The 284,869-nt window shown below is 42.8% G+C and overlaps 7 protein-coding genes, 3 long non-coding RNA genes and 2 other non-coding genes across 28 annotated transcripts; 6 read left to right on the top strand and 6 right to left on the bottom strand.

The window, feature by feature from the left end:
* Positions 1–6,532: 6,532 nt before the first annotated feature.
* On the bottom strand, positions 6,533–8,671 carry hspe1 (heat shock 10 protein 1). Its single transcript, XM_068328676.1, has 4 exons — positions 8,408–8,671; positions 7,012–7,167; positions 6,826–6,915; positions 6,533–6,736 (listed from the first exon to the last, which is right to left on the bottom strand). Exons 1-4 carry the CDS (start codon positions 8,408–8,410, stop codon positions 6,686–6,688), a joined length of 300 nt encoding a protein of 99 aa, XP_068184777.1. The 5' UTR covers positions 8,411–8,671; the 3' UTR covers positions 6,533–6,685.
* Positions 8,672–8,947: 276 nt separating this feature from the next.
* hspd1 (heat shock 60 protein 1) lies at positions 8,948–18,726 on the top strand. The gene is made up of 11 exons (XM_068328674.1): positions 8,948–9,102; positions 10,771–10,946; positions 11,022–11,357; positions 11,490–11,585; positions 11,664–11,757; positions 14,015–14,183; positions 14,266–14,365; positions 14,482–14,727; positions 14,810–14,984; positions 16,405–16,583; positions 17,754–18,726. The coding sequence occupies exons 2-11, from the start codon at positions 10,773–10,775 to the stop codon at positions 17,913–17,915; spliced, it is 1,731 nt and encodes a 576-aa protein (XP_068184775.1). The 5' UTR covers positions 8,948–9,102; positions 10,771–10,772; the 3' UTR covers positions 17,916–18,726.
* A 25,441-nt stretch (positions 18,727–44,167) lies between these two features.
* Positions 44,168–93,282, bottom strand: LOC137604601 (protein FAM124A). 15 transcript variants are annotated; one of them, XM_068328452.1, is made up of 6 exons: positions 93,089–93,276; positions 85,231–85,262; positions 80,317–80,410; positions 55,307–56,073; positions 47,276–48,253; positions 44,168–44,308 (listed from the first exon to the last, which is right to left on the bottom strand). In XM_068328452.1, the coding sequence occupies exons 4-5, from the start codon at positions 55,847–55,849 to the stop codon at positions 47,450–47,452; spliced, it is 1,347 nt and encodes a 448-aa protein (XP_068184553.1). In that variant the 5' UTR covers positions 55,850–56,073; positions 80,317–80,410; positions 85,231–85,262; positions 93,089–93,276; the 3' UTR covers positions 44,168–44,308; positions 47,276–47,449. The 15 variants fall into 15 exon arrangements, 5 of the variants coding, with proteins under 5 accessions (XP_068184553.1, XP_068184554.1, XP_068184550.1 ...); XM_068328453.1 differs by lacking the exon at positions 93,089–93,276 and adding an exon at positions 86,220–86,328; XR_011037653.1 differs by lacking the exons at positions 44,168–44,308; positions 47,276–48,253; positions 55,307–56,073 and adding exons at positions 72,677–76,878; positions 77,259–77,370; positions 77,468–78,502 and having other exon boundaries at positions 93,089–93,282.
* A 5,990-nt stretch (positions 93,283–99,272) lies between these two features.
* On the top strand, positions 99,273–109,930 carry tsn (translin). Its single transcript, XM_068329505.1, has 6 exons — positions 99,273–99,437; positions 101,603–101,696; positions 101,796–101,892; positions 106,660–106,775; positions 107,368–107,447; positions 108,949–109,930. Exons 1-6 carry the CDS (start codon positions 99,372–99,374, stop codon positions 109,177–109,179), a joined length of 684 nt encoding a protein of 227 aa, XP_068185606.1. The 5' UTR covers positions 99,273–99,371; the 3' UTR covers positions 109,180–109,930.
* A 128-nt stretch (positions 109,931–110,058) lies between these two features.
* Positions 110,059–144,310, bottom strand: arhgef49 (Rho guanine nucleotide exchange factor 49). The gene is made up of 6 exons (XM_068328433.1): positions 142,776–144,310; positions 119,156–119,301; positions 117,777–118,014; positions 114,189–114,783; positions 112,782–112,927; positions 110,059–112,563 (listed from the first exon to the last, which is right to left on the bottom strand). The coding sequence occupies exons 1-6, from the start codon at positions 144,308–144,310 to the stop codon at positions 111,729–111,731; spliced, it is 3,495 nt and encodes a 1,164-aa protein (XP_068184534.1). The 3' UTR covers positions 110,059–111,728.
* A 53-nt stretch (positions 144,311–144,363) lies between these two features.
* On the bottom strand, positions 144,364–175,739 carry LOC137604706 (uncharacterized). The gene is made up of 3 exons (XR_011037663.1): positions 175,659–175,739; positions 149,851–149,996; positions 144,364–144,478 (listed from the first exon to the last, which is right to left on the bottom strand). It is a non-coding gene; the product is annotated as an uncharacterized lncRNA (long non-coding RNA).
* A 34,195-nt stretch (positions 175,740–209,934) lies between these two features.
* Positions 209,935–212,795, top strand: LOC137605276 (uncharacterized). Its single transcript, XR_011037719.1, has 5 exons — positions 209,935–211,311; positions 211,536–211,965; positions 212,131–212,340; positions 212,480–212,544; positions 212,639–212,795. It is a non-coding gene; the product is annotated as an uncharacterized lncRNA (long non-coding RNA).
* Positions 212,796–216,823: 4,028 nt separating this feature from the next.
* On the bottom strand, positions 216,824–244,803 carry dhrs12 (dehydrogenase/reductase (SDR family) member 12). Its single transcript, XM_068329208.1, has 11 exons — positions 244,664–244,803; positions 239,224–239,357; positions 238,460–238,542; positions 237,986–238,078; positions 237,820–237,901; positions 236,188–236,249; positions 235,963–236,067; positions 235,780–235,870; positions 235,455–235,592; positions 219,798–219,906; positions 216,824–217,808 (listed from the first exon to the last, which is right to left on the bottom strand). Exons 1-11 carry the CDS (start codon positions 244,717–244,719, stop codon positions 217,781–217,783), a joined length of 981 nt encoding a protein of 326 aa, XP_068185309.1. The 5' UTR covers positions 244,720–244,803; the 3' UTR covers positions 216,824–217,780.
* Positions 227,679–232,957, top strand: LOC137604942 (piggyBac transposable element-derived protein 4-like). 2 transcript variants are annotated; one of them, XM_068329207.1, is made up of 3 exons: positions 227,679–230,840; positions 231,166–231,689; positions 232,052–232,255. In XM_068329207.1, exons 1-3 carry the CDS (start codon positions 230,465–230,467, stop codon positions 232,106–232,108), a joined length of 957 nt encoding a protein of 318 aa, XP_068185308.1. In that variant the 5' UTR covers positions 227,679–230,464; the 3' UTR covers positions 232,109–232,255. The 2 variants fall into 2 exon arrangements, with proteins under 2 accessions (XP_068185308.1, XP_068185307.1); XM_068329206.1 differs by having other exon boundaries at positions 227,699–230,840; positions 231,166–232,957.
* A 112-nt stretch (positions 244,804–244,915) lies between the features above and the next one.
* Positions 244,916–245,024, top strand: trnal-caa (transfer RNA leucine (anticodon CAA)). The gene is made up of 2 exons: positions 244,916–244,953; positions 244,979–245,024. It is a non-coding gene; the product is annotated as a tRNA-Leu (tRNA).
* A 621-nt stretch (positions 245,025–245,645) lies between these two features.
* Positions 245,646–245,754, top strand: trnal-caa (transfer RNA leucine (anticodon CAA)). Its single transcript has 2 exons — positions 245,646–245,683; positions 245,709–245,754. It is a non-coding gene; the product is annotated as a tRNA-Leu (tRNA).
* A 3,193-nt stretch (positions 245,755–248,947) lies between these two features.
* LOC137605401 (uncharacterized) lies at positions 248,948–250,381 on the bottom strand. Of its 2 annotated transcripts, none has more exons than XR_011037743.1 (4): positions 250,193–250,381; positions 249,910–250,021; positions 249,555–249,755; positions 248,948–249,481 (listed from the first exon to the last, which is right to left on the bottom strand). It is a non-coding gene; the product is annotated as an uncharacterized lncRNA (long non-coding RNA). The 2 variants fall into 2 exon arrangements; XR_011037744.1 differs by having other exon boundaries at positions 249,585–249,755.
* Positions 250,382–284,869: the final 34,488 nt, after the last annotated feature.

The following is a 284,869-nucleotide window of genomic DNA, read 5'->3' as shown; positions in this document are numbered from 1 at the left end:
GGCTGGATGGTGTTGAAGGCACTCGAAAAGTCGAAGAAGAGCACTCTGACGGCACAGCCCCCGGCGTCCAGGTAGGAGAGTATGCGGTGGAGGAGGTACAAGACAGCGTCGTCAACCCCAACCTTGGCCTGATAGGCAAACTGGAGAGGGTCCATAGCATCCTGCACCAGTGGACGCATGAGCTCCAGGACCAGTCGCTCTAGGGTCTTCATTATGTGGGAGGTAAGAGCAACCGGTCGGTGGTCGTTGAGCTCAGTAGGGCGTCCTTTCTTGGGTACAGGGACAATGCAGGAGGTCTTCCACAGTGACGGGACCCTCCCCAGCCGCAGACTGAGGTTGAACAATTGTTGCAGGGGGTCCCCTAGTTCCGAAGCACAGGCTCGGAGTCATCACAGTCATCCATGCAGCTGTAAATGTGCCTTGACTTTAGCAAAGTGAAACATAACTTTAACCATATTGACACTGTCTCTATCTGGCCTATCTGTCACTCTCTCTCTGTCTCTCTTTCTCTTTCCCTGTCCTTATCTTCCTTTGATTTCTTTCCACCCAACCGGTCAAGGCGGATGGCCGCCCAAAAGAGTCTGGGTCCTGCCCGGAGTTTCTTCCTCATCGAGGGAGTTTTTCCCTGCCACTGTCGCTTATGCTTGCTCTGGAGGGTTCAGTTGGGTTTTCTGTCTGTTAAAGCACTTTGAAATGTCTGTTGCCATGATTAAGCAATATATAAGTAAAACTTGATTGATTGATGATGGTTTCCTTTTTATCTTTCCTGGATGAAAATCCCATTTCCTTTAGCTTCCTGCCATTTCTTCTTCGTTTGTCTTGTGCATTTTCTGTTTTCAAGGTATATGGCCTTTAGCTGATTGTCTTGACGCTTAGATGTCTTTCCTGGTCTACCATTTACTTTAACATCCTTCCCATTCTGTTTGTAATTGGTCCAGATCTTCAATACAGCTGACTGTGAACAGACCCACATCTTTGGCAACCATATATGTAGAGTTAGCTTCTTCAAGAAGTTTGATAATCCTTTCTGGTCTTAAGAGTTGGAGCTATGATTCTCGCCAATCCACTTGGTCCAGCAGCCCTCCAAGGTGTGATAACTGCATTGTTTTTAACTGCTGACTAATGAGCAGATCTAATCTGAGGCAGGTGCCCAATTGTGGAAAGGAGATTGACTGAGTGTGTCCTTATTTTCTACTCAAAATGGAGTGATTTCAAAATTTTTCCTCAGATTTGAGTGATTCTGTATTTATTTCCCATACTTACTCTATGAAAGTGACATTCACTGACCATTGCAATGTTTTTTCTTCTTTTCTTTTAGTGTTTCTGTATGCCAAAACGTTGCACTTTGGAATGTACAGTATGTGATCTGAGTTTTTTCTACAGAATAAAATGTCTGAGTGAACGACAGAGCTGTGTGTGATTTTCCTCAGTTCTCTCACTATTGTTTCCCTGTTTAAGGGCACAACATTTAACCTCTTTAGGTATCAAGGAAATCACAGCTTCACTCCAAGAAGGGGAGATTAAGCCAGTCTTAAGCACATAGTTAAATGTTTCCTTCATAATACTAGGATTCCCTTCAGAGTGGTACAAGGAAATGAGAAATCTATTGATACCATCTGGTCCCGGTGACTTATTTGGTTTTATCTTTGAGATTGCCTTTGGAATTTCTTAGGCATTTATTTTGTTCAACTGAAACTGTAAGTATTCTTATCCGATCGAAGAAGTTGTTAACCTTTGTCTCATCCAGCCTGGGTTGCCTGTATAACTTCTTATAATAAGATTCAAATAACCGTTGGATATCCTCTAGTTTACAACATATAGAATCTGTTGCGGGGTCTTTTATTTTGTAAATTGTGTTTTCTGCTTGTTGCTTTTTTAATCTGTATGCGAGTAGCTTTGTCGATTTTCCTCCTGCTTCATAATATCTTTGTTTTAAAAAAATCATCTTTTTCTTAATGTCATTCGAGAGTAATTCATTAATTTCATTCTTTATTTTATCAATTTCCCTTTTGGCTTTCCTGTCCATTGTTCTCTTATGTTGAGTTTGTAATTCCTGCAAGTCTTTTTGAAGTTGGTCATATTTTTCTTTTCTCTGTTTCTTCAATTTTGATGAGTAACCTATGATCTTCCCCCTAAGAACCACCTTACAAGCATCCCAGAGTATAAGTGGTGAGACTTTCCCATTGTCATTATCGGGGAAGTAGTCTGTAATGTCCCTTCTTATTTGCGTCTTCATTTCATTTAAAATGCCCATATTTAACCTCCAGATAGTGTTCTTCTTGTCAGGTCCCAACATCAGCTCCATATAGACTGGGGCGTGATCTGACAGGTCCATGGTTCCAATATTACAATCTTTCACCCTAAACAATTCTCTTTGAAATGTAATTAAATAATCAAGTCTAGAATAAACAGAATGAGGGTGAGAAAAAAAAGTGTAATCTTTCTTAGTTGGATTCAAATCTCTCCATGTATCTGAGAGTCCAAGCTCTCTCATCATTATTCTTATATTTTTAGTAGTTTTGGGGCCCTCAGATTGATAAGGTTTTGAGGTGTCAAATTTCGTGTGAAGTCTGACATTAAAGTCCCCTCCACAGATGAGGATACCTTGGGCTTCGAAGCTCATCAAATCAAAGATGTATTTGTAAAATTTCCAATCAGATCCTGGGGGCGCATAAACATTTAAAAAAGTAACCAAAATACCTTGTAGAACCCCTCTGACCAGTACAAATCTCCCGTCTAAATCTTTTTTTTTCAAATATGCATTCAAAATTTAATTTAGCGGAAATTAGTATTGCTACTCCTCTTTTTGAACCCTTTTTATATGAAGATGAATACTGGTTAAATCTCCATCTCTTAAGTTTTTCATGTTCTGGTTCTGTGAGATGGGTTTCCTGGAGGAAGGCTACTTCTATGTCCTCCTTTTTCAATTTTGACATTATTTTGGATCTTTTAATCGGATTTCCCAGTCCGTTTACATTATAGGTAATTATCTTAACTGACATTTTGTGTCTTTAAATATACTTTATTCTGCTTCATTTCTGTATATAGAAATAATATTTCACCCCTTGAGCTACTATAAACAATAATAAAAACATAAACATAAACCATTAACTCACAAACTAAAAAATTAAACTTCATGTCCATATTGACTTCCAAAAGGAAGGCCTCTTTTACGGCCTTTTACTCAGATGGGATAAGAGTGTTGAGGGAAAGTCTCTGCCTCCTTGTTGAGGGAGAGGGCCCTCTTTAGCCCTACAGTTTATATATACTGTAGGTCCATGGTGTCCAGCATGGGGCGTCCCGACCTTTAATTTCATCTATTGATGCCTTTAGTGTCTTTTATACTCAGTTTATGGCCCAGCTCAGGGGTCGTAGAAAAAATATTTTAACTGTTTGTAGATCTTTCGCAGCAAAAGTTCAATACTTATCAAATGTCCTGCCGTCGGTAAGCCTGGAGCCGCTCCCTGAATCCCTGACTGGAGCCTGGATCAATCCGGTCTCTTTGTTTTCCGCTGTTCTGCCAAGTGAGTCGAGTGATTTGATCCAGTAGTGAACTTTGTTTCTTCAGGACCGTCACCGGTATCCCTCTCTCTGCCTTATCCGACGTAGCCTCTTCCGCCGAGTTGTACATCACAGTTCCTTCCTTATAGAACACTCTCATTCTGGCTGGAAATGCTTGTTTGAAATCTTATGTTTCTCTCCTTCAACATGGCTTTTACTTCTCCGTGTTCCCTCTGCTTCCTCCTCACCTCCGGCGAGTAGTCGTTGTCCAGGTATATCTTATTGCCTTAGAAATCGAACCCCTTCTTCTGCCAGGCCCGTTTAATCACATCCTCCTTCATTCTGTAACTTGAAAACGACTGATCTCGGAGGGGCGTCAACCGGAGGTTTTGACGGTAGCGCTCGATACGCTCTCTCAATGTTTAACAGAGTAGACGGAGGTAACTCCAGCCCTTTCATCAACATGTCTTCAACCAGAATATCAATGAGGTCATGTCATGAGGTCAAAATCGAGTTTGTACAGGCTACTTTAATTGTTACTGTTGGGAGCCTGTCTTTCTACGCTGCCATCACCATCACAGGTAATTGAAAGCCCCTGTCCTTATCTTCATTGTTTTTCTTTTCCACTCAAATGGTCAAAGCGGGGTCTCGGTCTTGCCCTGAGTTTCTTCCTTAATTGAGAGTTTTTCCCCCTGCCGCTGTCTCTTGTGCTTGCTCTGGAGGGTTCTGTTGGGTTTTTCTGTCTGTTAAACACTTTGAAATGTATGTTGATGTGATTAACCCTTATTGCACTATGCTTGTGCCCCTTTTAACCACTTGTAACAAAGAAAGTCTGTCACGTGGATTACTGCGCTTATTTTGAAAAGCTTTTTGAAGAGTGGCACAAGTGACACAAACTGTATATAGTTATGTTAGAAGCCTAGGGCAACCTTTTTGGAGTTTAAAATCAGTTTGATGAGCATGTTTTTGGTTTTTATGTGCAATAAAATACAATTTGTTCCATTTTCAAATTTGACTGTGTGTCATTTTTCCCCAATATGTCAAAATAGTAAGTTATAGGGAAATAATAACTATCTCTTCATATAGCTGACATTGTGCTGAAGATAAACATACCAAGCATGGATATGTTAAATCATTTTTAATGTGTAGAGACAAATTTCAAAGATACCAAAAAACACCCAAAATAGGTCAGGGGTCTAAGAGTTAAGCGCTTTACAAATAAAAGATGATTAATGATTGATTGATCGTCTCACGCGCTGTCTCAGTGTCCACCCTTGGTGTTACATAGGCAGTGAGGACAACGACATGTGAAAACCCAGTAGTAGGGCCTGCTGCTGACAGTTGTTGTTTTCACCATCACATGTCCCAGATGACACCATCTATTGTTGGCATAAATGATCGGTCCAACTCCTTTCTTCTTACCGGCGATGTTTGTGTCCCAGCGCAATTGAGGAGAAGCTGGTTAGTCTGACTTTAGCGTCGAGCACGTTGCCATTCAGCCACGTCTTGCAGAAAAAGTACAAGCTGGTTTTCCAGTAGCAATGTTCAGTCCTGCACAGTACCGTCAGTTTGTCAAACTTGTTGGGCAGCAAGTTAACGTTCCTCATGATGACGGAGAGGACGGAGGGCTTAACAAGCCTCCGGCTAGTCGCTCTAGCGGAGGCGTGTAAAGTGTGTCAAACTCATTTTCACCAAGGGCCACATCAGCTTCATGGCCGTCCTCAAAGGGCCAGATGTAACTTATAAACATAACTGCATGTAACTCAATGTAGTTATCCAAAAGTTGTTTGAGTCGATCCACTGGATGTTAAGAAAGTTCTTGAAAAAGTTTGTCTCTCATCCTGAGACTTCTTCAGATCGGTCTCTTGGATGAGAGACAAAACGTCTTCAAGAATTTTCTTGACGTCCAGTGGATTGACTCAAACAGCTTTTGGATAACGATTACCTGGATGACTGAGAACCTACACAGACAACTCAATGTAGTGTAAAATAAATGTAACTACTCCTTAATGTTAAATTACCCTGAATTTCTTACTTATTCAAGTTGCAAACACTACATTTGAACAGAAAAAATGTTTGTTTTAACATAAATCCTTTTTTCAGGTTATGAAACCCACCAATGAAAGACTAAACTATCCAATGAAAGAAAATAACAAAACACAAGTCAGGACATTAACTTTGTTCAAAAAGTTTTTGTCAGAGTAAAATGGGCTTAATCACTGCATTGTGGGAAATGTAGTTTCTGGTCAAAACAAAATTTTGACCTATTTATTTTTAGACACTCTAACCTTGTTATGCTCTCGTGGACTTCATGAAAGGCTGTGGCGAGCCACATTTAGCCCCCCGCCTTGAGTTTGACACACGTGCTCTAGCTGTTATCCTAGTTGTCAATTTCCCTGACTAACTTCCTCAAGGGATCAATAAAGTTTCTACAACTACTACTAGCCCTTTCAATGTCACCCGCTCAACAGCCGTGTTATCTCCGTCGGAGTTGAGCGGGGATAAGGTAGTGTGTTTCTGGATCTCACTTGACCCTCACGGACATTAACTCCTCCCTAGACTACACTAACCTAGTTCTATTGTATAAAAAAGTAAAAAACACAAAAAATCCAAAACACTAGTTTAGCGCAGAAGAGGGCTGCAGCCTTCAGTAAGATATGGAACCAATCTTGCCATTAGAGTGCTTAACACATTCCTGAACTACTGACTGTGGCTCCATGGTCATTTGCCTGTTAGATGGTCGCTGGTTCAATCGCTAGCCCTGCAGCCCATGTCAAAAATATCCTTGGGCAAGCTGGAGTACCCCCAGCTGAACCCCAGCCAGTGGCTGTTCCACTGGTGTTTGAAGGTGTGGTCATCACCACTGAAGGAAAGTTTGTGTAACAAGATGACCACGGCTGGGATTGTAAAGTTCATTTAGCATTCACTGAACAGAAAGAGTGAAAGAATCAGTGAAAGCTCTCCTTGGAACATTTGATCGATAACAACTATTTCAAATTTCGGCTGTTTACAAAAACACTTGATGCAAAAAGACAGAAATCAACAGTTCACTTTTATTATTTTCACAAAATGTGACTTCAATTATTTACAATTGTTATAGAATAGAAAAAAGGCATGAAATGAAAAAAAAATTCCATGGATAACAGAGACTTCACATGTACTACAGTGTCAAACATATCAAGATTCAATCCATGTACTTTCCCAGGATGTCTCCGTCACGGAAGAGGAAGTAGTCCTGATGTCACAGAGAAACAAGAAAAACTAGGAATAAAATAAACATGTGTATATTAGAAATTAATCAAAAACTGTCAACACTGACTGTACCTTGTCATCCAGAACAACTTTAGTTCCACCATACTCCGGTAGGAGTACTTTCTCTCCAACCTTCACGTTGACTGGTTGTAAGTCCCCTTTCTAGAAAGAAACAAGTTGTACCAGTAAAACATGTGTTTTTCATTGCAGCTCTGTCTGTGTGATGTGAGAACATTGTGGGCCAGAGATGGTGATCACCTGATTGACAGAGCCAGGTCCGACCGCCATGACCGTGGCCTGGAGCACCTTGCCTTGAGACTTCTCTGGAAGCATGATTCCACCCTTTGTGACTGTCTCCGCAGTCAAACGCTCCACCAGCACACGGTCGAACAACGGGAGGAACTTCCTGAAGGCCTGAGAGATGACCAGGAGAAGTTAGCAGACAAAGCAACATTTTGAATTCTACAGCTTTAATATTTACTGTAACGACTTAGTCTGACCACAAGAGGTCAGGCTTAGGTCAGAGCACAGATGTTTTATTCATCCAAATAACATCTGTAGACCAGGGTCGAGTTAAAATGGTTTACAAAAATATCGGACTTCAAACACAGGAGTGACTCAACAGCTGTGGGGGGGGGATACTAGGATAACAGTCAGCATCAGAAAAATAAATACACAGAGCCCGCGTATTCAAGAAAATAAATGTTAAACTCTGTTAAATGTAATTCCTACATGGGGAAGGACAGCAGCCAAAGGTGTGATGGTGGCTGATGGTAGTGTGTCCTTGGGTGAAGGTCACTGGCTGGTGGTGGTGACACTGATCCAACTCAGCAGAAAGCCTGGTTAGTTATTCACCGCAAACGTTTAACAGAGTCACCCAAGATACCCTTTGGGGGAGGACAAACACACTTCATCCAGTCTGACACTGTACAGCTGCATCCTGGCCCTCAAAAACACCCTGGAATGTCCTCCATGTTTCCAGCACAACACGTTCAAGGAGAGCTTTTCTACTTTTCCACAAGGTTTCTTGTGAAACCCATTTGTCATGACAGCCGGCACAAACCAGACTCCATCACCTACTAAATCTGTCATAAAATACCGATGCCTGCAAAACCACAGTCTGCTCAGGATTACCGTCTCCGTACAGGAGAGGTTACTTCAAAGTAGTGATGACCTTATGTTCTAGTTTTGTTTAATCATGTTCTAATTTGCATTTCTAATAGATCAGCCACGTGGCCTGCATCCCGTGGAATCATGTATGAACCTGAAAATCAACAGGAAGCGAAGGGCTTCGGGTTTGATCACAATCAAACGATGTGATCATCATGAAGACAAATGATCTTACGGCCTGTGTGTGCCATCTGTGTCCCTACGAACATTCATGTCCACGCTATAACGGTGAATAAGACCCACCAACCCGGTCAAAACACGTATCTAGAACTGACTAGCTTTGGCTTTAACGACCGTCTGTCTCCCATCAGACGGACCGGACCGTCTCCAGTCGGTTCCCTCGTGGCCCTTCCTCCCGTCGGTTGACCTCACTGATCCACGTTCACATGTAGCTCGCATCACATTCGCTGGTACCGACAGGTGACCGGCTTATTGAATCTACAGACCGGCTCGGTGATCGGTACCGGGTTCGGACATTGCTTACCATTTCGGGGTCGATTAGCAAGCTCTGGCAGGCAGCGTGGAAATGCACCCCGGTTCCTTCGTGAGCGTGAATGTGACACTAGAAGAGAAAATCTCCACGTGAGGAAATGTCCAGAAAGATCCGACGCATGCGCAGTACCTGCCTCGACTTGAAGCTTATTTAATTGCCCCAAAATAACGTTGTACTACCACTAACAGGGCTGAAGAAAAGGCACGTTCAAGTGATAAAGAACGCTGAAGGATTTCAGACTGTTTTCGGCATTATTTTTCTGTATTCCAGACATTCCAACAGAAGCAATGTTGCACAATGTCAACTTTGACCTCTCTGTTTCTCTACCAATGACACACAAGAACGTTCTAGAAATCTGTGCCCGGGAACGAGCATTTACGTATATTTTAAATAAATATCTTTAAAATTTCTACAGAAAATATACGTCACGCCGTATTCCATAATTTTATTTTTATAATATGAAATGTGTGCCTTTTGTTTTGTAGCCAAACCAACAGGGTAAGACATTTATTTTAGATATGGGTTACTATTCAGAGTCCGGGGCGCGCCGGTCGGTTACCCGGATGTGAAGGGCCATGTGCCCCGACCAGTAACTTATTGGCAGCGCACTGCCGTCTAGGAGCCAGTCTTACAGAACCATCACCTGTCGAGTTACCCCTCGCTGCCGCTGGATTCTGAGCTTTCAGGTACGTCTGTCCGGTAAATAGGACGGACTGAGCAGCTCTGTGTTCACGGTCCGCTTATTATCCGAGACGCGGCACGCAGCGTTATATTCGTAGCTAAGATGCTAGGCGTCAGAACTCAGTGCTAACGCTAGTCGCTATTCATTAATGCAAAGACGTGAGTGCTAACGGGGCAGCCGTTCCGGTACAGGTAACGGCCGGTCAGCTGGAACCAGTCACGTTTCTTCTGACTGTCCGGTGAGATCTGGAATTATTGAAGTCACACTCGTGGTGAGATCTGGGATTATTGAAGTCACACTCGTGGTGAGATCTGGGATTATTAAAGTCACACTCGTGGTGAGATCTGGGACTATTGACGTAACCTCGTGCCTTATTCTGAGTCCTGTCAGCCGTCCGTGTTCGCCGTCCTGCTACCGAGCCGTGCGGGTCACAGAGCTGCTGGCCGGGGACCGTCATTCATTTGGCGGATCTGTGATATGCTGTACATCGGTTCCTTTTGACCTTGTGACGCACGACCTACGGAAACACGTGGTGCTGCTGGGAAGTGTTTCAGACACTCTATAATGTCACCATCAAAATTAATTTGAATGAATAGAACTCTAGAATTGCAGATCGGTGTTTGCGCATCTGTGTTAGTCAGAGCAGTTCCAGTCAGCATTACATCATTAAGGACAAACTAACGGACAATATCATTCATTCCTGTTTCCAGCGTCTGAAAACGAAAACCCTTAGGTGACATCAGAACTTGGTTCTATTTTCATTCGTTTGAATCCATGTCAGTATGAGCTGCACGGATTGGCCTGGTGTCTGCCTTGACCAGGACTCCCTGCAATGATAGATTTGGTCTCAATGAAACCTCCAGAATAAATAAACTGACAATAATTGAAATAGACATTTTGGGTCTGGGTGATATTCATTTTCCCATTTCTTGACATTTTATCAACTAAGATTTTATCTCCTATATCCTTATCTCATTTGATCTCCTATATTATATCCTAATCTTGTCAGTTTCCCTGACAGAACCTCCTTAAGGGATCGATAAAGTTACTACCATTACTAAATAGGTTCCGCACAACAGATTGTTACTTAAACTAATTTTTGACTGCAATTGAATGCAACTTGGATATGTCGTTTTGTAATATAAAAAGTTTTTCAAAATTAACCACCTCATATTTTTGGATAGATTTAGTGAAGTGTGAAAACGGCTTATGTAATTTTAAGTTTATAGGGTTAATCTTTAATTGCGTAGTTGCAGTATTTTCCTCACTATAAGGCGCACTGGACTATGAGGTGCACCTTGAATGAATGGCCTATTTCCAAACTTTTTTCACGAATAAGGCCCACAGGGTCATAAGGCACACTGCCGGTTTTATAAGGCGCTTTTAGGTGTGACTTGTACTGCGGGAAATACGGTAGTCCTCTTTGACACGGTTAATGTGGAAAATATTCATATCATGTACTGTAATCTGATTATTCACTGATGTGTCGTACTACTGGTGACCACTAGGGCACGTTTGAACCTGTGGCATGTCCGAACTTTCCGACCCTACTCATGTCATGGTACGTGTTGGGTGTTGGCAGACTTGAGCTGCATGGACACCTTCTACCCAGCTGTGATTGGACAGCGTCCTCCTGACATGTTCACGAGTCTCCCCCTTTGTCCTCCCGTAGAGATGTTCCGTCTGCCAACAGTCATGAGTCGCGTGAGGCCTGTGTGCAGGGCGCTGGCCCCTCACCTCACCCGAGCCTATGCTAAGGATGTCAAGTTTGGAGCTGACGCTCGCGCCCTCATGCTGCAAGGCGTGGATCTACTGGCTGATGCTGTGGCCGTCACAATGGGCCCAAAGGTAACACCAGTTTGCCATCAACTCGCTCTGAGGTTTCGTGTTACTTCATGGATCTCACCAGTCATTGCCTTCCAGGGTCGCACTGTCATCATTGAGCAGAGCTGGGGCAGCCCTAAGGTCACCAAGGACGGCGTGACAGTAGCCAAGAGCATTGACCTGAAAGATAAGTACAAGAACATTGGTGCCAAGCTGGTCCAGGATGTGGCCAACAACACTAACGAGGAGGCTGGTGATGGCACCACGACTGCCACAGTGCTGGCCCGGGCAATAGCCAAGGAGGGCTTTGATACCATAAGCAAAGGTGCTAATCCTGTGGAGATCCGTCGTGGAGTCATGATGGCTGTAGAGACCATCATCACTGAGCTGAAGAAGCTATCCAAACCAGTCACAACCCCCGAGGAGATCGCACAGGTAAAAATACTCAATATTAATAATTTCATTTTTACTCATTTTAAAATGGGGCTTCTTTAAAGAATGTAGTAGTTCGTCTGCACCTGAGTAGAAAGGAACATTGCACTGAAATGCTGTGATGTTGTCTTCAAGGTTGCAACAATCTCAGCCAATGGTGATGTAGAGATCGGGAACATCATATCGAATGCCATGAAGAAAGTTGGCCGCAAGGGGGTCATTACTGTCAAGGTTGGTTTCACATGATGGCGTGTAGATGTGTGAGTGCAGATAAGCTCTGCAGCCGTGTCAACGTTCTTTACATTTCAGGATGGGAAGACTCTGCATGATGAGCTGGAGATCATTGAAGGCATGAAGTTTGACCGGGGCTACATCTCTCCTTACTTCATCAACACCGCCAAAGGTAAGCATGCTAATGCCACCAGCGCATCAAGGTCTGCCTCCACTTTAGTCCTTAGGTATTTTTGGTACCTTTGTTTTTGTCTCCATGTACCACATAAAAATGTTTAACATATCCCTGTATGGTATCTTTTTCTTCAGTAAAACTTCATCTATATGAAGAAGTAGTTATTATTTCACTATAACCTACTTCACTGACATATTGAGCCAAAATATACTGTACACAGTCAAATTTGAATTGAAAATAAAATTGTATTTATTGCAATCCAAACCATAAACACGCTCACTGAACTGCTTTGGAACCTGAAAAAACAAATATAGGTTGCTAACATGAATATGCAAATGTAAAATTGAACTGAAGTAATACCATATACAGTACAAATATTTACGATAAAAACATGTATTTTCAAATACGCTTTTAGCTGAAACTCTAAACAAACACAAACTTCAGTTGCAACTCATCAAAACAAATTTTAAAATAACAAAGCTTTGCATCCTAAATAGTGCAAATATAACACTGAGAAACAATTGATGTAATCAAACTTTATCCAGCGTCAGTGTCAGGGTAACCTCCAGCTGTCCAGGGGTCCATGTGATGGTGTGGCTGAGCCAATGGCGATCTGGATCTGGTCCGATCCTCCTTCCATGCCCGGTCTGAGTAGAGGGTCCACTCTCATCATATCTGTATACAGACGCATGAAAATGGCATTTGAAGATTTTATTTTTCACATTATTGTTCATTTGTACTTGACGAATGATGAATTCACATAGCTTCTCTTCACTTATCATTTCAACCCTGACCTTCTTGGGCTTGCGCTAGCCATTCGCCACTTCGCCATTGGCGAAGTAAATTCCAGATTGGCTACAAGGTTTTCAGACTGTGTAGCTACAGTGGCGTTCTTATTTTTACGGAAAAAAGGCTAAAACTTAAAACTTTTTCCCTCGCTAGCGGCCCTCGCTATTTCTGTTAGGCTATTTCCGCTAGCGAGCGTCGCTGAGAATGCTGAGAGGGGGGAGGAGTGGTGACAGACCGATCAGAAGGTAAATGAAAGATATTATCAATACTTATTTGTAGTCTTAGACTTTTGTTCCCTATGACCGGCAGGAATAACCAGCGATGCATGTAAATGTTTATTCACGTCGCTTGATATTTTATATGCCTTTTTAAATTGAAATGAAAAATCCTGTTATTGGATTAAAAAAAATAAAATAAACTATGGCATACCAATGGTGGTGATGGTGGTCAAAGTTAAAATGTCTTCTAGTCTAAGTAAAACTTACAAGTAAACATTGAGTAATATTTTGTATGACTGTATCTTCACATAGTAAATGCAAGTTTTCAATTGTTGAATCTCTCATCCATACCTGCATAAAGTAGGACAGAAATGAAGATGGTTCAGCTTGAATTGTTGACTTTAGTGTATTTTTGTAGGTAAACTGAACAGAAGATTTTGCCCTCAGAATGCAGGAAAACAACCCCATTTTCTAAAAAATTTCCCGGGGGAGGCCCCCCGGACCCCTCCGCGACAAGCGTTGGTCGTCCCCCAGTGTGCCACTGTCTTGGACACAGGGCGTGGGTTTTTGTGGCTTGCTCAATTCTTTTACACTGAGCTATAGTGGCTTAGTCATACTAGCTCCTAGTGCAAGCCCAGCCTCTGTATATAAATTTAATTATGTAGGTTAATTATATAAACGTATATAAATATATTTATAAAAACCTACATAAATAAAAGACTTTATATGCATACAAAATGGGTTTATAATGTTTACAATATAGGAATAAACTAAATTAAAGCTGTAAATATTCGTTTAGTTTGTCTTACCACTCATCAATGGCGATTCATCACTCTAGAATAGGACCGGGCAATCTAATAATGATAAAATCTCATTCCTCAACATAAAACAGCTCCACATCCCACTAAGCGTTCGGTGATCTTGTTTCCGTCTCCAAGCATTCTGTCCTCTTCTAATTTCTTTTTCCGATCTCTGTTCGCAGCTAACTGCTAGCTCTAGTCAGCATCTGACTGCTACTGACAGGCTGCACGCTCATCATGTATTGTGTCACTGACTGTAAACACACATCTACACTGTCGCATACAATGACTACAGCGATCTATGTCACCGGCTTTTTAGTTTACAACGCTTTAAAAACACCATGTGATCTTATCGCAGCGCTGCAATCATTGGACTGAGGTCATTCAGCTGTCATCTAGAGACTAGATGACAGAAGCTCTTTTGCTAAATCTATGACATGTCTCCAGGACAGAAGTGTGAGTTCCAAGACGCCTACCTGCTGCTCAGTGAGAAGAAAATCTCCAGTGTCCAGAGCATTGTGCCAGCTCTGGAAATCGCCAACCAGCACCGCAAACCTCTGGTCATTGTGGCTGAAGATGTGGATGGAGAGGCTCTCAGCACCTTGGTTCTCAACAGGTACGTCATGCCCTGAGCACGACGCCCACATGATGGTGACCAATGTTGAAGTGGAACTAAAAGCTATCACTGATATTTTTAGGCTCAAAGTTGGGCTCCAAGTTGTAGCTGTTAAAGCCCCAGGCTTTGGAGACAACAGGAAGAATCAGCTGAGGGACATGGCCATTGCTACTGGGGGCACTGTAAGTCCGTTTATTGAATGAACTGAGAATTTCTGTGTTCAGAGATGGTATGACTAATTTTCAATGAATGTAACCCAGAACATGTAAGCGCACAATAAAGGTGTTTTCATCTGCAGGTGTTTGGAGATGAGTCTCTGGGCCTGGCTCTGGAAGATATCCAGGCTCACGACTTTGGTAAGGTTGGGGAGGTGCAGATCACCAAAGACGACACCTTGCTCCTGAAGGGAGGAGGCAGTCCAGCTGAAGTGGAGAAGCGAGCAGCAGAGATCGTGGAGCAGCTGGAGAGCACCACCAGCGACTATGAGAAGGAGAAGCTCAATGAGAGACTGGCCAAGCTGTCTGATGGTGTGGCTGTGCTTAAGGTACTTTCCCCACAGGCCTGCTGACGCCTCGCCACTTCACATTTCGCTTCTGCACAACAACGAGGCATTTTCACCTTTTCAGGTCGGAGGGACAAGTGATGTAGAGGTGAATGAGAAGAAAGACCGTGTGACGGACGCTCTGAATGCTACCCGAGCAGCTGTGGAGGAAGGGATTGTTCCAGGTGGAGGGTGCGCCTTGCTGCGCTGCATCCCCTCCCTTGATAACCTCAAGACGGCCAATTCTGACCAGAAGATTGGTTAGTAGACCATGTCATAAAGCTTCACTCAAAACATCACAGAGAAGCTTGAACCCTCGTGTCTTCAGGTGACAAAGAGCTGTGAGACAGGGAGAGGGAAACGGCATGAGCAGCATCAACCAGTCACTAATACAGGATGACTTTCAGGAAAATATACTAATGTGATGACTGAATGAGATCTGTACATCACATTTGTACAGATTTTGAGTATCTATAAAAGGGTGACGAGGATAGAGCTACCAGGAAAGAGTAAGACCGTAGAGAAGGTGGGCGGATGAACAGTATTTTCCACACTATTAGGCACACCTGAATATAATTTTCACCTTATAATCCGATGCGCCTTATATATGCATTTATATTGATATTGGTTAAAAGCAAGATCGCTGAAAAAAAGCTGGTGATTTGGCCGGCAGTCATGCCGCTTTACGCCACCAAGGGGCACCCTCAGAAGGTAGTCTGGCTGGACTACGCCCCCTAACAACGGTAGTCATGGGGCGTTGCCGAAGTGCTGGCTCTCACTGACTTGCTGTCTGACTGCAGAGTAGCCTGCGGAGGGCACCAATGCCTGGCTACGGTAACGTAGCAAAACAAAGGGAATTTTCAACAATTCTATTAATGAAGTTTGACTGACTGACTGATCTCAGCATTTCCCAACCACTGTGGTAGCAGAAATAACACACTTTAACTTAATTGGTCTAAAAAATGCAATTGTCGAGTGTCATTTCTGTAATCTAGTGACGGTCCATTCTAATAGTCTGGAAACACACAGACACTGGCATAAAGGCGAATGAAAGACCCTCAAAACTGAACTTCCAGCCTTTTCTGAAATTTCAAAAGCCGAGTCACTGCTAGACAAAGGTGTCTGGTGTGCTGCATTGATTTGCAAATGTAGTTAATACCTGTGGGGGGGTGGAGGGGCGCACTTTAGGCTTGTGTATTCTGTCTGGCAGCGATTTGTTGTGAGATTCACAGCGGTGAGACACCCACGTTAAAGTCAGTTCTGAGTAAAACGGCGTCGCATTTGCTAGTAAATTAACCTAACATTAAACACTGGTTAAAAAATTGTTTAGGACACACAGCAGCAGCAAATGGCTGCACCTCACCTCCGACTGGACTACCAATTGATCGAAACATGATTTGATTAATAAACAACAATCAGGTCATCTGCCCTGTTTGAACTGAAGGGGTCCACTTGTAATGAATTTAACCAGTTTTTAATGTCAGGTTTTTTAATATGGCGTATTTTGCCAGACAGAGTGGCAAATACGCCACTTTGGCTCATAGAACTGACTTACGTCGGTGCCTCACCTCCGTGAACCTCACCACACGTCACTCAAAGCTGAGAATCGGCTGTTGTGGAGAGTATCTCGTTTAAACTTTATGATCAGATGTGATTGGCTCTCTTCTGTGTTCCAAACAGGCTTGGACATCATCCGACGGGCTCTGCGTATCCCTGCTATGACCATAGCTAAGAATGCAGGAGTGGAGGGCTCTCTCGTTGTGGAGAAGATCTTGCAGGGGGGCCCTGAGCTCGGCTACGATGCCATGCTGGGAGAGTATGTCAACATGGTGGAGAAGGGCATCATCGACCCCACCAAGGTACAGGTTCATGGTTCATCAACTAGTTGGACATCGACCAGGAAGTTTGTCTTCAGACTTGTTTCATTCATATTTTGTTTAAATACAAAGTTAAAAATATTATAGTCAAGAGCTTCCTGTTTACTACAGCACAAATGTGACATCTCAGGTTGAAACTGCCACCTAGTTAAGAAAAGGCTGACTGAGGATGTTCACACTGTAGAGTAGGACCTCGAGTTTAGTGACTCGCAAGTCAAACAAATTTTCCCCATTTAAAAAACTGAAATCCGTGTATCCTTGTTAAAAAAAAGTCCCAAACCCCTTAAATTACAGTAATACCTCTGTACTCGACCATAATCCGTTCTGAGGTGGTGGTTGAGCACCGATTTGTTCGACCACCGAAACCAATTTTCCCATAAGAAATAATGGAAAGTATTTTAATCCGTTCTTACCATTTAGAAAAATACTTAAAATATTAGAACGTGTATCTAAACAACAATGAATACGTAAATGTGCACAAGCAGTACATGATAAAGATAAAGCATTATAAACCATTTTGTATAATTTACTTCCGTTTCGGAGAGTGGTTGATGGCACTAGCGTCATCATGGAAGGGGAATCCCCTTCCATGATGACGCTAGGTAACGCGCCTCCAGGGGTTTTCTCCCTTCTCTCTCTCTTCCGTGGAGGTGAATCTGGCTGGGCAGTAGCCTTCCTCTTTTCTTTAAGAAGGAACCTGTCCATTGTCAGTTGCTTCTGCTTCAAGATAGTGGAAATGGTTGACTTTGCCATTTCGTACTGCGACGCGAGGTCGGACACTCGTACACCACTTTCATATTTTGCTATAATTTGCGTACGTAATTTGCGTACGTGTTACTCCGCTGGCGGTCTGAGTCGAACTGACGCTTACCCGCTGGCCGAGGAGCGCGTTCGGGTCAACTCGGCTAGTCGAGTACCGAAAATCTGTTCGGGGTCCGATACATTTTCTACTCGAATTTTTTGGTCGAGCACCGATTTGGTCGAGTATAGAGGCGGTCGAGTACAGAGGTATCACTGTATTGGGGGGAAAAAATCAACACTAGACATGCAAATGTGATTGTGAAGGTGTGGTTTAGACGTGTTTTCCACGGGTGGGCGTTTCTGACGTTTACTCAAGTAAACGTGGCTGTAACACGTCTGTTCCTCCTGCAGGTGGTGAGGACAGCCTTGTTGGACGCTGCTGGAGTTGCGTCTCTGCTGTCAACTGCCGAGGCCGTCGTTACAGAGATACCCAAGGAGGACAAGGATATGCCAGGAGGTGGCATGGGGGGCATGGGTGGTATGGGAGGCATGGGAGGAGGCATGGGTTTCTAAGTGGATTCCCCAACCTTGCTGTAGAGACTAATAGGCAGAGTGGTGCTGAGGAACAAACGAAAAGTCCTCCAGGAAGCTCCACCTTCTCTTCCTCCACCAAACTTTGCCCAGACTGAGGCCATGATTACGTTATGAGCTGCAAACAGCTGATGACCCCGCCCCACTGCATACATTTTTTTCCTCCTCGTCCAGGTTTCTGGGGTGTCTTGTCCCACTCTGTTCAGAAAGAGAATGAGTCCAGTACCCACAACATAACCCTCCTCACAACTCCAGGTCCTATCTCATCATCATCATCATAAGTAGATGAGGTTTTGCATTTAGAAGAAATGAACTGGTCAAAACAGGAATGTGTGTCAGTCCATTCTGTTAGTCTTATCAGTTGATACTTGGTTTTTATCTTTTTTTCCCCGTGATGTTCTGTGGGTTTGGGTCTTTTGATTTTGTGAATTGAAGCTGTTTGTCTGCCAGCACTTGATCATTTAGTCTCGTATGTTTGCCGCTGTTTCCCTGTACACCAGACCGATGAAGAGTGCCTCCATTCACTAGTGCTTCAGCAGAGGCCTGTTGGAATCAATGTGAAGACGACTTGTTTACTGAGATGTCAGCTGATTGATGGGCTGCAGTCCAACCATGTTCAGACCCACCAGGGTCTCTTCTGTGGTCTCGGTGCTCCGGGAGTCCCAGCTCCACCAGTGAGCGGCTCGTCTTCTCCAGCACATCATTCCTTTACAAAAATGATCATGTGATGTTTTGTATGGCGTAAACATGATTGATGGTAATTTTTTATTTAATAAATTCATTTGTTCTGCTATTTTGTCTGGTTATTTTTAAACATCCTTCTGTTAACAAGTGGTGCAGAACATGTATGAGTACTGTAAGACAGTGGTGAGGTGGGCTATAGGTGTGACAGAGGAGTTCAAGGTGGAGGTGGGACTGCATCAGCTCTGAGGCCCTTGTTCGCTATGGTGGACAAGCTGATGAACGAGGTTAGACAGGAATCTCCATGGACTATGATGTTAGCAGATGACATTGTGATCTGCAGTGAGAGCAGGGAACAGGTGGAGAAGCTAGAGAGGTAGAGGTTTGTCCTGGAAAGGAGAGGAATACAGGTTAGCCGCAACAAGAGTACATGTGTGTGAATGAGGAACCCAGGTGGAAGAGTGAGGTTACAGGGAGAAGAGATCAAGAAGGAGGATTTTAAGTACATTGGGTTAACAGTCCAGAGTAATGGAGTGTGGAAAAGAGGTGAATAAGCGTGTACAGGCAGGAAGGAACGGGTGGAGAAAGGTGTGATGTGTGATAAAATAATTCCAGCTAAAATTAAAGGAAAGGTGTACAAAACGGGTGAGACCAGTGATGTTGACAGTGTCACTGACGACAGAGCTGGAGGTAGCAGAGACGAAGATGCTGAGTGTTACGACCCAGCTAGAGGACTGAGGAAATAACTCAGATTTTAAAAGGGGGAACACAAAACATTTGGATTCTCGCTCTACTGTAAAGGGGTTTAACTAAGGTATTTCATTTAACAAACTAAGGTCAATGGGCGCTGTTCAAAGAAAAAAAAATGCAACAAACAGAACCAGCTATAAGATACAAAGGTTGAACTAAGGATCGAGGCCAAATGGGCGCGGTCGGTTCAAAGATAACAAAGGTTGCAACAAACAGAGGACTCACTATAATACACAAACATCCCAAACTTCACTAACTAAAATATTCAAATGGAACACAAAACACTACCAGTTCTAAACAAGGCTCAGAAACAACTCCAATAGTCACAGGCAAGTTTGACTGGCTCAAACGCATGCTGCCACAGTTAGACAATCGCCCTGACAGTTTGTCAGGGCATTACGACCACAAACAGAAATATATTTTATTGGAATTTTATGTGAAAGACAACACAAAGTGGCACACAACTGTGAAGTAGAAAGAAATTATACATGATTTTAAAAATATGTTACAAACAAAAAACTGAAAAGTACCGTTTGCAAACGTATGCAGCCCCCTGAGTCAACACTTTGTGGAACCGCCTTTTGCTGCAATTACAGCTGCAAGTCTTTTGGGGTATGTCCCTACCAGCACATCGAGAGACTGAAATTTGTGCCCATTCTTCCTTGCAAAACAGCTCAAGCTCAGTCAGATTAGATGGAGAGCGTTTGTGAACGGCAGTTTTCAGATCTTGCCACATATTCTCGATTGGATTTAGGTCAGGACTTTGACTGGGCCATTCCAACACATGAATGTTTTGTTTTAAACCATTCCATTGTAGCCCTAGCTTTATGTTTAGGGTTGTTGTCCTGCTGGAACGTGAACCTCTGCCCCAGTCTTATGTCTTTTGCAGACTCCAACAGGTTTTCTTCCAAGATTACCCTGTATTTTGCTCCATCCATCTTCCCATCAACTCTGAACATCTTCCCTGTCCCCGCTGAGGAGAAGCACCCCCAGTGCATGATCCTGCCACCACCATGTTTGACAGTGGGGATAGTGTGTTGAGTGATGTGCATTGTTTGTTTCCCGCCACACATAGCATTTTGCATTTAGGCCAAAAAGTTCAGTTTTGGTCTCATCTGACCAGAGCACCTTCTTCCACGTTTGCTGTGTTTCCCATATGGCTTCTGGCAAACTGCAAACGAGACTTCTTATGGTTTTCTTTTAAAAAAGGATTTCTTCTTGCCACCCTTCCATAAAGGCCAGATTTGTATAGTGCACGACTAATAGTTGTCCTGTGGACAGATTCCCCCACCTGAGCTGTGGATCTCTGCAGTTCGTCGAGAGTCACCATGGGCCTCTTGGCTGCGTCTCTGATCAGTGCTCTCCTTGTTCGGCCTGTAAGTTTAGATGGATTCGCGTCACACTCAGCTGCAAACTGTCCCAGTGCACACTGAAGGTCCAGGTTCGATGAGGCCAACAGGGCAAAGTCTGCAAAAAGCGGAGATGAAATCCTTTGGTCCCCTAACCGGACTCCCTCAGGATCCTGGCTGCGGTTATAAATTCTGTCCATAAACAATTATGAACAGTGATAGAGGGCAGCCCTGCCAGAGTCCAACGAGTACCTGGAACAGGTCTGACTTGCTGCCGGTAATGTGAACCGAGCTCTGGCTTCGGTCATACAGGGACAGGACAGCCCTCATCAAAGGGACTGTGGTGAGAGTGTTTTGTCCAGCAAAATACCAAAATAAAACCAAAGTACAACGAGGATGATGTTACAGCCAAAACGGGAATTCTTTTATTGATACGCAGATCATCAGTACAGATCAATCGGGAACAGCCCCTGGATGCATGTCTCCTGACCCTTTTATAGTCACAGTTGTCCATTTGTGTGTGCGTGAGCTTTGTACGTGTCCTATTCATGAGAAAACAGGAAACCAATTGTTCCCGGCAACTGTCCAAACCTAAGTAACCATCCCATGTCAGGTTGACCCGCTTCCTGTCTTCCTGTTTTTCGGACAATCTGGTTATTCGCTGCCAAACTTGAAAATGTGTTTTCTCTGATTTGAAATGTGACCCACACATGCATTATTTCGCTTCCACATAATCCCTCCTCTTTATGAGATTATCATAAACTACACGTCGAAATAATGTATGGTGAATCAGCCTATATGTCTGTATGTGTGTGACTAGGATTGGTGGCGCTGTAAGTTTAGGGTTAAATATATGGTTGTGTGAACTCTAAACATAGTGATAAGCGACAAAAACATTCCATTTACTGATATATGAACTTAACATGAATATACTAACATAACTGGTAATCTGTTAATACTTCCCTGATGAGGGTGAAAAACCTGGCGGCTGTTTTTTAACCAGGAAAAGCCCCCCCTGGCCCCCTTCCCGTTGGGCGACCTTAAACAATACATCCTAACAGACTGACCAAATACACACTAATAAACACACACTGAAATCATTTACTGGAACACAGAAGTCATTCTAATAATTCTGAATGGTATGAATTAGATTACCTCTTCCTTTATAGAACACAACATTGAATATAGAATAAACAGAATGATCTAACTGATAAAATTGATGATTAAACAATGGTTACACAGAATAGTAAGAATAATGTCATAGTGATATCCTGGTGATATATCCATATGTAGTTGTAATGTATATCCATATCAGCCATTGTCCATCATTCCTTATAACAGCTCTTCCTCATAGTTGGAGATTGTGAACACATCTGGCATGTTCTCCCTCCTCTGCGCCAGAAGAATTCTGCGCACCAGTGCATCAGCCGGTAGCATACTTAGCATTTATGCGTCCTGTGTGTCCTTAATGAGGTTCGTCCTTTCATCCATTGTTCTCACACACCATTCCCTCAGGATAGGTATGATGCAACATGTCAATAAAGAGAATAGTATCAGTATTATCAGTATAATTATTCCAGATTTAGCCAAAACTGCTCCCCATTTTCCAAGAATTTCCTCTAGCCCATCCAACTTAATGCTTCCACCCCTACCAGCATTGTCATTCATTTCAAACTTTAAAGCTTCAGGTTTTCTCATGGCAACAGAGAGATTTCTGTGATAAATTGTAATCTGAGATAAACGTACAACAAAGTGTTCCAAACATTTTACACACTCAATATTATCAAAAGGTATTGTTGTGATTTTTGTATTAAACGGGGGCTGATGTTATTTTTACAGTCGTAGTAGTTGGACTAATTCTACTATATGGATATAGCGTCATATGATCAATAATGTTTGGACTAGGTGTTGTGGCCTTTCTAATAATCTTAACGGTGGTTGGGGAAGCTGTTGTGCTGACTGTAGTTAGCTGTGTGGCAGTTTCTGTTGTTTTCATGGGGTAAGTTGTCCTGGCAGCTGTAGTTTTTTCTATCATAGGTGTCGGCATTTTAATCTGCATATTGAAACCTGTAGGTCTTTTAGATAGAGTCTTATCACTCACCGTTTCCCTGTTACACTCGTAGATCCAGACGTCCTTCCCTACATAAACTCTAACCTCACTATTCTCGTCCAAACAACTCCCGTCTACCCCAGTTTCAAAATGTATTCTCCAAACACGATGGGAAGTTTACATTTCCTGTAGTCTTTGTATCTTTAAGGAGGATTACATTACGAATCTAGTGACTAGTCAGCTTCTTAGAGGGGATGTCCTTCCTAACCTTTTCTCCTTCCCCTTCCAGCCTCACTGCTCTTGGACATGATAAAGCTCTTCAATGTTGTTTTTACTGCATTCTGTGTAGTAACATGTGGAGTGGTAATTATCTGTGGGGGGTGGTGGTTAGCTTAGTCAAAGATTTAATGTCCCAGGGCCAAATCCTACGGGTTTGCTGTCCCTCTTCAACCGTTATGATCATCTCTATCGCATAGGTCATGTTGGGCTTAACAATACTTGTGTCTAGCTGAACCTGCCAAACCCCTTGTTAAAATTTTACCGTTATCCCACATTGTTCAATTCCCCACGCTGCTCGTAGCTTCACACTAGCTTGCAAATCATGTGTGGTGCCACAGAGTACATTCTGCTCTTGGTTCAGTATATCATTTTCCAACACCCTAAATGTTCGTCGTGTAACACCGGCAGTTATGTTCTTACTTGGAATCTTTAAGGTTATTCTCTTACCCACTTGTGTTCCTGCTAACATTGCTTCTGTCGGATAAACTGGATCCATATTATCTACTCGACTCAGTTTAGTGTATGTTTGAAAGTTTGTGGCTCTCTCATCGTTCCTACATTTTACGTCGGCAAAGAACGCATCATTAGGATTCATTCTCCTATCTAATTTTGCTTGTATCTCGAGCTTCTTGATCTATGGTAATTGTTATGTGGCATGAAAAGTTGTTCATACTTATCTGCCCTTCCCCCGATTTCATCCTACATAAAATGGTTTTATTTAATTCGACACTTATTTCACATTTTGTCCCCTTCTCTCTAATTTCTTCGGAAATGATCACTGTTCCTGTCCACTTCCACATAGTGTGAAGATCTCTTACTTCTCCTGTCATCTTGCTCCTGGTTTACTGGTTGTGTGTCATCATGAACATGAGATGAGAATGCCAGCATGGGCTTCAACACAGTGTGAATTGGGAATTTTGTGGTTGCATCATACTCATCTTGATCATGGCTGTGCGGTGCTTCCTGGAGCGGCTGTGACTCCAGCGGATGTCTCTTGCTCTTTAGCTTCAGAATCTGAGTGGGGCTCCTCAGAACAGTCCCCTGACTCCTGTCAACAACCACATCATCTTCCTCATTGTTTCTCAGTTTCATTCTCCCCTTTGTCTCTGGCAAAGTCTCTTTGGTGCAGTGGCTCAGTTGACACCATGTGGTGCTTCCCTCGACTTGGACCGCTGTTGGGGTCACCCCCACCACGGTGTATGGCCCTTCTTTCCGTAGCTCGTGCCACTTTTGTGTTCAGAAAATTATGTGGTAGACAAGAACTACGTGTTGTGTTACCTATATTTGTGTAAGCAGATGCGTTTTGTGGTCATTTCCATTGTTAAATGGAGATTCCCAACAACTCACCTCAGTGTGGCGATCCTATATGTATCCTATATGTTCACTCCAACTGCTGAGGACGTGGCTCCCCCCCCCCAAAGGGATTTAGCGTACACCCCGCTCCACAGGCAGTGGAGAGTGTATGTAACAATATGGAAATGTCTATAGCCATGTGTTTTCAGCTGGAACAATGGAAGCTAACCTTCCCTATGAGCCCTAGGGACTCAGCAAAGCTTCATTATCGGGGTCTGTGGTAGCTAAGACAATATTACCAACCCTTTTACCTCCACAGCCCTCACATGAGCAATGGGCACAGAATTACCAACGAAACTGTCCCTACAGCAGCGTGATCATGTGCTAGCATTAGCATGAGCAACATTGTGAATGTGAATTGTAGAACCTGACTAAGCTGCCCCCCCCTCTCCATCAGAGGGATGGACGATGTCTGGACAGGTAAAGTCTGCGGCGTTTCTCTCGTTGGAGTCGGGCGCCAATAGGGCCTCCCGCTCTGCCTTCTGATATGACGGGGGCGTTTCCAGTCTGCCCACCGCCCGACCGATGCTTCTTAGGAGCAACTGTTGAATGCAAGCAAACTAACAGCATCCACAGAAAACAAACAGCAATTCTGTTTTCATAAGTAACTAATGTGGTGGCAGACAATTAATCAAATACAGCTTCAAATCTGTTTCTAGCTAAATTTGTCAGACATTGAATGTTGTGATGGACCTAATTAATCCTGTCAATGTTTTTATTTATTCATTTATTTATTTTTTCCGGAGGTGATTCAAACAGAGATTGACTCAAAACCACCTGCAATTTTATCAGTCATTATATACTCATCTGGAACTCCAGTTGGGATGCCAATAGCATCTGTGTAAACTGGACTGTCCTCCGGTGTCGTGGTGTATGACCTCAGGTGTGACCGTGTCATCACCTCAGCCTCCAACACGTAAATCTGATTGGGAGAAAGGAGACACACAAGCACACATCTCCCTGCCCAGGTTGGGGCAAGAAATCATTTGTGTCTTGGTGTTAGTCTTGTTAGTTTTGTGGTTGAGCTTTAGTTAAGTGCAACTGTAGTTTTCGTGAATTCTTTACTAAATCCTCAAATTTCTTTTGGACTTTATCATCGTCTCGACATCTCATGCTCCACTCTTTCTCTCTCTTGCTTGAGTTGACATGTTTCTGAATGGATTATTACCAATTTTTTCAAATTAAAAATTCTCTCCTATCATCAGTAAAACTATTGTCCTTGTTCATGGGTTCCGGCTGTCGCAGGAGGGCCCTTCCCCGGCAGCCAAAAATCCAAGACAGGACATGGGGGTGTGGTTTGCTATTTTCTACAGTCTCAAGAAAATACACTTTTTGACCACATCCCTTGTGAATTTCAAATCATCTTGTATCATCTTTTTATTTCAGTCTTTTCTCAAAAGCTGCTTTACGGCATGAATGAATGAAAAATATGTTAATAACCTTAAAGGGAAATTATTTCCCTTTGATAAGAACACGTAGCATCATATGTTACACAAGAATGCACAAAAATCCAACTGTCACAGTCAGACAACACAGTATTCACTAAATAAACACATTAAAAAAATCCAGAGTAAATTATGTCAAGAGTTATAAAAATGAAAAAAAATAAAAATAAAATAGACCTTTTAAAACCTGCTTTAAGTCAGTAAAGCAGTGTTTCAGTCAGACGTCCAAGTCATAGTCAGTCATGGCCAAATGTCTTCCCCACGTGTGATGTCATTTGGGGTTGAGAGATCTCTGTAAAATCATGGATCCAAAAACTTAAGCGCATCATTTATGTTCATTTTTCACTCACGATCGTTTGTACGAGGTCCAGACCAAACGTATACACCTCTAGAGTAATAATTCGGCTAAAATACCCACGTGATTGTTTCACGAGCGGAAAGAGCAAAGACAAATATCATTGTCAAGAAAAAAGAAATGTGGCATTTGTCCATATATATATAAAGTAAAATGTTTATCATTAAAAATACAAGAAGAAGTGTGAGTCAAAGTTTACATTTATCAAATTAAATAATTAATCAGTTAACCAATATGAGTCGACTGTAATCTTTCACCTTTTAGTTCAGCTGGGGCTGGATGACGTACAGATTCTTTACCGCTCTGAGCTCTGACACTGGTTTCCAGCCCCCAATAGGTTCTTAACAGACAAGATGTGGTTTTCTGTGGTGGTTTAGGCCATTCAACAAAAGGCACCTTGGTTCATGAGTGATTGAATGAAAAGATAAAACATCCTGATTTGCTTCTGATCTAAATAAACATCATCATGGGCTGAATCCTGTGTTCCTAAGGTCAACCTATAATCTAATGAACAACCAGGAACTGTTGACAACATTACTTCTTCAGTCATTAGAATCATAATCATAACCTGTGTGTGTCTGTCTATGTTTACCATAATGGTGTTGTTGTGTGTGTTTGTATCTAAAGTGTTTATAGGTGTGTTTTCTTCAATGCTCTGACCTTTCTCCCCTGTCTCCTCATTACTTCATTTACGGCCTTGTTCCTGGATGAACACATGACTCGCCTCTCACATCCAGTCTTTAGTGAACATCATCATAGGTATCTGGTGTTGCCACCTTTGAATTTCCTTTGCTTTGTGAAAGTATCCCAGAATGCTGCTCTGGAAGAAACAGGACATCTTGGAAAAAACAGTCAGTTTGAGTGTCTTAGGTTATCAGAAAAAATGTTGCAGACAGGATGTGAAGACAGTGAAGACAGATACAGAGCCCTATCCTATCGCTTCCCCTACATAACTGTTTGTCCTTCTCTTCAAACATATTTTTTCCTTCATTACTTCATTTAACTGCAAACCTCTTAGAAATTACATAATCCCTCCTCTTGGAAATTAACATTCTCTTCATACTTAGCAGTCCATCTCTTTTCTCTTTACCTCTTCTCCTTCTCTTATCAACGTGGCCAAAACTTTCTAAACAATTCTTGTTCAACGTAACTATTAATGTAAACCCTCTTTGTGATATGGTGCCAAAGTGAAACATTTATAACCACATTTATTTACCCCATTGTTCCTAGCAGGGCCTGTGAGAGGATTACCCCCATTGGTTCCCCATCATAATTTGAACTGACTCAGGGACATGTAGAGATTTATTCTCATTAGTACCGCTTAATCTCCCTTCTCAAGTCTATTCCTTTATTGGGCAGATCAATCCAGAGAAGCTACAGGATCGTTCTCCTCCTGCACTTTTTCTTCCCCTCGTAGCGATCCAGTACGCCTGACCTGCTGTGTCTAGCCTTCCTAGCAGTGCTAGCAGTGCCTGTTCGGGGATTTCTTTTGCAGCTTCTACACCTAGATATATTTTAGACAAGTCCAGTCTGTGTCTACTGATCCCTCCCCCGCTAGGCTGCTTCCTGATTTTAACTTCCAGTCTCTTCTTGACCCTCCTAGCATGCAGATCTCTCCACACAAACCAACTTTAGCGCACTTTCTCCTTCACTTATGCACAAATAAATAAATACACACGCTTTAAACACACTTTAACACACTTTCTACTACTCCATCTGCAGCACATACGGTTCAATCTCAGTCGAACAGTCAACCACCGACTTTTTTTTTTTTGTTTTTGTTTTGTTTTTTCAACACACACACTCACATCTGAGCTCAGCGATCATTCACTCAATCACTCAGTATCACTCATGACGTCCAAACAAACAGTTTTCCACACTCATAAAAGAAAAAACCCTTTTTATCCCAAGCTTGTATCTTCAGATTATTTGATTTGTATGCTTGTACTTTCGGTGGGCTTATCAGTCACACAAATTCTCATTCACTCTGATCTTCCCATACGTATGGTTGGATCTTATCAAACACACACTAACTCTGGGTGACCTTATTTCAGCCAGATGACGCTTAAGAAACGCACCCCAATGTATACACGGATGTATGCAGACACTGAAAGACTCACCACAAGTTTATATCAATTACTTATACAGTTTATGCATTCATACGCCCATTTTATTTCAGTGGGACATGTGTGTAGTGGAGGGGGTTTTCAATTTAGATTGGATTCAATTTTAAGTTCATGCGCATGAAGTGATTGCTATATTTAGCTGCAGCCTTTTACGCTATTTCACAAATTACGGTTCCCAAATTATCTTTATATCACCTTTACTTATTGTGCACTTATGTATATTTTTCTTAATTTCTTATTTTTTACCGGCCGGTTATTACAATTTATTATTATGTCAGTATATGATCGTTATCTCTTCAAACTACCTCCTGGATCATAGAGACACGATAGGCGCAGTCTCTTAACTATGCTATTTCTTGGCACCTTTTTCTAAATTTTAGAGTCAAATTGTGCCACTATCAGTTACTGCCGGCGCTCGATCAAAGACACACAAATGAACAAACAAAACAGCTGCTTCACCGCCGGAAGCAGTAGAAGGGCCCAGGGTTGTCAACTCAAAACCCTGGAAAAAGCTCAAAGTCCACACTTGGACCCCCTGGTTTCCCAAAACCAGTAATAACGCAAGTCCACACTTGGACCCCGGTTTCCCAAAACCGTATTCTCAACACAAGTCCACTCTTGGACCCCGGTTTCCCAAAACCGTATTCTCAGCACAAGTCCACTCTTGGACCCCGGTTTCCCAAAACCGTATTCTCAACACAAGTCCACTCTTGGACCCCGGTTTCCCAAAACCGTATTCTCAACACAAGTCCACTCTTGGACCCCGGTTTCCCAAAACCGTATTCTCAGCACAAGTCCACTCTTGGACCCCGGTTTCCCAAAACCGTATTCTCAACACAAGTCCACTCTTGGACCCCGGTTTCCCAAAACCGTATTCTCAACACAAGTCCACTCTTGGACCCCGGTTTCCCAAAACCGTATTCTCAAAGTGGTCTACCCATAGACTCACCCTGGTCTCCCAAGACCAGTAACACAACACGGTCCACACTTGGACATCACAGTGGTCTCTCTAGACTCACCCTGGTCTCCCAAGACCAGTAACACAAGTCCACACTTGGACATACGAGCTTCACTAAGCTCCACAAACTTCTCCCCAGCTGCTGTCTTAATTTCTGGCTGTTCCCTTTTAGTCGTAATGCCAATCAGTCCAATTGTCGCTTCACTTCTCTAAGTGAAGCTCTCCTTGCAGCAGCCGTCCATGTGCACCTGGAGTTTTAGCGAAACACACCCTCTGCTGCAACACCTCTCACGTCTCTGAGGTCTCTGAACAACTATTTGGAGCATCCAACTACGCTTAGTGACTTAAACTTTAGATATTTTAACTTTGCCAATTCAAATTTGTGTAAGGGATTCAAATGACCTTACCTTTAGCTAGCCTGTCACACCACGCAGAGAGGATGCCCCTCAGAGCCGCACCGACCGCTCTCCTTCCTTTCAGAGATCCTCCTGATCCTGTATCCTGTTCGTGACGCCAGTTATGTGGTGAGAGTGTTTTGTCCAGCAAAATACCAAAATAAAACCAAAGTACAACGAGGATGATGTTACAGCCAAAACGGGAATTCTTTTATTGATACGCAGATCATCAGTACAGATCAATCGGGAACAGCCCCTGGATGCATGTCTCCTGACCCTTTTATAGTCACAGTTGTCCATTTGTGTGTGCGTGAGCTTTGTACGTGTCCTATTCATGAGAAAACAGGAAACCAATTGTTCCCGGCAACTGTCCAAACCTAAGTAACCATCCCATGTCAGGTTGACCCGCTTCCTGTCTTCCTGTTTTTCGGACAATCTGGTTATTCGCTGCCAAACTTGAAAATGTGTTTTCTCTGATTTGAAATGTGACCCACACATGCATTATTTCGCTTCCACAGGACCAGAGTAGACTTTCCCCTATAGTTGGAACACACCCTCCGGTCCCCCTTTTTGAAAAGAGTTGACCACCGCCCCGGTCTGCTAATCCAGAGGTACTGTCCCTGACTGTCATGCAATTTTACAGAGGCTTGTCAACCATGAAAGTGCCTGCACATCCAGAGACTTGAGGTACTCAGGGCAAATCTCATCCACCGAGGAGTTTGGCAACCACCTCGGTGTCTTCAGCTTTGGTGATGGAAGAGCCCACCTCTGAGATCTCAGCCTCTTTTTCCTCTGTGCAAGGCATGGTAGTGGGATTGAGGAAATCCCTGAAGTACTCTTTCCATCAACCGACAATATCCTCAGTCGAGGTCAGCAGCTCTCCGTCTCTACTGTAAACAGTGTTGGCTGTGCACCGCTTTCCCCTCCTGAGGCGTCGAATGGTTTGCCAGAATTTCTTTGAGGCTGACCGATAGTCTTCCTCCATGGCCTCCCCGAACTCCTCCCAGATCCGAGTTTTTACCTCCGCGACTACTCGAGCCGCAGCACGCCTAGCCTGCCTGCACCTGTCAGCTGCCTCTGGAGTCCCACAACTCAACAAGATTTGATAGGACTCCTTCTTCAGCTTGACTGCTTCCCTTACGTCCGGTGTCCACCACCAGGTTCGGGGGTTATGGCCATGACAGGCACCAGAGACTTGTGACCACAGCTATGGAGAATATGGTTCACTCTGACTCAATGTCCTCAGCCTCCTGCGGGATCTGTGAGAAGCTCTCCCGGAGGTGGGAGTTGAAGACCTCACTGACAGAGGGTTCTGCCAGATGTTCCTAACAGACTCTCAAAACACGTTTGGGCCTGCCGAGTCTGTCTGGCCCCCTGCCAGCGGATCCAGCTCACCACCAGGTGGTGATGGGTTGACAGCTCTTGGACCACCATGTTTAACCATCTTCACAGAGTACTGTGGATTGAATTCAGTGTTTGCACGTCGTCTGACAGACTGTGGCCCTTAGACCCAAATAGAACATTCTGACTCATCAGACCACAAAATATTGCACAATTTCTTTTCAGACCAGTCAATGTTTTCTTTGGCAAATTGTAACCACTTCAGCAGATGTCTGTTTCTTAGCCCTTGGTGACACAAGTGACTAATACATCCACTCTTCCACAGGTGAAGACAAACATGACCACTGGAATTGTTTATCTTCAACAGCTTCAAAATGAAAAGTTGTTATACATTCATATAGATAGATAGATAAAAAATATTACAGTATTAAAATATAAACAGTATACAATTAAATTAATTTAAATCCATTCAACCCCGTGCTGACCTCGCCACCTCCCCCCGCTCCTCCTGAGAGAGTCAGTGTACCCCCTGATGGCACGGGGCACGAAGGAGGACCTCAGCCTCTCTGTGGAGGCGCTGTGTGACAGCAGTCTGCCGCTGAAGGTGCTTCTCTGCTGGGAGAAGGTGGTGTGTAGGGGTGCCTGGTGTTGTTTATGATAGCCTTAACTTTAGACATGGTCCTGCTCTCCAGAAGCATATCCAGAGTCCAGGCTCAGCCCGACCACTGAGCCCACTCTGCGGATGAGTCTGTTCAGACGGTCCATATCTCTTTTCCTGGCCCCCCCACCCCAACACACAATGGCGTATGACAGCACACTGGAGACTACGGACTGATAGAACATGAGAAGGAGCTTAGGACAGATGTTGAAGGAGGCCAGCCTCCTTAGGAAGTACATCCTGCTCTGCCCCTTCTTGTACACACAGTTCGAGTTGAGTGACCAGTCCAGTCTGCTGTCTATCTGCAGACCCAGGTACTTCTAGTTTTCTACCACCTCACTTCGCCTTTGATGATCACCGGCTGTGGAGAGGGAGGTGCCCGCCGGAAATCCAGAACCATCTCCTTTGTCTTGGAGACGTTGAGCTGGAGCTGGTTCTGTTGGCACCACTCCACGAAGTCAGCCACCAATGCCCTTTACCCCCCCCCCCATCACCCTCCCGGATACATGCCACTATCGCGGTGTCATCGGAGTACTTCTGTATGTGGCATGTATCCGAGTTGTGCTTGAAGTCTGATGTGTAGAGGGTGAAGAGAATGGGGGATAGAACGGTCCCCTGTGGCGCCCCTGTGCTGCTGGTCACCATAGAAGACAAACAGTCCCCCATACGGACGTACTGGGGTCTGTCCGTTAGGTAGTCCGTAATCCAGCTCACAAGGTAGGGGTCCACAGCCATGGAGGTCAGTTTATCCTGCAGGAGCCGGGGCTGGATGGTGTTGAAGGCACTCGAAAAGTCGAAGAAGAGCACTCTGACGGCACAGCCCCCGGCGTTCAGGTAGGAGAGTATGCGGTGGAGGAGGTACAAGACAGCGTCGTCAACCCCAACCTTGGCCTGATAGGCAAACTGGAGAGGGTCCATAGCACCCTGCACCTGTGGACGCATGAGCTCCAGGACCAGTCGCTCTAGGGTTTTCATTACGTGGGAGGTAAGAGCGACCGGTCGGTGGTCGTTGAGCTCAGTAGGGCGTCCTTTCTTGGGTATAGGGACAATGCAGGTGGTCTTCCACAGTGACGGGACCCTCCCCAGCCGCAGACTGAGGTTGAACAATTGTTGCAGGGGGTCCCCTAGTTCCGAAGCACAGGCTCGGAGGAGTCTTGGGGAGACCTTATCTGGTCCAGCCGCCTTGTAGGGACGGAGCCTCCTCAGCGTTGTCGTCACCAGGTCTGCAGTGATGACGGTCTCCGTCGTGGTGGGAGCAGGAGGTTGTGGCGAGGTTGGAAGTCCAGTGGTTGAGGTGGGGCCGTTGAGCTTCGCAGTTCTTGGAGTGGGCTCGGGAGAAGTGGCAGGGGTGGAAGGAGAGGAAGCACAGGAGGAGGGAGCATAAGTGGAGCGGTTTGCAGGACCGGAAGAGGCCCGGGACGAGGAGCCGGGAGTGGTGGGGGAGCTGAACTGATTGAAAAAGCTGTTTAGTTCATTCGCTCGTTCAATATTCCCCTCCACAGTGCTGCGCCCTTTCCCGTGTCCGGTGATGGTTCTCATCCCATTCCAGACCTCCCGCACCTGGTTGCGCCCCAGCTGCTTCTCCAGCTTCCTCCTGTACGCCTCCTTGGCCTCCCTCAGGCAGAGTCTCACTTCCTGCTGGGCCTTCCTCATCTCCTCCCCGTTCTTGCTCCTGAACGCCCGCTTCTTCCTGTTCAGGACAGCCTTGACTTCCTTGGTTACCCATGGTTTGTTGTTGGGGTAACACCTGATTGTCCTGACAGGGGCCACGGTGTCCACACAGAAGTTTATGTAGTCTGTAAAACACTGAGCTGCCCCCTCAATGTCCTCCCCATGTGAGCCCACAATAACATCCCAGTCGGTGGTCTGGAAGCAGTCCCTCAGCATCTCCTCTGCTTCCGGGGACCACTTCCTGATCTGTCGTGTTGTTGCTGGCAGCCATTTCACCAGCGGGATGTAGGTGGGCTGTATAGGTACACTAGGTTGTGGTCTGATTTACCTAGTGGAGGGAGGGGGGTGGTGGTGTATGCCTCCTTAGCATTAGCGTAGAACAGATCGATGGTTCTGTTCTTCCGTGTGGGACAGTCTACACACTGGACCATTGTGGGGAGAGATGAGTCCAAGGTGACGTGGTTAAAGTCACCGGTGATAATGACGAGCGCCTCCGGGTGCCGGGTCCGAAGAGCGGAGGTGGTCCCACAGCTGGTCTCTCGTGCCGTCTCAGGGTCCGCCCGTGGAGGGATGTAGACGGTGAGAACAATAACGTGTGAGAATTCACGCGCCAGGTAGTAGGGTCTGATGCTAACAGCTGTGAGCTCCAGATCGCGGTTACACAGTGTTGATTTCACCGTCACATGTCCCGGATGGCACCATCTATCGTTGGTATAGAAATTTAATCCACCTCCTTTCTTCTTACCGGCGGTGTTCGTGTCCCAGTCCGCTCGTACGGAGGAGAAGCCGGTTAGTCCGACGTTAGTGTCTGGCACGTCGCCAGTTAGCCACGTCTCAGATAACACAAACAAGCTGGTCTCCCGGTAAAGCTGTTCAGTCCTGCACAGCGCCGTCAGTTCGTCCAACTTGTTCGGTAGAGAGTTCACGTTCCCCATGATGACGGAGGGGACAGAGGGCTTGACTCTCCTCCGGTTAGCGGCTCTAGCCGTTAGTCTAGTCCTTTCAACGCGACCCGCTCGGCATCCGCGATATCTCCATCGGAGCTCAGCGGGGATGAGATCGCGTGTTGCTGGGTCTCCTTTGACCCTCATGGACATCAACTCCTCCCTGGAGTACACTAGCATATTACTATACATTATCTAATTTTACGTTAAAAAAATACACGCAGAAACATAGAAAAAAACAGCAAAATTATGCAAACAAACTCGCTCTGAGCAAAGGAAACTGCAGCCTGCTCGCGCATGCGCAGAAAGTTTTTCCAGGTATATATTATTATATTATTATATTATTTATTCATTCATTCATCTTCCAACCCGCTGAATCCGCTAACGCAGGTCGTGGGGTAGCCAGTGCCTATCCTGGCAGTCTCAGGGCGTGAGGCGGGGGACACTCCGGGCACGACGCCAGTGCACCGCGGAGCCACATAGAAACAAACAATCATTCACACACACACTCACTCCTATGGTCAATTTGGGACCGGCCAATCAACCTGAAGTGCATGCTTTTGGGGGTGGGAGGAAGCCGGAGAACCCGGAGAGAACCCACGCAGACACGGGGAGAGCATGCGAACTCTGCGCAGAGCGGGACTCGAACCCGAGTCCGCCGTGTTGTGAGGCAGCAGCGCTAACCACTGCGCCACCGTGCCGCCCATAATATAATTATATAATATATTATAATATATATATTATATTATATATATTATATAATTACAATATATTATATAATTATATTATAATATATTATATATAATATATATTATATATATTATATTATATATATATATATTTCCAGCTATATTCCAGGTATTCCTCATTAAACATGTTTGTGACATGAAAACATTTGCCTTTTTATTTATTTTTGCATTAATTTTAAGAATGTGCAGTTTTTCGACATGCATATGTGCACATACATGCATATTCACACTTGTGGATGTCCTCTGGGGCCCGGTGGAGGTTCAATTCTGGCCGGCTTATGGAGGTCGTCTGGGGCCCAGTGGAGGGTCACATTCTGCTGGCTTGTGGAGGTTCTCTGGGGGCCAGTGGAGGTCGAGGGCGGCCCAGCTTGTCGAGGTCCCCCTAGTTCACAGACGAGCAGGTCTCCTACCAGTACTTTACAGACGGACAGGTCTCCTACCAGCAATTTAAAGACAGGCAGGTCTCCTAGCAGTAGTTTACAGACAGACAGGTCTCCCACCAGTAGTTTACAGACAGGCAGGTCTACTAGCAGTAGTTTATAAGCAGACAGGTCTCCTAACAGTAGTTCACTGACTGACAGGTCTCCTCCCAGTAGTTCACAGACCCGCGGATCTCCTCAGATAGGCAGGTCTCCTAGCAGTATTTTAGAGACAGGTATGTCTCCTACTAGTAGTTCACAGGAAGGCAGGTCTCCTGCCAGTAGTTTACAGACGGACAGGTCTCCTACCAGCTATTTAAAGACAGGCAGGTCTACTAGCAGTAGTGTACAGACAGAAAGGTCTCCTATCAGTAGTTTACAGACACACTGGTCTACCAGTACCCTTTACCCGGACGCACTCCTCATTATCACCGGTGACTTCAATCACGTCAACTTGGACTCATCTCTCCCCACAATGGTCAGTGTGTTTGACTGCCCCACACGAAAGAACAAAACCATTGATCTGTTTTACACTAATGCTAAGGAGGCATACACTGCCACCTCCCTCCCCCCACTAGGTAAACCTACATCTCGCTGGTGAAATGGTTACCAGCAACAACACGGCTGGTCAGGAGGTGGTCCCTGGAGGCGGAGGAGACGCTGAGGGACTGCTTCCAGACCACCGACTGGGATTTTATTTTGGGCTCACATGGGGAGGACATTGAGGGGCAGCTCAGTATCTTACAGATTACATAAACTTCTGTGTGGACACCGTGGCCCGTGTCAGGACAGTCAGGTGTCACCCCAACAACAAACCATGGGTAACCAGGGAAATCAAGGCTGCCCTGAACAGGAAGAAGTGGGCATTCAGGAGAAGGAACAAGGAGGAGATAAGGAAGGCCCAGAAGGAGGTGACACTCTTCTCGAGGGAGGCCAAGGAGGCTTACGGGAGGCAGCTGGAGAAGCAGCTGGGGCGCAACCAGGTGCAGGGGGTCTGGAACGGGATGAGAACCATCCCCGGACACGGGAAAGGGCACAGCACTGTGAAGGGGAATAGTCAGGTGGAGGTTGTGGGGACTTATAAGTACCTGGAGCTGCAGCTGGAAAGTAGACTGGACTGGTCGCACAACCTGGACTGTTTATACAAGAAGGGTCAGAGGAGGTTGTACTTCTTGAGGAGGCTTGCCTCCTTCAACGTCAGCTCTAATCTGCTCAGACTGTTCTACCAGTCCATTGTGTCCAGTGTGCTGTTTCACGCCATTGTGTGTTGGGGTGGTGGTGCCAGGAAACGGGACACAGAGAGACTTGACAGGCTCATCCGGAGGGCTAGCTCTGTGATCGGTCAGGATCTGGACTCGATACAGACTGTTCTAGAGAGGAGGACTATGTCCAGGTTTAGGTCGATCCTGGGTAACACCACCCACCCCCTGCACACCACCTTCACCCAGCAGAGGAGCTCCTTCAGTGGCAGACTGCTGTCACCAAGCTCCTCCACTGAGAGACTCAGGACCTCCTTTGTGCATCGTGCTATCAGAGGGCACAACCACTCTCTCAGAAGGAGGGGGTCTGAAGCCGCAGGGTCATCAAGGTCGGGCGAGAAGGGATAGACGTGGGGGGCCTGGGACGCACTGTGGATGCACTGTGGGACACTTTGTGGGGGTCCTTAATCAGTTTACAGCTCGGTTCATCCACGTGTTACTCATCACACTTCATCTACACCCAATGCTCTTTCTTCTCTTCTTCTCCCATGTGCCTATGCTTCCTTCCTTTTATTCTAGGCTCTTCTGTTTCCGGTTGTTATAATTATGTAACAGCATGTAAATAATGCAACTTATACAGGGTCTTTGGCTGTGCCAGTACTTTCTGTCATTGTTGTGTGTATTTATTGTATCTCTTGCGAGCAGATGTCACCTGAATTTCCCTTGGGATCATTAAAGTATCTATCTATCTATCCATCTATCTATCTATCTATCTATCTATCTATCTATCTATCTATCTATCTATCTATCTATCTATCTATCTATCTATCTATCTATCTATCTATCTATCTATCTATCTATCTATCTATCTATCTATCTATCTATCTATCTCAACGAGCGAATGAACTAAGCAGCTTTTTCAATCAGTTCAGCTCCCCCACCACTCCCGGCTCCTCGTCCCAGGCATCTCCCGGCCCCGTGGGCCACTCTGCTGATGCTCCCTCCTCCTGTGCTTCCTTTCCTTCCACCCCTGGTGCTCCTCCTGAGCCCACTCCAAGATCTGCGAAGCTCAATGGCTCCACCTCAACCACTGGACTGCCAACCTCGGCACGACCTCCTGCTCCCACAACGATGAGACTATCATCACTCCAGACCCGGTGATGACAACACTGTGGAGGCTCAAACTCTATAAGGCAGCTGAACCAGATCAGGTTTCCCCAAGACTGCTCGGAACTAGGGGACCCCCTGTAGCGATTGTGTGGTGGAAAGTTTTTAGTACAATAAAATAATATAATAAAATAATATCACTTCAATGAACCAAAGATCTGATTGTTGTGTGTGTGTCAAATTATTCAGTGGCACCAGGATGTCTCAAGGTCATGAAGACTGCATAAATATACTGTAAGTACTGTTTGACCATACTTGGAAATGGTTGCATGACTGTTGGTACCCTTGGAAGAAGTTAGACACTGACAGAAGCAGCTGGCCAGATCATTTCATATACTGTACTTGAAATTAGAATGTTTTTGTCACAGTCTCCGCCTCTCATTCCCCTCCTGTCACACCCCTGCAGTATTTTTCCACTCTCCCTCACTCTGCTCCACTCTACCTGCCGGCCACGCCTACTGCTTCAGCCCATGCTGCTCACCTGCTTCTGATCACTGCAATCAAGCCTGCATTTAGTCTCTCCAGCACCTTCACTCCATACGGACTGTTCACCTGGCTTCGACCTCCCTGCCTGCCCCGACCTCTCTTCGGCTCACTCCTCGTCGGCCTCACAGTTCGTGCTGCCTGCTCTCCAGAACTCAGGGCGTCCTGCCTCGGCTGAAGTAAGATACATCTTATCTCCTCTACTAAAGAGTACTGCATTTGGGTCCAAACAACACTCGTTACAGTTTTTGAAAGTTTCTGCACAGGGTCATCCAAAGAATGTCTGCAGAAGATATGTCCTCACGGGGTTCGTGTGACTGATTATGTTATGTCATCAAATAGTTTTGTGAAAGTGTCAACTTGATATTTTTGGTAACGTCTGGAGGTCATGACGTACCAACTGAAAACCGTAAAAAACTGGTTGAAAGCAGACGAGCTGAGGTTAATACCTCCCCTAGTCACGCCTTTAGAGTATAAAAGATGTGTGATCCTTTTCATATTTTTGTACTTGAAGTTTTCCTGTACCCAGAATATTCTGTAACAACACTTCAAAGGACTGTTCATCGTCTCCAAAGCTCTCATCATAATTAGATAAGTATTTGTTGAACTTGTCTGTCTGTCAATATCATTAATGATATTATTGGACTTATACTCAACCTATGGATGCTATTATTGTATTGCGACTCAACCTATGCATGATTTGAATTAACAAATAAATATCTTGTATTTATAATAAGTGTGTCCTGTCCTTAATAGAAATGAAACTCCCACCACAGTTGTTCAACCTCAGTCTGAGCTCAACGACCACTGATCAGTCGCTCTTTACTCCCACGTAATGAAGACCCTAGAACGACTGGTCCTGGAGCTCATGTGTCCACAGATGCAGGGTGCAATGGACCCTCTCCAGTTCACCTATCAGGCCCAGGTTGGGGTGTACGACGCCGTCTTGTACCTCCTCCGCCGTGTGCTCTCCTACCTGGACGTCGGGGGCTGTGCTGTCAGGGTGCTCTTCCTTGACTTTTTGAGCACCTCCAACACCATCCAGCCCCAGCTCCTGCAGGATGAACTGACCTTCATGGCTGTGGACCCCTACCTTGTGAGCTGGATCACGAACTACGTAACAGACAGACCCCAGTACGTCCGTGTGGGGGACCTGTTTGTCTTCTATGGTGACCAGCAGCATGGGGGCACCACAGGGGACCATGCTCTCCCCCTTTCTCTTCGCCCTCTACACGTCAGACTTCAAGCACAACTAGGATACATGCCACATACAGAAGTACTCAAATGACATTGCAATTGTGGCATGTATCCGGGAGGGTGAGTAGGAGAACAGGGCATTGGTGGCTGACTTCGTGGAGTGGTGCCAACAGAACCAGCTCCAGCTCAACCTCTTCAAGATGAAGGAGATGGTGCTGGATTTCCGGTGGGCACCCCCGGAGGGCACCAGCCAGTGATCTTCGAGGGCAGTGAGGTGGAGGTGGTAGGAAACTTGGGACTGCAGCTAGACAACAAACTGGTGTGGTCACTCAACTCGGACTGTTTGTACAAGAAGGGGCAGAGCAGGATGTACTTCCTGAGGGGACTGGCCTCCTTCAACATCTGTCCTGAGCTCCTCATGTTCTATCAGTCCATCATTTCCAGTGTGCTGTCATACGCCATTGTGTGTTGGGGTGGCGGGGCCAGGAAAAGAGACATGGACCGTGTAAACAGACTCATCCGCAGAGTGGGCTCAGTGGTCGGGCTGAGCCTGGACTGTGGAGACGCTTCTGGAGAGCAGGACCATGACCAAAGTCAAGGCTATCATGCCACCCCCTGCACACCACATTCTCCCAGCAGAGATGCACCTTCAGTGGTAGACTGCTGTCACACAGCGCCTCCACAGTGAGGCTGAGGTCTTCCTTCGTGCCCCGTGCCATCAGGGGGTACAATAACTCTCTCAGGAGGAGTGGGGGGGAGGTGGCAAGGTCAGCACGCGGTTGAATGGAGGGGAAGAGATGGGATGTCAGCCTGTGCAGCAGTGTATTGGGGCTAAGGTGTTGTGATGTTGTGACATTAGATAGTGACATTCCTTACAATGTAAGAAGGGTGTACCTTACCCACCGTGTGGGCCTCCTGCTATCTTCACCTTCACTTTTTGTTATATTTTATATTGTTAGTTTAGTATATGTTAGTTAGTATATCCTGTTAGTGCTACATGTGTCTGTTAGTGTTGTGTATGTCTTGTGGTATGTCCTGTGGTTTCAGTGTTCGTTTTTCTCCTGGTGTTTATCCAGTATTTATGCATTATGTATGCCTGAGCAGTTGATATATGTGGATATGTGATCTATTGAAGCGGATTCTCCGCAGCACATTCATTTGATGATCAGGGCAGACAGATGACTCTTGAGACGATGGTTGAAGTTCGTGGTACTTTACATAAAGGGCTCTGGGCCATTCTCCAATACAACAAAACATTGGTGCATGTGGTATGAGAAGGACAAGTTCTGATCTCAAGACAACGGTTTATATACTGTTGAAGACAGGCATGATGTCACACGACTCTTTTACAGAGATGTAATTAAATTCCAAAGGGACAGTCTTAGAAACAAATGGTGAAGGGACAATGTTAGAGACAAATGTTGAATGCATGATAACCTCAAGGTCCATAAACTACATCTTCAAAAGCTAGGAAACTAAGGCCCCGTCCACACGACAACGGATTTTTTAAAAACGCAATTTTTTTGTTGCGTTTACGCCTTCCGTCCACATGACAACACAGATATCCGGAATGAAAATGCAGCTTTTTAAAAACGCTGGCCAAGATGGATTGTTTTAAAAACGCTGGGTCTGTGTTGTCGTGTGGACAGCGTATCCCCGGGACTTTTTAAAAACGCTGACATCTTGCCTGCGACGAAAACCTCTGTGACATCATATTTATGGGCCCAAAACAAAACACGGAGGATTCCTATTGGATAAAATTTGACTCAATACTGCCACCACATGGTTTGGTGTTTGGCATGCTTATAGCTGTCTTCGAAAACGCACTGGTGCATTTACGTGTGGACGGAGATTTTTTTAAAAACGCTGTCGTGTGGATGCGAATCGTTTTCGATGCGTTTTTAAAAAGTTGTGTTTTAAAAAGAATCCATCATCATGTGGACGGGGCCTAAGGTTATTTAGCAAGTGTTGATTGTATCCTGTGAGAGGACCTCATTTACAGTTAAACAAAAGGACAAAGTGTGTGTTTGTGGGGGTGGTGGTAAACAACAACCCTGTGGAACAAACCTAAGGGTGACAAGATGATCAAAGGGTTTAATTGCTATTCCCTTCTAAAGACCTGAACAATGAAACCAAAATTTCTTCCATCCATCCATCCATCCATCCATCCATCCATCCATCCATCCATCCATCCATCAGTAGTTTGCAGACAGGCAGGTCTCCTAGCAGTAGTTCACAGACACACAGGTCTCCTTCCAGTAGTTTACAGACAGGTCTTCTAGCAGTAGTTCACAGAAAGGCAGTGATCCTCCCAGTAGGATGGACCTCTTCGAACTATGACCACTATGATGGACCTCTTCGAACTCTTCCTGCCTCACCGTGTTTCCTCAACCACACTTGACTAATGGATCGTACGGAGCCTGTGTGTACTTCACGCTTCTGTCAATGTGTCCATCCCAGTGGGCCGTGGCTGGCAGCTGTCTGACGCATGCAGTGACTCAATGAAGGCTCCGTCCGCTGCGCGCCATTGCTCCTTCTTCCCCACTCTTCTTCTTTGCTCGCCTTCTGCCAAATCCACCCACACGGAACCCATAGATATTTCTCGTCCCTGACCTCACGTGTTCTCTCGATGTCGGCCTAGCACTGGATGATCCTGATCTATGATTGATCGATTATTTATGCATTGTAGTGGGTCAATCAAAACCAATTATGTCATGATCATAGGCTTGTTCTGAAGGCTGGAATGTCATTAGACATTGGCTCAGGTTTCGGTGTCATTTCATACCGTGTTTAAAGGTTATGGACAGACTGTGACGTCACACACGGTCCTCCACACTCACAGCTCTTACCGAGCACCTATTGGTTGATAAAGAACCTGTGTTAATGAATATTTAGAGAGTTACCGATTTCGTGTGAGAAGAGGTTCTGCTTCAAAGTGGTCCTAAAACAGGATCATGTGGTGTGTGTGAAAACATCTTTAACGAAGGTCATATTTGCGCCTTAAACACTTATATATAAATGTATATTTCAATGCCACCACACCAAATAGATTAGGTTAGAGTAATGCTGACAGCAACAGCCCTAAAATTATAATAAACATGAGCAATCAATAAATGATTGGAATTCCTTAAATGAATTGTATTTATCCAGTACCTGCAACACAATGAGGAACACTGAGTTATATTGCCAAGAAGAGCTGTGAGCAGGAATTCACAGCTGGACTCACCAGACCTGTTCTTCATTACACAGCTGATGTTCAGTGATCAATATTGATTGATTTGTGAATTTATAATATAAACTTGTTGGGTTTAGCAATTATCTAGTCTGCGTTAGATTTTTTTTGGATCCTCTGACAATGTGCATGTTTTAAACAAGGTGTGAAGATGTAGAGATAGACTGGATACCAGAGCAGTGATGGTGATTGTTTTTGAGTTAAAGCACATAGATAACACACATGGTCTTCAGCTCATTCTCAGAATGTCCACGAACAGGCCATTCCACTGACGATTCAATACAGTGATGGTCAGCTGACTGTGGACCTGTGTTCTCTCAGATGTCCCTCTTAATTAGGGACATGGCAGTCAGCAAAAAATTCTGAGCATTGTTCCCATGAAGGACACACTGGGATTGTTAGTCATCAGATGTTTGTGCGCTCTAATCATGGCCATTAGCGGGCTGGACCAATTAGTGCAGTGTGCCTCAGCTTCAGTGAACTCAAACTGGGGGTGGAGAGAAGTTCTCTGGAGGCCTCAGCCTGACAGTATGAATGTATACCAGACATGTAGGTAATTGTAGACTGACTTCTGTTTCAACATGTGAAAGACTGCATCACAGGTAAACTAACATTTGTCCAGATCATGTGTGATGCTGCGTAACTACATTTCTGATGTGGAGGCAAAGTGTTGGTTGGTTTCTGACTCATGGATGTATTGTCTTACCTGAGCAAAAGACAGTAACGTGGTCAGTACCCTAAAGGTTTGCACAATAATTCACTTGTCTCCACCCTTTAATCCACTCCAATGAATCCACTATACATTACAGAGGAGTTTGATGGTTTTTTGCTGGGGGACAGAGGTTACCCAAGGCAACCGAGGCTGCTGACCCCTTACACTGATCTAGGCCCTCAACAGAACTTCATCTGGGTTCACTGCAGGAAGAGAGCCCAGGTGAAGATGACCAATGGCTTGCTGAAAGTCCATTTCCAGTGCCAATATCACCTCAGGAGAGAGCTTGTCATATACTTGTGCACCTCACAGTATTACCACTATCAGGGGAGAACAATACCCTACTCCACAAACTGAAGATGCCGATGATGACCCTTTCCACCTTCCTGCTATCCAGGACGGCAGAGCAGTGAGAGACACCATCTGGCACAATCAGTTCAGAGTCTATGTCACCATCACCATACCACAGCAGGCAATATAAACATACAATACACATTTTCTTTGGTCATATTTATTTCTTACAAAGTTAGTTTGTATCATTCCAACAGTTAATGTTCCAATAGTTCACATAATTCACCTGTGACCATCACCCACTAGTAACTTGTGCTCCAGTATTTCAATGTCCAGATCTACCCTTCTAATATGGTGGTGCAAATAAACAATTTCTTCATCTGTTTTCTGTATTTCTTTTAGACAGTGAATTCTATAAACTTCTTTAACAGATAGCTGTGAATACATGAGGACATTAAAGCATACAGTTGCATATGAATTCCACAGAATGAACCGCTGGTGTTACTGAGTGTCTACTGTATCTCACTGTGCAGTGGATGTGACGTTCTCTTCTGCTATTGTCCAGCCAGCTCTGTTAAAAAAGGATGATAATGTGTTAATACTTCAGTTGAGGGTAAATGTTCACCAGAATGTTAAGCAATGGGAAGAGAACTATCAGTAACCTAAGATATTTGACAAACTGTTCTTCAATTTCTTGTTAATTTCTTTTTATCAATTAATAACTCCTGTGTGTATCATGTGACTAAAACAGATAGAAAATAAAACTTGGAATGCGTAACAGCTGTTATAAGCAGCACATTACCACAGCTATTGATGTAAGAACTAAAGCAGGCTATTATCAAGGAAACCATGCAAAAAAGCTAGACGTCAGGTCTTAATTTCAATTTTTATATAATATAGGTATATGCAATGTTATGAATATTCTTCTCAACTGTTTTTGTAACTTGCATATGCCGATTTACTGTTTTATTTGCGTATCATTAAGTTTTATTTACATATCATTTACATAGGTTTATTTAACAAAACTTGATATAGATGAGAGCTAGTTTATGTACAGTATGTGAAAAGAGCATTATCTTGGCAATAAAACAACTGAACAGTCGAACGTCCACTATATTTACTGTACAATGTTAAACATAATGACAGTGAGGAGGACCCCTAATGAGATCATGCAGAAGTCTGACCTGTGTGAAAAATACGTTTATCCTTCATTCTAAGCTGCTGCCATGTGCTCTTGCTCGCGGGATTGCACCTAAATAAAATAATTTATAAACTACCATTCCAGCTCTTTTCCTCAGTAATTTTACTGTGATTGTCACGGACTACGTTTGAACTTAAATTCCCACACCATCTCCTTTTTTGCAGCTGCAATGCTGTTGCTCTTTCTTCTGGAAATGTCCTCAGTCTTCATCTAAATAAATTAAAATCTGTACTTCAACTGCCATAAAGCGCTGCGGAGCGCTTCTCTTTCATAGCAACGTCGCCTTGTGATCCTTTGATGTCGGCTCTTCCTATCATTGTGAAGCAGTAGTCACCAAGCATTGGATTGTTCACTAATAGAGAACGTGAGCTGGATTTCGACCGTTGTGAGACAGATTAGTTTTACCCTACTGATGATGTGTTGTAGCAATAGACCAACATCGTTTATGGTAGAGAAGGAGAGCTGCTGTCCTCAGCTGAGGATATTGTTGTACGGTTGAAAGAATATTTTGAGGATATCCTCAATCCCGCTGCCATGTTTTACACAGAGGAAACAGAGGCTGAGACCTGAGAAGTGGACTCGTCCATCACCCAACCTGAAGTCACCAATGTGGTTGCCAAAATCCTTGGTGGTAGGGCACCAAGGAATTTGGTGAAATTATCCTAGAAATTAGCCCACACTCCTCTTTGGATTCAGGTTAAACATTCTTGATGCCAAAGTCAAGGTTTAGTGACAATCTTAAAACTCAAATTCATCTTTCGATTTTAAGTGCATGGATTTGGTTATTTTGAAAAGTATTATTGTGGAGCCCTTTTGTGTTTTCTAAATGTCTGTATTTTATTGATATATTTTTGTATTTCTCTTGTGAATTTTCATTTTATCTTGACTTAATATCATTTTATAACTGTCATATCTATTAAACTACAGGTAAAATTACAATATTCCATGATACAAATTATTTCAGAAAACTAAAATGAAAAGTATGTAAATAATAATAATAATAATCCACCTTTAATTGTCCACACAATGGGGAAATTATGTTTTCTTCTCCAGTTTTGTACATGCATATATATATATATATATGTGTTAGTCAGCATACACACACAAACATTGTATACAGGCCCCTGAACACAACACACACTAGGGGCCTGTAGGCATGCATTTAATGACAACGAGTACAGGGAGGTGGAGGGACGGGTCGCAACTTCGGGGGTGTGCCCCAATGAGCAGCTTGTGGGGGGGACGGCGCCTTGCTCAAGGGCGCCTCGGCAGTGGCTGGGAGGTGAACTGACACCTCCCACTGTCAGCTCACACTCCAAAGATGTCTGGCTGGAGCGGGAATCGAACCGCCGATGGCTGGGCGCTGTCTGGTTCCAAGACGTCCGCTCTACCGCTGAGCCACTGCCGCCCCATGAAAATGTTTCAAGCCTTTTTTATTTTGATATTTATAACTTACAGTTCAAGATTACAAATTATATCTCGTCAAGTCTGTGTAATGCATGTATTACGTTCACTAAATAGTGGATTTTCCTGAATTGTTAGAATTATTGAAACTAGAAAAAAGGGGGGCTTGAAATATTTCAATGTATGTGTAATGAATCAAAATTTCATTAATGCTTTTGAATTAAATGAAGGGAAAAATGAACTTTTCCATAATATTCATAATTTTTGAGATGCACCTTATGTTTTAAAATCTGCTTCGACTTTTCAGACTGAGGTAAGACTCCCATGGAGTGAGTCTTCCTGTCAGCAGACACTGACACCAACAAACACCACAAATGACATCTTATTGATGGAGGTAACCATACAGTTATTCCAAGTAGGAGTGGTTAGCACATGTGATGAAGAAACATATTTATAGGGTAGTGTTGTAGTTACACAGTGATGTGATTGGTTCTTTCAAGGTGTAATTTAATTTGCTAATGTTTATAATGGTATAATGACTGGTTCTCGTTCTTTTCCAAGTGTTGGTGGATTGATACAACATAACCTGAGACCGGATCTAATTTTTTCCTTGTTGGTGGATGGATACAACATCAGTTGAGACGGGATCTCGTTCTTTCCCATGTGTTGGTGGATGGACACATCTGCTGAGACCAGATTTCATTCTCGTTGGTGGAGTAAAGACGTAGTTCATGTGTACTTGTGACTTTTGCATTTCTTTTCATTGTTCATCATTGTTTACGTAACAAATATAATTAATTATGAACAGGTAATGTCTGAATGTCTATTGGTTGATAGAAATGTTTTTTTCATAATTTATGGGGTTTGGAGCTTTTTTTACAAGGCTGGAACAGATTAAAATTATTTTAAATCGGAAAATGTTGTTTGACTTACAGCTGAGTCACGGAACTCGTATCTCGAGGTTCTACTAAAACATCCAAAACAAGTTCTCCAGTTGACATTGTCCTTGTCATTGAAGTTCTACTATCTAACACTACGGTGGAAGACAAACTGTATTGTCAGCCTGAAGTCTCTGCTCACTGTGTACTCTCAGTTTACAACAAGGGATCAAATGTAGAATTCTTGGTCTCCTTCTTCTTGTGTCCTGTCCATTTCTTCAGCTGGTACACTACTGACTTTGCAGCTGTCACAGCGGTCCATGGAGACATCACTGAGACATGGAGCACCACTTGTATTCACACCAGTGTTTTGCATGTGTGACCCCACGAGGGTAGAGGGAGTGTTGATGGAGAAGCTGTCGGCAGTCCAGCGTAGTGTGGCTGACTTGTAGGCCTTCTCTTGGATGTCAGGAGAGGGGGACGGTCCCATGTCTGCTGGCATTGCTGATGATTGCCAAGAACTTTGTGGAAGGATGTATGCAGAGACCACTGTCAGGTCTACACTGCTGCCTGGATTCACTTTGTCCCCTGTGTCCACATTCGTCTCCTCTGCTCCAATCAGAGTATCCACATTGAGTCGGAAGGGCGGAACGAGGGAAAAGCTCCTGTGGAGAGAGCGACTTCCACGATGGGGGCTGGGAGAAGGGCCAGGAGAGGAGGAGGTGGAGTGGGATCTGGCTGAGCCTAGGTCAGGTAGCGAGTAGAGAGACCCGGACCATGGGCCTCTCCACTTGCCTCTCCAGCTGTTTGGATGATACTCGTCAGCCCACGGCTCATTCTCATCTGGCTCTCCACAGACCAGAAGGTGGGAACTGCCAGGTGTCTGGTGTCGGAGGGACCTTTTCCGATGGTGGTGCTGACGGTTCCTGTGGGATGCAGCACTTCGAGTGAAGGTGGGTGGAGCCGAGGATGACTCAGCAATTGTGGAAGCGTGGCAGCAATTTTGTTGGTTATGGAGGTATGAACCTTGGATCTAAGCAGGAAGGAAAAGAGAACTAATGAGAATGCATCCTTAAATACCGTGTGTGTGTGTGTGTGTGTGTGTGTGTGTGTGTGTGTGTGTGTGTGTGTGTGTGTGTGCTCTACTGCAGCAGACATTCCAACTTGAATGCACGGATGGAACCAGACACACTAACACTCACTTTAGTCCTGCATGTCCACCAGCCGTGACGCTCCACTTGGCGCATTTTCATGCCCTCTGGAACCTCTGGCGTGGTTCCAGAGGGCATGGTTCTCGTACTGTCCCTAGACTACTGCAACTCACTTTGTTCAGGCTGCCCCTAAAAGTCACTGAAGACACTACAACTAATCCAGAATGTTGCTGCCCGTGTTCTGACCAGGACCAGTACCAGTACCAGAGACCATAATTAAGGTGGCTTAGGCTGCTTAGTTCTTTTTCTTATAGTTCTACTCTGCTGGAGACTCCACATCAAGACACATTGAGCTCGTCTTTCCTCCTCCTTCTCTCTGACCCTCTCTGTTACTCCTCCTCTCCCTCTCCAAGTCTTTAATCACACCCCACTATCTGCACTTCTTCCCTGGAGTCTCTGTGCTGTATGTACTTACAGGTTTTTCTCAGGTTCACCACACATCTGCCCATCCGCTGTGGACCTGCTTTTTCCATCCCACCAGTATCACCCCTCCTCTAACCATCGGCTGGGGTCCTGCTGCCTTTCTTTCTCTGTGCCATGGTTCAGTAATCCATGCAGCTTTAATTGTGCTTTGAATTTACCAACTACATGATGGGGAACATGTATTGAAGACAACAACCCAGCAGTCGGTGAACGCAGCCTGACTTTCCTGTCCCCACCTGCATCAAATTGCCTAACCTTAGCCATAAAGACACTGACTGACACTGACTTATTTGCCACTCTCTCTGTCTCTTTCCCTTACCCTGTCCTTATCTACATTGTATTTCTTTTCCACCCAACCGGTCAAAGCGGATGGCTGGCCAAAAGAGTCTGGGTCCCATCCAGAGTTTCTTCCTCAATGAGGGATTTTTCCCCGCCGCTGTCATTTATGCTTGCTCTGGATGGTTCTGTTGGGTTTTTCTGTCATTTAAAGTGCTTTGAAATGTCTGCTGCTATTATTAAGCGCTTTACAAATAAAACTTGATTGATTGATTGATCATGTTTACACCTGGACTTTGCTGTTCCACCTTTTCAAAATGTTTGCTTTAGGGTCAGGGTTACCACCACAATTTATAAAGACTACAGAGAAATGAAAGAGTGTGTCTCCACCTCCCAAAGTTCTGTCTCGTCTCAGGTACACCACCATCTTCCTGTAGCACGCATGTAGCGTTATTGATAGTAGAACTTTCTGGAATATCACACAATACTTTCCCGAAACATGGAAGTTTATGTCAGTCCTCTAAACACACACACGTGGACAAAATAGTTGGTAACCCTCTGTTAATGAACGAAAAACCCACAATGGCCACCAAAATCATTCGAAACATACCAAAGCAACAATAAATAAAAATTATTGAAAATTAAACAATCGAAATAAAACATCACTTTGGAATTGCTGTTCGACATATTTCTTTACATAACAAACTAACAAAACAGGCATGGACATAAATGATGGTTTTCATAACTTAATATTTTGTTGCACAACCTTTTGAGGCAATCACTGCAATTGATTTTCAACATGATTTCTGCAGCTGTCAATGAGACCTCTGCACCTCTCAACAGGTATTTTGCCCCACTCCTCGTGAGCATACTCCTCCAGTTGTCTCAGGTTTGAAGGGTGTCTTCCCCAGATGACCTGTTTCAGCTCTTTCCACAGATGTTCAATAGAATTTAAATCTGGGCTCATACAAGGCCATTTCAGAATAGTCCAATGCTTTTCTTTTTCTTTTTTGGCTGTGTGGTTAGAAGACCCATGATCTGCGACCAAGCTTTCTGAGGCAGAACATTTCTCTCCAGAATGCCTTGATAGTCTTGAGATTTCATTGTACCTTGCACAGATTCAAGACACTGCCAGATACAGCAAGGCAGCCCCAGAGCATAACCAAACCTCCTCCATGTTTCACAGTAGCGACAGTGTTCTTTCTTTCATATGCTTGATTTTACTGTCTGTGAACATAGAGTTGATGTGCCTTACCAAAAAGCTCTAGTTTTGTCTCGTCTGTCCAAAGCACATTCTCCCAGAAAGCTGCTTAGAGATCGTCTTATAGCCTTTACCTTTACCATGCGGGTCTTTAATTTTCTTTCCAAGCTCCTGAGATAAACTCTCTCCTTTGCTTTCTGCTGTCCATGATCAGTGCGGTACACACCATGTCACCAAACAACACAGTGACTATTTGTCATCCTTTAAGTAGACAGAATGACTACTTATGAGATTCAACACACCTGTGATGCCAATTACAGGACACACCTGAGTTATTCATCTCCCTCCGGTCAATTTTTTTCCCAATCTTTTACAGAGGTACCATCATTTTTGTCCAGGCCTGTTTTAGTAGTTTTTTTTATTTTTTATTATGTTGAATGAAAATTAAAAAGTGATGACTGATTCTGATTGTTTAATTTTCAATAAATTTTTATTTACTGTTACTTTTGTACGTTTCAAGTGTTTTCAATAACCATTGTGGATTTTTTCATTAACAGAGGGGTACCAACAATTTGGTCCACGTGTCATCATCATCATCATCATCATCATCATTATTATCATCATCATCCACACCTGCTCTGTTGTTTTTGTAAAGGCAGCGTACTAATTCTCCCACTTGGATTTACATTCCGTGGATGTTGTTAAATATGTGTTCTGGACTACTCATCTCACCCTGTAGGTTCTTTCAGGCAATCAAGACTCCCTCACACGGCCGACAGAAGCAGAGAAAGGGGTACAAGGTAATGCTGGGGTTCCAAAGAGTCTCCCAGCGCTCCTGGTTCTCATTCCAGCCAGGGAAGTAGCTGGAGAATTCATTGACCTCCAGAGGAGCCATCATGGGTATCACACCTCAATTCACCTAACGCTCACAGTAAGACTATTGTTCAAAAAGTCCTCACAGCATCTCTGCAGTCTGATCAATACCTACAAAATCTCCAGTTTGGAAAGTAAAGAGCAGCAAACTTCTGCTTCTACATTTAGCAGGAGCATTTAGCATTCCATTCCATATGTTGCTCATTATGTTTGTCTTCTCTTAACAACCAAGGGACCTCCTCCTCTTCACATTTCTGGTCTAATTCCTCTGTCAACTGGCTACGCAGACCGATAATAGCAGCAGCAGCAATAAGGTTCTACACAGCAGCTTCCAGACAGTGATACAGAGCACATGAGAGAACAGGAGTCTGCTATGACTCCACCACCCAACACCCGCTGAACATACGCTATACATGACAAATATCTGCATGTCTCACAATCATGAATGCAATCTTAGTACGCGTAAACCTCAGCTTATGTCGTTAAATGGTTCCAGTCTCCAGGATATATTGAAAATATCCATTAATGGGGCAGCAGTGGCTCAGTGGTAGAGTGGGCGGTAGAGTGGGTTGTCCTATGATTCAAGATCAGCGGTTCGATTTCTGCTCCCGCCCAAAAAAAAAACCTGGAGGTGAGCTGACAGTGAGAGGTGTCAGCTCACCCCTGGAGCACTGCCGAGGCACCCTTGAGCAAGGTGCCGTCCCCTTTACAATTGCTCATTTGAGGCGCACCAAGAAGGAGCTGCCTGCCACTCTACCTCCCTTCCATGCCTACAGGCCCCCTTGTATGTGGTTGTGTGTATTACAGGTGCCTGTATACACTAATATGCATGTGTGTGATTTGATTGACTAACAAAAACTAGAGTTTGAGTTCTTAATTACCCTTCGGGGATTATAACAGTGTATTAAATTAAATTAAAAATTGAAGTAATTTAATGGTTTACTAGTGATTTTATGATTACAGTATTTGTGGTGGGCAGACGTAAAATGAGGTAAACTGGATTTTAATTTTGCATCTTTTTAAAAACTGACGTGTAATGGAGAAGGACATTACAGTGTGCCCTGGGTCTTCGCAGTAAATGTGTTCCAGGAACCACATGCGATTGAGTAATCCATGATTGCGATTGCAATCTATCTTATTATTTACGGTAATTTAAACGTTTATGAACCCACCCCATACAGATATTAAACCACCTTCAATCTGTTTTACTTTTTCCCACACTCTTATTGATTTTTTACTTATTTCGAATAACAAAACAAACAAACAAACAATAACAAACAATAATAAATACACCAGAATGGTGTGAACACTATCCAAAAAGGAATAGGAAGAAGTGTAAACTTGTTAAACTCCTACCCCCCAAAACAGAAAAATACTCATTACAAAATACTAGCTGATAATATTTACAGAAGTAAATCAATCATTTAAACTGCACAGTAATACAAAGATTAAAATAAAAAAAATACAGTAAGTAAAACAGAAGGAGAAAAAACAAACAAATAAAACAGTATAGTGATCAAATGAGGAACAGTAGACCTTCAACTGAAAATGTCTTAACTGTTAAGTGGGCTGAAACAACAGACCTGAGCACTTTTGTGTCTCACGAAAGTCCGGGACTGACGGAACGGAGCGAACTTCCGGGTTCCGTCAGCCAATAAAATGCACGTGTGGTATCACGTGATGACGTGGAGTCGCAAGCGTTGATGGGCGAATGTGCAAGGATGCACTGTACTCGAAACAACATAAGCTGATGTACAGTTGGATTTATCCAGTGTATACAACCTGTAGATTTAGAATCCTCTGACTGACTGCTTCTGATATTTTACAGTCACTATATATCCTTCATGAATCTTAAAAAAGGTGTACTTGTAATCATGAATGCAATGAAACTTTAACTGAAAAGTTTAGCCAGGAAAGGCCAGAATTTCAGAGCACTGAAAATGAGATGGGCTGGTCTCCTGAGAACACCAGCATCTCCTCCATCAAAGGTCTGAGCTGTGGCCCAGCTGGTGGAACGACAGCTGGCTGCAGTACAAGAAGTAGAACAGATGAATATACACACGTGTGGATGTACTGGGCTCTCAGCTAACTGCTCAGGGGCACATTCACAGAGGGAACCTAGTATACAGTGTTTGCTAAGCTAACATGCTATCATCCACTCACTGAAACTGAATATATGTGACAGAGTACAGAATGAGTCCAAGTTCTTCTTACTCCTGCTACATCATCATCATCATCATCATCATCATCATCATCATTATCACCATCATCATCCGCGCCTGCCCTCTGCCTCAGCCCCCCTCCCCCCATACAGGCCTACTTGGTATCCTTTTCTTACACTCTTCTTCATTTTGTCTCTTTTCTTCTGCCACCTTCATGCACCAGGGGTACCCCCCACACACACACACGCACAGGAAGTAAAGAGGCAGTGAGTCTGCTGTTACAGCTTGGATATGAAAAGTGTGTGTGTCTGAGTGTGTGTGTTGCACACATTGGTCCACTCCCACAACATGACAGGATCAGGATGCTGAGAGTTCTGTTGGATAGTGTTGGTTGGTCCCCGACCCTCAGCCGGTAGTCCGACCTCAGACGCCCAAACAGAATGAACAAACTAATCTTCCATCATGATAACAGGTCAAAAACTGGCTCAGCTGTGACTCGAAGCCGCTCAGCAGAAAAATAACATTTAGCTATTTTGATATGAGTCACTTTTCAAGCATAGCAAATATTTATTGTTCCAGTTAGTTAAATGTGAGCTGTAATACTCAAAAACAACAACATAAATAACAACAACAATAATAATACTCAGTATTAATCATTATGTTTGACAGTGACACAAATCAGGAAGGTTAAGTCTTGTCTCTCACCTGACGTTTTGTACTGATGTCACATCAACAACAATCACACGTGTGTCTGCTATATGAACACATGCTAAATTTACATGAACACATTCTGTTCAGGTCTGTTCTGACACAGGTCAGACCTGAAAACATCAGAAGTTATTTGTGTTGTTCATGCTGTCTTGAATAACAGGACTCAGGTGTGTTGTACTAGCCTGCTGGGCTAACACAACCGCAATGACTCGCTTTAAGTTTGGCCATCACAACCACTTTATTGTATATTTGTTCCATTTGTTTTCTACTGGCTGCATTTCCCTGCTTTTTGGGCTTCAAGCTGAGCTCAGTCAGTGTGATGCCCGATTGGACCTAACCTTTACTGATACGTATTTTCAGAACGCATGAAGATGCGCTGCCTGCTGACGATGAGCTGCACAGTGGTGACTCTAGTCAAGGTGGTAGTGAGACATCATGCACCGTTGCTTCTCTTTCTTTTCCCTAACACACTGAGGGTTCCATACTTTTCATCTATATTTTAGAAGCTGCATTCTAACCCTTGATTTGCCTGACCATTAGTGGAGCTGCGTAGAAAATATCCTTGCTTTTTGTCCTGGTAGGGGTCGCCACAGCATGTCATCCTTTTTCGTTTTTAGATAATTAATAATAATAATAATAATAATAATAATAATCTATACTTTATTTATCCCTCTTGGGGAAATTCTTTTTACACTGACACTCACACATGTATATATATGTTTTAATTACACACATGGGTTAGAGGTTACAGGCCCCTGAACACAGCACACACTAGGGGCCTGTAGGCATGCAATTAGTAAGAGAGGATAGTGATACAACAGAGGTGGAGTGACGGGTCGCGCACGAGGGTCGCGCCCCAATGAGCATCTTGTAGGGGGGACAGCGCCTTGCTCAAGGGCGCCTTGGCAGTGGCTGGGAGGTGAGCTGACACCTCCCACGATCAGCTCACACTCCGGGATGTTCTGGCGGGAGCGGGATTTGAACCCCCGATGGCTGGGCGATCCTGTCTTCAAGACGATGGCTCTACCGCTGAGCCACTGCCGCCCAATTCTCATATTTGTTTGGAAAAGTTTTCTAGGCCAGATTCCCTTCCTACCACAACCCTCTACATTCACTCAGGCTTAGGAGTGGCCTACAGTTGACACTGGGTTGTACCCTGTTAGGCTGCAGAGGAGCTTTGGAGATGAAATGCAATAAAAACTAAATCATCCGTGAATCAAATCTCTCACCTGTAGCAAGACCTTGTTTCCGTCGTAGTCCTCCGTCTGCCAGCGGGCCTCACTGATTGGGCTGCAGGGATGGGGCAGCAGGGGCACCAGGGCCCCGACATCTCGTACTCTCACCTCCATAATGGCTGACTCCAGCGCCACTGGATTTTGACCACGTGGAAGCCTCTTGAAGGACAGCTGGATCTCCATATCCGGGTTAGAATAAACCACAAAAAAGCAGAAGTCCTCTTTTTTCTGGGCCACCCTCCGCTGGAGCAACAGCCTGTAAAGTCTCACCATGTCCACATAATTCTCAGATCGGCAATAAATAGTAAATCGCACTATTTCCTTCCCATAATGAACCTGTCGCACAGCCCAGAGTGGCGTGCCAGGAGACAGTGTGAAGAAGTCTTGACTGCATGGCGCCAGCGGCAGCATCCGCCGGCCGTTGCTGACCTTTTCAGTGTGGTGATATTGCCAAGGCGGCCTCTGCAAAGCGTGATGCAGCTTCAATATGTGTTCCTTACCACCAAATGCCTCTTGGAGGAAGAGAATGACCGCCATGGCCGGCTGGCAGGTTGCACTGAGGCTTCTGTTTGGGTGGTGCTTTGTCTGGGGCTGCTGGGTGACAGAACCCCGTTCTGAGACTCTGAAGAGCTGCAACTCTGGGTGAAGCCATGCCAGCACAGCATCAGCCGCATCCTGCAGGAAGTGGCCTTTGCCAGGGTCGGCAATGAGATGGACGCAAACCAAGAAGGGATCCTGGAGCTCCCCATTGGATAATTCACCTCCTCACACAACAGCATCAAGACAAGGTCAGGAAGGGTTGAAAGGGCAGGAGAAAAAATGGGGTGAGGAGGGCATGGGAAAAGAAGAACAGATTATTGTCAGCATGATGACTTTAACAAAATCAAAATAGTCATATTACAATTTACTTGATTTCTTTCTGGAATATTTTGGCATGAAACCTACAGTAATTACTTAAAGATACTGATCTCCAGTGAAAGCAAATAGCTGCCCACCTTGAGTCAGGATATATTTAAAATTTCTGTTTTTTTTTCTTCAGTGTTGCCAGGCAACTTTTTTTCATGTAACCTGGAGGTAACTGTTGTGGGATTATACACATCAAATCAAGCTGATTATAGGACACAAACCTCTTTACAGCAGAGCTGTTCCTGTCTTTTAATCTCCTGACATCCTTGTTCAGGTTTTCCTTTCTTTCACTTTTCTCCCACAGATCTCATATTCCCCTCTTCCTCCATTTCACTCATCCAGATTTTTCTCCACCTTCCACAAAACTTTAAGGTTTACCTTTCTCCCTCCTCCATCCCTCTCATCTCTCCATTTTTCAGCAGCCCACTGGAAAGGCTAATTAGTGCCATTAGGTAAATACTGAAGCCCAAAGGAGTTTTTTAGCCCCCAGCGGAAGCATTGCATTCATGTTTAGCCTTCACCTAAACCCCTGAACTGAACACTTGCCACCTCACTACGGGAACAGTAATTTTCCAATTGAAATGTGCCAAACTATAGTCTAATACATCCACTGTTCATTCACTTTCTACCTTCTCATCTCCATTTCTTATTTTTTCTGTTTGGAGAAAGTTTCCTATGGTCTTTATCGGACTTCTCAGGGGTCTTGTCCCATTTTGGCCTGGCTTTATGAAAAGACAGTCTTCTTGTCCTTGGCACAGCACACTGCTTGGCCGTTGCCACAATCCCTCCATTAAATCAAAAGGCCAAACAGAGACAGGTTCAGTTTCAGAGTCCCATTGGCCTTTGCTAAAGGACAGTTTCTACTCAATCAAAAAAAGGTAACATTTTCTAAATGTTAAGCTGTTACAAGACAGCTTTACTGATAGGTTGCCATTAGATATGATAACAAAGACAGGTCAGGGTCCAGAAGGCTACAGAGATAGGGATCAGGACTTGAAACATTTAAGATATTTAGAAAAAATATGGAATGATTTAAAATGTTGAGAGCTGGACCACTATTACAACTTCTATTTGGATGCTACAGATGATTAAAATTAGACAAATGTGAATATCAAGATGGTATTATTTGGAAGACCTTGCCATTGGGGCAACAGTGGCTGAGTCCACAGGGACTTGGCTTATAAACCAGAGGGTGGCCGGTTAAATGTCCAGGGTTAAACTTAGCATGTGGTGTAAAGTGACAGCTGGAAAGCTGCCAATTCATCTCTTGGGCACTGCAGACATCCCCACGAGCAAGGCATCAAACTTCAAACTGCTTCCAGGGCACCTCTATTTGGCTGCCCTTCATGCCACCATCTCTTCCCAAAGTTGCATATTTTGGCTTTTAGTGTGTGACAAGTAGAGTCAGACTTCACAAAATAGATTTCCGCTCACGCCCAGCCACCTGAGAGTGTGAGCTGACAGTGGGAGGTGTCAGGAGCAATGGCGAGGTGCCCTTGAAGCAAGGCGCCGTCCCCCTTTAAAGCTGCACCTCCAGGAAGGAGCTGCCCGCCAATCTACCACCCGCTGCATGTCTACAGGCCCCCTTGTGTGTGCTACAGGGGCCTGTACACACTAACATGCATGCATACGTTTGATTGAAGAATTACTAACGACAGTATGTTCTTAATTTCCATCAGCAAAACACTTGATGTCAACCAGCATGGATGGATTTGTCAATGTGGATCTAGAGTTTTTAGCCTACAGCTTTACCCGTTCAGTTTGTATGATTGTCCTTAATGCCAGAGGGAGGACCAAGGGTTTGCACGTCTATACGTTTAATACTAAAGCTGTGATCAGCTCTAATGCAATTTGTTCCATGTACTTTCCCTGCTACTGATGTGGCGGTCAATCATCTCTTGTGTGCTCCCCTCAGATGGATGCAATCTGAACTGATGAAGATCCACAGTGGAGGACTGAAATCCTGGCTTTCTGTCTACATTGCTCCAACAGGACTTGGGTGCAGCTGATGAGGACTGACCGACTGAACTGACCAGTGTAACTCCTTTGGTCTGCTTTGGGGATTGGTAGTCCTGTTCCCAGATCTTCATTAAAGGTAGGCTTGGGTAAAGGTGAGCACCCAGCCCAGCAGCCCTGAGCGGATACTATCTGACTTAAATTCGGAAAGTCCTGTAATCTGACTTGAATTGTTCAATTCACTGAATTTATTCTAGCTTCGCATGTGATTATAAAGGCATCAGAAACAAGAACGAATGTCCTCATGTGGATTAGTTTGTCTCGAGAGATTACTAGAGCAGGATAGACACAGATCTACTGCTGGTTTAAGCTGGATGTTTGGACACACACACACACACACTGGGCACCACTCTCATTAATGACTGCTTAATCCCATTAGAATAAATGCCCATCTCTCTGACATGTAACCGGTACGAGGATACCAATGGGATCTTTAAGAGTATTTACTGGACAACACACTGGGCTCTCACACACACACACGCACGCACGCACGCACGCACGCACACACACACACACACACACACACACACACACACACACACAGAATCTTGTCACAGTGTTCTTTTTCCAAGCAACAACAGGAATTAGGACCAATATCCATCAATTCCATCCTAATGAAATTGAAGAAAACCAATGGAACAAAGCAGAAATAAGGACATATCAGCATTCTTTCTTCATCTATCCATTGCTTTCATCCTAAGACTTATTTTCTGCCCACATGCGTGCTATAGTTTCATCTCCAGTAAAGGTGTTCTACTTTTCTGGTGCCAAGTTTCTCTGCTTCACCTCTTCAGCTTTCATGTTGTCTTTGTTTTCCACTTGACCGCATCCATTTACAGTTCAGTGACTCTGAAACAGAGACTGAATTAAGTTTGGATGAAGATCGCCACAGACTCAGAGCTATGCACTTATTTAGTTTGGTCTTATCACTTTCCAGTCAGCCTGTGTGCTTGTATTGGATCCAATACCAGACCGAAAAACATAGGTAGGACTGAATGATGATTGGGTTGGAAGTTCAGAGTTTCAAAGAAGTTCTTGAACATCAAAAAAATTATCTCTGTGTTCAAGAATGCTAATGCCAACGTTGATAAGTACACTGCCAACAAAACTGTCTGCAGTAAATCTTCGATGTACCAGCTGCTCGACATACAAGTTGTTCGAGATATGACCCGTCGCTCTGTCCATATTTTTGTTCGATATACGAGTGAAACCCGAGATACGAGTCATGCTTCAGGACACCACCACTAGTAGCTGGATGGATACAACAACAGCTGAGACAGGATCTTGTTCTTTCCAACGTGTTGGGGGATGTGTATACAACATCAGCTTAGGCCAGATCTCGTTCTTTGCCACGTGTTGGCAGATGGATACAACAACAGCTGAGACTGGATCTTGTTCTTTACCACTTGTTCATGGATGTATACAACATCAGTTTAGACCAGATTTCATTCTCGTTGGTGGAGTACAGACGCAGCTCTTGTGTTCTCATGACTTTTGCGTCACTTGTCATTCTTTATAATTGTTTAAGTAACTAATATACAATTAATTATACGCAGATAAAGTCTGCATGTCTGTTGGTTAACAAAAAGATGTTTTTAAAAAAATAATTTTGGAGGACAATACACTTTCTACTGTATAATTAAGGCTATTGTATTATTATCTGAGGTTCTGAGGTATTATGTGAGGTTTTACTGTATTATTATCTGAGGTTCTACTATATCATTATCAGAGGTACTACTACTGAGGTTTTCCTGTGCTATTGTCTGACGTACTAATAATGATTCCTGGGAGGTTAATAAGTGCAGTGATGTGTGACTGTTCGCCAATCCAGATGAAGTTCTGTTGGGGCCTTGGTCAGTGTAATGGGTCAGCAGCCTCAGTTGCCATGGGTAACCCCTGTCCCCCAGCAAAAAAACCATCAAACTCTCCTGTAACGTATAGTAGATTCATTAGAGTGGATTAAACCAGGGGTGTCAAACTCCTCTTCAGAGGGCCACATTAGCATAACGGATGTCCTCAAAGGGCCAGATGCAACTAATAAATGTAACTAGACGTAACTTAATATAAAATAAACATAACTATTCCTTGATGTTAAATAACTAAATTTATTACTTATTCAAGTTACAAACATGTAACATGTTTTGCGCATTGCTCTGTTATAACATAAATCCTTTTAATTTGTGGGAAATGCAGTTTTTGCTCAAAGCACACTCACTTTTGACCTATTTATTTTAACCTTTCATGCACTCTCGGGCCACATAAAATGAAATGGTGGGCCGCATTTGGCCCCCGGGCCTTGAGTTTGCCACGTGCATTAAATGATGGAGACAAGTGAATTATTGTGCAAATCTTTAGGTTACTGACAACGCTACAGTTGCTCAGGTAAGATTCACCATATATCTGAGTCATGAACCCACCCAGACCACTTTGCCTTCACATCACAAATGTAGTCTGCAGCATCACTTATGATCTGGATAGATGTTAGTTTATCTTTAACATGTTGAAACATAGTCACTCTACATGTTCTGCACATTTATGCTGTGACTGGACTTCCTGTTCACACCATCAGCTTAATTATGTGAGGGAGACTTGATGGGAATGTGGGTACATCTATGCAGCCAATGACATTGGGAAATCCTAAAATATATTAAAATTATTAATCCAAGTCTGAGGTTGCAGCACAATGTCATTGGGGCGGCAGTGGCTCAGCGGTAGAGCCATCGTCTTGAAGACAGGATCGCCCAGCCATCGGGGGTTCGAATCCTGCTCCCGCCAGAACATCCCCCAGAGTGTGAGCTGATCGTGGGAGGTGTCGGCTCACCTCCCAGCCACTGCCGAGGCGCCCTTGAGCAAGGCGCCGTCCCCCCTACAAGATGCTAATTGGGGCGCGACCCTCGTGCGCGACCCATCACTCCACCTCCGGTGTATCACTGTATGTCTTCTCTTACTAATTGCATGCCTACAGGCCCCTAGTGTGTGCTGTGTTCAGGGGCCTGTAACCTCTAACCCACGTGTGTAATTAACACATATATATACATGTGTGAGTGTGAGTGTAAAAAGAATTTCCCCAAGAGGGATAATTAAAGTATTTATTATTATTATTATTATTATTATTATTATTAAGAGAATATAATTAATTCATCAGATTTCTACATCATTCACCTGCAATCCTGTGGAACTTCTTGATGATTGTCGTGGGTTTATCTCCAGGGAAATTGACAAAGTAGGCTAAAAGCCGTTTCAAGGAGAGGTGCACTGAACATCTCCTACATTGTACAGAAAACTGTTTGCAAAGAAAAAGAAAACTAAATGCAGCGCTACACACAGTACCTGCTGGAATATGAGGACATATTTGATTTGTTATGCTGCAAGTGTGAGGATGGATTAGATCATGGATGTGTATGATGGATTGGAACCTGAACCGGTACCAATCTTAAAGATAACTGTCTGGATATGACGCGACATCTGAACGCGATACAAAACTATTTAATTAAATATTTAATAGGCAGGCTGTCTCATTTAAAAACTGTTCTTATAACGCACCTCTTTTCGCTGATGTTTGACAACATCTAAAGTGTTGATTTTGTATATTATCACACATTATTTTAATTATTTTGATTTTTTTTTCTGTTCTTAAATTATTTTAGTGGATTTTTGATATTTTATTTAATCACGTTATGTTCATTGTTTTAATGGTGCATCTCTTGTGTTTATTTATTGAGTGATGCACTTCGGAAACCTTGTGTTTACTTAAATTGTGCTATAGAGAAAGTGGATTGGATTGGATTAGATTCTTTATGAGTTAATGCTGAACCTTCACCGATGGGATCCTCAAACAGACATGCCATGTTTGTATCTAAAATATCTCTAAAATACAGAGGTTTTTATTAAACCAAACTACAATAAAACTGACAAAAACCAGAAAATGAAACGGTGTGAGTGGCTGTGAAAGGGGGCGGAGTCAGAGGAAACCCTGGCTTTGTGGAATAAAACCTGCTCCCAACCAGGTTAGCTCCAGAGATTCTATGGTAACAAACGCAAAGGTTTAGTTACCTCAGTTCTTAAAACAGGTCAGGGTTACTCCTCTGACTCTGGGTTAAGTTATCTCCCTAGTTAATATTGACTGCATAGGCCACATTTAGCAAAGCAATATCTAAGCTGAATACATTGCGGTTGAATAGAGTACAAGTACAAGTACAAGTACATTCTACACAGGCATACATAGCGATGTCATAATTTCTAGTATTATATTGGTGTTATATTTTTTGATATAATGCCAACAAAAGTTCAGAAGAATTTTGCCATTTTCACTAATCTGATTCCAGCAATGTTCTCACTGTGGCCACTGTTCTTCATCAGAACCAGAAGTCATGTCATTTCTACACAGGAGCTTGCAGGTGATTGACTGAAAGGGTTTTATGATCATTAACCTCCATCACGTTGACTGTGATCATTAAAAGACTGACAGAGTGAAGGTTCTACCTGGACCTGTTGAGGAATGAAGAGGTTTGTGTGTTTGTGTCTGAGCTCTTAATCCACTGGACCTGATGTGACTGTGCTGCCTGCATACACACTCATACATGTGTCCAACCAGTCAGGCCTGTGTTCTCTAATGCTTGCAGACCTTCACGTTTGCTCTGTGTTTAAGTGTTAACACACAACACATGGCCACTGCTATGATGACGTGAAGTAAAGCTGCAGTCTGCCAGCGGCCCCGACACATATGAGAGTGATTAGAACCAGCTCAACTCAGGCCTCGCAGCGTGTTCGTGTGGTAGAAGTCATGTAGCTGAGCTTTCACTAGCCTGGACCTCAGTGTAAGTCAAAACATCTCAAAGTGGAAATTTAAGACGTGGGCCCCTTTCAGTCGTCTGATGAAAAGAAAAGAAAAAGCAGGTTCCAACACTCACTTTGATTTTGCCAACAAAAATTAAATGCCTTGACGATATTTCTGTATGTTCTGTTATATATTTACTTTGATTTCAGAATGTCAAAGCCTAAAGTCTCACTCTGACTCAAATTCAGAACCTTGTCTGTGTCTACTTCCTGAACGAGGACCTTGCTGCACACGTAAAACGCTCTTTTTGGGTAATTGAATCAGAAAAATAGCAATAACAAGAATTAGCTATAGGGGGTAACCCGGTGGGTTTCAAAAGATTGTTTTCTCATGTGAGCTCATGAGAAAACAACCCTGCCTCTCATTGGATTCATTCATTTAGTCAGTGTTTTCTCCATGAGCTTTCAAAGCTATTTTAAATTTCTTGTAGCACAAAGCTCATTTTGTAAATTGTTATCATTAAGGAAGAATATGCTGCAGGGTGTCGCCACCTAACCTTTGACAAGTACTTATCATGCATGACAGATCCAATCAGGATGGATATGGATCCTCTCAGCACCACTATCTCATTCAAAAATATCAAAAACCAGGATGCCGACAGTGGCAGTGCCAAGCTAAAGCTACAAAGTGGAAGTCCACAGTCCAGTGGGTTTTCACTCACTGGTAACACAGAAGTGGAATAATCTCATGTGAAACACGTGATTAAATCCTGTGTGCAAAAATTTGCACTAGAGCACATCCCGATGCAACAGCTCCATGTGGCTTGGGAATATAAAAAATTAATATCCAACTGAAGCGTATTTTGTTCATGTTCATTTTATTATTGAAGTTGTAAATTGGAAAAGTGTGACCTTGAAACACTGAAATAAAATTGTATTTTACTATTATTTTTCATCACTCAAAATATGCTGGCCAAAAGTCGGTAGAAGCAGACGTCCCATTAACCACGTAACAAATATTTATGCAGATTTTTTCAAACTTATTTTTCATTGTTCAGTGAAATATTGCTCTTTTTCAATTTATTTTTTAAATTCAGGTGAAGACTTCAATCTGCCCTGACAGGCAGGCCATAGTCTGTCGTCTGGGCAGTGATACAGGAACCAGTGTTTGCTTCTTCGCCGTGGTCTACATGGGAAGCAGTATCAGAATCATCAACACCAATGGACTCAACAAGCTGATCAGGACAGGACACTGTGTAGGCTGTGGTGGAGGACTCTGAACAAACATGTATGCTTGCGTATTTACTAACTAGAGTTTGCTCTTAATTTCCCTTCGGGGACCACATCAGTATATAAAATAAAAAAAATTGTTATTCATCATGGATAACCCTGATCACCCTCTCCTCCACGCACTGGAAAGACAGTGGAGCTCCTTCTCCAACTGACTGCTACAGCTCCACTGTCCAAGGGACTGTTGGGAATGCATTTTGTTGGGGATCTATTTTGTGGAAATAACCACAAAATGTATCCGGTTACGCAAACATAGCGCAATGCTTAGTCCTTGTCTACTACATAATTTTCTGAACAACAGTACAGAGCATGCACAACATAGATAACTGATAAACTCGAGGCTGAGTCAGGCTGCTGGTGAGCTCATCCCAAAAGGAGAACTAAACGTAGACATCATAACGATCGTGGTCAATGAACATTCTGATCGTGAGCTCATCCTTCAAGGCGAACCTATCGCAGACACCATAAAGATCATGGTCAATGAACATTCTGATGGTGAGCTCATCGCTCAAGGAGAGCCTAACCCAAACACTATAAAGATCACGTTCAATGAACATTCAAGGCTCTTCTCCAGAAGTTTGTTGCTACGTCTGCTGAAGAGCCCAGCACTGTGTCTTCACCAACTTTGTAAACTTTGTTTGGACTTCAATTTGTCTCATCATTGAAGATACACCTCTCAACCGAGCTTAAAGAACCAAAGAGGGTTTTGTTCAGACTAAAACCCTAACAGGACCGATACAGGAAGTAATTCCTGCAACAAGCCATCATCCTGGACAACAGCTCTAACACATCAAAGTCCCACCACAGTCTGATATGTAGATATGATTTATAATTAAGTCCTGTGTATTCGGAGTTCCACATTAATAACTTTATATTTGTTATACCAGGGTATTATTATTGATCTAACATGGACCTTTTCCCACCTATCTTCATTTTCTTTTATGCTTATTCTCCAAGTTTGTTTGTCTAAATGCTGTTGCAACATGTGAATTTCCCAGTTTGGGATCATTGAATTACTGTACATCTGTCTACAGGTAGTCGTCGACTTACGACCGCGATTGGGCCCGACAGATTGGTCGTAATTCGACTTGGTCGTAAATCGACTCTTAAGTAAAAATTCAATCCAGCAGCGCTGGTTCTTGGCTGGGGGTCGTCCGGATCGTCAGCTGGGGCAGCGTGTGGGTTGGTGGGAGCGGGAGACGATCTTTTCATAATCATTGTGAGCTTTGTCTGAATTGTTCGTTTCTTTTTCTCCTCATAAATTTCACGATATGGACGGAAAGCGTCGTTTGCCATCCGTTCAATCCTTGCAAATGTTTCTATGTTCTATGTCCATTTCTTCAAAGTGTGCACGGAGTTTATTAACAGGGAAAAGCCTTCTGACAAGCCTTTGGTGGTGAACATTTTTTCTGTTTCCTCCTCTTCTTTCTCTGCTTCTCTTCTTTCTTCTTCTTCCACTCTTTCTTCTTCCAGCGCGATCAGTTCTTCTTACAGCGCGAAGTGGGCTGTAAGTAGTGGGTAGTAGTGAAGTAGTGGGCTGGGCTATTGATCTCACAGTGTGACTGAACAGCGTGTGTGCTGCGTGGTGACTGAAGAGAGCGCGGGAGCCTCAGAGCGTGAGTACTGTGGCTGGAGGGAATGCCCGCGTTGCCCGGACATTGTGGTCGTAAAGTCGGTCGGTCGTAAGTTGCATTGGTCGTAAGTCGACGACTACCTGTATCTATATCTCCATCTACAAGCTCCAAAAGCCAAAGGCGATATAAGATATAAGGACGACGACTCACAATACTTTGTCTGCTACGTAGATAAGTTCAGCTCTTTACCTTGTGCTCAGTGTGTTGTTTTATTTATCATTCTAAGAGTTAAAAATGTGTTCATTACCTAAACTAACATAATTTTCTCTGTAGCACATCATGGATGTCACAAGCAACACACAAAGCATAAAGATAAAACACAACATATACAGGTTTTCATCATTTTAGAGTGGATTCATCTGTTTTCTTTTTCATGGAAGCTGAGTCGAATGCCCCTGAGTGCTGCAAGTTGCCGACCCTAACTAGTGCAGATGTACCATCCATCCATCTTCAACCGCTTATCCGTATTGGGGTCGCGGGGCCAGCATCTTCAACAGGGAGCCCCAAACTTCCCTTTCCCTGTCCACATCCACCAGCTCTAACTGGGGGATCCCAAGGTGTTCCCCGGCCAGTGTTGAGATATAATCCCTCCACCTGGTCCTGGGTCTGCCCCGAGGCCTCCTTCCACTTCCCTAGGGAGGCATCCCGGGGGCATCCGCACCAGATGCCCAAACCACCTCAGCTGACTCCTTTCCACGCGAAGGAGCAGCAGCTCTACTCTGAGACCCTCGCGAATAGCAGTGTTTCTCACCCCATCTCTAAGGGAGACACCAGCTATCCGCCTGAGAAAGCCCATTTCCCCCACTTGTATCCGTGATCTCATTAATGTAGCCACAAGGGGACACAAGCCAGTGTCTTATTGTGCCGGTCCCAACCCCGGATAAATACAGAGGGTTGTGTCAGGAAGAGCATCCGGCGTAAAACTTTTGCCAAATCAAAGATGTGAATCAAACCTAAGAAGAAGAAGAAGAAGAAGTATCCGTGATCTCATTCTTTTGGTCATGACCCATCGCTCATGACTATAGGTGAGGGTAGGAACAAATATTGAACAGTAGATAGAAAGCTTTGCCTCTCTACTTAGCTCCCTCTTTGTGACAACAGTACAGTAAAGCAACTGCAATACCGCTCCTGCTGCCCCAATTCTCCATCCAATCTCACGCTTCATCGTTCCCTCACTTGTGAACAGGACCCCAAGATACTTAAACTCCTTCACTTGTGGAAGGACATCAATCCCCACTGGGAGAAGGCAGTCCACCACCTTCCTGCTAAGGATCATGGCCTCAGATTTGGAGGTGCTGATCTTTATCCCCGACGCTTAACACTTAGCTGCAAACTGGACCAGTGAGTTCTGCAGGTCACAGGCCAATGATGCAAACAGGACCACATCATCTGCAAAAAGCAGCGATGCAATCCTCAGCCCACAAACTGGAAACCATACTCGCCTTGATATCCTGTCCATGAAAATCACGAAGAGAATTGGTGACAAAGAGCAGTCCTGGCGAACGCCAACAGACACTTCGAACAAGTCCAACTTACTACCGAGAACCTGAACACAGCTCTCACTTTGGGCGTACAGGGATTGGATGGCCCTGAGGAGAGGCCCCCATCACCCCATACTCCCGCAGTACCTCCCACAGTATATCCTTGGGGACCCGATCGTACGCCTTCTCCAAGTCTACAAAACACATATAAACTGGATTGGCATACTCCAAAGACCCAGGATCCCTGCGACAGTAAAAAGCTGGTCCATTGTTCCACAGTTCCATTCAGATGATGACTTTGTTTCACATGAGCTGTAGAACACACATCACTGATAACACTAGAACGATACGGTGTGTTCCTAGTTCACCCGAACTACTCGTTTGGGCATACCAGATCTATCCAAAGGTTTCCTCCGCCAACAGACCCAACTCACCACTAGGTGGTGATCAGTTGACAGCTCTGCCCCTCTCTTCACCCAAGTGTCCAGAACAAAAGTCAGATGATACGATCACAAAATAGATCATTGACCTCAGACCCAGGGTGTTCAGGTACCAGGTACACTTATGAGCATCCTTGTGTTCGAACATGGTGTTAGTTATGAGCAATCCGTGACTAGCACAGAAGTCCAACAACATAACGGCGCTCGGGTTTAGATTAGAGAGGCCATTCCTCCCAATCACGCCCCTCCAGTTGTCTCCATCATTGCCGTGTGCATTGAAGTCCCCCGGGAGAACAATGGAAGCTCCTACAGGGATCCCGTCAAGGACCACTTTAGGGAATCAAAGAAGGCAGAATACTCTGAGCTGCTATGTGGTGCACACACACAAATAACAGTCAGAGTTTTCCCTCCCACAGCCTTAAGGCAGAGGCGACCCTGTCATCCACCGAGGTCAACTCCAACACAGTGGTGGTCAGCCGGCGGCTTTTGAGTATCCCCACACTCGCCCTGCGCCTCACACCTGAGGCAACTTCAGAGTAAAACAAGGTCCATCCCCTAACCAGGAGTTTGGATCCAGTACCGAGGCTATGCGAGGAGGTAAGCCCCATCAGATCCAACTGGTAACGATCCACCTCTAATACAAGGTTCGGCTCCTTCCCCACCAGTGAGCTGACATTCCACGTCCCCAAAGCCAGCTTTTGCCGGCCGGGTCTGGTCCATCGTGACCCACTGTGTCGTCACTTCTACCCATATGGCAGCGCACCCGACCCCATCGATCTGCACTGCGGGTGGTGGGTCCACAGAGGTTTACACGTGTACCAACATTTAATAATCTCATCCATATTCACATTTCCACCAAGATGGTGAAGTGACTCATTCTGCTTGTTGCAGGTTATATCCAAACCAGAGAGGTTCTCCTGGAACTTTGAAGGGATTCTGTGTTCTATTTCACATTTACATAACGGGACTGAGGGCCAGTCACAACAGTTGCACATGACATTCTATCAAGGGTAGTCATAGCAGATGATCACATTTTTGCCAAGTCCACCACCCGATTCGACTTCTACCTCTTCTGGAAGATCTAGATGTTTGACTTCATACTGAGGGAATGTTCAGCCTTGGAAGTGTTTGCAGTCTCCAAATGCTCTTGTTCTAACCATTTTTTATCTGCAAGAACTCCTAAGAGAAATATGTGGTGCTTCAGCCACTAAGTGCTCCACCATATTCAACCTGGACGTGGTGATCATAGCTGTTCGTTGTTTGGTGCTAAGCAGATGACTGTGTAGCATCTTTAAAGGCTTCTGTGAACTGTACCATGAGAAACCAGACAAACAATGAGCTGCAAGCCTGTAAACATCGTCAGAGGCTCAGATTCAGTTGCAAATCATCTAGTTCCGTTCAAATGATGGCTTTGTTTTCACATGAGCTGTGGAACACACATCACTGATAACACTAGAGCAACATGGTGTGTACATGAACATTCAAATGAATGAAACATGATATTTTGAAGTAAATTACAGCTTCAGGAAGTTGAATAACAAATCTTAAACATGATGATGAATCAGAGACTAATATGAGTAACAAATGCAATAAATTCAAACAGAGAAGCCTCTCCTTCCTAGCTTCAATCCACAGCTTCTGGTCTCAAACGGAAGGATTAGATTAGTCAGATTACCACAAACCCATGGGGACAGATTAAAGGAGAGGCTTAGTGTGGAGACAAAAGCCAGTCGACAAAGCTCATCCAAATTTGAGCGTGTCATGTGGCCGTCGCTGTCTGAGCAGACCTGAGACCAGATGAGACTCAGTAGGTGACAAGGCACTAATGGGTCTACTTAACATCACTGTTCTGCTCAATCATCTGGCTTGAACCAATTGTTCTGGAGCTCAGAGTCAAACGCAACACATTTTTTCCTCTGCAACTAATTAATGACTGCAGTGATGGGGAATGCAGCGAGAATGTACTCTATCAAGAGGAGGCCTCAATGAAACTGACTGCAGGTCTGCTCCAAAGAAACCACCAACTAGCAGCTGACAGCAAGACAGGTCAGGAGGAACTGCAGCCAGTCATGCAAAACTGATTCTGGAGGATCACACTGGAAACTCTTCAATTTGACAACACCACACAGTACAGTGGAAACAGAACTGCTGTGTTTGTGTTAGTGTCAGTGACTGTTTCAATCCATGTTCTACCAAAACACAACAGGGAGACTAAACACTAACCCCCCCCAACACAAAGAATCCAGTTTAACCTCAGATAATAATACAGTAGAACTTCAGATAATAATACAGTAGAACCTCAAATAATCCAGAAGAACCTTAGATAATACAGTAGAACCTCAGAAAAAGATTTGTTGTGTCCATCCGCCAACACGTGGAAAAGAAAGATCGGGTGTCAACTGATGTTGTATCCACCCACCAATACGTGGAAAAGAAATACATCCGGTCTCAGCTGATGTTGTATCATTGGATCACTTTGCGAACACGCAACATTCATTTTACCTCAAGAAAGTAGTGCATCCCTGGGATGCTCTTCAAGAAAAATTTGTGCATCCCAACATAGATAGATATATACTTTAATGATCCCAAGGGAAATCAAAGACATACAATGGAGCAGACGAAAACCTGCGGCTAGCTTGCACATGCGCAGTCTTGAACTGTGCATGCGTGACATGACATGAAGTTCACGCATGACATGAGTAATAAGAGAATATAGGTAGAAGTATGCAAGGATTGAGTTTTGCCAATAGTAACTGAAGTAACTGAAGTCATTATTATTGGGCCTAAGCATCTTAGAGATGATCTCTCTAACATGGCAATTCACTTAGATAGCATTGCTCTATCCTCCATCAATGAAGTCAGGAACTTGGGAGTGATTTTTGATGAAGATCTGTCCTTTGATTCTCATATCAAGTCTGTATCAGGGACAGCCTTCTTTCACTTGCGAAATATTGCTAAAGTTAGAAATTTCTTATCCTTTAAAGATGCAGAAAAAATCATTTATGCCTTTGTTACTTCTAGATTGGATTACTGCAATTCCTTATTATCGGGCTATTCTAACTCCTCTGTTAGGGCTCTACGGTTAGTTCAGAATGCAGCTGCCCGCTTACTGACTCAAACTGGGAGGAGAGAACACATCTCTCCTGTCCTAGCGTCACTTCATTGGCTCTCGATTAATTATAGAATACACTTCAAACTCCTTATGATTACATACAAAGCTCTCCACTCTAAGGCTTCATCTCACATTGAAGATCTTATTGAAGTGTATCACCCACCCAGGGCCCTTCGATCTGAGGATGCAGGATTTCTGGTGACCTGTCGGGTTTATAAGTGTAGAACAGGAGGCAGAAGCTTTAGCTATCTGGCCTCTTTACTCTGGATCGATCTCCCAACCTCGGTCCGAGGGGCAGACACGCTCAGCTTATTTAAGAGTAGACTAAAAACCCTCCTTTTTAATAGAGCCTACAATTAGAAATAACACTCACCTCACTAGATATGCTGCTATAGGCTTAGGCTGCTGAGGGTATTTTTTTCACCGTCTCTCCCGTTAAAGGGAGATACTCTGAAGCTTCTGTCACTTCTCCTTCGCTTTCTTTGTACTCCTATGCTCTTAGAATTTAATACTAGTCCTAGAATTTATTACTACTACTGTCAAATCACACTGTCTGCACGATACTGCCACTGTCTTTGTGCCTCTGTTCCACAGGTGGAGAACGCGTATGGAAGAAAGGATACTCAAAGGCCTGGAAATTCCACCCCCAATTCAGCGACAGCGCACTACGGACATGAAACTCAAACTGGTCTATCTGCAACTCTCTCACTCTCTCTCCGTCTCTTTTACTTCACCTATCTCTTTCCTCAATGTATTTCTATTTCCCAACCAACAGTTCAAGGCGGATGACCGCCCTCATTAGCCTGGGTCCTGCCTGGAGTTTCTTCCTCAATAAGGGAATTTTTCCCCGCCACCGTCGCTTATGCTTGCTCTGGAGGCATTGTTGGCTTTTCTATCTGCTTTGAAATGTCTTCAGATATATAAATAAAAATTGATTGATAGTACCATATAAAAAATAAACAAACTTAATTTAAATGACTTTATTAATAAAGACGTCATAGCTTTAAGTAAACAGAAAAAAAAAGTAAAATTATATATATTTTATCAAAAGGTTGATGGCTGGTAGTATATCTTCTTCTTTTCCTTTCGGCTTTTCCCTTCAGGGGTCGCCACAGCGAATCAATGGCTGGTAGTATATATACTGTATATATATATTGTGTGTGTGTGTATATATATATATATATATATATATATATATAGGGCGGCACGGTGGCGCTAACCACGCTAACAGTGGTTAGCGCTGTCGCCTCACAACACGGCGGGTCCAGGTTCGAGTCCCGCTCTGTGTGGAGTTCGCATGCTCTCCCCATGTCCGCGTGGGTTGTCTCCGGCTTCCTTCCACCTTCAAAAAAGCATGCGCGTCAGGTTGATTGGCTGGTCCCAAATTGCCCGTAGGAGTGAGTGTGTGTGTGCGTGTTTGTATGTCTTTGTATGCGGCTTCGCGGTGCACTGGCGTTGTGCCCAGACTGTCCCCCGCCTCACGCCCTATGCCAGCTGGGATAGGCTCCAGCTACCCGTGACCCGCTACGGTGGATACAGCGGCGGTACGTGAAAATGATTGAATGAATATATATATATATATATATATATATATATATATATATATATATATATATATATATATATATATATATATATCTTCCATCTTCCACCGCTTATCCGTAGTCGGGTCGCGGGGGCAGCAGCTTCAACAGGGAGCCCCAAACTTCCCTTTCCCCGGCCACATCCACCAGCTCTGACTGGGGGATCCCAAGGCGTTCTCAGGCCAGTGTTGAGATATAATCCCTCCACCTGGTCCTGGGTCTGCCCTGAGGTCTCCTCCCAGCTGGACGTGCCAGAAACACCTCCCTAGGGAGGCGTCCCAGAGGCATCCGCACCAGATGCCCAAACCACCTCAACTGACTCCTTTCCACACGAAGGAGCAGCGGCTCTACTCTGAGCCCCTCGCGAACAGCAGTGTTTCTCACCTTATCTCTAAGGGAGACACCAGCTATCCGCCAGAGAAAGCCCATTTCAGCCGCTTATATCCGCGATCTCGTTCTTTCGGTCATGACCCATCGCTCATGACCATAGGTGAGGGTAGGAACAAAGATTGAACGGTAGATGGAGAGCTTTGCCTCTCGGCTTAGCTCCCTCTTTGTGACAATAGTGCGGAAAAGCGACTGCAATACGTGTGCAATAATTATTTAAACAAAAGTGGGCAAATGCATAAATTTGGGCGCTCCGAGACAAAAATTACATCAATATTTAGTAGAGCCTGTTTCTGCAGAAATAACAGCGTCTAAATGCTTTCTATAGCTTCCAATGAGGGTCTAAATTTTAGTTCGGTTGGTTTGATGGTTGCCAGCATGACCACCCCGCTTTAAATCACACCAAAATTTTTGACAATATTCAGGTAAGATGGCTATTCCAGAACATTGTACTTGTTCCTTTGCATGAATGCCTCAGTAGAATTTGAACAGCGTTTAAGGTCACTGTCCTGTTGGTGTGCTGTCCATCCCCGGTGTAACTTCAGCTTTGACTCTGATTCTTAAACACTGCAAGAATCTGCTGATACAAACTGGAATCCATGCAACCTTCAACTTTAGAAGTACACTTTATTAATCCCCGCAGGGAAATTACATAGTTACTCAGGTATATTTTTACATGTTCTTTGTGTTAGTTTAATGGCAATCAGTGTATACACAGGCCCCGTGAAACACAGCACACAGGGGGCCCTGTAAGCATGCAGTTAGCAGTTAGTACACACATCAAACATCACACATAGGGAGGCAGAGTGACGGGCAGCGGCTTCAGGAACGCGCCCCAATTGAGCAGCTTGTAGGGGGGACGGTACCTCGGCAGTGGCTGGGAGGTGAGCTGACACCTCCCACCGTCAGCTCACACTCCCTCTGAGGATGTCCTGGCGGGAGCGGGATTCGATCCGCCGATGGTTGGGGCGATCTGTCTACAGGACATCTGCTCTACCGCTGAGCCACTGCCGCCCCAGGGATTTAAAAGGATTGCCAGTAACTGCAATTGACACACAAACCCACAGCATGATGGAACCACCACTGAATTTTACTGTGGGCAGAAAGTGTTTGTTTTTGGAATGCTGTTTTCTACATCCTTCATGCGTCATGTCCAAATAACTCAATTTTAGTTCAGTCAGTCAAAGCTTCTTCCGCATCGCTCTTCCATAGAGCATCTCTTTGTGCAAAGTGTGCTGAATAGTTGCACAGTGACACCATCTGCAGCAAGATGATGTCGTAGGCCTTTGGAGATGGTCCATGGGATGACTGACTGTTCTCACCATCCGTTGCCTCCGCTTATCTGACATTTTTCTTGGTTTGCCACTCCAGGCCCTAACTAGAACTATGCCTGTGGTCTTCCATTTCCCCACTACATTCCTTGCAGTGGAAACTGACAGCTGAAATCTTTAGGATACCTTTTTGCATCCGTCCCCTAAACCATGATGTTGAACAACTTTTGTTTTCAGGTCATTTAACAGTTGTTTTGAGGCTCCCCTGTTGCCACTCTCCATAGAAAATGCAAAGAGGACAACAACTTACAATTGGCCACCGTAAATACCCTTTCTCGTGATTGGCTTAATCTTTGTATGTAGGTCAAGGGTCAATGAGCTTACTAAACAAAATTTTGTGTTCCAATAATCAGTGCTAAAGTTATTCAAATCAATAAAAGAACAAGTGTGCCCAAATGCATGCACCTGCCTACTTTTGTTTAAATAATTATTGCACATTTTCTGTAAATCCTATAAACTTCATTTCACTTCTCAAACATCACTGTTTGTCTTCTATTTGATATATTAAAGGGGCCCTATTATGAAAATCACTTTTTCAGGTCTCTACATATACATAGTGGTCCTCCCTAACCCGATCAACTCCTAGAATCTGGTAAACAAACACTCACTACATCAATAGATATTTTGAGTTTTAGGAAATCATGGCTCTGAATGACTCGAATCGATCATATAGCGTTAGAATAGCCATTCTTGACGTCAGACTAGACACCCTGTGCTATTGGACAGAATATTGGACGATATGGGTTGGTCGACATGCCCAAGGGCATGGCCATCCCCAAGCCGGAGTTCTTTGCGTCGGACGTAAGGCAGAAGTCTGTTGAAATGGTGTGCATGAGAGGGAGACATGATAGTTGCTCAGTTGTTGATTGTACAAATCAACACCAGCGTTTATTTTTCAACCCATCCAAGTAAGAACAGAAGAGAGCGTGGTTGCATTTCACTTTTAATGGCAATGTGCCGGCTACATCACTTGCACGTTTGTTTGTGTGTAGAACCACTTCACTCCAGCCTGTTATAGCAATGAGGGTCAGTACAGACAGGGCTTTGCCTGAGACTGATCCTCATTCAAGGATCACTCCCAACCATACGGGACCAAGGAACTGCACCCTGGTTACAGGTAAGTCTCACCACATTTATCTTTTTTGCAGTTGTCTGTTAGCATGAGTGATCTAGTTCTATTTGGCTAATTAGGTAGTACTGCTTTGTTTCGCGTTTGCGTGCGAGCTCCAACACGTCTGTGTGCTGGACCTACAGTATCTAGCTACAATGCACATAAGTTGGGCTCACACTTTATCTTTTTTCATGTTGTCTGTTAGCATTAATGAAGTCATGTTATGCTAGGCTATGTAGGGAGGTCTCCTTTGTTTCGAGTTTGCGTGTTGCATGTGTGAGCGCACGCTCCAACACGTGTGTGCGTGCTGGACCTATAGTATAGAGCTAAAACGGACATAAGTTGGTCTCATATTTTCTTTCCTATTATCTGTCAGCATAAAGTCAATTTATGCTAGGCTAAGTAGGGAGTTGTGCTTTGTTTCATATTTTGAGCGCACGCGCATGTGTTAAGAGTCGATTGTTTGTTCGGCGTCATAGCGACAACGCACATAGGTCAGAACATTGGTGTCCTGACATTAGTGTCCCTCTTCCTTGTGCATCCATTCAGCCTACAGCTTCAAAGGACGTGCCATGCCAAACTGACCCAGTGGACACTCATACTGTTGGTACAAAGCTGTCCTTCAGGACTCTTCATTCCAACTATAGAAGTAAAGGTATGTACAAGTCATATTCCACACAATATGTTTTAATAAAATTGGTTAGACTAATTTTCTAAATATTGTTGTCTATAGGTGTGAGTGCACATGTGTTGATAGTAGATCAGTAAAAAATAATAGTGTTGTGTATTAGAATATTCCAGCAAGTCGGTAAGTAAAGTGAAGAGTTTAGTATAAAAAATTTTGAGACAGATTCATGTATGTCATATATTGTTTTGGCTCCTCATTTTGTTACGTTTGGTGTACCCCTCTACAAGATCCACTTTCCGAAGGCTTTTGAAGGGACAATGCAGAGTCAAACCTCACAAGAAAGAGCCAACATTCTGTTAGTGTTGCAATATTTTAATATTTCAAACATGTTTTGGAATTCTGTTGGTAATTGCTCACAACAAAGCACAGTAAAAAGTAATCATACAAATAAATAAATTAGTAGCAAGTACCAGAATGTATTTTGAACACAATTTTTTCTAAACAAAGAAATGAATCAAACAATATCAATAACAGTAAAGATATATCTTTGTGTTTTGTAGCTGACATGTTGGACCTCATATTTGACAAAGTCTTGGTGGACCCCATGCCATACACAAATGAGATTTTGGCCATTCCTGTCCCAGAGAATCTGTCTTCCCAGTATGAGCGTCCAGACAAGGAGGAGGTCATTGCCAGCTACATGACCAGGTTCAACCGAGACTCAGTCTAAATCCAGCTTTGTGGCCTTCGTTTTCAGGAAACTCGGCGTATGTGCAGGACCACACAGGCTGGAATGACGACCTGGATTCTGCGTCCTAAGTAGCCCCAGCACCAGCCAACAAAGGTGCGATATGCCAGATGTCTGCACCATCTACAGAAAAAGGACACAAATTTATTGATTTCACAATGTTTTCAACCCTGATTATTACAACTGTTGTTGATTTCCTGATAGGATTTCCCTGTGTTCTCATTATTGTTATTGGATGTATTGTTTTATGTAAATAAATGCTTGCATATGTCAACAGAAATGGATTGTGAATACCAAAAAATGTTCAACATGTCTTTTAATAAGACAAAAATCAAGGTGTCGCAAATACAATATATTAGACTTTGTTGAACCTATATTTGTAATTTGTTACTGCATTAATGAAGGCATGCCTGATGAAGCAAAATAAGACATAACTAGTTTTTATTCTGTGACATTTTTCAAAGAATGACATGTATTCGTCAGACGTGAAGGGCCATACTCACTCAGCCCTCAGTATGTGACGGCAATTTGTAGGGTGTACAAGTTTAGGTACACAGGCTGGAACCCAGGATGTTGAGTCATGCATGGAACCTCATCAACCAGACGGCTCCTAACCTACAGTGGAAAAACATGGTAAAGGTCATTTGAATTTATAATTGTAAAAGTAGCCAAATAGAGATATAACTTTGTGGTTTAGCTGTGAGCTTGCTACTTGTGGTATCTCCAAACGGTTTTCTGCTTCTGTTGGCATCCGTTCAGTGTCCACAGGAACACCTGTACAATAAACAGAAGGTGAAGACATCTCAAAATAGAGTAGATAAAGGCATCACTGCAATATGGCTACATCAATTCACCATTAACCTGGTGTGATGGTGGCAAGTGTTGGCTCCGTGTGTCTTGTCACAGAGGACTGCCTCATATATTTTGCAGCTTAGTAACGGGTTAAATCAATGTGATATAAAAATGAAGTAACTTAGCCGTGAGCAGAAGCTAGCATTAGACACATGGTAATAACTATCAGAACCACCAACAGACTTTACTGTCACTTATAGAAGTACAGGAACATTTTAGCAGTCAACACGTCCTTATACAGTATATACAAAATACATAATAAGACAGATATGACATTATTACTGTGCGATAAGAGGCGAGAAGAAAAAAAGTAGCTACCGGACGATGCTTCGGTCCTGTGATGACGTAGGTTACAAAACAAAACAAAACAAAACACAGAACCAACTAAGTAATGTTCACACGTACTAACCATTCAGAAACGTCCTGCTGCAGCTGCACAGTCGGTGTTTCTTCAGGAGCCTCGCTTCTGGGTCCGACTCAGGGTCATAAATGTACGGCGACACGATGGGGCTTCCGAACGCCATAACGATAACAAATGTAATGCCGGTCAGTGTCCCGTTAGCCTAATGCTCTCCTTCAGAGGGGCGTGGCCCAGATGACCAGCGGGGCTCATTAACATACTGCAGCCGGAGGCCTGAAACGAAGCGTTTTGTGAGTAGCTCAGATGAGCGATTTTGATCACAGATCACTTTAGGTCAAAATATTTGGAATACAGTTATACAAGTGATTCACGTGATGTAAACATGTTTCGCGATTCGTACATGCTTGTCATGTGATGCAAACACGTACCATGATTGGTGCATCTTGTTATGTGACGCAAACGTCAGAATGGCGAACACCATTACGCACACGATTTACGCATGACGCGTGCGCATACTCTTACTTTGAAGAACTCCTATGAAGAGTGGCACAAGTGACACAAACTACATTTAGTAATGTTAGAAGTCTATGGCAACCTTTTTTGAGTTCAAAATCAAATTCAATGAGCATTTTTTGGGGTTTTTATGTACAATAAAATACAATTTGTTCCACTTTTGAATTTGACTGTGTGTCTATTTGGGCCCAAAAAAACTCCTTTGAAGAGTGGCACAAATGACACAAACTATAAAATTATGTTAGAAGCCTATTTCAACCTTTTTAGAGTTCAAAATGAATTTGATCAGCATGTTTGTGGTTTTTATGTGCAATTACATAACATTTTTCCATTTCCGAATTTGACTGTGTGTGTGTATTTTGCCCCAATATGTCAATATAGTAAGTTATATGGAAATAAAAACTCTCTTCATATAGCTGAAGTTGTGCTGAAGATAAACATACCAAGCATGGGTATGTTAAACCATTTAGAGTGGTAATAGAGACAAATATCAAAAGTACCAAAAAACGGCCAAAATAGGTCAGGGCTATAAGGGTTAAGTTAAAAATACATAATATAGGACCTTTAACTGAAATTGTTGATCTGAATAACCAGTGATTTATAAAGTAAAATGTGGAAAATTATCAGGGGTGTCCAAACTTTTTAAGTTTCATCGAGGACAAAGGAGAGAGCAAGAAGCAAGGACTAAGTGTTTCCCATGAGCTGTAGTGACGCATGCTATTGGTTAACAGGATCCATGTGTGCACTGAGCTGCGACCGGATCTTGTTCTTTCCAACTAGTTGGTGGATGGATACAACATCAGCTGAGACAAGATCTCGTTCTTGTTGGTGGAGTAGACGTAGCTCGTGTGTTGTCCTGACTTTTGCATCTCTTTTCTTACTTTATACTTATATATAATTCATTATACACAGGTAAAGTCTACATGTCTATTGGTTGAAAAAATGTTTAATTCATAATATAGGGAGTTCGGGGCTTTTTCACAAGACTGGAGGGGACTAAAATGATTTCAGTTATTCTAATTGGGGGAAATTTGCTTAACTTACAACCTCAGCCATGGAACGGTTTAAGCTTGTATCTCAATGTTATACTGTATTATTAATCGAGGTACTACTGTATTGTTAAGCGAGGTACTATATTTTCACCGGATTGGTGACCGGAGAGAACCTTGCCTCAGGCCCCAAGTCTGCTGGGATAGGTTCCCACACCCGTACGACCCACAACAGTGTAAAAAGCGATTGATGGATAGTAGTACCTCATTGTTAACTGAGGTTCTAATGTATTATTGTCTGAGGTTCTACTGTATTATTATGAGAGATACTACTGTATTATGAGATACTACTGTATTATGAAAGGTTCTACTGTATTATTATCTGAGGTTTTCCTGTATTAATACCTGAGGTCCTACTGTACTATTATCTAAGGTCCTACTGTATTAATATCTGGGGTCCAACTGTATTAATATCTGGGGTCCAACTGTATTAATATCTGAGGTACTACTGTACTCTGTGAATCCAGGCAGACGCCTGCTAACATGCTGTACTGCATGTCAATCTTCATGTACTGTTGGTGCACTAGAGTGATTTGGTCACTTTTTCCCACACATTTGATTGTCTTGCCATCTTGACTTCCAGAGTTAAAACACAAAAGCTCATCTGATACTGGAAAAACACAAACAGGAGGGGAAAACCTGAGCAGACACCACTGGATTCCTGCCATTCTCACTCTGTTCATGTGTGTGTGTGTGTGTGTGTGTGTGTGTGTGTGTGTGTGTGTGTGTGTGTGTGTGTGTGTGTGTGTGTGTGTGTGTGTGTGTGTGTGTGTTTACGCTTCCTACTTTTGTACGTGGTGTGGGATATTGCAGCTCCCTGCAGACCGGATTAATGTGCTAATACAGAGTAAAATCCTTCCATTATGAATGGCCTGGAGATCTGGGAACAAGACCAGGGAGAGGTCACAACCTCTACAAACACACACCTTCATAGTCATAGAGCAAACAACTACACACAGAAACACACAGCCGCTGTATTTATAAAAGGCATGCACTGGATAGCTCAGTGAGAGGCAACTTAGAAGAACTGATCAGTAGCAACAACGTATTACAAAGACATATGTGATCAAAATGATGTCATGACTTTGTGATCAATATCATCATCAATATAAGCATCATAAAATGTCCAAAGCTACGGATAGATATCATGAACAACCCCCCCCCCCCCCACACACACACACACACTATCTGTGCCCATTGTAGCTGACAAACATGATGGTGAAGCACACATTAAAATGTCTCTGGGGACCACAAATGCAAACTTGGGGAATATTCATTTTTAAAATATTTTTTACAGCACATTAAAGACAAAATATGTATTTTTGACTTTTCAGAATTATGTACATCTAGGCCTCAACCTACAAACTCAATTAGTTCCGAGAGGTTGTTCACAAGCTGTATGGTTAGGAAGTCGTTATTTATTAAATTTCAATCTATAATCACCATTTGAGGTCATTAAATGTCATTACTAGTATAAATAGGAAAGTTCTATTTCTTAAGACTAACCAGAAACAATTACAGGACATAAAAACAACACATAAATGTAGCCGCATAAGGGCACAAGCCAGTGTCTTATTGTGCTGGTCCCAAGCCCGAATAACTACAGAGGGTTGTGTCAGGAAGGGCATCTGACGTAAAACTTTTGCCAAATCAAAGATGCAAGTCAAATCTATGTCTTCTATACCGGATTGGACGAGGCCCGGGTTAACAATGACCGCCATCGGTGCTGTTCACCTACAGGGTGCCAGTGGAAATTGGACTACTGTTGGTCGAAGGAGCGGAGGAAAGTGTTTGTAGGAAGAAAGAGAAGAGGAGCGAAAAAGAGTATAGGACTAAGAGTAGGGACGTTGAATGTTGGAACGATGACAGGAAAAGTTAGAGAGTTGGTTGACATGATGCAGAGGAGGAAGATAGACATACTGTGTGTCCAGGAGACCAGGTGGAAAGATATCAAGGCTAGAAGTTTAGGAGCAGGGTTCAAGTTGTTCTATCATGGTGTAGGTAGGAAGAGAAATGGAGTAGGAATTATCTTGAAGGAGAAGTTTGTTGGAAATGTCCTGGAGGTAAAAAAGAGTGATGAGTCTGAAGCTAGAAATCAAAGGTGTGATGTTCAATGTTGTTAGTGGGTAAGCTCCAAAGGTAGGATGTGAGCTGGAGGAGAAGGAGAAATTCTGGTTGGACTTTGATGCAGTGATGCAGAGCATACCTAAAGGTGAGAGAGTTGTCATTGGTGCAGACTTCAATGGACATGTTGCTGCGGACTTCAATGAATAGGTAATAAGGAGGTGATTGGCAGGATTGGTATCCACAAGAGGAATGCAGAAGATTAAAGATTAAGATTAAAGATTAAATCCACTTTATTCATCCACACAATGGGGAAATTATGTTTTCCACTCCAGTTTTTTTTTGTACATGCATATACTGTATATATTATATATATGTGTTAGTCAGAGTACACACAAACATCGTATACAGGCCCCTGAACACAAGACACACTATGGGCCTGTAGGCATGCAGTTAATGACAATCAGTACAAGAGAGGTGGAGGGACGGGTCGCGACCTCGGAGTGGCCCCAATGAGCAGCTTGTGGGGGGGGACGGCGCCTTGCTCAAGGGCGCCTCGGCAGTGGCTGGGAGGAGAGCTGACACCTCCCACTGTCAGCTCACACTCCAAAGATGTCTGGCTGGAGCGGGAATCGAACCGCCGATGGCTGGGCGCTGTCTGGTCCCAAGACGTCCGCTCTACTGCTGAGCCACTGCCGCCCCACCAAGGACAGATGGTGACTGACTTTGCAAAAAGGATGGAAATGGCTATAGTGAATACTTTCTTCCAGAAGAGGCAGGAACATAGGGTGACCTATAATAGTGGAGGCAGGAGCACACAGGTAGACTAAATCTTGTGTAAACTGTGTAATCTGAGGGAGATCAGTGACTGCAAAGTAGTCACAGGCGAGAGTGTAACCAAACAGCATAGGATGGTGGTGTGCAAGATGACTCTCGTGGTGATGAAGAGGGCAAAGGCAGAGCAGAGGATGAAATGGTGGAAGCTGAAAAAGGAAGCGTGTTGCAGGATTTTTAGGAAGGAGTTAAGACAGGCTCTGGGTGGTTAGGAGGAGCTTCCAGATGACTGGACAACTACAGCTAGTTGTATTTGGTGTGTCATATGGAAAAACAGTAGATAAGGGGACTTGGTGGTGGAATGAAGTGGTGCAGGAGTGTAAACAGAGAAAGAGGTTACCTAAGAAGAAGTGGGACACTGAGAGGACTGTGGAGAGTAGACAGGAGCACAGGGAGATGCAGTGGAAGGTGAAATTGGAGGTCGCAACGGCCAAACAAGGGTTATTTGATGACTTGTATACAAGGTTGGACAGTAAGGAGGGAGAGACTGATCTTTACAGGCTGGCAAGACAGAGAGACAGAGATGGGAAGGACGTGCAGCAGGTTAGGGTGTTTAAGGATAGGGATGGAAGTGTATTGACAGGTGCCAGTAGTGTGATGGGAAGATGGAAAGAGTACTTTGAAGAGTTGATGAACAAGGAAAATGAGAGACAACAGAGACTAGAAGAGGTGGCTGTTGTGGACCAGGAAGTAGCAAAGATTAGTCAGGGTGAAGTGAAGAGGCCATTGAAGAGGATGCAGAGTTGAAAGGCAGTCGGTCCTGATGATATACCTGTGGAGGTATGGAAGTGTCTAGGAGAGGAGGCAGTAGAGTTTCTGACTAGGTTGTTCAACAGGATCTTAGATAGTGAGAAGATGCCTAAGGAATGGAGGAGAAGTGTGCCGGTGCCCATTTTTAAGAACAAGGGAGATGTTCAGAGTTGTCGCAACTACAGAGGAATGAAGCTGATGAGCCATACAATGAAGTTATGACAAAGAGTAGTTGAAGCTAGACTAAGGGCAGAAGTGAGCATTTGTGAACAGCAGTATGGTTTCATGCCAAAAAAGAGTACTACAGATGCAGTATTTGCTTTGAGGATGTTGATCGAGAAGTACAGAGAAGGCCAGAGGGAGCGACATTGTGTTTTTGTAGATCTGGAGAAAGCTTATGACAGGGTGCCCAGAGAGGAACTGTGGTATTGCATGAGGAAGTCTGGAGTGGCAGAGAAGCATGTTAGAGCGTGCAGGACATGTATGAGTACTGTAAGACAGTGGTGAAGTGTGCTGTAGGTGTGACAGAGGAGTTCAAGGTGGAGGTTGGACTGCATCAAGGATCAGCTCTGAGCCCCTTCTTGTTCGCTATGATGATGGAAAGGCTGAGAGACGAGGTTAGACAGGAATCTCCATGGACTATGATGTTTGCAGTTGACATCGTGATCTGTAGTGAGAGCATGGCACAGGTGGAGGGAGAAGCTAGAGAGGTGGAGGTTTGTCCTGGAAAGGAGAGGAATGAAGGTTAGTCACAGTAAGACAGTACATGTGTGTGAATGAGAGGGACCCAAGTGGAAGAGTGAGGTTACAGGGAGAAGATATCAAGAAGGTGGAGGATTTTAAGTACTTAGGGTCAACAGTCCAGAGCAATGGCGAGTGTGGAAAAGAGGTGAAGAAGCGTGTACAGGCAGGATGGAATGGGTGGATAAATTGTCAGGTGTGATGTGTGATAAAGAGTTTCAGCTAAAATGAAAGGAAAGGTGTGGAAAGGAAAGGAAAGGAAAACTGTGGTGAGACCAGCAATGTTGTTTGGTCTAGAGACAGTGTCACTGAGGAAAAGACAGGAGACAAAGCTGGAGGTAGCACTGATGAAGATGCTGGGGTTCTCTTCGAGAATGACCACGATGGATAGGATCAGGACTGAGAACATCAGAGGGATAGCACATGTTAGAGGTCAGAGAGGCCAGATTGAGATGGTTTGGACATGTCCAGAGGAGAGATTGTGAATATATTGGTAGAGGGATGCTGAGTTTTGAACTGCCAGGCAAGAGGCCTAGAGGAAGACCACAGAGGTTAATGGATGTAGTGAAAGAGGACGTGAAGGTAGTTGGTGTAAGAGAAAGAATGCAGAAGACAGGTTTAGATGGAGGCAATTGATTCTCTGTGGCGACCCCTGAAGGGAAAAGCCAAAAGAAGACGAAGAAAAAACCCCAATACATAATAAATAAAATGTTCAGGTCGTTTCAGGTTAAGTACTTCTTAATTATATGTTGGTTTTTAAAAAATCCACAGATAAACAAAATTCAAGTCTACTTCAACAGCTGTTTGTTGATCGGTGCTGTAGCATACTGCTCATCTTTAGAGTGAAGGAAGAGGAGGAGGAGGGAGTTATTGTTGTTCAGAGTCAGAGTCAGAGAGATGGTCAACACTACATTCACTAACCTTTGCTTTATCATCCATAATAAACCTTAAAGTATCCAAGATATGAATCCTGACAAAGCCTGAAGCCTGAGATGCTAACAGAAACAATAACAAACAACAAGAGGGGGATAAGAGTATTGGAGCTGTGTGAAAGCAGCATTACGGCACCTGCAGAGGTTGTGTCAAAAAGGGGAACTAGAGGACAAGAGTCGGATATGGTGAAGCACATTTGTTGGTATCTATGAATGTTCGTAAGTTTGGGAATAAAGATTAGCCTTGTCTTGCAAATGTTTCACCCCTGACTAAATCTCACACAAACACACCATATTTCTCAGGCAGATTTTGTCCTGGACCTCTGTGTATGTTTCATTCCCTGTTAGCAAGTATTGGTGATGCGGTTGGTTTACTTACTGCTGGTTGAGGACAACGGACTGTAATCAGACCTGCAGAGAATGACAGAAAAGAGGGAAAGAGCAACAGACATAATGAGCACACAGGCCGAGAGAAGGAGAAGAAGAAGCAGAGAGAGACAGGAGTTTTGATTACAGGACAAGGCAATATGAACATGATTTACAGGATGATTCACTCCTATTTCAAATAAAGTCCTGACATGTAGCTACATTATAGGAGAGATGGAGCTGAAAAGGTCACCACAAACCTGTAACAGTGGGTTCTATCTGCAGGGACACCAACCCCAGAACTGTCTTCATGCCTCTATGCTGCTCAAGGATGCTTTCAGGTACTTGTATTTGATTGGTTTAACAAGCCACTTGCAGTTCATTCCAGTATATTTTAGAGGGAAATTATAACTTTCATTACTGTTTGATAGCAATGCTTCGTACCAAATCTGCAAATTTATAATATGATGCATCATGATAACATAAACTGTCACACAGCCTGAATAGCCCTAACTCAACCAAAAGACACCCTCCAGATGTCATCTTGAGACTTGTCAGCCACTCTTCAGTCACAGCACACACTCATTTGAGGTCAACTAGCAAGGTCAGGTCCATGGTCTCTGCTGCTGTCATTGTAACCGGCAGGAATCAAAGTCGACTACGGTATATTCTGGCTGTATAATCAATCAATCAAGTTTTATTTATATAGCGCTTAATCATGACAGCAGACATTTCAAAGCGCTTTAACAGACAGAGAAACCCAACTGAACCCTCCAGAGCAAGCATAAGCGACAGTGGCGGGGAAAAACTCCCTCCATGAGGAAGAAACTCCAGGCAGGACCCAGACTCTTTTGGGCGGCCATCCGCCTCGACCGGTTGGGTGGAAAAGAAATCAAAGGAAGACAAGAACAGCATCAGAGAGAGACAGAGAGAGAGTGACAGATAGGCCAGATAGAGGCAGTATCAATATGGTTAAGGTTGCTAAAGTCAAGGCACAATTACAGCTGTGTGGATGACTGTATGGCGGCACGGAGGAAGAAAGGAAGCAGGACCCCAGCCGATGGATAGTTGAGGGGTGATACTGGTGGGCTCGGAGGTGCAGGTCCACAGAGGAAGGTCCACGGCGGCTGGGCGGATGAGGGGTGGAAAAGTAAGATGACACCAAGGAAGACAGGCAGCAGGACCCCAGTCGATAGATAGGTGGGGGGTGATAATGGTGGATGGGAGGTGCAGGTCCACAGCAGATGGTCCACAGCGGATGGGCGGATGAGGGGTGGAACAGTATGGTGGCGCGGAGGAAAAAGGAAGCCGGACCCCAGCCGATAATTAGGTTAGGGGTGGTACTGGTGGGATGGGAAGAGCAGGTCCATAGCAGATGGGCGGATGAGGGGTGAACCTGAGAAAAACCTGGGAGAACATAGAGCACAGAGACTCCAGGGAAGAAGTTTAGTTAGTACGGTGTGATTGGAGACTTGAAGAGTGAGGTCAGAGAGGAGGAGGAGTAACAGATGGTTGGAGAGAAGAGAGAGGAGAGAGGAACTCAGTGAGTCTGGATGTTGAGTCTCCAGCAGTGTAGGTCTATATGAATATAAACGTAGTAACCTAAGTTGCCATTAATTGTAAAATTTATGAAAAAGAAAAGTTTTAAGTCTAGTCTTAAATAGTGAGAGGGTGTCTGCCCCCCAAACTGAGGTAGGGAGGTGGTTCCACAACACTGAAGTCGTAAGTCGTAAGTCAAACAAAATGTCCATAGATAAACTAATTAAATAATTTTATTCAGGTTCAGCTATGAAAAAACAAACCCTAAATTATTATAAAAACAACAACATTTTTTCAGCCAATAGACCTGTGTATAATTAATTATATAGAAGTTATGTAAACAATGATAACAGCTGATGTTGTATCCATCCGCCAACTAGTGGTTGTGTTCCAAAGCACGACTCTTGCAGTTTGTTCATATCTCAAACAAAAATAGGGACAGAGAGGTGGCTCCTATCTAAAATAACTGGTATGTTGAGCAGCTTTTATCTCAATATGTAGTATTAAATGGTAGCATTCATCACCCTAGTGACTCCTTGCGTGGAACATCCCCTCTCTAAGGGTGCATTCCCTGTCAAGCCAGCCATGGCATTCTCGTAGACGTAATTTTCTCACCAAATGTAATGATGCTTTATGGAGTGGATTACTTTTACAAGGGGGGGTTTAATCATTGGATGAAGGCATTGCAGCAGCTTCTCTACAAATGGTGTTTTCAGACTCCTTACTTCTCAGACCAAACATTCAAATATGAGCAAACCATACTTCAGTCTGTAAACATAAGTTAAGCTACAGAGAAGATTTTCTTAAATTGCTGTGTTTTTCAAATTTGCTAAGCCATCCTTTGAGAACAAGACTGGTCACAAACACTTAAAGCACTCATAGACTCTCATTCACTCAGAGAGACGTCTCATCTGAAGCAGCGGTAGAGATACGTTTCCATACATCGAACCATTTGTAAGAGGACATTTTAGCCCTCATTTTCACCAGCTGAGATGATTAGTTCCACTGCTGCCCTATGACTCCGCCTCTCAACCAGTGAGGACTTCCAAGAATGCCCTACTTGTGTTCTGTATACTGAACCACCCTGTGCTGGTGAGCTCAGCTCTGATGCTATTCACTAGAGCATCAAGAGTTGGTGGTTTTCAGGGACGCCTGAGGCTGCCTTCATTATTACTGTTTACAAATTGATAATTTTTGTTAACATAAACATTAATATGACATCTTCTTTGTGTCAACCTGATGAATTTAATAATGCACCGTTTGAGCTCTGATTCATGAATGCCGTTGGGATGAAAACGAGTGTTTCCTGCTGAAATCAACTACAACATGATAAAATGTGACACAGAGCTGCAGAGTTTGAGATTACCCCCTCAGTGCTTTTGTCACTGAACTCCACTTTATGTTAACTCGTATGACTCCATGTTGATATGTCATTTAAAAGGTTGGAAAGAATTCTGCTGTGGATACAGGAGCCAAAAAAGGAAAGGCAGCGGATGTGGAGGATGTGACTGCACTGGCCGTCAGCTGAAGTCCATGTCTTTCCTTTCACATCAGTACATTTCACTGCTGCTTCTCATGAAACTGACACTTTCATGGCCCCACAGCGACTGACAAGAAGGGCATAATCTTACCATCTTACTAACCTTCAGTGAACGAGCGAAGAGAACTCTGATATTGTTTTGGGTTCTGTCAGCAGACTTTAATGCTGTCCTGCCTGACATTAGATTATATAATATCTGTGTACTTTATCCTTGTCTGTGTGCTTTCAGTGCTGCTCATCTGCCTATTATCATTGACACCCTGAACACCAACCTGTCCACACACAACTGCTGCAACCTTCACTCTGTTCATACACATTTACTGTAGAAGAATGAGTGTAAAAGGGCACAAGGCACAATTAACACATGCTTACAATCATGGTTTGACAAATTAGAAAACTATCAAGTGGAAAAAACGCAATGAAATCAATTATTTAGAAAGGAAATCTGGATATCAGGAGAGTTTTAAAAAGGCTACCAGCAGTGATAAATCCTTTCTTCAGATCTCAGTGGTAATACAGACAAAAAAAACCTTCTAAAACCTCAGCTGTGATGTCTGGGTCAAGGGGTTGATGCTCCTGCAGGGTCTGCAACTAAAACACACACAAACACAAGGCTTCATAACAACAACACAAGAGTGGTGACCTACCACAGCAGGAAGGAGGACTCTTCTCTTTCTGAGGGAGAAACAGAGTGTCTGTTGACCAACACATTCTCAGGAAGGCTTCTGTAAACTGGATGGCTGCTTGTGCATCAATAACTAAGCTGGTTTATTCTCATAGACCACAATTTCAAGGTTTGTTTTGTTCCATGAGAGCCAGGTGGTCTATAACAGGTGGCCTATACATAACAGAAGAACAAGTTGCCAAGAAATACAGGTAAACCTCGGCTTACGTCATTCTTTTTTTTAAAGGTTGTTCTTGATTATATCAAGTTACTCCACTTCACATACTGTATGTCTGCCACAAATTATGGAATCATAAAATCACTAGTACTTAACAAAGGGGGCGGCAGTAGCTCAGTCCACTAAGTCAGACTGGGAACCGGAAGTCGCTGGTTCAAGACCCGCGTGGGCTAAGACATTTGGAGTAGAAGCTGGCATTGGGAGGTCTCAGTTCACCTCCTGAGCACTGCTGAGGTGCTCTTGAGCACGACACAGCTCCCCTACAAGCTGCTCATTGAGGGCACACCAAGAAGTCGCTGCCTAATGCTCTGCCTCCCACTGTGTATACAAAATTGCATGCTGGCCCCTGGTGTGTGTGTGTGTTTGTTTCCAGGGCCTGTACACACATATGTACGAATGTTCACATATACAGTGGTATCTCTACTTACGAAATTAATTGGTTCTGGGAGAAATTTCTTAGGTAGAAAATTTTGTAAGTAGTGACGTGTTTTCCATGCAAATGCCCTTATCCGTTCCAAGCCCCCCAAAATTCAAACATAAATGTTTTATTAAGCATAAAAATGCATCAAAACATGTAACAAATACATGTTACAATTAGATTATTGCACAATAAATGAGAGTTGTACATAATGTAAAAAACAAAGAATAAAGAATAAAAATGATGGTCATTTACCTTTTCACTGCTATCTTCATTTTTTGCCCTCTTTGGTTCATGCGCTACTTGCCTCATCATGCCGAACAACTGAGTGAATTCCAGTCATCCTTTTGAACTTCTCGAATCACCCACGCAATGCCTTAAACTCCCGGTGTTCTTTCGCCGACTTTGGAAGGAGTTATAGCTTTTATGGCTTCATTTTGTTTTAATAACGTGGCGATTGTAGATGCATTACAGCCATATTCTTTGGCAAGATCAACCAAGCGCATCCCTTTTTCATGCTTTTCTATTATCTTTTGCTTTGTTTGTATGGACAAAAAAATCTTTCTTCTTCTTTTCCTCTTTTCTTCATCACTTTCTTGAGTTCATAGTAAGTACTCTAAAAGTTAATATACTTTCGTATTACTATCAGAACACGTCATGGGTCGAGGGCCAAATGATGAGGATGCTGCAGAGACACCTATCTAGCTACACCTAGAGGTCCCTCTTAGCCAATGGGATGCCAGGAAGATGGTAGGTAACAGCCAATGGCAGAGCAGCTATAAGAATGTTGCGATCAGGAAACTTTGGAACTACGATTAGCAGCCCATACTGTATTTTTACCTTTTGTATCCTGGAATTTCTTTCGTAACAAGGGGCAATATTTTCCTGTTGACGCATTTCGTAACTTGAAAATTTTGTATGAAGAGACATTCGTAAGTAGAGGTACCACTGTATATACGTACACCAGAACAGTGAACGATAACTTCCCCCAAGCAAGGTGACATTCCATGTTCCAAGAGCCAGTCAATTTATCCAGGTACTGGGTTGTTGGTAAGGGCTGTCTAATCTCTACATGAATGAATCTGGAGCTTGGCTCACATCGTCAGCAGTAAATCAAACCGGATGATGTCCTGTTAGGTTCATCAAACCTGGACCTTCAGTGTTCACTGGGGCTGTTTGGAGCTGAGACATGAGTGGGATGAGGATCAGCACCTCCAAATCAGAGGCCATGGATCTCAAAGAAAGTCTGGCCTCCCTGGGTAAGTGGTGAGTCTTTGCCCCAAGTGGAGTAGTTTAAATATCTTGGGGTCTTGTTCACGAGGGGAGGACGAAACGTGAGATTGACAGATGGATTGCTGCAGCTTCTGCAGTGAAGCGGTCGCTGTAAAGGTCTGTTGTGAAGAAAGAGCTGAGAGGACGCTCTTGATTTACTGGTCAAACCCGCTCCCACCTATGGTCACCAGCTTTAGGTCATGACCGAAAAGACAAAAGAGACAGTACTCCAGGAGGATCGCCACACACTTCAGCGACAGCAGAGACACCAGGAACCTGTGGCGGGGGATTCAGTCCATTACGGACTACAAGCCCCTTCCGCAGTCCTGTGACAGGTCCACCACTCTACTGAATCAGCTGAATGAATTCTTTGCGCGCTTTGAGGCAGACAACGGCATCCCGGCACAGAAAGCTCCACCCCTCCTGGCGACCAGGTGTTGACGCTTTCTCCAGACAGCATGAGGCAAGTCCTCAGAAGGACCAACGCACGGAAAGCCCCAGGACCTGACAACATTCCTGGTCATGTCCTGAGAGACTGTGCTGATGAGCTCACAGATGTCTTCACAGACATCTTCAACATCTCCCTGAGCCAGGCTGTTGTCCCTACCTGTCTCAAAGCCACCACCATCATCCCAGTCTCAAAGAAGTCGCCCCAATCCGGCTTCAACGACTACCGCCCAGTTGCACTGACTCCCATCCTCATGAAGTGCTTCAAGCGGCTAGTCATGCAGCACATCAAGTCCGCCCTCCCTTCAACCCTGGACCCTTTTCGGTTTGCTTATCGGTCCAACCGCTCGACTGATGATGCCACACAGTCATCCCCCAGCAGCTCATCTATAAACTGGACCAGCTTGGACTCAACACCTCCATATGCAACTGGCTGCTGGACTTTATTGACAATAAAGCTGACTTTGACTTTTGAAAATCCCAGATACAAGTGGCTGAAATGAGTTTTCTCCAGAGTGGCGGTGCACACCGGGTGAGGATCTCAGTCACCAGGGGGGAAGCTTGGAGTAGAGCTGTTATTCCTCCACATCGAGCGGAGCCAGCTGAGGTGGCTCGGGTATCTGTTTCAGGTGCTTCCTGGCATGTCCTCCAGGAACGAGACCTCGAGGAAGACCCAGGACACCCTGGAGGGACTATATCTCTCGGCTGGCCTGGGAATGTGCCAGGCTCCGCCCAGAAGACCTGGAAGAGGTGTCTGGGGAGAGGGAACTATGGAATCCTTGCTGAGATTGTTGCCCCCCCCGACCCGGGTCCCAGATAAGTGGTTGAACATGAATGGATGGAAGATTACTGGTAAACCGTTAAAGTACATATCATACTACTGTGCAATAAATAAGAACAAAAATATTATGAGCCTGTAGCAACCCCTGTGACCCACAATGCTGAAGAAGCAGCATAGACGAATTCATTCAACTACCGTCGTGTCTGTTGTGGATGTAAGCCCAGGTTTATTTGTACTCTTCAATATTCAAGGAAAAAACTAAACTAAACTACAACAGGTGTGGAACTCTGTACAAGCCTAATAAGGCTTCGTTCCCACATTGCACCGTTTTTGTACTCGTACTGAACATGTGCTAAACTAATAAACTAAACTAAAATTCCCTTACATCAAGTAATGGTTTGGTTCCATGACTTGGTCTACGACCAACCCTCCCACCAGGTTTCATGAAAATCATGTCATCAGGCAAACAAACAAACAAATGCAAACAAACAGATAGCAGCTGATACAAAACAACCTCATTAGTGGATGGGGAAACATCATGCTGTATTCCTTTAACATGAGTTTCACATTTGAACCTTACAGGAACACAAAGCTCCAGACAGACAGAGAGTCTCACACACTCACACAAACACAGACACACAAACAGACACACACACACACACACACACACACACACACACACACACACACACACACACACACACACACACACACACACAAATATTTATCGCCCGGGATGCCTGCATGTATTTTGTGATGTAGAAATAGAGGGATAAAGGACTTTTCCTCATATGACTTGAACTTGTTTCTATCTAGAACCAAGAACTGGATCGTTGTGGCTCCGGTGGGACACTTCAGTGAAGACTGGAGCTGATCCCAGTCATTCATAACAACAGTTGTCAAACTAGCGCTGTTCCACCAGATCAGTCATGGACATGAAAACCCACACCTGGTCTGTGGGGTCTCACTCACCCTGCGGTTTCCGCTCCTGAATCCACGCAGTCATCCTCGGCGGAGATTTTCTCCATCTCAGAGTTCCTCCTGAAAAGCAATTAACAGCATGGTTTCACAATCCACGAGTGAAACAACGCTTTAAAAAACGAAGGGGGTAGCCCTTCGCAGGGCGCAGAAAGTCCGAACTTCACTCCTCTACCTCCCGACTGGAATGTGATGCGGGCCGACGCGCAATTGACTGCCGTTGATCTGCGTCAGCAGCGTTCAAATGAGGCCTTCATGACAATCGGACATCTAAAAACTAGAAGTGTGGACCATGAACAACGACTGAGTTTGAATTTGATTAATCGATAAAAAAAACCTTCAAACTCATTATTTAACCAAATCCGATGATTCAAAAATGCTTGCGATTCATCAAAATTAATATATTTCTTAAATAACGTCAATATATCATTTTTTAAACAGACTCAAACTGAAGTAATCAAACATTTAGCTGTTGAAAACGTAATTTCAAAACTGTAAACAGAATTCAAATAATGCATGATTATTAAGCAGTATTAAAACGATAAATTTCATTTAAAATTTCTTCTCGTATTTCTATTTTATTCTATTTGACCTTTTTGATTACATTTTGATCAGACTAGGACCGATCCGATCAAGCTGAGGACACGCTCCATGTCCCTGCGTGGATTCTTTTGAAGATCGCTACTTTGTTCCCACTAAAATCTAATACAAGCGAATTAATCGTAGTGAGGATGGACGTTTAATTTGATGTTTATGATAGTTGGTTATAAACTGGTGACTTCTATAAAGTGTCCCGTCTTCTATCCAGAGACAGAATAGCTCCAGCCCCCAGGGCCACAGAAAATTCATTGATTTGATTGAGTTACAAGTACAATTTTACTATTTTCAAATTATTGCGTTTTAATTTCTCAGAAATGGGTACTACTAACATTGGAATGTCAATGATTGCTTGTTGTGCATCTTTTCAAATTTGTGACAATCCAAGTCGGGGCCAGTGCACCACAGAGCCACACAGACAAACATGCATGCACACTCTCACGCCAACGGTACATTTGGGACCGGCCAGTTAACATGTTTTTGGAAGAAGGAGGAAGCCGGAGAACCCAGAGAGAATCCACGCAGACACGGAGAGAATGTTGACATAATAATTTTACTGTCCTTGTCATTTATTTTATTTATTTTTGAGTATTTTATTTTTTCATTTATGATGGGATTGTGACAATTTTATCTTAACATTGTTCTTATTTGGTTTCGTGTTTATCCCGAAGATCACCTTGTGCGCACTTTGTGGGTCCTGTACCTCCTGTGTTTTCATTGGCCCCCAATGAGGGACCCCCCCTTCTGTCCCCCACAATGATGTGCTGCATTGCTGTGGTTGTGTGTGGGAACGCTGCTCCTCTATTTTCCTATTTAAGCTTAAAATTTGAACCGTTTACGCTGTAACCTCAGGGGTATAGCAACATGATAAAATGCTGTTACTAGTAGTTTTGCTTTGCTTCTGGAATTCTTTTGGGGTTCATTCAGTTTATTGTAGAGAGGTAGGATTTTGGAGCTAACTGAGACACAGCTCCGGGTCATGTGACCGAAGTTTGAGGGTAATACTGTATGTGTTATGTTGTCTGTTTAGAAGCAGAGGCGCAGAAAGTAGTCATGGGGAGACAACTGTTGTCCCCCACAGGACATCAAAATAAAGGATAAAAACTAATTTGTGATTCATCTTCTCGGCCTGCCTATCCGCATCTGTTACACTGGTGCCGTGACATTCTGGATCGTCAGATCAGCTTGATGCCCATCGCTGGGGATGCAGCGCTGCCCTGATCTACACCTCCAGTTTAATGTGTGGTAATTTTTATGGAAGACTGTGGTTGGGCATGAGGGCTTGGGATTATTATCGTCATTGAATTGGTTGTTTTACATTTATTTATTTTTACCCTAAAATTCCCTTTTCTACACATATAATATATATACCTATACATTTGAATAAGCTCACTTGAAAACCTCACGGTGTCGTGTTTTAACTCGACCCACTACTGTCCAACCAATCACGGTGCATCTGCCAGAAGGATCACGTGAACAATATGGTGTAAGGCATCAGCCAGCGAGACTTTTTGTTGCACTTACGCCTTTCGTCCAAATGACAACAAAGATATTCGGGACAAAAACACTGGCCAAATTTAAGTTTTTTGCAAACGCTGGGTCTGCGTTGTCATGTGGATGCTGTTTCTATCCGACCTCCAGATGTAGAGATGCTGTGACCCAGTCGACCAGCCATCACAGATCCTTGTCAAGGTTGCTTAGCTCCTCATATTTCCCCATTTTTCTTTCTTCCATGAACTTCAAGGAAAAATGTTCACTTGCTGTCAAGTCCATGACACCCACTGACTAGTGGCGCTGTAACGAGATAATCAATGTTGTAGTTGATCAGTTTAAACTCCACAAATTCTGCATCAACATTGACAATGATGGACAACAATTACCTAACAGATTGTGTGAATGAGGAGGCATGGTGGGGCAGTGGATAGCCCTGTTGCTGCACAGCAAGGCGGTTCCGGGTTCGAGTCCTGCCCTGTGTGGACTGTGCATGTTTTCCCCGTGTCTGCGTGGGTTCTCTTTGAATTCTCTGGCTTCCTCCCACCTCCCAAAAAAATTGCTTCATGTTAATTGGCTGGATTCAAATTGTCTGTAGGTATGAGGGTGTTTGTGTGTTTGCCCTTATGTGGCTCCGTGGTGCAGTGGCGTCGTGCCTGTTGTGTCCCCTGCCTCACACCTCCAGTCGGCTGGGGATAGGCTCCAGCAACCCAGGACCTGTGACAGCGGGTGAAATAGGTGTAGAAAATGACTGAATGATTGTGTGGAATATAAATGAGTGAGAAAAAGACTATTTTCTCCTATTTGGTCTGACATCAGGGAGACGGTGACCTACTGACAGTCTATATAGGAGAGATCTTCCTGGAGTTTGTCAATGTGTTGCTAGTCTTCCAGGCCTGCTGCCTGCAACATGCTCAACATGCTGGAGAAAGAGAAAGAGCTGCTCAGGTATTCAAAGGGGCAAAGACTGTTCTTCTGGTTAGTCAACAAACAAACAAACAAATGAAGTCTTACTGTTTTATCGTGGAATTTCCACAGTCTTCCGCTTGTATTTCCCCACCCATATATTTGAATAAGCTCACTCGAAAAGTGTCACGCTGTCACACACCCAACCAGTCATGGTGCATCTGCCATAAGGAATCACGTGAACAATATGGCGCAAGGCATCAGACAACGAGGCTTTTTGTTGCAGTTACGCCTTTCGTCCACACGACAACGCAGATATCGGGACAAAAAAGTTTTTTGAAAACGCCTGGTCTGTGTTGTTGTGTGGATGTCGTAACCGAAACGGTTTATATATATATATTAGGGCTGTCACTTTAACGTGTGAATTAGATTAATTAATTACGCTGCAAATTAATGCGCTATAAAAATTAACGCAATTAAACGCCAATGGCAAGTCAATGCACAAGCATTTTAAATTTGGCCCATTGAGGGACCCGTAGGCTGCAGTGATGTCACTTCGTACCTGCGCCACTAGTCAAAAGCAGGGTGACTGACGACAGAGATGGACGCGACACAGGAGAGCGAGGCAAGCCCACTCAGACCTTTGGGCGGAAAGTTTATTGATAAGAAGAAGAAACACGGGACTATCAACAAAAACACAGTGATTCTGTGCTGCCAATCCGCGCTGTAGACACCTTCGTCAGTCTGCCCCAGGGCAGCTGTGGCTACACACGTAGCTTACCATCACCAAGTATGAATGAGGAGTGAATGAATAATGGATCTGATGTAAAGTGTCTTTGAGAAAGCATTAGATAGATAGATAGATAGATAGATAGATAGATAGATAGATAGATAGATAGATAGATAGATAGATAGATAGATAGATAGATAGATAGATAGATAGATAGATAGATAGATAGATAGATAGATAGATAGATAGATAGATAGATAGATACTTTATTAATCCCGGAGGAAATTGCATATATCCACTGCGCAGGCATTAAATAACAAATAATACTGGATAAACACCAGGAGAAAAGGAAACATTGACATCACAGGACATACCACATACATACATACATTACACTAACAGACAGACACATGCAGCACTAACAGGACTTATATACTAAACTATAACTAAAATATAAACAGTATAAAATAAAATCTAAACAGTATAAAATTGAATTAAAATATAAAACAGTATAAAAAATAAATAAATTTTATATATATATATATATATATATATATATATATATATATATATATATATATACAACAGTATAAAATTAAATTTAAATTAAATTAAATTAAATCCATATTCAACCCCGTGCTGACCTCGCCACCTCCCCCCCGCTCCTCCTGAGAGAGTCATTGTACCCCCTGATGGCACGGGGCACGAAGGAGGACCTCAGCCTCTCTGTGGAGGCGCTGTGTGACAGCAGTCTGCCGCTGAAGGTGCTTCTCTGCTGGGAGAAGGTGGTGTGTAGGGGGTGCCTGGTGTTGTTCATGATAGCCTTAACTTTAGACATGGTCCTGCTCTCCAGAAGCATATCCACAGAGTCCAGGCTCAGCCCGACCACTGAGCCTGCTCTGCGGATGAGTCTGTTCAGACGGTCCATGTCTCTTTTCCTGGCCCCCCCACCCCAACACACAATGGCGTATGACAGCACACTGGAGACTACGGACTGATAGAACATGAAAAGGAGCTTAGGACAGATGTTGAAGGAGGCCAGCCTCCTTAGGAAGTACGTCCTGCTCTGCCCCTTCTTGTACACACAGTTGGAGTTGAGTGACCAGTCCAGTCTGCTGTCTAGCTGCAGTCCCAGGTACTTATAGTTTTCTACCACCTCCACCTCACTGCCTTTGATGATCACCGGCTGTGGAGAGGGAGGTGCCCGCCAGAAATCCAGAACCATCTCCTTTGTCTTGGAGACGTTGAGCTGGAGCTGGTTCTGTTGGCACCACTCCACGAAGTCAGCCACCAATGCCCTGTACCCCCCCTCATCATCCTCCCGGATACATGCCACTATCGCGGTGTCATCGGAGTACTTCTGTATGTGGCATGTATCCGAGTTGTGCTTGAAGTCTGATGTGTAGAGGGTTAAGAGAATGGGGGATAGAACGGTCCCCTGTGGCGCCCCCGTGCTGCTGGTCACCATAGAAGACAAACAGTCCCCCATACGGACGTACTGGGGTCTGTCCGTTAGGTAGTCCGTAATCCAGCTCACGAGGTAGGGGTCCACAGCCATGGAGGTCAGTTTATTACTGCAGGAGCTGGGGCTGGATGGTGTTGAAGGCACTCGAAAAGTCGAAGAAGAGCACTCTGACGGCACAGCCCCCGGCGTCCAGGTAGGAGAGTGTGCGGTGGAGGAGGTACAAGACAGCATCGTCAACCCCAACCTTGGCCTGATAGGCAAACTGGAGAGGGTCCATAGCACCCTGCACCTGTGGACGCATGAGCTCCAGGACCAGTCGCTCTAGGGTCTTCATTACGTGGGAGGTAAGAGCGACCGGTCGGTGGTCGTTGAGCTCCTTAGGGCGTCCTTTCTTGGGTACAGGGACAATGCAGGAGGTCTTCCACAGTGACGGGACCCTCCCCAGCCGCAGACTGAGGTTGAACAATTGTTGCAGGGGGTCCCCTAGTTCCGAAGCACAGGCTCGGAGGAGTCTTGGGGAGACTTTATCTGGTCCAGCCGCCTTGTAGGGACGGAGCCTCCTCAGCGTTGTCGTCACCAGGTCTGCAGTGATCACCAGGTCTGCAGTGAATTATATGAATTATAATTAATTATATATAATTATATAATTATATAATTATATAATTATAACTGCATTATATGAATCTAATCCATTATTATTATTATTATTATTATTATTATTATTATTATTATTATTATTATTATTATTATTATTATTATTATTATTATTATTATTATTTTATTTTTATTATTATTATTTGTACGTTTTGTAAAACAGAATTTTCATATCACAGGAGCAGCTCCAGATATAATTTGTTCCTCATACAGTTTGGGAAACTGGCCTAAATCCATTCTGAATCCACTTCCGGTCTGAGGGCGGCGGTAAAGCGCGCACAAATCAATTGCCAACCGCCAGAACAGAACAAAAGAAGAAAAGCCGGCCACGGATGATGACGCCATAACAACGCGCCATACCAAAGACGGAGTCGTAGGAGAAGGTCTCGTGCACGCCGATGTTTTGTAGTTAGCTGCAGACACTCGTCATCAGAATGTCCGTCACCGAGATGTTTGCTCACATCCAGGGCTTCCTGAGCGCGGACCAGGACGTCCGGGAGGTGAGCGTGGCGAGTCACATGACAACGAGGCGAACGATAGCACATGACAGGAGGACGCAGGTTCCACTAACCTGTGTGTGTGTGTGTGTGTGTGTGTGTGTGTGTGTGTGTGTATGTATACATGTAGAAACAATACAGTATATATGCATATACAGTATATGTAACTATATGCAGCATAGTTACATATACACACGCACACCTCACAAAATGATGGGGACATTTGCTTTCAAGTAACTTTCAGGATGACCCCAAAATGCCCTTTGACCTTTACAGGTGACCTTAAAGTGACCTACAGTAAACATGTGGATGCACGCATCCAACTGTCCAGTGTTTTACTTTTTTGAGCTCTTCTTGACAAGCGGTTACTAAGTGAATGGAGTAGTACGTTCCATGGTTCCTTCTGAACTGGTCTCCAGACAGTGGTCCTGGTCATGCTGTGTCAACTGGACCGACTTCCAGTGTGTTTTTCTTGCGCTCACGGGTTCTCTTTTGAAATGAAAGCTGTGTTCTTTTAACAGGATGGTATGGGGAATAACAATGAATAAATGACACCACACCTCCAGCGTTCCGTGCATTCGGCGCTGTATTTTTAGACATTCACGTAAAACAACTCAAGAACATGATGCCCTGGTTCCCACAGCAGGGTTCCCAAAGTAGCAGTGCTCTAAATGTCTCTGAACCATCCACCCTAACAGGCGTCACACAGTCCACACGTAATCCAGGTGGCCACTGAGAGGCCGCACCCTCAAGATTGTTCCACGGTTGTGAGAAAAACAATGAAAGCATGTACTCCACAAAAAAAAACTACATGCCCCCAACCAGGAATACAAAAAAAAATCACCAAAATTACAAAGGTTTGAGCTCACAGGATTTGCAGAGGTAATCCACCGGTGGACTCACGGGAACGGGCGCTTCTGGTTGTGTCCAAAAATTTTCCAAAAGGGCAACTCCGTCCCGACAGTTTTACAAGTTTGTCCTCACTCCCACTGTGACAGCAGTTTGTGTGTCACAAGTGTTTCTGTAGCAGCAGCAGATTCTAGAGACCTGGTTCCATCTTACTTGGGCGTGTCCTTAATGAAGGTTAGGGTGCACCCCGCCTGACAGCTGATAACCAATCCATCCGTACCATTCACAGTGGAAACAAGTATTAGTGCACAACAGGAAAACACATGTTTTGTGTGCATCCTTATTGCCCTTCGCTCATTGCCTCCACACCACTCAAGAGTGTGACGGTGTCAGGATGCTGTTCACCTGAAACACAGCAGAGGCGCCTCAAAACGCTGAGGAACCAATGGAACACCTGAGAGCAGGCATGAAGTGACCTGGGGTCATCAGCCGGTTGCTATGAGTCGGGGAGGGAGATTTTAATCAGAAATTTCTATTTGTGTTTAATGCCATGTCTTGTTTTTATATGTGGACTCGACTGTCATCAATTTGTCGCCTGATTATTGTGCTGGCACTGCCTCCTGAGTCACATGATCCGTGTAGTTGATGGTACAGGTTGGTACCTGTGCCCAACTTGGAGAGGGAAGGGCGCTGTCAGGTTCAGTTGTCCAAGACACACCACATGATGACCACATGGACGGCAGTGGCTCAGTGGTAAAGCAGGCGGTAGAGCGGGTCGTCCTATGATTTCAAGATCGGCAGTTCGATTCCCGCTCCGGCCCAAAAAATACCCGGAGGTGAGCTGACAGTGGGAGGTGTCAGCTCACCTCTGGAGCACTGCCGAGGCGCCCTTGAGCAAGATGCCATCCCCTTTACAAATTGCTCATTTAAGGCGCACCAAGATGGAGCTGCCTGCCACTCTACCTCCCTTGCATGCCTACAGGCCCTTTTGTGTATGTGTGTGTGTGCTACAGGGGCCTGTACACACTAATATATGCATGCGTTTGAATCATTGGTTAGGGTGTGCATTCTTAATTTCCCTTCGGGGATCAAAACAGTATATAAAAAAACAAAACAAAACCGTGGGTCGTCTGTGGTGCCCCAACGACCCTCCAGGGTGATGGGTAGGCTAGGCTAGTCGGTACTGCGCTGCTGTGCTCCCACTGGCCCCCAGTTGCTAGCAGATGTGAGTGTGATCGTGAATGTTGATTGTTTGAAGTTGATCTGAATCCTATAATAAAGTAAGAATGACAGCTAACAGCATTGATGGACTCCTGCAGGACATCCGCAAGGTAGTCCAGGTCTTGGAGCAGAATGCCAGAGAAATCCTAACAGTCGTCCAGAGTGTCCACCAACCATCTGGATTCAAAGAAAGTGAGTGTTCTTAACCAAACGCACCATTTTTATCCAATGTCTGCTTCTATACACCAGACTTTTTTTCAGTCGTAATGTATTTTTGTTTGCTCTCATTAGTTCCTGTGAGATGTGCAAAGGCCCGGGAGTTATTCTGCTCTGTCAGGACACAAATTGCTGAGCTCAAAACAAAATTTCCTGTGGAGCAGTATTACAGGTAGGACTTGATATGTTAATCAATGAATCAATCAACTTTTATTTATATAGCGCTTAATCACATCTGGAGATATTTCAAAGTGCTTAACAGAAAGCAACAGTGCTTTCCAAGCAGTTTTTCTAATACACTTTATATTCCTTCATCACGTTATTATAAGGTCTGAGTCACTGTTAAACAGTATGTTACTTTAGCAGACCTGTTACTGTGTAACAAATGAATGACTTCAGAGTGTGTGTGTGTGTGTGTGTGTGTGTGTGTGTGTGTGTGTGTGTGTGTGTGTGTGTGAATTTAGTATAATGCGTGTCAAAAAATGTTAAAATCTTCTGTTCAAAATATTTTTTTTCTCTCTTCACTTAATTGCATTTACTGGCATCTTTGTGAGGTGGGGTTCAACCCAATCCCAGATCCTCTCTGAACCCTCACCACTCACTTTGATTTGCGTTAGAGAGGTGGGGCTTGAAGTCTTTCTCTAGGGATGGATGTCACTAGTCGTGTGTAGATTACAGAACACATTTACAGAACACAACTTAAGAACAGGGGAACAAACTACAGTACACAAAAAGTGTTGACTGTCTACCTGCGTTAGAACAATGTGTAAAGCACAACTTTTGACCTACGTACCTGCATCGATCAGATACCCCTTCACGTTTGACAGAGATGCATCACACTTACATACTTCTGTTCCTGGAGCGGCAACAGTCTTTCATTCGGAGTGGCTGAAGGTAAGTGGTAGGGATGAGCGAGTACACCACTATCTGTATCTGTTCAACCATCTAAATCAGCGGTCCCCAACCTTTTTTGCGCCACAGACCGGTTTCATCTAAGACAATATTTTCAATGGGCGGTTTTCATTGCTCAATAATTGTTAATGACGCCAGGACAGCTGTAGTCTAATTATAAATCATCTGCAGTGGTTTTATATAAAATGCAGACTATAAACAAACTTTTTTTTCATAAATTGATAATCAACATCTCTAAACAAAATAATTGTAAGAAATAATTATATTAAAATCTCGATTGAAGTGACTGCACTGATGAGGTTAATTTTGAAATTTACAAACTGCATTCAAAGTAGGAGAAATACTGATCATTTCAATGACACCTGAAGTGTGTCCCGGACGTCTGGTCTACTCCACAGTTTGGTTTTCTTTACGGTCACTGCAGAACATCCCGCTTCACAAAGACAGGAGGTTGGAAATGGATGCTGGGTTTTCGATACTTTTTGGGCGATCTCAGGATAATCTACCTTTACTGTACTCCAGAGCACTGGCGCCAATGTGGGCACTTAATTTGGGGGTAACCTGTCACGTGACCGAGACGTGTCAAGCGAGACAGATCCACGCATTCGTTTGTGCGTCATTCCGCACAGACATCACTCTTCAAAATAAAACATCTTTCAGACTCCGAAAGGAATAAAACGGAAGTAATGTAAATCATTTTTTCTTTCTGTGCGGCCCGGTACCGAATGACCCACGGTCCGGTACTGGTCCGCGGCCTGGGGGTTGGGGACCACTGATCTAAATTATCTGTATCCATAGCTGTACTCTGAATGGGCGGGGCTTAAACCGGAAGTGGGAGTGGTTTGACCGGAAATGGGCTGGGCTTAAATCGCTATAATATTTTAAGTCAAATTGATATGGATTGATCAAAAGTTGCTATATTTAAAACTTTTTACAGAACAGCATCAAAATCTAGTCAATGTTTTTGAGTAGAACTATTTACAGAACAAGTTTTTATGAACTCAGAACAGTTGTAACAGCAGTGTCTCCAGCTGGCTGGCAGTCATCACAGTATTATTGAATTTTCATAATACAGTGATACCTCTACTTACGAATGTCTCTACTTACGAAATTTTCCACTTACGAAATTTCTCAGCAGGAAAATATTACCTCTACTTACGAAAGAAATTTCGACTTACGTAATGTAAAAAAACACTATCGGCTGATACTAAAATCTCCCACAGGTTCCTGAACGCAACATTCTCATAGCTGCTCTGCCATTGGCTATTACCTATTACGTATCTTCCTGGCATCCCATTGGCTAAGAGGGATGCCCCTCCACCTCTGTGTGGAGCTAGATCAGTCTTCGGCATTCGGAACTCGACCCGTTGGGTAGTCTGGCAGTTTTGCGCAAATATAATAACTTTTTGAGGACGTATTTGCTATGGACCCCAAGGAAGTGACGGAGAAAAGAGGAAAAGAAAAGATGAAGAGAAGTTTTTTTGTCCATACAAACAAAGCAAGAGATAATAGAAAAGCATAAGAAAGGGACGCGTTTGGTTGATCTCGCCAAAGAATATGACCGAAATGCATATCTAATCGCCACGTTATTAAAACAAAAGGAAGTTTAAGGAGTTTAAGGCATTGCGTGGGTGGTTGGAGAAGTTCAAAAGGAGGACTGGAATTCACTACTTTTCAGCATCGTGAGATAGGAGCGCATGAACCAAAGAGGGCAAAAAACAATGAGGACAGCTGTTAAAAGGTAAATGACCATCATTTTTATTCTTTATTCTTTGTTTTTTACGTTATGCACAACTCTCATTTATAGTGTAATAATCTAATCGTAACATGTATTTGTTACATGTTTTGATGCATTTTTATGCTTTCTAAAATTTATGGTCGAATTTTTGTGGGTTTGGAACAGATTAGGGCATTTGCATGGAAAACGCGTCTCTACTTATGAAATTTTCCATTTACGTAATTTCTTCCGGAACCAATTAATTTCGTAAGTAGAGGTACCACTGTAGTTAATAATTTTTATTGTTAAGGTCTCGTGATGACACCAATCTATTTTGAAGCAGGACACAATTGTTTTAATTTCACAGAGATACATTTGTTTTTATTTCACAGTTTCAGTTTGGATGTGTAATTGCAGACAACTTATGTTGTGTCAATTAAAACATTCAATCATTATAGTTTTAATTTAGTGTCCTGATTTCTTTTTATCTATTACGCTATTTTATTCTTAGGTATTTTCAATGATAATCCAAATTATATACAAATATTGTTTAAGCAGACAAAATCACTGTCTATGAGAATTTTAGTAGTTGCAGAATTCTGGGAGGCAGAATGTTAAGGTGTCTGTGCGTGTGTTTGTGTGTGCCTGTTTGTGCATGTGTGTGTGTGACTGTGTGAGAGAGAGACAGAGTGCACGTGTGTGTGTGCGTGTGCTATGTAACAGTAGCTCCAGGTGCCAACGAAGTCTCATACAGGCTCTACAAAAATGCATCAGATGTCCTACGATTCCTTTGAAAGCTGATCAAGATTGTGTGGCAAAAGGAGATGCCAACGTCATGGCGGAGAGCTGGAGGGATGCTTATCTCCAATAAAAAGGATGCTTCTGAGATCCGTCAGATCAGCCTTTTAAATGTTGAAGGAAAAATCTTCTTCAGTGTGGTTGCTCATAGGCTGGCAGTATACCTGCAAAGAAACAACATGATTGACAGGTCAATCGAGGCTTCTCAGGTTGTGTGGGAACATGCTAGTGTCATCTGGCTTTAGATCAAGGTCGCTAAGAAGGAGGGAAAAGATCTCCACTTGGTGTTCCTGGACCTCGCAAATGCCTTTGGCTCATTCCCTCACAACCTCCTGTGGACAGCCTTTGATTACTTCAGAGTCCTGCCAGCCATTACAATCCTTGTCAAAGCCTACGTCCAAGACATCCAGCTCTGTGTGACAACATCAGAGTACACCAGGGCGTGGCAACATCTGGAATTGGGAATCATGGCCGACTGCACGATCTCTTCGCTGGCCTTCACCCTAGCCATGGAGTTCATCATACGGGCCTCTCGATGGGTGGTTAGTGGACAGCAAATAAGATCTGGCCTGAGGCTGCTGCCAGTAAGGGCCTATATGGATGAACTCACAACATTGACCACGACCAAGGCTTGCACAGTACGGCTGCTAGGAAAGCTCCAGAAGAACATCGAGTTCTTCTGCTGGACAGCTGGGCAGAGCATCAGACTGGGAGCTGCTGGCAGACCTTGACAAAAAACTCTGCTTCCCACCTGAGATAGCATCCTCCAACCTGCGTCAGGACCTTGTTCTGTGGTCACCCTCGCTCGAGCTCGTCTACATCATAGAGCTCACAGTACTCTGGGAGGGTGCAGTGGAGGAGGCCTCTGAGGAAAAGAAGCTGAGGTATGCTGACCTTGCTGCGGATGCACAACAAGGCTGGAAAGCAATGGTACGCCCAGTGGAGGTAGGCTGCAGAGGTTTTGTAGCCAAAGGCTACTCTGGGTGATGGGAGTGCGAGGGAAGGTCCACAAGCAGGCAGTCAAGGACCTGTCTTAAGGCTGCTGAGAAGGGGAGCCAGTGGCCGTGGATGAAAAAAAAGGATCTGACCTTTCACATTAAAGGTGGAAAAAGTTGTGAAATCATTTTTCTTCATTGAGTTTTTACTTCACGAAAACCTAGCATTTGAACAGGGGTGTGCAGACTTTATAGCCACTTTATATATTCTAATAAAGTCAATACACATTACCTTCATGGTTATTATTTACATAAAAACTGTTGTATTTTAATTTGTTGGGTTTATCCACCGCTGTGACTTTAAACCGTCCACGGAGAACAAAAGGACCAGATGATCACTATCCTTCATCTCTTATGGAAACATGCTAACCTGCACGGAGGTTGCAGGACAGAGTGTTGGTGCAGTGTGGTCTGGTGGGTTCTGAGCAGATTCTGGGATTGGACCTTACTGCTGAGTGATGGACTGAGATTGAATTAAGATCCCTGTCTTCTTCTGATATGTGTGGTCCCTCTTTAGGTTCCATGAACACTGGCGATTCGTCCTGCAGCGCTTGGCTTTCTTATCGGCCTTTGTCGTTTATCTGGAAAGTGAAACTCTGGTGACTCGGGAGGAAGTGACTCAGATACTTGGCAGTAGGTACCTGTTGGTGTTTCATACCACATGTGGATAGCAGGTCCTCTCCTCCTAGCTTTAGCATCATCTGATTCTTCATGCAGTCATCATGGTCAGGCCACAATCATGGTCAGGCCACGGTTGCACCAACAACACAACTGTGTCAACATCATTATGTAGTTATGCTTTTTTTATTTTAAAATTTCCCCTTTCCATTTTGTTTTGTTTCTTTAAACTTTGTGGGGAGATATTTATGGCAAGCCACACGTTTTATCATCACCAACATCACACATAAAACAACCAAGATAAGTCGCAGAGCCCTACAGTTTTTAGATTTCCAGCCAGCGTTTAAGTCAAAGCCCTCCTGATGCTGAGTATATATACACTATACCAATACCCTTACCAGATGAATGGAGGAAGTAATTTCCTGATGCATTTGTCCTATGGAGTCTTTGGGCCCTCTTCAGACAACTATCTTTAGCGTGGGCTCAGATTGCTTTGAATCTTTGAAACTTGAGTATAGTCTTGCAAACAAAAGCAGAAATGTTGGCAAAGTGTGTAATGTACTGGAAAATGCATCATTCTTCATTTTGTGTGGTCTTCATCCTACAGTTGAGGTGGTGCGTGAGAAAGGCTTTCACCTGGATGTAGAGGACTACCTGGCAGGGGTCCTTATCATGGCTAGTGAACTGGTGAGTTGACGATGGCTGCAGAACACCGGCACCGCCTCTCGGTGTCCCGCTGAATGTCCTGAAATAATTTGAACACATTTGTCAGTCAGGAACTTTGATTATTTCTCCATCACACCAAAAGATATAGAATATTAGTGACTGAAGGCCAAAATGACCTTCTGAATGCTGCCCAGACAAATGCAGGAAAACATTGACCTGACCTGATTATGCTTCTCTAAGCATGCAGGGCATCAGAAGACTTAGTCCCCATGACAAATCCAAGAACGTTGTGAATGCACAAACATGTCACGGTGTATCATCAAGTTTGTCACAACACCAAGAGCATATTGCTTTGTAGGCGATAACTCCTCCCTGTAGCTTCTGTGTTCTACACTAGTGCTCCCCAACCGTTTAATCTCCATGGACGTCAGACAATGTTTCCACCAACCGTCCCTTTAAGGTTTGGTGAAAAAATCCAACAAAATAAAATACGACCAAAGCAAAAACTGTTTTCTTCTAAATCTTATAATAAACATGAGTCCAGTTTGTATCTTGTAGCTTTATTAGCAGCGTCCTCGTAACATCACACCATTGTTTTTTCTTGGTTCTGCCAGGTTGGGAGTTTCAGGTTAGCGGTAATGTATTCTGTGTTAGCGGCAGGAGCAGCCCCTTTAAGAAGGTAGTCATGTGACCGAGGCATCTTGACAAGCGTCAAGAGTTACTAATAGATGTGAAGGAGAGCATCTACTCATTTAAAACAAAACATCTTTAAGAATCAGATCAGAAATAAAACAGAAATAATGGAAGTTCTGGGTTCTTTCTGTGTGGACCTGTACTAAATGACCCAAAGACTGGTACCGACTGACCCAAGGAGTGGTACCAGTCCATGCAGGGGTCAGAGACCAATGTCTAGTCTGGTTTTAACTGGGAAAACTTCATGAACTAATGGAGGACAACGTCTGCTGGGTGCATATCTTTGGTTGGAGGCTCTTAACATTAAGATTAATCAATGACTTGAAAAACTTTTCCCACATTGAAGAGGCCAAATATTTTTGTTTTATTATACTGTCATGCTGGTGACGGTGACTCATATTCGTGCTTCAGGAAGACATTTTATTCTCCTAGTTATGAAGAAGAAGATATAATGTTATGTGGGTCCATTTACACATTGTTTGGTGTTTTTCTTTTTTTAGTGTTTGTGATTGACCAATTCTTATTTTAACTACACATGAAATGCTAAAGAAAACCCTGTCTCACATAGTTGAAGAAAGGTAAAATGTGATCAGGAGTAACTTTTGTGATCCAAGATCCACCCTTTTCAAAACTGATCAGAATCCTTTGACAACATCTTAACATATTTTGTAGGAAACAAACTTTTTGATGGTCTTAGATGTTAAGAGCAGGGTTCATTTTAAGTTAGTCAAATAAATATTCCATACGTCATACTTTATTTCTGGACAAATAGAGGAATCTGGAATGTTGTTGCATTGTTTTTTTATTGCCGGTATGTGTCTTCCTCCAGTCCAGGTTAGCCGTGAACAGCGTCACAGCGGGAGACTACAACCGACCACTCCGGATCTCAAACTTCATCAATGAGCTTGACTCGGGCTTCCGACTTCTCAACCTGAAGAATGACCCTCTGCGGAAGCGCTACGACGGCCTCAAGTATGACGTGAAGAAAATTGAGGAGGTGGTTTATGACCTGTCCATCCGAGGGTTGGCCAAGGAGCCCGAGTCTGTCCTGGACAAGTAGAGCTTCAGGTGGTGATGGCTGTGGGAGACGGAAGAGGGCTGGGACCTCTCTGACTGGTGTCGGCTCGGGATCGTCCCAATTCCCAGCAGCTGAGGATGGACCATGTGTCAGTGTATGTTTGTGCTACTTTGTGCACCAGAAATGCTTGGGATGGTTGGCAGTTTGTCAGAGAAGTGGAACAGAGTCTGAAGATACCATCACCACTTTTTTTGTCGAGCTCTTCTCAGCTTCATCTCATGACTTTTGTTTTTTTGTAATAACAAAAAAACTACAGTTCTTGCCTTCTCCACCGGTGTTTTAGTTTCTGTTGGTGAGACATCCAGGAGCCTCATTTATGGAGGGAATGTTTATCTCAATCACGACATTACATCACGACATTACATCTCATCTGACTTACATCTCGATGATGATCACCTTACCTACACATAGCTCAGTTTTATAAATTAGGCTTCAGGAGGGGTGGAGCCAAAGATTTTGATACACTTCCCTTTATGTTAATTCAATTTAATTGGTTTCGTTCCTTTATGTTGTGCTCCAACAACATACAATGAATGTCTGTTACAGCATTTCACAACTAGTTTGTCAAGTGATGAAAGGTTCTCTACTAATACAAAAAACGAAGCTATAAAATTTACTGCATGTGATATGTTTGTTTCACTTTAGGACGTATCTTCAGTTGTGCTACACATGCCTCTTATTTGTCCAAATCCTTTTGAGCAGGATTGTATTTTCTTGAAATATTAATACTGGATTCCTTTCTTCGTTTTCTTTTCTGCACTTCACCAATACTGGATTGTCTTTGGTTCAGAACACCTAAAGATTGTAGTTCCAACTTCATCAGGCTTTTCATATAAGCATCTTAAGTATTTTAAGCAGAAAACCAACATGGAAGATAACGTTTGAAATCTTTTAATATATTTCACTTTATATTACACTGGAGAAATAATACAGTGAGTCATTCAAATGCAAATGAGGAAAAGAAAATCTTATGCAACACAGCAGACTTTGCTTTCCATTTCAGAAAGTACTCCAACTGAGTATTGTTGAGTTGAGCAACTCTGCTCTCCAAAACACAGTGATTTGCTACCTTTGCTAAGGCTACTTCATAGCAAACATAAAACAGCATCAAGCTTAAATAGTTTTGGTTTGATGACATCTGAAAACACCTTTGGTCACAAGGTTCCTTCTCAAAAGAAGAGGTGAATTCAGAGCATTTTTATTACAGAATAAAGTGCATTAAAATAAAGCCTTCATAAAGACGCAAAATAAGAGGTGATGGTTATCAGTGTCTGACGGTATCGGACAGATCATTTTACCTGTAGGTTGACCTCCGGGCCACTGGAGGGCAGTCTTGTGATCAGTGCTACGGGGACAGATGGAAAATCTTGCAGTATGTTTTAATGTAACAGTAATTGAGTTCCAAGGCACAACAGCTCATTGATAGCTGACAGTAACAGTTAAACTGTGTCATGAAGAGATACTTATTTGAGGCTTGTCGGGACCACAGAAAGACATTGTTAATGACCACTCAAAAGTGGCAGATTTGAGCTCTGTTGTCAGGATTGTTGGAATAAAGTAGAACTATTAAACAATTCACTACTATCATAACATGCTAAAAATTTTATCACATTAGCTTGTCAGGTCAGCAACTTTCATAAACATTTGATGTTTCCTGCTTCACAAATTTAGCTGTCCCATTCCCTCGTTTTCATGGTTACACAGAAAGTAACTTTCTTGTTTGTACTATGACAAATTTATTTTCAGAGATTTTGCTTGTAGGCAGAAGATTAATCAGATACATTGTTTGAATGTTAATACCTTAGTTACCTAAAAAAAACAGCACCCATTGACATGGGTCAGTTTGATCCCCAGAGTTGCCAGGTCAAGGCTGGACAAACATTTGACTTCTCATTTAGCATGCTGTTAGCACAGGAGAGATGAGCCTGACTCCTCTCCAGCAGATGGCACTATGATGAGCTGTAGCTCCAGCACTGAGCATCTGAGGATGAAGTAGATCTTAAATGCATATACAGTCGCTTCTCCGTCAGAAGCTGGTGCAGATTATTGCTGTTAGTGAGTTGTCTTTAAACACAGTGATCCAGGAGAATGTAGAGGCTCTGCTAACTGCACGTCAAAAGGTCAACGCTGCTTCACTACCAGCGTGCAGCAGAACAGAAGGCAGTGACTAACGTATCATTGAACCAAGCTCTTGACTACCTCTGTACCATTTGACCCCAAAACCAATCCTCCACACATTTGTATTATAAAGGATTTTACGTTCAGTTATACTTTCAAAAGACAAGCCTCATGGACTGATGGATTTTACTCCATAAAAAATTATCTAGTGGAATGCAATTCTTCATTTCATGAAAGTATAGTGTACGTGTAGCTTTTTAAGAAAGAAGGGCTACATTTTCTGTCTTTTTTTAAAATTAAACTGAACTATAAGAACACGTAATAGTGGTATCACTCAAATGGCGTCACATGCCTGTTTTTGCAGTAGAAGAATTATGCAGGTTATTTACAGACGATGAAAGGTGATATTTGTCTCAGGAGCGGCTCTGGTTTGTGTTGATCATGATGTTGGGCAAAGCGTTGCGCCTCTTCTTCCAGCCTCCCAAGTCCCGAGCATATCTCTTAATCTGATGTAACCACTGCTGGGTGCGAGATTTGTCAGAAGCACGAAAAATAAAAGACTCACGGCGAATGTCCAGCACTTCAAAGGTATCCTCGGAGTCCGGATCTGTTGAAACAACACAGTTTCCCAAATGGATGGGCTCTCTGAGCACGGTGAATTTCCCACTACTCTTGTCTTTGATTAGAATTAGCACTCCGTCCTGTATGCAGTCCCAACTACCCACCCCTTGGTCCCCCCGTGCTCTTGGGTCGAAGCCCTGTGCTGGGGCTTCACCAGCCCCCTGTGTTCTCACCATCAGCAAAGTCTGGACATTTTGGAACTTGAAGGTCTTACTACCCTTCCTCAACCACTGCCCATCTGCTGGTTGGGACAGCTGGAGGGGTCCTTCCATAATAAATTGTGTATTTTCTCTTGTCCAGCCTACCATCTTCATTGAGACTTCTCGCATCTCAATGTTGATGACTTCTCTGTTTTTGCGGCTGTCGCGGCGGAATGAGCGCAGGGACCAAGAAACGCCATTCCCCTCTTGCTTGGTCTTCATGTTGATGTGCTCTAGATGGGATTCCACTCGACTTTTGGCCTCACGAAGGCGTGCATAGTCAGGGTGACATTCATGAGTGACCTTAATAATTCGGCTTAATAGAAGAGGGTATTTAGTCACACGCTGGAGGGGTGCCATGAGGAAGGAACGCAAATTCATTCGACGTAGCGCTGTGTTGTCGTTCTGGGAGACATCCAAAAAAATTCTGAAAAATTAGGAAATACAAATTGAAGTTGAAAAATAATTGAGTTGATTAATTGTAGTCCAAAGACAGCCTGGCTCCAAGAGCTGTAGCATGGTCTAAAAATAGTGAATAAGTGATAACCTGCTGTCCATTAAGAATTACTCATAACAGCCATGGTAGAAACTAGAGAAAGCTTCCAACCCCCTGAAAAACCAGAAGAACAGTGCCATTTTGTATACCTGAGCAGCTCTTTCTCTTTTTCCAGCATGTTGAGCATGTTGACTGAGGTAGATTGCTGCAGGCAGTAGGTCTGGAAGGCTGGCAACATATTGACGAACTCCAGGAAGATCTCTCCTATATAGACTGTCAGTAGGTCACCGTCTCCCTGATGTCAGACCAAATGGGAGAAAATAATCTTACTCAGACACATTTATAATCCACACATTTATTCAGTCATTTTCTACACCCACTTCATCCGCAGTCACGAGGGGTGTGAGGCAGGGGACACTCCAGGTGTGACGCCAGTGCACCACGGAGCCACATATGGACAAACATGCACACACACCCTCACACCTACAGACAATTTGAAGCCGGCCAATTAACCTGAAGCACATTTTTTGGGATGGACAACAATTACCTAACAGATTGTGTGGAATAGGCAGCATGGTAGGGCAGTGGATAGCCCTGGAGTCCTACCCTGTGTGGAGTTTGCATGTTCTCCCTGTGTCTGCGTGGGTTCTTTCAGAGTTCTCTGGCTTCCTTCCACCTCCCAAAAAATGTGCTTCAGGTTAATTGGCCGGCTTCAAATTGTCTGTAGGTGTGAGTGTCTGTGTGCATGTTTGTTCATATCTGGCTCCGTGGTGCAATGGCGTCACACCAGGAGTGTCCCCTGCCTCACACCCCCTATAGGCTGGAATATGACATCAGCTGAGACTGGATCTCGTTCTTTACCGTGTGTTGGCAGATAGATGCAAAATCATCTGAGACCGGATCTCATTCTTTACCATATGTCAGCGGACAGATACGTCAGCGGAGACCGTATCTCATTATTTACAACATGTTGGAGGATGGACACAACATCAACTCAGTCTGGTTCTCGTTCTGTACCATGTGTTGGCAGATGGACATAACATCCGCTGAGACTGGATCTTGTTCTTTCCCACGTATTGGTGGATGGATACAACATCAGCTGAGACTAAATCTCGTTCGTTACCACATGTTGGTGGTTGGATACAACATCAGCTGAGACTAAATCTCGTTCGTTACCACATGTTGGTGGTTGGATACAACATCAGCTGAGACTGAAACTCGTTCTTATTCGTGCAATAAAGACACAGCTCTTGTGTTCTTGTGACTTTTGTGTTTCTTTTCATTCTTTGTCATTTATGTACTCATATATAATTAATTATACACAAATTAAGTCTGCATGTCTATTGGTTGATAGAAATATAAAAACAAGACTGGAGTGGATTAAACCCATATCTGGAGGTACTGCTGTATTACTAGCTGAGGTTCTACTGTACTTTGTTATAGTGTGTGTGTGTGTGTGTGTGTGTGTGTGTGTGTGTGTGTGTGTGTGTGTGTGTGTGTGTGTGTGTGTGTGTGTGTGTGTGTGTGCGTTTGTGTGTACAGAGAGGACAGGTCACCTGGTCAAAGGCGTGGTCGATGCTATCCTGCAGATGCTCAGTGAAGCGGTCGTTGACATCTATCAACTCTTGAACGTTAGCAAACACCACCGTGAGCTGCTCAGCTGTCAACAGCCCCGCTTTCTGCATGGGGCTGTAAAACTCCTCCTTGATGATACGTAGGTCCTCGCCATAGCTGGACTCCGTATTCAGAAACTCCAGGATGGCTTCCTTGCGCTCAGTGCGCAGCTTGGAGCAATGTTCACACGTGCGTTCCCCTGGTTCTTTGGGGGCCCCATCTCTCATTCCACAATCTGGACAGGGTCTTTGGGCCTCCCAAGCTCTGAGGGTAGCAGATGGTCTCTTCCAGGTGCGGGACAGACCTGGGCCAATGCCACTGTCGACTCGCTCCACCTCAGCACCCGGGGTCCTGTGGTAACGGCGAGGCTCACTATCCTCCTCCTCCCGCTCGTCGCTGAGGCCGACCACGCCACTGTCTGCACTCAGACTGCTGATGGTGCTCCAGCGATGCTGCCCGGACCAAATAACACCCAGACCCACCTGCCTCTCCTCACCAGGGGGCTCAGAGCGACCACGGAGTGCCGCTGGAGCTGTGGAGAAGAAGATCACACACACACACACACACACACACACACACACACACACACACACACACACACACACACACACACACACACACATGAACAGAGTGAGAATGGCAGTAATCCAGTGGTAAGAGAAAATTGATATCCTCTTTAATGAATGCACAGTTCATCTGGACCAGTCATTACTGGAGATGTCAAATGAATAAACTATTACAAATCTTATCCTTATCCTTGTCCTTTGTGGACAAGCCTGACCACCCTGTTGTCCTTTGTGGACAAGCCTGACCACCCTGTTGTCCCTTTACGGACAAGCCTGACCACCCTCTTGTCTTTTGTGGACAAGCCTGACCACCCTGTTGTCCTTTATGGACAAGCCTAACCACCCTGCTGTCTGGTTGTGGACAAGCCTGACCATCCTGTTGTCTGGTTGTGAACAAGCCTGACCACCCTGTTGTCTGGTTGTGAACAAGCCTGACCACCCTGTTGTCTGGTTGTGAACAAGCCTGACCACCCTATTGTCTGGTTGTGAACAAGCCTGACCACCCTGTTGTCCTTTGTGAACAAGCCTGACCACCCTGTTGTCCTTTGTGAACAAGCCTGACCACCCTGTTGTCCTTTGTGAACAAGCCTGACCACCCTGTTATCTGGTTGTGAACAAGCCTGACCACCCTGTTGTCTGGTTGTGAACAAGCCTGACCACCCTGTTGTCCTTTGTGAACAAGCCTGACCACCCTGTTGTCCTTTGTGAACAAGCCTGACCACCCTGTTGTCCTTTGTGGACAAGCCTGACCACACTGTTGTCCACCTGCTGGGCAGAGCTCTTCACAGCTCTGCACTGGCCTGAGAGCTTCATGGTGACTGCTTCCAGTTTTGATCATTGACATACTGTATTTGATTCTTCATTCTATAGTTAATTTTGTTATTCATTGAGATTATTATCTATTTTGCATTTATATGGACTTCATTTTGTGAATAATTTAAGTAATATGTCTGATTATTGATAACTTTTTAACAGATAGTTAACTTTTCGTACTTGGCTGCAGTAACACAAGAATTTTCCCCATCTGGTGTATGAAGTCATTTTTAGCAGAGATATTTTTTATCACATAAGTGTTATTAAATATGTGTTAATACCAATAATGCATTTTGTTCTGTCAGTATCCCTTATATGGTCTGGATTGAGTAAACACATTAATTACTACATGCTTCCATATAGTAAATAACATTTTGTAGCCAGTTTAACATAAATACATATATAAAAAGCTGACACAGGGAACAGAGTAAGCAGTAATAGCCAGAGAACAAAGGGTGACACAAATAGAAAAAAAACAGAACTGAAATAATCTCTATAAAATGAGCTGCATTGTAAAATTAGAGGCAATAGGGACGGCAGTGACTCAGTGGTAGAGCGGGTCGTCCTTTGATTCAAGATCAGCGGTTTGATTCCCGCTCCCGCCCAAAAACACCCACAGTGTGAGCTGACATTGGGAGGTGTCAGCTCACCTCCAGAGCATTGCCGAGGCACCCTTGAGCAAGGCGCCGTCCCTTTTCCAAATTGCTCATTTGGGGCACACCATGAAGGAGCTGCCTTCCACTCTACCTCCCCTTGCATGCCTATAGGTCCCCTTGTGTGTGTATGTGTGTGTGCACTACAGGGGCCTGTACTCACTAGTATGTACATATGCATGCGTTTGAACAACTAACTAGAGTGTGCTTTCTTAATTTCCCTTCGGGGATCAAATCAGTATATATAAAAAATAGGAAGTAATTCATCGTCCCTGATGAGGAGAAAAGATCTGATCTGCCGTTTTTTAATTATGTGACTTCTGATTATATTTATGGAAAGTGAACAACATGTAGGTTTTCATACAGAGAAAGAATGGAGTCATAACACTAGATACATCAGGGATGTCGGTCACTGCCTCAGACAGAGAAATGTCTTTTTTGTGAGGCTCTAGAGCCAATGAACCTGGAGCTATGAAGTAATTTCTGTGTCTTTTTGGGAGTGATGCTATAAACTTGGGGTGGGAGACTTCACACTCAATCTGCCTTCATAAACAGTCGATGTAGAGGAACTAACCGAAAGATTTCAATGTGTTGGATAATGGGGAATGTAGTACCAAAGACTTGGATAAAACAGACTTTGTTGAAGGTTGGTGGAAACTTGGGCTCAAGGATGAGTAATTTAGAGCCTGATGGATAAACACCGTCTCATTCATGAGGCACACAATACTGTGATTGTCTTAAGGGATAAAAAAACAAAGTTTTGTTCATGGCTTCATTACATAAATCAAACTGTACACCATGCTTGCTTTCATGCTTCAGCTTGTCCTCCAATGTAAAAGTTTCTGAAGTTTATTTTTTCCCTCTTCCTCATCGTAACTCTGAACCAGATATGGAACAGCAATATTCTTACTAGGTGACTAATTTAAACTTCAAAATGTTTGTGTGTCTTTTCTGGTTGCGAAAGAAAATAAGACAAATGCATCTGAACATCCAGCAATGTCAATGTTGACACATGTAAAGTGGAACTGAGTTTTCATCGATTAAATATTTCACCCAGAAGTATTTCTTTCCTGAGTTATGAATCAGTCTTAAGTACAGATGCAACTAAATATGCAGTCAACATATTCTGCATATGCTTCCATCATTATCACCATCTGTCACTCTCTCTCTGTCTCTCTCTCTCTGATGCTGTTCTTATCTTCCTTTGATTTCTTTTCCACCCAACCGGTCGAGGCGGATTGCCGCCCAAAAGAGTCTGGGTCCTGCCCAGAGTTTCTTCCTCATCGAGGGAGTTTTTCCCCGCCACTGTCGCTTATGCTTGCTCAGTTGGGTTTCTCTGTCTGTTAAAGCGCTTTGAAATGTCTGCTGCCATGATTAAGCGCTATATAAATAAAACTTGATTGAACTTGATTGATAATTTACTGAATGAATGTTTGATAATTCCATAAGGGTATGACGGATTTATAAAACCCTACCGCTGTCTCTGTCACGGTCTCTGTCACGGTCTCGGCGATGGCTATGGAGTCTGGCGGCGGCGGCAATCTTCATCTCCAGCTGTTTGCGCTTGGAGGCGTCGGCTGGCATGGGGTCGCTGTAGTGGGGCCGGAGGCGACACTCCCGCTGCACCCTCACCGTCTCAGCAAGCTCATAGGCTGCATCTGAGCTGGAGCGCCTGCAGCCCAGACTGCTGTGCTGCTGTTGGGAAGGACACATGCGACAATCAAACGCTTCTGTTGCTGTAGCGACGAATAAAAAACGGCCCCAACTCTCTGAGGAGATCAGTTGAGAAAGATGAGGAGAATTCACATCTGAAGGGTCACTGAACATCTGCATGAGCAGTGTTCAGACAAACTGTTGTCATTTTAATGATCATTGTTACATAACACTGAAAAGAACCTAAATCAGCATGAATCATGTTCTCCAGTAACAGAAAATTTGTTCTGATCCCATCTTGAAAGCAGGACTAATCAGAAAACCCCATGAGAAGGACCTTTTGTCAGGTAAACAGAAACCCTGACCCACTGCAGCATTCTGGATAAACGAATTTCATCAGTCAAACCCATCAGAGCTGACTGTGATGAAAAGTCCAAAGGTCATCCTGTGACATGCCAGCAGGTCACTTGCATCTGTTGCATGCGATGATGCTGGCTTTTGAATTACACCGAAATATCTACGATCTCCTGACAGCCACCATCTAGGTGACTGAGCCGCACAGAAAGGTTTTCACCACTCGACACCACAAAGCAGCAGGACTTACAGCTCATAGCTCTGAGGTGAAATCAAGGAGAATAATTAGCGATGTGCTGAACAATCAAATTACAGTCCTTACTTTGGGATGCAGACACAGATTCCGTTGACTGAAACGCCAAGAAGCAACTGCACCTCGACATCTGTTCTCACACCACCTCCAGCCCTTTAGCATGCAAGATGTTACTTGATGTCAATCGGGCTCTTCCGTTCTGCAGATGCACATAGAGGAGCTCAATGCTGCAGCTCAGGCTGGTGTAAAGCTCCAGCCAGTGAAGAGGAAGAGAGCAGGAAGAAAAGGGGGGCTGGATCCTCTCTTCACTGACATGCTGCTGGAGGACAGTGCATGCTTGTTCTTGTCTCTACAAATACCTCTGCATCACATTGTCTGAGTGTATGTGTGCGTGTGCGTGTGTGCGTGTGTGCGTGTGTGTGTGTGTGTGTGTGTGTGTGCGTGTGTGTGTGTTTGTGTATGCGTTGCAGTCCGCTTGCTTGTCGCCGTCCTCCTTGAATAGATTTAAATTCCATAACCTTCGAGGTAGAAGTGAATCGTGGAACAGACCATACATTTAAGACACACAGAAGAGAGGAACAAAATCCTTACCCATCCTTCTGCAGGCGTCTCGTCACCAGCTTCAGCTTTGCAGACCGTTGTCGAGGTTGCCATGGCAACGGCCGAAGGCTGACAACCGGTCGAGGGACCAGTGATGTCAGCGCATTCGTCCTGGTCACCTGACAGCCTGATGGGGGTCTTGGCGGAGTTCTCTGCACTGCAGCTGGTGGAGAGGAGGTATGGCAGTATGGAGATGTATGGAGGGAGGGAGGGGGAGAACGGGAAAGGAAATGGAAGGGCGGGAAGAGAGGAATGCAATGAACGGGTGAGGGAAAGAATGTGTAAAAAATAGGAAGGAGAATGAAAGCAGGATGTGGGACAGAGGGATTACAATGATGAACAGGGAAAAAAGTAAAAGGACGAAGAAAGTAGGAGGAAAATGAGAAGAGCAGGAAGGAGTAGATGGCTGACATTGTCATTCTGGAAGAGTTTTCTTGTAACAGCATCTCTGTCATTCATTCCACCTTGAGCTTCCACTCCCAGCTCACATTTCATTCTGCTTTCTATTCTTTCATCCATTCCCCTATCACGTATCTTCTCTCTTTCTACGCCCACTACCCTCAGACCCCCTTAAAAGACTGCCCTTCGGACCCCCCACACTAAGAACACAGAGCAGTGTTAGGCTTTCCCAGCATCCCTCAGTCCTGCTAACAGCGATCTGTGATGACCCACCACAGCTCAATGGCTGTAACAAACACATAATACTACTGAAACATCTGGAAGACACCAGTGGCATCAAAGCCAAGAATGTTCAGTTTGAGCTCTCACACCACTTCAAATTCTGTCTCATTGTTGAATGTCCAAATAAGTCACAAAGATGGCAGAACCACGAAAGAAGAAACTTTACAGTAGACACATCTCACCAAGGAATTTGAGGTTGAGTCGGGTGGAGTTTCAATGACAACATCCCACCGGAGATAACATGACCCGCAAGCAGTCCGTGGTTGACTATCCCCCTGCCCGAACGAGGGAAGAGGCAGGGCAAGAAACGGGGCTGCCGAGCTGGTGTCCAGGCCCGGCTATGAGGAGACCCAAACAGACTGGCGCTACCCAGCATCTTCCTCATATTCCTCAGAAGGCAGGCGCTGTATTTCTCTTCATGTAGTCGTCATCGTACAAGCGGGGATGCATTTATTCACGTGTTTTGAACATGTCTTGCGATTCATGCATTTTGTCACGTGATGCAAATACGTCTCGCAATTCCTGCATTTCACGTGGCACCGTCTTATTTTGAAAAACTCCTTTGAAGAGTGGCATAAGTGACACAAACTGTATATAGTTATGTTAGAAGCATATGGCAACCTTTTTGGAGTTCAAAATCAATTCGATGAGCATGTTTTTGATTCCTATGTGCAATAAAATACAATTTTTCCATTTTCGAATTTGACTGTGTATGTCTATTTGCCCCAATATGTCAATATAGTAAGTTATAGGGAAATAATAGTGATGTCTTCATATAGCTGAAGTTGTACTGAAGATAAACATACCAAGCATGGGTATGCTAAATAATTTTTTTTGTAGTATATAGAGACAAATATCAAAGGTACCAAAAAATGGCCATAATAGTTCATAGGTCTAAGAGTTAAAGACCCTACTAGTTACTGTTAGCAAACAACAGTCTGCACACCCAGATGGCATTTTCATTGTAGCTGGAGACTTTAATCACTTGGACTTAAGAACTGTGCTTCCTAAATTTTACAAGCATGTTACATGTGCAACAAGGGGTCATAACGTGCTAGATAAGATTTACAGTAATATCAAGGGCACATACAAGGTCTCCCGCCCCCACCTCGGACAAAAAGACCATCTGTCCCTGTTTCTCACCCCAGCATACAGACCTCTCATACAGAGAACACCAGCTGAGGTGATACCCATATGGGTCAGGTCAGAAAGTGCCATTCCGCAACTACAGGTCTGCTTCCACACAACCAACTAGGACATTTTTTGCGCAGGAGACCTTAAATGACTATGTATCAACTGTTTTGTTTTATATTATAACTAGCGGAAACCGTGTAAATTCCACGATAAAACAATAATATCAGACTTCATACAAAACATATGAAAACAAATGTATTGGTATTATAAACCAAGCGCACCCATCACAGAGCTTTCCTACCAGCAGGCAGCGCATCCCGGTCTGACCCAGAACTGGCATCGGCATCTTTGGCGAGTAACGTGAATGAATGAATGAATAATAAATAAATGTATTAACTTTATGACTCATTAAAAAAAAAGAAACAGACGAACAAATATCCATTCGTCAAGCATGTTTATCAACGCATCTTTGATGTGGAGCTGTCATGATCAGGACTGTCCTACCTTCAGTCAGCCACTCTGGGTGAGTCTCATCCCTTTGCAGCTTGTTCATCTATGCTGCTAAGCGCTCATGCAGTGCTGTCAGCTTCTTTAGCCAGTATTTTAGCCAGATCATATCAGGGCCCGGTACTGCCCAACACTTAATCTCTGACATTCTTTCTAGGATGTCTGCCATTGAGATGGTTACTGGTTCTTGTATTGAGATGCTGCTGTGGTCAATTCTCAGGTCCACTAGCCTCTGGGCATCGATGTTGTGTGAGCTGTTAGTCTCTGTTTGGCAGTTTCGAGTGCTTCAGATAAGGAGAGCTTGTATTTCATGGGTACCCCTTTACTCACCATGTTCCCTTTCTGCAGCTCAACTAGCTGTCTGATTCCTCTCCGTGTCACCTTTATCTTGGCCTCTAACAGTCTCTTCCATGGAGGGTATTATTTGTTGGCTACCCCTTGCCGTAGCATTGCTGTAGTATTTCATCGATATCTAGTTGTGATAGCAGTTTTTGCTTATGCATGTTGGAACACTGGGCTACCAGGTGTTTCCTTGCTTGCCTTGATCGTGGGTCTAAAAACATCCATTCATCCCACATCCACCCCATATATCCCCTTTCTCTGGGATTACTTGTATAGTGACATTCCACAACTCCGTATTCTCTGCCCTCGTCTATGTGTGTCTCGTTCTAGTAACCTATTTCTCATCAGATTGCCTTGGTTCCCTAGCAACTGTCGCGGACCTGGATGACCTGGGTGACGTCGAGCCGATATGAATCTGTCAATATTATGTTTGCTAATGCCTGAGGCAGGCTGGTATAGCATTAAGGTTCTTGCCTAAGGACTCTCACTAGTTAGGGTTCACCCTGACCGGGATTCGGTCAGGGGGAACACTATCCACTATACATTGTGGATATGTTAGGCCAGCAGAGAAGTCCTTGCTGGCCCTGACTGCCCACCACTGCTAAAGCTGTGGTGGGACACTTGTTGATCTGGTTGTCTCTTAGCAAGGTATTAAGGATCACCCAACATGGTCTTTAGAATCTATATTGAATCAACTAGTCTGAATGAGAACACCGCAGCACCACTGTAAGCTCATGTTGGCTTCAATCAAATAAAACCCAAGCACAAAATAAGATGAAAGAGGTGATTTTCTTCAAAAAGTTACAGTCAAACCGAAAAAGTGTACTGATTGGCTCCAGGCTGATGTAGTTCTGCAGCTGCATTCTACAAACTATGAAACAAAAACTGAAAACTCACTAAACTCCTCAAGTGAACTTTTTCACGTCACAGAATGATTGGCTGAGTTAACCAGCACTTCTGAAATAAGCTGGCATCTCAGCCAGGACTTGCAAATACACTTATGTACAAATTTAAAGTTCTGAAAAAAACCACAAGCCCGTGAGAAGACTGAATACAGGAAGTCAAGACACCAACATCAGACTTACAAACATTCATAGACATGAACAAATGCACCAGGAAGTGATGTTAGCGCTTCATTCACATCTGTGTGGTGGAATTTCTTAATGAATTAAAGCTTGGCTTAGCCTCTACACCCCCAATGTTCTCATTAGCATGCGTCTTTGACACACGTTTTTTGACAGGGACGCATGATCATCAGACAACGTGCGTGTCCCTGGGACGCATGCTTTAAATACTTACAATAACAAAAATTGATGCTACCTTTTTCTGCAATATTGGGAAAAAATGTACTTTCATTCAACAAAAATATTCACAATTTATCCATTTCTTCACTTAAATTTTGAACCAGGAAATTGCCATTATGTTTGGATCTTGCGGAAGTTTTTTGTGACCAGACTCACCTGTTTGGTTCAGCCTTATTAACGGCAACATGATGTCTGCTCGTTTACATGCTGCAGCGAGAGAGCGACAAGTTTTGACAATGAGGGATTTCTTGACTAAAAAAGAAGCAAAAAACAGTAAAAATCCAAACATTTGTACCGCGATGGACGCCATTGTTAACATGGATAACGTATGGCGAAATGTTAGCACCCTAGACTGTCATGGTTGTGTTGTTGCTCTGGTCATGTTTCTCTGCTCTGCTCTCCCTCTTCCTCTCTGCAGTGCTGGAGCGACCGACGTGACACAGCTGAGAACCCAGCTGGCAGACCAACTCTCACCCTCCAGCTCCTTGGCTCATGGGCAGAGTCTGGTCTCCACACCTGAGTTTCATCAGGCTGATTATCTGGGGCCTATTTAACGACCCTTCCCCTGTTGTTCAGTGCTGGAAGATTTTCCTTGTCATGCATTCCGTGTCTCGTCACATTGCTGACCTCATCTCCTGCAACGCGTTCCCGCTGCAAGTTTCTGTTACCAGTGATTCTCTTGTTTTTGGTCTTCCCCCTGAGTAAGGTGATTTTCCGTTGATACTTTATTAGCTAGAAGTATTTCTTAGAAAATTATTTTCTGTTGCTACTTTGTTAGTCAAGCGTCTTCCTGAAGAGTGATTTTCTGTTGTTACTTTGTGCTTAATAAACCATTTGCTCTTGTACTCTGCATCTGGGGCCCTGGCCTTGCTTTTGCCTTGCGGCTCACAACAGAATCTTCCGGCCAGAAAAAATTGGCCCAGCAAAGACAGAATGTCTCAAGCACGCACTCTCAACACAAGGAGCATTGGTCGGCCAACACGAGACGACACTGCAGCGAGTAATGGAGCACCTGCAGCATCTCTCCACTGACATGACGCAGCTAAGAACCCAGCTGGCAGCCATTAACGACCAACTCTCACCCACCAGCTCCTTGGGTTTATCGACCCCCCAGCCAGGTGCAGCACTACCCACCTACCAGACGTCTTTTCCCAGAGAGCCATTCATTCCTATCCTGGCTAAGTATTCTGGGGATTTAGGCACGTGGGCACAATTTCTCCGACAATGCACATTAGTTTTTAACCAGCAGCCCACCATGTACGCAAAAATTGGTTTTCTGGTGAGGCTCCTATCAGGGCAGTTCAGTTCAGTTCATTTTATTACAAATATATATTAAAAGCATTACAAATTCGTTCACATACAATAGGTGGCAATGCATATTTGTAAATGGGTTACCCTTGAAGCAGCATTTAGCTTTTGTATGGGGCCCACAACAATAAACAATATTTAAAACAAACATTCAGTGCTTACCTAACCTGTACCTACCAAAGCTTACCTACCGACTAAAATATACCTATCTTCCCTACATACATTTTCATTGCCTACTTTAGCTATCATGTGTATCCTATGTAATTTTATAAAAGTACACATTTTGTTGTAAACATACTTTTTTTTTATTCCCAAGTTAATACTTTGACTTATGAATGGTTGAAGTATTAATTTTGGTCATTCAAAGTTAATACTTTGAATTGTCAAAGCATCACCTCGACCCTTCAAAGTTACTGGTCAAAGCAACAGCTACTGTTCATTATAGGCAGGCGGCAGCTTGGGCCTTAGCTATAACGGAGCAGGAATCAGTTACTCACTGATTAAAAGCTTTTTACAGATGAGATGCAGCCACTAGTCGCTGCACTAGTGGCGACTGATTACGGCAGCTCTCCCACACCGGTCTTTGTTTCCTCTTTTTAACTGTTTTTTCTTACCTCTTTTTTTCCAATTTATTTTAAGTAACTAAGTAGTATGCCATGGAGACCAAGTTTGTTGTACTTGCGCTGGTCTTCATGTTGTTTTTTACATTGGTCACGACCGTGTCTGTGGACCCCATACGCAGCCAGGGCCCTATTGTTTACAGTAGGGATCAGCTGTTGGCGCTCCGTAGCAACGCGGTGCTGCCCCAGGAGAAACCCGACATCCCTCAGGAGCTGAGGAGGAGGAAGCGGGGGAAACACGCCGGGCCAGGAGGAGGAAATTCAGACCTGTCCCATCATCATGGGGAACGTGCGACCTCTCCCCAACAAGATCGATGAGCTGGCGGTTGTGACCCGGCATCAGAGGGACTTCCGTGAGTGCAGCGTCATGGTGTTCACGGAGACATGGCTGAGCGCGGCGATTCCAGACACGGCCGTTCATCTGGACGGGTTCAATCTGGTGCGGGCGGACAGGACGAGGGAGAGCGGAAAGAGGAAAGGAGGAGGGCTGGCAGTGTTCGTGAATGATCAGTGGTGTAACCCTGGACACATCACTGTAAAGGAGCAGCACTGCTGCCGGGACATTAAACTGTTGGCGGTCGGCGTGCGGCCGTATTATCTGCCGCGGGAGTTCTCACACGCCATTGTGATAGCTGCGTATGTTCCCCCCTCTGGTGACGCGGACGCAGCCTGCGACGTCCTCCTCTCCCTAACGAGCAGGCTGCAGACGCAGCACCCAAAGGCCCTCATCCTCATCTCTGGAGACTTTAATCACGCCCCCCCGTCCTCCACTCTGCCCAACTTCACCCAGTACGTTACTTGTTTCACCAGAGACAGTAAAATACTGGATCTATGCTATGCCAACACCAAGGAGGCATACATATCATCACCCCCCCCCCCCCTGGGAAGAGCGGACCACAACCTGGTTCATCTCCTGCCTGTCTACAAGCCTCTTGTGCAAAGGCAACCAGCTGTGTCCCGCACTGTGAGGAGATGGTCCGACGAGGTTGAAGACGCTTTGAACGACTGCTTCCACAGAACAGAGTGGGATTTATTCTCTGATTCTCATGGGGAGGACATTGACAGTCTCACAAACACCGTCACAGACTACATTAACTTCTGTGTGGATAACACTGTACCCACCTGGACTGTACGGTGTTATCCCAACAACAAACCTTGGATCACCCTGGACATTAAGGTCCTTCTTAAGGAGAAGAAAAGGGCCTTTAAGTCTGGAAACAAGGACGAGCTGAAGGCTGTCCAGAGGGAGCTGAGGAGGAAAATCAGAGAGGGGAAGAACATGTACAGGAGGAAGATGGAGGACCAGCTGCAGCAGAACAACATCAGCGAGGTGTGGAGGGGCCTGAAGACCATCTCAGGCCATAAAGGACCGGACCGCCAGGTCACTGGGGACCAGAAGTGGGCAGATAACCTAAACAAATTTTTCAATAGATTCGATCAGGCATCCACGCCCCCCCCCCCCCCCCCAGCCCAGCCCTCCACGCTGTAGCCCTTCCCCCCTACCCCTGCCCCTCTCCAACACCACCACAGCTCCTCCCCCTCCCCCTCTACAACAACCAGCTCACGGCCACCCCCCACTGCTCAGGTCATGTTACAGCCACCCCCTACAGTTCACCTCTTCAACCCACCCCCCTCACCCACACCCCCCAACACACAGTCCCCCTGCTCCACCCTGTCCCTCACTAAGTCCCAGGTGAGAAACCAGCTCCGGAGGATAAAGACGAAGAAGGCTGCGGGTCCAGACGGGATCAGCTCCAGGCTCCTGAAATCCTGCGCAGACCAGCTGTGTGGGATTGTTGGACACATGTTTAACATGAGCCTGAAGCTGGGAAGGGTTCCACAGCTGTGGAAAACGTACTGCTTGGTTCCCGTGCTCAAGATCCCGCATCCCAAGGACCTAAACAGCTATAGGCCGGTGGCACTAACGTCCCACCTGATGAAGACCCTGGAGCGTTTGGTCCTCTGTCATCTCCGCTCCCTGGTGAGCCCATCACTGGACCCACTCCAGTTCGCTTACCAGCCTGCCATCGGGGTGGATGACACCGTCATTTTCCTCCTAGACCGAGCACTGTCCCACTTGGAGAGGCCTGGGAGCACTGTGACGATCATGTTTTTTGATTTTTCCAGTGCTTTCAATACAATACAACCAGCACTGTTGAGGGACAAACTGGAGATCACTGGGTTGGACCACCACCTCAAGGACTGGATATTGGACTATTTGACCAATCGCCTGCAGTTCGTGAGGACCCGGGACTGTGTGTCGAACACAGTTGTCTGCAGCACAGGGGCACCACAGGGAACGGTTCTGGCTCCGTTCCTGTTCACCCTGTATACTGCAGACTTCTACAACTCCCCCACATGTCACCTGCAGAAGTTCTCTGATGACTCTGCAATCGTCGGCCTCATCACCGATGGGGACGACAGGGAGGACAGAGAACCGCCTCCAGATCAAGGCGGGTAAAACCAAGGAGCTGGTGGTGGATTTCCGCAGGCGATCACTCTGCCCGGTTACACCGGTGAATATCCAGGGTACGGACATTGAGGTGGTGTCCTCATACAAGTACCTGGGTGTTCACCTCAACAATAAACTGCACTGGAGTACCAACACTCACTCTCTGTATAAAAAGGGTCAGAGCAGACTCTATCTGCTCCGGAGGCTGAGGTCTTTTGGAGTGCGGGGGTCGCTCCTAAAGACCTTTTATGACACAGTTGTAGCCTCAGCTATTTTTCATGGGGTGGTCTGCTGGGGCAGCAGCATCACTGCAGCCGACAGGAAGAGACTGGACAGGCTGATTAGGAGGGCAGGTTCTGTCCTGGGATGCTCCCTGGACAAGCTGTCATCGATGATAAAGAACCACTCCCACCCTCTACAGGGCACACTGAGATCACTGGAGAGCTCCTTCTGCGATAGGTTGCTTCACCCGAGATGCGTGAGGGAACGCTATCGCAGGTCCTTCCTGCCCACGGCTGTCAGACTGTACAACCAGCAGTCCTCCCAGCAGACCACTCAAAGAACTCAAAGAACTCAAAAAACTCAGGGAACTCTAAGAACTCACCAAACTCAAAGAACAAAACGTTCTAATTCTGGATGAACAATGTAAACATCAGCCTGTAGTGTATATTTTTGATGTGTGAATATAATGTACATTCAGATAATATGATATATGTTAACATGTTTCCAATATGTGAATATGTAAATTTCATATGTTGCAGATGTTAATATGTATGTATATTATTTAACTATTTATGTTTGACACCCCCCCCCCCTGCTGCCACGATCGCACAAATTTCCCCACTTTGGGACAATAAAGGTCTATTATTATTATTATTATTATTATTATTATTATTATTATTATTATTATTATCCTTATTATTATTTTTGATCATCCAGTATGTGGTGGAGAGGCTGTAGAACAACTGTTAGACTTACAGCAGGACAGTCAAACAGTCTCCAAGTATGCTGTTAACTTCCGAATTCTTGCAGCCAGTAGTGGATGGGGGGGACTAAGGACTACAGGCCATTTTTCGGAAGGGGCTAGGGGGGGAGATAAAGGATGAGCTAGTTGGAAGAGAGGACTGTACATCCCTGAATGAATTAGTTACATTAGCCACACACATAGACTCAGGGAGAGACAGAGAAAAAAGACGGACCAGGCCCGACACTCCTCGTCCTTCTCACCTGCCAGCCCTCCCAGCACAAAGACCTCCTCCTCTTTCTTTTCGGTCAATGTCCCCGAGCTCCAGCCAATCAAGTCGTTTTTGGATGAGCCTGTCCAGTTGGGGAGGGCTCAACTCACACCTGCCGAATAACAGCACTGCTTGAGGGACAAACTTTGCCTCCAATGTGGCCGGGTAGGCCACCTTCTCATTAGTTGCCCCCGAGTTGCCAAAAGGCGGGGCTCACCGGTAGGCGCCAGTGAGCCAAATTTCTTTTGTCCTTCCAGATATGTGCACCAGGTAGGATTCATTACTCGCAATGCTCTTTGCCTGTACAGTTGCTAATAGACTCAGGGGCTGATGGCAATTTTATAGACACTGACTTTGTCAAAAATAACAGACTTTAACTGACTGCACTGTCCTCTCCTAGGAAAGATTCCACAGGGTCCACCAGGTCTGGAGGGAGAAACAAGCGGCTCTGGGTAGGACGGCTGAGGGAAATCGGCACCTGGCTGACCGATGGAGGATCCCAGCTCCAGACTACCGGGTGGGGCAACGAGTCTGGTTGTTGGCATGGGACCTGCCTCTTCAAGTGGACTCCCGCAAAATGGCTCCTCGGTTTAACGGACTCTTCCTCATCGACAGGATCATTAACCCCAGTGCTGTCCAACTCCAGCTTCAAGCCTCCCTCAAGATCCACCCGGTTTTCCATGTGTCTCTACTAAAACCGGTGACCAACAGCCCCCTCCAACCACCAGAGCCACCTCCACCTCCTCTCCACATCACAAGACAAAAAATGAGGGTACAGCTTAAAAAAATTTGAGTGGAGAAGGTTATTTCAGCTTTCATAATATATGAATTTAAGGCAAAAAAATTGAGTGAAAAGAAAAAAAAAGAAAACTATTCCATCTTTATTTCTACTGTTTCTACTGTTTTTTTGTTTTTTTTGTTTTTTTATTTTAATTTTATATACTGGTTTGATCCCCAAAGGGAAATTAAGAACGCACACTCTAGCTACTGATTCAGATGCATGCATACATATATATTTGTGAGTACAGGCCCCTGTGTCACACACACACACACACAAGGGGGCCTGTAGGCATGCAGGGGAGGTAGAGTGGCAGGCAGCTCCTTCTTGGTGTGCCTCAAATGAGCAATTTGTAAAGGGGACGGCACCTTGCTCAAGGGTGCCTCGGCAGTGCTCCGGAGGTGAGCTGACACCTCCCACTGTCAGCTCATCTCCGGGTATTTTTGGGGGGGGCGGGAGTGGGAATCGAACCGCCGATCTTAAATTATAGGACAACCCGCTCTACCGCCCGCTTTACCACTGAGCCACTGCCGCCCCAGAATGACCACCAGGCTGTAACATTTTGAAAAAAAAAACAAACTAGCGGGAACCCGTGGAAATTCCACATTAAAACAATAATATCAGACTTCATACCAAACATATGAAAACTATTGTATTGGTATTATAAACCAAGCACACCCATCACAGAGTTCTCCCACCAGCAGGCAGTGCATCATGGTCTGACCCAGAACTTGCGTCGGCGTCTTTGGCGAGGAACGTGAATGAATAGATAAATATATAAACTTTATGACTTAATGGCTATATTGAATACTTTTTTCCAGAAGAGGCAGGAACATAGGGTGACCTATAAGAGTGGAGGTAGGAGCACACAGGTAGACTACATCTTGTGGAGACGGTGTAATCTGAAGGAGATTGGTGACTGCAAAGTAGTGGTAGGTGAGAGTGTAGCCAAACAGCATAGGAAGGTGGTGCATAGGATGACTCTGGTGGTGAGGAAGATGAATAGGACAAAGCAGAGCAGAGGATGAAATGATGTAAGCTGAAAAGGAAGAGTGTTGCATGACTTCTAGGGAGGAGTTAAGACAGTCTCTGGGTGGTTAGGAGGAGCTTCCAGATGACCGGACACCTACAGCTAATGTGATCAGGAAAACAGGTAGGAGAGTACTTGCTGTGTCACCAGGAAGGAAAATAGATGAGGAGACATAGTGGTGGAATGAGGAGGTACAGGAGTGTATACATAGAAAGAGGGTAAGCTAAGAAGAAGTGGGACACTGAGGGGACTGAGGAGAGTAGTACAGGGAGACGCAGCGTAAGGTGAAAATAGAGGTAGCACAGGCCAAACAAGGGGTTTATGATGACTTGTATGCTATGTTGGACTGTAAGGAAGAGGAGACTGATCTATATAGGTTGGAGAGACAGAGACAGAGATGGGAAGGACGTGCAGTAGGTTAGGGTGATTAAGGACTGGGATGAAAGTGTATTGACAGGTGCCAGTAGTGTAATGGGAAGATGGAAAGAGTACTTTGAAGAGTTGATGAACAAGGAAAACGAGATAAAACAAAAACTGGCTGTTATGGACAAGGAAGTAGCAAAGATTAGTCAGGATGAAGTGAGGAGGGTATTGAAGAGGATGAAGAGTGGTAAGGCACTTGGTCCTGATGATATACCTCTGGAGCTATGGGAGTGTCTAGGAGAGGTGGCAGTAGAGTTTCTGACTGGGTTGTTCAACAGGATCTTAGATAGTGAGAAGATGCCTGAGATATGGAGGAGAAGTGTGCTGGTGCCCATTTTTAACAACAAGGGAGATTCTCAGAGTTGTCGCAACTACAGAAGAATAAAGCTGATGAGCCATACAATGAAGCTATGGGAAAGAGTAATAGAAGCTAGACTAACGCATTTGTAAGCAGCAGTATAATTTCTTGCCAAAAAAGAGTACTAGAAATGCATTATTTGCTTTGAGGGAGGTTGATAGAGAAGTACAGAGAAGGCCAGAAGGAGCTGCATTATGTTTTTGTTGATCTGGAGAAAGATTATGATAGGGTGCCTAGAGAGGAACTGTGGTATTGTATGAGGAAGTCTGGAGTGGCATAGAGGTATGTTAGAGCACTGCAAGACAGTGGTGAGGTGTGCTGTATGTGTGACAGAGGAGTTCGAGGTGGGACTGCATCAGGGATCAGCTCTGAGTCCCTTCTTGTTTGCTATGGTGATGGAAAGGCTGACAGATGAGGTTAGACAGGAATCTCCATGGATTTATGATGTTTGCAGATGACATTGTGATTTGTATTGAGAGCATGGAACAGGTGGAGGAAAAGCCATAGAGGTGGAGGTTTGTCCTGGAGAGGAATGAAGGTTAGTTGCAGTAAGACAGAGTACATGGGTGTGAATGAGAGGGGCTCAAGTGAAAGGGTGAGGTTACAGGGAGAAGAGATCAAGAAGGTGGATGATTTTAAATACTTTGGGTCAACAGTCCAGAGCAATGGAGAGTGTGGAAAAGAGGTGAATAAGCATGTACAAGCAGGATGGAACGAGTGGAGAAACGTGTCAGTAGTGATGTGTGATAGAAGAGTTTCAGCTAAAATGAAAGGAAAGGTGTGCAAAACTGTGGTGAGACCAGCGATGTTGTTTGGTCTAGAGACAGTGTCACTGAAGAAAAGACAGGAGACAGAGTGGAGGTAGCAGAGATGAAGATACTGAGGTTCTCTCTGGGAGTGACCAGGAAGGATAGGATCAGAAATGAGTACATCAGAGGGACAGCACATAGTAGAGGTTTTGGAGATAAAGTCCAGAATTTGGTCCTGAAGGTTTTTTTTTTGATATCTTGCTTTGCAGTTCTGTTGTGTAGTTTTGTTCTGTTCCTGCCCACGTTTTTTTTTAAACTCTGTTTAAGTTTTGATTCTTGCCTGTCTGGAGTTTTGTGAGTTCTGATTAAATCATGGACAAAAGCTATTCTGCCTGTGTCCTGCATTTGGGTCCATACCCCACCTGTCATGACAATGAAGGTAGTTGGTGTGAGAGAAGAGAATGCACAAGACAGGGTTAGATGCAATTGAGGCAATTGATTCACTGTGGCGACCCCTGAAGGGAAAAGCCGAAAGGAGAAGAAGAAACTTTATGACTCATAAAAAAAGAAACAGATGGACAAATAACCAACTGCCAAGGGTGTTTATCAATACGTTTTCGACACGGAGCTGTTATACTTATGAAAGCTCTTTGTCCTCTTGCAAACTCAGATCATGCTACTGTTCAGCTCATGCCCACATATAAGACTGCTCTTAAATCCAGTAAGCCTGTTCAGAAAACTGTCCTGCAGTGGATGGAGGACAGTGTTGAGACTCTGAAAGGTTGCTTCCCCAGCACAGATTGGAGCATCTTCCATGACCAGGAACTGGATGAGGCAACTGAGACTGACGGACGGACTACATTAAGTTTTGTGTGGACAATGTGGTTCCCAAAAAGACTGTCCTTCACTTTCCTAACAACAAGCCATATATCACTAAGGAGGTTAAAGACTGTTTAAACAGCAAAAAAGTGGCTTTTAAAAACGGGGACAGGGTTGACGTGGCTGCGGCCCAAAAGGATCTAAATCGGCTGCTGAGGCAAGCCAGAAGTAACCATCGTTCTGCTTTAGAGGATAGTGTCAGCTCTATGAACTCCAAGGGCTTGTGGGATTTTGAAAAAAATAACTAACATGAACCCAAAGCGAAATCAAATTGTCACTCTTGATGAACTTGCTTGTGCTAATGAGTTAAACGATTTCTTTTTGAGACACGACACAGATCTCAGGTACTGGTTGAGCCCTTTGATTTTATTCCTAAGTGTAATGCTTCATATTGTATCATTATTGACATCGACACTGTGGAGCAACCAAGTGAGTCCTTAACTGAGGGATCTGGAGATAACTATACTGTAGATCCAGACCAGATTGAGACATATTATCCATTACCATCTGGAGGTAGGAGACCACCTGCAGCGCTGATCAAGAATCGTAAACACAAAATTGCTCTTCTGAGACAAGGCTTCAAACTGAAAGGAAAAAAATCCTATATTAATGAGAATCTCACTAAAAAGAATGCTTCTTTTTCTTCTCCTTTCGGCTTTTCCCTTCAGGGGTCGCCACAGCGAATCAGTTGCCTCCATCTAACCTTGTCTTCTGCATTCTCTTCTCTCACACCAACTACCTTCATGTCTTCTTTCACTACATCTATAAACCTCCTCTTTGGTCTTCCTCTAGGCCTCCTGCCTGGCAGTTCAAAACTCAGCATCCTTCTACCAATATATTCACTAATTCTCTTCTGGATATGTCCAAACCATCTCAATCTGGCCTCTCTGACTTTATCTCCAAAATCTCTAACATGTGCTGTCCCTCTGATGTACTCATTCCTGATCATATCCTTCGTGGTCACTCCCAAAGAGAACCTCAGCATCTTCATTTCTGCTACCTCCAGCTCTGCCTACTGTCTTTTCTTCAGTGACACTGTCTCTAGACCTAACAACATCGCTGGTCTCATCACAGTTTTGTACACCTTTCCCTTAATTCTAGCTGAAATTCTTCCATCACACATCACACCTGACTTTACATCTGCTAAAATAAATTTGAAATTTGGTTTTGAGTAAAGTTCCATTCCAAAAATACAACACCATAATTAAAACTATTCTATATCATCATACAAAAACTGCTAACCAAGATGAATCTGCTGAGCTAGTGACTTAACGCGATCGACAAAAATTTTTCTACCAGACCTGTAGGAACTAGTGAGCGCCACTGCCCAGATGGGACTTTCTTGGCTGGCTACATGCTGGACAGCTGGGATACTTTCAAAACTATGTGTCTGGCCCCACTGGATGTGGAGGACGTCGAGGATGTGTACATCTTCACCACCATGACAATCGGGATAACAGCACTGGGGTTTGGTATTTTTATGCTGCACCGCAAGCTGAGAAAAATGGGATTACAACAGACCAAAGCACAAGAGGATTCTGATCGAGCAGCAGAGGCAACGGCCAGGGTGTAGAAGGAGGCTATGGCCATCATGCTGAATGAAACCATAGCCAGGATGAGTGACCGGCATGAGGAGTCCAATGCTCGGCTCAAGGAGGATATCAACCAAAAGCTGGAGAAGCTGGAGAAATGGGGAAAACATATGGATGTGAAGGCCAGAAACCGTGATGCTGACGCCAGTGATTAGGAGTGTGGAAGGCACAGAAAGCAACAACAACTACTCAGCCACACAAAGCAAGTCTTTCCAATGGCGATTAATAAATAATTTGACAAGAAACAACCCTTGAAAAGAATAACAAAATGAACACTAACAAAATTAGGACTCAAAATTAGGACTCAAGAACTGATAAAGAGGTGTGCAAAGATGCACAACTATTGGACTCAATGGATGGATCAAAACAAAAGCGTATCAGAATAAAAATAATTGAATTTGAATTGTGACATGCAAAGTATGTATTAATTGACAATGTGCTGTAATGAGAGAGATTTAGGGGACGGGAACTTCACAAGCCAATGGCTTCTACCCGTCAACCCTTTTTTTTCTTTTCGGGTGATGTTGCTGATGTTTCAACAATGTTGAATGTAAAACCTGTTGTAATAACATGCCTGGAAAGAAGAAAATAAACTGAATAAATAAATAAAAAAACGTGATTAAGTTTAAAAAAATGCAAATGCTGGTAAAAAAGCTTAACATATGAAGAACAATGGGCTGATCAACAACACCTGGACAAACAACTGCAGGATCTTCACCAAAACAAAGGAGCTTTCTGTGGAACAGATGAAAACAATGGTGATCAGGAGTGTGCTGATGTTTAGTGTTATACCACTTGTGCCCGCTTGGCATAACCTGGAAGTTATGTAAGGTTGGGTTGACAGCGGAGAGAGAGCAAAGTAAATACATCCAAACGCATATGACGTCTGCTGACTCGTTCATTGAAAGATAAAGCCTTCTACATGGTGTCAGAAGTGGGATACCTACTGTGAGTATAAAGTAGGTGCAGGGGAGTGGTGTTAAGAGGAGAAAGGTCCGTAATAGTGCGGTGGAAATTCCGTTGGAATTGTTTACCTGGCGAGCGCGGTGGCTAGGCTAAAGCTACGCAGCTAACAGCGAGCAACAAGACACCGTGGAGCGGATTGAGAGAGGAGAGAAGGATGGATCAGATATTTACAATTGCACCTCCTGGTAAGTTCACCTTTGAGGAGCCCAGCTCGTGGCCGCAATGGATAAGACGGTTCGAGAGATTCAGACAAGCATCAGGTTTGAATGGAAAAGCAGAAGATTACCAAGTAAACTCTCTCCTTTATGTTATGGGCGAAAAGAGCGATGACATCCTCGGTACATTGCCACTCACGGAACAACAGAAGGCGATCTATGCAGACGTGAGAAAAGCATTTGATGAACATTTTGTTGGCAAGCACAACGTGATATATGAACGTGCTAAGTTTAATAGCAGACAGCAGCAACAAGGTGAATCAGCAGAGAACTTTATCACAGATGTGCATAAACTGGCAGAGCAATGCAGATTTGGTGATTTAAAAGAGGAAATGATAAGAGACCCGGATAGTAGTCGGGATAAGAGACTCCAGGTTGTCCGAGAGACTTCAGTTAGACCCCAAGCTGACGCTGGCAAATACAATAACACAGGTCAGGCAGCAGGAAGAAGTAAAGAAACAACAGCAGTTGCTCAAACCAGAACACTCAGAAATTAAAAGTGCAAATGTGGATGCCATAAATGCAGGCAAAGGAAGAACAAAATATAGACAAACTCCTCCACGCAGACCAGAGCAGTCAACATTCAAACCAAATTATGTGAACCATGCGGGAAATGTAAGAGGTGTGGTAAAACTCCACAACATCCCTGGAAACAGTGCCCAGCCAAAGAAGCAGAGTGTCTAAGGTGCAGAAAAAAGGGACATTTCGCTGCAGTCTGCAGGTCATCACAAAGAGTGGAAGCTATCGTGGATAGTGATTCAGAAAATGACATAGCATTCATGGGGATGGTTAACACAGGAGACACCGAGGTGGCATGGTTAAAAGAAATTAGCCTGAATGGAGTGCGGATTTGGTTCAAACTGGACTCAGGAGCTTCAGTTACAGCCATCCCAGCTTCCATGTATTCCAGAAAACGGGACGGCAGGTTGATGAAACCACCTAAAAGGGCTAAAGGTCCTGATAACAGCCCACTACAGGTTTTAGGCATAGTAACAGCACATATGAAAACTGACAAAAAGGAAACAAAGCAGAACGTGTATGTCGTACCAAACCTGGTGATGCCACTGATGGGACTCCCCGCTTTAATAAAACTGAACCTGATTCAACAAGTAGCTTCAGTCCAGGAGGAGAACCAGCAGAATAGCCATCAGTACAAGGCTAGGATCCCAAAAGTGTTTTCAGGGCTTGGAAAGTTGCAAGGAAGCTACAAGATAAGAATGAAAGAGGGAGCAGTTCCTTATGCCCTCTCAGCCCCACGTACAGTCCCACTACCTAAAGGACAAAGTTAAAGAAGAGCTAGACAGGATGGAAAGATTGGGAGTAATAAGAAAAATTCAGGAGCCAATCGAATGGTGCGCAGGGATGGTTGTGGTTCCTAAACCAAATAAAAAACCAAGAATTTGTGTGGACCTCACCAGACTCAATGACAGTGTCTGCAGGGAGAGACACATATTAACCTGCAGTGGATGAGACACTAGCACAGCTAGAAGGGGCAAAAGTATTTTCAAAATTAGATGCAACATCTGGTTTCTGGCAGGTTCCTCTGCACGACGAGTCACAGCCTTTGACAACTTTTATAACCACCTTTGGAAGATACTGCATTCAGCGGTTACCTTTTGGTATCTCATCCGCACCTGAGCATTTTCAGCTGAGGATCTCCCAGATCATCGCAGGGACAAAGGGTGCTCTGTGTCATGCGGATGATATCCTGGTCTATGGAAAGGATAGGGTGGAACATGATGAAAGGCTGCATCAGGTACTTAAAAAGTGTGAAAAAGCAGGCCTTACCCTCAATGAAAAATGTGAATTTGCAATGGAGAAAGTGAAATTCCTGGGACATAACATAAGTGCAACAGGAATTGAGGCTGACCAAGACAAAATCAGCGCCATTGGAACAATGCCTGAACCTCGCAATGTGGAAGAAGTCCGCCGTTTCATGGGCATGGCAAATTATGTAGGCAAGTTTTCACCCAGCCTACCAGCCCTTTCAAAACCCCTACGTGATCTGTTAAAAAAGCGACAGCATATGGACTTGGGATGCACAGCAGAAAACAGCCATTGAGCAGATTAAAAAGGAGCTAAGTTCACCTCCAGTCCTTGCACAATACAGTCCTAAACTGGAGACAATGGTATCAACAGATGCATCCTCATATGGGCTTGGGGCAGTCCTCATGCAGCAGCAAAAAGACGGCGAGTGGAGACCGGTGATTTACATATCACGGAGCCTGACACCCACAGAGGTCCAGTACGCAGAGATTGAAAAAGAAGCGCTGGCAGTAACATGGACCTGTGAGCGACTCAGCACATACCTGCTTGGCTTGGACTTCACAGTGAGAACTGACCATAAACCTTTAATCTCACTGTTGGGCTCCCGGTCATTAGATGACCTACCTCCAAGAATTCTCAGATTCAGACTAAGACTGTTGAGATTCAACTACAGAATCATACATGTTCCGGGCAAACAACTTGTCACTGCTGACGCCCTCTCAAGAGCTCCCCAAGGACTAGAGACCAGAGAGGCCAACAGCAGCTTGGAAAAGGAATGCTGTGCCTACATTGATCACATTTTAGAACATCTGCCTGCCACTGACAGTAAGCTAGCTCATATCAGGGAAGCCCAGAGCACAGACAGCATTTGTAAGCACCTGAAAACATACACGGTGAATGGCTGGCCCCCTCACAGGAGAAGCGTACCTGAGCGTCTTCTGCCATTCTGGTCGGAAAGGAATGTTTTTCACATGGCGGAGGGCCTGCTTCTCAAAGGTGTGAGGATTCTGATCGCTAAGGCATGCAGAGAGAAATGTTGGAAAAACTGCACGAAGGCCATCAGGGTGTGACAAAGTGTGTAGCAAGAGCACAAAAATCCCTATGGTGGCCAGGGATAACACGACAAATCAAAGAGATTGTGGAAAGGTGTTAAATCTGCTGCCAGTATCTACAGACGAAGACTGAACCTTTGATGACCACACCCCTACCAGCATGACCATGGCAGAAAGTGGCAGCTGATATCCTTCAGTGGAAGAATGGCCATTACATCGTGGTGGTAGATTACTACTCACGATATATCGAGATAGCAAACCTCCCAACTTTAACAACTTCAACGGCTGTGGAACGACTGAAAGTGATCCTCGCCAGATTTGAGTTCCTGAATTATTGGTGACTGACAATGGTCCACAGTTTGCTTCAGCAGACTTTGACAATTTCGCCAAGGACTATGGATTCAGTCTCACGACCAGCAGTCCTCGATACCCACAGAGCAACGGGGAAGCGGAGAGAGCTGTCCGCACAGTCAAACGGCTACTCGACAAAAGCAAAGACGCTCAGAAACCACTCTTAGCCTACAGAGCTACGCCACTAGCTCACAGACTAAGTCCAGCACAACTGCTGACGGGGAGGAGGATAAGAATATCGGTTCCAACCACTTCACAGGCATTGAAACCAGCATGGCCAAACCTCAAGGCTTTCAGACAAAAAGACAAAGAAATAAAAGAGAAACAGAAAAAGTCATTCAACTTGAGACACAAGACAAAAGACTTGCCGGTTCTGGTTCCAGGACAGAGAGTGTGGATTAGAACAGAGCAGACCACAGCTACTGTCCAGGGTCCAGCTTCAACACCAAGGTCTTACAACGTGGAAATAGAACATGGGATCTTAAGGAGAAACAGAGCTCACCTTTCAGTGATCCCTGAGACAGATCTACCCTGCTCAAATGGGACAGTCACTGATCCAAGGCAGACACACTCTGGTGTAACAGTGACCAGGTTGGGAAGGACGTCCCGTCCTCCAGATAGACTGGACTTGTGAGAAAAAGTAGTTATCTTGCGGAGAAGTTTAACTGCATGTTTGTTATTCCTGAAACAGGTGATATATAGATAGTTTTGATGTCACTCAGGTTGAGTTAAATTGCAGTTATTTATACCTAATTAAGATGGGAGTGATTATTATTTTGGGACTAATTTTAGTTTAATACAGTTCACCCCTAAAAGTGAAGATGTGGGTCACTTGCTAAAAGGGGGGATGTACTGATGTTTAGTGTTATACCACTTGTGCCCGCTTGGCGTAACCTGGAAGTTATGTGAGGTTGGGTTGACAGCGGAGAGAGAGCAAAGTAAATACATCCAAACACATATGACGTCTGCTGACTCGTTCATTGAAAGATAAAGCTTTCTACAAGGAGTGCAGAGGAGTTGGTGAAATACGAGCAATAAAGATGAACAAGAGTTGTTACTACACTAAAGATCTGTAAAACAGAATCACTTCAATATTGGGAGCTCTACAACAATTTTGGACACATCAAGTATTACATGGAACAGTTGAAAAACCATTCAACATCATCAATGTCAGAAACATGGATTAATGAACAAAAAAACATGGATCTCTGCTTGGAGGGATTACATGAAGTTCGAGACTTTAAAGAGCATGTTGATATCTTTTGACAATATGATAGCATGTGTAACTTTTAAAGTGTCTGTAACAAACTGGTTAATTCTTGGATAAACACTGTCGGCTGAAAGAGGTTAATATGATCATGACATTCTTAAGAAGATCACTGGGAAAGTCAACTTCTTATTTTGACTTGGGACCGTTTTTGGGATGTCGGGGGCCTACCCTTGAGAAGGGGGGTACTGTCTCGGTTTGGCGTGGCAGTTCTGGTGTGTGGCAGGGAGAGGCCAGGCTGGTGGGTGGAGCCACGACTCCACACCTGAGACTCATCTACACTCCCGTTCTGATCGTTCACACCTGAACTTCATTGGGGTTATCATGATGAGGCTTTTTAAGCCTAGCTCAATGAGAGCTAGGTGCTGGTTAATTTTTATTGTTTGATTCCTGGAAGCCTGTTATGTTTCTCTCCTGTCTGGAGAATTCTTTCAGTTTTGAATAAATCACGGATGGAAGATTCGCTTTTGGTGTCCTGCACTTGAGTCCATATCCCGCCTCTCGTGACAGAACGGACCAGCCACAACAGGACCCAGGAGACACCAACTATCTTGCTGCCCTGACCAGCAGCAAGTCCTGGAATCCAGAACAGGCTACCGAGTGGAGACACTGGGGAAGAGTCCCCTGGGCATGGCTGGCAGCATATGCTGGAATTCCAGCTCCACCTTCTCTGCTTGATTTCGAGCCTGTTCCAGTGCCTGCTCAGGTCGCCGCGTCCCAAACTCAGCCTGTTCTGGTCCCCACGCCCGGACGCCAGCTTGCTCCCGTCCCCGCGCCAGAGTTTGTTCCGGCACCAGAGTCCGGTTCTGTTCCTGAGCCTGCTCCTGTTCCTGCACCCCAGTCCGCTCCTGTTCCTGCACCCAGCCCGCTCCTGTTCCTGCACCCCAGCCCGCTCCTGTTCCTGCACCCCAGCCCGCTCCTGTTCCTGCACTTGGATCCCACCATATTCCAGAACCTGTTCCTGACCCTGGGCCTGGACTCCATTTGGTTCGGGGGCACGACCCTGACCCTCCTTGGGACCGTTTTTTGGGATGTCGGGGGCCGTCCATTGAGGAGGGGGTACGGTCACGGTTTGGCATGGCAGTTCTGGCATGTGGCAAGAAGAGGCCAGGCTGGTGGGTGGAGCCACGGCTCCACACCTGAGACTCATCCACACCCCCATTGTGATCGTTCACACCTGAACTTCATTGGGGTTATCATGATGAGGCTTTTTAAGCCTAGTTCAATGAGAGCTAGGTGCTGGGTCGTTTCTCTTGTTTGGTTCCTGGAAGTCTGTTATGTTTCTTGCCTGTCTGGAGAATTGTTTCAGTTTTGAATAAATCATAGATGGAAGATTCGCTTTTGGTGTCCTGCACTTGGGTCCATATCCTGCCTCTCGTGACAATATGATGTTAACATTGTTGTTCCAAGGAAGAATGTAAACCTGGTTATGCTCTTAAGTTATATCTGGGAAAAAGTGGGTAAGAGTATGAACGTCTGCCAAAATTCAATGGATGAACTGGTTGGAAAACATTTAATGTCTGAGTTTGTTGACAACATATAAGAGAGATGTTTGTTGATTCTGGGGGATGGGAATTTCACAAGCCTATTCGCTTCTCCCCGTCAGCCCTTTTATTTTTGGATGTTGTTGATATTGTAAATATGATGGTGTGAAGTTTGTTCTATTAACATGTAGGAAAAAACCCCCAAACTAAATTAAAAAAAGATCCTTATATCTCATCTAACCATCACAAAGGTGAGCTGTATGTCAAACAATGTTTATTGATCAAAATGGACCTGGAATATAACATACTTGACAGTTCCCTAGTGCCAATGCAGAATGATTAGAGGTTTTGTTTTGGAAACTGGGTGACTGTCATCCTATTACAGAGCTTGTCCACCAGTTAGCACTGATTTAATGTAGAAGAAGAGAAGAAAATTTTATAATCCCTGTACTGAAATTACTTTCTCCACTCCAGTCTATTCCAACACACACAAATGTATATGGTACAGGCCCTAAAACACAAACAAGGGGCCTGTACGGCATACAGGTAGATAGTAAGGGGTAGAGTGGCGGGCAGCTCCTCACTGGTGCGCCCTATGGGCGGCTTGTGGGGGATGGTGCCTTGCTCAAGGGCACCTCGGCAGTGCTCAGGAGGTGGATTGACACCCCTCTACTGTCTCTGCTATTCTCCAGGTTTTTTCAGTCCACATGAGAATCGAACCGGCTACTCTCCGGATATCCTCCAGTCCTCAGCCGAAGAATTAGGGGACTGAGCTACTGCTGCCTTCAATGTACGTGTATTGGTCATAACACATCAATGAATAAAATTTAAGGATTAAATTAACATCTCACTTTAATGAAGGAAAAATGTGGCTGATAAAATAATGAAAGTCAGCGGCAAAATGATAATTTGTGTTTGCACAATGAAAGACGAGTTTCTGTTAACCATGTAGTTGAAATGTTTCTACCCACTCACACTCACAATTACACTTTCATTTTGACAAAATTACGTAATAGAAAAGCACAACATACAAACAGAAAATAATTTAAGTGTGGATGTAGGTATTTTTATGTTTATAGTTTTACGAAGTTAAGGATCTGAACACCACTGACAATTACAAACACACACCATTACCAGACTAACCTCTTCTTAATGAGGTCCATGGCAGATCCAATGAGGCCGTCCTTCATCCTATAGATCTTGGCTCCATAGCTGGACAGGTCCGTGCCCTCCAGAAGGAGTGTAGGGCAACAGCTGGAGGGCCGTTCCCAGTTTTCCGGTGGGAAGGGAACAGAAACAGCTGGCTCCAGGCTGCTGCTCCGTCGCCTGTTACTTCCATCATCTCCACACTCTGCAGAGACTTTGCTTTGGGCTGAACTGGCCGGGGCTTGCAGGGGTGGACGAGGAGATGGGCCTGTGCGAATTGGAGAGAAGGTGCTGGTCATGGAGATGGAGGAGGAGGTGGGACCTGCAGTGGTGGTACTGCACATGGTGTTGATGGGAGGTCTGTATGAGGAGGTGTTGGTCTGCAGGGCTTCACCACTGCTGCCTGTGATTTTAACCTCCTCCATGGTTTCTTGTTGCTCTCTGGTTCCTCCACCAGAGTGTAGTTGAGAGACAGTTTTATGAGAAGGACATGTATTACTGTCTGGCGTTTCTCCTTCTTTAAGTGTTTTAGATTCCCCAGAACTGGCTGTAGAACCATTGCTCTGTTCTCCCCCTTTCTGCCTCATTCTCTTAAACTCCTCAAATGTAGGAATGTGTAAATGTCCCACGGGATCTCTGCAATGCTCAGGTGCAGCATGTGATTGATTATTGTTCCCTGCGATGTTGTCTGTTGTGTAGGATGTTTTGACCACTCTTGGGTTGGACGTGGAGCTGTGTAGAGCTAGGTTAGGACTGCTGTTCTGGCGCCGGAGTTGCAAGCGCCTCAGGACCTCTTGCTTGATGTCCTCAGGGGTGGTCATACGCATTGTGCACAGTGTCTTGGACCCAGCAGCTGTTGAACTCCCATGATGCATATCCTCTCGTTCAGTGGGTGCAGCCCCTGGGGTTTCCTGAGGCCGAAGGGGGTGTGTCTTTAGAGGCTCCACTGATGACCGAGCACTCTGTAGTCGGAGTTTGTCCCTCAAGCCTTTTCTTGCTTCCCATTCATCGGTGCCACTTGGAAACAACACTTGAGGGAAGAGCAGCAGATCCTTCTTGGGCATCCTACATCGTGGGTAGAACACCAGACTCTCTGAGGTTGGTACCAGTCCACGGCTCCCCACCACAGAGCCATCTGGAGCCTCGCCACACCATTGGCTCGTAGAGGTGTATTGTAAAATCAACTCACTGTCAACATCTCTGTGAGGGTCAGCACTCAAACCATACATACCAGAATATGTCCGTGTGTTCCAGTTCAGGTTCTCCATACTTCTGTAAGGTCTGCTTCCATTGCTTCCTGTATGGATGCAGGAGCCCAGGTCTGGTCCCTGCCCTGGCCACACACTAACAGGACCCTGTCTGTTGGTACAGTATCTCAGCCCCAGGTTGGTGAGAAGAGTACTGCTGTTACACCTAGCCATGAGAGGGAAAGGAGGCCCCTGCAGGCCTGGATAGTGAGGGCCACTAGGTCGGTGTTGAGGCAAGGTGGACAGGTCTGGGGACAGGGGGAGGTTGGCGATACATGGCTCCATGTCCAAGATGAGGTGGAGAGAAGTGCAGCCAGCAGGAGAGCCAGCAGAGGCTGTGACGAATGAGGTGGGGGGGTAGTTATATGGCTGTGGAGGCTTCACGTCTGGCATGGCTGTGGACTGAGCAAGGGGCTGTCAGACACCCAGTCAGCAGGTCTGAAGATCTGCAGCCTGCATTAGCGAGAGCAGAAGAGACAATTATATAATCGCAGAGAAGAAGCATTCAAGCAGACAACTGCATCAGAGTGAGCATGGAAGAACGAGGTGTAATTATGTCTTCATTAAGTCACAATGAAGGAGCAGCTCTGTGACTTTATTGGCTTGACATTACAGAAGACGATTCTGGATCATTTTTAAAATTTAAAATAGCAAGTCCATCTTTCCTGGGTTGAACTGTTATCTTCAGCATCAGGTAATACACATTTTACATTAATTTTAGTAAATGTTTCTGTAATGTGGCACATGAATAAATAATCATTATTATCAACCTTCAAATTTGGAATCACTCCATTTAAGCTCTCAAGACAATTCAGAAACTGCATCTTGACATCTAGTGTTGTTTCATCTTGACTGAAAACCATTAATTTTACAGGGTTTCCTGTTATCTTGCACAGCAGACACTTTTGTGTGTGTGTGTGTGTGTGTGTGTGTGTGTGTGTGTGTGTGTGTGTGTGTGTGTGTGTGTGTGTGTGTGTGTGTGTGTGTGTGTGTGTGTGTGTGTGTGTGTGTGTGTGTGTGTGTGTGTGTGTGTGTGGTGCCTATCCCAGCTGGTATAGGGCGTGAGGCGGGGGACACTCCGGGCACGACGCCAGTGTCCCGCGTGCTTAGAGAAAAAGGGATTTATGCTTTCAATTTGGGTTTAATTCTTATGCGCTAAAGTAACAGGCTGAATGCTTTCCAGCATGCCCCTTTCCATCTTACTGCCATCTTACTGCCTGTAGCTGTAGCTAACTGGGAAATAATTCAGCCTTGCCAGCGGAGCTTTAAATCACCATGTCCAGACATGATGACAGGGGGTCTGAAGAAAACAGCGTCCAATAGGACATGAATCATTTATTTCATGTGAACTGTGTGGGTTTTATGACATGTATTTACACACCTCAACATTAACAAGTCTGCTTGTGCACTGTTGACATTCTTGGGGGGGACAACCTTGTCAATAAAAAATATATGTAAATTAACATCAGGTTGTGACAGAGTTTTCTGACAGGTAGTCTATAGTCATCATTATTGCTCTAACTTTCAACCTGACCTGAATTATCTTCACTCTCCATGTTGGTGAACGTCTCCATGAAAGTACTGTAATTACATTGTGGGTTATTTTCTATTTAACATCACCAATTTTAGGTTCTTTTCACTCAAAATCGCTGAATTTTTACATCTACTATAAATACGGAGAAGAGACCTGTGGTGAAGCACCAGCCAGCCAAGCCTCACCATAGATTGTGCAATGGCTCGACTAGCAGTGCTGGCATGCTATACAATGAGACGTAATGGTATCTTTCTATATGTCGCTATTAAATTGTTCAAAGACGTTTGCTCTATGAAGTAAATTTCCATAATTTAGATAATTTAATATAATGTAGAGTGGTTTTTTTTGTCAACAACTGCATGTGTGTACCGTCTTTCTTGAGTTGAGCGGTCCTGAAACTGCTGTAAAAAGGCACTAGATGAGGCCAGCAGTTCTCGCGCCTCATGGTAGGGGACGCTGGTGGTCCCAAAAGAGTTTCGGTCAAGGATTCCTCTTCCTCGGCCGTAGACGAAGTGACAATAAACTACAGCCATTCATCTGTTTTCTGCTCGCCTTGCCTTACTATAAAAATGGAGGATTACATATCTAAACTCCATTTTTTTTCGCTGCTTTTGTTCAGTAGGAGTGGCGCATGGACTTCATTTATAAGTAAACGTAACATATAAACAAACATGTAGGCAACAACATAAGGTTTTCTTTAATTAAATGTGCTTATTTGCGTGTTACAAATATGTGAAATATTTGTATTTGTATGTGAAAATAATTCTGCTATGAGACTTCAAAAATAACCCACTCACTGTTGCTTATTAAATTGTGAATAAGCTACACAGTATGGTATGTTCATGTGTTCTAATTACGATGAAACCGGTGCCTCACCAGCCATGAACCTCACCACACGTCACTGAGATAGAAGGTCGTTTAATATCAGTATGGGGAGGTTTCATAAACGTTTAAATTACCGTAAATAATGAGATGAATACTTTATCGCTCTATCGCGGAATTTGTTACTCGCGTCCCACATAGCACCCGATGCCAGGCAGATCCGCCTTTAACACGCGCAGTTCCACCTCAGCGGATCACCCGCTCGCACAGGAAACAGCAGTTGCGGGCAGTGCACCGTCATATAGCGGGTTTCGTACAGAGGCCGGGCGAATCCGCAAAGCGGATGCCTTGCGAATCTGCCCGTCTCAGTCGTTTCGGGAACGTGCACAGGAGCTGGGCCGGTTGCGTGCAGTGTTGTGGTTTTTACACAAGGTGGAGCAACACTACTGACACAGGTAATTTAAGGAAGGCGCAGTTGATGAGCAGCAGGTGTGTGTGAACAAGGACACACAAACAATTTGTTGATCATTTGCGTGAAAGTTATCCCACATTGCACCCGACGCTGGGGCAGATCTGCCCTTAACATGGGCAGCTCCGCCTCGGCGGCTCACTCATTGGTGGAAGCTCATTGGAAACGGCCCGGTTGGCAGCGCACCGCCATACAGCAGATACGCAGAGCGGATGCCCCTATCAAGATAGCACCTGATACCGATGATGATGATTAGCTGATCGATGATGAGCTCCAACACACCTGATCCTCATTCAAACGATCAGGTGTGTTGGAGCAGGGAGACTTCTATCCGGGGGACGTACCCCTGTGACGAAAACCGGCTATTTTCTGACATACAACGGCTCCACGTCAAATAGGCGTTTATGCTTGACAGTTATAAAGTTTATAAATTTATTATTCATTCATTCATGTTCCTCGCCCAAGACGCCAACGCCAGTTCTGTGTCGGACTGGGACATGCAGGGGTTCTGTGATTGGTCAATACAATACGAGCCTGGATGACTGTATTACGTATTCACCTTTCTCCGCCGGATGAGGACGATGCTGAACAAGGTAAATTCTGTAAGTAGACGCTACTCAAATATATCTAATATGTACTTTCTTCTTACTGGCAAAATTATATTCATTATAGATGTTAAGCATAAGTATGTGACGCTCTTATTTTGGTACTTCCTGTTGTGAGCGAAAGTAGTTCTGTTGTATGTGTAAGTAAATGTGATGGGCTTGACAGGTCTAGTGCGGCATGATTGCTGTGCGAGTGTCCAATAAAGAAAATAGATATATACTCCGCTCCGCTTATTATTCCTCCTGCGCAAGTCGGATATCGTAACGATAAAGGCCACTTGTTTTGTTGTTTCTGAAATGTTCAATTATGGTAAGTTAGGCTTGCTGAAGGTACAGAGCTAGCATCAACGTTAGCTTGAGAGATTCTCAAAGTTATTAATGGAACTAGCTGAAGTTAACTTTAAAATTTTGGACGATGTTTTTATTTCTGGGAGGTGGGGAGATCTGAACATTAGCTACATGCCTTGCTCAGCGAGTTGAATTCAGTCCTGAAGGACCACATTAGAATAAATTCAGTTCAGGTGTGTGTGGCGCTGTCATGTCAGAGCGAGTAAAAGAGTTGTAGAAGTCATCCATGAGTTTAGACCAATTTACAGGAGACTTGATTGTGCGTGTGTTGGTATTGTCTTGTGGTGGGAGGAGTGGCACTATGGGTGTGTCTTCATAAATTAATAATTAATGCCACTCACCTGAACGCTTTGAACGCCTTTGGACGTACGGTAATGTGAATGCATTTGACATTTTGGTAATCTGTATTATTGTCTCCGTTTACGGGCACTCAAATATGACTAAGTGTCGATCGGTGTGCAGAGATACGATGTTTAGCCCGCGCTGCAGCGGCTGAATCGTCATTTGGTCATTCATCAGCCGCAACAAGAGAAAATTAGAACAACATGTTTTCAGCATTTACTCTGAGTTAAACCAACAAGTATCTGGCTATAGATTTAAATTCACTCTTCAAACATGAGATTTGCTGAGTTTTGTCAAAAATGCAAATGGGGGCTAATGTCAGGCAGCAAAATGTCACTTGATAAGCCAATGGTTATGCAGATCTTTTTAAAACTGGTGTCTGAGTTCATGGAATTTTGTGTGAAAGTGTTTGTGTGATTTCAGATGCTATAAAAGAGACACTGCTGTATTGGGACTGAAGACATAATCAGACGTGCGATTTGCTGGTTCAACCTCGCAGCTGACAGGGGGAACTCCAGAGGTATCCTCGTACTTAAGATGAGGACCCACAATCTCCAACTTAAAGCAATGTTGTCATGTTTGGTTTTCATGTCTTCCTATCATGATTATCAATAATATTCTTTTGTAACTGATTTCCCAGAGAGACGTGGCAGTGTAAAATGCTTTGGGTACAATTCATGGTTGCGTTTCATTTTTCCTTTTACAGTATTAATAAGGGCAGACTGGTTAAGGGAAGTATTCAAGCTTTTTCAGAACAACGTTGATGTTGGATATTTCTGTTGCTAGTTATGGCCAATTAAGCCATTTTGTATAAAGGATCTGGGCCAGACGAAGCGCTTCATGAACGGCTCCGTAACGGGTCCGTGCCGGGTCAGCCGCTTCATGAACGGTTCTGGAACGGGTCCGATCCGGGTCAGCTGCTTTATGAATGGATCCGGTTTGGCTCCGCGCCTGATCTGGTTTGGGTCCGCGGGCCTTGCCTGCTCCGGGTCCGTCGCGTTGTGCAACTGGACTCCGTTCCAGGCCCGGTTCACGGATTCGTGGCAAATATGTGGCGGGCTATCTGGGGTGTGGTTCCTGGGATGCATTAACCGCAAGGAACGACAGCGCACTGTATACCTTTTAAGGTGCACATCTCTGAAACCGGATGATATATAATCAGAAAACAAAAAGCAACATTTTCAGGAAGCCAGAGGCACAAAAAATATGTAGGTCAGAGTAAAATGTTGAATTCAGGGGTGTCGCGGGATGTTGCACTCTGACTGCCTTGTTTTAGTTGTAATTTTTACATTAATAAAACATGACTTCAACAGAAGCTACCTTCAGAAACACTGGGAAAATACCTTGAAGGCTGCATCGCAGAACAACAGGATTGTGGAGACTTTCTTGTTACATTGCACAGGACCTTTTAAACCAATGCACAACAGCAAAAAAATTCTGAACTACACTGGAGCGTTGGCATTGACCATCACCAAAAAAATCCTTCATGTTCATCAAAGTGTCTAACCTTACATTTCTAGTGTGTAGTTTTGTCATTAATACACTGCTGTTTATCTGAGCCACTGTCTGTTTCCATCACGTTTCCCCTCATCTCTGTACACAGGTTACCTAACAGTCATCATTGTGTTGTAGAGATCAGGTTAACAGATAATGCCAACAGTTCCTGCAGCTGCTGGCAGCATGCCGTCTCCTCTTCTAAACTTACCCCATTTTAATCAAGCTTCTGTACTAGTTCTCTTCTCACAGGTCATTGGCTTCCATTCCAAAGGGCTCGTTTTCCTCATATAGGTGTCCTCGTCAAGCAGCAATCTGACTGGAGTTTCCACCAAACCACACAGATGTGGCACTGAGCTGCAAGAGGCAGAAAGAGAAGAGAATAACATATCAATGAGTTATGTTCCTAACACCAAACCCAGTGGTGCTAACGTGAGCAGCAACAGGTTCAGATCTCCACTGGCTCTCCATATAGATGAAGTTGTTCTGTTATGTTAAACATTTTTGCCATTTGGTATTTAGAGACAAAATTCAAAGGTACCAAAAAATGGCCAAATTAGACCAGGGGCTTCAGGGGTCTCCCCTAATTATAATCCTAACCCTAACCCCTAAAGCTGAACCCTAACCCCTAACTTTAACCCTACCCCTAACTTAATCCTAACTCTTAACCCGAATCCTAACATAAAATCTAATCCCAATGTATACACACACATGCATGTGTGTGGTGCACTTCAAACAAAATTAAATAAATAAAAATAAAAATTTGATTTGAAAGAAAATTTATTAACATTAAATTTAGAGATAGATTGAATTCTTTATCAACACCCCATCCAATTCAGACACTTAATAAAAGCAGCTGTAACACACCTCAAATAAAACTTAATGTGACGTCTCTGTCTTATGATTTTCCTGTTTGTTTTCCTGCCACTAACAACTCATATCATTCCAGATCCTGTCTCATCTTCTATCAGTTCATTCCCTGCACCTGCTGTCTCTCCACACACCTGCAGCCACTCCCTAATGTGTCTCCACACTACATATACCCAGCTCAGCCCTCAGTACTCTGCCAGATTGTTTAGTGACTCCCTGACTCTCCAGCCTTCGAATCCTGCCTGCTTTGGTGACCGTATATTAGTGATGGGGAGATGAAGCCCCATGAAGCATTGAAGCCTTTCATCCAAATCGGTTCACGGTGGTTCGGAGCTTCATGAGGCTTCATTTGCTCTAGTACGATATCTGCTGGATGGTAAAATATCAGTTGGCATGAGTTTGAAGTGTGGACATTTTGCAGAAAGCCTGTTAATAAAACTGTCAGAAAAATAAAGAAGTATGCAAAACTGTATAGTTTAGTGATTATAATATAATATATATATACAGTATATAATATATACAGGCAAACCTCGGTTTCCGAGCACAATTTGTTCCGGAAGGCTATTCGAATAGCGATTTGTTTGAATTCCAAATACAATTTTCCCATTTCAAATTATTTAAATGGTCTTAATCCATTCCAAGACCAAGGCTAGAAAATTACCTCTTTTCAACATGTTATGTCATTTATATATCAAATTGTATAGTATTGAAACATCAAAGAAATGTAAAAGAAGCAAACATGAGAAAGAAATCTGGTTAGCCCAAGATGCAAGTTATCGTCGTCTTTGGGACCGAAGTTTCCGGTACCGTAACTCGTACCATAGGCAATGGAACGCAAATTAAGTGGAAAATTATTGAATACAGTAAACTAAAATAAAAAGCACATTATCGTCACATTTTCTCTAGACTTTTCGCACACCTGGTGGCGAGAAAAAGGCGTTTGTTTTGCGTTCAACTTCCAAATTTTGTTTGACTTCTAAGACAACAAAAGTTCCACATTTTTTGGTCGAATTCAGATTTGTTCCCAAACAGTGTTCCCAAACCAAGGTTTTCTTGTTTGTATTACACATACACCAGCACTATGGAAAGTGATTATCTTCTTTTTCCTCATGTCCAAATAAACATGTACAGTGAGGGGAGGGTGGTTGGGGTTGGGACAGTGATTGTATTTTTGTAACCTTGAGGTATAGCCAGTGATTATACTTGGTGACATCATTGGTTTTTATTTAGAAACAACATTTTCTCCACTGGGGCAGGTTCCATTTCCTGAATCTCTATACCTATGTACACCAGAATATATATAACGCTATCTAAATTACTGTCTCCAAACTATCTAACCACAACTCTCCACCAAACAACCACATTCTGAATGGAGTGTGATCGCTTAATATTGCTGTTGGAGGCCGTGTCACTTGCCGAATCAGTCACGTGGTATAGGCCGCGTGGCGGGGTGTTCCCTAGATGGGAGCGTAGATACGTCCGAAGCCTCACCAGCAGCGAGGCTTCGGACGTTCCTCCCATCGATGAAGAAAGCCTCGATATGCGCTTTGCGGGAACGCCCCTCTCCTGTTCGGCACACGCTTCGGAGCTTCGATCCCCAGCATCACATCACTACCGTATATGAATCCCGTCTGCTCTCTCGACCCATTCTGTTGTCTGCTCCTCATCGGGTTTGTCTGCCTGGTTTGTTGATTGTTTCGTGCCTGACCCTGCTGGATTCTGGACTCTACCTTTTGCCTGTCGTTTTTGGATACCTCTGCCTATCAGACTGATTATTTGGAACCTGACCTCTGCCTGCGTTATTAAACCTGCACTGAGACTCCTAACCTGGCCGTTTGTCTGTCATGCTTTTGGGTTCCCCGTGCCAGTCGTGCTCAAGCCGTGACACTTAAAGGTCCTATATTATGCTTTTTTTACTTGATGTCATTCAAAGTCAAGTCAAAGACAGAGTCAGATATCAACTACACTGTATTTGAAATATCAGCTGTCAAATATCAACTACACTGTATTTGAAATGTCTTGCCACAAAGTGATCCGTGGTGCTCAATATCTTTGAATGAATATGGTTAAAATCACTTCCGTTCTGAAACACTCCGTGTTAATCAGCATGCCTCTGAGCTCTCTTGAAGAAGCCTCTTGGATGAGAGGTGAAACGTCTAAGTCCGGTGGATTGATTTAAACAGCTTTGGATAACCATGACCTGGATAACTGAGAACCTACAGACATCTCACTATCAACACTCCCTCCTTCCCTCGCCCCTCGGGTTCACGGGCATTTTGTTTACATGCACCATGAACACGCGCGCTACAGATCGACATAGTCTGGAACTTTTTTAAACTTTCAATAACTTTGCTACCTATTTATTTTGCTCTTATTTTTCTCATGTTTTTCACTTTTGCTTTTCATGAGAAAGTGTTGATTTCTCTACACTAAGTGTGGAGCTGCTTACTCATTCTGCTGAATGTAACTTGTGGCTCATTGTGTAGACAAAATGAGACTGGCCGGTGAACGCGGAGATTTGTTTTGGAGAAAAAAAACGCATGGGACAGATATCAGTGGAGACGAGATATGTGACAAGGAGGACAGAAGTATCAAATGGTACTTTACTCATTCTCATAAACAACTGTAAATAAGATTAAAACATCTCTCTCTCTCTCTCTCTCTCTCTCTCTCTCTCTCTCTCTCTCTCTCTCTCTCTCTCTCTGTCATTCTGTTTGTATGTGCGTGCATATCCGCCTCCATCCTTTGTCTGTCACAAAGCTGGGAATGAGTGATAAATTCACCTTTTGATTTCCGCTTAGATTATTCCACATGCAGGGTTTAGAGTCAGAGTCAGAGTCAGAGTCACTGTCACCAGTTCACTGTTGACAGTGAATATCTATTAGGCTGTAAATAAAGGCTGAGGCTGTTAGTTAATGAGCGGTGTCATCACTTTGGATACATATGCAGCTATCAGGTCACTGAGAAAAGCTGGAGCTGCTTTTATTCACCAAAAAACAGACAATGGTTCTGATTTAGTAATTTATGTGTAACTGGTTATGTGTTCGCTATGAAGCTGAGGATAGCCTTATGTGGACACACACACACACGTCTTCACTCAACTGTTGGCTGTCTAGGTTGTGTCCTGCTAGTGACATAAAGTTTGTTGATAATTGGCAGTCTTTCTGGAGAAAATCCGGTCTCATTAGGAAAGACGGCATACATCTCACTTGGAATGGCACTGCTCTCCTGTCCAAAAATCTTACAATGTTTATTTCCAACCCAAAACCCTGACCCAGAGTTGAGACCGGGATGCAGAGTCACAGTCTTACACACGTCTCTGCACTCCTAGAACGGTCACCCACTGTACTGTCACCTACTGTACTGTTACCTATTGTACTGCCAAATACAGTATACACTATAGAGACTGTGTCTGTCCCTCGACTGTTTAAAGTTAATTCATGTAAAATTAAGTCCAGAGGAAAGCCACTGTACATTAAAACTTAATAAAAATCAAAACCAAGACTCCAACAGCTTCAGAATACAAAAATAAAATAAAATGTGGTCTCCCGAATATTGGATCCCTGCCTTTAAAAACTGTTCTAAACAGTGACATTATATTAAATTAACATATAGATTAATTCTGTTTAACGGAAACCTGGCTAAGTGAAGATGAGTATGTTTTCCCTAAACAAAGCTACTCTCCCTAGTCACTTAAACTATCAGATCCCTCGAGTCTCAGGCCGGGGAGGTGGAGTTGCATATATTTTTAATCCCTCGCTACAACTGAGCCCTAAACCAAAAAAGTCTGTAATTCATTTGAAAGTCTGAGACTATCAAACCCAATCCACCACCATCCAATGCTGTTTGGATACAGTCTCGCCTACCACTACTTTGCAGTCACTGATCTCCTTCAGGTTACACCGTCTACAAAAGATGTAGTCTACCTGTGTGCTCCTACCTCCACTCTTATAGGTCACACTATGTTCCTGCTTCTTCTGGAACAAAGTATTCACTATAGCCATTTCCATCCTTTTTTCAAAGTCAACCACCATCTGTCCTTCTGCATTCCTCTCCTGGATACCAAACCTGCCCATCCCCTACTCATCACCTGTTTCCTGCACCAACATGTCCATTGAAGTCTGCACCAACGACAACTCTCTCACTTCTCGGTATGCTCTGCATCACTTCATCAAAGTCCAACCAGAATTTCTCCTTCTCCTCCAGCTGACATCCTACCTGTGGAGCATACCCACTAACAACATTGAACATCACACCTTCGATTTCTAGCTTCAGACTCATCACTCTATCTGACACTCTTTTTACCTCCGGGACATTCCTAACAAACTCCTCCTTCAAGATAACTCCTCCTCCATTTCTCTTCCTATCTACACCATGATAGAACAACTTGAACCCTGCTCCTAAACTTCTAGCCTAGCTACCTTTCCACTTGGTGTCCTGGACACACAGTATGTCTACCTTCCTCCTCTGCATCATGTCAACCAACTCCTGACATTGTTCCAATATTCAACGTCCCTACTCTCACTCCTATACTCTTGGCGTTCCTCTTCTTTCTCTTCCTACGAACACACTTTCCTCCTCTCCTTCTTCGACCAACAGTAGTGTAATTTCCACTGGCACCCTGTAGGTGAACAGCACCGTTGTTAATCCGAGCCTCAACCGATGGAAGACATAGATTTGATTCACATGTTTGATTTGGCAAGTTTTACGTCGGACGCCCTTCCTGACACAACCTTTTGTATTTATCCGGGCTTGGGACTGGCACAATAAGACACTGGCTTGTCCCCTATTGTGGCTACATTTTTGGAGGTTTCCAGCTCATTGGGTATTAATACTGGTCTCATTTCATTGGATCAGGAGAAGTCTTTTGACTCTGTTGAGCACAGCTTCCTCTGTAAAACCGGGGAAGTTTGGGTTCAGCACCGGTTTTATTGCTAAGATCTCGGTGTTGTACAGTGAAGTTGAGAGTATACTGAAGTTTAACGGCAGTTTGTGCGCTCCCTTCAGGGTGCACCGGGGCATCTGGCAGGGTTGTGCTTTGTGTGGGATGCTCTATGCACTTTCTCTGGAACCCTTTCTCTGTAAGATCCCCAAAAGCATCAACGGTTTGGTTTTACCTGGTTTTAAGGAGAGCATTATTTTATCTGGTTACACTGATGATGTAATTGTTCTTACAAAAAATCAGAGAGATGTTGTTGTTTTAGTTGTTTTAACAAATGTATTTAACGTTCTAACCACTGCAACAGTGAACTGGAGCAAAAGCGAAGCCCTTGCTGCAGGTGAATGGCATGTTGGCCTCCCGGTTCTTCCTCAAAGGTTATGTTGGAAGACCGATGGTCTTAAATATCTCGGTGTGCATCTGGGAAATGAGACAACAACCAGGAAGAACTGGGAGGGCGTCATTGATAAGATAGAAAGGAAACTTAAAAAATGGAAATGGTTACTCCCTCGGATGTCCTACAGAGTTTTAGTCCTCAAAAACCTGGTGGCCTCCCACTGTGGCGCTGCTTGACCTGCATGAATCCTCCATCAGGTTTTTTTAGCCCGGATCCAGACTAAACTTGTTGAGTTTTTCTGGGATGGGCTACATCGGGTGCCTCAGGGAGTGTTGCTTTAATCAAGAGAGGAGGGGTGAGACAGGGCCTCATCCACCTGGCTAGTAGAACAGCCATGTTCAGATTACAGTTCATCAGAAATTTCTGACCAGACCAGCAGATCTGATGTGGACAGAAGTGGCCAGCTGCTATTTCAGACGTGTGAGTAACTTGGGGCTGCATGCTGCACTGTTTTTAATTGATTCCAAATTTCTAAAGTTAAATGGTTTGCCCCCTTTTTATCATGGTGTTTTTTAGTCATGGGCCCTTTTTAAAAGCAGTCCAGGAAAAAGCTCTGACTCTCTGTTCTGGTTATTGAATGAACCACTAGTGTATGGAGCCAGGCCAGATGTCTGCGGTGGGGCCACCGGTGGGCTGTTGACAGCACTTTGCAGAACCAGAACTCTGACCCTCCAAGACCTGGTGGAAAACGCCGAGCTATCGTTGGCAGATGCCCAGGCTGTGAGTTCCCTGCTGAACATCCAGTCCACCAGGGTGGTTCAGTGGGTGCTAGAATGGTGGAGGCAAAGACTCTCTGGGAGGGAAAGAAGCCTCTTACTGGATTACAGTAAAGGAACAGTGCCGGACAACAAAGATCCTTTCCTGGAGGTCCACATCAGTCCCCTGTTTGGAGAGCTGGACAGTCCTCTGTCCAATGTTGAGTCTGGTTTTCATAAAATAACAAAGTACCTGGATACTAGGGATGAGTGAGTACACCACTATCTTTAACTGTTTCCGTTCAACCATCTAAATTATCTGTATCCGTATTTGTACTCGGAATGGGCGAGGCTTCGGCCAGAAGTGGGTGTAGTTTGACCGGAAATAGGTGGGGCATAAATCGGTACATTATTTTAAGACAAATTGATATGGATTGATCAGGAGTTGCTATATTTATTGTTTATTTTAAAACTATTTACAGAACAGCCTCAAAATTGAGAATCAAATCAATGTTTTTGATCACAAAAGTAAGAGAACTATTTACTGAACAAGTTTTTTTATGAACTTAGAACATGAAGTGCATTAATGAATACAACGCATGCAATAGGAAATTATGAACTACAAAGTATGCATGAACAAGAATTGTCATATTCAACACAAGTTTCTAATTTTTTTTACATTTTAAATGTTTTTATTTTTATGATCAAACTGTTTCTTTCAATTATTTATGTATTTTTACCACATAATGTGCTGGCTATTTTTTTTCTCACAAAGTTAAACAAAGATTATTAAGGTGTGTGAGGGAGACAGAGAGATATACATAGAGAGCATGTGTGTGTGCGTGTGCACTATGTAACAGGAGGCAGAGAGTGATGCGACGAGCAATTTTCAGATGATTGGTTAAACGCACCGCGTACGTGCAACAAAACAAAACAAACAAGTTCACCAAGTAACCTTAAATAGACCGAAATAGAGGCAAGCAGAAGAAAACCTAAGAAGAGCAAAATGAGTTCCAGTGAAGCCACGCACAGAGAGATCAGTCAATGTCTGTGTGTGCGTGTGGGGCAGTGTCCCTGTAAGTGCCTCTGTAGGGAAGGGCGGGCGCTGTGTGTGACTGGCGTGAAGACGGTCAGTTCTGAGGATTTTCCTTGAGCTATGCTAGCTGGGATAGGCTCCAGTTCCCCGTGACCCGCGCAAGCGGATGAAGCAGTTAGGAAAATAAATGAATAAATGAACCAGCACGACCATTGACAAGTTTTACTCGTACCGGATACTCGTCTGAAACGAGTACTCGGCTCAACCCTATTGGACAGTTTTAAAAACATCTGGTGCCACAAAAATATCCTATGCACATTAGTTAATAATCAACTTACATTTGCAAATTTCTTGATGTAATGCACTGATTTTTAAATTGTATTACTTTTATTTATTTTTATTTATGATTTTTGTACTTTGAAGCACTTTAGCACTTTCATATTATGTAAAAATTTAAAATAATTGAGTGTGATTAGTGTTTTTATAAAAATAAAAATTCTTCTTCTTCTTCTTGACGTGGAGAGAGGTAGCCAGCTACATAATCAGATGTGTGAGTAACTTGTGGCTGGATGCTGCACTGTTTTTAATGGATTCTAAATTTCTAAAGTTAAATGGTTTGCCTCGTTTCTATCATAGTGTTTTTAAGTCATGGGTCCTACTTAAAAACAGTCCAGGAAAAAGCTCTGACTCTCTGTTCTGGTTACTGAAGGAACCACTAGTGTATGGAGCCAGGCTGGATGTCTGCAGTGGAGCCACACCTGGGCTGTTTACAGCGCTCTGTAGAACTAGGTTTTGAACTAACTAGATTTTAATCTAACTAGGTGGGGGTGTCAAAGGGGGTCGTTGAGATGTGAGTTACACCTCTATATGCTAATGAGGGTCATTAGCATGAAACCCATCACCTGGGTCAATCCGCTGAGACAATCTTTTTGGGAGTTTCGAAAGGACATGATTATAAATGGGAAAAAGGTGATGTCGCAGACCACCGCCTCTATTCAGAGATGGCTTCTCCACTTTGACGTGGATGGCCTCTTTCACTCCTCTCTCAAACCATTTATCTTCCCTGTCCAAGATCTGAACATCAGTGTCCTGAAATGACTGTCCCTCTTCCTTGAGGTGAAGGAAGACTGCTGAGTCCTGTCCTGATGTGTTGGCTCTTCTGTGTTGAGCCATGCGTCTGTGTAGTGGTTGTTTGGTTTCCCCTATATAGACATCTGAGCATTCCTCGCTGCATTTAACTGCATACACCAGATTGCTCTTCTGACTGTGTGGTGTGGGGTCTTTTGGGTGGACTAGTCTTTGTCAGAGGGTGTTTCCCGGTTTAAAATACACAGGGACCTTGTGTTTGTTAAAGATCCTCCTCAGCTTTTCAGACACTCCAGACACATACGGGATCACTATACCATTGCTCTTGCTCTTCTTTCTTCCATCCTCACTGGGTTGTTCTCCTTTCTGGATCTTGTGTGAGCTTTCACGAAGGTCCAGTCAGGATATCCACACGTTTTTAATGCCCCTTTCAGGTGTGGGTGCTCTTTCACCTTTTCAATTTATCCTATTTATCTTATTTTATCTTATTTATCGACCGGGCTTGCTGGGGCCTTCAGAGACATATTTCGTGTGTAAACATGTGTAAACGTGTGTCAGCATGACAAATAAAGACTCTGATTCTCTTGATTCTTTTAAACTAACTAGTTTTTGAACTAACTATGTTTTTAAACTAACTGGGTTTTTAATTAACCCACTAGATTTTGAACTAACTAGGTTTTTGAACTAACTAGTTTTTTAAAATAAAAAACTAGGTTTTTAAATTAACTAGGTTTGTAATAACTAACTAGGTTTTAAACTAAACTTGTTTCTGAACTAACTAACTAACTAACTAACTAACTAACTAACTAACTAACTAACCCATTAGGTTTTAAACAAATTAGGTTCTAAACTAACTAGGATTTGCACTTACTAGGTTTTGAATTATTATTTAACAAATATTGTTTTCAGATTTATATCCATCCACCCATCCATCATCAACAGCTTATCTGGGACCGGGTCGCGGGGGCAACAGTCTCAGCACGGATGCCCATACTTTCCTCTCCCCAGACACCTCCTCCAGCTACTCCGGGGTGAGCCCGAGGCGTTCCCAGGCCAGCCGAGAGACATAGTGCCTCCAGTGTGACCTAGTTGTTCCTCGAGGTCTCCTTCGGTAGGACATACCCGGAACACTTCCCCAGGGAGGCGTCCAGGAGGCATCCGGAACAGATGCCCGAGCCACCTCAGCTGGCTCTGCTCGAGGCGGAGGAGCAGCAGCTCTACTCCAAGCTCCTCCCCGGTGATTGAGCTCCTCACCCTATCTTTACGGGTGCGCCCAGCCACTCTACGGAGGAAACTCCTTTCAGCCGCTTTTATCCGGGATCTTGTCCTTTCTGTAATTACCCAAAGCTCATGACCATAGGTGAGAGTAGGAATGTAGATTAACCGGTAAATCGAGAGCTTCGTCTTACGACTCAGCTCCTTCTTCACCACAACGGACCTATACAGCGACTGCATCACTGCAGAAGCTGCACCAATCCGTCTGTCAATCTCACGTTCCATTCTCCCTCACTCGTGAACAAGACCCCAAGATACTTAAACTCCTCCACTTGGGGCAAGGACTCTCCACAAACCTGAAGAGGGCACATCACCCTTTTCCAGACGAGAACCACAGCCTCAGATTTATATTTATATTTTCTTGTTTAATTATTAATGTTTATTGTTTATGTTTACACTGTTTACATTTACACTGTATGTTTTACACCTATCCTGCTTTACATGCTTTCAATTGTCCCTTGGGGACTAATAAAGTTTTTGTTAAAATTTGAATTAGAAAAATTTCAAGCCTCTCCAGACACTCCTACTCCATCCTGCTTAAGACCAACACACCATCAAGATACCAAAGCATGGACAGAAAAATTCTGGTCACCAAAAATGGTAAGCATCATCCTCATAAAGATGGACTATTGCAAAAACATCATTCGGCATGCGGTTATACTCATGCAACCCAAGAGGTGATGAGAAAGCAGTGTACTTCTTACCATCTTCATTGAGTGGAACATTGTAATAGCCAGATGTCAAATTTTAGTGTGCAAGTAGAAGGCATTGCCTCTGTCAGAACACCTGCTTGGTGAAGCAGAGGGTGTGCATCTTAACTGTGCATGAATTTAGCCAGCGAAAAGCTGTGCAAAACTCAGTTCACCACTTATTTTTCAACACAAAACCAAAGGAGAAGCCTATTCACTTGACTTTCTGATTATGTCCCGCTCTTTCATTTCATCAAATCTGTCTCTCAACTTTCGGTAGTGAGCTGGTGAGAGACGACTGTATGGCAAGCGAAAAGAACAGTCATCAGTCAAACACATGCAATGACAAAAACCAGTAGCCTCCCCACAATCCGACTGGAAAACACACTCTCATACTTCACCATTAAGTTAGTTAGTCTTTACACATTGGAGTTGTCTCACATTCATCCACTGCCAAATCCTTGAGTCCCAAATCCTTTAGCTCCAAAGGCCTGTAAATCCCATCCACACCTCAGCAACTACAGCACAATTTGGACTATAAATCTGTCTGGCCTATCTGCCACTCTCTCTCTGTCTCTCACTTTTCCTTGGCCTGTCTCTATCCCCAGTATATTTCCTTTCCCACCCAACTGGTAATGGCAGATGACTCCTCCAGAGTCTGGGTCCAGCCTGGAGTTTCTTCCTCAATGAGGGAGCTTTTCCCCGCCGCTGTCACTTATGCTTGCTCAAGAGGGTTCTGTTAGGTTTCTCTGTCTGTTAAAGTGCTTTGGAATGTCTGCTGATGTGATTAAGCGCAATATAAATAAAGGTTGATTGATTGATTGATTTAGCCCAGGGGTCGGCAACCTTAAACGTTCAAAGAGCCAAACTGGACCAAAAAAACTACAATCAAACCTCATGGGAGTCGCAAAAAAATTATAAGCCTTATATGAAGGCAACACAAGGTCAAAGTGTCTATATTAGCCTACTATCAAATTGATTAACTAGTCTACGAATGCATAATGAGATTCATGATTATTTATTTTCCATGCAGCGCATCCTGGAGAGAATGACACACCACGTGATTACTCTGTTGTACCATATTTGGTGCTTTAAGTTTACCTTCCCTTACTATATCGCTGTATTAAATCTGTCTTCTTCTGCGCATGCGCGAGCAGGCTGCAGTTTCCTCTGCTCAGAGCGAGTTTGTTTGCATAATTTTGCGTTTTTTTCTATGTTTCTGCGTGTATTTTTCTAGCGTAAATTTAGATAATGTATAGTAATATGCTAGTGTACTCCAGGGAGGAGTTGATGTCCATGAGGGTCAAAGGAGACCCAGCAACACGCGATCTCATCCCCGCTGAGCTCCGACGGAGATATCGCGGATGCCGAGCGGGTCGAGTTGAAAGGACTAGACTAACGGCTAGAGCCGCTAACCGGAGGAGAGTCAAGCCCTCCGTCCCCTCCGTCATTATGGGGAACGTGAACTCTCTACCCAACAAGTTGGACGAACTGACGGTGCTGCGCAGGACTGATCATCGCTACCGGGAGACCAGCTTGTTGGTGTTCTCAGAGACGTGGCTAACTGGCGACGTGCCGGACACTAACGTCCGACTAACCGGCTTCTCCTCCGTACGAGCGGACCGGGACACGAACACCGCCGGTAAGAAGAAAGGAGGTGGATTAATCATCTATACCAACGATAGATGGTGCCATCCGGGACATGTGACGGTGAAATCAACACTGTGTAACCGCGACCTGGAGCTAACAGCTGTTAGCATCAGACCCTACTACCTGGCGCGTGAATTCTCACACGTTATTGTCCTCGCCATCTACATCCCTCCACGGGCGGACCCTGAGACGGCACGAGAGACCATCTGTGGGACCACCTCTGCTCTTCGGACCCGGCACCCGGAGGCGCTCGTCATCATCACCGGTGACTTTAACCACGTCACCTTGGACTCATCTCTCCCCACAATGGTCCAGTGTGTAGACTGTCCCACACGGAAGAACAGAACCATCGATCTGTTCTACACTAATGCTAAGGAGGCATACACCGCCACCCCCCTCCCTCCACTAGGTAAATCAGACCATAACCTAGTGTACCTACAGCCCACCTACATCCCGCTGGTGAAACGGCTGCCAGCAACAACACGACAGGTCAGGAGGTGGTCCCCGGAAGCAGAGGAGATGCTGAGGAACTGCTTCCAGACCACCGACTGGGATGTTATTGTGGGCTCACATGGGGAAGACATTGAGGGGGCAGCTCAGTGTTTTACAGACTACATGAACTTCTGTGTGGACACCGTGGCCCCTGTCAGGACAATCAGGTGTTACCCCAACAACAAACCATGGGTAACCAAGGAAGTCAAGGCTGTCCTGAACAGGAAGAAGCGGGCGTTCAGGAGCAAGAACGAGGAGGAGATGAGGAAGGCCCAGAAGGAAGTGAGACTCTGCCTGAGGGAGGCCAAGGAGGCGTACAGGAGGAAGCTGGAGAAGCAGCTGGGGCGCAACCAAGTGCGGGAGGTCTGGAATGGGATGAGAACCATCACCGGACACGGGAAAGGGCGCAGCACTGTGAAGGGGAATATTGAACGAGCGAATGAACTTAACAGCTTTTTCAATCGGTTCAGCTCCCCCACCACTCCCGGCTCCTCGTCCCAGGCCTCTCCTGGCCTACAGACCTCTCCTGGCCTACAGGCCTCTCCTGGCCCTACAGACCGCTCCACTGATGCTCCCTCCTCCTGTGCTTCCTCTCCTTCCACCCCTGCCACTTCTCCCGAACCCACTCCAAGAACTGCGAAGCTCAACGGCCCCACCTCAACCACTGGACTTCCAACCTCGCCACAACCTCCTGCTCCAACCACGACCGAGACCATCATCACTGCAGACCTGGTGACGACAACGCTAAGGAGGCTCCGTCCCTACAAGGCGGCTGGACCAGATAAGGTCTCCCCAAGACTCCTACGAGCCTGTGCTTCGGAACTAGGGGACCACCTGCAACAATTGTTCAACCTCAGTCTGCGGCTGGGGAGGGTCCCGTCACTGTGGAAGACCTCCTGCATTGTCCCTGTACCCAAGAAAGGACGCCCTACTGAGCTCAACGACCACCGACCGGTCGCTCTTACCTCCCACGTAATGAAGACCCTAGAGCGACTGGTCCTGGAGCTCATGAGTCCACAGGTGCAGGGTGCTATGGACCCTCTCCAGTTTGCCTATCAGGCCAAGGTTGGGGTTGACGATGCTGTCATGTACCTCCTCCACCGCACACTCTCCTACCTGGACGCCGGGGGCTGTGCCGTCAGAGTGCTCTTCTTCGACTTTTCGAGTGCCTTCAACACCATCCAGCCCCAGCTCCTGCAGGATAAACTGACCTCCATGGCTGTGGACCCCTACCTCGTGAGCTGGATTACGGACTACCTAACGGACAGACCCCAGTACGTCCGTATGGGGGACTGTTTGTCTTCTATGGTGACCAGCAGCACGGGGGCGCCACAGGGGACCGTTCTATCCCCCATTCTCTTCACCCTCTACACATCAGACTTCAAGCACAACTCGGATACATGCCACATACAGAAGTACTCCGATGACACCGCGATAGTGGCATGTATCCGGGAGGGTGATGAGGGGGGGTACAGGGCATTGGTGGCTGACTTCGTGGAGTGGTGCCAACAGAACCAGCTCCAGCTCAACGTCTAGACAGCAGACTGGACTGGTCACTCAACTCCAACTGTGTGTACAAGAAGGGGCAGAGCAGGATGTACTTCCTAAGGAGGCTGGCCTCCTTCAACATCTGTCCTAAGCTCCTTTTCATGTTCTATCAGTCCGTAGTCTCCAGTGTGCTGTCATACGCCATTGTGTGTTGGGGTGGGGGGGCCAGGAAAAGAGATATGGACCGTCTGAACAGACTCATCCGCAGAGCGGGCTCAGTGGTCGGGCTGAGCCTGGACTCTGTGGATATGCTTCTGGAGAGCAGGACCATGTCTAAAATTAAGGCCATCATGAACAACACCAGGCACCCCCTACACACCACCTTCTCCCAGCAGAGAAGCACCTTCAGCGGCAGACTGCTGTCACACAGCGCCTCCACAGAGAGGCTGAGGTCCTCCTTCGTGCCCCGTGCCATCAGGGGGTACAATGACTCTCTCAGGAGGAGCGGGGGGGAGGTGGCGAGGTCAGCACGGGGTTGAATATGGATTTAATTTAATTTAATTTAAATTTAATTTTATACTGTTGTATATATATATATATATATATATATATATATATATATATATATATATATATATATTTATACTGTTTTATATTTTAATTCAATTTTATACTGTTTAGATTTTATTTTATACTGTTTATATTTTAATACTGTAATATTTTTAAATTTTATACTGTTTATATTTTAGTTATAGTTTAGTATATAAGTCCTGTTAGTGCTGCATGTGTCTGTCTGTTAGTGTAATGTATGTCTTGTGGTATGTCCTGTGATGTCAATGTTTCCTTTTCTCCTGGTGTTTATCCAGTATTATTTGTTATGTAATGCCTGAGCAGTGGATATATGCAATTTCCTCCGGGATTAATAAAGTATCTATCTATCTATCTATCTATCTATCTATCTATCTATCTATCTATCTATCTATCTATCTATCTATCTATCTATCTATCTATCTATTATGTTTTGTTGCATTGATGAATTTGTTAAATCTGCTCCCAAATGAAGCTCACATATCGACGATCGCTCCTAAATACAGTAATCCCTGTTGTGATGTGTGTGATGGTGATGAACGTGTCTTGATGAACGTGTCTTGACTCTTTCAGGGTGGGGAGGTGAGAGAGCCTCACTGTACATCCCTGATGAATACAGTCAGCTTGAGCTCCAATGACAAAACAGTGTTTCAGCTCCTGGAGACTTTAATTGATCATGTTTAGGTAAACAAGCAGTGTTTAGGTAAACAAGCGGTGCTATTAATGTTTGGGAAACCAAACAACCACTACACAGACGCATGGCTCAACACAGAAGAGCCAACACATCAAGACAGGACTCATCAGTCTTCCTTCACCTCAAGGAAGAGGGACAGTCATTTCAGGACACAGATGTTCAGATCTTGGACAGGGAAGATAAATGGTTTGAGAGAGGAGTGAAAGAGGTCATCGACGTCAAAGTGGAGAAGCCATCTCTGAATAAAAGGGGTGGTCTGCGACATCACCTTTCTCCCATTTATAATCATGTCCTTTCGAAACTCCAAAAAATTGACCCAGGTGATGTGTCTCATGCTAATGACCCTCATTAGCATACAAAGGTGTAACTCACATCTCAACAACCCCCTTTGACACCCCCACCAACAATCATTGAGGAGCCAGACGGGTTTTAACAACGGTCGCTGGAATGTGAAAAGTACTGACCACACCCCACAGGGTTTATAAACTGGGACATTATCAGCCACTCTCTGAACTGAAGAACTCTCTTGGATGAGAGACGAAACGTCTTCACAAACTTTCTTAACGTCCAGTGGGTTGACTTAAACAGCTTTTGGATAACCATGACCTTGGTGACTGTGTCAGGATTTGCAGTTGCTTCTCTCTCTCTCCCTCTTCTGAGTCCCTCATAGTTTCCACCTACCTGGGTGTGGCTGTTGCTGGCGGCAGAGCACCACACCTGTGACCAATCTGCAATCTCCAGACCTTCATGAGGACCAGTTTTCCACCATTCATAGCCAGTTCGTTTGTACTGCTTGTCAGTATCCACACCTTGGCTCACTTGAACTTGCACCTTGACTTTTTTGATAACTGTTCTCTCCGTGTTCCAGTTCTGGTCTGTTGCCTGTTGGACTACAACCATTTCCAGCCGCCTGCTTGTTTTCTCCTCACCTGTCGATTTACCTGTTCAGCCTGATCACCTGGTTCATTATCGCTTCACATTTATTGTTAAATAAATCTATTTTTTCCTTTTACCTGACGTCTGCGCATTTGGGTCCTACAGTAAACCCCGACAGACTGAGAACCTACACAGACACCAATGCTATTAATCCGATCATTTCTTCTTGCAGCTCGTTGTCATTTACATACAGTACCTGCACAACAGCACTGTCTGTCAATATCGAACACATCACAGGACGCATCACGTTTAACTGATAATGCTGTAGTTGAATTAATCTCCTTGATTTGCTGATTGGTGATTATGAGTGTTCTTTTTTTATTATTCACTGTCTTTGCAGAGAGAAGCATGTCTAACTTTCTGTATTATCTGTTTTGTTTTCATTATTTTAATGAATGAGCCCTTCGTGTAATCACCATCTATTGGAGATATAATCGGGGGGACCGTGTTTGTGTGTTGGAACCACCTTATCCACAGCGGTAACCCCATTCAGAGAGCAGGCACCACACAGGGAACAGTTGATTTCTGGCATTTAATAAGTAACCTGCAGCATTACAGAACAAAGTTTTGTGAACGACTCGGTTTTGTTGTTCACTGCGCTCTCCAGAATTGCCTCCATCCAATGTATGTGTCCTCCTCCAAAAGAGCAACAGGCGCTTCCACGAGGATTCTACATTTTAAAGAGAATGTGGAATCCTCGTGCCTTTCTCTCTCACAACTTGGAACCCGGTCCCTTTCACCCTCTACCAGAAAAACCTGCCCTGCAGACAGGCCACACATACATAATATTACATAAATTAAGTTTGAACAAACCGAAACAGGAACAGACTTGTTTGGATAAATGACAATAATTACCACAGTATTCACATCACGATTACTAACTGCAATTAGCAGCCGGCATGGCTAGCGCAATCACGTGACCAGCACACCTAGCATGGCTAACACGACCAGCGTGGCTAAACATGATTAGCGTGGCTAACACAACCAGCCTCACTAGCGCAGCTAGCACGATTAGTGCAGATTAGAGGGCAGGGTGACAATGAGTGCTTTCCTGAATAAAAAACAAAAGTTAATGAAAAGAAAGAGACAGATATTACTGTGGACAGTACAGAAGATGCAGAAGAAGCAGAGCGAAAACCAGCAAAAATCTGAACATTTGTACCACAATGGACATGATTTTTTCATGGGTGAGGAATGGCTAAATGTCAGCACTCAAGACAAAATGCAGCTTAGAAAAAATGTGTGTGGAGAAGGCTCTGTCAGCTTGATGCAGTGTCCACAGGAGAATATATGAATTAAAGGCAAAGAAAAATAACAAGTGAAAAGCAAAATGAAAAAAAAAAACACTATTACATTTGTTCTTTATTTCTTGAACTGTTTTTTTTTTAAATGACCACCAGGCTGTAACATTTTGATAATAATATGTAATTTTCCTGTTTCTTCCTTTTTACTGAAACAGTTATGACATCGTTAATGATAACATCGTAAAATTAACAGTTTGTTTAGTTTTTATATTGTACTACAGTATTGGCAAAACTCAATCCTTGCTTAGACTTCTATCGTATATTCTATTATTACTTTTGGGATGCATGAACGTCATTTTGGGGATGCACAAATTTTTGTGGAAGCGCATCCCAGGGATGCATACTTTCTTAAGGTAACATGAACTGGTTAACCTTACCCACACACTGCTGAACTGCCTGCTCACCACCATCCTCAAAATCCTCCAAAACAACGCAGAAGGAAACATCAGCCACTTTTGTATTTCTCCTCAACTTAATTTTGGACCTGGTTGGATTTATCAAATTCACAGGAATCCAACCATGTCCCCTCAAGGGAGTCACCACTCTGCCCACCAGTATGTTTCGGGGCATACAACATGATGAACTTGGCTCCACCACAACAGTACTACCAGCTGAGTCTCGTCCCAGGTGGAAGGCAACCCCACACTTCATCTTCATTCATGGACTCCAACGTTACAGCTTTCTTCAGTTTAACCCCACTTCATCTGGAATTTCATCCCTTTGCCACCTTTCCAGATTGGCAAGAAAACGGATGAACTCGCTCGCCTCATGCTGTTGCGATGACTCAGGTTTAACAGAATATGCCACTTTAAGCTTTACTAGCCTTAAACTGCTGGTTTAAGCAGATTAGTGCCCACGATCATGTCATCCACCTGTCCATCAACAATCAACACTGGGACAAGGTAGTTAGAATCAAACAGTCTGAGTTTCAGATCACAAATCCCCATTGGCTCAGTTTGCTTCCCACCACATCCAATGAGAACAATGTCTGTAGGGGATATTAAATCACCATGTACAACTCCGGCCTCTCTCAACCAAGGTACAATGTCCTCATGCAGAGAAGTAGCCATGGATCTGCTATCTAACATCCTATGAATCTCAACTTTGTCATTTTTGCCTATTCTTGTTTTATCTGGTGAGAGTGATTCATGAGCAGCCGGGAACACATACTGGATATCATAATCATTATTGGAGGAAAAACTACTCAAATCCACATTGCCCTCCATCAAGTTGGTGCTGCCTAGTTTCCCGAATTACAGGACCCGAGATATATTAAATGACTGGAAAGATGCTGGTGACTTACAGTTTGCACCAATATGGCCTGTTGAGTAACATCTGAAACATAACTTGTTCATCCGGCAGTGTGCACTAGTGCTGTGGTCAGTGGACACCTCCACTCATAAACGGATTAACATTTCCCACTTTTTGGACATTAAATGACTCCATATTACTGTAGCACCCAAATATCACAACAATACACAACAATCATCAAAAGCCGAAAGCAACAGGATAAAATCCGTTGAAAACGCCCGTAATATGACTCCTCATGTAGCCCAAGCAGGAACGATGACACCAGCACACAGGGTCGGTATCTTCCCATCAACAAGCGCAGCAGTCGCAGTCTCTGGTTCCTGCAAACAATCGCTGCACAATTTGCACATCATGTCTCACACTGCAGCAACAAAGGTGGTCAGCTCTGGCTGATTAGTCGAAGGATCACGGCACCAATTTTTGTAGTGGTTCTTATTCTGTGTTGTATATTCTGTTGGTTTGAAAATCAGGATGCCTTCTACTTTTGGTAGAGACTTTTATTCTTGACACGCAGAACTCCAGGTTTCCCATGTGGTTCATCAGTAGCAGTTACTCTAGTGTAACCTGACCAAGTTAATAATTTCCATGCACTGACTGAATAAATGAATTTTCTGCCCTGGAGTTGGTTGAAGTCTATAAACTATCAATATGATGAGCAGGAGACCATTCCTCTAGGCACACTAAGACAATCAATTTTTTGGGTATGCCAAGTCCCATTAATGCACAGCTCAACCATTGTAGCACACCTGCACCCCTCTGGAACCTCAGCAGAAGTGCTGCTTTCTGCTCTACAAAACAAAAGCATGAACTTCCCCCACATAATACTTAAAAATACAGGCCTTCCCTTTTCATCATACAGCACAACAACATACTACACACCTGTGCTACTTAAAAACAGGTTTACCTTGACTTATGTCATTTGGGGTGATGTCATTCTTGATTACATATTGGTTTACAACAACAAAAAATTAAAATAAAAAATGAAAGTAAACCTTTTGGGCAAATAACATGTACCTTAGCCAATTACAGCTGATTTGTGATGCAAAACTATAAAAATGAGGTTGAAAATGAATTTTCTTTTAAACTTGGTCATATTTCCAAAAAACAACGCAAGAAAGCATGCAAAAAGGCACAGGGGGTAAATTATGTACAACTTTCTTCCTTCTTTAACTACAAATAACCAATCTCCATATCTTGCATATTCAAGACAGGAAAGTACAATTTTCAGATCAGAGACGTTCTTAACTTTTACTTTTTCCGAAAATAAATGAACATCATGAGTTAGCACAAATAAAGAATTTTATTTCTTACCAAATGATCCTTGTGCACAGTGCTAGCATGAAGCTATTTGCAGCAGGTATCTTTAAGAAGGTAACGGTGAGGTATACCTGTGTTTAAGCAGTCGGTGCACCAACTATAATTGGGGGCACTGTGCAAACTGTGACATCACAACTCAATTGTGATTGGCTGAGGTAAGTATCACTTGCCCAAAAGGTTCCGGAAATTGTTTTTGCATCCCTTTCCTCGGTATTTCATACCCTGTAAGGTAAAAAAAACTGCAGATAACTACAACTGTTGAGTTTGTTTTGTGAGCGATCAAAGAGAATGTTCTCTTTGGCCGTGGAAGTTCAAAGGAGCCAGTTCATGTAAATGACGGCAGAACTACTACATTGATAGGGGGCCTTGTAATGCAGATAAAGTGCTCCAGAAAGCCTAAAGCTTTGAAGTGATACAAGGAAGGTCTCATATTATGCTCGACTCGTATCTTGTGTTAAGTGTTCTTCAGCTTTACTGCATAATTTATTTCTCCCTTTTAATTTCCTGTGTGTTGTATGATCTTTGATTCCTGTTGACCAACAGAAGTATCAGGGTGTGGTTGAGAGTACCATCACCTTATTTCAAATGTAAGATAATTATCAAAGTACTTTGAAATGTCTGTTGACTTGATTAAGCGATTTTCAAATGAAAGTTGATTGAAGTTGATTGATTTTTGCAAGTATTTAAAGTCAGCTACAAAAAAGTAGCAGCTGAAACACATTAGAAAGCTGAAACTGAAACACATGCACGCACACACACACACACACACACACACACACACACACACATAAACACACACACACACACACACACACACACACACACTCACACACGCACGCGCGCACACACGCACGCACGCACACAAGCACGCACGAACACACACAAATGAATTCAGGCCTGAAGCTGACTGAAGCCGATGAAAGGGAATGCAGGAGGAAAGAATGAAGATATGAGAGAAGAGGGGGAGTGATGGAGAGACAGACAAGTGGAGAAAGACATAGAGGCATCACTTCATCTCCAGAACAGCATTAACAACCAAAAACAGGCTAATAATGAAGGATGTGCTGAGCAGCACACAGCTGCGTGAGTCCCTCTCATCAACAGGAATGAAATGAGACAGGGAGGCCAGAGAGGTGGAGGGATGAAGGAAGAGAAGTGGTAACAAAGAAAAACAAGTAAGGGATCGCTGAACTATCGTATCGTAGCTCTTCTGTCTTTCTGAGCCAATATGTTACTTATACGTGTTGTGTATTATTTGCCCACAGGCAGCTGCTTGCTTTAGTGAATAAAGAAACAAATGATTAATTATTGCATTACTACCAGCCTCTTTTCAAAATAAGAACCTCCAAATAACTTTCAGTTTATTTGTAAACTAGCAATTCCAAAAAATCCTAGTCACCAGACAGGCAAAACTGTCTCAACAAAACAGGCCTGATTGCTTTTTGTACTTGAAAAAAATCACTGAAGGGGCGGTCAGTCTTTGTGAATACAGAAGAAATGGATTCACAGCTATAAGGAAGCAAATAAATTCTCTGCAGACACCATGTGACTGGAGGTCAGTTGAATTTAGGTGCAGAAATACAGGAGGGTATTTTTATTATTGCTGTATGACACAACCTAAAAAAAAAAACAAAGGAGGTTGACTGACACAACCAAATAAAAAGTAAGGTTTGAAAAAAGGAGGGTTCGGTGAAAAAGTTAGAGAGGTGGAAATCCATGGTAAATTCTGAAAATGTTCTGTGATTGCAGTGTGAAACTACTATTGAAGATTAAATTATCTTATTGATTACAATGTCTTTATCTTATTACAATGAAATTCATTACTTGTGTGTCATGATGTGTGCAACTACCAATCTATGGTCAAACAAGGAAAAATCATCAGACCGTCCAGTTATGTTTCTGCTGCAGACTCTGTTGAGTTTATTAATGCTCCTCTGATGAAGACGAGCTGAATCCCTACCGTGATCTCATTCTGTATGGATGATTTTGAAAAGTCTCTTCACCAGATTACAGACTCAACGGAGGTCAAGATGGTGTTGGCACCGTAATGGATGTCCTGCTGGTTTTGGTTCCTGGATCTTTCCAACTTCTTCTAATAAAATGTAGAAATCACTGTTCAGGTAGTAAAGTAATGTAGCCGCAAGAGGGCACAAGCCAGTGTCTTATTGTGCCGGTCCCAAACCCGGATAAATACATAAGGTTGCGTCAGGAAGGGCATCCAGCGTAAAACTTTTGCCACATCAAAGATGCGAATCAAACCTATGACTTCCATACCGGATCAGTTGAGGCCCGGGTTAACAACGACAGCCATCGGTGCTGTTGACCTACGGGGCACCGGTAGAAATTGGATTACTGTTGGTCGAAGAAGGAGAGGAGGAAAGTGTGTTTGCACAAAGAAAGAGAAGAGGAGCCCCAAGAGTATAGGACTAAGAGTAGGGACGTTAAATGTTGGAACTATGACAGGAAAAGGTAGAGAGTTGGTTGACATGATGCAGAGGAGGAAGGTAGACATACTGTGGGTCCAGGAGACCAGGTGGAAAGGTAGCAAGGCTAGAAGTTTAGGAGCAGGGTTCAAGTTGTTCTATCATGGTGTAGATGGGAAGAGAAATGGAGTAGGAGTTATCTTGAAGGAGGAGTTTGTTAGGAATGTCCTGGAGGTAAAAAGAGTGTCAGATAGAGTGATGAGTCTGAAGCTAGAAATCGAAGGTGTGATGTTCAATGTTGTTAGTCGGTATGCTCCACAGGTAGGATGTGAGCTGGAGGAGAAGGAGAAATTCTGGTTGGACTTTGATGAAGTGATGCAGAGCATGCCTAGAAGTGAGAGTTGTCATTGGTGCAGACTTGAAAGGACATGTTGGTGCAGGAAACAGGTGATGAGGAGGTGATGGGGAGGTTTGGTATCCAGGAGAGGAACGCAGAAGGACAGATGGTAGTTGACTTTGCAAAAAGGATGGAAATGACTGTAGTGAATACTTTCTTCCAGAAGAGGCAGGAACATAGGGTGACCTGTAAGAGTGGTGGTAGGAGCACACAGGTAGACTACATCTTGTGTAGACGTTGTAACCTGAAGGAGATCAGTGACTGCAAAGTAGTGGTAGGTGAGAGTGTAGCCAAACAGCATAGGATGGTGGTGTGCAGGATGACTCTGGTGGTGGGGAAGATGAAGAGGGCAAAGGCAGAGCAGAAGACGAAATGGTGGAAGCTGAAAAAGGAAGAGTGTTGCATGACTTTTAGGAAGGAGTTAAGACAGGCTCTGGGTGGTCAGAAGGTGCTTCCAGATGACTGGAAAACTACAGCTAATGTGATCAGGGAGACAGGTAGGAGAGTACTTGGTGTGTCATCTGGAAGGAAAGTAGATAAGGAGACTTGGTGGTGGAATGAGGAGGTACAGAAGTGTATACAGAGAAAGAGGTTAGCTAAGAGGAAGTGGGACACTAAGAGGACTGAGGAGAGTAGACAGGAGTACAGGGAGATGCAGCGTAAGGTGAAGGTAGAGGTAGCAAAGGCCAAACAAGAAGCTTATGGTGACTTGTATGCTAGGTTGGACAGTAAGGAAGAAGGTGTTGTGGTCTAATGAACTCTTTGGTTCATTAAGTGGGTGAAAGGATAGTTTTTCAGTGTGACATCAACCGTCAAACATGGAGGAGGAAATGTGGTGGTCTGGGACTGTTTTTTGGGGGGGGCTTGGGAAGATCATTTTCCATCAGCCCATTACTGTTTTGTGCTTCAAGAAGTAGCGGGATGCACAATACTCAGGACTTCCATATATACAACACAAAGATTCTTTCATATGTTTAATTGCTGTCAGCTTTGTGGTTGATGGCATTAACAAATCTAATCCACCTCATTGTCAGTTTCCTCAAAAATTTGTAAAAATCTGTCTCCTTTTTTGAAGGTGTCCTTGGGTGTCTTTGCTAGTAACACCTGATGTCTTTTCTGAGAAGATCACTTGGTTTTATTTGTGTTGTAGTAAAGCTTTAAGATGCGATGGAAACAAACACCGCACTGATTACCAGGATCTCTACCTAGTAACAAGGGAAAAGGAGCTGTGATTTTATTCTGATTAACAATAGGAAAAAAATCTGGATTCATAGGGAATCTTTTACAGCTCTACAGTGACATAAGACTTGATTGACTCAAAGGGATATAATATTAGAGATAACCACTGGTTTCATTGCAGCATTTGACAGATTGCATTGCACTAATCTAATTTAATTTGTATCATGCTGTAATTGCATCTCCTGTGAGCTATCTACAAATGGTGTTGGTGTAAAAATTACACAAAAAGACAAAGCCATTATAACACTTTAAAGTACCTTGCAAATCAAACATTTCCACCAAGTTCACACATGGTGCCATTTAAAGTAAAGTGGTGTCAATTTCATCCTGAATAATTAGTATATGATGATTTCAGCCCCCCTAGCTGCACCTATGGTTCACAAACAAGGCCCGGTTGATATTAACTCTGCTGAAAAGCCAGTGACTCACACACAAACACAGACACACAAAAAAGATGTGGTCAGAAGCAGATGAACACACATCAATAAAGCACACATTTACCAGCCACGAGTATTAATTTTGTTGAAGGCGTGCTTTGAGAATGTGTGACGGAGCATTGAAATGGAGGGAGAGCACTGGATTAGACTTAAGATGTGGCCCCTGATGGGACTGAGCTCTCACAACACCACAGGAAGACTGAAGGCAGCATAGAGATGCTGTTCTACGGTCAGCCAGTCGTACAGGAGAAGCCACTCACACGCCTTTTTCTTCTCAGAGGCATTTTAATCTTGGCCATGTGTGGGTCAAGCAAACAAAGCAGTTTTAGAATGCTTGATTTGGCAAAATGGGTGTGAGAGACAAGAAAGATGGAGCTGAAGTATTCAGAGAGTTCACATTACACCTGCTGCCATTCTCCAGCTGGCCTCTGCACAACCCTACATATATTATTAAGCAATGGTTAACGACACCACAGAGTGGCTGGATCAGCAGCAGTTTGAAAATAATGAGATCCTTATACAAAAATTTTAAATTTTAAATAAATGACACAAATAGATATACAAATAAAATTAATGTCCTGTCACTCACAACGCTGAGCACATGCTTCCTCTTTGGCTCTTGTTCCTCCACCAGTGACCATCCATTCTAGCTCTCTCCTCAAGACAGACAAACATGCTGATGCTACAACTCGTTTCCACTGGACAATAAAAGCCACATACACACGCACACTTGCATCAGCAGGTTGGTGTTCTCACCTTTGTAATGGTATTGTGTCTGATGGTTGGTTGGATGTTTTATGCTCCGCGTCGTAGTAGGCAGTCTCTCCTCTGTGTCCCTCTCCTTCTGCGAGCCGGAGTAGCGTGTGTATGTGTGTTTTTGTATGTGTGTGTGAGAGAGAGACAGAGAGGGAGTGAGCAAGAGAGAGAGAGAGAGAGAAAGAGAGAGAGAGCTCTTTCATTGGCTATTGTTATAGGGAAGAAAGCCAAACTGAGCATGCGCTGGCATGAAAAACCCTTGAGGTTGGCATGGAAACAGAAAAGCAGCTACAGGATCTGAGGCCGAGGTACTTCCTGATGTAGACACACAGCATACAGAACAAAGTGCAGGCAGATGCTGCTGTTGTATCACTGTCCTGGCTGTGTTTTAGCACAGAACTAGCCCTTCATCCACCAGCCATCATCTTCAGTGAGGAAAAACTGACGGTAACTCTGTCAGCTGCTGTACCGACACTCTAAAAACAAATAAAAGTAACACAACATGTGGTTGGTCGTCATCCATGCCAAGGAAAAAGAGAAAAAAGATTCCCAAGTGATGCAACACCCATCTGGAAACAGGAGACAAACCTTCCAGGGAGATACCATGCCTAAAAAGATTTTAAAGTGAAAGAGGGACAGGAAATTATGAGTTCAGCAACATGTATTTATTTTTATTTTTAGACTTATTTTACAAGAAAGTCCCTGGAGATCAAATCTCTTGTTCAAGGCTGGTACAATACAGAAAGGTAATGACATGAAACACAGGTTGGACTCACATCAGGGAAGCTTGGGGTCACAGTTCAACCTGATCCTCACTCCAGATGCATCCAAATGGCCTGATCTCAATACAATGGGGCAGCAGTGGCTCGGCTCACTGGTAAAGTGGGTTATCCTATAGTATGATCACGTAGCTGGCAGTTTGATTCCCGCTTCCGCCTCCCGAGCACTGCCGAGGCACCCTTGAGTAACCCCCCCCCCTACATGTTGCTCATTAGGGCGCACCAAGAAGTAGCTGCCTGCCACTCTACCTCCCACTGTGTACCTACATGCCCCTTGTGTCTGAGTGTCTTCAGGGCCTATACACACTAATATATATGCATGCGATTGACTAACGGATTACTAGAGTGTGCAACTTCCATTCGGGGATTGTAACAGAATATGAAAGAAAATAAGTCAGTCAGTCATCTTCAGATTACCACCGCTATATTCGCCACAGCGGGTCACAGGGAGCCAGAGCCTATCTCGGCGGAATAGGGCATGATGTGGAGGACACTCCAGGCATGACGCCAGTGCACCGCACAGCCACATACAAAGACACACAACCATGCACACAATCACTCCTACGGGCGCCTGAAGCGCGTGCTTTAGGAGGAGAACCCGGTGAGAACCCACGCAGACACAGGGAGAGCATGCGAACTCTGCACAGAGCGGGACTCGAACCCGGGTCCACCGTGTTGTGAGGCGGCAGCGCTAACCACTGCGCCACCGTGCCGCCCAAGAAAATAAGAAGAAGAAGTACACTTTATTAATCCCTGGAGGGAAATTACACAGTCACTCAGGTATATTTTTATATGGTCTTTGTGTTAGTTTTTAACGGCAGTCAGTGTATACACAGGCCCCGTGAAACACAGCACACAGGGGGGCCTGTAAGCATGCAGTTAGCGTTAGTACACACATCAAACATAACACATAAGGAGGCAGAGTGACGGGCAGCGGCTTCAGGAACGCGCCCCAATAGAGCAGCTTGTAGGGGGGACGGTGCCTTGCTCAGGGGCACCTCGGCAGTGGCTGGGAGGTGAGCTGACACCTCCCGCCGTCAGCTCACACTCCCTCCGAGGATGTCCTGGCGGGAGCGGGATTCGATCCGCCGATGGTTGGGGCGATCTGTCTACAGGACATCTGCTCTACCGCTGAGCCACTGCCGCCCCAAACAAGTAAAAATAATAAAAAAAATCTACAAGGGGAGCATATTGATTGACAATATTTGATGTTTGTACAAGCATCACTGATGGTGGGCCTCATCTGGAAACCTGATCTCCATTTGATAAGGTGCTGGTTACGTGCTGAGTGCCTGATTTAGATGACTGTTTGCTGAAAAATTATTTTCTTAACTTCAGAGACAGAGATATGCATTTTTCAGTTCCAAGGACTTGCATTCTTACAATCACACCCAACAAAATACTCGGATATGTTTTTGTGCCCTCCACCTTTATACACCAGTTAAAACATGTATGTAGTCAATTGTTAAAATATGAATAAAGATTTTATTCATTTTTTATTGATTTTATTGGAAAGGCAGAGAAGTGATATCCCCAAAGGCATCATGGTGTCAGATAATGCTGGTATGTGTCATGGTCAAATGGGAGAAATGGTGTTGTTTGACTGGAGGACAGCATCATGAGGTTTGTGAAGGGCAGAAAACATGACTCAAGAGTGTTGTCATTCAAAAGAGACATCTGTGGTCCCATCCAGCATGGGTTCAACAGAACAGACGGGTTCCCATGAACATTAAGTCTGGGTCTGAATCAGTTGTTTGTAACCGGGATGAATGTTACTATGGTAATATTTAATGGTTACTTTGTTTATTATTAATATTTTGTTTAATATTATTATTACTTTGATATTATTATATCAAAGAATGGTAGGTTCCACACTAGTGTGGAACTTCATCACATGGTGTATGACATCACGCATTCACCTGTGGGGCTGCGGGTGGCTAATGATGTCACCCGCAATAAAAAGCCAGTAGGAGGACGGCGTTTTTGGTGTGTGTGTGTGTGTGTGTGTGTGTGTGTGTGTGTGTCCCCAAGAGAGAGAGAAGAGATCTGGAAGCGCCGAGAGCAGCCGACATTGGATTTACCTGATTAGCAGCAGGCTAACAGAAAAATACGTGGATGAGTTATACGAACTACAACCAACGATAAGTCGGTCACATTGAACATTTTTATGGATTTGGTCGGAGTGCCGGTGAGGACTCGACTAAACGATGAGCTAGGATTCTGATTCGGAACAGAGACAACTGTTGCAGAGAACTTCACCTGGTCTGGTAGGAGGCTCTGGAAGCCGGTCTCCCACGTCACCTCCGGACACACACACACACACATACACACACACACACACACACACACACACACACACACACACACACACACACACACACACACACACACACACACACACACACACACACACGCATTTGCCAACGGACAAATTACGGTTTGGATCTTGTCACTGGATTATTTTGGACAATCAGTGTGTGTTGATAAATATTGTGTATGGTTTTATCATGATGCATCTGAAATGTGCACTTTACTTTAGTTTATTTTATTCCTTCTGCAGATTATAAATATTAGGGTTCACTGTGTATATATATGTGTATATATATATATATATATATATATGTAATTTTATTTTTTCACAAATTAATACAACGTACTATTTGCACTTAAAATACTGTGTTTGTGTGGTTCATTGCACCACTACCTCCATGAGCCAAACTGGTCTCTGATTAACTAGTCCAAACGCTAATATCTTTAAATAATGTAGCTGGGAAACTTGTGTGGTGAGGGTTTCGTTTTTCTTAAGGACACGAGACAGTGTACTAAACACAAGATAATTATTTGTCAATTCAAATCATGTATAGGTTGAGTAGCAGTACAATAATATCATTCACAGGTTGAGTATGAGTTCAATAATATCATCGATGATATTGACAAACAGACCAGTTCAACAAACAGACAAGTTCAACAAATACTTATCTAAGCATGATGAGAGCTCTGGAGATGATGAAAAAGTCCTCCGGTGTGTTGTTGCAGAATATTCTGGGTACAGGAAAAAACTTCAAGTACAAACTAGGAAATGGATCACATATCTTTTTATACTCTAAAGGCGTGACTAGGGGGAGGTATTAACCTCGGCCCATCTGCTTTCAACCAGTTCTTTACGGGCTTTCAGTTGGTACGTCAGGACCTCCAGATGTTACCAAAAATATCAAGTCGACAGATTTACAAAACTATTTGATGACATAATATAATCAGTCACGTGAGCCCTGTGAGGATTTGCTGCAGACATTCTCTGGATGACCCTGTGCAGAAACATACATTCTAATTTCAGGTATAGTATATGAAATGATCTGGCCAGCTGCTTCTGTCAGTGTCTAACTTCTTCCAAGGATAACGACAGTCATGCAAGCATTTCCAAATATGGTCTAACGATAATTATCTTCATGCAGCGTCTTCATGACCTCGAGACATCCTGGGGCCACCTTCACGAGCGCTGAATAATTTGACACACACAACAATCCAGATTTTTGGTTCAATTAAATGATATTATTTTATTATATTATTGTATTATTTTATTGTATTAAAAACTTTCCACCACACTTGCTACTTAAGAGGCGAGCCAGCCAGGAGGTAGTGGTACAGTGTTCTTCATATTATTGTGTCTCTTTAAAAATATTCGGATTTACCAATTTATTTCAAAATGGAGGTTTTTGACATGTTTTGTATTAAAATACCAAATGCTGTGGTAAAAGATGGGGTTAATAGAGATGATAAAGAGGAAGTGGAGCAGTTTTTAGAAAACATATGGACCAATCAACAGGGCAGTTTTTGTTGACTCTCCAGAGTCTGAATTCCATGGAGTGTGGGTAGTAGAGTATGTGTCAGGGTCTGCTTTGCCTTTATTAGATCCACTACTACCGTATACTTTTACAATGAATTCCGGGAACCAGTGTTTCTTTATTCTTTATTCTTCAAAGGTATGATGATCAAAAGCTAAGATATATTTAGCGGACCTTAAGCAAGTGGCTAAACTTTCTGGTAAGGATTATGCTGAGGTGCTGCAGGAAATGATGGCCCAGATCAGCGACTCCATTGCAGAGTGTTACCCTGTCGATCCTGTTAAAATAGAGGAGACAACTGAAGAGCAGATAACCCCAGACCCACCTAAAATGGCCGGCAACTCAGTGCCACTAATCCATGCTTAGACCACGCCCACTCTAAGACCAAAGGAGCGAACTTCTTCTATTAACATTGCTGCTACAGACCTAAATCCACCTGAGGTCCAGAGATATGTGTTGGAATACATTGTAAAAAGTGAGGATGTTGTCATGCACACACGTTCATCTCACCGGCTCTGTGTTTTCTCTGGACGAGTGCCACGTCCACAACATGAGGTCGACTATGACACTTGGCGCTCTGGTGCTGATTTGATTATGAAAGACCCAGCCATCTCTGAAATTCAGCGGACACGTTTCATCCTTGACAGCTTACTACCCCCTGCTGCAGACATTGTGAAACATCTAAGCCCTGATCTATCAGCTGACATCTACATCGAGCAGCTGGACTCAGCCTACGGTACAGTGCAAGATGGGGAAGAGTTGTACGCTAAATTTATGGATACTCTTCAGGATGCAGGAGAAAAACCATCCACCTATCTGCAGCGGTTACAGGTGGCGTTAAATCTTGCTGTGAGGAGAAGCGGAGTCCCTGAAAGTGAAGTAAATAAGCACATGCTGAATCAATTTTGTAGAGGCTCCTGGGATAATACCCCAATTTCAGAACTTCAGCTCAAACAAAGAAAGTTGAGTCCACCATTATTTGCTGAATTTCTGTTGCTACTCAGAACTGAAGAAGATCGAGAAGCTACAAAGATTCACAGAATGAGACAACATTTACGAACTGCAAACAAAAGTCACTTCTCAGGCTCAATTCGCATATGAGGAAGAGGAGAAGGGGATGTGTGCAACGTTGACCACACTGAATAAGCAACTCACTAAGCAAATGGCAGCCATTCAACAACAGCTACCTGTCTTGACTGCAATGCAGTCTCAAGTGCAACATGGTTCCTGTGCTTCCAGACTCGGTCAAGCTACGAAGCCTCATAGTAAACCAAAGACTGCTGATACTGCTGTTGTAAACCCAAAGCCTGGGTTCTGCTTCTGTTGCGGTGAGGATGGACATATCAAGCCTCAATGCAACAATCCACCTAACTCTGCCCTGGTTAGTGCAAAAAGAAAACAATTAAATGACAGGAAACAAAGATGTCAAAGACAATTTTCCAGATCTGATCAGTTAAACTAGACTCAGTTCCTGTTGAGGGACAAACAGGAACTGTGCTGGACCCATCCTGTCCCGCCATGTCAAAGAGAACTGTTCAGTGTGCAGAGTTGCAGCCTTCTCGACCTAGGGCAACAGCCAAATTGCCCAGAGGCCTAGTGGGTTCTCGCTTTACAGCAGAAGTTAAAATAACAGGTCACAACTGTCGGTGCCTATTGGATACTGGGTCACAGTTGACTACTGTACCCGCCTCATTTTTCAATCACTATCTTCATGATCACCCAATCCACTCACTGCATGATCTGTTGGAAATCGAGGGAGCGGCAGGCCAATCAGTCCCCTATCTTGGCTATATTGATTTGTCAGTGACTTTCCCCAAAACCTGTCTGGGTCGAGACATTGAGATTTCTACACTGGCACTTGTGGTTCCTGATTTTCAGTCATGGCTCTTCTTCATCTGTGCTTATTGGCATGAATACGCTTGAGCCTCTGTACGAACAATATATGTGTAATAAATCTTCAGCATTTCAGCCAAGTACTCAAGGTTACAGAGCTGTATTAAAGACACTGCAGCTGACGCATCAGCAACATGACACTGGAAATGTTGGAGTGGTTCGACTCTTACGCAAAGCCCCAGTGCGACCTCCGGCCGGCCGCACTTTGGTGATCGAGGGCACAGCTAGAACCCCCTCTCCAGCAGCCAACCAGTCAGTCTTACTTCACCATCCTTTGTCAGCTCTGCCTGGTGGGTTGTGCGTCAGCAGCTGTTTAATCTCACTTCCAGCTCATGTTCACTATAAAGTTCCAGTGATTGTAACCAATGAGTCAGAGCAAGATGTTTATATTCAATCCTTCAGTGTAATTGTAGAGCTTGAGACCTACCACTGCATCCTGTGTCAGCATCATGTGACCGATCTCCCAGCCAGAATCACACAACAATCTTCCAACTTGAATCTGAATTTTGGCAAGTCTCCCATAACATCAGAGTGGAAGGAGCGAGTCAATGCAATATCTGAAGTATTCTCCCACCATGATCTTGACTTTGGATGCACCAACCAAGTTAAACACCATATCACTTTTCATGATGAGACTCCATTCAAGCAACGTGCCTATCCATCCAAAAGACATTGAAGCTGTACGCAGACATCTTCGTGAGCTTCTGGATGCTGGTGTGATTAGGGAGTCAACATCTCCTTTTTCATCTCCTATTGTGGTCGTCAAAAAGAAGAATGGTGATGTACGGTTGTGCATTGACTATCGTAAGCTCAATCTCCAGACTATAAAAGATGCCTATGCCCTGCCAAACTTGGAAGAGTCTTTTATTGCCCTTACCAGTTCAAGATGGTTTTCGGTACTCAACTTGAAATCAGGATATTATCAGATCGAAATGGAGGAGGCAGACAAACCCAAGACTGCTTTTGTAACTCCGTTAGGTTTCTGGGAATTCAATACGATGCCTCAAGGAGTCACTAACGAACCAAGCACATTCCAGTGGCTGATGGAGTGATGCATGGGAGACCTTCATCTCAAGGAAGTGCTGGTGTTTCTTGATGATCTGATCATATTCTCGAACACTCTAGAAGAGCATGAGAAACTACCGGTTCAGTACTACTACGAGTACTGAACCGGCTGAAGGAGTATGGATTAAAGCTTTCTCCAGAAAAACGTAAATTCTTCCAGACTTCAGTCCGTTACCTGGGGCATATTGTGTCAGAGAGAGGTGTTGAAACAGATCCTGAAAAGAGTGCTGCCATCAAGTCCTGGTCCATTCCCACAAACTTAAAGCAGCTGAGATCTTTCCTGGGTTTTGCAGGGTACTACCACCGCTTTATTAAAGACTATGCTGTCATCGCCAAGCCTCTCAATGATCTAACTCGGGGTTACGCCCCAGTCCGAAAGACCAAACCTCAGGCATCCACCAAGTTGCACCGCAGCTCAAACCAGCCTTTTGGAGAGCGATGGAATCAAGGTTGCCAACAAGCCTTTGAGACCCTCATTGACAAACTTTCATCTGCACCAGTTCTCGGGTTCACTGACCCAGCTCACTTCCTTACATTTTACACACAGATGCAAGCACTACAGGTTTAGGTGCTGCCTTGTATCAAGAACAGGACGGAAAGCTTCGGGCAATAGCTTTTGCCAGCCGTGGTCTTTCTCAGAGTGAGAGCAGATATCCATCCCACAAACTAAAATTTATAGCACTTAAATGGAGTGTCATCGAAAGTTTCAGGACTATCTGTATGGAGCAGAATTCATGGTAGTGACAGACAGCAACCCCCTGACCTATGTTCTGACATCAACTAAACTGGATACTACTGGTCATCGTTGGTTGGCTGCTCTTTCCACATTCTCCTTTAAGTTGGTCTATCTAGCTGGAAAGCACAACTATGATGCAGACGCACTCTCCCGGCGACCCAACACAGCCCCTCCCGAAGAGTCACCCAAAGATCATGAACTTATTCACCAGTTTGTATCCCACCATGTTGCAGACACTGATGTCATTTCTCCTGACATTGTCTGCCAGAGTCAGCTGGTTAAAGCCTCTCAGGCCATTGATTCTGGTCAGTGTTGCATGACCCTGATCGAGTCGCTTTCCCTCAAAGCCGATGCTGTTCCAGAAAGTTACATCTCTGAAGATCACTTACCTGTTGTTCCAGCACTGTCTCACTCCAGCTTGAAAGAAAAACAGAGGGCAGACCCAAGCATGAGAGAACTCATTCATCAGATGGAGACAGGAGAGAAGGTCCCACCAACAGCTAGGTTGGAATTGCCCGAACTCCCTCTCTTGTTGCGAGAATGGACAAGGTTAGAGCTCATAGATGGTATCTTGTACTGCAAGCGTCACAACAATGCAGCCTTGTCATGCCAACTTGTTCTCCCTGATGAACTCCGCCCTTTTGTACTGAATAGCCTTCATGATGATATGGGCCACCTTGGAATCGATCGCAACCTTGATCTTGTTCGTGCACGGTTCTATTGGCCTAAAATGGCTAGGGACGTCGAACAAAAGATTAGGACCTGTGGCCACTGTGTGCGAAGGAAAACCCTTCCTGAGAAGATTGCACTACTACCTCCATGAGCCGAATCGGTCTTCTGATTGACTAGTCCAAACGCTAATATCTTTAAATAATGTAGCTGGGAAACTTGCTACACTTTCATCAACACAATGATTTAAATGGTAGAGTGTAAAAGCTTTTGATGACATCACAGGTTCTTTTGATGAAATCACATATCCTGTCAGACAACAAGAAAGACTCGTGTTAATATATATCACTTGGATCACCATGTGAAAAAATAATTAAACTTGAAAAAAAGGAAAAAAAGCAAATGATGCGTGTTAGAATCAAAGTATGGTAGTGTGTCTCGCTCATCTCCACAGTCACAACACAATGCAAAAACACAGACACACCTGAGTTCATGTGGGATTAATGTAGTTAATGTGTTTGTGTTTACAAAACTGAATCGAACTATAACCAATATATCTCCGACATTTAGCATCCATCTGAGGGTAGAGGCAGCTCTCTGTGGAGCAGCACTCGAAGTGATTGTGTCAATGCCAACAACAAAAATAACTACAACAACAGCATGATGGGTGACTTCATGAACCCTGTACATCCATAAAGAAGAACAATTATTTTAGGAAGGGATGGAAAATATAACGTTTGTACATTTTCCATGTTAGTGAATAAACTAACATGGAAACACAGCTGTGTGTGTGATGTTTCATCTTGAGGCGCTACTCTGAATTGACGATACTCTTCATCACTCCTGGTTTGACAGTCAGTGATGTTCCTTCAGGAGCCAGTGAGTACCATGCCCAACTGTTTGTTCATGTTGTTGTCATCAGATCCACACAGCGGGAAAGGTGGGACTGAAACCCTTGGTTGAGATGAGATGCAGCCTCTGAGCTGGCCTGCTCTGCCCAGTGACACCAGGTTAGATAATTTATGAGGCCCCCACCACTGGCTCAATAATTCATGGAGTCCTCGTTCTGCCATGGGTGAGTCATGGACAAGCCTTTTACTGCAAAGGTGAGAAGCACGCCAAACTGAGGGAGAACAGTCTGTGGACATAATCTCATAACTTGCCACACCGCTGCTTTTCCAAGTCTCCTAACTTTAGCATACCTTTCATGAGTCAGGGAGGAGCTGTACCAGGAGATGAAGAAGAGCCAGAAACATCAAGAGCCCAAATGAATGATGCATGATGTCCATGTTATTACACACATTGAAGACAGTCGAGACAGTTTGTGTGTTCAGACCCCACAATTATTGCTAGTCTTAGCTTTTCAGAAGAGTAACGATGCTCTGTTGCTGACCTCCTCGGCTAAATGGGAATATTTACATATTGAGGGGGTAGAGCGCAGAAATACAGGAAATCATAAATAAATGACCTATGCCAGTATTCGTCTTTATGGGGCATGATTGCTTGACAACCAGAGGGGCATTGTGGAGTCCTGAGTGGAGATGAGACCACAAGCAGGGTGGTGGGATGAATGTTTATTGAGGGGAGAGTGACACACATTCAGGAGGCAGGAACAAGACTGACCCACTGAACTACATTAAAGCCATCAACTCTTTGTCTTTGAGGGAAACCTGGAAAACTGTGGCTGATGATGCCGTTGACATGATCTCATGTTTCCTCAGCTCTTGACACATCATAACGACATTTATGGCAGACACTAACAGTGCTCAGTGATGATTATTAAAAAACAGATGTTTCCCAGATCTCCAAATATGAGCAGTTATCAGGGAGCCAGGAGTGTGGGATAGTGTAATGGGCAATCAAGATTTCAAAGTCAAAGTCAGCTTTATTGTCAAGTGTGCCATATATACATGGCATACAGTACAGCACAGATGAAATTGCAGTCCTCTCTGACCCACGGTAAACAGGCAGTACAACAGGCAGTACAACACAGGTCAACACAGGCAGGTCAACACAGGCAGGTCAACAGGCAGTACAACACAAACAGTACAGCAGACAGTACAGCATGAAGTATTGCTTTATACTAGGGCTGTCACTTTAACGCGTTAATTAGATTAATCAATTACGCTGCAAATTAACGCGCTATAAAAAATAATGCAATAAATTGTGAGTGGCAAGTCAATGCGCAAGCATTTTAAATCTGGCCCATTGTGTAACCCGTTGGCTGCAGCGGCACGTCACTTCCTACCTGCGCCACTAGTCAAAAGCAGAGTGACTGACAACAGAGATGGATGCGACACAGCAGAGTGAGGCAAGCCCACTCGGACCTTTGGGCAGAAAGTTTATTTATAAAAAGAACAAAGACTATCAACAAAACGCAGTGATTCTGCGCTGCCAATCTGCACTGCGCTCCGTCAGTCCACCCCAGGGCAGCTGTGGCTACACACGTAGCTTACCATCACCAAGTATGAATGAGGAGTGGATGAATAATGGATCCGATGTAAAGCGTCTGAGTGCCCAGAAAAGCGCTATATAAATCAAATACATTATTCATTCATTCATCTTCCAACCCGCTTAATCCGCTAACGCAGGTCGCGGGGTAGCCAGTGCCTATCCTGGCAGTCTCAGGGCGTGAGGCAGGGGACATGCCAGTGTACCGCGGAGCCACATAGAAACAAACAACCACTCACACACACACTCACTCACTCACTCACTCCTACGGTCAATTTGGGACCGGCCAATCAACCTGAAGCACATGCTTTTGGAGGTGGGAGGAAGCTGGAGAACCCGGAGAGAACCCACGCAGACACGGGGAGAGCATGCGAACTCAGCACAGAGCGGGACTCGAACCCGGGTCCGCCGTGTTGTGAGGCAGCAGCGCTAACCACTGCGCCACCGTGCCGCCCGCTCAAATACATTATTATTACTATTATTATTATTATTATTATTAATAATAATAATAATAATAATAATAATAATAATAATAATACTATGTACCTTTTGTAAAAGAGCATTTTCATATCACCGAAGCAGCTCCAGCCTAACGTATCATTTAAATGCAAAACTTGTCAAGGACACAGAGTTGAACGTTAGCTTACCCTTTTAAAGGAAAAGCCTGTTGACATCTTGCAATTTAGTTGCCTTATTTAGAGGCGTGTTATACTATTCATTTTGAATTGCTGTATTGAGTCAGCTTTAGTATTGATTTTGATTGAGAGTCTGCTTATGTGCCTATTTGAGACTCAGCCTTGTTTTACTTTTGAATTTTATTTATTTAACTGTATTCGTATTGCATTTTTGAGAAATGCACCTGGCCTAATTGATTTGCTGATGTGCTTGGCCTTTTTTCTTTTGAATTTCGTTTATAAAGCACACTTAACCAATAAAAATGTGGATTTCAAATCTTCTCTTCTTGGCACATTCTATTGATTAGTCATGCACTAAAATTTTGTAATGTCCTAGAATTCAAATTCTTTATTTGGGGGCCTTTAGCAGGTATGAGATTAAAATGTGATTAATTAGATTAATTAATTACAAATCATGTAATTAGATTAATTTTTTTAATCACCTGACAGCGCTACTTTATACGTTTCATGACTAATAGAGCAGATGAATGAAGATTAGCAAAAATAAAACACAAGATCTGTGCATAAATGAGAGAAGTGAAGAAGAGTGAGGCCATGGGAGATGAACTATCAAAGGACTCTAAAGACAACAGTCAACAGTCCAGAGCAACAGTGGATGTGATGGAGAAGAAATGGATTCAACAGGGTGAATGTAGCCGCAAGAGGGCACAAGTGTTTTATTGTGCTGGTCCAAAGCCCGGATAAATACAGAGGGTTGTGCCAGGAAGGGCATCCGACGTAAAACTTTTTCCAAATCAAACATGCAAATTAAAACTATGACTTCCATACCAGATCGATTGTGGCTCGGGTTAACAACAACGCCATCGGTGCTGTTCACCTACAGGATGCTGGTGGAAATTGGACGAAGAGAGGAGGAAAGTGTGTTCGTAGGAAGAGAGAGAAGAAAAACGGCAAGAGTATGGGACTGAGAGTATGGACATTGAATTTTGAAATGTTGAATGACAGGAAAAGGTAGAAAGTTGGTTGACATGATGCAGAGGATGGTTATTCTTTACTCTTCTTAATGTATGGTATGCGTGATTATGCTAAAGATGATTTATCCTTGACATTCCTGAGCTGGAATGTGAAAGGAATGAATAGTCCTGTAAAGTGAGCTAGTGTTCTGTCACTTAAAACAATTGAAGGTAGATGTAGTTTTTCTTCAGGAGACTCACCTGCATGTTAAGGACAAACCGTCTTGGGCTCACCTTTATTTTCATTCTAATTTTGATTCCAGGGCCAGAAGAGTTGCCAACTTTATCAACAAAAATGTACACTTTTCTCATATTAAGGTAATAGCTGATAAGAATGGGAGATATTTAATCGTGGTGTGCTATATTAACCATAGTATGTAGATATGCTCCTAATTATGACAATGTGTAATTTGCTACGTATTTTAATGCAGATTCCAAACTTGGACACTCATTTATTAATATTTGGTGGAGACCTGAACTGTGTTGTCAACCCTGTGCTGGACCGATCCAGCTCTCGAACCATAGTTCCCCCAGCTATGTCCATGACGTTTTGTGAATTCATGTTGCAACATAAATATATTGATCCTTGGAGATGTAACAACCCTCAAGCAAGGAAATATTCCTTTTTTTCCCACGTTCATCACACATTTTCTCGTATAGACTATTTCTTTGTTGATGGCTCTCTACTCCCAAAAGTTTCAAAATACAAATTACCTGCCTATTGTAATTTCTGATCATGCACACTTGTTCCTCGATATTAATTTGAATTCCCATCGTGCAGACCGACCTCCATGGAGACTCAGCTCCTTACTTTTATCCGACCCCTCTTTGTGTGAACTAGTTTCTTCATCCATTGATACTTTTCTCAAAATAAATAAAACTCCTGACATATCTTACTCTATATTATGGTACACCCTCAAAGCTTACTTTTGATGTATCATATGTTTCTTACCAAAATAAAACTAGAAAACTAAACAGCTGGACCTTTCCAATGCCATTCTCAATATCGATCATCAGAATACACTGAACCCATCATCTGAGCTATATAAACAACGCTAAAAAATTTAGGTTACTGCTAAAATCACATGGTTGTTACTATGAAAATGGTGACACAACCAGTCGTCTTCTCGCTCATCAACTGAAGCATCATGCAGCAGGGCGCACTATTCTACAGATAAAAAGACAATCCAGTACTTTAACAACTGGTCCTGTTGAGATAAATAATATTTTTAAATCGTACTACTCTTCTCTTTATTCCTCTGAATTCCCACCCAACTCTGATAATTTGATGCAATTTCTTAATAACTTGGATATCCCCAATATAGACACTAGTCCAACTTGAAGCACCTATAAAATTGGATGAGGTTGTATCCTCTGTCATGTCTATGCAATCAGGCAAACCCCCTGGTCCAGATGGTTTTCCCCCTGAATTTTATAAGAAATTTTATATTAATTTAGCTCCATTGCTTCTTTCTGTATTTGAGGAATCAATGAAGCAAGGTTCACTCCCCCACACACTAAGACAAGCTTCAAGATCTCTTCTGTTAAAAGAAAGGGAAGACCCTGATCTTTGTAGCTCTTATAGGCTTATCAGTCTTCTCAATACCGATATTAAGATTTTAGATAAGCTGCTAGCTACAAGTATCGAAAAGGTTCTTCCATATATCAGATCTCAAGAGCAGACTGGTTTCATAAAAGGCAGACATTCTTTTTTCAATATCAGAACACTGTTGAATACTACCTACTCCAAAGACACGACTGAAACCCCTGAAGTTATAATCTCTTTGGATGCTGAAAAGGCTTTTGACATAGTTGAGTGGGAATACCTTTTCACTGTCCTGAAAATGTCGGGTTTTGGGAACATATTAATATCTTGATTACGCCTCCTATAGACTTCACCCCTCGCCTCTGTCAACACCAACAATATTAAGTTTGAATATTTCAGTTTATCTTGTGGCACTCGTCAGGGTTGCCCACTCTCCCTTGCTTTTTTCCATTGCTATAGAACCCCTTGCTATAGCTAATTCACCCTCATTTTTGGGGATAACTCACAGGGGTTTTGAACACAGACTTGCATTGTATGCAGATGATTTGCTTTTGTACCTGCCTGACCCTCTTTCTCAATTACCTAACATTCTGTCATTATTACAAAACTTTGGTTCCTTTTCCAGGTACAAACTTAATCTACAAAAGAGTGAATGTCTCCCTATTAATTCAAAGGCTCTTCTGCTCTCTGTGTGATCTACTGTTCCAACTGAATACATATAGCATCAAATACTTGGGAGTAACTGTCACTTGTACATTGTGTGCTTTATTAGATGCCAGTCATATAAGGGGTAAACCCTTATATCACTCTACTCAGTTATATAAGGTCTGCCTTTCAGAAATGGTGTAATTTTACCAAGCATTGACAGGGGAAGCCCTGTCAATGCTTGGTAAAATTATTGCAGTTAAGATCATACTTTAAATCATACTTTAAATCCATCGATCAAGCCATAATCTCTTTTATATGGAATGGAAAGCCCCCTAGGATCAGGAAGTCCCTCGTACAGCAGTGTTCACTTAGTGGAGGACTGTCTCTGCCAAATTTCATGTATTATTACTGGGCAGCAAATATTAGTAAATTACTATTTAGGGTACATAACCCCCAAACCCTGTAGTGCCAACTTGAGTTGAGGTCATGTGTGTCTTCCTCTCTCTGGGCTCTCCTAGTCTCATCACTTCCGACATCTCCCTCTTGTTACACAGACAACCAAATTGTAACTCTTTGATAATCTGATACAAATTCAGGCGTCATATTAAGTTTTCTCTCCCTCAACACTTATTTCAATAATCTATAATCATCTGTTTCCACCCCCTTTTCAAGACATTGCATTCCAGTTGTGGGAGAAAAACGGTATATAGACTTTTAATGACTTTATAGGTGGAGTCTTTGGTAGTTTTACAGAACTATCTGCTTCATATAAATTTCCTAAGACACACTAATTCATATATTTACAATGTAGGAACTGTGCTTTCAAAATGTTTCATGGCTTCCCCACCCAACCATCTAAGCAGCCATGGGAGAACCTCTTTAATTTCTGACCAAACCAGAAGTCACTTGGTCTTCTACCATTTAATCAAGAGCAGTGCTCTAAAAGCCCTATCGCTTGGGAGCAGGAGTTGGGTGTGGAATTCAAGGAAGACTTCTGGGAGAGAGCCATGTGCTCGTTTGAGGTTGATGCAATTTAAAATTGTTCATAGATTACATCTGTCAAGTTCAAGGCTATCTAAAATATATCCTGACACTGAAGACATCTGTGTTAGATGCAGAGATCCACTATGCCACTTGACCCATATGTTCTTATCTTGTCCGAAACTTGATCATTACTGGAATTCCGTCTTTAAAATCCTCTTAGAAATTTTAGAAGTCACTCTGGAACATATATTTGGTGTTTTGCCCATACACTTTGCAACATCCAGGCAAATGCTGTGGCTTTTACCACTCTACTGGCTAGGCATAGAATTTACTTAATTGGAAATCACCGCAACCCCCTCTTGTATCTGTTTGGTTGAAAGAAATTATGGGGTTTTTTTAAATTAGAAAAAATTTAATTTACGCTATGTGGGGACACAAGTAGATTTTTAAAGCAGTGATGTTCTTTTATACAATATTTTACAGATTTACAAACCCTCCCATAATCTGAATTTTCTTTTTTTTATTCTATATGCCTAGCATGTACAGAACATATACCTATGTCAATTATTTGGCAATGTTAACCCCTCAACTAAGGGCCACTGTTTTCCACATTTTGCCATATACCATCCTGTGGCCGTTATGTAACAACCCAACAATGTAATCTGCTTAAGTATAGGACTGAGAGTAGGGACGATGACAGGAAAGGTTAGAGAGTTGGTTGACATGATGCAGAAGAGGAAGGTAGATATACACTACTGTATATCCAGGAGAGCAGGTGGAAGGGTAGCAAGGTTCGGATAGGTATGGAAGTCTATTGATAGGTGCCAGTAGTGTGATGGGAAGATGGAAAGAGTGCTTTGAAGAGTTGATGAATGAGGATAAGGAGAGAGAACAAAGACTAGAAGAGGTTGCTGTTGTGGACCAGGAAGTAGCAAAGATTAGTTAGAATGAAGTGAGGAGGGCATTGAAGAGGACGAAGAGCGGAAAGGCAGTTGGTCCTGATGATATACCTGTGGAGGTATGGAGGTGTCTAGAAGAGGTGGTGGTAGAGTTTCTGACTGGGTTGTTTAACAGGATCTTAGATAGTGAGAAGATGCCTGAGGAATGGAGAAGTGTGCTGGTGCCCATTTTTAAGAAAAAGGGAGATGTGCAGAGTTGCGGCAACTACAGAGGAAAAAAAGCTAATGAGCCATACAATGAAGTTATGGGAAAGAGTAGTTGAAGCTATACTAAGGGCAGAAGTGAGCATTTTTGAGCAGCAGTATGGTTTCATGCCAAAAAAGAGTACTAGAGATGCATTATTTGCTTTGGGGATGTTGACAGACAAGTACAGAAAAGGCCAGATGGACCTGCATTGTGTTTTTATAGATCTGGAGAAAGTTTATGACAGGGTGCCCAGAGAGGAACTGTGGTATTGCATGAGGAAGTCTGGAGTGGCAGAGAAGTATGTTAGAGCGGTGCGGACATGTATGAGGACTGTAAGACGGTGGTGAGGTGTGCTGTTGGTGTGACAGAGGAGTTCAAGGTGGAGGTGGGACTGCATCAGGGATCAGCTCTGAGCCCCTTCTTGTTCACTATGGTGATGGACAGGCTGACAGATGAGGTTAGACAGGAATCTCCATGGACTATGATGTTTGCAGATGACATTGTGATCTGTAGTGAGAACACGGCGCAGGTGGAGGGAGAAGCTAGAGTGGTGGAGGTTTGTCCTGGAAAGGAGAGGAATGAAGGTTAGCCGCAGTAGAACAGAGTACGTGTGTGAATGAGAGGGACTCAAGTGGAAAAGTGACGTTATAGGGAGACGAGATCAAGAAGGTGGAGGATTTTAAGCACTTGGGGTCAACAATTCAGAGCTATGGAGAGTGTGGAAAAGATGTGAAGAAGCTTGTACAGTAGGGATGAGCAAGTACACCACTATCTGTATCTGTATCTGTTCAACCAACTACATTATCTGTATCCGTATCTGTAGTCGGAATGAGTGGTGCTTAAACCGGAAGTGGGTGTGGTTTGACCGGAAATGGGTGGGGCTTGAATCGCTACATTATTTTAAGTCTAAAATTGATATGGATTGATCACAAGTTGCTATATTTATTGTTTATTTTAAAACTATTTACTAAACAGCCTCTAAATTCGAGATTCAAATCAATGTTTTTGATCACAAAAGTAAGAACTATTTACAGAACAAGTTTTTAATGGAACTGAGTTAGAACATGAATATTCTTAAGTCTATGAATGAATATTTACCAAAGAGCCTCAGAATTGAGGTTTAACGCTTTTGATCACAATAGTAAAGGAACTATATATAGAACGAGTAAGCACACAATGCATTAATGAAGTACATGCAATAGGAAATTATCAACTACGAAGTATACTTGAACAAGAATTGTCATACTTAACAAAACTCTTTTTGCTATGTCTCAGTATAGAAAGTATAGAATAATTAATATGAACAGAGTTTACAGGTAAAAAGACGAGTGGAGGCGGTAGTTAAATGCACATGTATGTGCAACAAAAAAACAACAAGAAAGTTCACCAGGTAACCAAACACAGAAATGGAGGCAAGCTGAAGAAAACCTACGAGGAAGCCACTATCTCTAGTGCCCACACCACTAGAGATAGTCGTGTGGGCAGCCATGATACGATGGATGCATTAGAGACATTGGTGAGCAATGTTCCCTCTTACGTGCATGCTTGCACAATTGCGCACTGCTCGCACAGTCTCAGCGCACAAGAAAATCTACTGTATGTAGCTCATGAAATACAATTCGATATAAAGGTATTAAATGACATCTAATACTAGCGGGAAATTCCATAATAAAACAATAATATCAGACTTCATACCAAACATGAAAAAAAATGTATTGGTATTACTGTCACGGGGAGCGGAGTATGGACCCAAATGCAGGACACAGTTGGCAAAGCTCTTGTCCATGGTTTTAATCAGAAAACTCAAATCTCCAGATACAGGCAAAAAATCAAACAAAAGACGTAACAAAAACATGGGCAGGACAGGACAGAACTACAAGAAGGCAAGACTTCTGGACAAAACTTCAGGAACGAACCGGCCAAGAGCTCTGACACAACCTTGCCTCATGGTAATCACACCCAATCGAGACCAGGTGTGAAGATCAGCAACTGGTGTGGGGATGAGCAACAGGTGTGGAGAGGACCAACAGGTGTGGAGCTGAGGCTCCACCCACAAGTTTGGCCTCTCTCCCTGCCACACACCAGCATGGCCACACCAAACCGTGACAGTACCACCCCTCAAGGGACGGCCCCCGACTCGGATGCAGGCACAGACTCTGATGCAGGCACAGACTCGGATGCAGGAAACGGACTCGGATGCAGGAAACTGACTCGGACGCAGGAAACGGACTCGGACGCAGGAACGGGCTTGGTCGCAGGAACAGACTCGGGCTCAAATGCAGGAACAGACTCGAGCTCAGACGCAGGAACAGACTCGGGCTCAGACCGACGTCCGGATGCAGGGACTGGAGCAAGCTGACGCCTGGGCGCAGGGACCGGTTTGGCCTCCCCCCCTGCCACACACTAGCACAGCCACACCGAACCGTGACAATAATAAAGCAAGCGCACCCATCAGAGTTCTCCCACCAGCAGGCAGTGCATCCCGGTCTGACCAAGAACTGGCGTCTGCGTCTTTGGCGAGGCACATGAATGAATGAATGAATAAATAAGATAAATTCTGACTATTATACGTCAGAAAATCGCCAGCTTTAACTCCGTCCATTCTGTGTGTACATGTAGACATGGGTCACACATACTAACGTCACAGGGAGACGCCCCCCGAATAGAAAAAGTTTTGGTTACAGCGTCCATATGAAAACGCAGACCCGGCGTTTTTGAAAAAACTTCAATTTGGCCCAATTTTGTCCCGGATATCTTCAAAGGAATATCCCGGGGAGTGCTGTGCATAGTCCACGTCAGAGGAGACGCCCCAGCGCACCTGAGCGCTTTCCTCTTCTGCGGCAACTCACCTTGATGCGAGCCGTCCTGGCCAGAATTGGCATTATAACTGCAGCATGAGAGCTTCCCTGGAGTAGCAGCCATCAGAGTGGCAGAAAACTTAATTAAAGCTCAAAAGAAGAAAAACAAGGGCGCACCGAAACACTGTCACGGGGTGCGAACAGGACCCAAGTGCAGCACAAAGAGACAAGACAGGAGTTAAGTTCAACGGTGTTTATTTTCAGGACGGGCAGAGTGGGAGTCGCACCCGGGTCTCCCAGGCGGCAGGCAGGCAGGTAACTGATAGGCCAGCGGAGCACGCTGGAGACACAATGGATCACTCCAGAGAAAGGGAGCAGGCAGGAGATGAGGTCAAGGGACGGAAGGCTAGTCAATTTACCGGGGCTGGAACAGGAGGCAGAGTCGTTGGACAGGCGAGGGTCAGGTTTACCAGCACAGAGAGACAAGGCTGAATCCGTGGACGAAGGGCGGGTAGGTTGGCTGGGAGGCAGACGAGAGGCAAAGTCCAGGGACGAAACAGGTTGTGATCGGGAAGGCAATCCAGAATAGAACGCTGGAGAGTAGGACATGGGTCAATTACAATCTGGCAGAGACTGAGTGTGAGACGTGGGTTTAAATACCGGACTGATTGCAGATGGGCTGTAGGTGTGGGTGATCAGCGGGAGGTGTGGTCAGGCTGGGAGGTGGGACAGTGGAAACTGGAGCAGACTGCAGGAACGGAGTGATCATGACACACCGAGGCGGCCATCCATGGCGCCATCAGTGCTAATCCTTTCTTGTTTTGCCTTTTTACTTTTCGTTTGTTTTTACTTTTATTTATTTTTATTTTTTCCCCAACACTGCCAGCTACTGTTGGCTAACACGATATTGCAATAACAAAATGGGCAGATCTGATCACACATTTCACAAATTAGATCACTAATTTGATTGCACATTATAATTTGCCGATGAAACGTAAATTCATTCATAAGTTCATAAATGGAGATAATATTTACGTGTATGTTGTGTCTTCTTCTTTTCCTTTTGGCTTTTCCCTTCAGGGGTCGCCACAGCAAATCAGTTTAGTCCATCTAACCCTGTCTTCTGCATCCTCTTTTCTCACACCAACTACCTTCATGTCCTCTTTTATTGCATCCATAAACCTCCTCTTTGGTCTTCCTCTAGGCCTCCTGCCTGGCAGTTCAAAACTCAGCATCCTTCTACCAATATATTCACTATCTCTCCTCTGGACATTTCCAAACCATCTCAGTCTAGCCTCTCTGACTTTATCTCCAAAACCTCTAACATGTGCTGTCCCTCTGACATACTCATTCCTGATCATATCCTTCATGGTCACTCCCAGACCAAACAACATCGCTGGTCTCACCATAGTTTTTATACACCTTTCCTTTCATTTTAGCTGAAACTCTTCTATCACACATCACACCTGACACTTTCCTCCACCCGTTCCATCCTGGTGTGCATGCTTCTTCACCTCTTTTCCACACTCTCCATTGCTCTGGACTGTTGACCCTAAGTACTTAAAATCCTCCACCTTCTTGAGCTCTTCTCCCTGTAACCTCACTCTTCCACTTGGGTCCCTCTCATTCACACACATGTACTCTGTCTTACTGCGGCTAACCTTCATTCCTCTCCTTTGCAGGACAAACCTTCACCTCTCTAGCTTTTCCTCCACCCGTTCCCTGCTCTCATTGCGAATCACAATGTCATCTGCAAACATCATAATCCATGGAGATTCCTGTCTGACCTCGTTGTCAGCCTGTCCATCACCATAGTGAACAAGAAGGGGCTCGGAGCTGATCCCTGATGCAGTCCCACCTCCACCTTGAACTCCTCTGTCACACCTACAGCACACCTCACCACTGTCTTACAGTCCTCATACATGTCCTGCACCACTCTCACATGCTTGTCTGCCACTCCAGACTTCCTCATAAAATACCACAGTTCGTCTCTGCGCACCCTGCCATAAGCTTTCTCCAGATCTACAAAAACACAATGCAGCTTTGTTTGTGTCACATCTCGGGTCTAATACTGTCTTTTTGTTTTCTTTCTATTAACATATCATATCATTCCAGATCCTGTCTCATCTTCAATCAGTTCATTCCCTGCACCTGCCATTTCCCCACACACCTGCAGCCACTCCCCAATCTGTCTCCACTCTACACATGCCGGCTCAGTCTTCTGCTCTCTGCCAGATTGTTTAGTGTTCGCCCTGACTCTCCAGCCTTTGATTCCTGCCTGCTTTTCTGAAAGACCCAACCTGTTTCCCAGACCCTGCCTTTCATCGACCCCTGATCTGATGCGTCTGCCTGGTTTGTAGATTGTTACTTGCCTGACCCTGCCTGATTCTGGACTCTACCATTTGCCTGTCGTTTATTGGATACCTCTGCCTATCGGACTGATTATTTTGGAACTTGACCCCTGCCTTATTATTAAACCCTCTTTTGAGACTTTGCCCACCTGATACTCTGTTGTGCTTTTGGGTTCTCCCTGCCAGTCGTGTTCTAGCCTTGACAGAACAATCTGGCCTTCAAGAACCCAGCCGACAGTGACCCTACATCTGAACCCAATCTGACCCAGCGTTATGACCAGCACCTCCAGTTTTTAGCCGAGGTCATTCGCTCTACGACCGCTCGCCAGAACTGCAGTATGGACCTTCTCCAAGAACATCTTGCTGCATTTTCGGCGGCACTACCAGGTCGCCCAGTTCCCTCTGCTGTTCCCGAGTCTCCTGCTCGGTCGGCGACTGGTTCTGAGGCTCGGATTCCACCACCAGAACGTTGTTCCGGGGCTCCAGGTACCTGTCGTCCCTTTCTAGTCCAATGCTCCCTTGTCTTTGAGCAGCAACCCTCTGCTTTTCCGACTGAGCGAGCCCGCATGGCGTACATCATCTCCCTGCTCACGGGAAGAGCCCGAGATTGGGAAACCGCAGAGTGGGAGCGGCAGTCGCCTGTCTGTGCTTCTGTCCAGTCCTTCTCTGCCGAGTTCTGAAAGGTCTTTGATAATGTGACTCCTGGGAGAGAGGCAGCCAGGGGTCTGTTGAACTTATCTCAAGGGGGAAGTTCTGTAGTGGATTACTCGATAGAGTTGGGCACCATGGCAGCGGAGAGTGACTGGAACCCAGCTTCTCTGTCTGACGTTTTTTATAATGGGTTAGCAGACCCTATAAAAGATGAATTGGCGACGCGGGATCCTCCTGCGGATCTGGACTCTCTCGTCTCTCTGGCCACTCGCATCGATGTCCGTCTCCGGGAGCGCAGGAGGGAGAGAGCTCGTCATCACGAAGCAGTCCGGAGGTTAGCCTCTGCCTCTACTTCTTCGCCATCTTCCCTGCTGCCAAAGGAGGACGTCCATAGGGATCAGATGGAGCCTATGCAACCTGGTCGGGCTCGTCTGTCTCCAGCAGAGAGAGAGCGTCGCCTGCGGGGAAATCTCTGCCTCTACTGTAGTCAGTCCGGCCATTTTGCTTCTACCTGTCAAAAGGCAGGGCTCACCAGTTAAACAGAGGACACTGGTGAGCCAGACAACAAACTTCAGTGTGCCCTCTCGACCAGTGCTGCACACCCTACTTCGCTGTGCCAGTCAAGAGATCGAGGTAGGTGTACTAATAGACTCTGGTGCTGACGCTAATCTGATTGACATTTCTCTAGTCACACAATTAGGGATCAGTAACTTTTGGCAAACCCTATTGATGCCACCGCCCTGGATGACAGTCTCTTTTGCTGAGTCACACACCAAACTGTTCCTTTGTCAATGTGTTTGTCTGGGAGTCATAGAGAGATCCTCTCTTTTCATCTCATTCACTCTCCTCAACAACCAGTGATTTTGGGGTATCCATGGCTGCTTAAGCATAACCAACACATAGACTGGGTTTCAGGAACAATCCGTCAGTGGAGTGCACAATGTCACTCCGTCTGTTTAAAATCTGTCCCGTCAACAGTTAATCTCGGTCGGACAGCTGAGAAGTCTGACCTAAAGGGTGTTCCTGAGGAGTACGCTGAACTTATGGAGGTTTTTAGTAAGGCACGGGCTACGTCGCTTCCTCCTCATCGACCTTATGACTGTGCAATCGATCTTCTCCCAGGTACAACCCCCACTAGGGGTAGACTGTACTCTCTTTCAGCCCCAGAGATGAAAGCCATGGACAAGTACATCCAGGACTCATTGGCTGCAGGTCTCATTCGCCCCTCATCCTCACCAGCTGGTGCAGGGTTTTTCTTTGTGGAGAAGAAGGATAAAACTTTGAGCCTGTATTGATTACAGGGGTCTCAACGAAATAACTGTCAAGAACCGGTATCTACAGTACTTCCACTCATCTCGTCTGCTCATGAGGTATTGCAGCAGGCAACCATTTTCACTAAATTGGATTTAAGGAACGCTTATCATCTTGTACGCATCAGGGAAGGGGATGAGTGGAAGACGGAATACTCCAATTGGACATTATGAGTATTTGGTCATGCCTTTTGGTCTTACTAACGACCTGCTGTATTTCAATGTCTGGTTAACGATGTGTTGCGGGATTTTCTTAATGTCTGTGTATTTGTGTATCTGGATGACATTCTCATTTTTTCTAAGTCCAGACAGGACCATGTTGTTCATTTACAGCAGGTATTGCAACGTCTGTTGGACAATTAGCTTTTCATTAAGGCTGAGAAGTGCGAGTTCCATGTCTCTGAGGTCTCCTTCCTGGGATTCATCATCGGCGTCGAGAAAGCCAGATTTGCCTCTGCTCCTATTTTGACTCTTCCAGACACCACTCTGCAGTTCATTGTGGAGGTGGATGCCTCGGATTTGGCTTTCTCTGTACTTCTCCATCAACATCGTCAAAGCAAATACTGCATCTGTAGTACTCTTTTTTGGCATGAAACCATACTGCTGCTCATGTAGCGGTTCGTACTTTGCGTTGTGTTTCTATTTTAGTTTTCTTCAAATGATGAGTCCTCTTGTGTTTTCAATCACCAGCCATTTATTCTGGCAACACACAACATGTGCGAATGGCGATCACAATCCTCATCAAACTACCTCTCTCAGCCGCGGTCATTACCGACTCGCAAAATTAACACAAAATGAATTGACTAAAGAGTCATTATCAATAAACAAAATGGAAATAAAAAGTTTTCTCCAGTAAACTAGTTAAGACCTGGTGGTGGATGGCTTCATACCTGGAAACACACAACTTGTGCGAATGGCAATCACAATCTTCATCAAACTACCTATTAGGGGAAAAGACAACTTTAAATTTGAACAGTCGCGGTGAAGCATAATTTTAAGACCTTACGACTGTCACCGCTATTTATCTAACCCCCAACAGGGAAGATTGATCCCACCCGCTACAGACACGTACCTCTCTCAACCGCGGTCATTACCGACTGAGGAGGGGTCTCCAGGTATTCAGCACACCACCACCAGCGTACCATAGGGGGAGCCAATGAGAAGTGGAAACAACCAACTCCGCTACATTCTCTCCTACTGATTTCATTCCAACTTCCTTCCTCATTCCAACATAAAAAAATGACATAAAATAAATAAACAATAAACAAAACAAAACATGTGAAATAGTATTGTCCAATTGAAGGTACCTAATATATCAGTCAGTGACTATTCCCGTAGAATTAAGGTGAGAAAAGGGTTGCAAACCCCCCCAGCACCCATAGAAAAACATGCCCATGTACATGTTAGGCCACCAGGTACCACACAATCCACATATGACAATATACAATCATAGTACAAAAAAATCAGACCACACAGATTGACAAAATCCTACAAAAGTCGTCCATCTGAGAAAATAAACAAAAAAACAAAATACATAATCAAAAACAAATAAAAACATTTGCCACCTCAAAATATAACACATGAACCTCAACGACCAGAAACATTTGCCTGGTGCATATTTTGTATGAGCCTAACAACAGGCCTAACAACCCTCCCACATCTAGTCCGCACCCTGCGGAGTCTGGCACTTCCAGCAGCCTTAGACCTGTAAAGATGTTCCCCTGTCACAGTCGAAGGACCTATCACAGAGGACCGCAAGTCAGTCCTTGACATTGGAGTCAACCGTTCGACATCGTAGTCCGTCGGACAGTCAGCGTCAGCTGTCGTGTCAGAAGTCTCAGTCGTGACGTCGGCACGAACGGGCACATGATCAGTGACAATCGAGTCCAGAACATCAACACTCTCCCTAGGGTCAAGAGGCGAGTCGCCCACCTCGTCCCCAACTGAATCAGGGAGTCGGGAAACCCAGGATACAGTTCTGCCCTTAGGTACACAGTCAGATAGCACCACAGAACCGACATCTTCTGCCGATAATGAACCACTCGTAACAGCCGTGGCTACGTCACTGACGCATGAATTGACCTCATCAGAACCGGTTGGGGAGGGCAGGAAATTGACAGGAATTATCAAATTGGGGTGGACTACCTTCTCCTAATTAGTGGCACTGTTCCTGAGCCGAAAGGTGTGTGTGTCCCCATGTTTCTCCAAAACAGTGTACAGATGACCATCCCAGCGATCAGCCAGTTTTCTCTTCCCATGCTCACCCTTGTTGGCTAAAAGAATCCTGTCACCAACTTCCACCACTGAACCCTTGAACTTCCTGTTATAGAGTTTGGCCTGTCTCTTTTGCTGTTTAGTGGAGGAGGTTTGAGCAACTTTCATGGCTTCCGCTAAGTCCTGTTTGAGACGCTGCACATAGACGTCATAATCTACCCGCTGATCATCCTGAAGGACGGATCCAAACAACAGGTCAACTGGCAGCCTAGGCGTCCGACCGAACATCAGCTGAAACGGAGCAAACCCTGTGGTCACGTGTACTGAGGCATTGTACGAGAAAGTGAGAGATTTCAGCAGCTGTGCTTCGATTTTGGGGGCAGAGCTCGTATCATACTACCGAGCGTGCGATTAAACCTCTCATTGCCCCATCAAGCCAACTGCTTTTGCCGACTGGTTTCGACAGATGTACGCCTGAGCCAATTTGGTGAAATGGTCAGTAACCACGAGCACGTCACGGCACTTATTGGAGGAATCTTCGGCAGACCAAAAGTTGATACAAACCAACTCCAGAGGCCTAGAAGTTGTTATGCTCTGGAGCGGCGCTCTGGCCTCAGGCTCTGGGGACTTACTAATCACACAGCTACGACAGCACCGGACATAGTCACTCACATCTCTCTCCAATGCCTTGCCAATAAAACCGCTCCCTAGCCAGGAAAAGCATCCGACGTTGGCCTTGATGGCCAGCCTCAACATGCACACCCTTGAGGACCTCTGTCCGCAACGACAGTGGAACGATATACTGAAAAGTTGTCCTCTTTGTCACAATGTCCTTCGAGACACAATAGAGCACACCTGACTTGACCCTAAGCCTATTCCAATGCCTGAGGAACCTCAAAGCATCCGCAGGCTCACGTCCACGTTCACGCCTCGATGGATGTCTCTGTCTCTCTACGTAGTGAAGCACCCGACTCAAGTTGGGGTCTGCACGTTGTGACGCCACCAATGTCTCCAAACTCAAAGGCTTAATGTCATACAGCTCACACAGTTGAATGGACTGCAGCAACTGAGGGAGGAGGAAGTCCTGGGGTGGAACATGATGATTGTCTAATGATCTCTCTAAAACAGCAGACACAGCCTGTTTGGAGATCGAGGGACTGAAGGGTACTGCCACAGCATCACCGGAGGTCGGCACGACACCTCGGTCACAGGACTGGCGAAACGCCTACTGCACACAGTCAGGATCCAAGGCATCCGCCTCCTCCGTGAGAGCACCATATGGGACCTTCGTTAGACGACAAAGAACACTGGGCCGTACAAAAGGCTCCCGGCTCAGGGCGTCTGCCACTACATTCTTAGGGCCTGCGATGTATCTGATCTCGAAATCAAACGGGGCGAGTTTGGTTACCCATCTTTGCTCACAGGCATTGAGTTTGGGCTTACTAAGAATGTAGGTCAACGGGTTATTGTCTGTCCAAACTGTGAACGTGTGGCCTCTCAGCCAATGGCTGAATTTGTCACAAACGGGCCATTCGAGTGCCAAAAACTCCTACCTGTGCGCCGGGTAGCGAAGACTGGGCGTAGCTAAGAGATTTACTGGCAAAGGCGATCAGGCGTGCAACTTTGTCACCCTCAGCTAATTGTGATAGTACTGCACCAAGACCATTGGAGGACGCGTCAACAGAAAGCAAAAAGGGCCTACTGAAATCTGGATGGGCCGAGGTAGCATTTTCCAACAATGCTTGTTTCAGTGCCTGGAAAGCCTCACTGCATTCTGGTGTCCAGTCAGCCAATGTAAGTCTCCTCGCCATTGGCGCCTTCTGACTCCCCTTACTGCTACGAGGCCTCTTTACACCAGACGTCAGACTAAAGAGTGGCTTGCTTAACTTAGAAAAGTCCTCAAAAAATTGCTGGTAAAAGCCCACCATACCAAGGAACGACCGTATCTTAGTCGAGGACGGTGGTTTACTGGACTCATCCAGTAAGTCTTTCTCACTGAGATTCATGATTGCCTTGACCTTCTCAGGATCTGTGGTGATACCATTTTTGTCAACAATGTGCCCCAAAAACTTCACAGATGACTGCATGAAGTGGCACTTTTTGGGAGCTAACTTCAGATTGTGCAGCTTCAACCTCTCAAATACCATTTCCAGCCTCTCCAATTCTTCATTAGGCGCAAACACCAAAATGTCATCCAAATAGCAGAGGATACTCAAAAAGTTTTGGTCACCAAAGATCGCCATCATCATCCTCATGAATGTAGCAGGGCTGTTGCATAGACCTTGTGGAAGCCTGTTATACTCATAGAGTCCAAATGGAGAGGTGAGCGCAGTGAACTTCTGATCCTCCTCATGCACCTCCACATTGTAGTAACCAGATGTTAAGTCAATTGTGGAGAAAAACGCATTCCCACCAAGAGCAGCCAAAGCATCAGCCTGGTGAGGAAGAGGGTGGGCATCTTTGATGGTACGCGTTTTTAACCACCGAAAATCCGTGCAGACAGTCAAGCTCTTCTTGCGTCCAGTGTCAGCCTGCTCACTAGTCTGAGCTACATTACAGCCAACATCATTTGTCTCATCTCAGAGAAAGAGGTTAGCCAAGAGGAAGTGGGACACTGAGAGGACTGAGGAGAGTAGACAGGAGTACAGGGAGATGCAGCGTAAGGTGAAGGTAGAGGTAGCAAAGGCCAAACAAGAAGCTTATGATGACTTGTATGCTAGGTTGGACAGTAAGGAGGGAGAGACTGATCTATACCGGTTGGCAAGACAGAGAGATAGAGATGGGAAGGACGTGCAGCAGGTTAGGGTGATTAAGGATAGGGATGGAAGTCTATTGACAGGTGCCAGTAGTGTGATGGGAAGATGGAAAGAGTACTTTGAAGAGTTGATGAACGTGGAAAATGAGAGGGAACAAAGACTAGAAGAGGTGACTGTTGTGGACCAGGATGTAGCAAAGATTAGTCAGGATGAAGTGAGGAGGGCATTGAAGAGGATGAAGAGTGGAAAGGCAGTCGGTCCTGATGATATACCTGTAGAGGTATGGAAGGGTCTAGGAGAGGTGGCGGTAGAGTTTCTGACTGGGTTGTTCAACAGGATCTTAGATAGTGAGAAGATGCCTGAGGAATGGAGGAGAAGTGTGCTGGTGCCCATTTTTAAGAACAAGGGAGATGTGCAGAGTTGTGGCAACTACAGAGGAATAAAGCTGATGAGCCATACAATGAAGTTATGGGAGAGAGTAGTGGAAGCTAGACTAAGGGCAGAAGTGAACATTTGTGAGCAGCAGTATGGTTTCATGCCAAAAAAGAGTACTACAGATGCAGTATTTGCTTTGAGGATGTTGATAGAGAAGTACAGAGAAGGCCAGAGGGAGCTGCATTGTGTTTTTGTAGATCTGGAGAAAGCTTATGACAGGGTGCCCAGAGAGGAACTGTGGTATTGTATGAGGAAGTCTGGAGTGGCAGAGAAGTATGTTAGAACGGTGCAGGACATGTATGAAGACTGTAAGACAGTGGTGAGGTGTGCTGTAGGTGTGACAGAGGAGTTCAAGGTGGAGGTGGGACTGCATCAGGGATCAGCTCTGAGCCCCTTCTTGTTTGCTATGGTGATGGACAGGCTGACAGACGAGGTTAGACAGGAATCTCCATGGACTATGATGTTTGCAGATGACATTGTGATCTGTAGTGAGAGCAGGGAACAGGTGGAGGAGAAGCTAGAGAAGTGGAGGTTTGTCCTGGAAAGGAGAGGAATGAAGGTTAGCCGCAGTAAGACAGAGTACATGTGTGTGAATGAGAGGGACCCAAGTGGAATAGTGAGGTTAGAGGGAGAAGAGATCAAGAAGGTGGAGGATTTTAAGTACTTAGGCTCAACAGTCCAGAGCAATGGAGAGTGTGGAAAAGAGGTGAAGAAGCGTGTCCAGGCAGGATGGAACGGGTGGAGGAAAGTGTCAGGTGTGATGTGTGATAGAAGAGTTTCAGCTAAAATGAAGGGAAAGGTGTACAAAACTGTGGTGAGACCAGCGATGTTGTTTGGTCTAGAGACAGTGTCACTGAAGAAAAGACAGAAGACAGAGCTAGAGGTAGCAGAGATGAAGATGCTGAGGTTCTCTCTGGGAGTGACCAGGAAGGATAGGATCAGGAATGAGTACATCAGAGGGACAGCACATGTTAGAGGTCTTGGAGATAAAGTCAGAGAGGCCAGACTGAGATGGTTTGGACATGTCCAGAGGAGAGATAGTGAATATATTGGTAGAAGGATGCTGAGTTTTGAACTGCCAGGCAGGAGACCTAGAGGAAGACCAAAGAGGAGGTTTATGGATGTAATGAGGGAAGACATGAAGGTAGTTGGTGTGAGAGAAGAGGATTCAAAGGACAGGGCTAGATGGAGGAAATTGATTCGCTGTGGCGACCCCTGAAGGGAAAAGCCGAAAGGAAAAGAAGAAGAAGATCATTTGTCTCATCCGATATGTACAAACAGTCATCATCAAAATCTTCCAGTGAAACACATGGAGACGCATCAGCAATTTTGCAGTTCCGTCTCAGGGTGACTGGTCTATTGGAAGGGTTAATAACCCTCACTGGGACCCATCCATTTCCCCAAAGAGGTGTCACAAGGCGACCCACCATGATGGTCCGAGGCACTGTGCGTGACTGAGTCTGCTCCACTATTACCATGCTACCGACTGAGAGGCAAACATGACTAGGCAGGTGCCCCCATACCAAGTGTTCTCTCATGGGCTCCAAAGTCGCAGCATGTTTCAATTTCACAGTGCCAACCTTGTCAGGAATCTCATCACCTCTCCATTTCTCCCCAATAGCCAACAACTGCAAAAGACCACCATCCTGCCCAGGTGCTCGATGTGAAAGTGATGTAATGTCCGACAACTGCTCAACGGGCTTAGTCATACGGATGAGATGTTTAATGACATCGCTGCCCAAAATCAAATCATCCACCTGACCATCCACAATGAGAGTGGGCACTCATATTTGACAGTCATAGACTTTCATCTACAGCTCACAAACACCAATGGGATTAGTTTTTATCCCACCACAACCAACCAACACAACCGATGTCGGAGCAACAGAGTGAGGGGAAACAACCCCAGCCTCCTGCAACTTAGAAAGCAAGCGTGAGCTCATAGAGCAAGCCATCGAACCACTGTCATGGACGCAACTCCACAACATCACGAATCACCACATCAGTGTAGAACAGATTATCATTAGCAGCCAATTTCTGCGTATTTTGAAAAAAAAATTGTAATCGCTGTCCGCTGTAGCACAACAATGAGAAAATACCGATTCGACATCATCACCATATGGGGACATGTTAGCTGACCCTCCACTCGTCCCCTCACCACGTGGGCCAACTAGTTTCCCGTGTGGGTAACGGTACCGACAGAAGCAGCGGATGAATTAGCAGCAGGGGCGTCATGTCCATCACTGCCACAAACGGCACACGGCCCCCGGGCTCGTGCGTGACCCACAGATCTCTGTCTGGGCTGCTGATAAATTGAGGAGGTTCCCTCAATAACAAACGCTCCAGAAGGGAGACCACGTGTTCAAGAGACTGGCTCTCACTAGGTTTCGACCTGCCAGGCACAGTAGGTTCGGCTACAGGACTCATCGCAGCCTGTACATGGCCATGCACAGTATCTGCAAACTGCGAGGGCTGAGGGTGTCCTATCGAACGCACAGCTGCCAGGCGCTGCTGGAGACCTTTCTTCCGGTGATGCTCATCGAGTCGGACCTGTACATCCGTGACAGTCCACTCTTCCATAGGCCTACAGTTAAACACCATAGAAAGCACACGGTCGGGGCAGTGTGTAATGAACATTGCAGTCACTTCCCTAGTTATCAAGAGTTTTACCTTGTCCCACCAGCCCATCCACGGCAGTGTCAATTGCTTTGTTAAGCCGGATCCAGTAGTCAACAGCACTCTCATTCGGGAGAGGCTTCGTGCCTTACTACCTTTCCACCTGGTCTGCTGGACACACAGTATGTCAACCTTCCTCCTCTGCATCATGTCAACCAACTCTCTACCTCTTCCTGTCATAGTTCCAACATCAGTCCTATACTCTTGGCATTCCTATTCTCTCTTTTCCTACGAACACACTTCCCTCCTCTCCTTCGACCAACAGTAGTCCAATTTCCACCGTCCCCCTGTAGGTGAACAGCACTGATGGCGGTCATTGTTAACCCGGGCCCCGACCAATCCGGTATGGAAGTCATAGGTTTGATTCGCATGTTTGATTTGGCAAAAGTTTTATGCCGGATGCCCTTCCTGACGCAACCCTCTGTATTTATCTTGGGAAAGGCACAATAAGACACTGGCTTGTGTCCTATTGCGGCTACATTACTTACACGTCTGTCGTGTCCCATTTACACATCTGATGTCAGCAATTGCACCACCCAGGTCATTTTTACACATTTTACTTACATGTATGCTGTTTAAAAAGTGTTAAAATGACCTGGGTGGTGCAATTGCTGACATTAGATGTGTGAATGGGACAGTATTGACAGCCAAAGTTGCATCAGATGTGGAAAAATGACATTAGATGTGCAAGTGGGACAGTCTGAGTTCCAAAGAATTCAAAGGTTCACTAGTTGTGTATTTTCTGGGGCTCTATGTTTCTGCAGTCACAGGGTTGGAGGCAACAGTAAGGTCCATTGTCATCTGGAGGAACAGATCAATGGCTTGACCTAGCAGATGGGCAAGAGCAGCAGCAATATGCTCTCATCACTTCAAGAGTACACCTCCCAAAAGGAGGTTGTACCCTGCATCCTCTGTGGATGACATTGAGGGAGTCACATTGCCTTGGTCACATTGTCTTCAACTTTAAAGGTTTTTGAGCAATTATGCCATGTTTGTCTACAGTTGTATTATGTTAGCTTCTGGATTCAATAGCTATGCTAATTAAGTGTTTTTTTATGAATAAATTAGCACTTTTGCTACTCATTTAACTTATTCATTATTGAAAATGCATTCATAAAGTCCATTACAAAACGGAATGATTATCTTCAGTTTACCCTGGAGATAAATTCAATTTACCTTGTTTTTCGACTTATGTCAAGTCTCTTAGAACCAATTCATGACGTAGGGTGAGGTTTACCTGTAGTTAACGACATAGGGTGAGCTTTACCTGTAGCTAAGGACTCAGGGTGAGGTTTACATGAAGTAGATTTTTTTGCATTTCTTTTCATTCTATATCATTGTTTATATAACATATATAATTAATTATATACAGGTAAAGGCTCTATGTTTATTGGCTAATAAAATATATTTTTTTTTATAATTTAGGGTGTATATTAGGGTTGGGGGGTGGTGGGGGAGCCTCCTTACCCCGTGCCCCTTGAGCCTGTCCCGTGCGCCCTGGTGGTGGTGGTGACTGCTGCCTCCTCTGGGTGTCTGAGTCTACGTGGTTCTCGGCGCCCTGGTTGCTCTTCGGGTGATGGATTCTGAATGCTCCTGGCTAACAGGGTTGGGGGTACTCAGCTAGCGTGGCCCTGATGGGTTCTAGTAGACTCTCTGGGCATTGGTTTCCATCACACATGCATGCAGGTTCAAGGCTTACCAGCGCCTGTTGAGTCCAATTATTGAGAACCATTGGGTCCCGTCAGAACGTGATTAGTGTCTCTTCAGACATCACAATCTCATGCCCTCTATTTTCCTCCTACACTGTTTTCCTCTGCTGGCCTATTCTATACTATCAGGACCTCCACTAATCTGGTGTTTTATAACATTGGTGTTAAGGTATCAGTTCTAAGATATAAAACAGCCCAAACCTCTTTCACTCCAACAGCACTGCCTGTTATCCACTACCTCGTTTGTGTTTTCTCTCCCTGTCTGCTTTTGCTTCCCCCCTTAACTCACAGAGGTGCAGCACTTCCCTCTCTGGCTCATAATAGGAAATTTTAATGAAGACTGACAATTTGACTTTGACTTTGATTTAGTTCCCAGAGAGGACTGGTGATGGTCACATTGAAATATGTTAAACATTTTGCTGCAAGACTAAAACAAACATTGATGTCATAAAGACTTGACCCCTTTTATGGGGTTAAACTATGAGAACACATGCTGGGAAAAAAAAAGTACACACACAACAAAAACTAAAAAAAAAAAAAAAAAAACAATAGAAAAAAAAGTAGTGGCATGTTACATAACGGCCACAGGATGGTATATGTAGCAAGTTTCCAGGCTACATTATTTAAAGATATTAGCTTTTGGACTAGTCAATCAGAAGACCGATTCGACTCATGGAGGTAGTGGTGCAAAGAACCACACAAACACAGAACTTTATGTGCAAATAGTATGTTGTATTAATTTGTGGGGGAAAAAAAAATATATATATATACAGTTAACCCCAATATTTACACTCTGCAGAAGGAATAAAATAAACTAACTAAAGTACAGTTCAGTACAGTTCAGATGCATCATGATAAACCCACACACAATATTTATCAACACACTGATTGTCCAAAATAATCCAGTGTCAAGATCCAAGCAGTAATTGGTCCGTTGGCAATTGCGTATGTGTGCGTGTGTGTATGTGGGTGTGTCCGGAGGTGACGTGGGGGGACCGGCTTCCAGAGCCTCCTACCAGACCAGGCGAAGTTCTCCGCATCGGTTGTCCCCGCTCTGAATCAGAGTCCTAGCTCGCCATCGTTTAGTCGAGTCCTCACCGGCACTCCGACCAAATCCATAAAAATGTTCAACGTGACCGACTTATCGTCCCGGTGTTGGTTATAGTTCATATAACTCCTCCACACAGGTCTGTTCCGGTAGCCGCGGGCTAATCAGGTAACTCCAATGCCGGCTGCTTTCGGCGCTTCCGGATCTCTCTCTCTTCTGCGGACACACACACACCCAACGTCATCTTCTCACTGGATTTTATTGCTGGTGACATCATTAGCCACCCGCAGCCCCACAGGTGAATGCGTGATGTCATACACCATGTGACAAGAAATTCACACTAGTGTGGAACCTAACGTCCTTTGATATGATAAGAATAAACAAAATATTAATAATAAACAAAATATTAATAATAACCAAAATAACCATTGAATATTACTATGGTAACATTCATCCTGGTTACACTCTCCCCGCCTTAAACCATGCTCGTCCCGTTGCATGCTCACTAAACAATTTCAACAGACGGCACAACCAGATCTGATGGGGGTGAAACACCAAGGAGGTTGGACAAGCTGCGTATTACCATTTGAACTACAGATTCTGAGGGTTTACCAAGCGCTGTATACTGGAGTCGGTCAGGAGCTAAACGTTGACAGGTTGAACGTCTAAGAGTTGGGTCATGGTCAACTACTTCAGTGGCAACTGGTGGCTCTGCATTAGTGGCAACTGGTAGATCTGCGTCAGTGGCAACTAGTTGGCATGACTCTTCAGGTAAGTTTTCAATTTGTGACTCATTAACAAGATTTCCTTCCACCCTTGATTCCTCTTCAAATACTTCCGAGACCACAGGGCTAACAGACGGAGGAGTAAGAGGAATGCTTTTGGACAGCTACACTCGATGACGAAGGAACAGGAGCTGGAATGTCTTTGTCGATGGTGAATTGGACTGCAGGTAAGTTTGGATTCAATGAAACTATGGTCTCAAAATCATCGTCACTAGCAAGGTATTCCAAGGAGCTGTCAGCATCTTGACTACAATGGTCAACAATTTGACGAGAACGAGTACATGGTCTTACAGCAGGAATTGTTTCAAATGATGCCCTATGGTCTTCCTTAGATGGAAGGAAACCACAGGGGAGAAGGAGTTCTCTATGGAGCGTGCGAATGGGTCCATCTTCGATTTCCGGCTTCACTTTGTAGACTGGGAGATCACCAGCTCTACTAACCACCACATAGATGTCTTCTTCCCACTTGTCAGACAGTTTATGCTTTCCCCTGAGACGCACATTCCTCACAAGCACTCGATCACCTGCTTCCAATGCTGCTGGTATGACTCTCTGGTCAAACCGTGTTTTGTTTCGTTCTGCTGATTTATGAGCATTCTCTGAGGCTATTTTGAAACTCTCTTCCAGTCGTAACTTCAGCCCTTGAACATATTGTGAATGACTTTTGTACTTGGTCCCCAGCAGTGGTAGTCCAAAAACCATATTGACAGGAAGACGGGGTGTTCGGCCAAACATTAACTCATAAGGTGTGTAACCGGTCACATCGTTCTTAGTACAGTTGTATGCATGAACTAATGGTTTCACATAGTCCTTCCATTTTGACTTTTGCTTCTCTTCCAGTGTACCAAGCATGCTCAAAAGTGTCCGATTAAATCGCTCCACAGGATTGCCTCTGGGATGATACGGTGTAGTTCGACTCTTCTGGATTCCTGCAACTTCACACAATTCTTTGATCAATTTTGATTCAAAATCTGTTCCTTGATCTGTGTGGATACACTCGGGGATGCCATAATAGACAATAAAATTGTCCCATAAACACTTTGCCACAGTTTTTGCCTTTTGGTTTGGTGTTGGAAGGGCCACAGCAAACTTTGTAAAGTGATCTGTTAAAACACGAATGTCCTTGGCATTACTAGTCAGGCTCGAGGCTCAGGAAATCCATACAGAGTAACTCGAGGGGACGTGAGGTGATTATATTGACAAGAGGTGCACTCTTCTCAGGAAGGGTTTTCCTTCGCACACAGCGGCCACAGGTCCTAATCTTTTGTTCGACTTCCCTAGCCATTTTAGGCCAATAGAACCGTGCATGAACAAGATCAAGGGTGCGATCAATTCCAAGGTGACCCATATCATCATGAAGGCTCTTCAGTACAAAAGGGCGGAGTTCATCAGGGAGAACAAGTTGGTATGACAAGGCTGCATTGTTGTGACGTTTGCGGTACAAGATACCATCTATGAGCTCTAACCTTGTCCATTCTCGCAACAAGAGAGGGAGTTCGGGCAATTCCACCCTAGCTGTTGGTGGGACCTTCTCTCCTGTCTCCATCTGGTGAATGAGTTCTCTCATGCTTGGGTCTGCCCTCTGTTTTTCTTTCAAGCTGGAGTGAGACAGCGCTGGAACAACAGGTAAGTGATCTTCAGAGATGTAACTTTCTGGTACAACATCGGCTTTACGGGAAAGCGACTCGATCAGGGTCATGCAACACTGACCAGAATCAACGGCCTGAGAGGCTTTAACCAGCTGACTCTGGCAGATTGCGTCGACAATGTCAGGAGAAATGACATCAGTGTCTGCAAGATGGTGGGATACAAACTGGTGAATAAGTTCAACATCTTTCGGTGACTCTTCGGGAGGGGCTGTGTTGGGTCGCCGGGAGAGTGCGTCTGCATCATAGTTGTGCTTTCCAGCTCGATAGAGCAACTTAAAAGAGAATTTGGAAAGAGCAGCCAACCAACGATGACCAGTAGCATCCAATCCACCTGAGGTCCAGAGATATGTGGTGGAACACATTGTAAAAAGTGAGGATGTTGTCATGCACACACGTTCATCTCACAGGCTCCGTGTTTTCTCTGGACGAGTGCCACGCCCACAGCATGAGGTCGACTATGACACTTGGCGCTCTGGTGCTGATTTGATTATGAAAGATCCAGCTATCTCTAAAATTCAGCGGACACGTCTCATCCTTGACAGCTTACTACCCCCCGCTGCAGACATTGTGAAACATCTAAGCCCTGATCTACCAGCTGACATCTACATCGAGCAGCTGGACTCAGCCTACGGTACAGTGCAAGATGGGGAAGAGTTGTACTCTTATATATACTTATTGTATGTGACAAAACTTGAAAACAGAGGCCCTTAATTGAGGAATTAACATTGCTCTATAATTGATACATAGATATATGTCCAGTACAAGCTAGGCATATAGAATTAAAAAAGAAAAAATCAGACCATCACACATCATTTAGACTCTAAAGGTGTGACTAGGGGAGGTATTAACCTCGGTTCATCTGGTTTCAACCAGTTCTTTACGGTTTTCAGTTGGTACATCATGACCTCCAGATGTTACCAAAAAATATCAAGTCGACAGTTTCACAAAACTATTTGATGACATAACATAATCCGTCACGCGAACCCCGTGAGGACATATCTGCTGCAGACATTCTTTGGATGATCCTGTGCAGATACAAAAACATTCTAATTTCAAGTACAGTCTATGAAATGATCTGGCTAGCTGCTTTTGTCAGTGTCTAACTTCTTCCAAGGATACCGACAGTCATGCAAGCATTTCCAAATATGGTCAAACAGTAATTATTTTCATGCAAGCGTCTTCATGACCTAGAGACATCCTGGTGCCACCTTCACGAGCGCTGAATAACTTGACACACACACACAACAATCCAGACCTTTGGTTCAATGAAGTGATATTATTTTATTATATTATTTGTATTATTTTATTGTATTAAAAACTTTCTACCACACGCTGTTAGAGGACTGTAGGAGATAAATTACTTCTGATTGGTTCGGAATTTAAAGGTCCCGTATTATGATTTTTAATTGATGTCATTCAGCTGCCAGATGTCCAACTACACTGTATTTGAAATCTCTTGCCTCAAAGGGACCTGTGGTCCTCAATATCTTTCATTGAATATTGATAAATCCTCCTCCTTTTTGTGAAGGTCTGTTTCAATGGGGCGCTGTCTCAGCGCCGTCTCTCCTCCCTCCTCCCCCCTCTGAGCTGACCAATCAACACTGCCTTCTCCCACGCATTCACGTGAGTTTGTTTACTTGGCCACTGGAACGCACCTGCAATACAGATCGATCGATCACCATTGTCTGCAACTTTTTAAACTTTCAGTAACTTGGCTGCTATGCATTTCGCTCTAATTCTTCTCGTGTTTTGCAGTTGTTTTTTTATGATATAACGGTTGATTTTTTTGGCGCTGAGCGTGGACGTGCTTCCTCAGTCTTTGCTGAACAAAGACTCGTGGCTCATTGCGACTTGAGACCAAGCTTTCTGACACTAGGCAGCGCATTCCTCTCCAGAATGCCTTGATAGTCTTGAGATTTCATTGTACCATGCACAGATTGAAGACACCCTGTGCCATATGCAGTAAAGCAGCCCCAGAACATAACCAAACCTGTTCCATGCTTCACAGAAGGGAGTGCTCTTTTCTTCATACGCTAGATTTTTTCGTCTGTGAACAGAGTTGATGTGCCTTAACAAAAAGCAGTTTTATTTCGTCTGTTCAAAGAACATTCTCCCAGAAGCTTTGTGGCTTGTCAAAATGGATTTTCACAAATTCCAGTCATGCTTTTTTATCATTTGCTTTCAACAGTGGTGTCCTCCTTGGTCATCTCCCATGCAGCCCACTTTTGTTCAAACAACGACAAATAGTACAATCTGACGCTGATGTACCTTGGCCTTGGAGTTCATCTTCAATTTCCTTGGAGGTTGTTCTGGGCTCTTTGGATACCATTTGAACTATCCATCTCTTCAATCTATTGTCAAATTACCTCTTGAGGCCACGTCCAGGAAGGTTGAATACAGTCCCGTGGATCATAAACTTTTGAATAATATGTGCCACTGTTGTCACACGAACATCAAGCTACTTAGAGATTGTCTTATAGCCTCTACCTTTAACATGCTGGTCTTTAATTTTCTTTCTAAGCTCCTGAGACAACTCTCTCTTTTGCTTTCTGCTGTCCATGTTCAGTGCAATACACACCATGTCACCAAACAACACAGTGACTATTTGTCATCCTTTAAATAGGCAGACTGACTACTTGTGAGATTCAACACACCTGTGATGCCAATTACAGGACACACCTGAGTTATTCATGTCCTTCTGGTCAAATTTTTTTCAATCTTTTACAGAGGTACCATCATTTTTGTCCAGGCATGTTTCAGTAGGTTTTTTTTTTTTAAAATATGTTGAACAACAATTAAAAAGTGATGGTTAATTTTCAAAAAAAAAATTATTTTTACTTTTGTAAGTTTCAAGTGTTTTCAATAACCACTGTGGATTTTTTTTAATCATTGACAGAGGGGTACCAACAATTTTGTCCAAACCAATTTTGAAAAACCATTCAACAACGTCAATGTCAGAAACATGGATTGATGAGAACAAAGACATGGATTTCTACTTGGACGGATAACATTAGGTTTGAGACTTTGAAGTGCATGTTGATATCTCTTGACAATATCATGGAATGTGTAACTGTTGTGTAAGGGTCTGCGACAAACTGGTTAATTCTTGGATAAACACTGTGTGCTAAGGGAGGTGAATAAGATCATTATATTTTTGTGGAGATCACTGGCAAGGTAAACTTGTTTTTACCTTTTATGATGTTAACAAACTGCTGTTCCTCAGAGGAATGTAAACATGGTTATACTCTAGGTCAGGGGTGTCACATCAGCATAATGTTACATCAAAGGGCCAGATGTAACTTATAAATGTAACTAATTAGATAGATAGATGGATACTTTATTAATCCCGGAGGAAATTGTACATATCCACTGCTCAGGCATTAAAAGAAACACTGACACCACAGGACATACCACAAGACATACACTACACTAACAGACACATGCAGCATTAACAGGACTTATATACTAAATTATAACTAAAATATAAACAGTATAAAAGTAAAATATAAACAGTATAAAATTAAATGAAAATATAAACAGTATAAAGTTAAAATATAAAGAGTATAAAATAACATTAAATCCATTCAACTGCGTGCTGACCTCGCCAACTCCCACCCACTCCTCCTGAGAGTCATTGTACCTCCTGATGGCACAGGGCACGAAGGAAGACCTCAGCCTCTCTGTGGAGGTGTTGTGTGACAGCAGTCTGCCGCTGAAGGTGCTTCTCTGCTGGGAGAAGGTGGTGTGCAGGTGGTGGCTGGTGTTGTTCATGATAGCCTTAACTTTAGACATGGTCGTGCTCTCCAGAACCGTATCCACAGAGTCCAGGCTCAGCCCGATCACCGAGCCCGCTCTATGGATGAGTCTGTTAGGACGGTCCATATCTCTTTTCCTGGCCCCACCACCCCAACACACAATGGCGTATGACAGCACACTGGAGACTACAGACTGATAAAACATGAGAAGGAGCTTAGGACAGATGTTGAAGGAGGCCAACCCCCTCAGGAAGTACATCCTGCTCTGCCCCTTCTTGTACACAGTCCAAGTTGAGTGACCAGTCCAGTCTGCTGTCTAGCTGCAGTCCCAGTGCTGCTGGTCACCACAGAAGACAAACAGTCCCCCATACGGACGTACTAGGGTCTGTCCGTTAGATAGTCCGTAATCCAGCTCACGAGGTAGGGGTCTACAGCCATGGAGGTCACTTTGTCCTGCAGGAGCCGGGGACTGGATGGTGTTGAAGGTGCTCGAAAAGTCAAAGAAGAGCGCTCTTGTTTCTGTGAAACTGCAATGCATTCAGTGACTCATGGCTTCTTGAATGTCAGCATGTTCTTCCTCAGTGTCTGTACTGCTGTTCCTTATTTCTGTAAAATGTTTCACAGATCGCAAAGCGGTTTATTACTGTTTATTAATTTACTTTGAGTTACATTTAGTTACATTGTAACTCAATGTAAATTAAAACAAATGTGACTACTCCTTAATGTTAAATAACTGTGAATTTATTACTCACTCGTTACAAACATTACAGTTGGGCAGAAAAAAAAGTATTTGTTTCCAAACATACCGAATTTAGTTGAGGCTAAAGAGCTCAATTTTGGTTACAGCTGACCACAACATCCTCTTCTACTGTCTCTCAGAGTCATTAACATTTTTAGTGGTAAAATTGAGGCGGGCCTGGGTGTGAATCTACTTCAGCAGAGGGACTTTGCACATGAGGCTTCTTGAGCAGAGAGACCGTGGATATGAGCCTTCTTGAGCAGAGGGACTTTGGACATGAACCTTCTTGCACCAACAGCTGTCACCTTCTTCTTACTTACGGCTTTGGAGCCCATTCCAGACTTCTGCTGCGAAAGGTGTCTCTTGTATAGGTAAGGACTTAACTGAGATCAGGAGGATGTCAATGGTCTGTGGGAGCCAACCTTTTGTCCCCCACCAAATAAGTACAATGGTACCTCTACTTACGAAATTAATTGGTTCCGGAAGAAATTACGTAAGTAGAAAATTACGTAAGAGACGCGTTTTCCATGCAAATGCCCTAATCCGTTTCAAGCCCACAAAAATTCCGACATAAATGTTTTAAAAAGCATAAAAATGGATAAAAACATGTAACAAATACATGTTACGATTAGATTATTACACAATAAATGAGAGTTGTGCATAATGTAAAAAACAAAGAATAAAGAATAATAATGACGGTCATTTACCTTTTACAAACAAAGAGCTTTATTTGTCATTATACAGGGATGGTACAATGACATTGAAAGGCCAGATGGAAGTCAGCCTAGAGCCGCTGCACCCTGGGTGCGCCGCCACTATGGGCCAACATGAACTAATACTCCTTAGATGCATGTTTTTCCTGATAATGGGGGGAAACCAGAGAACCCAGAGAAAACCCATTCAGACACGGAGAGAACATGCAAACTCTTCACAGAAAGGCCGCGCTGGAAATGATGGGGTTTGAACCCCTGACCTTCTTGCTGTGAGGCAGCAGTGCTAACCACTATTCCACCGTGCCTCCACAGCAGTCCCATTGTTTTTTGCCCTCTTTGGTTCATGCGCTCCTATCTCACGATGCGGAACAACAGTGAATTCCAGTCCTCCTTTTGAACTTCTCCGATCACCCACGTGATGCCTTAAACTCCTTAAACTTCCTTTGGTTTTAATAACGTGTCGATTGTAGATTTTTGGCCATATTCTTTGGTGAGATCAACTAAACGCATCCCTTTCTCATGCTCTTGTATTATCTCTTGCTTTGTTTGTCTTTACTTTTCGTCTTTTCTCCATCACTTTCTTGGGGTCCATAGCGAATACATACTCAAAAAGTTATTATATTTGTGCAAAACTATCAGGTACCTCACAGGTCGAGTGCCGAATGCCGAGACACTCCATAAGCACCGTTCTAGCTCCACACAGAGGTGGAGTGGCATCCCTCTTAGCCAATGGGATGCCAGGAAGATACGTAATAGGTAATAGCCAATGGCAGAGGAGCTATGAGAATGTTGCATTCAGGAACCTGTGGGAGATTTGACTATCAGGTGGTACTGTGTTTTTATTCGAGTATCAGCCGATACTGTTTTTACATTATGTAAGTCGAAGTTTCTTTCGTAAGTAGAGGTAATATTTTCCTGCTGAGAAATTTCGTTAGTAGAAAATTTCGTAAGTAGACATTCTTAAGTAGAGGTATCACTGGTGGTGGACCAAATACTTATTTCCCCCGACCATATTTCACTTATAATAAGGCATCATACATTCCTCACAAAAGGAAATGAGATTTTCCTTCAAATATCAATGACATAGGCACAATTATTCTAACAGTAATGAGAGTGGTGTTCAAGTATGCATGTAGGTGTTACGGTTTGAACTTGAGGGCCAACTCTTCCACAGCAGCCAGGAGCTTCTCCTCCTCCTGTGGGGTGGACCTGGTGGAGGCCAGGGGCAGGTGAGTCCCGACCGCTTTGCGATCTGTGAAACATTTTACAGAAATAAGGAACAGAAGGACAGACACTGAAGAAGAACATGCTGACATTCAAAAAGCCATGAGTCACTGAATGCATTAAAGTTTCACAGAAACATGAGCCACCACCATTATTTAATCAATTACCAATTTCTTGGTTTGGTATCTTTCATAATCACTGATTTTACTTCTGAAGCTAAAAGTATAAAATCAAAAGTCAAATTAATCATAATCTTAGCTTGGGTTTCAACAGCAATTTCTTACATGTGATTACAACAAGACAAAATTAATTTGAGTGCAAACATAGCCAACATTCACATGCAACATGTTGGATGTTGGGTGCAACATGTTGAAAAGGTGCATGTTGGACTTTGGCAGGGCTGCCCTCTATCAACGGTTTTGTTCAGAATCTTTATTGACAGAATTTCTAGGTGCAGCCAGGATCCGGAGGGAGTCCAATTTGGGCATCAGAGTATTTCATCTCTGCTTTTTCCAGAGGATGTTGTCCTGTTGGCCTCATCAAACCTGGGCTGTCAGCATACACTGGGACGGTTTGCAGTGAGTGAGAGGAGGATCAGCATCTCCAAATCAGAGGCCATGGTTCTCAACCAGAAAAGTGTGGTCTGACCTCTTCGGGTCGGTGGGGAGTCTTTGCCCCAAGAGGAGGAGTTTAAGTATCTTGGGATATTGTTCACGAGTGAGGGAAGAAGGAATATGAGATTGACAGAAAGATCAGTATAGCTTCTGCAGAGATGAAGTTGTTTAGGTCTGTCGTGGTGAAGAAACAGCTGAGTCGTGGTCATGAGCTTTGGGTCAAGATCTGGATACAAGTGGCTCAAACGAGTTTCCTCTGTAGAGTGGCTGGGTGCACCCTTAGAGATAGGGCAAGGAGCTCAGTCACCAAGGAAGAGCTCAGTGTGCAGCTGCTGCTCCTCCATATCAAACGGAGCCAGCTGAGGCAGTTCTGGCATCTGTTCCAGATACCCTCCTGGACGCCTCCCTGCAGAGGTGCTTAAGGCATGTCCTACCGGAACGAGACCTCAGGGAAGACCTAGGATGCGCTGGAGGGACAATGTCTCTCGGTTGGCCTGGGAATGCCTCGGGATCCCTCTGGAAGAGCTGGAAGAAGTGTATGGCTTCCCTGTTAAGAATGTTGACCCCTTGACCTGGCCATGGATAAGTGGTTGTAAAGAGATGGAGGATGGATGAATGTAGTAGCGAAATGATGCTTTTGGTCTCTTGGGGATCATTGGTCACCAGTTATAAGTAGGTAACAATTGTCAGCTGAGTTGGGATTTTCCCCCGGAAGTATCGATAGTTTTTTGACCGTTGATAGTGTAACACTGAACGTTGAATGCTGTGATGTCCGATGTTAACCATTGGACAAGTTAAATGGTAAATGAAAGTAAAATTCAAGCAAAAGGTTGGCGTGTCGGATTTTAATTAACCCTTGGATGAACAAAGTACCAATACATCCACTCTTCCCCAGGGATTGTTTTTTAGCAATGGCTTCAAAATGAAAGTCGTAATATATTCATATTCCAGGTATTTCTTATAAAACATGTTTGTGACATTTGCATTTTTATTTATTTTTTTCATTAATTTTAAGAATTTGCTGTCTTTGTACATGCACATGTACACACACATGCACTGTAAACATCAAATCTCTCACTTTGTGCGTCTGTCACAAATTACTTATTTCTGGATGTGCTGATTCTACACATGGGTACTTCTTCAAAAACACTTCAGAAATGAGTTTAAGATCTCCACTGCATATACAAAGTCTGAGGATGTCAAGGTTTTACAATCTTATGCTGTATTCTTGCGTGAATGTTGCAATGTGATGAAAGCTTTGTTACATGCGGGAACTGGACATACCAGGCAATATGAGAATAGTAATTTCAAAGCTGCCTTATAAACTAAGAACAAAATGGCGAAATAAGCCTCATGACATTATGGAAAGACCTAACAGTAGGACTCATTTCAGGGAGATCTGGAGCTGAATATCTGGAGAAGCATGTAAGAATTCTGTAAGATCCAATCTTTGGAGAAATTCAGGATACACCACAAAGAACAGCTGGTTCAAATCCCACCCACAAGATTAAGATACAGGCAAACAACAGCAGATGGAAGTAGTCTTGCCATCGCTGCAACACCAATGTTTCACTGTGAGGAGAAAATGAGGACAAGAGTTGAAAAACAGTAAAGATTGTGCTGTCAGTGCTGTTCACAAGCTCATCATTTAGAGAAGTGTCATCAATTTAACAGCAAGAAGCAATGACAAGATTCAGCTTCTGAAAGAAAATGGATTTGTTTTGGATTTTTATGCACTGGACACATAAGCTGGGAATACAATAAATGTGTGATTTGTGAGGTTTGTGATCAACAACATCCCATTGTGCTCCAAAGACGTTTGAATCAATCCCCTGGACTTCAAGAAGTTTCTTGAAGATGCTTCGCCACTCATCCAAGAGGCTTCTTCAGGGGTCCTGGAACACAGGGCCCTGACCTCATTCAACGGAGCAACACCAAGCCACTGGTTCTGGTACATGGATGACACGTGGGTCAATATCAAAATCCACAAGGCGCAATCTTTCACTGAACACATCAACTCGGTAGACAGCAACATCAAGTTCACTGAGAGGATGTAAAGGGCGACAGTTTGCCCATTTTGGATTGTGAGATCTGCATAAAAGATGACATAAGTCTGAGAGTTGGGTTATACAGGAAACCAACACACACTGACCAGTGTCTGCTTTTTGACTCTCACCATCCACTGGAGCACAAGCTTGGAGTGATCAGGGCCCTGCAAAACAGGGCTGAAGAGTTACCAACCAGTACCCAGGACCAGGCAAAAGACCATCAACACCTGAAAGGGGCACTGAAAACTTGTGCATATCCTGACTGGACCTTTGTGAAGGCTCACACAAGATCCAGAAAGGAGAAGAACCTGGTAAGGTCGGAAGAGAAGGAGAGCAGGCATAGTCACAGTAACATATATGGTGTCTGGAGTGTCTGAAAAACTGAGGAGGATTTTTAACAAACACCAGATTCCAGTATATTTTAAGCTGAGCAACACCCTTAGACAAAGACCGTTCCACCCAAAAGACACCACACCACACAGTCAGGAGCGCAACCTGGTATATGCAGTTAAATGCAGTGAGGAACGCTCAGATATCTACATAGGGGAAAACAATCAACCACTCCACAAGCGCATGGCTTAACACAGAAGAGCCATCTCATCAGGACAGGATTTAATTGAATTGAATTTACTTTAGTAATCCCCGAAAGGAAATTAAGAGCACACTCAAATCACATACATATTGTATGTTAGTGTGTACAGGCCCTGAACAATCAAACACACAAAGGGGGCCTGTACGCATGCAGAGCAGGTTGAGTGGCAGGCAGCTCCTTTGTGGTGCGGCCCAAATGGGCAACTCGTAAGGGGGACGGCGCCTTGCTCAAGGGCACCTCGGCAGTGCTCCGGAGGTGAGCTGACACCTCCCACTGTCAGTTCACCTCCGGGTGGTTTTTGGGGCGGGAGCGGGAATTGAACCGCTGATCTCTGAACATTGGACGACCCACTCTACCGCGCGCTCTACCACTGAGCCACTGCTGCCCCCGATTCAGCAATCTTCCTTCACCTCAACAAAGAGGGACACTCACTTCCAAGATACCAATGTTCAGATCTTGGACAGGGAAGTCAGACGGTTTGAGAGAGGAGTGAGAGAAGCCAAAGTGGAAACATGTCAAAGTGGAGAATTTATAATCAGGTCCTTTGGAAACTCCCAAAACAGGGGTGTGAAAGTCAAATACATGGAGGGACAAAAAAACAAATTTGCTACAAGCCGAGGGGCGGACTGGTTCAATGTTTATGAAAACATGAAACGAGCAGGAACCCGTGGAACTTCCATGATAAAACAATAATATCAGACTTTGTTTTCTTTTTTTTCTTCACTGTGACAAGATAACAAACCGCTGTGTCCGACGAAGCTGCAACGGCTGTGTGTGTGTGGGATGGACAAACGCAAAGACTAAGGCTGTCTCGGCGTTACAGTCCGGCCATCAGGGTAGACGTCGGCTATGTGAGTTCGGTCCTGGTGAATAAAGCATTGGGGTTCCACATACGACATCTTGAGTTTCATCACAATGAAAATATAAACCGCTATGTTTGACGAAGCCAAAACGGCTCTGTAAGTGAGAGACATGAACAAATTCGAAGACCGGAGCTAATTTGGCTAGCGGCCCAAACTTGCATTATATGTCATTGGACATTAACAGAATAGAGTATTTTTTGTGGTTCTTCTTCTCGAGTCACTACGTATCATGAAATGATTCCAGTCCATTGTTGGATGCATTGTCTGGCACTCGGGGTTAGATCAGCTAGGTCCTTTTGGGTGCAAGAAGTCGGAAGGAGTGGGCAGACAATTTAATTCCACGAGGCTCTCAGGAGCTCTCGTTCACGTGATCCCTTTTGGCAGTTGCGCTGTGATTGGTTGGGCTCTTGACTCTTGGTGGAGTTAAAAAGCATGACAACATGAGGTTTTCAAGTGAGCTTATTCATATACTGTAGGTGGGGAGATGAACATAGCCTATTGAAGCAAGAACTAACGTGGTGTATATTATTAAATAATAAAAATACAAAATATATATAAATAAAGCAATATTTTTCATGGGTCTGTCAGTAACTTCAAGGGGAAACCTTTACAACAGGCAAACAGCAAAAAAAATAAATGTCCTTCATAAACAAAATATGTTCCTAAATATCAAGATAAATGCATAAATGAAATTGCATGCATTATAAACTGAAAATACATTATTGCGCATGCATTACTGCATGAACAATATTGCGAATGCACAATAATAATGCATTATTGTGCAAAAAAATTAAAAAATGTAAAAAAAAATATTGTGCTGCTCTATCTTACCAAACACTGCTTTCAAATAGTAAAATTTAAAAAAAATCAAATCACTTGTATCCTTTCTCAAGGCTCTTATCTGCAATTTTCCCTGAGTCCATTTTACTGAAATAAATATAAATAAATTAAGTAAAATACAATAATCTATGGCAAACAGACAAAACAATACTATCACATCTCTATCATATCATATCAATACCATATCTCTTTTCCTGGCCCCACCACCCCAACACACAATGGCGTATTACAGCACACTGGAGACTACGGACTGATAGAACATGAGAAGGAGCTTAGGACAGATGTTGAAGGAGGCCAGCCCCCTCAGGAAGTACATCCTGCTCTGCCCCTTCTTGTACACACAGTTGAGTGACCAGTCCAGTCTGCTGTCTAGCTGCAGTCCCAGGTACTTATAGTGTCCTACCGCCTCCACCTCACTACCCTCGATGATCACTGGTTGTGGAGAGGGAGGTGCCTGCTGGAAATCCAGCACCATCTACTTCGTCTTGGAGACGTTGAGATGGAGCTGGTTCTGTTGGCACCACTCCACGAAGTCAGCCACCAATGCCCTGTACTACTCCTCATCACCCTCCCGGATACATGCCACAATCGCAGTGTCATCGGAGTACTTCTGTGTGTGGCATGTATCCAAGTTGTGCTTGAAGTCCGATGTGTAGAGGGTCAAGAGAAATCATCATTTGTTTGTATGGACAAAAAACTCTTTTCTTCGTCTTTTCTTTTCGTCTTTTCTCCGTCACTTTCTTGGGGTCCATAGCAAATACATACTCAAAAAGTTATTATATTTGCACAAAACTATCAGACTACCTCACTGGCGAGTGCCGAATGCCGAGACACTCCATAAGCACCGTTCTAGCTCCACACAGAGGTGGGGTGGCATCCCTCTTAGCCAATGGGATGCCAGGAAGATACGTAATAGGTAATAGCCAAGGACAGTGGAGCTATGGGAATGTTGCGTTCAGGAACCTGTGGGAGATTTAACTATCAGCCGATACTGTGTTTTTATTCGAGTATCAGCCGATACTGTGTTTTTACATTACGTAAGTCGAAGTTTCTTTCCTAAGTAGAGGTAATATTTTCCTGCTGAGAAATTTCGTGAGTAGAAAATTTCGTAAGTAGAGACATTCGTAAGTAGAGGTATCACTGTATAGTGATGGCCAGCTGTTCTGTGAGCCCTTCACCACCCCCTGGCTCTTCTGATGACTCAGATAAGTACTCGAGAACGGCTCTTCCTTCTTTTCCTTTCAGCTTCCCTTCAGGGGTCACCATAGCGGATCAATTGCCTCCTTCTTACCCTGTCTTCATATTCTTCTCTCACACCAACTACCTTCATGTCCTCTTTCACTACATCCATACTGTATATCCTCTTTGGTCTTCCTATAGGCCTCCTGCCTGGGAGGAATAATAAACTTAATAATTAATAACTTAATAATTAAAAATGTTGTACTTACCCAAACTTCACTCACAACGAGGTACCCCTTCCCTCTATTTATTTTGCCTGTCTATATGTATCTCCATCCTTCCCTCCTCCGAAACACTCACCCCTCTTACTCCCACTCTTTATTCCTCTTTTAATTGTTGATATTCTTTATAATGTATTGACTTTTAGTTTTTTAGTCAGTGTTGTGCTTTGTTTCAATGTATATATACATTTGCTGTATATGTCTCTCTTCAACATCCACATATCTTTGATTCAACACCTGACACCTCACCATCCTGATGTCCACAGCTCAGACAGCTCACACAGACACACACTGAAATTATGTTACACCATTGTTTATACAATGACAGATTATCTTTTCTTATTTCTACATTAAATTTAGTATTCTGGAATGTACACGACATACGCTCACAGACAAAAAGGATAAAAAACCTGGACTATATCTCCTCACCAAAAGCAGATATTTTCCTCCAGCGGGAAACACATTTACTGCAATCAGAAGAAAATGTATAATCAATCCAAATTCTAATCATCTTCTCATCCTGTTATAACAACAGACAAAGAGGAGTCTCCATTCTAATCCATAACAGAGTTCCTTTTACATTAAAAAGCACAGTTACAGACCCTGAGTGCAGATACATTACTATTCACGCAATTATTTTTGATAAAGTGTACGCAATTGGTAATCTATATGCACCCAATAATGATGATCCAGCCTTTTTTCATGCAGTCTTCTTTCGTTTAGCTGACTTGTCAGCTAACTCAACAACAATTATTGGAGGGGACTTCAACATGGTTCTGAATCCCATTGGATCGATCTACAATTTCAATAGTAAATGCTAAACAACTATAATGACTCAAAGTTCTGCAGGGTTATATGAAAGATTTTGGATTAGATGACATTTGGGGACTTAAAATCCCAATTAAACAGGAATACACTTTCTTCTCTGTAGTGCATCAATCATTGCATCAATCAACTTTTTCCTCACAAATAATTCTATTGCACATAAAAGTTCCATTAGAATTCATCCAACTATTATTAGTGACCATGCACCGATATTCTTCAGCCTACAAAGTTAATTAGCATAAACTTCCACAGACTTGGCGCTTCAGTATTTCTCTGCTTAAAGATCCAAAATTTGATAAAATAATAAGGCAAGATTGGGCAGAATTTTAAAAATATACCAGTAATACATTTCCTGATTCCTCTCCTTTCTTACTTTGGGGAACTGGGAAGGCTATATACAGAGGTAAAATAATATCATACTCCTCATACAAAAAAAACAAGAACAACAAATGCAGACAGAAACTGAAGGAAAACTCAAACATCTTACCAAGGATGATACGATTAATCCAAATGAAAAGGTATAGTCAGAACTACAAAATGCAAAGCTAAATCTTGACAATATGCTGTCAAAGAAAATAGAATTCTTAGAAGTAGTAGTAGTACACTTTAATGATCCCCATAGGGAAATTATTATGTTTTCACTTGTGGTTAGTAATCATGCATATATTTGTACAGGCCCCTGAAACAACCATGAACACACAAGGCAAAACCTGTAGGCATGCAGTAAATACAGGGAGACCGAGTGATGGGCAGCCCCATCTTTGGAGCAGTTTGTGGAGGGGACGGTGCCTTGCTCAAGGGCACCTTGGCACCTTCCCTGCTGAATTCCTCAAACATTTCTGGTCAGTGTTAGCGCATCTTTTCTTCAGAGTAATAATAGAAATTAAAAGTTATGGTCATTCGTATAAGCGGTCACATGAATACAGCCGCAATAAAGTTGTTATTAAAACCAGATAAAGATCCCACACATCCTTCTAGCGATCATCCTCTTTCACTAATCAACACTGACATTAAAATAATATCTAAAGTATTTGCCTCCAGATTGGAGAAAATTACTCCATCAATAGTTCACAATAATCAAACAGGATTTATTAAGGATCAACACTACCAACAATGTCAGGAGACTATTAAATGATTAGTTTGATGCATCTTTTCTTCAGAGTAATAATAGAAATTAAAAGTAATGGCAATTGTTATTTCACTTGACGCTGAAAAAGCCTTCGACAAAGTTAATTTGGACTTTTATTTTCTTACTACTTCATAAATTTGGCTTTGGTGAGTTGTTTATCCAATGCTAGCCTGCTAGCCTGGCCCTGTTGGGTTCTGGCAGCCTCTCTGGGCATTGGTTTTCATTACACATGCATGTTGGTTCAGGGCTTACCAGCTTCTGTCGAGTCTGATTGTTGAGAACATAACGAGTCTCTCTTCAGACATCACAATTTCATACCCCCTATCTTCTTTCTGCACTGTTTGCACTGTTTTCCCCTGTCAGGACCTCCACTAATCTGGTGTTTGATAACATTGGTATTAAGGCGTAAGTTGTTAACATTAATGAAACAGCTCCAGTCTCCTCCACTCTAACAGCACTGCCTGTCTATCCACTACCCTGTTTGTGTTTTCTCTCACTGTCTCCTTCTGGCTTCCCCATTAACACACAAAGGTGCAGCACTTTCCTCTCTGGCTCACAATAGGAAATTCTAATAAAGATTAACAACTTATTTCCCAGAGAGGGCAGATGGTCATGTGCACACAATAAAATATATTTAAAAAATTTTTGCTGCAAGACTAAAACGAGCAATGATCTCATAAACACTTGACCCTCTTTTATAGTGTTTAACTATGAGAATACTTGCAGACAAAAAAAAAGGTATATTCGGCTGAATAACAGTAAAAACACTGTTCACATTGCTCTCATGTTAGGAAAGGCCAGAATTAAACTCCTAAAATCTGTAAATGTTCCACGTCTTGAGCTAACGGCTGATGTTCTGGCTGTCAGGGTGGATGCAATGTTGAAAGCAAAGCTACAACTTCAGCTTGAAGAATCTGTGTTTTGGGCAGACAGTACTGCAGTTCTAAAGTACACTTTCACACATTTGTTGCCAACAGGATCTCTGCTATTAGAGAAGTTTCAGACCCTGCCCAATGGAGGCACGCTGGTCCAGAGGACAACCCAGCTGATGCTGCATCTAGAGGAATGAAGATGCCTGACTTTCTTCAGTATGCCAGAGGGTTTGAAGATCCCCGTCTTCTGTGGAGGTTTGACAAAGAATGGCCAGACAATTACATTGACGCCACAGAAGACTGATAATCCAGAGGTCAGAAAAGTCACCTCTGTGAACGGTGTGGCTAGCAACTCAATCAGTGTCACTGACTACTTACTACTTACTTTTCAGACTAGAAAAAACTGAAGGTGTCAGTGGCCTGGTTTTTCGAGTTGAAGGGAGTGTTGTTGGACCTCTGGTCAGAGAGAAGGGTTGAAGGCCCTGACAATGTGCAAGCTGGTGAAATGGAAAACCTTAAGCCTACAATAACCCAAATAAATAATATCTTGACAGCAAAGGAGGTGTTGGAAGTAGAGCTGTCTGTCATTCACTATTGTCAGCAGCAACGATTTTAGGATGAAATTTCCTCTTTATCTGAGACGGGAACAGTGAACAAGCAAAGTTCCATTTACAAGCTGAATTCAATGGAGGATGGACTCCTAAGAGTTGGAGGGAGATTATGCACAGGAGCAATACCTTTGGAAGTCTAGCAGCCTCTCATACTGCCCAAGGATAAGCACATTTGGGGAGGCAGTAGCCCAGTCGGTAGAATGGGTTGTCCAATGAGCCAAGACTGGTGATTCGATTCCCGCACCTGAGCACCCATCTTCAGAGTGTGAGCTGACAGTGGGAGGTGTCAAGTCACCTCCAGAGCACTGACGAGGCACCCTTGATTAAGGCGCCGTCCCCCCTACAAGCTGCAAATTTTGGGGTGCACCCAGAAGTCGCTGCCCATCACCCTGCCTCCCACTGTGTGTTAATTGCATGCTTACAGGCCCCTGGTGTTTGTGTGTGTGTGCTTCAGAGTAGAGTAGCGAGAGAGAACTTTACTGATCCCTTAACTCACAGAGTGCCAAAGACGTCATATTTCGTCTTATAGAATCCAAACGTTGAGTGCCAAAGACGTCATATTTCGTCTTAGGCGTTTTTTATAGGGAACGTTAGATCAAAGCGTTTCGCACATTCTGTGTGATTTTCAGCCTTGTATTCCATTTATTCCGGTCGGGGGCAGTGTTTGACACCCCAGATCACCAGATAAAACGACGAAGAAGCGTCGGTGTTGGGGCAGTAGAGGAGAGCAAAATGGCGAAGCGCAAGGCGAAAGCATGTGGAGGAGGCAGGTTCAAGCAGCTCACACTGGCACAGAGCTTGTCTGGCAGTGTAGCTGCTGTGGAAATGAGCGACAGCGGTAAGGATCGGGGTGCAGGAGATGCACCCAAGGAGGTTGAAGACCGGATCGGAGGCGAGGAAAGCGTGGCGGGTTGTAGCGGGGCCCCCCCGCAGTTCGGCGGCGTCCCACGTGGGAGCGCCGCTGCGGAGAGTTCTCCGCTGCGTCTGTCCGGTGACGGTTCTGACTCTGAACCGGACCCGGACTCGTCATCCGACTGGATTCCGTCAGAAAGCAGCAGGGAGTCCTCCCCAGACCTGGGGGAGCCCACGGAGGATCTGAGGAGCAAAGGTAACTATTTTGCTACTTTGTTGCATGATGTAAAAAACACGCGTCGGCCCTCCGTCTCCCATAAGTTGTTCCCCATCCATGAATGTATTACTCTTTTGTGTAAAATGGTACTTATTTCAGGCATGTGTGTGTATATATGTATAATATGTGTGTGTGTGTGTGTGTGTGTGTGTGTGTGTGTGTATGTTTTGTAGAATGGTACATATTTCAGGCATGTGTGTATATAATATATATATATATATATGTTGTGTAAAATGATATCCTACTTATTTCAAGCATGCATATATATATATAGTGTAAAATTGTATATTTCTATATTTTACAGTCCCTAACACGAGTAGAGGACGTGCACCTGCTAGAGGGAGAGGTGCGAGGAGACGCCAATCACTGGAGGTGGATGCAGGTGTTTGGAGTCATGATGGCTGGAAACCCACTAAGTTCCCATTCGTGGCAACCCCTGGTCCCCAGAATGCGGCTGCAGACCTGGATTCAGACCAGCCGGTTGACTTCATGCAGCTGTTTCTTACTGACGAGCTGCTGGGTCACATTGTGTCTCAGACCAACCTGTATGCACAGCAGTTTATACAGGCACATCCTGAAGCTCTGCCACACTCCAGAGAGAGGGTGTGGAAACCGGTGAACGTTCCAGAGCTCAAAAAGTACTTGGGTCTTACGTTCCTCACCGGCTACATAAAGAAGCCCAGCGTCAGCATGTACTGGAGTGAGGATCCAATGGAAGCCATTCCGTACTTCAACAACACCATGCCACGCAACAGGTTCCAGCTAATTGGGAAGTTTCTCCACTTCAATGACAATGCCTCACAGGATGCTGGAGATAAACTTTATAAAGTGCGTCCTGTCCTTGATTCAATTATTTCCAAATTCAAAGAGCTGTATCAGCCTCATGAAAACATTTGCATTGATGAGGGGATGTTGCAGTGGCGTGGACGCCTGAACTTCAGGGTTTACAACCCTCAGAAGCCAGTCAAATATGGCATAAAATCTTATATTTTGTGTGACTCGCGGACTGGCTATTGTTACAATATGTTGCCTTATGTTGGCCAGTCGAGCACACTCCCAGACATTGTGTTCTCCCTCCTTGACCGCCTGACCGAGCAGGGGTACACAATATTCATGGACAATTTTTATAATTCCGTAAAACTGTGTGAGCAGTTGTGTAAAAAAAAGACTAATGTTTGTGGAACCCTCAGGAAAAACCGTGGCGAACCACAGATCATCAGGGAGCCGTCAAAGACAGACTTGGGTGAGGAGGGGAAGGTGGTGCGACACAACGGCCGGGTACTGGTCTTGGCCTGGCAGGACAAGCGCCTGGTGCGGATGATTACAACCTGCCACAACGACAGGATGCAGAGGGTGGAGGTGTGGCAGAAGGGTCAGCGGGGAAAAGTGGCACAGCTCAAACCGGAGTGTGTGGTACAGTACAATTCCTGCATGAATGGGGTGGACAAACTAGACCAGAACATTGCATACTACCCCTTCATCAGGAAAACTCAAAACTGGACAAAAAAGTTTGTCGCCTATTTGTTCCAGATTTGTGTGTACAATGCCTATGTGTTGTTCAGGTCCAGGAACCCAGGGATCAAGAAATCGCACCTTGATTTCATGAAGGATATTGCAAGGTCCTGGACTGAAAAGGGGTACGTGTCACATGAGGGGGGCGAGGAGATGGAGGTCGAAGACGTGCTGCAAACCAGGTCACTCAGAAACCGAGACCCAGAAGGCAGACTCGATGGCCTGATGTCCAGGCACAAGCTGGAACGTTTGAGGGCCACCACAAAGAAGGCACATCCCTCAAGGAAATGTCGGGTGTGTGTTAGAAGGGGTGGGAGGAGTGAGACCAGGATGTGGTGCAAGGCCTGTCGTATTCCCCTGCATGCAGGAGAATGCTTCACTGTTTATCACACTCAAAAGAAATATGATTGATTACACCCACACATACTCACCTGTAAATGGTTCTGACAGTTGAGAGTGAAATGAATGTACTTTGTTATGTTTTGTCTAATTTTCAAAATTGTTATAAAATCATTTGTTCATCAAAAATGTTTTTTCTAATGTTGTTTGCATTGTTTCAATAAGTAAAAGTATTTTCAGAAGTTTGATGTTGGAGTTTTGCTTGAATTTGCTTCTCTGCAGTAAAACGTCATTATCTCCGTTTTCTGGTCAAAATCAGCTGTTTTTGCTGAAACCACCCTGTGTTCTACGGGCAATAACTAAACACACATAGATGCTAGAAACAAAATTTTTTTTTCTGATGAAAGAAGACAGTCTAAAGTTTCGGGTGATATGTGGAATGTTTATGTAGCCTAAAAAATGAATATTTGGTGGGCATTCAAAATTCAGTGAAAATGCTCAAAATCTCTGGCACTGGGTAGCTGTCCGCGCTGAAAGTGTCTGGCAGTCAATGAGTTAAGTAGGTTCCGTCAGGGAAATTAATTTTCAGGGGCCTGTACAAAACATATATACTGTAAATACATGTTCAATCAATAAGAATGAGAAGATAATTTCCCCAAGAGGGATAATAAAGTGTGTTTCTTTCCTTTCTTTCATTGGTATACGTCTTGTTAAGTAAACACACCAACTACTGGGTCATAATGCACACCACCTTCTCCCAGCAGAGGAGCACCTTCAGCGACAGACTGCTGTCACACAGCGCATCCACAGAGAGGCTGAGGTCCTCCTTCGTGCTCCGTGCCATCAGGGGGTACAATGACTCTCTCAGGAGTAGCGGGGGGAGGTGGCGAGATCAGCACGTGATTAAAGGGATTTAATTAAATTTTATACTGTTTATATTTTAATTTTATGTTTATATTTTAATTTTTTTAGTATATGTACTGTTAATGCTACATGTGTCTGTTAGTGTAGTGTATGTCTTGTGGTATGTCCTGTTTTGTTTTTGTTTTTTCCTGGTGATTGGCTGAGCAGTGGATATGTGCAATTTCCTCTGGGATTACTAAAGTATCTGTCTATCTATCTATATATCTAGTGGTCGAAACCATACTGTCTTCACTACGGAGGAAGCACTGGATCACTAATGAAAACCCAGCTGTGAGAAAAATCATATCACACTGCAGTTTTTGCAGACAATATAATGGAAGAGCAGTGGAGCAGAAGCTGGCAAAATTTCCAAAGGAGAGAATAATGCCTGATTTACCTCCACTTACCAATGTTGGAGTAGATTACTTTGGACCTGTGGAAATCAGGAGAGGCCGAACAACATACAAAAGGTATGGTGTTATACTTGCCTGCTTAACAAGTAGAGCAGTTCATTTGGACATGACAAGCTCACTGAAGACTGATACGTGGATAAACGCATTATTTCAGTTCATTAGTAGAAGAGGGCAGGTTGTTTATGCCAAGTCAGACTATGGAACCAACTTTGTCAGAGCAAACAGAGCACTGAAAGAGGCTGTTGCTGCGTTGAACCATGAAAAATTTCAAAGAGAACTTTGGCTGGAGTTGAATAGTTTAAAATGACCAGCGGGATCCCATCCTAGTCATGTTTGGGAGTGTTTGGTACGCAAAGTAAATTCTGTTCAATTCAATTTAATCTTGCATTAGCAACTCTTGGACGATAATGGATTCCACACATTTTTGTGTGAAATAGACGCAATTTCTCAGCAATAGTCTAATTATGAAGCTGTCTGATGTTCCAACAGATTTAGAAATTCTCATGCCAAACCACCTTCTTCTCTTGTAGGGCAAGCTGACATTGTCACCTGGAGTGTTCAGTACATTGCAGATCTAGTGTGAAGGATCATAGGATCGGAACTGCGAGCGACCATGGTGTTGCTCTGAGTGGAGCGTCATGAGATTGGACCCGCGAGCGAACACTCAGACCGACTGAGTGAAGCATCATGAGTTCGGTCCAGAACAGAAAGAAAACACCGATGAACGTCTAGAGTGTATGAGGAAGTCCACCGAAGGAGATCAGTTGGAACAAAGAGCTGAGAGCCAAAGAGTTGAATGTTCTATACAACATCCAGTGTTCTCGTTTGCGTGTGTCCTTGCATCATCTTTATTTCCAAAACTGTTTTTTCTTTAAATGATTACCAGGCTTTAACATTTTGATAAAACTAATATATAGTTTTACTGAAACAGTTATGTTATACAGTAAATAAAAACATTAAAATTAACAGTTTGTTTCATTTTTATATTGTACTATTGGCAAAACTCAATCCTTGTGTACGGCTTCTACCGTATATTCTGCATTTGGGATGCACAAAGTTTTCTCGAAACGCATCCCAGAGATTCACTACTTACTTGAGGTAAAATGAACTCTGAACATCTATACTGTTGCGCTACACTCCTGTCACAGCGCTTGTGTGTGTGTGTGTGTGTGTGTGTGTGTGTGTGTGTGTGTGTGTGTGTGTGTGTGTGTGTGTGTGTGTGTGTGTGTGTGTGTGTGTGTGTGTGTGTGTGTGTGTGTGTGTGTGTGTGTGGTGGGGGGCTGTCATAATGAGTTGCCTTTTGAGGGTAATTCTCTGTGGATTTACTCTATCACATAATGCATATTGACATATTTTATCAAGATGACACATTTGTTGAGATGCACTAAATAAAAGCTTTTCAGAGACTGACAGTGAAGTTTCTGACCCTGGAAGAAAAGTCCACTTGGCTGCTTTGCGGCGGCTGCAGACACTGCGAGCCACACCACTGTGTCGGCCCCCATGGCCGCTGTTCTCATATTGGACAGCATCTTAGCATGGAATGAAGGAACTGATGTCCGGGAACCTAACAACAAAAAGCATCTTTATCTTCAAATACCACCAAAAAAGACATAATTCACATAGTTCCATCTGACAGTAGTGACTGAACTACAGCTACAATTTGATTGAATACTTGTCACACGATAAACTGAAGGGTGATAAATTTAATTTATGACGTGTAGCTTTGACAGATATCCCTGTATGTATCTTACCTGGTGTGTCAACCCAGCCTGGGTGCATAGAAGAGAAGTGGATCTTTTTGTACTGAGCGGCCCATCTCTCTGACAGAATCACTTGCTGTCGCTGTCAGAAAGGACACAAAAAGCTTTTGAATAAAAGAGTGATGCAGATCCCAATCAATCTGTTCAGCTGTCTGCTGGAAGAAGATTCCATACTTTGTTCTGTGAATAGGCCATGAGGCTATCAAATGTCCCCTTCTCAAACTGGATGTCCTCAGCATTCAGCTTCTGTGTCAACATGCCACCCGATGACACCGTTACCTGGGAAGCAAACATGTTATCTTCACCTTTAATCAATGGTCACATTTAATTCCACAATGGACTTTAACAATATTTATTTTTAACTTTTAAACACATTTCTCGGGTTGAAATTCAACCCACCACTCTTGGGCTTTCCACCTGCTCCAGTGCAGGTATCAATGCTGTGGTTAGGATGTATGTACCTGAAAATAAAGTGGAGTACAGTTCAGAGTTTAGCAAGATTTAAAACACATCTGCTGTAATGGCCCCTGATCTAAGACCAGGCTCCCCACTTGGAATGGAACAACACACATAGCTCATAATTCAATAGGATTTCCACTGCTGGTTTAAGATTACAATTTTATCACTTTTTGATGTGAGCTGAAGGAAAAAGATTACTTTCAAAATTTCTCAGACAAAAAAAGCATGCACATGGCAAACTATGCAATTAATCTATATTTCCAAAAAAACAAAACGTATACTTAAAAATATGAATTCTACAATATAGATTTACTTTTAAACTGCAAACATGCATTCTCGTCTAAAACATGCAATAGAAATTATATATGATCTTAAATAAGAAAAAAAAATTAAAAATTGGATTGGAAAAACCAGTTCCTACATTAAAAATTATGAACAACTGTACTGTCTCACTGAACACCAACTGATAACAGACGTGATGAATGACGCCAGAGACCTGAAGTTAGTTGCGCCCTCTGCTGTTCAAAGTGCACTGTGACACATCACGAGGTGTTGTTCCTTCCTCATAGACCACACACATTGATTTTGTCAGATTTTCAAGCTCTCTTAAGGTCCACTGGTTGTGCTTGATGCTGAACTGAAGACCAAGGCTTACAGACAATCCAAACAAAATCATTTCTGATAATTGTTAGAAAAATCAAATTTGTGAATTTCCCCAGGTTGGGACTAACAAAAGACTACAGTATCTTATCTTGATATTGTTTATTTTTCCCCCTTTGCTAAATCTTGTCAGCATGATTAGGACAAACATATAATCAATACATTATGAATTGAATGATTCTGATTTAACCTTTTCTACCAGATTGATTGTGTGACACTGAATGTCTATGAAGTGCTGCCTTATATGGTGAAATGTCCTGTTCCTATAAATATACAGCTCAATATGGTTTGGGCCCCCTTCTCAACCTGAGTCCGCACTTGGTCCTGACTGTACGTGCAATTCTTGTTCAGTAAATGTTTGACTCTGAGACTAATTTAAGTTTCCTGGTAATTCTCTCGCACATGTCAAGAAGCAAACCGAAGGGGGCAAAGAGAGAAATATGCTGTCCTTTAACACAACTAAATATTAAAAGCTGTGATACGAAAAATGTAATATCAAAGTCTTGATCTGAATTACTCATGATACAACCTCACAACACAAATTCTAGCCATTATTTTTGTAAGTATTTTACTGTAGTCCTTTATTAAGGGCTTGTACACTTGTACACAAAAAAGTGTACAAGTGTACAAGCTGATGTTAATCTTAATTTGTTGAAAAAGAAAAAAAAAATCTTTTTGCGGCCAGAAGTTAGTAGGTTAACACTCTGGCTGAGAGATGCCAAGTTAATATTGTATGTCTGTAGTTTGGATAACTGACCCACTGTAGACAGGTTTCAAAAAATATTGAAAAGTTTGCCTTTCTACTAAGGGCAAAAAATGGCATGGCTGAAGATGGTATAAAACATGTTTGGAATTGGTAACCTCTCGCGTTGTATTCGAATTGGTATTGCAGATAATCTCAACTCCTCGTACCGAGTACATTTGTGGCGAAGTTCTTCTCCAGACCCTCCTCTGTTAACTCTCTCGGGCTCGTCATAATACATGCATTGTTAATCTGGTGAACAGACAAATGTCGATTAAATAAATATATAAACCTGTGAGTATTACAAATGAACCCACACATACTTAGAGCACCTACCAGCACATGTAGGGTGTTGTGTTTTGAGAAGTTCTGGGCAAACTCCCATACTTGTCTTGCACTAGACAGGTCAACAATGTGGATATGAACATTCTGGGAATAATCAGGAAGAAAATGCCATCAAATATTTGGAATACACACAGACATTTTACTTTTCATTGTCAACTAAGGAACAAAGCTCCAAAAATGCCATCAGTTTGATTTTCTCAGGGCCACAGCAGAATGCCATTATATAACCCTAATCACATTACTTTGTCAAGAGAACCTATTTACTTTGTAAGTAAACCTTCAAGGATTATTTACACACAAATATGGATTAAACAACTGAAACTAGAGTATTAGCTAACAAGTGGCACAATCATATGATCCTTCTTACAGAGAAGAAACAGGGTTCTCCTAAGGTTCCAACAACATGATAAGAGATGGGGATTTCACGTGTGGAACACACAAAGACACATGTTACTAATTGCTTACGTCATTTTTAGTCTGTTCCACAATTTCACCTTTGGCTGCTTCTGCTCGATCCTTGTTACGACAGATCATATGAACAGTTCCTCCTGCATACTCAGAAATGAAAGATATCAGTGGACAAACCAGCAGTAACTTGTGTCAGCTTAAAGGTCCTTTTGGTGACTTTCCAGCCACCCTTGGTTTATTAACCAAGGGTGGCTGGAAAGTCACCATTGACTTGCCAGCCGAAGAGGGCTAAGAACCTTCTTGGTGTAGGTACTCATTCATCAGGTCATGGGGACCTGGTGAATGAGTACCTACACCAATAAGGTTCAGTGAACAAGACTGGAAACAGAGGGTCTATGGCCCCACCTCTGAGCCACATGCAATAGAGTCATAGCATTACACCTTGACTTGATGTCCCATGGAACAAGCATAATAACACCCATAATACATTTGAATTAACTCTTAATCGATGACCTTAATGAACGTCAGTGTGTTAGCAACCCCAGTAGAGCCCAATAATTTGGACTCTCCACCAGTCAGAACTAAAGAAGTGACTTGGATGAAAAGTGAAAGGTCTTCAGGCCCTAAACAGATGACCCGTTGCTTCAATTCAACCTTCAATGACTATGTAGCCCGCAGAAAGATGGATTACACAACTGAAACTATAATATGAACTAATTATACTAATATTAAGAATCGGAAGATGAATGAATGAATTCCAAACGTTTGAGGTGGACAAGAGGTGACGTGACCTTCGTTAATTGTTGACTTCAAACACTCACCTCTCTGAGCTATTTCTTTTGCTGTGGATTTTCCTATCCCACTGTTGGCACCAGTTATCATGTAGGACCTTCCACTAAGGTCAACCTCCAGGTCTGCTTGAGCAAAATGTTTCGCTGCTGCTTCATAGCCATTCCTGTTATCATCAAAGGCAAGACAGTGTTAGTAAAATAACTCAGTGGGACTTAGACTAAAGAAATTAAGCAACATCTTTGAGCTTTGTCAGAATCTGTCATGTCTATTTTTAGTGCTGTCAGGCAATTAAAAAAATTAATCTAATTACATGACTTGTAATTAATTAATCTAATTAATCACATTTTAATCTCATACCTACTAAAGGCCCCCAAATAAAGAATTTGAATTCTAGGACATTACAAAATTGTAGTGCATGACTAGTCAATAGAATACACCAAGAAGAGAAGATTTGAAATACACATTTTTATTAAGTGTGCTTTATAAATGAAATTCGAAAGAAAAAAGGCCAAGCACATCAGCAAACCAATTAGGCCAGGTGCATTTCTCAAAAATGCAATACAAATAACAGTTAAATAAAAAAAATAAAATTTAGAAATAAAATAAGACTGAGTCTCAAATAGGCACATAAGCAGACTCTCAATCAAAATGAATACTAAAGCTGACTCAATTCAGCAATTCAAAATGAACAGTATAACATGCCTCTAAATGAGGCAACTAAATAGCAAGACACCAACAGGCTTTTCCTTTAAAATGGTAAGCCAACGTTCAACTCTGTGTCCTTGACATGTTTTGCATTTAAATAATACGTCAGGCTGCAGCTGCTTTGGTGATATGAAAATTCTCTTTTACAAAAGGTACAAATAACAACAACAACAATAATAATAATAATTATTATTATTATTATAATTATAATAACAATAATAATAATAATGGATTAGATTTATATAGCGCTTTTCTGGATACTCAAAGACGTTTTCCATCGGATTCATTATTCATTCACTGCTCATTCACACTTGGTGATGGTAAGCTACGTGTGTAGCCACAGCTGCCCTGGGGCAGACTGACGAAGGCGTCTACAGCGCATATTGGCAGCGCAGAATCACTGCGTTTTTGTTGATAGTCCCGTCTTTGTTCTTTTTATAAATAAACTTTCAGCCCAAAGGTCCGAGTGGGCTTGCCTCGCTCTCCTGTGTCGCGTCCATCTCTGTGGTCAGTCACTCTGCTCTTGACTAGTGGCGCATGTAGGAAGTGACGTGCCGCTGCAGCCTACGGGTCACTCAATGGGCCAAATTTAAAATGCTTGGGTATTGACTTGCCACTCACGATTAATTGCGTTAATTTTTATAGACCGTTAATTTGCAGCGTAATGAAGCGAACTCATACCTACTAGCTCCGCAGCGCGTTCGTTAAGATGATCAGCAAAACTAAGGGTAAGAAGATGACCAAAGGATTTAAATGCTTTTCCCATGTAAAGACCTGAACAATAAAATTAAAATTTCCTTCAGTAATTAATCTAATTAACGCGTTAAAGTGATAGCCCTACTATTTTTCTTTTTGGACATTTTTTAAATTAGCTGCAGACAGAGGTAAAAGGAAAACATCACGTATAAATTTCAAAAAATCTCATTTTGGCAGTAGGTTAAATTAGATAAACAGGTGAAGGAGACGGCGCGCACAGCTCCAAAACTTGTATAGTGTAATGGGTGCGCAGTAGGGGCAAAGATCAAAAAATCAGTTAACCGGCACTCACAGATAAATACTTAAATTTATTATGGGCAAATCACGGACGCGTTTCAGCAAACAGCCTTCATCAGCGTGAACAAGAGCAATAGAATTGACATCCATCATAACCAGGTGAGGTCAGAATCAAGTACCAATCAGCACAGAGAACACATGATTAACTAACAGAATTAATCTGTGAAAAAACCACCCTGATACAGCCTCTTCGAATGAGGAGGCACGTCAGAACAAAACAATCAAATCTTACAAGGCAAGATACAGTATGTACAAGAGAAAATGAATACATAAAAAATTACTATCCATTCATGTTCTGCGCAGATTGGACCATCAAGAATAACAGCAAAAAAATCATAGCACCAAATTCTATTGAGGGACATAGCATATACAGGGTAAATAACCGCACAGTCAGAATGAGAATCACTGCTGTAGTGGGGTCCTCAAAGAACCATAAAAAACAACCCAACAGCAGTTCTTCGTTCAACCCCTTTGGATTCTCTGTTTGTAATGTATGAATCCAATAGGCTTCCCTCTGTAACAGAAATCTGTCTCCATCACCGCCCCTTTTAAAGGGCTGTATCATTTCTATGCCCTGAAATATAAGGGAACAGACATCATGGCCAGAAGTGCCTGGCCACTGGGGATCTTTCATCTTTATTCCTTATGCTGCTTTTATGTTCAGAAATCTTCGTTTTTAATACCCGTTTTGTTTTCCCGATATATTCTAAGCCACAAGGGCATTTCAAGAGGTAGACGGCATACTTGATTCTGACCTCACCTGGTTACGATGGATGTCAGTTCTATTGTTCTTGTTCACCCTGATGAAGGCTGTTTGCTGAAATGCGTCCGTGATTTGCCCATAATAAATTTAAGTATTTATCTGTGAGTGCCGGTTAACTGTTTTTTTAAATTAGATAAACAAAAATCCTTAGATTCAGAGTCGAAGTTTAACCAGACTAAGAGGGACTGTGATGTCAGACCAGAAAATCTGTTCTCTTCTTCTTTTCCTTTCAGCTTTTCCCTTCAGGGGAAAAGCTGAAAGGAAAAGCAAATCAGTTGCCACAGCAAATCAGTTGCTTCCATCTAACCCTGTCTTCTGCATCCTCTTCTCTCACACCAACTACCTTCATGTCCTCTTTCACTACATCCTCTTTGGTCTTCCTCTAGACCTCCTGCCTAGTAGTTCAAAACTCAGCATCATTCTAACAATATATTCACTATCTCTCCTCTGGACATGTCCAAACCATCTCAGTCTGGCCTCTCTGACTTTATCTACAAAATATCTAACATGTGCTGTCCCTCTGATGTACTCATTCCTGATCCTATCATCCCTGGTCACTCCCAGAGAGAACCTCAGCATCTTCATCTCTGCTACCTCCAGCTCTGTTTCCTGTCTTTTCCTCAGTGACACTGTCTCTAGACCAAACAACATCGCTGGTCTCACCACAGTTTTGTACACCTTTCCTTTCATTTTAGCTGAAACGCTTCTATCACACATCACACCTGACACTTTTCTCCACCCGTTCCACCCTGCCTGCACACGCTTCTTCACCGCTTTTCCGCACTCTCAATTGCTCTGGACTATTGACCCTAAGTACTTAAAATCCTCCACCTTCTTGATCTCTTCTCCCTGTAACCTCACTCTTCCACTTGGGTCCTTCTCACTCAAACACATGTACTCTGTCTTACTGCGGACAAACCCCCACCTCTCTAGCTTCTCCTCCACCTGTTCCCTGATCTCACTGCAGATCACAATGTCATCTGCAAACATCATAGTCCATGGGGATTCCTGTCTAACCTCGTCTGTCAGCCTGTCCATCACCATAGCAAAAAAGAAGGGGCTCAGAGCTGATCCCTGATGCAGTCCCACCTCCACCTTGAACTCCTCTGTCACACCTACAGCACACCTCACCACTGTCTTACAGTCCTCATACATGTCCTGCACCGCTCTAACTACTCTTTCCCATAACTTCACCGTATGGCTTATCAGCTTTATTCCTCTGTAGTTGCCACAACTCTGCACATCTCCCTTGTTCTTAAAAATGGGCACCAGCACACTTCTCCTCCATTCCTCAGGCATCTTCTCGCTATATAAGATCCTGTTGAACAACCCAGTCAGAAACTCTACTGCCACCTCTCCGAGACACTTCCAAACCTCTACAGGTACATCATCAGGACCGACTGCCTTTCCACTTCATCCTGACTAATCTTTGCTACTTCCTGGTCCAGTCACCTCTTCTAGTCTTTTTTCTCTCTCATTTTCCTTGTTCATCAACTCTTCAAAGTACTCTTCCATCTTCCCATCACATTACTGGCACCTGTCAATAGACTTCCATCCCTATCCTTATCACCCTAACCTGCTGCACATCCTTCCCATCTCTGTCTCTCTGTCTTCCCAACCTGTATAGATCAGTCTCTCCCTTACTGTCCAACCTATCATACAAGTCATCATAAACCCCTTGTTTGGCCTTTGCCGCTGCATCTCCCTGTACTCCTGTCTACTCTCCTCAGTCCTATCAGTGTCCCACTTCTTCTTAGCTAACCTCTTTCTTTGTATACACTCGTGTACCTCCTCATTCCACCACCAAGTCTCCTTATCTACTTTCCTTCTAGACGATACACCAAGTACTCTCCTACCTGTGTCCCTGATCACATTAGCTGTAGTTGTCCAGTCATCTGGAAGCACCTCTTGGCCACCCAGAGCCTGTCTTAACTCCTTCCTAAAAGTCATGCAACACTCTTCCTTTTTTAGCTTCTACCATTTCGTCCTCTGCTCTGTCTTTGTCCTCTTCATCTTCCTCACCTCCAGAGTCATCCTACACACCACCATCCTATGCTGTTTGGCTACACACTTAAAATACCACCACTTTACAGTCACTTATCTCCTTCAGATTACACCGTCTACACAAGATGTAGTTTACCTGTGTGCTCCTACATCCACTTGTATAGGTCACCTTATGTTCCTGCCTCTTCTGGAACAAAATATTCACTATGGCCATTTCCATCTTTTTTGCAAAGTAAACCACGATCTGTACTTCTGCGTTCCTCTCCTGGATACCAAACCTGGTTTGATTAGCATGTTTGATTTGGCAAAAGTTTTACGCTGGATGCACTTTCTGATGCAACCCTCTGTATTTATCCGGGTTTGGGACCGGCACAATAAGACACTGGCTTGTGTCCTCTTGCGGCTACATTACACCAGAAAATCTGTTTACCCTGTCCTAATTTCCATGACGGTAGCTGCTTAGACTTATTAGGTATCATGATAAAAGCATTACAATACGTAAATACAAAAATATGAAATACAAAATAACAGTTTAATAAAACCAGATTTACGGTATGAATTCCATGTGCTATTGTTGTTACCATGGTTGTCGCTGTTACTGTTTCTGTTGTTCTGTGTCTGTCAGTTGCTTTGCAAATATTGTTTATTAAACCAAATAAGGCGAGCAGAAAACATTTCATGCATAAATAGTAGTCAACTATTTTCCCAAAATGTCTCAATTTTAAAACCGATTAATTTGATCAGCAACATTGCATTGGGGTTAGACTGAGCGACATATTTACACCCAAAAAACAAAAAATTAGCAAAATGTACATGTTTTGGCCATAAAGTCCTGGTCCTGGTTAACCTTTCTCGCAGGTTAACCAGCAGCGGTTTTCGAGGTTAATAAATAAAGGTGATCAGGTAAAATGTCTTTCATTCGCAGCAGAAATGCTTCAACTTACTTTGTATATTCTTGACGGCCTTTCAAAAACCAAACGGCGTTTCTGTAAATCGACATAGCGAACAGAAGTATGTCCTTTTAATGAAATAGCTCGGACTGAAAAGGAGAACTCCTTCTCGATTAACGTGTAGTAACGTCTGAAGTCCGGGTAGCACTCCTTACGTCACATCCCCGGAAGTAGTGAAATGACAGCCCGACATGTGGGGGGGGGTGTATCGTTTAAAATGGTGATCTACACACAGTGTTAGTAGTTGTCAGGATGGCCGAGTGGTCTAAGGCGCCAGACTCAAGGCTCCGCCTTCCCATAAATTGAGGGTTCTGGTCTCCGATTGGAGGCGTGGGTTCGAATCCCACTTCTGACAATAACATTTTGGTTACATTTCGCAAAATTGTATGTTACGCACTGCTTTAACGAACATAAAAAGAAATATATACGCGTGATGAATCGTAAAAGTGGCGTATGGAGTGACATTGTGTCACACTTTGGAAGAAAGTATACTCTCAGCAATCACACCTAACTAATTTCCTCCGGGATTAATAAAGTATCTATCTATCTATCTATCTATCTATCTATCTATCTATCTATCTATCTATCTATCTATCTATCTATCTATCTATCTATCTATCTATCTCTCTATCTCTCTATCTCTCTATCTCTTATCTATCTATCTATCTACGATGTCAAAAAGTGTTAATGAATTTTCCCTTACATTTCAATGCAATATCGTCACAATGCGTAGGAAACATATCATTCATGTTTTCAACTTAAGCATTTACCGTGAGTAAACTGATATACTACCGGAGTGCTTGATCCTCCGTCCCGACCCAAGCACAGAAACAAAATTCAGCAGATCTGTGGGACCCACAACCTCCAGCAGAAGTGTGTTCAGTTAATACGCCAACTATGAAAGAAAATGAAATGTCCGGTTCAGTTGCACGGTAGTATTTGTTAAATATACTGATATCTGCTGGTGTATTCAGTTGTCAGGATGGCCGAGTGGTCTAAGGCGCCAGACTCAAGGCTCTGCCTTCCTACTAGATGAGGGTTCTGGTCTCCGATTGGAGGCGTGGGTTCGAATCCCACTTCTGACAAACAACTTTTGGTTTTATGAACAGGTTTCATATTACATTATTCGTTTGTTTTTCAAATTGAGCAACATCTTACCGTGAGAAAACAGACATACATCTTCGTACAGCGTAATGCAAAACAACTTTCCTGACCGGGCACAGCGGAAGCACGGAAACAGAACACCGTAGATATGCAGAACCCAGAACGTCCACCAGAGTCTCTAAATAACATCTTGTGTAATTATAGACACCTTTTAACTATGCTGCACTCACTCACATTTGACCAAGATGAAGGAAAAAGGGAACAGGCATTTCACAAAAGGAGCTGACAGCGGTGGTATATAATGGTTTCTAGGTTTGTGTTGCTGAAATGCCTGTATTTTTTCTTACATTACATCATTATATTTATTCATACAGCAGACGGCTTGATCCAAAGTAACTTACTAGTGAGACATAATCAAACTGATGTATTGAGCTTGCTTTGCCAGACGACGTAATGTAGCCACTGTGACTGACACTCATTCATTTTCTACAGCTTTGTCCGCCACAGCTGGTCACAGGGAACTGGAGCCTATCCCAGCTGGCATTGGGGGGGGGGGCACTCTGGGCACAACGCAAGTGCCCCACGGAGCCATACACAAAGACGGACAACCACGCACACACACACACACTCATCCCTAGGGGCAATTTGGGACCGGCCAATTTGGAGCATGTTTTTTGGAGGTGGGAGGAAGCTGAAGAACCCGGAGAAACATGCAAACAGAGCAGGATTCAAATCCGGACCCGCCGTGTTGTGTGGCCCACAACACCCGCACAACACGGCGGGTCTGGATTCGTGTCAGTGTCAGTGGGGGCCACCGCCCTTAATTATAAAGTCCAGTGCTCATTATAATTGAGTACAAATAGAACATCAATGGAAGACTTCAAAACCACATGTGCTTCATGTGATTTTGGGTGAGAAGAATATTTATGAATATGTTTGGACTGATTTCATTCTGAAAAGAACTGTTTGACTTCATTTCAGGTTTTTCGGTCAGAAACTGTTCCAAAATGACTGCTCTCATCTGAAAACTCATTTGTTAAATTATTTGCAGGAAACTTGGGTTACGGGTCATTTTTATGTGGTTTTGAGTGTAAAAAGCATTTTGGAATATGTTTCGACTGATTTAACTCAGAAAAGAAGTGTTTTACTTCCTTTCAGCGTTTTCAGTCAGAAACTACTCCAAAACGACTGATTTCAGCTGAAAACTTTAGAATAGAATAGCTCCGAGCCCCTTCCTGTTCACTTTGGTGATGGACAGGCTGACAGATGACGTTAGACAGGAATCTCCATCGACTATGATGTTTGTAGATGATTGTGATCTGCAGAGAGAGCATGGAACAGGTGGAGCAGAAGCTAGAGAGGTAGAAGTTTGTCCTGCGATGGAGAGGAATGAAGTTTAGCCGCAGTAAGACAGAGTACAAGTTTATGAATGAGAGGGACCCAAGTGGAAGAGTGAGGTTACAGGGAGAAGAGATCTAGAATGTGGAGGATTTTAAGTACTTAGGTTCAACAGTCCAGAGCAATGGATAGTGTGGAAAAGAGGTGAAGAAGCGTGTACAGGCAGATGGAATGTGTGGAGGAAAGTGTCAAGTGTGATGTGTGATAGAAGAGTTTAGGTTAAAACGAAAGGAAAGGTGTACAAAACTGTGGTGAGACCAGTGATGTTTTGTTACTTTGAGTGAACAATAGCATTGTTTCACATGTTTACACTTGTTTCACTCTGAAATCAACAGTTTCACTTCATTTCAGCTATTTCAGTAAAAACCAAGCTTGAAAAAGAAAGTTTTCAGCAGAGAGGTCGCATGCTGTGACAAATACAGGAAACATGTGTTTACAGGTAATTTTCATCTTAGTTTTGGTGATAACATCATTATTGAGAAATTTTTAACTGCTTTCACATTCATAACAAGTGCTCCATTTCTTTGACCAATTTTAGTCAAGAAATTCTGCAAAATGCCTTGTTCAGTTGAAAATTCCGATGTTCAGATATATGCAGTAAACCTGTGTCACAAGTCATTCTTTTTTTTGACTGTAAGTGAGAATAGCATTGTTGAACGTGTTTGGAATGATTTCACTCTAAAACGACTTATTTGCATTGAAACTTCACCTGTTCAGATAAACTAATGGAACAGTGTGTGTCAAGTCATTTTTATGTCACTTTGAGTGAGAGTAGCATTGTTGAACGTGTTTGGTCTGATATCACACTAAAAACAGCAGTTTACACTCATTTCACCTGGATGAGTACAAAACAACTCCAAAAGACTGTTTTTAGCTAAGAGTTTTAACAAATAATGGAAACCTGTCACTTTTATTGACAATATCATTGTAGAGCCCTTTTAGACTGTGTCACGGGTTGGTGAATGCAGTGGGGGGGAAATTGATGGCGCAGCCGCAAAAGATCCGTTTTTGGTGGGGTTTTTGTTTTCACCAGCAAGCAGTGAAAAAATATTTACAGTGCAGATCAGAATTCCCAAAACCAAAAACTAGTGATGGGCAAATGAAGCTTTTGTGAAGCCCTGAATCATTTGAGCCAACTGGTTCAAAAATGGGTTCATTACTCGAAGCTTCAGTTATAGTGACCTCTCCTGGCGAAGTTCAAACCCTGAACTGCAAGTTAGTTCGACAAGAAGCTTTCAACTACACACATGCACCATCATCTCCTTTTTGCTTGGACTTAAAGTATCTTTCATTTTAAATTTTGATATACCCTAGACTAAATATTATATTCTATGCACTTATAATAATTGACAAATGTGTGGAGTGTTGTTGAGGAGCGAATGCAGGGAAAATCTGGTATTGGTTTGGTGTGCTTGTGCAACTATGGAAGGGCTGATAATTTGGGATGAGGGTGGTCGAAGATTTTTATTGAGATGCATTATTTTTTCCACAGTATTTGGATTAAGTCTGTTTCTTAGTGACAATTTCTCCACATTTGGAGAAGACTCGTTCACATGGAACAGATGAAGCCGGCGTGCATACATTTTTTTTGCTAGTTTAAACAAATTTGGGTAAACATTCTTGTGGTTCTTCCATTAATCCACTGGGTCTTCTGACTTGGCCAGTGGTGGTTCGGTAAAGTACCGCTGCACCTGTTACGGCACACTATAGAGTGGAACCCAATTAGTGACACCAGAGTCCAAAAAGCTGCGTTTATTCAAACCAAAAGCAGGCGGAGGACCACAGCACGTGTGTGGTAAAAGGAGGCAGCAGCAGGGAGACCAGAATCACCAACATCAAAATGGAGCAACAATCTGGCACTGTCTGCATGGAGAGCTGGGTCTAAGAAGCCGGCTGATTGCAGATGGGATCCAGGTGAAGCTGCTCCCAGGACGACTCCACCCACACCCACACCTGTGAACACAGGACTAGGATGAGAGGCTGGAGCAGTCACCAACACAGGGCGTGACAGCACCTCCACAGTTGCGTATGCAGTAGCATTCCTTGCCCTCCTTGAATCCGACGTATCTCGGTCCAGCGTTTCCCAAAGGTTCCTATCTCAAAGACAAACACGACAACAATCATCAGCATTTTAACTTTTTGGAAAAAAATCAGTCACAAATGAGGTCACTTTTCCCTTAAGTCTCCATTCCTCCATCAGAGATGTTGTGGCTGCACTGGTGTTAGCTGCAGTATGTGCTTTAGGGAACGGCACCACTCCCAGGAGCACTGTTGCCAGCTTCATCGGGTCCTCCATGTAGTGGCAGGTCACTGCAAGACAGGCCTCCATGTTTCCCAAAGATGTCCACATATCAGCAGTGAGACTCACAGCCTCCACCCTCACCATTACAGCCTTGGCCTTGGTCTTCTCTACCTCATATTTCTGAAGCACCATGCTCTTGAGAGCTTGCCTGGATGGAAGAACGTATGAGGGATCAAGCAATCCCACGAACTCCTTGAAGCCAGTCATCCACGATGGAAAAAGGCTGCGAGTCTTTCACCACCAGATTTACCAGAGCTTCATCCAGCTCTCGCTTCCTGTCAACTAGGACAAATAGACAGAATTAAAAAGTAAATGATTAAAATAATACCAGAAGATTAATGTGAAACTACACTTAAGTTAAGCTGGCCTACGACTCATGAAACACAGCCAGGCCACATTGTGTTAGTGTGTCTAATAATATAATAATATAACCAACCTTGATTTGGGGTCCCCTGATTTCCAGCAGCTCCATGTTTGGCAGTGAAGTGTCTAATCATGGAGGAAGTATTCCCATGATACTTCAGTTCAGCAGAACACACCAACCAGACCTGGACAGAAAATTATTTTTCAATAATAATACAGTTTGAATCTATAAAGTTGTCACATAAACAGCATAAGTTATTATCATTAATCAATATACACGGATGGTAGACCATAGCTATAGCTAGTTACTGTTAGACATGTAACTTCCTTCATTACAGATGTGACATTACACCTACCTTACCAGCAGAGATCAGAATGAAGTGTTCCCACATTTCAGAACAACCTGTCTCCCTGACTGCTCCATAATGATCCAACGATCCAAAAAAGCAACGCAACGCAATAACAACAGCAATAACAACTCTCCGACAAAAACCCACAAACGGTGCATTTTCCAGAGCGTATACAAAGGAGTTTTGGTGCTAACATTCAAAACTGTCACAAGTTAGAAGGCGTGTCAATGAATGACATCCTTGGACCGCGAACCAGTCAGGTGGTTCCCTCGGGAAACGAAGCACTTGCTGCTGTGGACGTCATTGTCACGTGACTATCTTCCGCCCCAAAGCAAGCTCCGAAGCAGTGGTTCTATTGAATTGTAGTTCTAGGGTTTGAAACGTGTACCGAAGCTTCAGTGTCGAACTGCCATCACTACCAAAAACCCAGTGCAACCAAAAAAAGTATATACAGAGAAAACTTACACTACCAGTGGCAACCATGCATAATATTAAAAAACGCTCAACTCTAACTCCAACTCCCAGCAGAAATGCTTTCCTTAAATACCCCATGCCCCTCCCCTGGCAAACCAACAATAATTAAATGGGTTTGGTTTTACAATATCCAACACAATACACCCGAAACGGACAAACCTGATTTACTAAATAAAGCAGAACAGAATAAAACATAAATGCCCATCATATGGCTGTTTAAACATTTGTCAAAAGCCTGCAAAATACAAAACAATCCAGTAATCCACAAAATGGTTTAGTCCAGGTACCGTCTGGCCTGACAGGGCCCCACTTTACGCGATTTAAGCCACACCCCAGGTAGTGGCTCGGTTTGGCGCCTGAACCGGATACGGACTAACGCAGCATCGTCAGGTGAGCGTCTCATCACTTTGTGTGTGGGTGTGTGGAGAATGCGTAGGCGCCGAGTGTGCACCCTCGAACGCAATACCGCAACAGTTTGTTTGACGTGGACCCACCCGAGAATGTACGTGCAAGAGTCTGAGTGGTACCGCGCTCCTGCGGTCCTGTCAGGAAACAATGAGCGCTGCTGCGGTCGCTCTCCGGGGCGAGGGAGAGGCGCGGAACGGAGATGGACTCCGTCACAGACTTCTTTTCACCCTAATCACAAGTGTTTGACGTCTTTCCAGCTATTTTATTCAAAAACACGTCTAAAACGACTTCTTTGCATTGAAACTTCACTTGTTCAGAAAAACGCAGGGAACCCTGTGTGTCAAGTTATTTTTATGTCACGTTGAGTGAGAGTAGCATTGTTGAATGTGTTTGGTCTGATATCACACTACCAACAGCAGTTTACACTCATTTCACCTGGATGAGTACAAAACAACTCCAAAAGACTGCTTTTAGCTAAGAGGTAACTTAACAAATGATGGAAATCTACATTGTAGATTCCTCTTGGGCTGATTTTCACCCTTCTCCAAGTGTTTGAATTCTTTACAGCTGTTTTATTCAAAAACACGTCTAAAACTACTTCTTTGCACGTGAAACTTCATTTGTTTCGAAAATGCAGGGGATCCCTGTGTGTCAAGTAATTTTATGTGACTTTGAGTGACAGTAGCATTGTTGAACGTGTTTGGTCTGATATCACACTAAGAACAGCAATTTACACTCATTTCACCTGGATGAGTCCAAAACAACCCCAAAAGACTGTTTTTAGCTAAGAGGTAACTTGTTTTGACAAATAATGGAAACGTCACTTTTATTGACAATATCATTGTAGAGCCCTTTTAGACTGCCTTTCACCCTAATCACAAGTGTTTGAATACTTTATAACGGTTTTATTCAAAAACACGTCTAAAACGACTTCTTTGCATTGAAACTTTACTTGTTCAGAAAACGCAAAGAAACCTGTGTGTCAAGTTATTTTTATGTCACGTTGAGTGAGAGTTGCATTGTTGAACGTGTTTGGTCTGATATCACACTAAGAACAGCAGTTTTCAACCATTTCAAATGGATGAATAGATGGATTTTAGAGCCCTTTTAAACTGCTTTTCACCCTAATCATGTGTTCTTCTTTTCAGCTTTTTAATTCAAAAACACGTCTAAAACGACTTCTTTGCACGTGAAACTTCACTTGTTCAAAAAACGCAAGGAAACCTGTGTGTCAAGTTATTTTTATGTCACGTTGAGTGAGAGTAGCATTACTGAACGTATTTGGTCTGATATCACATTAAGAACAGCAGTTGTAATTCCCTTAAATGGATGAGTACAAAAGAACTCCAAAAGAGTTTTTAGCTAGGAGGTAACTTGTTTTAACAAATAATTGGAAACCTCTCACTTTTATTGACAATATCATTGTAGAAACTCTTTTAGACTTCTTTTCACCCTAATCATGTGTTTTTCTTTTCAGCTTTTTAATTCAAAAACACGTCTAAAACGACTTCTTTGCATTGAAACATAGCTTGTTCACTTTTTCACTAATGGAACAGTGTGTGTCAGGTCATTTTTATGTCACGTTGAGTGAGAGTAGCATTGTTGAACGTGTTTGGTCTACTATCGCACTAAGAACAGCAGTTTTCAACCATTTCAAATGGATGAATAGATGGATTTTAGAGCCATTTTAAACTGCTTTTCACCCTAATCATGTGTTCTTCTTTTCAGCTTTTTAATTCAAAAACACGTCTAAAACGACTTCTTTGCACGCGAAACTTCAATTGAAAATGCACTAATAGAACAGTGCGTGTCAAGTCATTTTTATGTCACTTTGAGTGAGAGTAGCATTGTTGAACGTGTTTGGTCTGATATCACGTTAAGAACAGCAATTTACACTCATTTCAGCTGGATGAGTCCAAAATAACCCCAAAAGACTGTTCTTAGCTAAGAGGTCACTTGTTTTAACAAATAACGGAAACCTCTTACTTTTATTGACAATATCATTGTCGAAGACCTTTTAGACTGCTTTTCACCCACTCACAGGTGTTTAAACACATGTTAAAAAGTCTACCTTCTTTAGAACGGGTTTATTCAAAAACACGTCTAAAACGACTTCTTTGCATTGAAACTTCACTTGTTCCAAAAACGCAAGGAAACCTTTGTGTCAAGTTATTTTTATGTCACGTTGAGTGACAGTTGCTTTACTGAACGTATTTGGTCTGATATCACATTAAGAACAGCAGTTGTAATTCCCTTAAATGGATGAGTACAAAAGAACTCCAAAAGAGTTTTTAGCTAGGAGGTAACTTGTTTTAACAAATAATTGGAAACCTCTCACTTTTATTGACAATATCATCGTAGAAACTCTTCTTTTCACCCTAATCATGTGTTTGACATATTTTCAGCTGTTTTATTCAAAAACACGTCTAAAACGACTTCTTTGCACGTGAAACTTCACTTGTTCAGAAAATTCACTAACGGAACAGTGTGTGTCAGGTCATTTTTATGTCACGTTGAGTGAGAGTAGCATTGTTGAACGTGTTTGGTCTACTATTGCACTAAGAACAGCAGTTTTCAACCATTTCAAATGGATGAATAGATGGATTTTAGAGCCATTTTAAACTGCTTTTCACCCTAATCATGTGTTTTTCTTTTCAGCTTTTTAATTCAAAAACACGTCTAAAACGACTTCTTTGCATTGAAACATAGCTTGTTCACTTTTTCACTAATGGAACAGTGTGTGTCAGGTCATTTTTATGTCACGTTGAGTGAGAGTAGCATTGTTGAACGTGTTTGGTCTACTATCGCACTAAGAACAGCAGTTTTCAACCATTTCAAATGGATGAATAGATGGATTTTAGAGCCATTTTAAACTGCTTTTCACCCTAATCATGTGTTCTTCTTTTCAGCTTTTTAATTCAAAAACACGTCTAAAGCGACTTCTTTGCACGCGAAACTTCAATTGAAAATGCACTAATAGAACAGTGCGTGTCAAGTCATTTTTATGTCACTTTGAGTGAGAGTAGCATTGTTGAACGTGTTTGGTCTGATATCACGTTAAGAACAGCAATTTACACTCATTTCAGCTGGATGAGTCCAAAATAACCCCAAAAGACTGTTCTTAGCTAAGAGGTCACTTGTTTTAACAAATAACGGAAACCTCTTACTTTTATTGACAATATCATTGTCGAAGACCTTTTAGACTGCTTTTCACCCACTCACAGGTGTTTAAACACATGTTAAAAAGTCTACCTTCTTTATAACGGGTTTATTCAAAAACACGTCTAAAACGACTTCTTTGCATTGAAACTTCACTTGTTCAAAAAACGCAAGGAAACCTGTGTGTCAAGTTATTTTTATGTCACGTTGAGTGAGAGTTGCATTACTGAACGTATTTGGTCTGATATCACATTAAGAACAGCAGTTGTAATTCCCTTAAATGGATGAGTACAAAAGAACTCCAAAAGAGTTTTTAGCTAGGAGGTAACTTGTTTTAACAAATAATTGGAAACCTCTCACTTTTATTGACAATATCATTGTAGAAACTCTTCTTTTCACCCTAATCATGTGTTTGACTTCTTTTCAGCTTTTTCATTCAAAAACACGTCTAAAACGACTTCTTTGCACGTGAAACTTCACTTGTTCAGAAAATTCACTAACGGAACAGTGTGTGTCAGGTCATTTTTATGTCACGTTGAGTGAGAGTAGCATTGTTGAACGTGTTTGGTCTACTATCGCACTAAGAACAGCAGTTTTCAACCATTTCAAATGGATGAATAGATGGATTTTAGAGCCCTTTTAAACTGCTTTTTTACCCTAATCATGTGTTTGACTTCTTTTCAGCTTTTTCATTCAAAAACACGTCTAAAACGACTTCTTTGCACGCGAAACTTCACTTGTTCAGAAAATTCACTAACGGAACAGTGTGTGTCAGGTCATTTTTATGTCACGTTGAGTGAGAGTAGCATTGTTGAACGTGTTTGGTCTACTATCGCACTAAGAACAGCAGTTTTCAACCATTTCAAATGGATGAATAGATGGATTTTAGAGCCATTTTAAACTGCTTTTCACCCTAATCATGTGTTCTTCTTTTCAGCTTTTTAATTCAAAAACACGTCTAAAACGACTTCTTTGCACGCGAAACTTCAATTGAAAATGCACTAATAGAACAGTGTGTGTCAGGTCATTTTTATGTCATGTTGAGTGAGAGTAGCATTGTTGAACGTGTTTGGTCTACTATCGCACTAAGAACAGCAGTTTTCAACCATTTCAAATGGATGAATAGATGGATTTTAGAGCCCTTTTAAACTGCTTTTTTACCCTAATCATGTGTTTGACTTCTTTTCAGCTTTTTAATTCAAAAACACGTCTAAAACGACTTCTTTGCATCCAAACTTCACTTGTTCAAAAAACGCAAGGAAACCTGTGTGTCAAGTTATTTTTATGTCACGTTGAGTGAGAGTTGCATTACTGAACGTATTTGGTCTGATATCACATTAAGAACAGCAGTTTTAATTCCCTTAAATGGATGAGTACAAAAGAACTCCAAAAGACTTTTTAGCTAGGAGGTAACTTGTTTTAACAAATAACTGGAAACCTCTCACTTTTATTAACAATATCATTGTAGAAACTCTTCTTTTCACCCTAATCATGTGTTTGACATATTTTCAGCTGTTTTATTCAAAAACACGTCTAAAACGACTTCTTTGCACGTGAAACTTCACTTGTTCAGAAAATTCACTAACGGAACAGTGTGTGTCAGGTCATTTTTATGTCATGTTGAGTGAGAGTAGCATTGTTGAACGTGTTTGGTCTACTATCGCACTAAGAACAGCAGTTTTCAACCATTTCAAATGGATGAATAGATGGATTTTAGAGCCATTTTAAACTGCTTTTCACCCTAATCATGTGTTTTTCTTTTCAGCTTTTTAATTCAAAAACACGTCTAAAACGACTTCTTTGCATTGAAACATAGCTTGTTCACTTTTTCACTAATGGAACAGTGTGTCAGGTCATTTTTATGTCACGTTGAGTGAGAGTAGCATTGTTGAACGTGTTTGGTCTACTATCACATTAAGAACAGCAGTTTTCAACCATTTCAAATGGATGAATAGATGGATTTTAGAGCCCTTTTAAACTGCTTTTCACCCTAATCATGTCTTTGACTTCTTTTCAGCTTTTTAATTCAAAAACACGTCTAAAACGACTTCTTTGCATCCAAACTTCACTTGTTCAAAAAACGCAAGGAAACCTGTGTGTCAAGTTATTTTTATGTCACGTTGAGTGAGAGTTGCATTACTGAACGTATTTGGTCTGATATCACATTAAGAACAGCAGTTTTAATTCCCTTGAATGGATGAGTACAAAAGAACTCCAAAAGACTTTTTAGCTAGGAGGTAACTTGTTTTAACAAATAATTGGAAACCTCTCACTTTTATTAACAATATCATTGTAGAAACTCTTCTTTTCACCCTAATCATGTGTTTGACATATTTTCAGCTGTTTTATTCAAAAACACGTCTAAAACGACTTCTTTGCACGTGAAACTTCACTTGTTCAGAAAATTCACTAACGGAACAGTGTGTGTCAGGTCATTTTTATGTCACGTTGAGTGAGAGTAGCATTGTTGAACGTGTTTGGTCTACTATTGCACTAAGAACAGCAGTTTTCAACCATTTCAAATGGATGAATAGATGGATTTTAGAGCCCTTTTAAACTGCTTTTTTACCCTAATCATGTGTTTGACTTCTTTTCAGCTTTTTCATTCAAAAACACGTCTAAAACGACTTCTTTGCACGCGAAACTTTAATTGAAAATGCACTAATAGAACAGTGTGTGTCAAGTCATTTTTATGTCACGTTGAGTGAGAGTAGCATTGTTGAACGTGTTTGGTCTACTATCACACTAAGAACAGCAGTTTTCAACCATTTCAAATGGATGAATAGATGGAGTTTAGAGCCCTTTTAAACTGCTTTTCACCCTTATCATGTGTTCTTCTTTTCAGCTTTTTAATTCAAAAACACGTCTAAAACGACTTCTTTGCATTGAAACTTAGCTTGTTCACTTTTTCACTAATGGAACAGTGTGTGTCGGGTCATTTTTATGTCACTTTGAGTGAGAGTAGCATTGTTGAACGTTTTTGGTCTACTATCGCACTAAGAACAGCAGTTTTCAACCATTTCAAATGGATGAATAGATGGAGTTTAGAGCCATTTTAAACTGCTTTTCACCCTAATCATGTGTTCTTCTTTTTAGCTTTTTAATTCAAAAACACGTCTAAAACGACTTCTTTGCATCCAAACTTCACTTGTTCAAAAAACGCAAGGAAACCTGTGTGTCAAGTTATTTTTATGTCACGTTGAGTGAGAGTTGCATTACTGAACGTATTTGGTCTGATATCACATTAAGAACAGCAGTTTTAATTCCCTTAAATGGATGAGTACAAAAGAACTCCAAAAGAGTTTTTAGCTAGGAGGTAACTTGTTTTAACAAATAATTGGAAACCTCTCACTTTTATTAACAATATCATTGTAGAAACTCTTCTTTTCACCCTAATCATGTGTTTGACATATTTTCAGCTGTTTTATTCAAAAACACGTCTAAAACGACTTCTTTGCACGTGAAACTTCACTTGTTCAGAAAATTCACTAACGGAACAGTGTGTGTCAGGTCATTTTTATGTCACGTTGAGTGAGAGTAGCATTGTTGAACGTGTTTGGTCTACTATCGCACTAAGAACAGCAGTTTTCAAGCATTTCAAATGGATGAATAGATGGATTTTAGAGCCCTTTTAAACTGCTTTTTTACCCTAATCATGTGTTTGACTTCTTTTCAGCTTTTTCATTCAAAAACACGTCTAAAACGACTTCTTTGCACGCGAAACTTCACTTGTTCAGAAAATTCACTAACGGAACAGTGTGTGTCAGGTCATTTTTATGTCACGTTGAGTGAGAGTAGCATTGTTGAACGTGTTTGGTCTACTATCGCACTAAGAACAGCAGTTTTCAACCATTTCAAATGGATGAATAGATGGATTTTAGAGCCATTTTAAACTGCTTTTCACCCGAATCATGTGTTCTTCTTTTCAGCTTTTTAATTCAAAAACACGTCTAAAACGACTTCTTTGCACGCGAAACTTCAATTGAAAATGCACTAATAGAACAGTGTGTGTCAGGTCATTTTTATGTCATGTTGAGTGAGAGTAGCATTGTTGAACGTGTTTGGTCTACTATCGCACTAAGAACAGCAGTTTTCAACCATTTCAAATGGATGAATAGATGGATTTTAGAGCCCTTTTAAACTGCTTTTTTACCCTAATCATGTGTTTGACTTCTTTTCAGCTTTTTAATTCAAAAACACGTCTAAAACGACTTCTTTGCATCCAAACTTCACTTGTTCAAAAAACGCAAGGAAACCTGTGTGCCAAGTTATTTTTATGTCACGTTGAGTGAGAGTTGCATTACTGAACGTATTTGGTCTGATATCACATTAAGAACAGCAGTTTTAATTCCCTTAAATGGATGAGTACAAAAGAACTCCAAAAGACTTTTTAGCTAGGAGGTAACTTGTTTTAACAAATAACTGGAAACCTCTCACTTTTATTAACAATATCATTGTAGAAACTCTTCTTTTCACCCTAATCATGTGTTTGACATATTTTCAGCTGTTTTATTCAAAAACACGTCTAAAACGACTTCTTTGCACGTGAAACTTCACTTGTTCAGAAAATTCACTAACGGAACAGTGTGTGTCAGGTCATTTTTATGTCATGTTGAGTGAGAGTAGCATTGTTGAACGTGTTTGGTCTACTATCGCACTAAGAACAGCAGTTTTCAACCATTTCAAATGGATGAATAGATGGATTTTAGAGCCATTTTAAACTGCTTTTCACCCTAATCATGTGTTTTTCTTTTCAGCTTTTTAATTCAAAAACACGTCTAAAACGACTTCTTTGCATTGAAACATAGCTTGTTCACTTTTTCACTAATGGAACAGTGTGTCAGGTCATTTTTATGTCACGTTGAGTGAGAGTAGCATTGTTGAACGTGTTTGGTCTACTATCACATTAAGAACAGCAGTTTTCAACCATTTCAAATGGATGAATAGATGGATTTTAGAGCCCTTTTAAACTGCTTTTCACCCTAATCATGTCTTTGACTTCTTTTCAGCTTTTTAATTCAAAAACACGTCTAAAACGACTTCTTTGCATCCAAACTTCACTTGTTCAAAAAACGCAAGGAAACCTGTGTGTCAAGTTATTTTTATGTCACGTTGAGTGAGAGTTGCATTACTGAACGTATTTGGTCTGATATCACATTAAGAACAGCAGTTTTAATTCCCTTGAATGGATGAGTACAAAAGAACTCCAAAAGACTTTTTAGCTAGGAGGTAACTTGTTTTAACAAATAATTGGAAACCTCTCACTTTTATTAACAATATCATTGTAGAAACTCTTCTTTTCACCCTAATCATGTGTTTGACATATTTTCAGCTGTTTTATTCAAAAACACGTCTAAAACGACTTCTTTGCACGTGAAACTTCACTTGTTCAGAAAATTCACTAACGGAACAGTGTGTGTCAGGTCATTTTTATGTCACGTTGAGTGAGAGTAGCATTGTTGAACGTGTTTGGTCTACTATTGCACTAAGAACAGCAGTTTTCAACCATTTCAAATGGATGAATAGATGGATTTTAGAGCCCTTTTAAACTGCTTTTTTACCCTAATCATGTGTTTGACTTCTTTTCAGCTTTTTCATTCAAAAACACGTCTAAAACGACTTCTTTGCACGCGAAACTTTAATTGAAAATGCACTAATAGAACAGTGTGTGTCAAGTCATTTTTATGTCACGTTGAGTGAGAGTAGCATTGTTGAACGTGTTTGGTCTACTATCACACTAAGAACAGCAGTTTTCAACCATTTCAAATGGATGAATAGATGGAGTTTAGAGCCCTTTTAAACTGCTTTTCACCCTAATCATGTGTTCTTCTTTTCAGCTTTTTAATTCAAAAACACGTCTAAAACGACTTCTTTGCATTGAAACTTAGCTTGTTCACTTTTTCACTAATGGAACAGTGTGTGTCGTGTCATTTTTATGTCACTTTGAGTGAGAGTAGCATTGTTGAACGTGTTTGGTCTGATATCACGTTAAGAACAGCAATTTACACTCATTTCAGCTGGATGAGTCCAAAATAACCCCAAAAGACTGTTCTTAGCTAAGAGGTCACTTGTTTTAACAAATAACGGAAACCTCTTACTTTTATTGACAATATCATTGTCGAAGACCTTTTAGACTGCTTTTCACCCACTCACAGGTGTTTAAACACATGTTAAAAAGTCTACCTTCTTTATAACGGGTTTATTCAAAAACACGTCTAAAACGACTTCTTTGCATTGAAACTTCACTTGTTCAAAAAACGCAAGGAAACCTGTGTGTCAAGTTATTTTTATGTCACGTTGAGTGAGAGTTGCATTACTGAACGTATTTGGTCTGATATCACATTAAGAACAGCAGTTGTAATTCCCTTAAATGGATGAGTACAAAAGAACTCCAAAAGAGTTTTTAGCTAGGAGGTAACTTGTTTTAACAAATAATTGGAAACCTCTCACTTTTATTGACAATATCATTGTAGAAACTCTTCTTTTCACCCTAATCATGTGTTTGACTTCTTTTCAGCTTTTTCATTCAAAAACACGTCTAAAACGACTTCTTTGCATTGAAACATAGCTTGTTCACTTTTTCACTAATGGAACAGTGTGTGTCAGGTCATTTTTATGTCACGTTGAGTGAGAGTAGCATTGTTGAACGTTTTTGGTCTACTATCGCACTAAGAACAGCAGTTTTCAACCATTTCAAATGGATGAATAGATGGAGTTTAGAGCCCTTTTAAACTGCTTTTCACCCTAATCATGTGTTTTTCTTTTCAGCTTTTTAATTCAAAAACACGTCTAAAACGACTTCTATGCATTGAAACATAGCTTGTTCACTTTTTCACTAATGGAACAGTGTGTCAGGTCATTTTTATGTCACGTTGAGTGAGAGTAGCATTGTTGAACGTGTTTGGTCTACTATCACATTAAGAACAGCAGTTTTCAACCATTTCAAATGGATGAATAGATGGATTTTAGAGCCCTTTTAAACTGCTTTTCACCCTAATCATGTCTTTGACTTCTTTTCAGCTTTTTAATTCAAAAACACGTCTAAAACGACTTCTTTGCATCCAAACTTCACTTGTTCAAAAAACGCAAGGAAACCTGTGTGCCAAGTTATTTTTATGTCACGTTGAGTGAGAGTTGCATTACTGAACGTATTTGGTCTGATATCACATTAAGAACAGCAGTTTTAATTCCCTTGAATGGATGAGTACAAAAGAACTCCAAAAGACTTTTTAGCTAGGAGGTAACTTGTTTTAACAAATAATTGGAAACCTCTCACTTTTATTAACAATATCATTGTAGAAACTCTTCTTTTCACCCTAATCATGTGTTTGACATATTTTCAGCTGTTTTATTCAAAAACACGTCTAAAACGACTTCTTTGCACGTGAAACTTCACTTGTTCAGAAAATTCACTAACGGAACAGTGTGTGTCAGGTCATTTTTATGTCACGTTGAGTGAGAGTAGCATTGTTGAACGTGTTTGGTCTACTATTGCACTAAGAGCAGCAGTTTTCAACCATTTCAAATGGATGAATAGATGGATTTTAGAGCCCTTTTAAACTGCTTTTTTACCCTAATCATGTGTTTGAGTTCTTTTCAGCTTTTTCATTCAAAAACACGTCTAAAACGACTTCTTTGCACGCGAAACTTCAATTGAAAATGCACTAATAGAACAGTGTGTGTCAAGTCATTTTTATGTCACGTTGAGTGAGAGTAGCATTGTTGAACGTGTTTGGTCTACTATCACACTAAGAACAGCAGTTTTCAACCATTTCAAATGGATGAATAGATGGAGTTTAGAGCCCTTTTAAACTGCTTTTCACCCTAATCATGTGTTCTTCTTTTCAGCTTTTTAATTCAAAAACACGTCTAAAACGACTTCTTTGCATTGAAACTTAGCTTGTTCACTTTTTCACTAATGGAACAGTGTGTGTCGGGTCATTTTTATGTCACGTTGAGTGAGAGTAGCATTGTTGAACGTGTTTGGTCTACTATCGCACTAAGAACAGCAGTTTTCAACCATTTCAAATGGATGAATAGATGGATTTTAGAGCCCTTTTAAACTGCTTTTTTACCCTAATCATGTGTTTGACTTCTTTTCAGCTTTTTCATTCAAAAACACGTCTAAAACGACTTCTTTGCACGCGAAACTTCACTTGTTCAGAAAATTCACTAACGGAACAGTGTGTGTCAGGTCATTTTTATGTCACGTTGAGTGAGAGTAGCATTGTTGAACGTGTTTGGTCTACTATCGCACTAAGAACAGCAGTTTTCAACCATTTCAAATGGATGAATAGATGGATTTTAGAGCCATTTTAAACTGCTTTTCACCCTAATCATGTGTTCTTCTTTTCAGCTTTTTAATTCAAAAACACGTCTAAAACAACTTCTTTGCACGCGAAACTTCAATTGAAAATGCACTAATAGAACAGTGTGTGTCAAGTCATTTTTATGTCACGTTGAGTGAGAGTAGCATTGTTGAACGTGTTTGGTCTACTATCACACTAAGAACAGCAGTTTTCAACCATTTCAAATGGATGAATAGATGGAGTTTAGAGCCCTTTTAAACTGCTTTTCACCCTAATCATGTCTTTGACTTCTTTTCAGCTTTTTAATTCAAAAACACGTCTAAAACGACTTCTTTGCATCCAAACTTCACTTGTTCAAAAAACGCAAGGAAACCTGTGTGTCAAGTTATTTTTATGTCACGTTGAGTGAGAGTTGCATTACTGAACGTATTTGGTCTGATATCACATTAAGAACAGCAGTTTTAATTCCCTTAAATGGATGAGTACAAAAGAACTCCAAAAGAGTTTTTAGCTAGGAGGTAACTTGTTTTAACAAATAATTGGAAACCTCTCACTTTTATTAACAATATCATTGTAGAAACTCTTTTTTTCACCCTAATCATGTGTTTGACATATTTTCAGCTGTTTTATTCAAAAACACGTCTAAAACGACTTCTTTGCACGTGAAACTTCACTTGTTCAGAAAATTCACTAACGGAACAGTGTGTGTCAGGTCATTTTTATGTCACGTTGAGTGAGAGTAGCATTGTTGAACGTGTTTGGTCTACTATCGCACTAAGAACAGCAGTTTTCAACCATTTCAAATGGATGAATAGATGGATTTTAGAGCCATTTTAAACTGCTTTTCACCCTAATCATGTGTTCTTCTTTTCAGCTTTTTAATTCAAAAACACGTCTAAAACGACTTCTTTGCACACGAAACTTCAATTGAAAATGCACGAATAGAACAGTGTGTGTCAAGTCATTTTTATGTCACGTTGAGTGAGAGTAGCATTGTTGAACGTGTTTGGTCTACTATCACACTAAGAACAGCAGTTTTCAACCATTTCAAATGGATGAATAGATGGATTTTAGAGCCCTTTTAAACTGCTTTTCACCCTAATCATGTGTTCTTCTTTTCAGCTTTTTAATTGAAAAACACGTCTAAAACGACTTCTTTGCATTGAAACTTAGCTTGTTCACTTTTTCATTAATGGAACAGTGTGTGTCGGGTCATTTTTATGTCACTTTGAGTGAGAGTAGCATTGTTGAACGTGTTTGGTCTGATATCACGTTAAGAACAGCAATTTACACTCATTTCAGCTGGATGAGTCCAAAATAACCCCAAAAGACTGTTCTTAGCTAAGAGGTCACTTGTTTTAACAAATAACGGAAACCTCTTACTTTTATTGACAATATCATTGTCGAAGACCTTTTAGACTGCTTTTCACCCACTCACAGGTGTTTAAACACATGTTAAAAAGTCTACCTTCTTTATAACGGGTTTATTCAAAAACACGTCTAAAACGACTTCTTTGCATTGAAACTTCACTTGTTCAAAAAACGCAAGGAAACCTGTGTGTCAAGTTATTTTTATGTCACGTTGAGTGAGAGTTGCATTACTGAACGTATTTGGTCTGATATCACATTAAGAACAGCAGTTGTAATTCCCTTAAATGGATGAGTACAAAAGAACTCCAAAAGAGTTTTTAGCTAGGAGGTAACTTGTTTTAACAAATAATTGGAAACCTCTCACTTTTATTGACAATATCATTGTAGAAACTCTTCTTTTCACCCTAATCATGTGTTTGACTTCTTTTCAGCTTTTTCATTCAAAAACACGTCTAAAACGACTTCTTTGCATTGAAACATAGCTTGTTCACTTTTTCACTAATGGAACAGTGTGTGTCAGGTCATTTTTATGTCACGTTGAGTGAGAGTAGCATTGTTGAACGTTTTTGGTCTACTATCGCACTAAGAACAGCAGTTTTCAACCATTTCAAATGGATGAATAGATGGATTTTAGAGCCATTTTAAACTGCTTTTCACCCTAATCATGTGTTTTTCTTTTCAGCTTTTTAATTCAAAAACACGTCTAAAACGACTTCTTTGCATCCAAACTTCACTTGTTCAAAAAACGCAAGGAAACCTGTGTGTCAAGTTATTTTTATGTCACGTTGAGTGAGAGTTGCATTACTGAACGTATTTGGTCTGATATCACATTAAGAACAGCAGTTTTAATTCCCTTAAATGGATGAGTACAAAAGAACTCCAAAAGAGTTTTTAGCTAGGAGGTAACTTGTTTTAACAAATAATTGGAAACCTCTCACTTTTATTAACAATATCATTGTAGAAACTCTTCTTTTCACCCTAATCATGTGTTTGACATATTTTCAGCTGTTTTATTCAAAAACACGTCTAAAACGACTTCTTTGCACGTGAAACTTCACTTGTTCAGAAAATTCACTAACGGAACAGTGTGTGTCAGGTCATTTTTATGTCACGTTGAGTGAGAGTAGCATTGTTGAACGTGTTTGGTCTACTATCGCACTAAGAACAGCAGTTTTCAACCATTTCAAATGGATGAATAGATGGATTTTAGAGCCCTTTTAAACTGCTTTTTTACCCTAATCATGTGTTTGACTTCTTTTCAGCTTTTTCATTCAAAAACACGTCTAAAACGACTTCTTTGCACGCGAAACTTCACTTGTTCAGAAAATTCACTAACGGAACAGTGTGTGTCAGGTCATTTTTATGTCACGTTGAGTGAGAGTAGCATTGTTGAACGTGTTTGGTCTACTATCGCACTAAGAACAGCAGTTTTCAACCATTTCAAATGGATGAATAGATGGATTTTAGAGCCATTTTAAACTGCTTTTCACCCTAATCATGTGTTCTTCTTTTCAGCTTTTTAATTCAAAAACACGTCTAAAACGACTTCTTTGCACGCGAAACTTCAATTGAAAATGCACTAATAGAACAGTGTGTGTCAGGTCATTTTTATGTCATGTTGAGTGAGAGTAGCATTGTTGAACGTGTTTGGTCTACTATCGCACTAAGAACAGCAGTTTTCAACCATTTCAAATGGATGAATAGATGGATTTTAGAGCCCTTTTAAACTGCTTTTTTACCCTAATCATGTGTTTGACTTCTTTTCAGCTTTTTAATTCAAAAACACGTCTAAAACGACTTCTTTGCATCCAAACTTCACTTGTTCAAAAAACGCAAGGAAACCTGTGTGTCAAGTTATTTTTATGTCACGTTGAGTGAGAGTTGCATTACTGAACGTATTTGGTCTGATATCACATTAAGAACAGCAGTTTTAATTCCCTTAAATGGATGAGTACAAAAGAACTCCAAAAGACTTTTTAGCTAGGAGGTAACTTGTTTTAACAAATAACTGGAAACCTCTCACTTTTATTAACAATATCATTGTAGAAACTCTTCTTTTCACCCTAATCATGTGTTTGACATATTTTCAGCTGTTTTATTCAAAAACACGTCTAAAACGACTTCTTTGCACGTGAAACTTCACTTGTTCAGAAAATTCACTAACGGAACAGTGTGTGTCAGGTCATTTTTATGTCATGTTGAGTGAGAGTAGCATTGTTGAACGTGTTTGGTCTACTATCGCACTAAGAACAGCAGTTTTCAACCATTTCAAATGGATGAATAGATGGATTTTAGAGCCATTTTAAACTGCTTTTCACCCTAATCATGTGTTTTTCTTTTCAGCTTTTTAATTCAAAAACACGTCTAAAACGACTTCTTTGCATTGAAACATAGCTTGTTCACTTTTTCACTAATGGAACAGTGTGTCAGGTCATTTTTATGTCACGTTGAGTGAGAGTAGCATTGTTGAACGTGTTTGGTCTACTATCACATTAAGAACAGCAGTTTTCAACCATTTCAAATGGATGAATAGATGGATTTTAGAGCCCTTTTAAACTGCTTTTCACCCTAATCATGTCTTTGACTTCTTTTCAGCTTTTTAATTCAAAAACACGTCTAAAACGACTTCTTTGCATCCAAACTTCACTTGTTCAAAAAACGCAAGGAAACCTGTGTGTCAAGTTATTTTTATGTCACGTTGAGTGAGAGTTGCATTACTGAACGTATTTGGTCTGATATCACATTAAGAACAGCAGTTTTAATTCCCTTGAATGGATGAGTACAAAAGAACTCCAAAAGACTTTTTAGCTAGGAGGTAACTTGTTTTAACAAATAATTGGAAACCTCTCACTTTTATTAACAATATCATTGTAGAAACTCTTCTTTTCACCCTAATCATGTGTTTGACATATTTTCAGCTGTTTTATTCAAAAACACGTCTAAAACGACTTCTTTGCACGTGAAACTTCACTTGTTCAGAAAATTCACTAACGGAACAGTGTGTGTCAGGTCATTTTTATGTCACGTTGAGTGAGAGTAGCATTGTTGAACGTGTTTGGTCTACTATTGCACTAAGAACAGCAGTTTTCAACCATTTCAAATGGATGAATAGATGGATTTTAGAGCCCTTTTAAACTGCTTTTTTACCCTAATCATGTGTTTGACTTCTTTTCAGCTTTTTCATTCAAAAACACGTCTAAAACGACTTCTTTGCACGCGAAACTTTAATTGAAAATGCACTAATAGAACAGTGTGTGTCAAGTCATTTTTATGTCACGTTGAGTGAGAGTAGCATTGTTGAACGTGTTTGGTCTACTATCACACTAAGAACAGCAGTTTTCAACCATTTCAAATGGATGAATAGATGGAGTTTAGAGCCCTTTTAAACTGCTTTTCACCCTTATCATGTGTTCTTCTTTTCAGCTTTTTAATTCAAAAACACGTCTAAAACGACTTCTTTGCATTGAAACTTAGCTTGTTCACTTTTTCACTAATGGAACAGTGTGTGTCGGGTCATTTTTATGTCACTTTGAGTGAGAGTAGCATTGTTGAACGTTTTTGGTCTACTATCGCACTAAGAACAGCAGTTTTCAACCATTTCAAATGGATGAATAGATGGAGTTTAGAGCCATTTTAAACTGCTTTTCACCCTAATCATGTGTTCTTCTTTTTAGCTTTTTAATTCAAAAACACGTCTAAAACGACTTCTTTGCATCCAAACTTCACTTGTTCAAAAAACGCAAGGAAACCTGTGTGTCAAGTTATTTTTATGTCACGTTGAGTGAGAGTTGCATTACTGAACGTATTTGGTCTGATATCACATTAAGAACAGCAGTTTTAATTCCCTTAAATGGATGAGTACAAAAGAACTCCAAAAGAGTTTTTAGCTAGGAGGTAACTTGTTTTAACAAATAATTGGAAACCTCTCACTTTTATTAACAATATCATTGTAGAAACTCTTCTTTTCACCCTAATCATGTGTTTGACATATTTTCAGCTGTTTTATTCAAAAACACGTCTAAAACGACTTCTTTGCACGTGAAACTTCACTTGTTCAGAAAATTCACTAACGGAACAGTGTGTGTCAGGTCATTTTTATGTCACGTTGAGTGAGAGTAGCATTGTTGAACGTGTTTGGTCTACTATCGCACTAAGAACAGCAGTTTTCAAGCATTTCAAATGGATGAATAGATGGATTTTAGAGCCCTTTTAAACTGCTTTTTTACCCTAATCATGTGTTTGACTTCTTTTCAGCTTTTTCATTCAAAAACACGTCTAAAACGACTTCTTTGCACGCGAAACTTCACTTGTTCAGAAAATTCACTAACGGAACAGTGTGTGTCAGGTCATTTTTATGTCACGTTGAGTGAGAGTAGCATTGTTGAACGTGTTTGGTCTACTATCGCACTAAGAACAGCAGTTTTCAACCATTTCAAATGGATGAATAGATGGATTTTAGAGCCATTTTAAACTGCTTTTCACCCGAATCATGTGTTCTTCTTTTCAGCTTTTTAATTCAAAAACACGTCTAAAACGACTTCTTTGCACGCGAAACTTCAATTGAAAATGCACTAATAGAACAGTGTGTGTCAGGTCATTTTTATGTCATGTTGAGTGAGAGTAGCATTGTTGAACGTGTTTGGTCTACTATCGCACTAAGAACAGCAGTTTTCAACCATTTCAAATGGATGAATAGATGGATTTTAGAGCCCTTTTAAACTGCTTTTTTACCCTAATCATGTGTTTGACTTCTTTTCAGCTTTTTAATTCAAAAACACGTCTAAAACGACTTCTTTGCATCCAAACTTCACTTGTTCAAAAAACGCAAGGAAACCTGTGTGCCAAGTTATTTTTATGTCACGTTGAGTGAGAGTTGCATTACTGAACGTATTTGGTCTGATATCACATTAAGAACAGCAGTTTTAATTCCCTTAAATGGATGAGTACAAAAGAACTCCAAAAGACTTTTTAGCTAGGAGGTAACTTGTTTTAACAAATAACTGGAAACCTCTCACTTTTATTAACAATATCATTGTAGAAACTCTTCTTTTCACCCTAATCATGTGTTTGACATATTTTCAGCTGTTTTATTCAAAAACACGTCTAAAACGACTTCTTTGCACGTGAAACTTCACTTGTTCAGAAAATTCACTAACGGAACAGTGTGTGTCAGGTCATTTTTATGTCATGTTGAGTGAGAGTAGCATTGTTGAACGTGTTTGGTCTACTATCGCACTAAGAACAGCAGTTTTCAACCATTTCAAATGGATGAATAGATGGATTTTAGAGCCATTTTAAACTGCTTTTCACCCTAATCATGTGTTTTTCTTTTCAGCTTTTTAATTCAAAAACACGTCTAAAACGACTTCTTTGCATTGAAACATAGCTTGTTCACTTTTTCACTAATGGAACAGTGTGTCAGGTCATTTTTATGTCACGTTGAGTGAGAGTAGCATTGTTGAACGTGTTTGGTCTACTATCACATTAAGAACAGCAGTTTTCAACCATTTCAAATGGATGAATAGATGGATTTTAGAGCCCTTTTAAACTGCTTTTCACCCTAATCATGTCTTTGACTTCTTTTCAGCTTTTTAATTCAAAAACACGTCTAAAACGACTTCTTTGCATCCAAACTTCACTTGTTCAAAAAACGCAAGGAAACCTGTGTGTCAAGTTATTTTTATGTCACGTTGAGTGAGAGTTGCATTACTGAACGTATTTGGTCTGATATCACATTAAGAACAGCAGTTTTAATTCCCTTGAATGGATGAGTACAAAAGAACTCCAAAAGACTTTTTAGCTAGGAGGTAACTTGTTTTAACAAATAATTGGAAACCTCTCACTTTTATTAACAATATCATTGTAGAAACTCTTCTTTTCACCCTAATCATGTGTTTGACATATTTTCAGCTGTTTTATTCAAAAACACGTCTAAAACGACTTCTTTGCACGTGAAACTTCACTTGTTCAGAAAATTCACTAACGGAACAGTGTGTGTCAGGTCATTTTTATGTCACGTTGAGTGAGAGTAGCATTGTTGAACGTGTTTGGTCTACTATTGCACTAAGAACAGCAGTTTTCAACCATTTCAAATGGATGAATAGATGGATTTTAGAGCCCTTTTAAACTGCTTTTTTACCCTAATCATGTGTTTGACTTCTTTTCAGCTTTTTCATTCAAAAACACGTCTAAAACGACTTCTTTGCACGCGAAACTTCACTTGTTCAGAAAATTCACTAACGGAACAGTGTGTGTCAGGTCATTTTTATGTCACGTTGAGTGAGAGTAGCATTGTTGAACGTGTTTGGTCTACTATCGCACTAAGAACAGCAGTTTTCAACCATTTCAAATGGATGAATAGATGGATTTTAGAGCCATTTTAAACTGCTTTTCACCCTAATCATGTGTTCTTCTTTTCAGCTTTTTAATTCAAAAACACGTCTAAAACAACTTCTTTGCACGCGAAACTTCAATTGAAAATGCACTAATAGAACAGTGTGTGTCAAGTCATTTTTATGTCACGTTGAGTGAGAGTAGCATTGTTGAACGTGTTTGGTCTACTATCACACTAAGAACAGCAGTTTTCAACCATTTCAAATGGATGAATAGATGGAGTTTAGAGCCCTTTTAAACTGCTTTTCACCCTAATCATGTGTTCTTCTTTTCAGCTTTTTAATTCAAAAACACGTCTAAAACGACTTCTTTGCATTGAAACTTAGCTTGTTCACTTTTTCACTAATGGAACAGTGTGTGTCGGGTCATTTTTATGTCACGTTGAGTGAGAGTAGCATTGTTGAACGTGTTTGGTCTACTATCGCACTAAGAACAGCAGTTTTCAACCATTTCAAATGGATGAATAGATGGATTTTAGAGCCCTTTTAAACTGCTTTTTTACCCTAATCATGTGTTTGACTTCTTTTCAGCTTTTTCATTCAAAAACACGTCTAAAACGACTTCTTTGCACGCGAAACTTCACTTGTTCAGAAAATTCACTAACGGAACAGTGTGTGTCAGGTCATTTTTATGTCACGTTGAGTGAGAGTAGCATTGTTGAACGTGTTTGGTCTACTATCGCACTAAGAACAGCAGTTTTCAACCATTTCAAATGGATGAATAGATGGATTTTAGAGCCATTTTAAACTGCTTTTCACCCTAATCATGTGTTCTTCTTTTCAGCTTTTTAATTCAAAAACACGTCTAAAACAACTTCTTTGCACGCGAAACTTCAATTGAAAATGCACTAATAGAACAGTGTGTGTCAAGTCATTTTTATGTCACGTTGAGTGAGAGTAGCATTGTTGAACGTGTTTGGTCTACTATCACACTAAGAACAGCAGTTTTCAACCATTTCAAATGGATGAATAGATGGAGTTTAGAGCCCTTTTAAACTGCTTGTCACCCTAATCATGTCTTTGACTTCTTTTCAGCTTTTTAATTCAAAAACACGTCTAAAACGACTTCTTTGCATCCAAACTTCACTTGTTCAAAAAACGCAAGGAAACCTGTGTGTCAAGTTATTTTTATGTCACGTTGAGTGAGAGTTGCATTACTGAACGTATTTGGTCTGATATCACATTAAGAACAGCAGTTTTAATTCCCTTAAATGGATGAGTACAAAAGAACTCCAAAAGACTTTTTAGCTAGGAGGTAACTTGTTTTAACAAATAATTGGAAACCTCTCACTTTTATTAACAATATCATTGTAGAAACTCTTCTTTTCACCCTAATCATGTGTTTGACATATTTTCAGCTGTTTTATTCAAAAACACGTCTAAAACGACTTCTTTGCACGTGAAACTTCACTTGTTCAGAAAATTCACTAACGGAACAGTGTGTGTCAGGTCATTTTTATGTCACGTTGAGTGAGAGTAGCATTGTTGAACGTGTTTGGTCTACTATCGCACTAAGAACAGCAGTTTTCAACCATTTCAAATGGATGAATAGATGGATTTTAGAGCCATTTTAAACTGCTTTTCACCCTAATCATGTGTTCTTCTTTTCAGCTTTTTAATTCAAAAACACGTCTAAAACGACTTCTTTGCACGCGAAACTTCAATTGAAAATGCACGAATAGAACAGTGTGTGTCAAGTCATTTTTATGTCACGTTGAGTGAGAGTAGCATTGTTGAACGTGTTTGGTCTACTATCACACTAAGAACAGCAGTTTTCAACCATTTCAAATGGATGAATAGATGGATTTTAGAGCCCTTTTAAACTGCTTTTCACCCTAATCATGTGTTCTTCTTTTCAGCTTTTTAATTGAAAAACACGTCTAAAACGACTTCTTTGCATTGAAACTTAGCTTGTTCACTTTTTCATTAATGGAACAGTGTGTGTCGGGTCATTTTTATGTCACTTTGAGTGAGAGTAGCATTGTTGAACGTGTTTGGTCTGATATCACGTTAAGAACAGCAATTTACACTCATTTCAGCTGGATGAGTCCAAAATAACCCCAAAAGACTGTTCTTAGCTAAGAGGTCACTTGTTTTAACAAATAACGGAAACCTCTTACTTTTATTGACAATATCATTGTCGAAGACCTTTTAGACTGCTTTTCACCCACTCACAGGTGTTTAAACACATGTTAAAAAGTCTACCTTCTTTATAACGGGTTTATTCAAAAACACGTCTAAAACGACTTCTTTGCATTGAAACTTCACTTGTTCAAAAAACGCAAGGAAACCTGTGTGTCAAGTTATTTTTATGTCACGTTGAGTGAGAGTTGCATTACTGAACGTATTTGGTCTGATATCACATTAAGAACAGCAGTTGTAATTCCCTTAAATGGATGAGTACAAAAGAACTCCAAAAGAGTTTTTAGCTAGGAGGTAAGTTGTTTTAACAAATAATTGGAAACCTCTCACTTTTATTGACAATATCATTGTAGAAACTCTTCTTTTCACCCTAATCATGTGTTTGACTTCTTTTCAGCTTTTTCATTCAAAAACACGTCTAAAACGACTTCTTTGCATTGAAACATAGCTTGTTCACTTTTTCACTAATGGAACAGTGTGTGTCAGGTCATTTTTATGTCACGTTGAGTGAGAGTAGCATTGTTGAACGTTTTTGGTCTACTATCACATTAAGAACAGCAGTTTTCAACCATTTCAAATGGATGAATAGATGGATTTTAGAGCCCTTTTAAACTGCTTTTCACCCTAATCATGTCTTTGACTTCTTTTCAGCTTTTTAATTCAAAAACACGTCTAAAACGACTTCTTTGCATCCAAACTTCACTTGTTCAAAAAACGCAAGGAAACCTGTGTGTCAAGTTATTTTTATGTCACGTTGAGTGAGAGTTGCATTACTGAACGTATTTGGTCTGATATCACATTAAGAACAGCAGTTTTAATTCCCTTGAATGGATGAGTACAAAAGAACTCCAAAAGACTTTTTAGCTAGGAGGTAACTTGTTTTAACAAATAATTGGAAACCTCTCACTTTTATTAACAATATCATTGTAGAAACTCTTCTTTTCACCCTAATCATGTGTTTGACATATTTTCAGCTGTTTTATTCAAAAACACGTCTAAAACGACTTCTTTGCACGTGAAACTTCACTTGTTCAGAAAATTCACTAACGGAACAGTGTGTGTCAGGTCATTTTTATGTCACGTTGAGTGAGAGTAGCATTGTTGAACGTGTTTGGTCTACTATTGCACTAAGAACAGCAGTTTTCAACCATTTCAAATGGATGAATAGATGGATTTTAGAGCCCTTTTAAACTGCTTTTTTACCCTAATCATGTGTTTGACTTCTTTTCAGCTTTTTCATTCAAAAACACGTCTAAAACGACTTCTTTGCACACGAAACTTTAATTGAAAATGCACTAATAGAACAGTGTGTGTCAAGTCATTTTTATGTCACGTTGAGTGAGAGTAGCATTGTTTAACGTGTTTGGTCTACTATCACACTAAGAACAGCAGTTTTCAACCATTTCAAATGGATGAATAGATGGAGTTTAGAGCCCTTTTAAACTGCTTTTCACCCTAATCATGTGTTCTTCTTTTCAGCTTTTTAATTCAAAAACACGTCTAAAACGACTTCTTTGCATTGAAACTTAGCTTGTTCACTTTTTCACTAATGGAACAGTGTGTGTCGGGTCATTTTTATGTCACTTTGAGTGAGAGTAGCATTGTTGAACGTGTTTGGTCTGATATCACGTTAAGAACAGCAATTTACACTCATTTCAGCTGGATGAGTCCAAAATAACCCCAAAAGACTGTTCTTAGCTAAGAGGTCACTTGTTTTAACAAATAACGGAAACCTCTTACTTTTATTGACAATATCATTGTCGAAGACCTTTTAGACTGCTTTTCACCCACTCACAGATGTTTAAACACATGTTAAAAAGTCTACCTTCTTTATAACGGGTTTATTCAAAAACACGTCTAAAACGACTTCTTTGCATTGAAACTTCACTTGTTCAAAAAACGCAAGGAAACCTGTGTGTCAAGTTATTTTTATGTCACGTTGAGTGAGAGTTGCATTACTGAACGTATTTGGTCTGATATCACATTAAGAACAGCAGTTGTAATTCCCTTAAATGGATGAGTACAAAAGAACTCCAAAAGAGTTTTTAGCTAGGAGGTAACTTGTTTTAACAAATAATTGGAAACCTCTCACTTTTATTGACAATATCATTGTAGAAACTCTTCTTTTCACCCTAATCATGTGTTTGACTTCTTTTCAGCTTTTTCATTCAAAAACACGTCTAAAACGACTTCTTTGCATTGAAACATAGCTTGTTCACTTTTTCACTAATGGAACAGTGTGTGTCAGGTCATTTTTATGTCACGTTGAGTGAGAGTAGCATTGTTGAACGTTTTTGGTCTACTATCGCACTAAGAACAGCAGTTTTCAACCATTTCAAATGGATGAATAGATGGAGTTTAGAGCCCTTTTAAACTGCTTTTCACCCTAATCATGTCTTTGACTTCTTTTCAGCTTTTTAATTCAAAAACACGTCTAAAACGACTTCTTTGCATCCAAACTTCACTTGTTCAAAAAACGCAAGGAAACCTGTGTGTCAAGTTATTTTTATGTCACGTTGAGTGAGAGTTGCATTACTGAACGTATTTGGTCTGATATCACATTAAGAACAGCAGTTTTAATTCCCTTAAATGGATGAGTACAAAAGAACTCCAAAAGAGTTTTTAGCTAGGAGGTAACTTGTTTTAACAAATAATTGGAAACCTCTCACTTTTATTAACAATATCATTGTAGAAACTCTTCTTTTCACCCTAATCATGTGTTTGACATATTTTCAGCTGTTTTATTCAAAAACACGTCTAAAACGACTTCTTTGCACGTGAAACTTCACTTGTTCAGAAAATTCACTAACGGAACAGTGTGTGTCAGGTCATTTTTATGTCATGTTGAGTGAGAGTAGCATTGTTGAACGTGTTTGGTCTACTATCGCACTAAGAACAGCAGTTTTCAACCATTTCAAATGGATGAATAGATGGATTTTAGAGCCATTTTAAACTGCTTTTCACCCTAATCATGTGTTTTTCTTTTCAGCTTTTTAATTCAAAAACACGTCTAAAACGACTTCTTTGCATTGAAACATAGCTTGTTCACTTTTTCACTAATGGAACAGTGTGTCAGGTCATTTTTATGTCACGTTGAGTGAGAGTAGCATTGTTGAACGTGTTTGGTCTACTATCACATTAAGAACAGCAGTTTTCAACCATTTCAAATGGATGAATAGATGGATTTTAGAGCCCTTTTAAACTGCTTTTCACCCTAATCATGTCTTTGACTTCTTTTCAGCTTTTTAATTCAAAAACACGTCTAAAACGACTTCTTTGCATCCAAACTTCACTTGTTCAAAAAACGCAAGGAAACCTGTGTGTCAAGTTATTTTTATGTCACGTTGAGTGAGAGTTGCATTACTGAACGTATTTGGTCTGATATCACATTAAGAACAGCAGTTTTAATTCCCTTGAATGGATGAGTACAAAAGAACTCCAAAAGACTTTTTAGCTAGGAGGTAACTTGTTTTAACAAATAATTGGAAACCTCTCACTTTTATTAACAATATCATTGTAGAAACTCTTCTTTTCACCCTAATCATGTGTTTGACATATTTTCAGCTGTTTTATTCAAAAACACGTCTAAAACGACTTCTTTGCACGTGAAACTTCACTTGTTCAGAAAATTCACTAACGGAACAGTGTGTGTCAGGTCATTTTTATGTCACGTTGAGTGAGAGTAGCATTGTTGAACGTGTTTGGTCTACTATTGCACTAAGAACAGCAGTTTTCAACCATTTCAAATGGATGAATAGATGGATTTTAGAGCCCTTTTAAACTGCTTTTTTACCCTAATCATGTGTTTGACTTCTTTTCAGCTTTTTCATTCAAAAACACGTCTAAAACGACTTCTTTGCACGCGAAACTTCAATTGAAAATGCACTAATAGAACAGTGTGTGTCAAGTCATTTTTATGTCACGTTGAGTGAGAGTAGCATTGTTGAACGTGTTTGGTCTACTATCACACTAAGAACAGCAGTTTTCAACCATTTCAAATGGATGAATAGATGGAGTTTAGAGCCCTTTTAAACTGCTTTTCACCCTAATCATGTGTTCTTCTTTTCAGCTTTTTAATTCAAAAACACGTCTAAAACGACTTCTTTGCATTGAAACTTAGCTTGTTCACTTTTTCACTAATGGAACAGTGTGTGTCGGGTCATTTTTATGTCACTTTGAGTGAGAGTAGCATTGTTGAACGTGTTTGGTCTGATATCACGTTAAGAACAGCAATTTACACTCATTTCAGCTGGATGAGTCCAAAATAACCCCAAAAGACTGTTCTTAGCTAAGAGGTCACTTGTTTTAACAAATAACGGAAACCTCTTACTTTTATTGACAATATCATTGTCGAAGACCTTTTAGACTGCTTTTCACCCACTCACAGGTGTTTAAACACATGTTAAAAAGTCTACCTTCTTTATAACGGGTTTATTCAAAAACACGTCTAAAACGACTTCTTTACATTGAAACTTCACTTGTTCAAAAAACGCAAGGAAACCTGCAGCAGTTTTCAACCATTTCAAATGGATGAATAGATGGATTTTAGAGCCATTTTAAACTGCTTTTCACCCTAATCATGTGTTCTTCTTTTCAGCTTTTTAATTCAAAAACACGTCTAAAACGACTTCTTTGCACGCGAAATTTCAATTGAAAATGCACTAATAGAACAGTGTGTGTCAAGTCATTTTTATGTCACGTTGAGTGAGAGTAGCATTGTTGAACGTGTTTGGTCTACTATCACACTAAGAACAGCAGTTTTCAACCATTTCAAATGGATGAATAGATGGAGTTTAGAGCCCTTTTAAACTGCTTTTCACCCTAATCATGTCTTTGACTTCTTTTCAGCTTTTTAATTCAAAAACACGTCTAAAACGACTTCTTTGCATCCAAACTTCACTTGTTCAAAAAACGCAAGGAAACCTGTGTGTCAAGTTATTTTTATGTCACGTTGAGTGAGAGTTGCATTACTGAACGTATTTGGTCTGATATCACATTAAGAACAGCAGTTTTAATTCCCTTAAATGGATGAGTACAAAAGAACTCCAAAAGAGTTTTTAGCTAGGAGGTAACTTGTTTTAACAAATAATTGGAAACCTCTCACTTTTATTAACAATATCATTGTAGAAACTCTTCTTTTCACCCTAATCATGTGTTTGACATATTTTCAGCTGTTTTATTCAAAAACACGTCTAAAACGACTTCTTTGCACGTGAAACTTCACTTGTTCAGAAAATTCACTAACGGAACAGTGTGTGTCAGGTCATTTTTATGTCACGTTGAGTGAGAGTAGCATTGTTGAACGTGTTTGGTCTACTATTGCACTAAGAACAGCAGTTTTCAACCATTTCAAATGGATGAATAGATGGATTTTAGAGCCCTTTTAAACTGCTTTTTTACCCTAATCATGTGTTTGACTTCTTTTCAGCTTTTTCATTCAAAAACACGTCTAAAACGACTTCTTTGCACGCGAAACTTCACTTGTTCAGAAAATTCACTAACGGAACAATGTGTGTCAGGTCATTTTTATGTCACGTTGAGTGAGAGTAGCATTGTTGAACGTGTTTGGTCTACTATCGCACTAAGAACAGCAGTTTTCAACCATTTCAAATGGATGAATAGATGGATTTTAGAGCCATTTTAAACTGCTTTTCACCCTAATCATGTGTTCTTCTTTTCAGCTTTTTAATTCAAAAACACGTCTAAAACAACTTCTTTGCACGCGAAACTTCAATTGAAAATGCACTAATAGAACAGTGTGTGTCAAGTCATTTTTATGTCACGTTGAGTGAGAGTAGCATTGTTGAACGTGTTTGGTCTACTATCACACTAAGAACAGCAGTTTTCAACCATTTCAAATGGATGAATAGATGGAGTTTAGAGCCCTTTTAAACTGCTTTTCACCCTAATCATGTCTTTGACTTCTTTTCAGCTTTTTAATTCAAAAACACGTCTAAAACGACTTCTTTGCATCCAAACTTCACTTGTTCAAAAAACGCAAGGAAACCTGTGTGTCAAGTTATTTTTATGTCACGTTGAGTGAAAGTTGCATTACTGAACGTATTTGGTCTGATATCACATTAAGAACAGCAGTTTTAATTCCCTTAAATGGATGAGTACAAAAGAACTCCAAAAGAGTTTTTAGCTAGGAGGTAACTTGTTTTAACAAATAATTGGAAACCTCTCACTTTTATTAACAATATCATTGTAGAAACTCTTCTTTTCACCCTAATCATGTGTTTGACATATTTTCAGCTGTTTTATTCAAAAACACGTCTAAAACGACTTCTTTGCACGTGAAACTTCACTTGTTCAGAAAATTCACTAACGGAACAGTGTGTGTCAGGTCATTTTTATGTCACGTTGAGTGAGAGTAGCATTGTTGAACGTGTTTGGTCTACTATCGCACTAAGAACAGCAGTTTTCAACCATTTCAAATGGATGAATAGATGGATTTTAGAGCCATTTTAAACTGCTTTTCACCCTAATCATGTGTTCTTCTTTTCAGCTTTTTCATTCAAAAACACGTCTAAAACGACTTCTTTGCACGCGAAACTTCACTTGTTCAGAAAATTCACTAACGGAACAGTGTGTGTCAGGTCATTTTTATGTCACGTTGAGTGAGAGTAGCATTGTTGAACGTGTTTGGTCTACTATCGCACTAAGAACAGCAGTTTTCAACCATTTCAAATGGATGAATAGATGGATTTTAGAGCCATTTTAAACTGCTTTTCACCCTAATCATGTGTTCTTCTTTTCAGCTTTTTAATTCAAAAACACGTCTAAAACAACTTCTTTGCACGCGAAACTTCAATTGAAAATGCACTAATAGAACAGTGTGTGTCAAGTCATTTTTATGTCACGTTGAGTGAGAGTAGCATTGTTGAACGTGTTTGGTCTACTATCACACTAAGAACAGCAGTTTTCAACCATTTCAAATGGATGAATAGATGGAGTTTAGAGCCCTTTTAAACTGCTTTTCACCCTAATCATGTCTTTGACTTCTTTTCAGCTTTTTAATTCAAAAACACGTCTAAAACGACTTCTTTGCATCCAAACTTCACTTGTTCAAAAAACGCAAGGAAACCTGTGTGTCAAGTTATTTTTATGTCACGTTGAGTGAGAGTTGCATTACTGAACGTATTTGGTCTGATATCACATTAAGAACAGCAGTTTTAATTCCCTTAAATGGATGAGTACAAAAGAACTCCAAAAGACTTTTTAGCTAGGAGGTAACTTGTTTTAACAAATAATTGGAAACCTCTCACTTTTATTAACAATATCATTGTAGAAACTCTTCTTTTCACCCTAATCATGTGTTTGACATATTTTCAGCTGTTTTATTCAAAAACACGTCTAAAACGACTTCTTTGCACGTGAAACTTCACTTGTTCAGAAAATTCACTAACGGAACAGTGTGTGTCAGGTCATTTTTATGTCACGTTGAGTGAGAGTAGCATTGTTGAACGTGTTTGGTCTACTATTGCACTAAGAACAGCAGTTTTCAACCATTTCAAATGGATGAATAGATGGATTTTAGAGCCCTTTTAAACTGCTTTTTTACCCTAATCATGTGTTTGACTTCTTTTCAGCTTTTTCATTCAAAAACACGTCTAAAAAGACTTCTTTGCACGCGAAACTTCAATTGAAAATGCACTAATAGAACAGTGTGTGTCAAGTCATTTTTATGTCACGTTGAGTGAGAGTAGCATTGTTGAACGTGTTTGGTCTACTATCACACTAAGAACAGCAGTTTTCAACCATTTCAAATGGATGAATAGATGGAGTTTAGAGCCCTTTTAAACTGCTTTTCACCCTAATCATGTGTTCTTCTTTTCAGCTTTTTAATTCAAAAACACGTCTAAAATGACTTCTTTGCATTGAAACTTAGCTTGTTCACTTTTTCACTAATGGAACAGTGTGTGTCGGGTCATTTTTATGTCACTTTGAGTGAGAGTAGCATTGTTGAACGTGTTTGGTCTGATATCACGTTAAGAACAGCAATTTACACTCATTTCAGCTGGATGAGTCCAAAATAACCCCAAAAGACTGTTCTTAGCTAAGAGGTCACTTGTTTTAACAAATAACGGAAACCTCTTACTTTTATTGACAATATCATTGTCGAAGACCTTTTAGACTGCTTTTCACCCACTCACAGGTGTTTAAACACATGTTAAAAAGTCTACCTTCTTTATAACGGGTTTATTCAAAAACACGTCTAAAACGACTTCTTTGCATTGAAACTTCACTTGTTCAAAAAACGCAAGGAAACCTGTGTGTCAAGTTATTTTTATGTCACGTTGAGTGAGAGTTGCATTACTGAACGTATTTGGTCTGATATCACATTAAGAACAGCAGTTGTAATTCCCTTAAATGGATGAGTACAAAAGAACTCCAAAAGACTTTTTAGCTAGGAGGTAACTTGTTTTAACAAATAATTGGAAACCTCTCACTTTTATTGACAATATCATTGTAGAAACTCTTCTTTTCACCCTAATCATGTGTTTGACTTCTTTTCAGCTTTTTCATTCAAAAACACGTCTAAAACGACTTCTTTGCATTGAAACATAGCTTGTTCACTTTTTCACTAATGGAACAGTGTGTGTCAGGTCATTTTTATGTCACGTTGAGTGAGAGTAGCATTGTTGAACGTTTTTGGTCTACTATCGCACTAAGAACAGCAGTTTTCAACCATTTCAAATGGATGAATAGATGGATTTTAGAGCCATTTTAAACTGCTTTTCACCCTAATCATGTGTTCTTCTTTTCAGCTTTTTAATTCAAAAACACGTCTAAAACGACTTCTTTGCACGTGAAACTTCACTTGTTCAGAAAATTCACTAACGGAACAGTGTGTGTCAGGTCATTTTTATGTCACGTTGAGTGAGAGTAGCATTGTTGAACGTGTTTGGTCTACTATCGCACTAAGAACAGCAGTTTTCAACCATTTCAAATGGATGAATAGATGGATTTTAGAGCCATTTTAAACTGCTTTTCACCCTAATCATGTGTTCTTCTTTTCAGCTTTTTAATTCAAAAACACGTCTAAAACGACTTCTTTGCACGCGAAACTTCAATTGAAAATGCACGAATAGAACAGAGTGTGTCAAGTCATTTTTATGTCACGTTGAGTGAGAGTAGCATTGTTGAACGTGTTTGGTCTACTATCACACTAAGAACAGCAGTTTTCAACCATTTCAAATGGATGAATAGATGGATTTTAGAGCCATTTTAAACTGCTTTTCACCCTAATCATGTGTTCTTCTTTTCAGCTTTTTAATTCAAAAACACGTCTAAAACGACTTCTTTGCATTGAAACTTAGCTTGTTCACTTTTTCACTAATGGAACAGTGTGTGTCGGGTCATTTTTATGTCACTTTGAGTGAGAGTAGCATTGTTGAACGTGTTTGGTCTGATATCACGTTAAGAACAGCAATTTACACTCATTTCAGCTGGATGAGTCCAAAATAACCCCAAAAGACTGTTCTTAGCTAAGAGGTCACTTGTTTTAACAAATAACGGAAACCTCTTACTTTTATTGACAATATCATTGTCGAAGACCTTTTAGACTGCTTTTCACCCACTCACAGGTGTTTAAACACATGTTAAAAAGTCTACCTTCTTTATAACGGGTTTATTCAAAAACACGTCTAAAACGACTTCTTTGCATTGAAACTTCACTTGTTCAAAAAACGCAAGGAAACCTGTGTGTCAAGTTATTTTTATGTCACGTTGAGTGAGAGTTGCATTACTGAACGTATTTGGTCTGATATCACATTAAGAACAGCAGTTGTAATTCCCTTAAATGGATGAGTACAAAAGAACTCCAAAAGAGTTTTTAGCTAGGAGGTAACTTGTTTTAACAAATAATTGGAAACCTCTCACTTTTATTGACAATATCATTGTAGAAACTCTTCTTTTCACCCTAATCATGTGTTTGACTTCTTTTCAGCTTTTTCATTCAAAAACACGTCTAAAACGACTTCTTTGCATTGAAACATAGCTTGTTCACTTTTTCACTAATGGAACAGTGTGTGTCAGGTCATTTTTATGTCACGTTGAGTGAGAGTAGCATTGTTGAACGTTTTTGGTCTACTATCGCACTAAGAACAGCAGTTTTCAACCATTTCAAATGGATGAATAGATGGATTTTAGAGCCATTTTAAACTGCTTTTCACCCTAATCATGTGTTCTTCTTTTCAGCTTTTTAATTCAAAAACACGTTTAAAACGACTTCTTTGCACGCGAAACTTCAATTGAAAATGCACTAATAGAACAGTGTGTGTCAAGTCATTTTTATGTCACGTTGAGTGAGAGTAGCATTGTTGAACGTGTTTGGTCGACTATCACACTAAGAACAGCAGTTTTCAACCATTTCAAATGGATGAATAGATGGAGTTTAGAGCCATTTTAAACTGCTTTTCACCCTAATCATGTGTTCTTCTTTTCAGCTTTTTAATTCAAAAACACGTCTAAAACGACTTCTTTGCATCCAAACTTCACTTGTTCAAAAAACGCAAGGAAACCTGTGTGTCAAGTTATTTTTATGTCACGTTGAGTGAGAGTTGCATTACTGAACGTATTTGGTCTGATATCACATTAAGAACAGCAGTTTTAATTCCCTTGAATGGATGAGTACAAAAGAACTCCAAAAGACTTTTTAGCTAGGAGGTAACTTGTTTTAACAAATAATTGGAAACCTCTCACTTTTATTAACAATATCATTGTAGAAACTCTTCTTTTCACCCTAATCATGTGTTTGACATATTTTCAGCTGTTTTATTCAAAAACACGTCTAAAACGACTTCTTTGCACGTGAAACTTCACTTGTTCAGAAAATTCACTAACGGAACAGTGTGTCAGGTCATTTTTATGTCACGTTGAGTGAGAGTAGCATTGTTGAACGTGTTTGGTCTACTATCGCACTAAGAACAGCAGTTTTCAACCATTTCAAATGGATGAATAGATGGATTTTAGAGCCATTTTAAACTGCTTTTCACCCTAATCATGTGTTCTTCTTTTCAGCTTTTTAATTCAAAAACACGTCTAAAACGACTTCTTTGCATTGAAACATAGCTTGTTCACTTTTTCACTAATGGAACAGTGTGTCAGGTCATTTTTATGTCACGTTGAGTGAGAGTAGCATTGTTGAACGTGTTTGGTCTACTATCACATTAAGAACAGCAGTTTTCAACCATTTCAAATGGATGAATAGATGGATTTTAGAGCCATTTTAAACTGCTTTTCACCCTAATCATGTGTTTTTCTTTTCAGCTTTTTAATTCAAAAACACGTCTAAAACGACTTCTTTGCATTGAAACATAGATTGTTCACTTTTTCACTAATGGAACAGTGTGTCAGGTCATTTTTATGTCACGTTGAGTGAGAGTTGCATTACTGAACGTATTTGGTCTGATATCACATTAAGAACAGCAGTTTTAATTCACTTGAATGGATGAGTACAAAAGAACTCCAAAAGACTTTTTAGCTAGGAGGTAACTTGTTTTAACAAATAATTGGAAACCTCTCACTTTTATTAACAATATCATTGTAGAAACTCTTCTTTTCACCCTAATCATGTGTTTGACATATTTTCAGCTGTTTTATTCAAAAACACGTCTAAAACGACTTCTTTGCACGTGAAACTTCACTTGTTCAGAAAATTCACTAACGGAACAGTGTGTGTCAGGTCATTTTTATGTCACGTTGAGTGAGAGTAGCATTGTTGAACGTGTTTGGTCTACTATTGCACTAAGAACAGCAGTTTTCAACCATTTCAAATGGATGAATAGATGGATTTTAGAGCCCTTTTAAACTGCTTTTTTACCCTAATCATGTGTTTGACTTCTTTTCAGCTTTTTCATTCAAAAACACGTCTAAAACGACTTCTTTGCACGCGAAATTTCACTTGTTCAGAAAATTCACTAACGGAACAGTGTGTGTCAGGTCATTTTTATGTCACGTTGAGTGAGAGTAGCATTGTTGAACGTGTTTGGTCTACTATCGCACTAAGAACAGCAGTTTTCAACCATTTCAAATGGATGAATAGATGGATTTTAGAGCCATTTTAAACTGCTTTTCACCCTAATCATGTGTTCTTCTTTTCAGCTTTTTAATTCAAAAACACGTCTAAAACGACTTCTTTGCACGCGAAACTTCAATTGAAAATGCACTAATAGAACAGTGTGTGTCAAGTCATTTTTATGTCACGTTGAGTGAGAGTAGCATTGTTGAACGTGTTTGGTCTACTATCACACTAAGAACAGCAGTTTTCAACCATTTCAAATGGATGAATAGATGGAGTTTAGAGCCCTTTTAAACTGCTTTTCACCCTAATCATGTCTTTGACTTCTTTTCAGCTTTTTAATTCAAAAACACGTCTAAAACGACTTCTTTGCATCCAAACTTCACTTGTTCAAAAAACGCAA

Source organism: Antennarius striatus, chromosome 12, assembly GCF_040054535.1.
Source record: "Antennarius striatus isolate MH-2024 chromosome 12, ASM4005453v1, whole genome shotgun sequence".
NCBI classification, from domain to species: Eukaryota; Metazoa; Chordata; class Actinopteri; order Lophiiformes; family Antennariidae; genus Antennarius; species Antennarius striatus.
Note: the sequence above shows the minus strand (reverse complement) of the source record. Positions and strands in the feature narration are given on the sequence as shown.

Coding starts and splice junctions, on each gene's coding strand:
- hspe1 (XM_068328676.1), bottom strand. Junction 6,916..7,011: donor GACCTGGCTCTGTCAATCAG/GTGATCACCATC, acceptor GTTTCTTTCTAG/AAAGGGGACTTACAACCAGT. Junction 6,737..6,825: donor AAGTTGTTCTGGATGACAAG/GTACAGTCAGTG, acceptor CTGTGACATCAG/GACTACTTCCTCTTCCGTGA.
- hspd1 (XM_068328674.1), top strand. CDS start 10,773: ATGTTCCGTCTGCCAACAGTCATGAGTCGCGTGAGGCCTGTGTGCAGG. Junction 11,358..11,489: donor CCCCCGAGGAGATCGCACAG/GTAAAAATACTC, acceptor GTTGTCTTCAAG/GTTGCAACAATCTCAGCCAA. Junction 14,366..14,481: donor CCATTGCTACTGGGGGCACT/GTAAGTCCGTTT, acceptor TTTCATCTGCAG/GTGTTTGGAGATGAGTCTCT.
- LOC137604601 (XM_068328449.1), bottom strand. CDS start 93,144: ATGGAGAAAATCTCCGCCGAGGATGACTGCGTGGATTCAGGAGCGGAA. Junction 56,077..85,230: donor TCCGTTGTCCTCAACCAGCA/GTAAGTAAACCA, acceptor CTGTTGTGTGAG/GAGGTGAATTATCCAATGGG. Junction 48,254..55,306: donor GAAACAAGGTCTTGCTACAG/GTGAGAGATTTG, acceptor CTTCCTGCTTAG/ATCCAAGGTTCATACCTCCA.
- tsn (XM_068329505.1), top strand. CDS start 99,372: ATGTCCGTCACCGAGATGTTTGCTCACATCCAGGGCTTCCTGAGCGCG. Junction 101,697..101,795: donor ACCATCTGGATTCAAAGAAA/GTGAGTGTTCTT, acceptor TGCTCTCATTAG/TTCCTGTGAGATGTGCAAAG. Junction 107,448..108,948: donor TTATCATGGCTAGTGAACTG/GTGAGTTGACGA, acceptor GTCTTCCTCCAG/TCCAGGTTAGCCGTGAACAG.
- arhgef49 (XM_068328433.1), bottom strand. CDS start 144,310: ATGGAGCCATGTATCGCCAACCTCCCCCTGTCCCCAGACCTGTCCACC. Junction 114,784..117,776: donor AGCCATCGCCGAGACCGTGA/CAGAGACCGTGA, acceptor GATCTTCTTCTC/CACAGCTCCAGCGGCACTCC. Junction 112,928..114,188: donor TCGACCACGCCTTTGACCAG/GTGACCTGTCCT, acceptor GTCTGACATCAG/GGAGACGGTGACCTACTGAC.
- LOC137604942 (XM_068329206.1), top strand. CDS start 230,465: ATGGCGAAGCGCAAGGCGAAAGCATGTGGAGGAGGCAGGTTCAAGCAG. Junction 230,841..231,165: donor GGAGGATCTGAGGAGCAAAG/GTAACTATTTTG, acceptor TATATTTTACAG/TCCCTAACACGAGTAGAGGA.
- dhrs12 (XM_068329208.1), bottom strand. CDS start 244,719: ATGTCGATTTACAGAAACGCCGTTTGGTTTTTGAAAGGCCGTCAAGAA. Junction 236,068..236,187: donor AGGTGGAAAGCCCAAGAGTG/GTGGGTTGAATT, acceptor TTTGCTTCCCAG/GTAACGGTGTCATCGGGTGG. Junction 217,809..219,797: donor TTGGCCCTCAAGTTCAAACC/GTAACACCTACA, acceptor AACATTTTACAG/AAATAAGGAACAGCAGTACA.